General features: G+C 50.2%; 2 protein-coding genes, 3 long non-coding RNA genes and 1 other non-coding gene across 20 annotated transcripts; 4 read left to right on the top strand and 2 right to left on the bottom strand.

Annotated features, from left to right (window-relative positions):
• The first annotated feature begins 93,637 nt into the window (after window positions 1-93,637).
• On the top strand, window positions 93,638-96,857 carry LOC144320196 (uncharacterized). Its single transcript, XR_013385755.1, has 3 exons — window positions 93,638-93,697; window positions 94,209-94,249; window positions 96,580-96,857. It is a non-coding gene; the product is annotated as an uncharacterized LOC144320196 (long non-coding RNA).
• A 5,747-nt stretch (window positions 96,858-102,604) lies between these two features.
• Window positions 102,605-112,696, bottom strand: GLRX5 (glutaredoxin 5). 2 transcript variants are annotated; one of them, XR_013386812.1, is made up of 3 exons: window positions 111,960-112,696; window positions 104,032-104,152; window positions 103,112-103,251 (listed from the first exon to the last, which is right to left on the bottom strand). XR_013386812.1 is itself a non-coding variant. In XM_077910482.1 (2 exons), exons 1-2 carry the CDS (start codon window positions 112,252-112,254, stop codon window positions 103,073-103,075), a joined length of 474 nt encoding a protein of 157 aa, XP_077766608.1. In that variant the 5' UTR covers window positions 112,255-112,269; the 3' UTR covers window positions 102,605-103,072. The 2 variants fall into 2 exon arrangements, 1 of the variants encoding a protein (XP_077766608.1); XM_077910482.1 differs by lacking the exon at window positions 104,032-104,152 and having other exon boundaries at window positions 102,605-103,251; window positions 111,960-112,269.
• Window positions 111,965-114,793, top strand: LOC144321099 (uncharacterized). Its single transcript, XR_013386813.1, has 2 exons — window positions 111,965-112,728; window positions 113,925-114,793. It is a non-coding gene; the product is annotated as an uncharacterized LOC144321099 (long non-coding RNA).
• LOC144321465 (small Cajal body-specific RNA 13) lies at window positions 112,875-113,151 on the top strand. The gene has a single exon (XR_013387121.1).
• A 14,547-nt stretch (window positions 114,794-129,340) lies between the features above and the next one.
• SYNE3 (spectrin repeat containing nuclear envelope family member 3) lies at window positions 129,341-236,357 on the top strand. 7 transcript variants are annotated; one of them, XM_077910478.1, is made up of 18 exons: window positions 129,341-129,435; window positions 164,009-164,166; window positions 173,800-173,972; window positions 174,907-175,216; window positions 183,389-183,550; window positions 185,607-185,954; window positions 189,557-189,693; window positions 190,830-191,004; window positions 199,646-199,828; window positions 201,125-201,268; window positions 202,123-202,257; window positions 205,564-205,725; window positions 205,881-206,053; window positions 206,471-206,600; window positions 208,161-208,319; window positions 212,215-212,364; window positions 213,401-213,439; window positions 224,440-224,839. In XM_077910478.1, exons 2-18 carry the CDS (start codon window positions 164,023-164,025, stop codon window positions 224,656-224,658), a joined length of 2,943 nt encoding a protein of 980 aa, XP_077766604.1. In that variant the 5' UTR covers window positions 129,341-129,435; window positions 164,009-164,022; the 3' UTR covers window positions 224,659-224,839. The 7 variants fall into 7 exon arrangements, with proteins under 7 accessions (XP_077766604.1, XP_077766600.1, XP_077766606.1 ...); XM_077910474.1 differs by lacking the exon at window positions 129,341-129,435 and adding an exon at window positions 235,223-236,357 and having other exon boundaries at window positions 224,440-224,674; XM_077910480.1 differs by lacking the exons at window positions 129,341-129,435; window positions 224,440-224,839 and adding exons at window positions 217,255-217,325; window positions 235,611-236,357.
• Window positions 236,358-261,883: 25,526 nt separating this feature from the next.
• Window positions 261,884-268,295, bottom strand: LOC144321095 (uncharacterized). 8 transcript variants are annotated; one of them, XR_013386807.1, is made up of 6 exons: window positions 268,084-268,295; window positions 266,177-266,250; window positions 264,982-265,213; window positions 262,789-264,865; window positions 262,358-262,421; window positions 261,884-262,100 (listed from the first exon to the last, which is right to left on the bottom strand). It is a non-coding gene; the product is annotated as an uncharacterized LOC144321095 (long non-coding RNA). The 8 variants fall into 8 exon arrangements; XR_013386805.1 differs by having other exon boundaries at window positions 264,982-265,193; XR_013386808.1 differs by having other exon boundaries at window positions 264,982-265,193; window positions 266,177-266,245.
• Window positions 268,296-285,901: the final 17,606 nt, after the last annotated feature.

Raw genomic sequence — 285,901 nt, 5'->3', positions numbered from 1 at the left:
TGCCACTCCACTGATACTGATATTCTCAGCCTCATTCCCTGATGAGCAGGTGTGTGGGTAATGATGGGGTGGAGACAGAGTTGGTCAATATGTGCAGAGCACCGGTGCCAAGTGAGACATTTGACATATGTCATCTCATATATGTCCTCCCAACCGCTCTGTGAGCCAGAGAGTGTCATCTGCATTTCATAAACCAAGAAACTGAGAGGCTCAAGTGGTTTAGTAGCCCGAGCACCGTGGGCAGCAGAGGAAGAGTGGGAACCCACCTGCTCCTGGCTCTCACGCTCGTGTGCTATATTGTCTGCCGGGACCCGGTCTGGCTCGCTGCAGGAGAGGCAGAGCCGGGAGCTGAGACTTCCCCCTACTGCTGCTGAAATGGCAGTAGGGTCTGCGGTAAAGACTAAGAACACCTCCCCATCAGTAGGGGGACGAGATGTAAGTAGAGGCTTCCATGAGCAACAAGAACACAATTAGCAGATAGATAGCCCAAGATGAACAGACTGCTTTACTCACCGCCCTTCTCCCACCATGTCCCCTCATCCCTGGGACCTGCACTGAAGAAAGATTGGGGCTGGCAGGCAAGAGGGCAGCTGTTTGGACCCTTGTCCCACATCTCCTGTGCATATCCTGTCTGAGATATAGCAATGTCTCCTGGCCAAGTTGTCTCTCTTTGGTACCCGCAACTTGAAGTATTCGCTCTCTGGGGTGGGTGTCCCCAAAGCCTAAAGACTCTGAGACACTGACCTCTCCAGTATTGCCCCCTGGCAGAGCCTGGTAATGACTGCGTAGTCTTGCCTGTCCTCCTCCAGCAAAGGAAGCCTTTCACAAGCCCGAAGCCCTGGTCTCCTGGCACTAGGACCACCCAACCTATGGGAAGGGGGATGATTCCAGACACTGGAGGCAGGTGGCCTGGAAATAATATGGCACAGAAGGGTTTGTCCCACTGGGGGAACAACATGAATGGACTTGGAAGAGGTGAAATTCAAGGTGTGTCTGGAGACCAGGAAATAATGATTGCCAGGACTGAGGATTCAGGTGGATAGATAAGGGATAAGAAAGAAATGGGGCAGTGTAAATGGGAAGAGGATGTCCATGCTCTACTGTAGGGATCTAAAGTGCCACCCAACCAGTTGGTTTTGACCAAGTTGGTCAGGAGCAGTGATGGTGCTGGACAAAGGCAATGACATCCATATGCACTCGATAAATGTCTGAACTAACAGTAACACGGAAGAGCGACTCAGTAATCAGCAACCACTGGAAGGGGCCTAGATGGGGATGGTTCAGTTAGCCACACAGACAAGAACATCTAAATTCCAGCTCCACTCATGTTGATTGGTGAACAGCATAAATTTGCAGGACGATAAAAGAAACTCAGTCCAATGATGGGATAGAAGAAGGCTTAGGACAGCTTTGCCAATTCCAAGGCATTAAAGATGTACTCTCTGTTTTCTTCCAAGGTTGTATTCTTTTATTTTCCATAGATAGATATGATTGATTTTTGTGTATGATGTAAGGAAGGGATCTAGATTAGTATTTTTTTCCATGTTGATATCTGACTAACAATATAATCTAATAAGAGACCATTCTTTCTCTCCTGGATGATATTGTCACTTCTGACATAAAATTGGGACAAAAAATATTGGGACCAAATATGCATGGGTCTGTTTCTGTGCTCCTTTTGCACTTCCATTATCCTACTTTTCCATCCTGGTGTCAATAGTACATTGTTAATTACTATAGCTTTAAAATAGGTATTGATATCTTACAGCATAAGTCCCTTAACCTTGATCTTCTTCCACAGTGCCTTGGCTATTGTGATGGTTAATTTCATGTGTCAACTTAAAGGTGTTTGGAGATGACATTAATATTTAAATTGGTGAACTTTGAGTAAAGCAGATTGCTCTCCATAATATGGGTGGGCCTCATCCAATCAGTTGAAGGCCTGAATAGACTACTAACCAGCTGCAGAGCTTATCAGAGAACTGAATCTTGTTACCCCCAGCACACTGGGGATACGTGAGGTCCTGAGCTGCCACACTGGCTCTTGACCACGTTGTTCTCCAGATAGAGCTCCTCCACACCCACCCCCCACCCCCGGCATTAACAGCCTCCTTATGCATCATATGACATGATTGCCAAGTATTGTGCAGGACCATTCTTTTACCCTTTGAAGTAAACATGTTTTTCTCTGTTTTCCAAGGTTAATCATTCCTACAGCTAAACAAGTAGATTCATGATGGTTGTTACCAACCATCATGTTAGCTCTCTTAAAAGCTGGATGAGACAAAAGCTGGGTGTCCGAGTGTTCTCGGTCCCCCTGTCTCCCAGATTGAAATTCAGTGATACTCCCAGTCTTTCTTCATATCGTTCCCTCTAACTATCCTGGCTCCATGGCAAGTGGCACCCGAACAGGGACTTGGAGTCGATAATAGTGAGTACTGCAGCTGCGATACTCTAGCTCGGGTCGGGACAAGACAGTTGATTGTGTTGCATGTTTCAGGCAGGGTAATGGGGACAGAATTTGTCTAGTCTTAGTATGTTTCCCTTTTAAAATGTTTGCTTAAACAAGCTGGAGCACATATATCCACGGAACATTTGCAGGAACTGGTCCAGTATATAACATGCTGTTGCCTTTCCAGGAGAAGGTAGACCAGATGTAGACACATGGGACCAGCTAGGGCGAACTCTACAGCAACAATACAGACAGGGTTTGAATGTGCTAATTCCAGTCTTTTCTGCCTGGGCTTTGGTCAGAACAGCTTTGGAACCATCAGAGAGAAAAGGAAAGCAAAGCACGAATATGTGTTTCCTCCACCCTCTGCTCCTGCAGAGGTAGTACCACCATTCCCTTTACGGGAGCCCCCATGCAGAATTTAGAGACCAAAATGGTACTATGCTCCCTTGGAATTACACCAAAATGCACAAAAAAAGACTCCTTATATGATAACCATAAGTAATGATTCCATTAGATGGGGAGCAAGGGGCTTGAGCCCTTCTGCAGCCAAATTAGGTTCTGGTCCCGTACAAGATACTATGTGGAAATTGGGATTGGCATCCCAGCCTATCCACAAATGGAATGGAAAACATACAAAAAATGGTACCGGAACTCTTACGAACACCTCTCACATACAGACTATTCATCTTAAGGCTTATGTACTTAACCCTTATGTTATTCTTTCAAGATCTAATGATTACATATAATAATAGATCTGAGGCTCTGTATTATACCTCCTGTGTTGGTTGCATTTTACAGCAATGTATCAATCTGACCAATTGTCAACTTTCCAGTTCCTTTATGATATTAAAGCCACCGGTAGTGATATGGTCCTCTCCCCCCGCATCCTCCCATCGACATGACACAACCCTGGCAAGAATCCCCCACCTTGCCCCAATTAGCATTGGTGTTAGATACTGTCAGCAAAAGGACTAAAAGATTCTTTGGGTGGCTCACTGCAGGTATTATATTCCTTGCAGGCATCATCGCATCGGCCTCCTTGGCCCCTGTGGCTTTACGTCACACAATCCAGACTACCCATTATCTAAAACAATTTCAGGCCAATTATACGGAAACATGGAAAACCCAGATTCATAGAGACCAAGAAATACTTGGAGAGGCATAACAGCTTAAAGATACCATTATTTGGATGGGAGAATAATATGATTTGCGATGATCTCATAGGCTGAAATGTCATTTTAACATCACCCAATTTTGTGCAACCCAGGTCCCTTATAATGAGTCCCAGCATGAATGGAATGAAATAAAGTGTCATCTATTGAGACTAGATCTTTTTCATAATGCTTCACTGGATATTCTAAAATTGCCAGCTCAGGTGTCTGCTGTGGCTCACACCCCAGTTCTGAGATGCAAGGATTTGAGGTCCTGGAACAAGTGGCCAAAGGCATAGCCTCACGTAATCCTTTTAAATACTTTAAAATACACATTTTCTCTCTCCTAGCTGCTATAATTTTAAGTGTGGTTTTATGTCTCCTGTTCTGTACAGTCTGTCAAATAGGAATGAGACATCTAAGCCAAGAAAAAACTGGTCCCAAAGCTGGTCATGCTTACTCTACTTCAAAAACATAAGGGAGGACATGTGGGGAACCAACTGCGGAGCTTATCTGAGAACTGAATCTCGTTACCTCCAGCACACTGGGGATGCGTGAGGTCCTGAGCCGGCACACAGACTCTTGACCACATTGTTCTCCAGATAGAGCTCCTCCTCACCACCACCACCCCCCAACACACTCCCTGCGTTAATAGCCTCATTGTGTGTCATATGGCATGACTGCATGGTACTGTGCAGGACAATTCTTTTACCCTTTGAAGTAAACATGTTTTTTCTCTATTTCCCAAGGTTAATCATCCTACAGCTAAAACAAGTAGATTCATGATGATTGTTACCTGCTAGCTCTCTTAATAAAAGATGGATGAGACAAAGGCTGGGTGTCCGAGTGTTCTCAGTCCCCCGGTCCCCCAGATTGAAATTCAGTGAGACTCTGAGTCTTTCTTCATATGGTCACCTCCAACAATCCTGGCTCTGGGGCAACAAAGACTGTCCTTTTGGAGAGAGGCAATTCTCCAACAGACTGGCTTTGGACCTCATCTGTTTCTTCAGCTCTCCCGAGTCTCCAGCCTGCCTGCCTTCAGACTGGATCTCCACTGTTGGTTCTCCTAGGTCTCAAGCCTCCTGGTCCACGCTGTAGATTTTGGACTTGTCAGACATCCATAATCACGTAAAGTAATTCATTATAATAAATCTCTTTTTATTCTACCTATATGTATATATACACACATCCTATTGATTGTTTTTCTAGAGAACACTGGCTAATTCAACTCTTCTCTACCCTCTGCATTGCAATATGGATTTTAGAATCAGTGTGTCAATCCCAGAAAGCCCTGCTAGGATTCTGATTTGGACTGTGTTGCATCTGTAGGTATATTTGAAGAGAATCTGAACATTGTACATCCCTCCATAATTTGTGTTGTCTTTAATTTTTCCTATGTTTTCATTAGATTTCTTCTTAGGTATTGTTTAATATTTTAAGTAGTGTTATTTCAAGTCCTGTACTATATTTGTTGATGGTATACAAAAATGCAACTGAGTTTTATACATTGACCTATGTCAAAAGATCTGGATAAATTCACTGTAAAAAGCTAATAGCTTTTCTGATACTTTGGAAAATTCTCAGCCACTGTATCTCCAGTTACTCCTACCTTGTTCTCTTCTCTCCCTCCAGAACTCCAATCACATCCTGTTCGACCTTTTAAGCTGTGCCATACCTCCTATGCTCTGTTTTGCTTTTTAAATTTGTTATTACTATTTTTTCCTCTCTCAACTTCAATTTTGATGTTTCATAGTGGCTTATCCTACCATTTATTAATCCTGGCATCTACCATGTCTCATCTGCTCTAATACCAATCAGATTTCTTAACTGCAGATATTGTATTTATGGGGGCCAGTATGCCAATTTGATGCTTTTTTTCTTTACAGATCCAAACTTTCTCTGTTAACCTGTACCCTTTTTACCACTTTATTCGTTATCCTTTCTATATCCTTGGACATACTAATCAGTTATTTTCAGGTTCCTTTCTGACAGCTCTGACTTGCCAGTGGGTCTTCTTCTATTGTCTGCTTTTTCTCTTGGAGTAATTTTTGAAGGAATACCAAATATTGTGTATAAAAGCCCTGAAAGTTCCTAGATAATGTGATTTTTTTCCTCCAGAGGGAGTGGACCCTTTCTTCTGCTGGGCTGGTAGAGAGAGGAGGGAGGTCTTAAAGAGCTTAATTCCAGAAAGAGAGAATGGAGTCAAGGTTTGGTTCCAGTAAGAATCAGAAAGAAAGTGTCCAAAGGAAACATCAGATGCAAGAGAGCTGAAGGTAGAGTTTGAAAGAACCTGAACTTCCTCTTGAGCTTTGAAACACAAAACAGCTAGGAATTAGGCCTTTCCAAGAAGAGGTTCCCCAGTGGCTTGTCCCTCCAGTCCCTTCTCCTGCCACCCCCAACCCTGTGTACTAGCTCCTCATCCTGAAGGCATCTACTTCTCAAGTTTCCCACTGGATAGACTTCACCACTGCCCACGGGTAAGCTCTCCTTTCCCATAGCCCTCCTCCCCTGCGGAGTGTGTACCTACACTGGCCCTTGCTCTAGAGCAGGGTGCAGGCTTTGGCCAGGTGGGTGCTGTCAGGTGGGATCTGCCAGGAGAGGGGACGAGATGGGGCAGTTAGTCTGATGGGTGTTCCAGCCTGTGGACCCAGGGTGGGCCTGGCCTCTCTGATTCAAGTTATCAGCAAGAACTGTGAGCTGCCAGCTATTTCATTAATAAATCTACAAAGTTGGCATTTCTCCCAAAGACAGACATTTTTCCCATAGGACAAGATAGCATAAAGCTAAATCGAAGAAGCAACATTTTATTAGCAGAGGATCTGTCTTGCCCTTGCAAATTTTGGTCTCTATTGTTGTCAGAAGGGCTTTGATTTCTTCCCTGCTCCAAGACAAGGAGTGTGGGATGGAGAGCAGCTTTTTATCTTTCTTAGCAGAGTTTTGTTGGAGGAGGGCCAAGTGTTAAATCTGTTTAGCCCAGCACTTCTTTGTCCCTCCCCATAAAAATGGAGAGAAAGGGAGGCATGGGTACTGATCCCTCTAGCCACGATAGTCTCTTGCATCTGCCAGGGAGTTGGCAAATCAGGAGCACACAGCATGCAGCCTGGGGCAGGGACTCCATCCTGCCTCCTCTTTGGTCAGCGTGAATGGCTTGCACCTTCTTGGTCAGACTTCAGTGATGGCATCTGGCTTCCTTGGCCTTAACTTAGCATAGGGGTTTTCGTTGTCTGGATAGTATGTAAAGCTTTACATCTTTGTCTCTACTCAACCCTGGCTCCCTAGCAGAAAGGTAGCTCAGGGTACTTGAAAGCATGTGGGGTCTGCTGTCAAATATCCCTGAATCCAAAGCTCTATCCCAGCCCTTTTTAGTTGTGTGACCTTGAACTAATGATTTAACGTTTGTGAGCCTCCTACTCCTCACCTGTAATGCATAGGTGGTAACTACTTTATTTGGTTGTTGTGGGGGAGAATAATAACAATCTTTTTAAAAAATATTTTATTTATTTATTCGAGAGAGAATCAGAGCATGAGTATGAACATGAGCTTGAGCAGAGGGAGAGGGAGAAGCAGGCTCCCAGCTGAGCAGGAATCCTGATATAGGCCTCAATCTCAGGACCCTGGGATCATGACCTGAGCCAAAGGCAGATACTTAATCCACTGAGCCACCCAGGCACCCCAAATAATATTCTTAAAACCTCTGGCACCTGATATGACTTCGGTCTATGATAATTTACTGACCGAGGGTAAGATACCATTTCTTATTCATCTCTGTGTTGTAGCGTGGAAGCTGGTGCCTGAAACACTGGAAAGCCATCACAAGCATTTGTTGGACTGAGAAGTCCTTTGGTCAGATTGTTACCTGGTTAAAAACAGCCCAGCCACGTCCAACAGGAACCCAGGGGTGTGCTGGAAATAAAACTCAGAGACTCTCCCTGCAAATGCCTCGTCTGTCACAAGTGCACTCAGAAATAAAAAAAGGATTCTAAGCACAGCAGAAGCCCTGGATATTGCAAACCTGCAGTGAAATGGGAAAGGTTGGAGAGGTCAGGGTAGATGAGCAGCATGTGGCACACATAGCCCCCAGGTCCTGTAATTGCCACGTCTTACGGAGGGCTCACTTTGTGATTGGCCTAGTTAGGTGAGCACAACTGCAAGGTAGGTCGGGCCATCTGATTGGTGGTGGGGCCACCCTGGTGCACCCGGAGCTCTTCCTGACTATGGTGCAGGGCTGCCTCACGTGTACGTGGCACTCCATCTGCATCGCCCCTCTGCAGCCTCTCCCTCTGGCTCTTTGGGCTGTGCTTTTAAATGGTTCTTCATTTAATCCATCAGAACGACCCAGAAGGAAGCAATTGGCTGTAAGTGGGTCATCCCCTGAAGCCTGGTGGCAGCATTCTAATGGTGAAGAAATTGGGTCTTTGCAAAGAGCAAGCATCTCACCAAAGGCTGGGATGGGGGGGAGGGAGCTCCCCATGGGAACTGGGTTGTGTGGGCTCTTCTCATCTTGGAGATGAGGACCTGAGGCTGGGAAAGCAACCATCACTTGGCCAAGATCACAGAGCTGGTTAGTGGAAGAGATGGAATCTGAACCCCAGTGTGCCCAGTTCAGATGTCCAAAGGACATGGTGGACACTCTGCAAACTTGATTCATCAGCTGATGGAAACCAAGCTGCTACTGACAAGCTGGGCACCCGCACCCCAAGAACTCAGCCAACCTCTCTGATGACATCGCCAAATTCTATTCGCTCCTATAATCCTTCAGGGCACCTGGGGCCCAGCAACAAGTTACAGCATCATAACGAAGGGCATCATCTTGGGCCAGATAGTCTCCAACTTGCCTAGGAGATGTTCTGGGAATGAAGTGGAAAGCACATCACCTGAATGTAATGGATAGAACACCTGATATGCAAGGTTGTGGCCATGGTTACAGTTGCTTGGAGATTTCAGGGCCTGGGGGTGCTGGCCAAGACGTAGCTTTCAGGATGGGAGAGGGATTAAGCTGTCTCTCCCTCCTGATGGTTCATATAAATATCGTTGAGGACCCTCCTACCTTCTAAAATGAGCTTCCCCACCACCATGTTTCTGTGTTGGAAAAGAGCAGAGTAGGTGGTTTATAAACACTCTCTGGAGCCAGGTTGTCTGGGTTCAAATCCCAGCCCTGCAATTTACTAACTATGGGACATTCAGCAAATACTCTGACCAATAGGAATAATGAGAATGCTACCTACTTCCTATAGTTGTGGATTAAATGAGTTCACGTATGCAGAGTACTCAGGACTCAGTGCCTGCCACACTGTAAGTGCTTGAGGGGTTGATAACTATCTCTGGGTGCTGTCGTAGCTCTCCAGCTTCTCCTGTGCAGTCAGACTTCTCAGAAAATCCTGAGGGTACTGTACCTCAAGCTTAACACCTCGTACAGAGCACTTGATCATCTTGTTGCTGCCAACCCCCTCACCTGCAATCCCCACTTCCCATCCGCTACGGAAAATGCTCTCTTGAGGGTTCCCAGGGGCCATGCTCATAATGGTCAGGGCTGATGGCTTCTTTTGGCAGACACCATCCTGTATCTCTGCCCCGTGTCACACCACCACCCCTCTTGCCTTGTAACACTCTTTGGTTTTCCCATGTTGACACTGGTGATTCTCACCTTTTGACCTAAGGAGGTTTAAAGTGTTGGTTGGAAATGTGACCTGCCATCATTCAGCTCCTAGAAGGTTCCTCCTAAACCTCTAACAACAGCCTGTATTTTCCCTTACTGTTCACCTTTCTCATCGAAGAAATCTGAGTGTATTGATCGATGATGGGGGATCTGGCTAATGGAGGCTTTACCGAACACAGAACAACAACAACAACAAAAATGTCATCACTCAATAGCTGCTCACTTTTTTGCCCAAACTGGGTTCCTGGAAGACCAGAAAAAGGTGATTGCCATAGGGTTCCCATCATTACCCCATGACAGGGTGACCCCTCCAGGAGATGAGCAAGCACAGGACCAAAGCAGAAGCAAGGAGCAACTCCTAAATGTTCACAGATGTGCAGTGTACATCCAATCCCACTGTGCCATGACTCACTGAGTCCAGATCCGTCCTCACTCTTCCTTTCTCAGTATTGAGAGCCATTCATCCTCTGCAAGCTCAGTCCAAGCTTGGAGCAACTCTGAGCCCAGTTGTACCCTGATATAGAGAAGGGAGTGTGTGAAGGAGGCCCAGCCCAGAGCCTTCAAGAATTCAGCATTTCCAGACTGTCTGCTGGCCACACTGGGTCAGAAACAAGGGTCTGAACCCCTGCCTCACACCTAATCCCTGGAGATCTGCCTTAATATTGATAGTACAGGGAGCACCTTCCAACCTCTATCCTAACCCCCAAAACGCATGCACGCACATGTGCATGCACTCACACACATGCTCATCCTTTGCAGAAACTGGAGGTCTTCCTCTGATCCAGGCCTTTGCCTGGAGCCCCACCCGACAACAATCCTCCTGATGCTGAATGGATAACACAGACTATGGGCTACATCTGTCTGGTGTTTGCAGCAGGCCTGACACATATCAGGTGCCTGATAAACATCAGAACTATACTCTTGCTGCTGACGGCCTCCTGCCTGCTGTAAGAGAAGTCATAAAGACATGACTGTAGGACTAAGACACCAAGCTTGAGTTTGCATTCAGAAACTTTAGAGCTTTGGGATGGTGAACATGCCGCTCAACCTCTTTCCTCCAGTTTGTCAGGACTAGAGATGACATATGGAAATGTGAGAGGTAACAATGCCTGGCCAGGGTCGTTCTAAATGGATGGTGCTATGAAGACATAATATTGTAACCTCCCCAACCCACAAGTGCTTCGAGAAGGGAAATAAGTCAGAAATAGAAATTTTCCTTAGGAGAAGAAGTGGCTGGGGTTAAGAAAAAGCAGGAAGCAATCACTTAGACCTCTGTCCAGTGCAAAAGGGTTGTCTCTTCTCTGAAACATTTGTGGGACCTTTTGGGTTACAAAGCTTGCTAGCTGGACTACGTGGCACTAAAATCAAAGGTCTCCATTCAGACCTTCACTACATTCGGATCTTTCTTCCAGATGTTTCCACTCCCTAAACTTCCTGACACTACTAGGTCCAGGAATGCAAGGGATTTCTTGGCTGCAAATACATTTGTCTTGATCTCTTTTTAAAATAGCAGTCGGTACCCTGTGTTCTGTGTGGACTTTAAGCTTCATGAAACACACTTTACATTATGGTACCTGGCCCTGTAAGCACGGCAAGCCTACGAGAGGACCGAGAGTCTGTACATTAAATTAAGATGTGAGCCTTCAGGATTTGTTTTTGTTTTGTATTGTTTTTAAATCCCTTTCCTCTTGACCCCCGTGCTCTGGGTCCAGTGTTCTCTGGCAGCAGGAGTAACTCCCTCTGCCTTCAGGTCTTGGAGGGGGGAGCATCCTCTGCTGACTCTGCCTGTCATGCTGAGGGACCCCAGCCTCTGTGGATAATTTCAGAGCCTGAAACACCCAACACACAATAGGAGCTGTTGTAATTATTGCTATTAAATCCCCATGTATACATGCACCTGCTTAGGTGCCAAATTTACGTCTTCGCCAGCTCTCCCTCCCTTGGCCTTCCGTTGCCTGGCTTTCATGAATTCCTTCAATCAAGATTTGTTTTCAAAGTTTTTATTTATTTATTATTTATTTGAGAGAGAAAGAGAGACAGAGAGAGAGAGAGAGCGAGCATGAGTGGGGGAGGGGCAGAGGGAGAGGGTGAAGCAGACTCAGCTGAGGAGGGAACCTGAGGCGAGACTCGATCCAGGACCCTGGGATCATGACCTGAGCTGAAGGCAGATGCTTAACAGGCTGAGCCACCCAGCTGCCCTCCTTCGAGTAAGATTTATCCAGCTCCTGCTTTGTGCTGGGCATGTACCTGGGTACTGCAGGTCTAGTAGCAAATGAGATGCTGCTCTTACGAGCGGCCATTCTAGTGAAAAACAACTGATGTATTTCTGGACAATGGGGACATAAAGCATGGTAATGGGCTAGAGAGGTACTATGTCAGACCACATGGTCAAGGCAAACCTGGGGAGAGGGGTGGGTGGCCCATGTGGAGGAGCAATCAGCTGCATGATCTGGGGAAAGCACACTCCCAGGAGACAGACAGGAGGCATGAAGGTACCAGGAGCAGGACTAGCTGGGACTGTTTAAGGACCAGCAGGGCAGGTATGAAGAGCAGAGAGTGAGCTCAGCTGAGATCAGGAGGTCGGTGGGCGCCAGGTGTGTAGGGCCCCAGAGGCCAGGATTCATTCCAGGCCACAAGAGATAGGAGAGCTGGCTCTGTCCACCTGCCACATGGAGAAGGAGCTGTAAGCCAAAGAGCCCTGAGAGACAGTGTAGGGGCTGTTGAAGAAGCCCCAGTGAGGGACACATTGGCCTGGATGGGAAGGGATGAGGGGTTGGCCTGGGGATGTATTCTGGAGGTCAAGGTTGGAGGACCAGCTGGAGGACTGAGGTGGGGTGTGAGCGGAAGGGGGAGGCACAGCTGCCCAAACATCCCGCTCTGCCAGCCTTTCTGGCCTCCTCCCAAGCCTTGGGGCCTGCCTGCCTCCCTGCTCCAGCCCCTTCCTGGCTCCACTCTTCCAAACCCATACAGTCCGGACAGTCTGGAGCCCCTGCCCCTCGCCCCCCCACCCTCACCGCCGCACCCTCTCTTCGGACCCTCCCCAAGAAGGATGGAGGGAGTTGCTCCTGGCCCAGCACCAATGTGCTGGGGTGTAAATCCCTTATCCCTGTGGATAACACAGGAAACAATTACTCATGCAGATGAAAACCTTTCATTCCTCTCCTTGACAGCTAACAGCTCAAGGAGCCTTTACTATGTCAGTCCACAGCTGAGATAGAAGCTAATATTTTCTATCTGTAGTCTCTGGAATAATATAAGGCAGCGCCTGGTTTCATAATGAGCTCCAGTTTTTGGCAGGGCCCTGGAGTTCCAATCAGGGAGGAGGGGGGAGGCTAAGGACAGCCAGAGAGTTTCCAGGAAAGAGCACCTGAGCACAGCTGGGGAAGAGTCATTTCAAAGTCGAGGGAGTCAGACACGGCACCGGCCTAGTTACTGAGATGATACGCGGGGGTTCCAGGGAGGGGACGGGGCCCAGGGCTGGGAGCCAGGGTCCGGGGTTCCAAGGAAGGGCCTCCTTGCTCCATCTAGTCATTGGCTCATTCAGTGAGCATCCATTGCACATGCACAGTATGCCAGTCCTGTGCAGAGTCTATTTAGGTGTGGGCAGGGGTGGCTGAAGGGGGTGGGACTGTAAGTAAACAGAAAATGGACAACACAAGGTGATCAGTGGTACAATGGAAGAAGCCCACCCCGATGTGGGTACTGCCTCAAGAGCCCAGAGGAAATGACACCTAAGCCGAGGCTTCAGGACAAGGTGGAGAAAGGTAGAGGCTGGAATTCCAGGTAGAGGGAACAGCATATGCAAAGGCAGACAGCAGGAGTCAGGGAGCCTCTCGGAGCACAGGGTAGCCAAAATAGGGATTGTAAAGTGTGGTAGGCGGCTTCTAAAACGATGATCTGTTCCCCAACACTCACACACTTGCCGAGTCCCCTCCCCTTAGGTGTGGGAGTGGGATTCTGCATTCACTCTGCAAACTCTGCAAAGTGCCAGGCTCTTGACTTTCTGCGCCTCTGCCTTCTTCCCTGTAAGACTGAGAACAGATACCTTTCTTATTCAACATTCAACTGAGCATCGGTTACAAGCCGGGGGCCTTCCTGTTGCAGGATCCCAAAAGATGTGCTGAGTGTGGCTGATAATCCTACCAACACTATACACACGTTATTACAGGTTATGTAGTCGTGCTCCGGTGTGTAATAATATAATAGAGCTTCCACTTACCAGGTGCGTCCTCTATACCAGGTCTAGAACTGAATGTTGTATATCCAGTACCTCATCATGTCTCCCCAGCCCAAGGGAAGGTAGTATTGCCCCGCTTAGCACTTGAGGAGGGGGGAGTCTCAGGAGGGGAAGCACCTGAAGTAGATTCAGCCTCACACAGCAAAGGTGTCTCCCAGCACCTCTCAGGGTCTCTGTACCCAGAAGGTTCTGGGCAGCAAATGCTCGGGTTTGCCTTGGTTGCTGCTCCCTTTGCACATGGGGCAGGGCACCCTGTGGGTGCCTACAGCTGGTCAGGGATAACTGATGGAGGGTGGACAGCCTGACAGGGCATTATAGAGCAAGTCAGAAGGCCTGCACCCTAACTTGCGACGGGACCTCAGCCAAGTCAGTCCCTGTCAGGGCGTGGGCATTAGACAGAGGACAGATAATAAAAACCTTTGGCAAATTCTGAGTGCTGCTCAAATTTAAGGAGTGGGTATTTGAGGGAGAGGCAGAGTTGGCACTAGTGCAAGGCAGATTTGGAACTCAGAGCCCAGTCCTGTCATGCTCTAGCTGTGTGACCTTGGGTGAGTCACTGAGCCTCTCTGAACCTCAGTCGGACTCAGTTTTCTGGTCCGCACAACAGGGATGGTAGTAGTGCCTCCCTCACAGGGTTGCCCTGAGGGCAAAGGAGACGGTGCCATAGCACGGTGCCAGGCACCTGCTGGGGTGTGATGAGTTGTGCTGTGATGGAGAGTAAGCCGGTGCTGGCTCTGTTCCCCTGCCTTCTGCTGGCCCCAGGCTCAGGAAGCAATGCTCCCTGAAGAAACCATAGAACTGAATGAAGCCTACCAGCCCCAGATGACAGCCCATGGGCGGCAGGGACATGAACCCCCTTGCAGTTAGGGCAAAACCTGAAGGGAAAAGAGTGTGCTTTGCTCACACAAAGACAGGAGGCCCGGTGGTGAGCAGGGTGTGCTTTGGGCAGTATCTATTCTCTTTCCCTCCAAATTAGAGCCAAGCCACGTGGAGGGAGCTCTGAATTTGGAGAGGTCTCGGACTGTGCCCCCAGGGGAGTGGTCACAGTGTGGAAGAGGGCCTCCAGGGGTCAGAAGACCCTGGTGACCTCTGGTACTTCACCTGTCCAGACCTCACCCTCCCCATGCATCCATCCAGGACCCTGTGGCCCCAGCCTCCTCCTGCGTGTCACTCTGAGTCCCATCCTCTCAGTTGCTCTGAAGTCAGCGGGACCCGACTTCAAATCCTGGCTCTGTCACTTAGAAGCCACATGAACTGGGGTGAAGTCCTTGATTTCTGTAGGCCTCAGTCTCTTCTTCTGTGCAATGGGGTGATACTGCTTCGCTGGCATCGTTTTTGGAAGGACAGAGCTGGACACTTTCGCCTTAGTAGGCAAACATGCCGCGTACACCTTAGCTATCGTTTTTTACCTTTTATATTTTCAATCTAGAACTAACTTTAATAGGTCACATCAGTGGGAGGAGTTCTCCTCTGAGTCCACTCTAAAGTGTGGGTTAATTAGCATAGAAGGCTGAATAATGGCTCCCAAGGTGCCCGTACCCTAATCCCTGGGACCCCCTAAATGCATTATTTCATGTGTTAAAAGAAGACTCTGCAGGTGTAATTAAGTGAAGGATCTTGAGAAGAGAGATTATCCTGGATTATGTGGATGGGGCCAGTGTAACCACAAGGAACTTTCTAGAAGGAAGCCAGAGGGTCAGAGTCAGAGAAGATGTGACAGGAGATGTAAGAGTTTGGAGTGAAGTGAGGAAGGAGCCACGAGCCAAGGAATGTGGGTGCCTCAGGAATCTGGAGAAGGCAAGCAAAAAATACTCTCATCTGAAGCCTCCAGAAGGAACCAGCCCTGCCAACACCCTGGAAGACTCATTTCAGACTTCTGACTTCCAGAACTATAAGAGAATACATTTGTTGTTTTAAACCAGTAAGTCTGTGGCAGCTTGTGATAGCAGTGACTGGAAACTGATGCAAACAGTATTAAACCAGAGGTGAGAGGTATCGCCGGCTAAGATGTGGCCCAGGGAGCTGCATGGAGTCCAGCACAAGGTCCACAAGGTCTGATGAGTGTCCGCTGCCCCTCTGCTCATGGCTCACGTTGGTTAGATGGGCAATAGGGAGCCCTAACTAACGATCGACTGAACAGGGATGATCAGAAATGAGGTGAAGAGACAGGAGCAATTCTGTTTGACAGATTAGGAACCAAAGAGCTCCAGTGTTGAGTGGGATGGAGAGTTAATGGCAGGATGCGTCCATAGCCAGGGTTCTGCACTGCTGGTCCAATGACTGTCTCCATCACTCTCCATCCTCCGTCAATCAACCCGACACCCGAGACCTGAGGGACGAGGCAGTGCTAGCCTAGAGAGAAGAGAAGAAAGAGAGGCAGACACCATAGTGTAAGGACCCACTGATGCTCCCAATCCTGGGAGGCAGGTGCTGTCATTACTCCTATGTGACAAATAAGGGAACGGAAGCACAGAGAGGCTAAGTTAACCTGTCCAGAGTCACTCAGCCACTATGGGTAGACTGCACAGACCTCAATTAATGACTGCTTTGCACCCACTATCTTTCTCTAACTCTGTAGACCCCGTCCAATCCCATTCAGGGCTTTAGCCAAAGTGATGTGATGTAAGCAGAGGCTTGAAAGCAAGTACACGGCTCCATTGGCCCTCTTCCTTGACTAGGCTTGCTCCCTCTTGGATTCCCACCGTCACCATGGAGATGCTCCAGCTAACCCATTAGAGGTGTGTGGGAGGCATTTGAAAGGAGAACCAAATCAGCAAATCACCATACCCAGCCTGCTCTAGACTAGCTGGCCCCCAGGTGACCAACCAGCTGATCCTGGACACACGAGCAAAACACAGCCAACATCAGCCCTGGCCCAGGTTGGCAGAACCACACAACTGACCTGAAGACTTGCAAGTACCAATACGTGGTTGTTATTTTAGGCCACTGCATTTTGAAGTGGCTTGTTACACGGCAATAGCTAACTGAGACAACCAATCAGGAGCGGAGTGGTGTATTTGGGAAACAGACTAGGCCCACTTAGGAGGGACTTTTGGTGCATATTGAAAAGAAGTACCAGCAGAACCAATAGCTTAGGAGCTGTTGGGTGGGTGTGAGGCCTGGTGCTGTAGAGGTCATTTTGTTACCACGAGCAAAGCCAGCCTGAGGACACGGCAGATGCTAGAAGGAGGAGCAACCAGAGGATTGGTGGAGACCTCATTTTCCCATCTGACCCCCCTTCTGTGCTTGCCCATGGCACAGATATTTGCCACCCAGAGCTGGGACAACCATCTTACAGAAACAGGGAAAGGAAAAATGGACCACAGAACATCAGCTCGGTGCCCTGACTCAACACACCCACGCCAGGGGCTTCCATGTGTTATTTCAGAAACATCAGCCAGGTTTTCCCTTACCTGCAGCTGGAAGTGCTCCTGGCTGATGCATTGCGTCCGTGTGGTCCCTGCAACAGGCCAGAGACAGCGAGGTTCACATTCCGTCTCCATGCCAGAGGTCTGTGCCCACTTGGTGCACTCTGAATTTGCTAAAATGCTTATTTGTGCTCAGCTCAGATGTGGGACATAAATGAATGCTCATTTTATTTTTTCTCAACTGGTTTTTTTTGTAAAAATTTCTTGGCCTGGGCTGTGTCTTTTAAACCACCCTGTGTCGGGGATCCATGGGTGGCTCAGCAGTTTAGCGCCTGCCTTCAGCCCAGGGCGTGATCCTGGAGTCCCGGATCTAGTCCCACATCGGGCTCCCTGCGTGAAGTCTGCTTCTTCCTCTGCCTTGTGTCTCTGCCTCTTTCTCTCTCTGTGTCTCTCATGAGTAAATAAATAAAGTCTTTAAAAAAAAATAAACTACCCTGAATCACCTCCCCAGAATAGCACAACCTAATAAGGACAGGCACAGCTCCAAATCACTCTCCACTGAAGACTCATAAAAAGTCCAAAAAGAATGTGGGGCAGGGGGATAAGCCACAAGACCCAAAAGCTGCTGCCACTCCCCACCATCCTCAGCTCCACATATGCACTCAGAACTTCCCATTTCCGATTTCAGATGTGCAGCCAGAAAGTGAACAGATGTAGAGTATGAAGACGGGCAGCTCGGGGTGCAGAAGGAACATGGAAGCAGGAACCAGGGCTGCTCGACGTCAGGTGGTCACGTGCCCTTGCACAAGGCAGTCCTCCCCCTGGGCCTCAGTTTTGTCCTCTGTGCAGGGGCTTCTCACTGAGCCCCTCCCCACTCTGCTCTCCTGAGTCCACTGAGGGTCTTTCTCAAGTTCAACCTCCATCTGCAGCTACAGATGTGTCAGGGGAGTGCAGTGGGATGGAGGATGCTCAAGAGACAAGCAGGCGACCTGAGTTTTAATCCCAACTCGAGTGCCTAAGTGCTAAGTTAATTTTGAACAAATCCTTAATCAACCTGATCTTCATTGTGCCATTTGTAAAAGGGGAATAATGAAACTACTTTAATCATTAGAGATCCTGCACAGGAGGTAGATGCCCATAGCAGATGCTCCACGGATGGTGAACGTTCCTCTGTATTATTAGTGTTATTGGTGCAATCTCTCGTTATATGGCTATAATGGAAGGCAGATGGGCATTTGCCTGGAGGATGGGCAAGTGGAGTCCACAAGCTCATGAGAGTAAAGCGACTAGAATGGAAACAGGAAATTAGGTGCCCCATATGCTGTAACTTGCTCTTGGCTGGAAGTTGCACAGACCTCGGTTGGGAGCATCATTAAAAACTTGGAAAGGACCGGGGATGACGGGTGCAGGTGTCCGGGCTGACCTCCGTGCAGTGGTCCTTACGTCCTGTCACATAGCAAGGAGAGCCGGGGCGCTGGGGGCCTAAGATGTGAGTTATATGGACTTATTCTGTGCGTTGTCATCATAGAGTGAGTCTCCCAGTCTACTTGCCAAGAGGGGCAAAGACTCTCCAGCTGCAGGGTCTGTTGCAATAGCCCCAAGGACTATGGACTTAAACCTGAGGTCCGAGTGTTTGTTGTAGAAATTGCATTTGTCAGAAAGCTTGTGGTAGGAAACCGTATTTGTTCACTTTAGGTGGAAAACCACCTTTGTCATGGGTGGCTGTTCCCACTCAACATTCTTGGTGATGATTAACTCACCCCAACCTCCCAACCCCGGCTCTCATCAACATACCCCATAAAAAGGGAGCCTATTGATATCTGTAAAATTAGGAACATAGCTAAAGGCAATTTTCTCCAGTTAGGTACTCATTCTACAAATAAGAATAAAGGGACTTTCAACAAATGTAGGATAGTGATTTGTTTCAACCACACTAAAGCCCCAGAGGAGCAGCAAACAGATAGCTTTCAAGTTCAGGTGCCATGGCCATTGGGGCTTTTCATTTCTGAGCCATGAAGCTGCTCTGTCCCCAGCCTGAAACCAGGGACCATGGTCTTTGTGTGGGTTTGTGTCGTGTCAACCTAGCTAAGCTGGAAACACCCTCCAGAAGCTCCTTTCCTGTAGCATCCCTGGTAAGCATGGTCCCAAGAGCGAGGAGGCATGAGATTTGCAAGCAGGAGCAGCAGCCCTACTCTCAGACATCACAGTGTCTACTTACGAGGAGCGAACCCTGGCCAGGGACTGGAGGTGAAGGAAGACTAGTTTACAGGCCTCATCCTCAAGCAGCCTGCAGTCTGGGGGACGTTTCAGCATGGGCACAGCTGCTCCCACAATCAAACACAGCAGACAGCGTGGAGAGGGGCCAAGAGCCTCAGGGGTCATGCTCACTAACAGCTGGACAGCCCAGCAGTGCCCCCCAAATCCCCAGGATCTAGTCCCTCAGACCTTATGTGGCAAAATGGAGCTTGCAGGTGTAATGAAGTTGGGGATCCTGCGATGGGGACACGATCCTGGATTATCAGAGTGGGGGAGGGGGGCATGTGCCATGCAGGTGTCCTGCCATATGACATGGAAGCAGGGAGAGATGCTCCTCTTGATGATGGAGAAGGGGCACGGGCTGCAGCCACAGCTCTAGAATCTGGAAAAGGCAGGCCTGTGGATCTTACCCTAGATGCGCCTTGGTGTAGGCCTGCTGAAACACATTTCACACTTCTGCCCTCAGACCAGTAAGAAAATGAACAAGGGAAAGGAGGGGAACTGAGTGGGGAAAATGAGAGAGGGAGACAAACCAGGAGAGACTCCTAACTCTGGGAAATGAATGAGGAGTAGTGGAAGGGGAGGTGGGTGGGGGGATGGGGTGACTGGGTGACTGAGGAGGGCACTTGATGGGATGAGCACTGGGTGCTATACTGTATGTTGGCAAATAGAACTTCAATAAAAACAAATGTAAAAAAATGTCTTAAAAATAAATTAAAAATTAATAAAAGAAAACAAACAAAAAACCCGAAAATGGACAAGGTTGTTTGCACACACCAGTCTGACAGCAACTGAAGGAAACTAGCACCGCCAGTCCAGTCGGGGTTCCAGCTCCTCCCCAGTGGTGGGGAGCACGCCCCATCCAGGAGCTGCCTTAATCCTTAATCCCCGCACATTTGTTTTCAGGAAATTCAAGGGAAGCATTTGGCAGAAGGTGAGCTCTTAGACGTGGAACAATGAAGTGACTCGTCATAGGCCAGAGCAGAGGATTCTAATGTGTGCATTAAACAGGGTGCCACAAAGCATTTTAAAGATGCAGGGGGAGGTCCAGGATGTGACATCAAATCAGTAGAACAAAGAATTTTCCAAAATCTGTAGAACAGGAGCTCTATCATGTTTTTTAAAAAAAAAACTGGAGAAGCGGAGCCTGAAGGGAAGAAATGAGAACACTGCAGGTGTAAATGATGGCTGTCTCTAGGTGGGGCCCCCCCAACTCTTGTTTTTCTTAATGCTTCCTGGGGTCTCACTAGGGAAAATTCAGAGCCTCGTAACAGTTGCTGCCAAACGAGCAAGATTGTGGGAGCATTTTGAAAGGTCAGCAGGTAAGAAGCTCCCGAGTCAATCCAAAGCCCCCAGTGCACAGGGGGACTTCGGGTCCCCCCAGGGGACAGGGGAGGGAGGCAGATTGCAGACAGTGACCCACCAGGCAGCTTTCGAGCCTGCTAGCCTGCACCTGCCATGATGGCCTCCTTTTGCAGAGGGAAGGACGAAACACAATGCTCCCTTCCCACCCCCCCGGGTCTCTGAGTTACTTGAAGACACACACATAGGCAAGCAGCAGGCTTGTGTGAGCAAGGATTTTTTTCTTGTTCCTTATGCTTCTCTCTAATACCACGCCCTTCCTGGGGCCTCCTGGGATGTGGCCAACCTTCTTCCCTGTCTCCATATCTTAGCTGGGACCCTTCATGCCAGGGCCCCGGTGACACTTGCCTCCAAAAGGACCGCTCCTTTTCCATGTAGTCTCGGTGTGAAGCAGCCCGGGACCCGAGAAAGAAGATAGGGCAGTGTCTGGGGAGACTGGGTACTGCTGTGTCTACCCTGTCCCACCTCATGGGCTGACCAGCTGACATCGGTGCCAGGACAGTTGGACCAGAGGCATGGGCCCCGTCTGATGGGTGAGGGGTGGATATACCACCTGCGGCAGGCTCAGGGTGGTAGAGAAAGGCCTTCCAATCTAGCAGAGCTGCGGCTGGAGGCCCGGAGCGGGGGAACTGTCTTTGGCACTAAAAATTAATAACACGGAAAGCTGAGAAAGAATGAGTCTGCGAGCCTGCCCACCAGGTGCCGGGGCAGCAGTAGATCTGTTCTATTTTTATCTAGAAATGCCACATTCTATTACGCTACTCGAAGGGAGATGCTCGTTTTAATGTGGCAAGGAGGTCTCTGTCAGGGGCGGCTCTGAAGGAAAGTCCAAGCTGCAGGATGCGTGTGTGTGTGTGTGTGCGTGCGCGCATGCACACATGCATGCAGATATGTGTGCATACTTGTGTGGGCACATGCATGCGTGTACACGTGCACACGTGTGAGCACCCACGTGGCCTATTCAGAGAAGCCAGGAAATGCTACTGCAGTGATTTCTAGCACCTGCTGCCAGCCGGGATGGGAGGCCCTGCCCTGCCGGTGGAGTCTCCCGGGCTGGATAAATAACCCAGCACCCCTCCCAGAGGTGCCTGCCTGCATGTTTGTTCCAAATTCCCAAGGAACCCAGCTGAGCACCTGTCATCCCGGCCCAGCTTGCCAGTCCTGTGCTGTGCCTGCTTGGCCCTGCACCCTGCCAAGGCATGTCCTAGACTCAGGCTTCCTTCTGCTCTGTACCCATGCCTGGTCCAGACCCTCCCAACCCAGCCCTGGGCTCCCCCTTTCCACTCACCATCAGAGTAAATACAATGCACTCCCTCTCTCACCAGCTGCACACATGAGCACCCTCTTCCCTCCTACTCCCCTCACATCCCCATGTCTCAACAGCCAGCATAGCCTTTCAGCTCTGCCCCTGATGCCCCACAACTGGGGCAGACTCTGGCCAGATACAGTAGGGTGACAGCCATATCCATCTCCTCTCTGCTCCCCAGGCCCCACGAAAATGACAGTATGGGGAAAAGTCAAAGCTGCCAAACCACAGGGAACAGGATATGGGTGCTCAGGCCAACTCAGATGAGGTCCAAGACACGGGGGAACAGCCTTAGAAGAGAGGAGGGCAGTGTGTGGTAAGGTAGGGGCAGTGGGAGGGGGCGCCAGGAACAGAGATGCCCAGAGAAGGTCAGGGCTTGGAAGGGCCAGGCCCAGGAAGGCCTTGGTGGTGAAAGCATGGGTGTAAAGTTACTGGTTAGACCCCTCACACACAGACACCCCTTCCCACACCTGCTACATTCCTCTATCCACATGTGTCAGGAGACTGGGTGATGCTGTGGAGAAGCCTTACCTGTCCAGGTTTGAGGACACCAGGTACTGAGGAAGGAAGGAAGGAAGGAAGGGGGTGTGGCTGGGTGTCGGGATGGGTGTTAAGTGAAACTTTCACCGTGAAGTGTGGCAGCCTTTGCTCCCTCCCCCACCCCACAAGCCTCAGGAGAGTGCAGAGGCAGAAAGATTCATCTTTGGAGCATCTGATAGTGCCAGGGAGGAGATTGGTACCCACTGACATCTGGGGGATCCCCCAGCAAGAAGTTCTGCTTATCATCCCGTTCCCTTCCACTGAAACTCCCAGGTGACACCCCCAGCTGTATGCAGACTGTTTGATCCTAAAAGTAACAGTCAATCCGGAGGAGAGATTGAGCAAAACCTTGTAGAGGAAAGAGAAAAGCCAAATTAATTGAAGAAAGTGGAAGGAAGGAAGGAAGGAAGGAAGGAAGGAAGAAGGAAGGGGAGATGGAGGAAGGGAGGGGGAGAGGAAAAATTAAGGAGAAAGGAGAAAATTAAAATAAGAAAAATCAACTTTCAATACTTAGAATAAGTATCTCCAGAATGACAAGAAAATGGGGAGCCCCCCCACACAGCAAGAACCAGGAGGCCGCCAATCCAGAGACAAGGATGACTCAGATCAAAGAAAAAAAAAGATAGGGCAAACAGAATGAATACTTCCTCAACTGGCAGATGAGGAAAACAGAATGGAAGTCAAAAAGATAGAAAATCAGAGGAAAGAGGTAATGAGAGGATCCAACCAGTCCAACATCTGACTTGACCGTGCTCCAGAGAGAGGGGAAGACAGACGCGAACACTTGTCTGACCAAGTGTTCTGGGCACCGTGTGGAGGCTGACACAGAAGAGGAACCATCCCAGGGGTGGGGAGAGGAGCCCAGCAGCTGCCGTTGCCCTGAGAGCTTTGCTGAACCTGAAACTCAGAAGGGGTGAGAGCCCGGGAAGGGCAGGGTGAGGAGGGAGACCCAGCCAGGCCCTGCCCGACTCACTGGGGGAAGGATGATGGAACTACAAATTGCTTTTTAAAAAACCCCTAACAAAGCAGTTTTCACTCTTCTATTTTCTCTGCTGCTCAGCAGTACAGCCATTCACTGACTTTCATCTGGACTGTCTCAAGAGCTTCCAGAGTCTTCTACCACACGTGTGTCCATGCTCTGGTCCATTTTAAACAAGGCTGCTCCCCAAATGGCTTCTAGAGTCTAGGACAGGTCGGGGATGCCTGGGTGGCTCAGTGGGTTGCGTGTCCAACTCTTGATTTCAGCTCAGGTCATGATCTCAGGGTCGTGGGACTGAGCCCCATGTCAGGCTCCGTGCTCAGAACCAAGCCTGCTTGTCCCTCTCCCATCTCCCTCCGCCCCTCTTCTCTGCTTGTGTTCTCGCTCGCTCGCTCTCAAATAAATAAATAAAATCTAAAAAAAAAAAAAAAAAGTCTCAGACAGGTCACTTGAATTCTTTGCTGAGACCTGCATCTTGAATGAAGTGCAGGTTCCTGATCCCAGGGCCCCTTTCCCTGGTTCTGGGCTTTTCTCTTGGGCCTTTTTTTTTTATTATTTTTTTAAAAATTTTTTTTTAATTTTTATTTATTTATGATAGTCACACACAGAGACAGAGAGAGAGGCAGAGACACAGGCAGAGGGAGAAGCAGGCTCCATGCACCGGGAACCCGATGTGGGATTCGATCCCGGGTCTCCGGGATCGCACCCTGGGCCAAAGGCAGGCGCCAAACCGCTGCGCCACCCAGGGATCCCTCTCTTGGGCCTTTTAAGAAACTGAGCCCCATGCCCTGGGGGCAAGAGGAGGTGGGAAAAATCCATTCCTCAACCGTTTTTGCAGTTTGGCTGCTGTGTCCACTGCACTCCCCACATCACCGTTCTATACAGACTCAACAAAAACAACAAGACTTGAGTTGGGGAAGCCTAACTATTGGGACAGGATGCTCAACACGGTCATGGAGGAGGTGACCATGAAGCTGGTAAGAATCAGCAGGGAAAAGCCATTGGTTAAGATAGAGGTTGATGGGTGACGGCAGGGGCTCGTAGGGCGAGAGCACACCCACTGCCGCTCATATTATTACACCTAATGGGAAGGATCTTTGGTCTCTCTTCCCCAGTGGACTGTTAGGGGCCTGGGGACAGAGACAATGCCTTTCATGTAGGCACCCCCAGAAACCAGCCCAGAGTGAGACATCTGGCAGCTGGGGAATATCTACCAAATGAATGAATGAAATGATTGAATGATGTCTCCGGGCATCATCTGCGGCGCACCTGCTCTAATAGTACCTATTTAATCCTTCTCTTTTGATGTCCAACTCGGGGCCCCCAGTGGGAATGCCCGTTAGCATCGTCTCTTTCACCTACCTGAGCTCTAGAAATGAGCTGCTAGCCCCTTGTGGGCTGATCTGCCATCACGAGGACCTGTGGTTCGGAAGAGTTGCCCATAGCTGGGTCCCCACAGCATCGATGCCACAGGCCACCGCTTGGTATTGCTGTACGACTTTGTAAAACCAAGTACTCTAGGAGGATTCAACCCTGGATGGTAGGTTGCATAGACCCAACTGAAATAGATTTTTCTGCTCTCTGCAGTTGAGAATTTCCTTACTGTGGCTCCTCCAAAAAGGTCAGTGTGATCCTTTTCACCAGGCTTGACTGCCATGGACATGCTACATGTCGGAACTTCCCTCCTGCACTTGGCTAGGCCAGCCTAAGGCCAAGGAGACCACTAACCTACGGCAACACGAAGGCCAGTCTTACCATCCTCATCTCCATCTGGATTGTTTCTAGATGTTGGCAGAAATCTCTGGGTCTCCTTTGGTCTGTTGCGAGGCTGTCATATTCAGAACAGTGTCCCAGACAGACATTTAAAAAGCAGCCGTGCTTCTGCTGGCGAAGTGGGGGTGAACACCAGGATACATCCTTTGGAAAGCAACTTGAGCTCTACATTACGAGTCTTAAAATGCTTATATTTTTTTTATCCTGTAATTCTGCTTCTGGGAATCCATCCTAGGGAAATGACCTAAGTGCTGAGATTTATGTAAAAAGATGTTGTAACAACATTATTTATAATCGTGAAAAATTAGAAAAGGCCTAAATAATAAAAAAAAAAACTTTATGGGATGTTTAAGGAAATTATGGTAAGGCCACTCCATGAAATATTATGCTCCCTTTACAGAAAGGTTTTTAGTAATATGCAAAAAAGCAGATGATATATTAGGCTTAAAAACAGAATTTAAAGCCATGTGATTGTAACTACGTATAAACATGAATAAGAAAAATACAATGAAAGAAATATGGCAAAAGTCAACAGGGATTTTCACTGGGTAGTAGAACTACTAATTTTTCTTTTTTATAATTTTTAAGTTTCTCATTTTTATTTAATGACATTTAATATTGAAAATTATTTTTTTAAAGAACAAGAATGGGGCAGCCTGGGTGGCTCAGCGGTTTAGCGCTGCCTTTGGCCCAGGGCCTGATCCTGGAGACCTGGGATCGAGTCCCACGTCAGGCTCCCTGCATGGAGCCTGCTTCTGCCTGTGTCTGTCTGTCTGTCTGTCTGTCTCTCTCTCTCTCTCTGTCTCTCGTAAATAAGTAAATAAAATATTTTTAAAAATAAAAATAAATAAAATAAAGAAATAGAATGTCCAGATTTGAAATGGCAAATGGTGGACAGCCCCAGTGCATTCTTTTCCAGCTTCCTCCTACGATAGGAGGCACAGCAAACACTGGAAACTCAAAATACCATCCATCCCAAACTGAAGCTGACAGATGATCTAATGCCAGAAGCTGGGTATCTCCAGGAATTTGGAGACATCCGGGGCTGAGTCCAGAATGCTCTGACCAGGCTTTGCTTTGTGACCCAGAAACATAAAATGGCATTGCCCCCACCTCAGAGTCTTCCCCAGCCAGATAAACTGCCAACTCATTTCTCTCCTGCCTGAGCACTGACTTCCCAGGAGATCAGAAATGTTCTCCACCCTCCCCTCCACTCCCCAATACGATTGATTCTACAACCGTTCCGACTCAGCAACTCCAGAAGACAGCTGGGAGGAAGGGGCAGGATGTGGTGTGCACGGTGGTCCGCATCCCCGATGGGTCATCCCTAGGCAAAGTCCTGACGCAGGCCGGAAACACAAGCAGTGCTGGTGGACACGTGCTCCCTCTGCACGGAGCACCAAAGAGACAGGGGCCAGGGGAGGGAGGGAGATGTCCCTGGTCATCCGAAGCGTAGGCCAGAATCACTCAGTGCAAAGGCTTCTAAACATGGGCTGACGCCCATCCAGACCATTCCAGAGGCAATCCACCAGTGGTCTGGACAGAACGTGCCCCACCTGAGAAGGAATTCAGAGAATGTGTTCATTTTCATTGCAATGGTCCTAATGGAAGTGCTGCAGGGAAGGTGGAGGGGAACCATCACCCAGAAAGCTCAGAGAAGGAAGGACCTCTAATCCTCCTCTGAAGGAGCCAGGAGGGAACCTCACAAAATTGGCATTCTGGATGAAATAGCAGGCTGAGAACCAACTGAGCTAAGAAGAAAAATGACAACGTTAGAGAGACATGCAGGGAAGTTACAGCTGTGGGAACAGAAGGAACGCTGACCCTGAAGGCAGTGAAGATTGGAGCTCACGTAGGAGAGACTGTGTCCCGGACACGCTGTCGTTGGTGCATTAGAGCTGTCGTCATTTTCAGGGCCACATGGGCTGAGAAGCCACACCACCTCCCTGACACCACATGAGTAATTATTGGAGGACTTGCTCTGGCCTACCCAGAGAAGAATCACACCTGAGAATTCATGAAAGAATAGCAAGGTTTATGGTTTCTCTTCACTCAACATGGACCCCCGTTGTGGACTCCAGTTAGATCAGGCGTTACCAGGTGGATCCTGAAGTTCAGGAATCGAGCTTAGATTCCTTGAGAAGTGTCATTCATTCATGTGGGATGTTTTTTTTTTTTTTCATTTATTCATTTATAAGTCCAGGGACTCTTTACTGAGTGCTTCTCTGTGCAGATGGTACTGGGGGAACATTAAATAGTTGGGGGAGTGACATGATCATGTTTATGATCCAGGAAGATGCCTTTGTTATTAGCCCTCCACTCCCGCAAAAGAGGAAAGGAACCAAATCGTCTTAGTCAACTCTTCCGAGTAAATGACATCCTTATTATCCTCATTGCACAGAAGAGAAACCAAGATGCAGGGAGACGGAGTTAGAACCCAAAGTTTCCCAGTGTGAAGAAGCTGAAGCAAAGACCCAAGCCCAGCGGGTGGGATTCTACCATCTTCACGTTGCAACCACGGAGCAGCCAACTTGTCTACCCCTTCTCCCGGAGAATTCCCAGGGCTCTCCACAGTGTCCCGGTGTCTTGGGTTTCTGACTTTGTGCTCACAGAACATGTCTCAGAGATCTATTTCAGTCGTTTGGAATTGGGTCCTCGGAGTGACAGCACTAAATATGGCTCTGCCGGCCTGGCAAGTGACTGCAGCCTCCTCGAGGCAGCCCTGTGGGAGGAATCGCCAGGGAGGGTGGCTCCTGTGCCTGCATTTCAGCACTGCACGGTGTGACATCAGCCCAGGGCAGAGGAAGGGGCTGTGCTGTATGTTTCCTGCCTCCTTCTACATTCACGGATCAAGAAGAGGGTCCTTCCATTGGAGAAAGGGAGAAAGAGGTGAAGAGAAGGCAGGAGGGTCCTACCAGGAGAACGAAGAGGTGCCCCCACTAACATCCTCTGCCTCTATGTTCTCTGAACATATTGGTCCCCTTTGTGAAGTCTGGAGATTAAGAGGTGTGATCAGCCCTCAAAGGTGGAAAGCAGCATTTTATTCAAGAGGCCACTCCCCCAAAACCAACCATCCATCTCTTACAGGTCTTCCTTGAACCAGGTCTGCCAGCCTGGGTTTTCCTCAAAATGTTCCCAAATGGGTCAAAATACCACATTATTTATATCAACTCCCAGGCTAAAATTCCACCCCTATTTTTTTTTAACTTTTTATTTTGAAACTTTTGTAGATGGGCGTGCAGTTGGAAAACATAATATGAGAGATCTCATATACCTTCCGCTCAGCTTCCCCCAGGGGTCACATCTTAAGGAACACGAGTGTAATATCACAGCTAGGAAAGGCTACCGTACAATCCATCACTCGTACACAATTCATCTGTTTGTGTGTTTGTTTTATTCTACACACATTTGCACGTGTGTACATTGGTGTGACCACCACAATGAAGGCACAGAACAGCTCGTCTGTGGGATCCCCTGTACTACCTGTTCAGAGCCAGAGCCATCTCCCCACCCCCCAACCCCAACAAGCACTGTTTAGTTTCCATTTCTATAGTGTTACTTCAGGAAGGCTATAAAAATAGAATCATAGAGTGTGTAATCTTCTGAGATTGGCTTTTTTCACTCAGCATAATTCTCTGGAGAGTCCTCCAAGTTGTTGTGCATATTAAGAACTCACTTTTTAATGATAAATTGTATTCTGCGCCACAGATGCTCTAGTCTGTTTGAGCACTCACCTGGTGAAGGCACTTCAATTGCTTCCGGTTTCTGACTGGTGTGAATCAAGCTGCTATGAACGCTTATGTACAGGTTTTGTGTGAACATAAGTTTTCACTTCTGGGTTGTACAGTGATTGCATGTTTTATTTTTTTTAAAAATGGTCAAGCCATTTTCTGTAGAGGCTATATCATTTCACATCTCCTCCCCCAATGTCGGAGTGATCAGTGTCTCCATATTCTCACCAGATTTTGGTGGTGTCGTTATTTTTTTTTATCATAGCCATTCTGGTGGGTGTGTATCAGTATCTTCTTATGGTTTTAGTGTGCATTTCTTTCAAGACTAATGGTGTTGAACATCTCATGTGCTTATTCTCCATCCCTATGTCTCCTTGATGAAATGTCTATTCAGGTCTCTTGCCTGTTTTCTGAGTTTTGAGAAAGTTTTGCATTGTCTGAGTTTTGAGCAGTCTTTGTGTATTCCAGATACTAGTCCCTTCTTGGACAGTGGCATGTAATAGCTTCTCCCTGTATTAATCTGCCTTTCCATCCTCTTCATGGGATCTTTCATGGAAAAGAAACTTTCAGTTTTAAGGGGGGGGTCTGACTTTTTCTTAATTTTTCTCCTTAGTGATCATGTCTTTGGTGTCAAGTCTAGGAAATTTTTACCTACCTGTAGGTTCTATATATTTTTTCCTGTTTTCTCTCCTCTATTTTCCTTACTGCTCTTTTTCTCTTGCCAATTCTCTGCCATATTTCTCCTGCAAATTATATCCAGCTTGTTTTTTTTTTTTTTTAGTATAGCCCATCAGAAATTCTGAAAAGAGGATCCCTGGGTGGCTCAGCAGTTTAGCACCTGCCTTTGGCCCAGAGCATGATCCTGGAGTCCCGGGATGGAGTCCCGTGTCGGGCTCCCAGCATGGAGCCTGCTTCTCCCTCTTCTTGTGTCTCTGCCTCTCTCTCTCTCTCTCTCTTTCTCTCTCTCTAATAAATAAATAAATAAATAATCTTTTAAAAAAATAAATTAAAAAAAAAAGAAATTCTGAAAAGAGATAAATGGCAACCTAAGGTGCCCTAAATTTCACTGACTTATCGTTAAGGTGATCACTGTCCCTTATTCATCATTAAAGCAATGTGAATGAGGGAAGCTCAAACTCCCAGCTTTTGTCCCAATGTCAAGGGCATTAAGAGCCAGCACAAGGCTCTGGTCATCTCCCTCCATTGGAATAAGGGATCAAGTTTGCCTCCCGCACTGAGCTGGGCTCATCAAAACAAAGACCAACATGTGTAGTTAGCCATGAATATTTCCATTTCTTAGGATGGAAAGCCCTAGACTGTGAGGGCAATATATAAGCCCCTATAGCAATTTGCTCAGTGGCGTTCTCTACAGATTTGAATGACTGGTCAGTGTGTGGGAGAAATCCTCAGGTTCAAACCCAAGCTGGGTGACTTTGAAGACCTTACTCAATCAACCCTCTGATATGGTTCCTCCTCACCTAAAAAATGAAGTCATGAAAGGGAAAAATAAAATAAGATGAAATCAGAGAAGGAGACAAACCATAAGAGACTCTTAACTCTAGGGGAAAAAAAAACTCTGGGAAACAAACTGAGGGTTGCTGGAGGGGTGGGGGGTGGGAGGATGAGGTAACTGGGTATTGGGCATTAAGGAGGGCACATGATGTGATGAGCCCTGGGTATTATATGCAGTGGATGAATAAGTGAACTCTACCTCTGAAACTATGTGGCCTTTTATGTCTACTTGCTTCACAGAGCGTAACTGCACAGCTCATCCATAACACGGTTAGCACTTCATTCCCTTCGACGGCCGAATGATCTTCCTTGTATGGATGTACCACACCGTGTCTCTCCATTCATCGGATGATGTCCATGAATGCCAGGGGAGTGATGTTCTTACTGGGGAGCAGGGGCTGTGCCTGAGACGGACCTATGGGGGCTTCTGGAGGGACTAGGGTGGTTATAAAGGGATTCATCTTAAAATAATTCACTAAGCAGTACTTTTATTTTATGCAGTTTCTCTAAGTTACATTTTTATACTGATACAGAGTTTTCAATCTCTTGGCCCATCTACTGAGCCCAGCCATTCCAGGAAGCAGACAGGAGCCTGGTTCTCATCCATCAGGTGCCAACAGCCTCTATGATGCAAGGCGGACCCTGATCCACTGACCATCAGCTCATTACCAGCCCCAGTGCCATCCCCTACTGCCTTCCTTCTTGCCCAGGTAACCCTGGCAGGAGGCGCCACCCCAGCCCAAGCCCAGAACAATTTATGAGCCATAGTCCCAGGGCTCGGTTTTGCCAGTGGAATCAGAAATCTGGCTCAAAGGCTGCTGCCGTATTTCATCGCCCCACTTCTCTTTGAATACATTTCAGGGCTGTTAATCTTAAAAGTAAATGACAGACCATTTCCAGGCTCAGGGCACTGGGGCACAGAAGAAAGCCATTCTGGGCAGTTCAGACAGCCAGCGCCCCATATTTCCACATACCTGCACTGCAACACATGTCACCTGCATGGTGGGGTGGCGTCCCACCTGGGAACCCTCCGCAACAGTGAACACAGGACAATTAAAAGAGGCTGAGCATGGACAATACCATAGCAGGTGTCTGAGCCAGCCCCGGCTGCTAGCACAGAACGCTGTAGACTGGGGCGCTTACAAACAACAGGATGTTATTTGTCACAGCTCTGGAGGCTGGAAGTCCGAGCTCAGAGCACCTTCACAGTTGGGTTGTGGTGAGGGCCCTCTTCGGGGGTGCAGATGGTCATTTTCTGACTGTGACCTCACATGGTAGGAAGAGAGAGAAAAGGCAAGCTCCTGTGTCTTTCTCTAAGGGCTCTAATGCCATCATGAGGCTCCATCCTGGTGCCCTCATCACCTCCCAGAGCCCTCCCCCTGCCCCCGCCATATCATCACTTAGGGGTTTAGGATTTCAACATGTGAATTTTGAGGGGACACAAACATGCTTCCCAGTGCCCATCAGGCTCCCACATTTCAAACACCACATTGCGGTGTTGAATCCAAACACTGCCTTAGAATAGTTGTGTCAGCCTATTTGACATTTTGTGCCAGTTGGCCTCCATGAATTTAAAGGAAAGTCTTGCTGGAGAATAGAAGATCCTTGGGGGACCAGGGCCCCAGAATGGATCTCTGCCAGGGCATGTGGTCTGAGCCTGAGTCAGCCTTAACCAAGAGCCTGAGAGCGTGGTGCTAACCTGGCAGCTTCCCCACACTCTCAGAGTGGAGCTCGAAAGGGATGCATGTCCCAGGCATGGAGGGTTAGAGGGAGACCTTTGGGGGGCGTTGGGGGCACACCCAGAGAGAGGGCTCTGCGCATTGTTGTGAGTTGCGGGGTCCATTCGCCAGCTAATTGGTGCCAGGAATCTCAGCTGCCCAGAACGGCGCCTCTTACACTCACAAAAAGAATTTAGTTTTTCATAAATAATATTTCTTTTAAATCAGCATTTTCTTTTCTTCTCTAAGAAGCCTCCCAACTGCACCAAAAAAAAAAAAAAAAAAAAAAAAAGAAAGGTTTTCCCAGAGATTGTGGTTTCTGAAAGCACTACAAAATCCCAAGGAATGGATAAAGCTACAGAGCAAGGTCTCAAAACCGTGACCATCATAGCCTCCCGGGTGGCTTGAGGCTGCTGCTGGCCACCTCGGCTGTCAGACGGGGATACTGAGTCCCACGCAGCACGGCTGCTTCAGGGAGTCACCATAACCACGTGCAGTGATCGGCAGCCCCTCGCCGGCTTCCGCCCTCCCAGTGAACCTCTCACCCGCGGGGGGAGAGTCCAACTATGTGACCTTGGACCAGTCATGTACCCTGTTGTGACCTTGCGTGCCATGCCAGGGTGCTGGGAAAATAGGGAGCCACGGAAAGATTTTAAGCAGGAAGGAGACAATCGGGTCTGCACTCTTTAGTTTCCTCTGGGGGCTTTTTTGGGAGCAAAACCCTGTAAATGGAAAGAACTCTTGTTTGGGAGTCAGAGAGACCTTGGTTTCTCGTGATGCTGTCCCCTCCTGCTCCTCCAGCTCGGTGACCTTGAGCCAGTCCTTCAAACAGGGGATCTTAACATGCAGAGCTGATTCAGCCGGTCTGGCCCAGGCTGAGATTTCGCATTTCGCACAACTTTTCCATGTCCTCCCCCATGATCCTTCTGCAACAAGACCCACGTCCCTGGGTATCCGCAGGCCTCCAATGAATGACGCCCACCCTTCCTTCTGGGCCACGGACCACACTTGGGAGTAGTGAGGCTCTGATGTCTGCGAGCCTCAGTGTCCCCACCTGTACAATGGTGTCGATCAAGCTCCTCTCGGGCAGGGGATGCTGTGTGGGGCAGAGCTGAGGCCCCATGGCCGCTGCAGCAGGATCTGCGCCCCGCTCTCCTCACCCCCTCCTCTCGCATTACCACCCTGTCTCAGGATGATTCAGGTCTATTCTAGGCTCAGCACCACCAACCGCTCCATTTCCGCTCCTCCCTCTTTTGTAATTGGCGTGCTCTGGAAGCTTGCTTGGCACCGGACTCACCTTTCAAATGCCCTAGAATCCTTCTTTTGGCTTCTCTCTCTTTTCTATTTAAATTCCAAACTCAACAATGCTCGCCCCAGGCTCCTACCATCCTGGTGCCATTAGAAGATTAAAATTTTGCAGCACCTGCCTCTGCGGCTCCCAGGGTCCCACTTTTCACGTCAAGCGAAGCACAGGCCACGCCACCTGCCACACGTTGGCCACATCCTCCTTCCAAGCAAGGGAGCCACCCGCGGGGATGGGCTTTCTTATAAGGTTTTATGTCTGCAGTGCACCTGGGTCACCTCCCAGGCCCTGTAGGGGGGGCCTCACAGAACCCCAGCAGGATGGGGAGGGTGGGAGGTGCCGTGCGAGGCCCACTGGCTTGAGAGCTGGGGGCCTGAGAAGAAGTACTGGCTCTGCCTCTCAGTGATCCTGGGCACGTCGTGACTGGCTTGGGACTCAGTTTCCCCTTCTCTAAGAGAGATATGTGACCAAACAACCCCGTATCCTCTGTGGTTCCTGTTTATAAGTGAGGAACTCAGGGTTCCTGGCAATCAATCAGCCAGGGCTCCCTCCATCTGTGACATATAAGGTATCACACACCCATGACAAATCACACGTGTCTGTGATCAACAGAGTGACCGTCTCCGCCTTGAAAAAGAACAGACTCTTTCAACCCAACTCCTCTGTCCAGTGGTGGCACCATTTTCTGGTGTCCTTTTATTGCAAAACTAGAGCGGCTTTTAAATATATCTGTTGGGGCGCCTGGGTGGCACAGTCGGTTGAGCGTCCTACTCTTGGTTTCAGCTCGGGTCATGAACTCAGGATCATGAAATCGAGCCCTCCATGGGGATCCACAGGCAGAGCAGAGTCTGCTGGGGTTCAGAGCCACTCCCAGCAGGACAGACGGAAGGAGACCCGGGGTCAGCCCCCAGCTGTCCCAGCCGCAGCCACCAGGGTACTTGCCGTCAGGATCATAGAATAATCTGCCTCCTGAGAACAGAACTATTTCAAGGCCCAGCCCTTTTACTGGAATTTCACGTTGATTCCACATGATAGGAATATAACCCCCATGTTGCAGAGGTGGAAACGGGGGCTCACGGGGTAGTGGACATCTCCTGGAGTCACACGGAGTCAGGATCTAAACAGTTCCAAATCTCCTTACCTGCTGTGCAAATCGACAAGTCCACAAGTTTTTGAAAAGAAGCACAAAGAGGGAAGAGATAACACCCTCTGCACACACACACACAGGTGTGTGCAAGCGTGCAATAGCGTGTAAAACCAGGAACCTAGTTTGCTAAGCCGAGATGTTGGGAGACATGCCTCCTCTGGGCCACCCCCTGCCAGGCCTTCTGTAGCTGACACGCAGCACGGCCGGCTCCTGTCCCCTGCTTAGCACGGCTGCCACTGCACCCGCTCCCCACACGGGTCCCAGGCCTGGCCTTTCCGGTGCTGGAGGGGCTGCAGGACACCCCAGCGCCTCCCTGCTGAACATCAGCGGCCGCTGGTCAAAGTAGCTGGAAGTCAGAGCCTCCCCCGGCCCCAGATGGGAGCAGACGGGGAATACACAACCCTGGGACAGGCAGGAGCCTCGGCCTCAGGCAGACGGCAGAGCAGCCACCTGGAGAGAACAAGGTCCCCAGGGATGGCGAGAAGGGACATCCCTGTGCCAGAGTGACCCTCTCCCCCCGGCAGCTGAGCATGGCCTGTTTCAGAGCAACTTGGGCGCCCACTGGTCAGCACGATGACAGGAACAGGCTCTTAACGAGGACCCTCCTTCAACACCTTTCCTTTGAAATGTCAACATTCATTCATTCAACACCTTCTTATTTTTTTATTTTTTTATTTTTTTTCCTAAGCACTTACTATGAATTAAGCTCTGTTCCAGGTGCTGGAGATACAAGAGTGGACAAAGCAGGGACTTCTGGGGGACTCAGCGGTTGAGCATCTGCCTTTGGCTCAGGACAGGGCTCCGGTCTGGGGATCGGAAGAAGGGAGCCTGCTTCTCCCTCTTCCTATGTCTCTGCCTTTCTCTCTCTCTGTGTCTCATGAATGAAGAAAGAAATAAAATCTTAAAAAAAAAAAAAAAAAAAGAAATAAAATCTTAAAAAAAAAAAAAACCCACAAGAGTGAACAGAACAGACAAAGGCCTGGCCTCATCCATGAGGCTAATGTTCCTGTAGGGTAGACAGACAGACAAGCCACACACACAGATAAAGTACCCTGTGTGAGCCCAGAAGTGACAGACATTGTGGATTCAAGGGAAGGACAGGAAGGGAGTGGTTGCAATTCTACATCAGTGGCCAGGGAGTGGAGGCCTCATTTGGAAGGTTTTGTTGGAGCAAAGACCTAAAGGAGCAGAAGGAGATGGCCAGGCAGGTATCGGAGTGGAAAGCATCCTGAGTGAGAACCTGACATGCAAAGGCCCTGAGGCAAGTACCGCTTGGCTTGTTCAAGGAACAGCAGGAGGACAGCATGAGCATGAGGAAGGAGAGGAGAGGATGCGGGGTGGGAATGGGGTCAGGCCTTGTCGGCCACAGGGCACTCTGGCGGTCTTCTGACCTTCACAGGAAGTGACTGGAAGCTTTAGAGCAGAGCAGGGATGTGGCCTGACTTGAATCGTGGAAGATCATTGGCTGCTGTAGGAACAGACGGCAAGGGCAAGATGCATGCAGAGCATCCCCAGGGCCGTTTGCAGTACCCCAGCCGAGGGGAGGGTGGAGTGGCTCGAGGTAGGAGCTGTGGCAGGAGTGACAAGGGGTCAGATTCTCACACCGGTGCGTTGATAGCATATTCGTGTCGTCTCCCACAACCACGGCCCAGTGGGGGGCCAAGGGGGGCCTATGGCGTCCAGCAGGCCTGCTGTGAGTCCTGCTCTTCCTTTCTAGCTGCTTCTCTCTGGAGAAATTGACTGAATCCCACAAAGCTCCCTCGTTTCCTCATTGGAGAAACAAGGTGTTTTGAACCCCTGGGCACAGCTTCGGGTATGCAGTAAGTGCCCACTAATGACTAGACCTATGAATGCTCTTCCTTTTTATCGTGGTGCGACCAAGATTTGTGGGGTTGGACGCCACGACAGTTGTTTCCAATAGTGTGCCCCGAAATGCCCCCCTCGTAAAAATGTTGCCCGCTCCGAATGAAACCCCAGCTTCTGTTTTGAAGCTCGGGGTACTCCGACCCTGTGGCCACGCCAGCCTCCCAGTTGTGACCTCGGGGGCAGCATAGCTCATGTTTAGACTTGCAAACTCTGAAATAAAAATTATAGGGAGAAAGACCTTTGGGATCAAGAACTATCTTTGGCATAAACTCCACTGAGCTAATTTAAGTCCTTAGCCAATTTTCCACGTAGTAGGAACTATGTTCGGTTTTTCCTATTCCCGTCAGTAGTTTTCCAGAATAATTTCACAGGACTTTGTGCATGGAGCTGTCACACGGCACAGCCACAGAGCCCAGCAGGGCTCAGTCGTGCAACAAAGCTTGGACTCCTTGCTCACCGGGGTCACCCTCTCGTGGCTTCTGCGAGGCAGGTTTTCTTCGGCAGCCACTATTTCTTTCTTATTTATTTATTTATTTATTTATTTATTTATTTATTTATTTATTTATTTTTATACATGTATTTTTTATAATAAATTTATTTTTTTATTGGTGTTCAAACTATTTCTTTCAAATTCAGTGCAGATCTTGCCACACGGTGAGGTCAAAGCAGCAGAATCATAACATAACATCAAAAAAAAGGGTCGAAATAGCAGGGATTTCGAAGTCGAACCCTTGACCCTGGGTCTGTTCCCAGCACTTCAAACTCCCCAGAGCTGTGGGACTCCAAGATCTTTCCTGTGACCGTGGCCTTGTGGGGTGCGTTTAGCGCTTTAGCGCCCATCCCGGCCCTCCGCCCACCTTCTCCTGGTTCCCATCCTGAGCACCCGGGGAACCATCACCAACGTCACAGTGAGCTCCTCATCTTTGCCATCCCCCGAGGATGGGGGAGAGCTTGTCCCAGCAATGGCCTACCCTGTCCTGGCCTTCCCTTCTCTCTCCCCGCCTCTGCTCATGGGCAAGGGGCTCCACCTAACCACACAATGCAGATGCCCAGGTCCCTGCCCTCCAATCCCCCTACTAACTGCGAGGGGATTTCTGCGGACAAGCTTTGCCCCAGGGGGACCCCACCAACACCCCCAGCTCCAGGCGGCAGCGGTGAGTCACGCACAGCAGCCCACCACCCTCACCCAGACTTTACGGCAGACCCTCAGCATCCTCCCTCCTCCTCACCCCAGTGTGGGCACCACTAGGCTGCCAGGGGGCATCTTTAGGAACCTAAGTCCTATTCTACTTCTGTGCCCACCCAGGGGCTGAAGGCCACCCCCTTGCTCATCTGGGGCTCTTTGAGGCTCTACACCTGACACAGCTCCTCACCTAGGACTCCCTTCTCCCCTTTGCTCTTCCAAAGTTGGCACACGGGCTCTTCTGCTATCCGCGAGGCCGTCCCGGGCTCCTCCCGCCCTCACTCCCTGTGGCGGGTGCTGGGGGGCCTCCCAGATCCTCCTCCAGACCCTCAAACTCCAGCTGCCCCGGTGATGGATGCCGATGGCTCATGGCTGAGTCCCTCCCCAGGAGCCACCATAGGGACGTGACTTCCACAAAGTCATGCCCTCTGCCCGCTGGCAGCCTGACCACGTGAGCAGTGGGGTCGAGGGCAGAGTCGGGGAGCAGGGGCAAAGGCCCCTTCTCTTGCCTTGATTCGGGAGGATTCTGAGGAACATTCGGGATCTCCCTCTGTTGCAGCAGCATCACAGGGCAGCTCCTCCCTCCGCCGTCCTGCTTCCCTCCCTCCCCCGACACACCTCCTGCACACAACCTCCCCTTCAGAGCCTGCTTGTGGGGAACAGACCTGCAGCACCCCTTACCCAAGGCAGCACCCCTTGCCCCAGCACCCATCACGCCCCACCAGGACTCTCCAGGGGCCTGGTCTCCCCCCGCAGACCCCCATCTCCTTGGAGTATTTACTCATTCACTGCACAATGCTTACTAAGGAACCCTGACCCGCTGTCTGCCTCTCTCATTCATTCATTCATTCATTCATTCATTCATTCATTCATTCCACAAATCTTCAATGAGCCCACAACTGCGTGATAAGTGTTAGGAATGAACCAACCGGCATGGCACCTAGAATGCACCTCCCCTGTGTCCTTTTCTTGGGGTTACTGTGACTATGACCACAAACTCAGAGGCTTGGAAATACACGACTCTTGGCTGGAAGTCCCGCGAGGGTCTCCTGGGGCTAACATCAGGGTATTGGCGGCTGCGTTCCTCCTGGAGGCTCTCGGAGGGAGGCCCCACCTTGCCCTGCCAGCTGGAGGGTCTGCCCACCTGCTGCATCTCTCCCGCGCCGCCTCTGTCCCCACATCTCTCCCACTGACTAGCTCTGCCTCCCTCTTCCCTAAGGACCCTTTCAATGACACTGGGCGCCTAGACAATCCGGGACATGCTCCCTACTCAAAGGTAAACTGATCGGCGAATTTAGCTCCCCTTTGCCACTAACCTAAAACATTCACAGTCTGGGGATTAGACCATGGGCAGCTCTGGGGAGGCGCCGAACCCCCCTCCTTACGTGGCCTGGTGCCGGGCATCTGGGGACAGCACGTGCTCTGTAAACACCACAGTGAAGGGTGGATGCACAACCCCAAGCTGTCCGTCCCAAGAACTGCTGCCCTTCTTCCCTCCCATCCTCTGTCCTGGGCCAGGCTGTTCCGGCTCCAGGCTGTGGTCAGCCTCTCACCTTGGCCTCTCTCCTGGGTCCTACCTGCATCGCCGTCTTCCTGGCAGGGAATCCAGGAGGGCTGCCCCGTCCCCTGTGCTTCTTCCCTGCTGGCTGCCCTTTCGGCACTTCCCCCAGGACGTGGAGTGCGCCATCCTGGGTCCTGGGGCCACCTTCTCCCGCCCCCAGTCCTCAGCTGTCCACTCCGATCACAGCCCAGCATCCTGAGTCTGTCCTCAAGGGCCCCCCTTGGTGGCCCCGATGTCTGGCTGCATGGTGTGCTGCAACTTCGCCGAGCAAACCCCTCCCATCGGCTGTGCTACATGGTAAGAAGGATCGAAGGCGGCACATTTGCTTTGGCATTTGGACAAATCCCCACCCACGCCCTAACGCCCCTCCCGCCTCGGCTCTGCAAAATTTACAATCACCTCTTTTAGGAAGCAGGAACCATTTTCTCCATAATGACATTCAATACCCTAAACGTTTTCACTCATGCTAATGTAATGGTATCTTACGTTGTGAAGCCTCAAAGGAAAACAAGAAATCATTGTAATCCCCTGGAGACGCTGTGTCTGGTGAGTTATTGATGAGAACTCCTCCGGGACAAAGTTCCAGAGCAGACGTCGTCTCTTCTTCACCTGTGAACACACACCCTCCGTCCCCACCACTCCCCTGAGAGTGCTACACACCCAAGTTGTGTGCTCGACACACCTGCCTCATTGTCTGGAAGGCAAATCTTCCACGTAGAGTCTATCATTGAGTTTGGATCTCCTTGCCTTGGAACTCACTAGATTCCCGGATGCACCTTAAGGGTGATGCTGACCAGAATTTCCAGGCATTTGTCAGGACATTAAATTTGCAAGACAAACTCGCTGTTGGGGATCGTGGGTGGCACGTAACACCACTGCTTAGTCCACCCCCCCCCCCGGGGGGACTGCCCTATGGAAAGGAAGCGAGAAACTAGGAAAAGAAGAGCTGATATTTATTTAAGAGCATCTGCTAGATGCTAGATAGTTTCCAAATGTTAACTTGGTCGATCATGGCAAGTCCTGTGGGGCCAAAACTCTCCCCAATTTAGAAATGAGAGCTGTGGGAGCTCCCTATGGCTGCAGAGCAAATTATTCCAACACCTCGGGACTGAAACAACAAACATGTGTCTTCTCTCCGTTTCTGTGCCCCAGGGGTTAGGGAGCCACTTAGCTGGATGGTTCTGGCTCAGAGTTCTCACCAGTTGGCAGTCAGGGTGTTGGCAGGAGCTGCAGGCATCTGAAGGCTTGACCGAGGCCAGAGGATACACTTCTGAGGGAGGCAGAACAATGGCCCCAGAGTAATGTCTCCATCCTAAGCCCTGCACTTTGTGCACGTGCTGGGTTATACCGCAGAGGGTAACTAAGGTTGCTGACCAACCTCTGGGGATTGTCCTGTATTATCCAGGTGGGCCAATGTCATCCCAAGAAGAAGGAGACAGGAGGGGAAGGTCAGAGCAAGAGAGGTGACAACAGAAGCAGCATCGAAAGGATGTAACATTGTTGATTTTGGAGGCAGAGGGGAAGAGGCCACAAGCCAAGGAACATGGGCCGTTCTAGACCCTGGAAAAGGCAAGGAGATAGATTCTCCCCTAGGGACCCTGGAAAGGCACACAGCCCTGCTGACACTTTGATTTTAGCCCAAGGGGATCCCTGTTGGACTTCAAACCTACAGAAATGTAAGATAAATTTGAGGTGTTTGGGGCTGCTGGGTTTGTGGTCACTTGTTATAGTGGCCGCAGACAATGAATACAGCTCCTGAGATGGTCCGCTCATGTGGTTGTGGGCAGGAGACCACAGTTCTCCACCAGGCGGCTTCCTCTCTAGGCTGCTTGAGTGGTCTTCCCACAGGTCAGCTGTCATCCTCTAGAGCAAGGGACCCAAGAAAGAGATCCAGGAGCAGGCCTCGATGCCTGCTGGGATCTGGTGTCACAGGCCAAACGCCAGCATTCCCACCACATCTGGCTCTACTCCTAAATCCAGCTCACACCTAAGGGGTGGGACTAGGGCTCTACCTTTGCAAGGGTGGAGCATCCAGGCATCCCTGGACTTTATCACACTGTCCAAGACCACCCTCAATTGAGCAGTAGGCTTGACATTTTAAAACACAGACACAACCAGAAACAACCCCCAAAACCCTCAGGTCTCTGACTCCACCAAGTCCGTAGTCTCTCCCTTTCACCGAATTGCAGAGTTGGCTCTGAGAGGCAGACACCCTGTCCTCGCCTCATGAAGAGGGGGACCGAACCTGTGTCCCCAGGTGCAGAAACGGACAGAACGCTTTTCAATACTTTTAAATTCCCAAGTGAACATTGCACTCCCAGCCAAGATGAGGCCTCACCGGCATTTGCATGAAATGACATCAATTCAATTTGCTGATACTGTGACCGGAAGCTCTGGTTGGAAGTTATGGAGGTCTTTAATAATAAATGCAAGAATTAACGTTATTAAAGAAGCTCTGTCTGACAGACAACATCTTTCAAAAATGTGGCCTCTCTGGGCAGCAAAGAGCATCTTGGTGGGGGTGAGGTGGGGAGTCAGCGATCTATAGCAGCCTTCTCATTTTACTAATGGGGAAACTGAGGCCCAGAGTGGAGAAGGCCACCCCCAGGCCACCATGAGAATTAGATAAAGCCAGGACTGGACCGGGACATCTTCATTCTCAAGTCAGTGCTCGCAGCCTTTCAAGGAAAAGTTTTTCCTTAAAGAGAGAAGGACAAGCAGGGACATTAATGAAGAATTTCTAACTATTCCTCAGGGGCAGGCTTTGGCAGTTTTTAAGCCAGAATGCTGATGAGGAGAGGGCATTAATGCGTTTCCATGGGAACTGACTGGAGGAAAGTGATGCTTACTCTTGGAAGTAGGAGTTGGGGAAGGAAGAAGGTGGGGTCTCCTGACTGAACAACCAGGTGGCTCCTGGAAGAGTAGTCCAATGGGCAAGACCAGACTGTGGGCTGTGAGTTTCCTCTCCACCCTGGCCAGTCCCTGAAAGAGGGGGATTCAGATGAATGGATGCTTTGGATTTCTAGAATAATTCCCAGGACCTACCCTGGCACCTGCCTCCAGCCAGGCTCAGAGCTGTGTAGAAATTCAAAAGAATCATATCCCTTTAGAAATACTCGTGACCTTCTATCCGTGTCCCCGCTCAAACCATGTCCTCCTGCCTTCCTCCCGCTCTCCACCTGACACCTCCCACATCTACCCAGCTGTCCAGGCCCGAAGCCCGGGAATCGCCTTCCCAAACCATCCAGCCAACTGGACCCTGAGAGACATCTCCATCAGGAAGGTCAATTTGCTGCAACCAACAGAAACCTGGCCTGTCTTATTAAAGGGACATTGAGCTAAATGCAGGATGGGATCTTGGAACTGATCCTATAACACAATTAGGACATTGGTGTATAAACTGGCGAAATCCAAATGAAGTCTAGCTACAGTTTGGTTAATAGTAACGGACCAGTCTTAGTTCTTAGTTTGATCAATGTACCATATGGATGTAAGAGGCCTGCAGCAGGGGAGCCTGGGTGAGGGGTATGTGTAGGGACTTGGACTGTCTTTGCAACTTTCCTAGAAATCAAAACTTATTCCAAAAGAAATAAGTTTATTTAAAAAGTTTTAAGACTAGAGGCACCTGGGTGGCTCAATCAGTTAAGGTCTGCCCTTGGCTCAGGTCATGATCCCAGGGTCCTGGGATGGAGCCCTGCATTGGGCTCCTTGCTCAGCGGGGAGTCTGCTTCCCCCTCTCCCTCTGGCTCTACCCCTGCCCTCTCACTTATACTCTCTCTCATTCTGCTCTTTCTTTCTCAAATAAATAAAATCTTTAAATAAAATTTTACAAATAAGTTAAAAATTTCAGAATGAATGAATGGATAAACAAAATGTGATGTATACATACGATGAAATATTACTCAGCCTCTAAAAAACAGGAAATTCCGACACCTGCCACAACATGGGTGAACATAGAAGAATATGACGCTCAATGAAATAAACCAGTCACAGAAGACAGAGGTAGGATGTTGATTGCTGGGGCTGGGCGGAGCAGTGGGGAGTGGGGAGTTAGTGTTCAGCAGGTTCGGTTTCAGTTGGGGAAGATAAAGAAGTTCTGGAGGCGGATGGTGGTGTTGGTTGAAAACGTGTGTGGGCCTAAGACCACTGAACTGTATCTGTAAAGATGGTTTAAATGGTGAATCTTGTTATTTGTGGTTTACTATGATTTTTTTTAATTAAGGAAGACCCTGTGGAGATCACATTCTTGGGGAGGGTTTGGAGGCGACACAGCCAGCACTGAACCCCAAACTACCCCTGCAGACCTGGTTGGGTGCAGACTCCCGGCCAACATGGCCTGGCACAGACAACCCCAGTGCTGGCCCGCGGCCCCAGACACAGCTGACCTGGAGATCCAGAGGGGTCGCCGTTGCCACCAGCCCCCTCACCAGCGTGTCCCTGCTTCTTCTCAAACTTCTGATTCAAAGGGCAGAAGCTCCGTCTTATGTCCATGGGCTGGAGGCAAAGCCCTCTGGGAAAAGAAGGATGTGTGACTTGCATCACTTTCTATTGTGCACGGCAGTTTCTAGCTCACAGGGCAAGAGATTCTCCCAAATAGTTTGAAAATATAGCCTTTCCTTCCATCCACACACTTCCAGTTCAGACCAGTTCAGACCAGCATCATGTCTTAGCCCAACAGTCTTTTTTTTTTTTTAAGATTCTATTTATTTGAGAGAGAGAGAGAGAGAGAGAGAAATCATGGGGGGAGGGGCAGAGAGAGAGGAAGAAACAGACTCCCCACTGAGCAATGAGCCTGATGCGGGGTTGGATCCCAGGACCCTGGGATCATGACCTGAGCCAAAGGCAGATGCCTAACCAACCAAGCCATCCAGGGTCCCCATTTGGGCCAGCATCCTAACGTGCTCCTGGCTATCTCTGTCTCCAGAGGTATCCCCTTCTCATCTGACCTCCCCTGCAGCCTCTGTGTCCCCCTAAGTCCCTCTCTCTTCCTTGCACACATCCACTGTGTCACCAAGGATAGCTAGTTCAGCACCCCCATACCTCTTCTCCATGACCTCCTTTCCACTTCTACTCTAGAACCTTCCGACAGGCTCTCATTATTTCCTCACTGGTCCCCAGGACCAGGAGTGGTCTTGACCACTGTCAGCTTCCCACCGTGATGCTTTTAGAATATAAACCAGACCAAGACGCTTCCCTGGTCAAGGCCCACCTACCACTGGCCCCTCCAGGCCTTCAGGCTAGAACACCAAGGCCTTAGCTGGCATCCATGAACCTTCCCCCACAGCTTCCTCTCCTGTCCTAACAAGAGCACATCCAGCTGCCGGCCCCGTGTCCTCTCTCATGCCCCCAGAGCAATTAGGCTGCATATTTTAATGGAACGCCTTGCCATCATTGTTGGCCGAGTAAAAGACACCACTCCAATGTGACCTCATCATTGAAGATTTCCTCACAACTCAGGGCCAGGGTGGGACCCTTTGCATCCCCCTTAGCTCCAGCATGGCACCCATTCCTGGACTGGAGCATGCTACTCACTTCGTGCTTGGAACGCACCCTCACTGACTTGGGAGAGCCTTTATGTCTGGGACAATACGTCTTGTTCACCATGACATCCTCAGTATCTAGCACAGAAAACAACAGGCACTCAATAAATGCTCCATGAATGAATGAGGCAAGTGAACTTTTGGACCTTAAAAAGCCTCAATATCTGGGGGACCAGTCCTGGTGGAACAGACCTGGCCTTTTAAAACTGAGGGATTTTGCTCTCCTCCCGCTGGCACCTCCTGACCACAAGAGCTCTCCCCTCAAAGCCACCAGGAGGCCAGCCTTTGGCTTCTCTCTGGAACTTCTTGTCTGAGCTCAGCCCAGGACAGCTCAGAACCAGCTTTCTGCTTCCTAAGCAACAGCCCTGCTCTGCCCAGGCCGGCTTTGGCTCCACCCCAGATCCAGGCCCAGACTTCCATGATTAACCCCAAAACCTGCCTGGACATCCAAGCCCCACTTGCTACCCTCTCTTCCTCACCACCCTGCACCCTTCCTTCCTGCTCCTCTGCCTTCTTTCTCTCCTTTCCTCCCTCTTGTCTGTCCACAGACGTTTCTGGGAGTGCCTTCAGCCTGTCGGGCAGGAGGAAAATGAACGAATCAATATGTCTTGGTGTAGCTACTCTGCCCCTGTGCCAGACACCTAATACAGAGTACCTCCTGCCTCCTGCCCCCTGCCCACAAGCTCAGATGTCGGGATTCTGGTGCTCAGCTTACAAGGGAGGAGCATCCACTTCAACAGGTGCAACCATTCATCCAACCCTACTTATAAGTCACCTGGCCAGAGTTCAAACCCTGATTCCAAAGGACACCCTCTTTTCCTTGCAGCATCTGCTTCTACTTTGCCATCCATGTCCTTCTGCAAGAGGAGGACGGCCTGAGCCTTCTGACCTTGAAGATCTTTCAGCACCACAGCTGGCGGAGAGCTCCCCGCCCTCCAAGATTTAGACAAAACACAGCGGAAGCCCAGCAGAGGAGGGGAGCATTCGCTTGGGTGGGGATGGCAGGGAAGGTGGGATTGCGACTTCAAAAACAGATTGGGCTTGGGCTTCAGGGAAGAAAGTTCAAGGGTAGAACAGGCAAGAAGGATGGGGTGAGCTGCACAAATATGCTGACTCCCCAGAACACAGTGAGGCCTGTGCGTCACTGGGAAGTGATGCCCTTCTCTGCAGACCACAGAGGAAACGGAAATAGCAGGCCATGATAAAAATAGCACCAGGAATGACGTTGACTTTCTGGGAACCATGTGGAAAGTGAGATATGGCTGGAACTCCACTGGTGAAGTCATTCGGATTGATCTGCCCTCTTGCAGGGGGAAGGTGGGGAGGTTTAGCTTCAGATGGAGGGAGGTAAAGGTCTCCTTTGATACCAAGATAATTTTCCAAGTCGCAGAGCCTGGCCATGCCTAAACCACTTTTCGGTTTTTAAATAAGGGGGCTTTGTAGCCTAGGGCAGTGAAAGTCCCTCCGCAGGGAGGGTCAATGAAGGAAACCCACAGTCATTGTTCACGCTGTAATGACAGTTAAAAAGATAAAGCAAACCAAGCAGGAGGGCCCTCTCCAGGAAGCCTCTGACAGATGATGAAGTGCAGGAGGGAGGGCCAGGGTCAGATCAGCAGCACAGGAGCCCACCCCCCTGAAGAGGCTGGGGGAGAGGGGCTAGCCTTCTCCAGCTCCAGCTCGCTGGAGATTTTGTGTTGTTCCCAAGTCTTTCTTACCAGAGTTCACCCTTTGTAGAGATTCTCCAAATAATAGATTCTCATAATAAGAGAGAGAGTGAAACATAGATTAACATGCTAATCAAGCCCTGGGTAATTAAATTTACTTTAACTGATTCTATAGGCTTTCACTTGTCAGAAAACAAAAGTAATCTCCCCTCAATGCCTTTCCTCGTTTCTTTGGCTGCCGGCAGGAAAAATCAAGTTGGCGTCTCCTCAAAGGGCATATATCTGAGGGGCCTGGTGAAAGCTATGGGATCCTCTTCCTTTATGAAAATAACCATAATCACACACACAAATACTGTTACTACTAAGAATTTTACTCTGCATCCAGCCGACCCCAAGCCCGGTTCTTATATGCATTACCTCCTATTTAATCCTTGAGCTACTCGATGAGTAGGTACTTTGTGTTATCCCCATTTTATGGATAAGGAAGAAGAGGCATGGAGAAGGTAAGGAACATACCCGAGGTACACAGGCCATTTGTGGCTGAGCAAGGACCCAGAATCGGATGGTCAGCACCCAATTCTTAGACAGCATGGCATATGCAATTTGGGAAGATCTCTGCTTTTATTCCTAATGTCTTATTTTGTAAATGCCTTAGACTAGGAGTCAGTAAACTATATGTGTGAGCCAAATCCAGCCCTTGGGCTTTTTTTTTTTTTTTTTTTTTTTTAGTAAATAAAGCTTTATTTAGCCATGCTCATTCATTAACATCTTGTCTGTGGCTGCAGCCGCAGACTTGAGTGTTTGTGACCAAGACTGGCTGGCTTGCAGAGCCTGAAGTATTTATTATCTGGCCCTTTTTAGAACCCCCCCCCTCAAAAAAACCTGTCAATCCCTGCTTTAGATCCTTGGTCTTCACCCTGCAGGGGAGGGAGAGTGGGTTCAGAAACTACCCATATCTGAGGCCCACCCCTAGAGATCCTGATTGAACTTGTATGGGGTACAGCCTGGGCATCCAAATTCTGGAAAGTGCCCCCCCAGTGGGGGCCCAAGTAATTTCAACTACAGCAATATTCGAGAAGCATTGCCTTAAACTGGAAGGGACTTACCTCTTGGAAGTAATTGCAAAAGTTTAGTTTGCACATAAGGAACACTTTACGGAGCACTGATGGATAACCCTGTCTTTCCTGGAAAATGAATAGCAGCCTAGAGGGTACCATGCTTGCAAGGAGAGTATAAGCCTACATCAGCGGGCCAGGGAAGACCAAGTGGCAACGTGTATCACTGGCACATGTAGACACCAGGAGGAAACCTTCCTTCTGCTCTCAGTGTTTCCATTTTAAGGGACAGCAATTAGGGTACCATTCTTGGTTTCTGCTCATCCTTCGGTCACTCTGAATTCTGATCGGAGGAAGGGGAGGTGGGTATGCCCCCCTGATCCCCTCCTTCATTTCTCCCTCCCCTCCAGAACCAAGGTTACCACAGGAAGTGTGTATTTGGGGCTGCCTTTCCCTGGGTGTCAGGTTTATAGGGACAAGTGCCTGCAAACAGTGGTCTACTCGTGCCCATGGGCAGTGGGTTTGACTTTCTGATAAAGGGTTAGATGTCTCCTTTGTTTCCAAGCACCAAAGCCATGTCTCCACGTAAAGCATGTGATTTCCTTCCTTTTCCTCCTTCCTCATCCGTCCTCAGAGTGGTTCACTGAGCTGCCGACCTTGGCCATGTGATTTGCTTTGGCCAATGGAACATGTAGGAAAGTGCCAGTTTCAGGCTGAGACTTTAAGAGGCATTGCAAGTGACCCTTACCCTGGGTGCACTCCCTGCCAGGAGAAAAGCATGCCAGCATCTCCTTGCATCCCAGAATCCGAGGCACACAGAGCAGAGATGAACCCTATCTGCGGCTTGAAGCAGGGCTGCCTTAGAGGACCCAGACCCATCAGTAGGAACAATAGGGGCTTTTGGGGTCATAACTGACTGAGATTGAGGGTTGCTTAAAATTGTGGCAAAAGAAAAACCGAATATATCCTCCAACCTAATGTTTAGAGGAGATATTTTGTTCTCTATCTGCTGAACTCATGCTGAGAAAGAGGTATTCTTTAAGGACCCCTGGAACCAGAACAAGAAGCAACATTGTGTGGAACTGGGCTGTGCTTAGGAGCTACTTCGGATTTAGATCAACCCCAAACCATTTGCACACAGGCTATAAGGTTTGAGATGGAGAGCCCGCCCCCCCGCCCCCCAGGGTGGACAGAAATAAACGGATTTGGGAACATTAAGCTGCTCTCAAAATGATAGTTTGGGAAGAATTCAAACCATCTTGCTACCTTGTTGGGCCATTTGGAGTAGGGTCAGCATCAGAACCAGGTCACTGGACAGCATTTTCAAAGCTTCCAGTTTTCTCAAATGTTTACCCCTCCCCTTGGAGTATCTTCCAATGCTGCCTCCCAGCCTGGGCAGAGCTGTACCACGATGACCTTTTTATCTGTCTGTTTTCCCTTCTATTCTGGAAGCCACTTGAGGGTACTGTACAGACTGGTGTCCTACTCCCTGTCATATTCCTAGAACCTAGCTCACTGCCTGGCTCTGAGTTGGATGAATGAGTAACAGAGAGGCCCTCTGACGTTGGCAGGGCAAGCCGAGTGCACGCTGCCTGTCTTATAAGTGATGCTTCCCTCGGTGTTAGCTTTCCCAGGCTGTCACAGTCAAAGGAGAAGGCTGACAGAAGCACAGATTCCCAGCTCCCCTCATCTGCTCAACTCTGCAGGAGGTTCCCAGCTAAATGGATGAAGTTGAGCTCCTGGGGACCATTTCCACCATTCCCTAAAAGGATGAGGCACAGCGATCTAAAATGAATTATTCTTCACAGGAGACACCCTGTTGGCAGCCACTAAAGCAGTGTTTCCAAGGATATGGCATGCGTGCTTTCAGGGGCAGAAGTGGGCATAGACGTGGGAACTTTACCTCTGTCCTCTCTAACCCTGTGGCTTTGGGAAGGGAACCGAATCTCTTACAACCTCTTCAAAATGACCATCATGCTGCCTGCTTCAGAGTACTTAAACCATACATAGCAGATGCAAAATGTCTTGTTTGTAGTAGACACTCATTAGAACTGAGGGTCTTTTAGGGTTTTTTTTTTTCTTAATGTTTTGGTAACAGCTGGACTTTTAGCTGAATGGGCTTTTTATAACCTGTTCGGCCCATAGACTCAAAAGGTAATCCTATTGTGTTTCAGTACATCTTGGATCTGCCTCGTTTGAGGGGATGTGAAGCAGAGAAATGCTGATTTCTTTTCTAAGGACTTTCGAGAGCACGACACCTCTTTCAATAGCGAATATGAAAGCTTTGCAAATTAGAAATTAAAGGAGTAGTTTTGAACCTGCGTGTCAACTGGTAGCCTGACCTCACTCTGCTTTTCCAACCTTCTTGACCACTACTGTCCTCATGGAGCTTGGTGGCTGGTGGCCCGCTCCTTCCCTGAACCCGTTCTTTCTGGCCCTTTCCTCCAGCACAAATAACAGTTCCTATACATCATCCTTGCCATGTCCATACCAAGTCCTGTTTTCAAGGTGGTCTGGATGCCACCTCCTCCAGGAAGTCTCCCCTGAAGCCCAGTGCACTTACTGTTTCTTCGTGCGTGCTGTGGAGCTTTAGAGGAAGACAACCCAGATTCACGTCTCTTGAGCTACATGACCTGAAAGTAAATAGCTTAACCTTTCTAGCCAGCCACTTTCTTGGGCAAAAACAGAACGATCACTTAAATTTGTAGTGTGGTTGTAAAGATTAAATGACAAAGATCTTTTATATAAAAGTCTCTGTTCGAGAAAAAAAAAGTCTCAGTTCATGGAGAGCACTCAATAAGCATTATTTCTTTCCTTCTTCCTTCCACTGGCCTGTATCACTGTCTTCTCTGTCTCAGATGCAATGCTAGGTTCTTCTACAAGTCCACAGCTTGTCATTCATCCACTAAAAATGCCTTACTGATCATCTATTAGTTGCCAGGCCAGCATGTGGGTATATGCATGAAAAAAGTGTTTAAAGATCTCTGCCCCCCCCCCAAAAAAAATTCCCTGCCATCTTGGGGCTTAACTCCTGGTCTGGGAGACAGAAAGTAAACAAGAGATGTAATAAATCAGTACATTGTTTTCTGTGTTTGAAGGTCATAGGGTCTGTTGTGGGGTGGGGGCAGGGAAAGGGGGAATCACAAGGGCTGGGGGGGTACAGGTTGCAGCCTTGAACAGGTGGCTGGGGAAAGCCTCCGGAAAAGGTGAAATCTGAGCATAGCCTCCAAAGAGAGGAGTAGATTTTTTTTTCTTAATAATAAATTTATTTTTTATTGGTGTTCAATTTGCCAACATACAGAATAACACCCAGTGCTCATCCCGTCAAGTGCCCCCCTCAGTGCAGATTGTATCCATTTGTTGAATGAGTCAATCCATAGAAACCCACATTTCGTTTATTTCTAAGGGAAAATGACTCATCGGCAAGAGCTTGAAATGTTTAAAGATTTCTACCAGACCCAGATCGTATCTAATTAATAGAGGGAAGGAGACGTGTCCGAGTATTAGCCCTAAAAGGCACACCCCGCTTTATGAAGAAGGGCCTGTTGCGGGGGGCGGGAGGGTGGGGACGGGGACCTGAGTCAGCAGGGAGACATTTAATTGACTTCCTTTTGTAAATGATATTTACAAATTGCCTCTGACAAGAGGAGTCTGTTTGTATAGTGAGTAATTCCTCCAGCTAATTCTAAAATGAGTTTGAGGCCCCTGGGCTGAGCTGTGCGAGCTGCATTCGAGAAGACTCCAGAGCTAGAGGACCATCTGCGGACCCGGCCGGAATTTTAAAGATTCTCTTGGTTCTGTCGGCTTTGAGCCTGGAGGGACTGCGGCCCCATAGCCTGCCCTGCAGGCATCTGCGGGACATTGCGGAGAGAGCTTGCAGGCCGGTCTTCAGGGGGTCCTCGGGCCAGCCCAGCAGGTGGCAGCCGGGGCTCAGAGAGGGCAAGGGATTCCCCAAAGTCACGCGGCCACCGCCCACGGGTCTTGTGATGCCCACTCCAGTGATCTGCTCGGTCCTATCCACCTTGGGCCCGGAGACCCCAGTGCCGGGAGCAGGTGAGATGAGAGGAGGACCCGCCAGCTTATTCTGCCCCCCTGCTGGAGGGGTGCTCACAGCGTCACAGACCACGACTGCCTAGTTCAGCTCCAGGGGGCCCGTGGGAAGCGTGTCCACCTCTCCGCATGGGAACCAGCCTGTCTCAGGGGCCAAGTGCCCCATACGTGAGACTCTTAAGGCGGGGGCGGGGGGTGCAAGTGGAGCCTCAAGCTGTTGACCTCACTGCATAAAATTTTCCAGCAGCAGAAAGAACGGCTTCTTCACCAGTTCAGCTCACAAATCCGCAGGGGCCAGACATCCATGCAGATGGAACTGCAGTATCCCTACTTTCCCCAGGCCCAACCTCACCAGGAAAGTGAAGGACACTACTAAAGCAGTTTTAGGACCTGAAAAGATCTCACTCTTTTCTTTTTTTCTTTTTTTTTTATAAATTTATTTTTTATTGGTGTTCAATTTGCCAACATATAGAATAACACCCAGTGCTCATCCCGTCAAGTGCCCCCCTCAGTGCCCGTCACCCAGTCACCCCCACCGCCGCCCACCTCCCCTTTCACCACCCCTAGTTCGTTTCCCAGAGTTAGGAGTCTTTAATGTTCTCTCACTCTTTTCTTGATGGGACTTGAGGCTCATTCTTTCATTGCAAGCATTTGCTGAGTACCTGCTGTGCACCAGGACCTCCCACAGGCATTGGGAACCCAAAGATAGCAAGACCCTGGTCCTGCCCTTACCCATGGTACCCATGGCCATGTCTGAGATACTAGGAGCAGAATAAATACTGAGAATTAAAGGAATCGGAAGAGTTATACCTAGCTGTGCCTGGAGTAGAAATGGGTGGTCATGGAAGGAAGGCTTCCTGAAAGAGGCGGAGCAAGCCTGAGTCGAGCCTAAGGACAGGAGCAGTTATTAGGGCGAAAGAAGTGGAAGGGAGAGGGGTGAGTGGGAGAGCATGCCATCAGAGGATGAGAGCAAAGGCCAGAAGGAAAGGCCGTGAGTGGCAAGCGCATATTCAGATTATTAGAACATGAGTTTCGGAGTCTTCTCAGGCTGATGGAGCCAAGCAGTGAAGACCAAAAGAGAAAGGGAGAGAGAGAGAGAGAGAGGGAGAGAGAGAGCGCGCCTTGGGAACCAGACTGAAGGAGCTTGGACTTATCTCCAGTGGAGCAGAGAGAGATCCAATGAAGGGGGTCAAGCAGGAAGGGGCAGATTTGTGTATTAGGCAGAGCAGGCTGGCACCCACAGAGAAGAGAGAGGACGCAGCAGAGCCAGCCTCCCACACGTTCTCATGGTTTCCACCAAGCCCTCCAAGCCCACGAGCCCTGGTGCTGATGCTGAGCCAGCGTGGACTCTGGGCAGCAGGACCCGCCTGGCTCCTGCACACCAGCTCTCTGCTGCCTCCCACTGTCTCTAAGGGGCAAACACACCCTCCCTTCCGTCCTTAAAAGGCTTCCTCTTAACCCCTTACATCCTGGCACAAGAGTAGCAAACATCCTCGGTAAAAGATGGCATAGGAAAATATTTAGGATTTGCAGCACATACGATCTCCGTTGCAAATACCTCGCGATGGCAACCACAGAATGTAAACAGATGAGCGCGGCTGTGTTCCAATGAAATTTTTATTTCTGGACATAAAAATCTGAATTGCACATAGTTTCCACAAATCTCAAAATATTCTCTTGTTTTCTGTAGCCATTTAAAGATATAAAATTCTCAATGGCAAAAAATCCAATTTAAAGATGGGCGAAGGGCCTAAGATATTTTTTTCAGAGATGACGTGCAAATGGCCAATGCGTACACGGATCGATGCTCAACACCTCTATCCATTGGGGAAATGCAAATCAAAACCACAGTGAGACATCACGGAACATGCATTAGAATAGCTACTCTCCAAGAAAAAAAGGCAGAGAAGAACGCGTGTTGATGGGGATGTGCAGAAATTGGACCCCACGTGCATTGTTGGTGGGAATGCAAATCGGTGAGGCCACTCTGGGAAACAGTATAGAGGTTCCTCAAAAAATTAATACTAGAATGTTGATAGCATCCAGCAATCCCATTTCTGGGTATATACCCCAAAGATCTGAAAGCAGGATCTCAAAGGGGTATCTTCATACTCATACTTCACAGCAGCACTTTTTACAATAGCCAAGAAGTGGAAGCAGCTCCAGTGTCCATCGGTAGAATGAATAGATAAGAAAATGTGGTCCATCCGGACAATGGAACAGTATTTCAGCCTTTAAAAGAAAGGAAATTCTTTTTTATAAAAAGATTGTGGGGCACCTGGGTGGCTCTGTGGTTGAGCATCGGCCTTCGGCTCAGGGCGTGATCCTGGGGTCCTGGGATCGAGTCCCACAATGGGATCCCCATGGGGAGCCTGGTTCTCCCTCTGCCTGTGTCTCTGCCTCTCTCTGTGTGTCTCTCATAAATAAATACAATCTTTTTTAAAATAATTAAAATTTTAAAAAGATTGTATTTTAGAGAAAGGGAGACTGTATGTGAGTGGGGGTTGGGGCAGAGGAAGAGAACCTCAAGCAGACTCCCCAGTGAGCCTGGAAGCCCCATGTGGGGCTTGACACTGATCTCATTGATCTCACTGGCTCAGGACATGATTTCACAACCCTGAGATCATGACCTGAGCCAAAACCAGGAGTCAGACACTCAACCAGCTGAGCCACCCGGGAGCCCCAAGAAAGAAATTCCGACACGCACTACAACATGGGGACTGACCTCGAGAACATTATGCTAAGTGAAATAAACTAGTCACAGGAAGACAAATACTGTATGATTCCATTTATATATAAAGTATCTAGAGTAGGGACGCCTGTGTGGCTCAGCAGTTAAAGTGTCTGCCTTCGGCTAAGGGTGTGATCCTGGAGTCCTGGGATCAAGTCCCATATAGGGCTCCCTGCATGGAGCCTGCTTCTCCCTCTGCCTGTGTCTCTGCCCCTCTCTCTCTGCATCTCTCATGAATAAATGGATAAAATCTTTAAAAAAAAAAAAGTATCTAGAGTAATGGAACTCATAGCAACAGGCAGTAGAATTGGGGTTGCCAGAGGTTGAGGGGAGGGGGAATGCAGAGTTGTTTAAGAGGTATAGAGTTTTAATGTTGCAAGATACAAAAACTCTGGAGATGGGCTGCACAACCATGTGCATATGCTTGCCACTAGTGAACTACACCCTTAAAAATGGTTAAGATGATAAATTTTATCCCATGTGTATTTTACCACAATTTTTTTTTTAAAAATTGAATAAACCGTCTGAGCTTGGAGGGCTGTATCAAAATGGGCAGCAGGTTGGACTTGGTGTTCGGGCCATAGTCTGCTGACTCCTGTTCTAGCAGAAGAGAATCCATGGAACTCTCGACACTTTCCCCAAGACTGTACAACACCCACCTGAGGTTCTCGGGATGAACAGCAGTTCCCAATTTCCTACAGGACATAGGGAGAAAGCCTTCTCTGGCTCTTAATCAGACATGGCTTGTGAACTCTGAATCCGGATCAAGTGTGCAGGAGCAGGTCCAGGTATGGGCCAGGGAGAGCCCTCAGGTGGAGTCACCAAGGACTGGAGTAGAACATTGACGTTGTACAGGTGACGGGGTGACAGGCAGGGCTTCCGCAACACCCTGCAAGGATTAAATAAACTAGCGGGCACGGTGCTCAGAACACTCACTGGGTAGCCCGCACATAGTAAGCACTCAATTCACATTAGCTGCTATGATTATCAGGCTTGTGGCTTTAAATCCAAAATTCCACTGAATCTATTGATTCTTTATTTTTAAGATATTTTTTATTGATTTGAGAGAGAGATAGCACGAGCAGGGGGAGGGGAGGAGAAAGAGGGAGAAGCAGACTCCCCGCTGAGCAGGGAGCCCAATGAGGGAGTCAATCCCAGGACCCTGAGACCATGAGCTGACAGAGGCAGGTGCTTCACCGACAGAGCCACCCAGGCGCCCCTGAATCTATTGATTCTATTGATTTACTGAATCAGTTGTAAGACACGCCATTGTCTTATGTACCATTTATTTATTTTTTAAAGATTGTATTTATTTATTCATGATATACAGAGAGAGAGAGAGAAGCAGAGACACAGGCAGAGGGAGAAGCAGGCTCCATGCTGGGAGCCTGATGCAGGACTCGATTCCAGGACTCCAGGATCACTCCCTGGGCCAAAAGCAGGCGCCGAACCGCTGAGCCACCCAGGGATCCCCTTATGTACCATTTAGAAGGAAAACATTTTAGGCTGCTGCCAAGTAAACTATGTTGTAATGATTTTTAAATCATTACACTTGGAGTTTTAATTTTTTATGCACGAGAGAGCTCCTTGGACATATTTTGGCATTGATGTTTATCACATATCATTCTTGTGCACACATTTCATGAATATATAAATGAAATCAACTGGGGGAGATGCTCCCAAAATCTTTTCATATTATCCAAAGCCCAACTTTGGGGGAAAACTTTTTGTGTGTGTGTATTTTTTATTGGAGTTCGATTTGCCAACATACAGTATAACACCCAGTGCTCATCCCGTCAAGCGCCCCCCTCAGTGCCCATCACCCAGTCACCCCATCCTCCCGCCTACCTCCCCTTCCACTACCCCTTGTTCGTTTCCCAGAGTTAGGAGTCTCTCATGTCTAACTCCGAATAGTCTGTGTCCATTTTCTCTGCACAGATTCATCTTCCAGGGCTCCATGAGCATCAGAGAGGTAGGATTTGTTAAGTGTCCCCTGAGGTCACTGGGGCTTCCTGTCTAGCCCCTGACATCCATGCCTAGGCAATGGCAGCTGTGTCCCTAAATGCCACCTGGCTCGAAGTGGTTGTGGACAGCATGGTGTCAAAATATGAAAATAGATGCATTTTAGAGTAGGCAAAATGTGAGACCATCATACACCAATGACTCCAAATGTGCGCCTCCAGCCCTGATGCCCCCACGGAGCCCCCAAAGCACTTGCCCACCTCAGGGTCTCCACCAGGATGCCTACCAGGGTTCTCAGGCTGAGAATTCACTTCCTCACGCCCGTGCACACACACACACACACACACACACACACACACACACACGCTTCTCCTCCACATTACCAAATGGCACCACCAGCTACCGACTTGGGAGCTAAAATCCCAAAGATTTAGGGCCTATCTTTAATTGTTTTCTTCTCTCCAAGCACCTGCAAGGTTGAATCCTTAGCAACTTTGTGGATTTCACTTCTAGAACATATTCCTAAACTCTCTTGTCTTCCACTTCCACGGCCTCTGCTCCTGCCTGAGTCACCAGGCCCAGAGTAGTCTGCTTAACACATAAGTCAATTCACACAACCGCCTGTTGTTTATCCTCCTCCCGTCACACTTGAAAGGGAAGCCAAGCCTCCTTATCCGACCCGGGGCGGCAATGTGAGCTGCTCTCACCTTTCTGACTTCATCTCCCCAACTCACCTGTTTTCCTGTTTTCCTTATTCTGTTCCAGGTGCGCTGCTCTTTCTTTCCGCTCCCTAGAAATGCCAAAGTCATTTCTGCCTCAGTGCCTTTGCACCGACTGTTTCCCTGCCCAGAATTCTCTGCCTCTCACTCTGCCCTTGACTGGCTCCTTCTCTCCCTTCCATTCTTAGTTTAAATGCTTTCCTTCAGAGATCCTTTCTTGACCACAAACCTATCAAAGTTTACCTTTCCACAAACACACATACATGTACACATGTGTCTCCCTTCATCACATTGCCCTGTTCTTTCATTTTCAAGGTGCTGCTTCATTAATATGTTAATTCCATGGAATGGGGAGCCTATCTCAGCCCCTGGCACACAGTAAGTGCTCAAAACAATTTACTTAACAAATGTATGTTCACTAAGTTTCTGTGGATGAAGACACAGAATATACGATGCTATTTCTAAATTACTAAGACAGTGGGTGGTGGTTTTAAAATTCGTGCTTAAATTTTTTGGTACTCTTCCCCTCTTCAAAAGGTATAAACTATTGGCCTCCTCTTGAAATGAGGACTGGTTATTGACTCACTTCTACTGAACAGAATGTGGCAGAGTGCTATTTTGTGACCTCTTTCTTTTTTATTCTTATTACTTTTTTATAAATTTATTTTTTATTGGTGTTCAACTTATGACCTCTAAATCTAGGTAATAAACAGGATGGCTTATGCCAGTTTCCCTCTCCTTTCTCTTTCTCTCTCTCTCTTCACTTCTTCTGGGAAAAGGCAGCCACCATGTTGTCAAGACACTCAAGCAGCCTGAGGCCCATGTAGAGAGAAACTGAGATTTTCCACTAATATTCAGGATCTGTCCACCTGCCGCATGAATGAGCCCCTCAGAAGTGGATCCTCCAGCCACAGTCAAGCCCTCGGATAACACAGCCCCTGTTCTAGTCTTGGCTCCAGCCTCGTGGGAAATTGCCAGCTAAGCCACTTCCAGAGTTCTGACCCACAGACACTGTGAGCAGTAATAAATGTTTACTGAAGTTTTAAGTCGCCGAACTTGGGGATAATCTGTTATGCAGCAATAGTTGACGAGTACAGTAGGTTTACAGAGGAGCTTGGGACATGATTCCTGTATTGAAAGCCATCGGAGAAGGAAGTGAAGTTTGTCCAACTTGGATTTTCATTTTTGATCAACACATTTTGAGTCTTGATTTCACCACACCTTCTTTGTAGTGTTTTGTGATATAGTTTAGAACTATCCTGGGATCAAAATCAACCTGATAGGTCTATAATTGGAAAAATGTCATTGTTTTCTTTTTCTTTTCCTTTTTCCTTTTTTTTTTTTTTTTTTTTTTTTGGCAAAGTGGCACCCACCCCCATCTTGAGAGATTCCTCTTTTATCAACCACGTTTCAGCAAAGGCAGCACTGTCTGTACTTTCCTGCAGGTCCCAGGAGAATGTTCATTTAGGACAAGAAACTCATATTCTTGAAAATCTGCCATGTGCTCTTTTATAATCTCCATCCCCAAATTTTTTCTAGATGATGCCCAAGGTCCTTTGTTAGTTTCTTTGTAGAGTTCTACTGGCTCTGATCCAAGTTGCTTAGAGTATAAGGCAGAAGAATTTAGGACATGCTGGGTTTCAGTCTGGTTACTTCCCGGGACCAGGTGCAAATCAGTCTCTCAGCCCCCCACGCACATGAGCTTGCACGCACACATTCTAGGTTATTGTAAAGTCAAAAGAGATAACACAGATAAAGAGTTTTATGCAAGACCAGTAAAAAGTAGATGCTGTGGATAAATTATTATTCTAAGAGACCGCATTTGCTTGCTTGTCACATATCTAGGCTTGTCTAGGAAATCATCTATTATTAAATCCGAGCAGTTAGAAAATTTAAACAGAGACTGCTAAAGAGGAAAGGAACAGGAAGTGACACATACTAAGCATCTATTCTGTGCCCAGCATTTTACAAGCATTGCTTCTCTTACTCCTAACACAAGCAGACTTCACCACACATATGGGGAAACTGAGGCACGGGTCATGCTGCTGCTCAGAGGCACACCCAGCATCTGAGCACAGATCTGCATCCTATGCCTGTGGATTTTTCTTTATCTTACAAGTTGAAATCCTGCAGTTTCCATGATCTTTAAAAACTTGAGCCAAGTGTGGAGTATGGCCACGGAAGAGGTGAGATGGTGAGGACAGACACAGGTGGGTGGTGGTTAATGGTGCACAGGCCCTCTGCCAAGGTGCACTGGCCCTCTGCCAAGGAGTGAATTTCCCAGCCCCTCCCTCACTCTGTGCCAATCTCTACTTGAGCTGATTCTGCAGGGAAGAGAAGAGGGGCATGGAGCTTCACCACTTCCCATCCCACTCCCGTCACTTCCTAGCATGTGACTTGACCAGTTACTTAGCCCTCTGACCCTGTGTGGAGCAGGATGGCACTTCCCAGATCCCTGTGTTTCCTGCAGATGTAATGGGATTGTGTACATGGGGTGCTCGACATGTAGTGGGTGCCAGAGCATAAGGTGGTGAGATTACAGCATCCTGGGCTTCGATCTGGGTCACAGACTGTGAGTGCACAGTCAGCCCTCCCACCCCACCCCGACATCCCCTCATATATGCACACATTCACACACATGCACATGCATGGACATTCATACACATACACACACACACTGACACATACAGACACATGCCCACATATATACACACCCTCACATGCATGCACATGCACTCACATACACACACATACAGGCATGCTCACACATATACACACTCAAGCATTCATACACATGTGCATGCACTTGCACGCATACTCTCACACACTCATGTAAATTCACACACATGCGCACTCTAACATACACACACTCACACCCACATACACACACACTCCCACCCCACTGCCACTAATTCCTTGTGAGATCTTAGAACAACACCCACCAATTGAAACATAACACAGGCCACACATGTAGCTTAAATTTTTCTAGCACTCACATTACGAAAAGGAACCAGAAACAAGTGACATTAATCTTGCTAATATGTTTTGTTCAAACCAAAATATTTAAAATATCATTTCAACAGGTGATCGATAATTTAATCACAATTTACCTCAATCTGGACTCACCAGCCAAGGGGGGCAGCCCTGGATACCCTCCACCACGCATGACACATGCCGGGGGGACCCACATGCCCTCCTCCTGACCCGACCAGCTGACCTCCGGCCACAGCCACCTCGCCACACTGCCCACTCCTGACTGATTAGCAGGGAGTCCCCGCTGTGGCCGTTGCTGGGACTTAATGAAGCAGAGCACACCAGGCTATAAAAATGTCGTTAGGCAGCCCTCCAACCACGGGGTTAACCATGGAAGCACTGAGAGAGCGCATTAGGGAGATAATCAGCTGATAATTGCCAGAGAAATGAGGGGACTGCCTTGGAAGCAGACAAAAGCACAGGGCAGTCACTCTGGGTTGCTACCCCGAAGAGGGGGACACACGACACAGGAATTAGACCTATAACTTTGATTTTTTTAAGATTTTATTTATTTATTCATGAGACACACACAGAGGCAGAGACAGAGGCAGAGGGAGAAGCAGGCTCCCTAAGTTTGATTTTTAAAAGCATAAGAAGAGATACCTCACCAAAGGCCAATAAATATGGAAAAAGGGTCAATCTCTGGAGCAGTTAAAGAAATGCATATTGAACTACACACGTGTCCCTTTTCACATATCAAGTTTACAAATGCCTTTTAGAATAATACCCAGTGTTGGGGAAGATGTAGTGAAATGAGCGGTCTCACATACTGCCAGGAGATGCAGCCATTCTGAAAAGTGCTTTGGCAGCTTGTTTCAAGTGCTTTCAAGCTTGGGGCGCCTGGGTGGCTCAGTGGTTGAGCATTGCCTTTGGCTCAGGCCGTGATCCCAGAGTCCTGGGATCGAGTCCTACATTGGGTTTTTTGTAGGGAGCCTGCTTCTCCCTCTGCCTCTGTCTCTGCCTCTCTCTCTGTGACTCTCACGAATAAATAAATAAAATATATATTTTTTTTAAAGTGCTTTCAAGCTTCCCAGGGATCAACCTTTAGGGAATCATCAAAGAGATGTTATCAGTTACCTTGTGTTGTGAAAGACACCATCCCAAAACTTGACGGCTTAAGAATTCTTTTTAGCCCATGAGTCTGTGAGCTGGGTAGGTAGATCTTCTGATCTTGGTGGCTTGGTTGATCTTTCTCATATATCTGTGGTCAGCTGGAGGGCCGGCTGATAATGGATGGCACAGGAGAAAGTACCTCACGGATCTCCCAGTACAGGAAGCTTAGCTCCCCCCAGGCCCAGCAGCTGTGTCCTGACATCCATCACCACAATTGCCCTGAGGCCACCCAGGCTGTGTGCTACATTCTTCAGTGAGTCCCCACAAGCACAAACACAAAGGCAGGCCACCACCCCTGGGAACCACGGGGCTGCTCTGACAGCCAGCTCTGGCTCGGCGTGTTCTCATAGTGGTCTCTGAGATCCCCGTGGCTAAAACTTTATACGTCACATTTTCCAGCATCTCATCAGCCACCTCCAGAATCGGTGTGGCGGAAACGTATTTCAGGGCCTGGAGACGGGCGGGAGATCGATTGTAACCAGGTTTGCAGACTGTCTACCACAGAGGCTCTCAGAGGTGCATTTGCAAGGGCACTCATTATGTTATTCATTTACCCATTCCATATATATCTACTAAATATCCACTATAGGCCAGGCAAGGTGCTAGGTGCTGAGAATTTAGTGGTACCCAATGTGGGTACCAAGCTCTGTGTTTTCACAAAAAAAAAAACAAAAAAACAAAAAACAAAAAAACTGTATTCTAGTGGAGAAAGGCAAATATACAAATAAACAAGCAAAAGAAAGGATCAGAGTAATAATCATCATACAGAGGACCCAGAGAATCCAAATGTGGTCACGTAATAGTGAACAGAAGGGAAGGAGCAGGCCTCCGGAGCATTCCAGGCAAAAGGAAGAGATGAGGCAAAGGCCCAGAGGTGGGAAAGAGCGCCACGGGATGGAGGCAGGGGAAGGAAAGCAAAGCAGGGCTCTCCGGGGGAGTGTGCATGTGACCAGGGCACAGAGGTAAGCCAGTCTTGGACCCCGAAGGGTTTCCTATACTGGGGACTCAGGGCTGCAATGTGTTCTACATGTGGTTGGAAATTACTAGAAGGATTTAAGTGTAGGAGGGGGGGAGGAGATGGTGTTGTGACATGGTCTAATTTCCTTTTTGGGGAAGCCTCTCTGGCTGCTGGAAATGAGGTTACACTGGGACCAAGGATGGAAATAGAATAGGTGGCAGGCTGTGCTGGTAAACGCAGCAGGAGATCCTATTGGCCCAGAGTGGGCAGCCGGGGACGGGGGGGATGGAAAGAAATTGGTTGGATAGGGATACATTTCAAGGTAGAGTCTCTAGGACTTGCTCAGGCTTGCGTGAGGGGTGGAGGGAAAAGAGGAGTCGAGAGTAACTCCCAGCATTGCCTTCAGCCCCTGGGTGGTTGACGGCAGCTGCCTGGGATGAAGGGCAAGCTGGTCTGGCACTGGGAACCCAAAGTTCTGTTTGGGGCTTGTGGGATTTGAGATGTTATTGGATTTCCATGCATATTTGCTGTGTGCACCATAAGGGGCGTGTGGACGATGTTCAAAAGAAAGATCAGGGCAGGAGGCAGAGATTGGGGACTGTCGGCCTACGGAGGGGACAGCACACCATGGGCTGGCCAGGGAGAGTGCAGAGGAGAGAAGGGACCCAGGACTGAGTCCCCGGGACTCCCCACAGGAAGCCAAGCAGGGGCTACTGAAGGAGCCCACAGTGAGGATGGGAATCCAGGAAAGCATAGAAGCCAGGAGAAGGAAGACATTCAAGGAGGGAGAGGGGACGCTTCGCTGTGCCAAATGCTGCTGAGACATGGAAAATTATAAAGACAGAAATTATTATTAGATTTGGCAACACAGGAGTCCTTGCTGTCCTCGTCAGGAGCAGGTTCAGGGACTGCTGGCGATTGGAGACACGTGGATGTCAGCTGACGGGGTGGAAAGGGCAGGGGGACGCAGCAACCTCAGGCCACTGGTTCAAGAAGTTCTAGGGCGAGCAGGGGCAGGGAAGGGAGAGAGTCGCCGATGGATGGACGTTGTGTCAGGGGAGGGTTTCTTTGGTTATTTTTTATGACGTCAGAGCAGGTTTCTAACCTCATGGGACCGATCGGTTGAGATGGTGAAGTTAAATATTCGGGGAGATATAAGATACATACAAGACGGAGGTCCCCAAAGAGGCCAGAGGGGCAGGATCCAGAACCTGAGCTAAGGGTTTGGTCTCGGATGGGGCAGGGAAGCGCCGTCCACGGGAGGGGGGGACGGCCAGGCCCCCTGCACGGATGCTGCGGCCTCTATGAGCGCAGCTGACCATCCTGTCTCATGTGTCCCTCCTCTTAGCTGTGGGTTTACAACACGGTGGGCTGTTTCCTTGCACTCCCAGCGGCTGGCCCAGCGGGGGCACGTGGAAACGGTCCAAAGGGTGTTTGAGGAGTGAAGGATTCTCACATCAGGTTCCCAAGCGGATGTTAAAAGGCGGGGGAGCTCTGCAGCACCCTAAAACCAATAGCACTGGATGCGCAGCCCATTCTATTTCCTGCAGGGCCTCCTTCACCCCCGTCTCTGCCTTCAAAGTCCTTCCATGCCACGGCCAATGTCACCTCCTCCAGGAGGCCCTCGGCTTCCTCCAGCTTCAGGAGCCGGCTCCCTTCCTCCCACCCGCACCAGCCTGTGCCCCTTTGTCTCCCCTGGGAACTCCCCACTCTGACCTGGAATTACATCTACCACACTTTTCTCTTGACTGTGTCCTAACGTAATGTTTGGGAATGAAGGGGCGGTGGGGTCCCCGGGGATGGAGCCGTGGCCTGGTGCTTAGCAGGCCTCTGCACATATGCACCCAATCGAGCCCATGTCTCAGGTTCAGCACAGAGTCTTCCTCCTTCCTCCTTCCTCCTTCCACAGAGGTTGACATTCCACACTTGCTCGGCAGACGGGGAAGGCGACTGAATTACCAGCTCCGGGCCAACAGCAGGGGGACGGCCTCTCCGGTTAGAGTGCGTGTCTAATGGGGAGGTGAGGCGACCCTGGGCCCTGCTATAAACCCAGCCAGCAGAGGCGGCTGTTCTTTCTCGGCCAGGCCAGCCTCAAGGTGCTTGGAGACAGGGTCAACCCTGAAGCCTGTCGCTCTTGCCTCCTCGGCACCTGGCACAGGGCCTGGCCCCAGGTGGGTCCTCCATGGGCTGCAGAGGAGTTGAGTTTCAGAACCTGGAAGGCCCCTTGTCATTCTACCACTGGATTACTGGGACTTTAAGTAACTGGTAAGTAGTTTCTGAAAGATATACCTTAAAAGGTTGTTTTAGGGGCACCTGGGTGACTCAGAAGTTGAGCGTCTGCCTTTGGCTTGGGGCGTGATCCCAGGGTCCTGAGATCGAGTCCCACATCAGGCTCCCCACAGGGAGCCTGCTTCTCCCTCTGCCCGTGTCTCTGCCTCTGTGTGTGTCTCTTATGAATAAATTTCTAAAAACTCAAATACAGGGGAGCCCGGGTGGCTCAGCAGTTTAGTGCCGCCTTCGGCCCAGGGTGTGATCCTGGGGACCCAGGATCAAGTCCCACGTCGGGCTCCCTGCATGGAGCCTGCTTCTCCCTCTGCCTGTGTCTCTGACTCTGTGTGTGTGTGAATAAATAAATAAAATCTTTTTTAAAAATTTTTAAATAAATAAATAAATAAATAAATAAATAAATAAATAAATAAATAAATAACAGACCATTTTAATGGTCTGACATGAACTCAGTTCTGCCCTGAAGTGCAGGACAGGAAACAGCTTGCTTAGGATGCACCTGCTGATGCGGCTGATTTGAGGGACACTCATGGGGACACAGCTTAGATCTGTTCCGTGTGCTTCCAGAAGGCAGAGTCGAGACCAAAGGGCAGAGAGAACCTACTGCAAGGCAGATGTTGGCTGTGACCCGGGATGAACTGTAACGATCGAAACTGCTCACCCCGGGAGCCGGCTGGCTCACGGCATAGCATCCTCCCTCCCCTCCAGCAGAGCCAGCAAGCAGCGGCTCCATGAACACTTTCACTTTGGAAGAGAAAAAGTGGGCACCTGTCATGTCAGCAGGTGTTCTGGGGAGTCCAGCAGTCCTCCTGCTTAGGGGACCTGCGGCCTCTCACACCCCCTGGGGATCCTCATCAGTACTCTTGTACCCTAAGGGAGCACGTTCAGGGCTGCTTCTGAGCCTCTGTGATATCATCACACTTCCAGGAGCTCCGATAGCCTCAAAGTTGAAATGCCAGGCCAGGGGGTCATGATGGTGGGAAGGCAGAGAAAAATAAGCAGTGCCCCTCGCCTTCGGGGAGCTTGCTGTCTAGTTCGGGTGCAGATGTGCGTGGCTGCGTAGGCCCACGACAGAGATCTAAGGGGGGGTCAGCTGCTCTGCTGGTGGGGTGGGAGGCTGCACACACTCTGTCCTCTCTTAAGTCACCCACCCAGCAGCCTCCTTTCCCCTCCTCCAGGAGCCACCGAGAAGCAGGAGAGGCTGGCGGTGTGCCCCCACGCCTGCCTCTACTGGGAGTGGGGTCCACCCTCCCTCCCCTCGTGGAAGCATGAGGAGTGAGGGATTAAGGCTCTTGCAACAAATATGAGCATCAAGCCGGGTAGAGTGTGCCCTGCATGAGATCACTTAGGGCTCAGGTGCTCAGGAAGGAGGAGACCATGGGCCATGCCCACCCAGGAGGACTGTGGGGAAGGTGGGTCAGCCTGGGATCTTGGCTGCAGTGGGCGAACCTGACACCTCAGCAGCTCACCTCACAAAGGTACCGCCTCTTGTGCTCCCTTGGATCACCGCCTGCATGGACTCCACTCCAGCTGGTCATTCAGATTCCCAGCTCAAGGGAGGCACCACCTTCTCATGAAGCATCTTTCTTTTTTTCTTTCTTTCTTTCTTTTTTTTTTTTTTTAGTTTAAATTCAATTTGCCAATATATAGTATAACACCCAGTGCTCATCCCATCAAGTGTCCTCCTCAGTGCCCATCACCCAGTCACCCCATCCCCCTGCCCACCTCCCTTCTGCAACCCTCTGTTCATTTCCCAGAGTTAGGAGTCTCTTGTGGTTTGTCTCCCTCTCTGATTTTCCCCACTCAGTTCTCCTCCTTTCCCTTATAATCCCTTTCACTATTTTTTATGTTCCCCATATGAGTGAAACCATATAATGTTTGTCCTTCTCCAATGGACTTACTTCACTCAGCATAATTCCCTCCAGTTCCATCCACGCCGAAGCCAATGGTGGGTACTCGTCATTTCTAATGGCTGAGGAATATTCCATCGTATACAGAGACCACAGCTGCTTTATCCATTCCTCTGTCGATGGACACCGAGGCTCCTTCCACAGTTGGGCTGTTGTGGACATTGCTGCATGAAGCATCTTTCAACCACGTCATCATCCCAGGGTTACTGGGGCCCAGGAAGTGAGAGCAGGTGCCGCCAGGGGCTTCTCACCGCACATTCTGGAATCGGCATGTGTCCTGTCAATCCCACCCCATTGGCCAGAGTGGGTTCCAGGCCACCTAATGGCCAGTGGGCAGGACCTTGCAAGAGCCACCAGGCAGGGCCACACAGCCCGGACCAGAGACAACTGTGCTTGCCTTACAGAGACAGACCACTCTGTGGCTCCGCAGCAATCGTGAGAGCTTGTTGGCTGGAAGCAAGGCTTTTTGAAACCAACCTGGTTGATGCTTCTGTCTATCAAAGGAACCCAGTACAAGCTACCCCTGGGAAAACATCTGAGGTTCTACACAGGCTCAGACACAAGGGTTAGAACCCAGAGTCCTGGGGCAGCCTGGGTGGCTCAGCGGTTTAGCACCACCTTCAGGCTGGGTGTGATCCTGGAGTCCCGGGATTGAGTCCCAGGTCAGGCTCCCGCCATGGAGCCTGCTTCTCCCTCTGCCTGTGTCTCTGCCTCTCTCTCTCTATGTCTCTCATGAATAAATAAATAAAATCTTAAAAAAAAAAAGAATACAGGAAGCCAACTGCAGTAGTAAGATCACCGACAGAATTTGTCATCAGTAGAAATCATAGATGTGTTCATGTCACATTACAGTTGCTGCTAGATATCTCTAAATATCATGCACACTAAGCTTTAGTTTAAAATTTTTTAAAATATTTTATTTATTTATTCATTCGACACAGAGAGAGAGCACAAGTAGGGGGAGTGGCAGAGGGAGAGGGAGAAGCAGGCTCCCCGCCAAGCAGGGAGCCTGATGCAGGGCTCCATCCCACAGAATCAGGCTAGAACTCCACGTTCAGAGTATGTTGGTTTCTTTCATCTGAGACAGAGATCCAGAAAGGCTTAAAAAAATCAGTAATGTTCAAAGACACGCAAAAGTATTGGATGCTAATATTTCTCTAACTCTTTCATTATTTTATTTATAAGTAGTGATTAGAAGTCATCTAAAATAGATGTCTCCTTGTTACTGTTCTAATAGAGAGTGCATGAAGCCTAGGACTACATCTAGCAAGCATCTATTTCCAGCAAGCAAAGTGACACCCTGAACCGACTTGGGAAGAGATGCGCAGTTATACCCTCTTGTACAATATTTCTACTCCCTAGATACGTTCGATGTGTATCCCCTCAAGAGCATAGGAAATAGTAAAATGAAGTGATAGGGAGCAATGAGTTTTGAATGTATATTAGTTTGCTTTTAAAAGAATTTTCTGGGATGCCTGGGTGGCTCAGCGGTTTAGCGCCTGCCTTTGGCCCAGGGTGTGATCCTGGAGTCCCGGGATCAAATCCCTATCGGGCTCCTTGCATGGAGCCTGCTTCTCCCTCTGCCTGTGTCTCTGCCTCTCTCTCTCTCTCTCTCTCTCTCTGTGTGTGTGTGTGTCTCATGAATAAACAAATAAATCTTTAAAAAAATAAAAGAATTTACTTAATTGCACACTTATGTAATTTAATTCTTTTTTTTAATTTTTTATTTATGATAGTCACACAGGGAGGGAGAGAGAGAGAGAGAGAGAGAGAGAGAGAGGCAGAGGCACAGACAGAGGGAGAAGCAGACTCCATGCACCGGGAGCCTGACATGGGATTTGATCCCAGGTCTCCAGGATCGGGCCCAGGGCCAAAGGCAGGTGCCAAACTGCTGCGCCACCCAGGGATTCCCTGTAATTTAATTCTTAATAATGGCTGTTTAAATAACCAGTTTGCAAGATCCCCAAAACTTCCACCATGAGCTCCCACAGTCTGGTTGGGCAGGCTCAGCACACCTCTGGCTCTTCCTGAATCTTCTGCAGTGCCACACGGATGGCAACATCCCCAAGAGACTCAGAAGGTGAACTCAGCCAAGATAGAGCTGCTCTGCTGCCGATGATGGAAGGGGAGCCGAGTGTAAATGACAAGCAGGAAGCTGATGCCTCAGCTGTCTTCTGGAGTTCCTGTTGCTGGAACCTCCCACTGTCCATTGAGGCCACTAGGGTTGGGTTTCACCTAAATCAAATTCCTGTTGATGCCAGTTGCCCTGAGGATGGGACTTCTGAACCAACAGCCTCTTGGGGGGCACATTAAGGAAGTTCAAAGCAGTTTCAAAAAAGAGAAACAAAACTAGATGTATCACAATTCTGGACTTCAAGTTATATTGCAAAACTGTAGTAATCAAAACAGCATGGTACTAGCACAAAAATAGACACATAGATCAATAGAACAGAATAGAAAACCCAGAAATAAATCCACAATTATATGACTAATGACTCTTTGACAAAGTAGGAAAGAATATACAATAGGAAAAAGACAGTGTCTTCAAAAAATATTGGGAAAACTGGACAGCCACATGCAAAAGAATGATACTAGACCACTTTCTTACACCATACACAAAAATAAATTCAATATAGCTTGAGGAGCTAAACTGTGAGACCTGAAACCATAAAAATCCTAGAAGAGATCACAGGCAGTGATTTCTCTGACAGCAGCTGTAGCAATATCTTTCTAGATAGGTCTCCTGAGGCAAGGGAAACAAAAGCAAAAATAAACTATTGGGACTACATCAAAATATAAAGCTTCTGCACAGCAAAGGAAACAATCAATAAAACTAAAAAGCAACATCCTGAATGGGGGAAGGTATTTGCAAAGGACATATCTGATAAAGGGTTAGTATCCAAAATATATAAAGAACCGATACAATGCAACCCCCCCCAACAAATAATCCAATTAAAAATGGGCAGAAGACATGAACAGACATTTCTCCAAAGCAGACAGCCAGATGGCCAACAGGTACATGAAAAAATGCTCAACATCACTAGTCATCAGGGAACTGCAAATAAAAACCACAATGAGATACTACCTCACACCTGTCAGAATGGCTAAAATCAACACACAAGAAACAAATATTGGCGAGGACATGGAGAAAAAGGAGCCCTCCTGCACTGTTGGTGGGGATGGAAACTGATGCAGCCACCGTGGGAAACAGTCTGGAGGTTCCTTGAAAAGTTAAAAATAGAACTACCCTATGATCCAACAATTATATTTCTGAGTATTTACCCCCCAAAAAAAATACAAAAACACTAATTCAAAGGCATACATGCACCCCTATGTTTATTGCAGCATTATTTACAAATTTACAATAGCCAAACTATGGAAGCAGCCCAAATGTCCACCAACAGATGAATGGATAAAGAAGCCACACACACACACACACACACACACACACACACTGGAATATTACTCAGCCATAAAAAAGAATGAAAACTTGCCATTTGCAACAACATGGATGGAGCTAGAGAGTGTTATGCTAAGTAAAATATGCCAAATACCATACGATTTCATTCTTATGTGGAATTTAAGAAACAAAACTAATGAGCAAAGGAAAAAAATGGGAAAGAGAGGTAAACCCTGAAACAGACTCTTAACTCTAGAGAACAAGCTGAGGGTTACCAGAGGGGAGCTGGGTTGGGGCACGGATAAGATAGGTGATGGGGCTCGAGAGCATGATGGGCTCCGAGTAGCATCCAGAATTGCTGAATCACGATATCTTGTACCCTTGAAGCTGATATGATACTAGACACTGTGTGTTAACTACACTGGAATTAAGTTCTAAAAATTTAATTAAAAAAATAGAATAAATCCTTGTTGATAGAAATCCAAGTTTTGGTGTAAAAGGTAGCGTTCATGCAGCTGTTGCTACACCCGGACACTGCTCCGGGCGCTTCTACAGAACAACCCACTCAGTGCTCAGCACAGCCCACGGGAGAGGCACTGCTCTTCTCCCAATTTACAGAAGAGAAGACTGAGGCGCCCAGCAGCTGAGTGACGTAAGGGCACAGCTGGGGTATGAATCGGCAGGCTGACCCTACCGTCCACACCCGTAACCAGTAGGCTGCTCCGTCTATGGGGTAAGCAGGGAAAGCAGGAAGGTTGGGGTGCTTGTCAGCTAAGGAGACCCGGCTCTGATGAGCAAGCCACAGAGCCCACATCCGAATGAGGAGCAGGGATGAGAACCACTGTCGTGTAGCATTTACAGACCTGATACCAACCTCGGACTCGCCGCAGCCCCAGGGGTTCCTTCACAAGAGGGGTTTGAGGAACAGGGCAGTACTCATCCCAGGGTGAGGAAACCCCCGGCTCTACCCTTGGGGTGCGGGCCCATCAGCCCGGCCCTGGCCAAAGCATCCTGGGCCTTAGCAAGCAGGGAGCGAGAGGTGAGGATGACATTTTAAATTGGACCGGGCTGGAAAAAATAAAAAATAAATAAATAAATAAATAAATGGAACTGGGCTGGATGCGGGCCTCGATCCCAGGACTCCGGGATTGCGCCCTGGGCCAAAGGCAGGCACTAAACTGCTGAGCCACCCAGGGATCTCCGATTATGGTAATATTTTAATGTTTTAAATTAAAAAAAATTTTTTGTATATTTTATTGGAGTTCGATTTGCCAACACATAGTATAACACCCAGTGGTCTCCTGTCAAGTGCCCCCCTCAGTGCCCGTCACCCAGTCACCCCAACCCCCTGCCCACCTCCCTTTCCACGACCCTGTGTTCGTTTCCCAGAGTTAGGAGTCTCTCATGTTTTGTCACCCTCTCTGATTTTTCCCACTCATTTTCCCTCCTTTCCCCTATAGTCTCTTTCACTATTTTTTATGTTTCCCATATGAGTGAAACCATATAATGTTTGTCCTTCTCCAACTGATTTACTTCACTCAGCATAACACCCTCCAGTTCCATCCACATGGAAGCGAATGGCTGGCTTCTTTTTTTTATTTTTTTTTACATATTTTTTTAATTGGAGTTCAATTTGGCAACATATAGCATAACACCCAGTGCTCATCCCATCAAGTGCCGCCCTCAGTGCCCGTCACCCAGTCACCCCCAGGGCGCTGGCTTCTAAGGGTCCCAGGAATCAGCCCCTCCTGGTCCTACTCCTGGTCCTCCCTGTCCTGGGGCCTGCACCCCACTCAGCCTCTAGGGGGTGCTCCATCCACACATGCTCAGGTGCCTCCGGGACCCCACCAGGTGCCAAACTCCCTTAGGCTGCCGTGGGTTTTTCTGGTTGTGGTTCCCCGTGCAGGACGCTATTACAGAACTGTGACTCGTTTATTAGCGGCGATTTACTCCTCTCATTAGCAGACCAAGGTAGTTGAGGGTCTCAATTTCTCCACCCTTAGGTTGCCTCGGGAGGCCAGCCAGCTCTTTCTGTACCCACAGATCTTTGAAGGCCTTCCTGCCTCACTCTCTGACCTCCTCCCACCCGGAGCTCTGCAAAGGCAGGACAGGTTGTGTTTTATTTACCCCAATATTCTAAATGCATTGCGGACTTTGACACATAGCAGGCCCTGAAAATCTGGGGGAGTGACTGTATACATCTGCACCTCAGCTTTCCTCACCCCCCCTTGGACCAGGAATGGGTTGTAAGACTCCTCTGGGAGGAGGGGAAGCAGCCTGTGATTTGGGGTCAGGAGACCTGGACTCCAGGCCCTGGGTGACCTGTAATAGGGGGTGGCAAATGAAAAGATGAAGGAGCTGCTAGGGACGTAGGTGAGAAAGGCACTGGGATCGCTGTGTCATGTGCTAACCCAGGACAAGTAACCAGACCCCTTGGTATTCTCATTTCTGTCTCCTTCTGCAAGATCCTGACACAGAGATACCCCCAAAATATAATAGGGTGTCCAAAGGAAACTGGTCTTTTTAAAAAGATTGTATTTATTTATTTGAGAGGGAGAAAGAGAGAGAACACAAGTGGGGGGGGGCAGAGGCAGAGGGAGAAGCAGACTGAGCTGAGCAGGGACACCCTCCCCCAACTTGGGGCTCCATCCCAGGACTCCGGGATCATGAGCTGAGCTGAAGGCAGATGCTTAACTGTCTGAGCCAACCAGGCCCCTCTTTAGAATAACTTTTGCAGTAGGATATGCCATCCTTCTAAAACTTGGAAAGAGAGTTTGGAGTGGAGGCTGGGCCTTGCCATGGCCAGGGAAGCTGTGCACTAGGCCTCCAAACTTGGGTCTAAGATGAGCTGTCCCCACTGTTCTGGGACAGACCTGAAGGGATATAGCCCAGATGCAGCTGCTTCAACCGGTCCTGGATGGTTTCTATCAGAACTGCTTTCTTTTTTTTTTTTTTTTTTTGAATTTTTTAAGATTTTATTTATTTGTTTGTTTGTTTATTTTAACATATTTTTAAATTAGAGTTCAATTTGCCAACATATAGCATAACACCCAGTGCTCATCCCATTAAGTACCCCCCTCAGTGCCCGTCACCCAGTCACCCCCACCCCCCGCCCACCTCCCTTTCCATCACCCCTTGTTCGTTTCCCAGAGTTAGGATCTCTCATGCAGAACTGCCTTTAAATGTACCTGTGCCTGCACTTGGGGTTGCCTGGATTACCCAGACCTGGAACAGGAGGAGCGAGGGAGGCAGATCTCCTGGAGGTGGACATGGGATATTCCCTGGAGGAAGCAGTGTTCCCAGGGAAGCAATGAGGGGGCTCTAGACTGGGAGGGGAGCAGCCCTAGGACAGAGCTGCTAGAGATGCCAGGGGCCTGGTGTTGGGCGAGGGGCTGACCTGGCTGGGAGGAGCTCATCAAGGGCCAGGGTGGGAAGTTAGCCTCTGAGGTCAGATCTGAGCCGTGGCTTCCAGGAAGGGACTCTCCTGGCAATCGTAACACCTGTGTCGTATCTCCAATAATTCCATGTCTTCAGATGGGGCCTATTTGGGGTCCTATTTAAGACCCTAGGCAGGCTTCATTGAACAGTGGGGGTTAAGGAAGGATCTGTCCTGCTCCTAACTTGGCAGAGCCATGTCCATTCTCAAGGCCACATAGGGTGTCATTAAGGAGACCTTGACAGCAGAAGGGGATTCTCCTGAGAGCCCCTGGTGGCAGCAGGCAGGGAGGATGAGTACCTAGAGGAGATAAGGCACCTATTCCTAGTGCCATGAAGTAGGACCCCCTCAGCCATGGTGCTGGGGCACTCCAGACCAGGCCCATCCCTAACAATTGGGTGGGAAACTGCATCTGTCCTTGTTTTATAGTTATGAGCTGGTGAGGCCTAGGGTGTCAGGCTCTATCCGTTTCTGTTGTGTGGGTTTTTCCTGGCTCTTTGGTTGAATATTTTATATGAACGAGACCTCACCTTTGCTTGCTTCCGAGGATCCATGCATCCAACTATGTTGGGAGAAAGGATGTGGGATGTGTTGGGAAGGACTCTCAAGAGGCCAGTTTAAAATAGGAGTTAAGCACGAGAGGTGGGTTTCTAAAAATCTGATTAGGAACAAGGCAGTAGGGCCCAGCGTGAAGAAGGCTCATCCCAGGCCAAGCAGTGGGAAGGTGCCTGCATTCCCTGGGAAGAGAGGAACTGCAAGGGGAAGGGGGCTGAGGGGAGAAACAGAGACTCAGCTACACCAGTGGTGCAAACAGTGGAAACCATGCTGGGCTCTTGACAAGAATCATCTCACTTGCTCCTCTTTACCACACAATGAGGTAAGGTATCACACTACCCCTAGTTACAGGACGAGGAAACTGAGGCCCATGCAGAATGTGGGAAAGGCAGGATGTGGACTAGGGCAAACTGGCTCCCAAGGCTAAGAAAGTAAAAGTGTTTACTGGCCCTGAGACTATGTCTTGCCCCCAATCACCAGTCACCCTGCCAAGCACAAAGCAGCAGTTGGCAAATGACTGGGAAGTGGAGCCTTGCATAGAACATATATACACACAAACACACAAAACACCCAGTCCAGGAGATGTCCCGGGTTAGCAGAGATGGCTATGGTCAGGGGACTGGTCGTTGGGGGGTTAGTACACTGGGAGTATTATTGTTATTTATTAGTAATTAATTTGAATTGTTTTTAGCAAGAGGAAAGAGACTCACAGAAGATCCTGAGGGTTGAAAGGAACCAATAGAGAACTCTTTAGGGGTTCCTGGGTGGCTCCATCAATTAAGCTGCCTTCCGCTAAGATCATAATCTCAGGATCCTGGGATCGAGCCCCAATCAGGCTCCCCACTCAGCAAGGAGTCTGCTTCTTCCTCTTCCTCTTCCTCTTCCTTGACCCCTAACTCCTCTTATGCTCCCTCTCTCTCTCTCTCTCTCTCAAATAAATAAGTAAACTCTTTTTAAAAAGAAAGAGAGATCACTTTATATTCGCAAGAATCTCCTCTACATCAGTTTCACCAAACAGGATAGCTGTTTGGTAGCCAAGCTTGGGGCTCTGCCGTTTAAACTGGAATTTGAACACTGACCCATCTGGGGCTCCTCTGACTCTGCCCACCTGTCTAAAAATTTGTAGAGCCCCTCCCAGGTGAGCACCTCCCACTCCAACCCAATAAAGATATTTGAGGTTCATTCTTCCCAGGCCATTCCCCTTCGCTGAATCACTTCTAATTTGACTTATATCCTTGTCTCTCCCAGTGGAGGACAGATGGCCCCCATCCCTCCCCAAAGACAGGGGCCGTGTGTCTCATCTCTGCACACCCAACAGGCAGGACAATTGCTGACTAGAAGGTGCTCAGACACATTGCTGAAGGTTTAACAAATCATGGTATTCAAGATATCAGTGGGAGATAGATTCACAGCATCCTCCGTACATGGGCCAGGCACTCTCTTTACGTTTTAGTATCTCTGAGATCAAGATGCATCTCATAATCCCCGTGGCCAGTGGCCTTTGCCACTCCTGCTTGTGCAGGTCAAAGCTTATGGAATGTGGATGAGCGGCTCAGAAGCAAATCCCTTAGCACTCTTAAGAAATACTGACATATGGTAGGCAGAAGAATGACCCCCCCCACCACCACCACCAAAGATGTACACGCGTGAACCTCTGGAACCTGAGAATATGTAACCTTCTGTGTCAAAAGGAACTTCGCAGATGGGACTAAGCTAAAGATCTCGAGATGGGAAGATTACCTGGATGGTCTGGTTGAGTCCAGTATAATCACAGGGGACCTTAATTATAAAAGGGAGGCAGAAAGTTTAGAATGGGAGAAGCAGTTATGACCACAGAAGCAGAGGCTGGGGTGATGTGACCATGAGTCAAGGAATAAGGCCAGTCTCTAGAATAGGAAAAAGCAAAGTAACAGATTTCTTCCTAGAGCTACCCGAAGGAACACAGCCCTGCTGACACCTTGAAGCTAGCTAGCTCTGTGAGACTGTTTTCAGACTTCTGACCTCCAGAGCTGTAAGATAGTAAATTCATTTTGTTTAGGCCAATGAGTTTGTGGTAGTTTGTTATAGCGTCTTAAGAAACCAGTATGGCGCATCTCACCATTCACCAACCATCACAGTTACAGTGGATTCAGGTAAGGCTCATCAATGGAAGATAAAACTAAGGGGTGAACATTTGAGGGAAAACGGTGTCTCCAGGTACCTTCCCACAAGGCTAATTACAGAAGGGAAAATAATTACTTTACAGCAGAAGCAGACATCACCTTGGCATGTGATCAAAGTTAGCATTACCCTAAGTGGGACAAATGGACCTTGTGTATCTCCTGATACAACATGCTGAGAAGACTACACCAACACTTGTGTGGTATCCATGCCAAAAATGCATAACCTAATCTAATCATGAAGAAATACCAGACAAATGTAAATTGAAGGACATTATACAAAATGCCTGGTCTGTACTCTTCAACAATATCAAGATGGTGGAAGGCACAGAAAGTCCGAGGAATGTTCCAGATTAAGAGTTCAAAGAGGCACAGCGGCTAGGTGTAGTGCATGATTCTGAATCGAATTCTGGACCAAAAAATACATATTTTTTAAAAATAAGTATTTTATTTTGTATTTTATATATATAAATACATTTATATTACATATATATTTACATATATATTTATTACATATATATTTACATATATATTTTTATATATACATATATATTCTTTTGTGGTAAAAGACTATTTATAAAATGGGGAAATATGAGTAAGGTCTGTAGATTAGGTAATAGAATTGTATCGATGTTAATTTCCTTTATTCATTGTTTTGTCATTCCTGTGGTTAAATTAGAAGACATCCTGTCTTTTGGGCAAATATATGCTAAAGAATTCAAAGACAAAGGGACATCATATCTGTGACTTAATCTCAACTGATTCAGAAAAATATAATAAATGGATCTTCCTCAATTTACGATGATGTTACCTCCCAATAAACCCGCTGTTAAGTTCAAAATATCATTAAGTCAAAAATGTATTCAATACACCTAAACCTACAGAGCATCACAACCTAGCCTAGCCTCGCTTACACCTGCTCAGAACACTTACATTAGCCTACAGTTGGACAAAATCATGCAACACAAAGTCTATTTTGGAATAAAGTGTTGAATATCTCATGTCGTTTGTTGGACACTATACTGACAGTGAACAACAGAATGGTTGTGGGGGTGCAGAATGGTTGTCGGTAGATCATTGTTGACCCTGTGACAGGGGGTTGTGGCTCGCCGGCCTCGCCCAGCATCATGAGAGAGGATTATACCCCTATCTAGGATTATACCCCTATGTAGGATTATACCCCCTATATATCCCTAGCCTGGGAAAAGATCAAATTCAAAGCCAAATAGCAGGCCAAATCCAATCAAATCAATCCAAGTATGGCTCCTACTGAATGTGCGTCATCATAAAGTTGAAAAATCATTAAGATGAACCATCGTAATTCAGGGACCATCCGTAACAGAAAGACACACACACACATGTGCACACATGTGGGTAATGGTAAACAGAATGTGACAAAATGTAAACATTTGGGGATCTGGGCAAAGTGCATAGAGGAATTCTATGTATTTTTCTGACATCTTTTCTCTACGTTTGAAATTATTTCAAAATACAAAGTTTTGTGGAAACAGAAATATTGCCTCACTAACACACTTTGCACGGAGAAGATCCTCTGATCCTCTGAGTTGAAAAGTGATTTAAAGGAATTAGAGCCTGAGCATAAAGGCATTTTAGAAGTACTTAATCAATTTATTTCATGTATATTTTATTTTCTATGTATGCAAAAGGGTAACAAATGGTCAAATATACATCTGAACAAATTTAAAAGAGCTTTTATGGTAAGTTTACCAAAAAGTTCTCAATGCTACAGAAATCCTGTGTCACAGTTCAGTTGCTAGCTGCTTTCCTTTCTTAGTGGTACATAAAATAATGATATATCTTTGAATTGAAAAAAAGTTGGGGAAATAAACATTCTTAACCCTGACTTTGATTAAAATGTGTGACCTTGGTTAAGTCACTAGGAGCATATTTTCCTCGTCAATATTCACTGTGCAAAGCTGCCAGGAGGGCTAAAGCATCATCATAATGATAATGACAATGTCAGTAATGGTGACATTTAGGCCAGTGTGTCTACTTCTCAGGCAAATACTAGCACTGAGTCCGGCCAAAGACAGATGCTCAGTAAGTGGTAGTGTAGGGGAGGAAAAACAATTTCCCCTCTACTTTTCTGAGTTCTTGCCTGAAACCTCTTGTAATAAAAGACAGATTAACAAGAGAAGAACAAACAGGACTTAATTAACTTGTATACCTCGTGTATCTGGAGGAGATATCCAGGGACCCCATCTTAAATACCATCAGCAGCTAAAGACAAAAGATAGATATGAGGGGGCTGGATGGAGTAGGGGACAGTTATGGGAGGTTAAAAAAAAAATTAAAAAGCCTGGCAAACACGGGTGAGGTTGTGATGCCGATTCAGGTCCGACAAGTTTCTCATGATTTAGAGTCATCTTCTCTTCCTGGTACAGAAAGGGAGACAGAGTTTTCAGATTTCCTTGAGAGATAAAAACACCCCTCACAAAAGGGTAATTTGCATCCGGTTTTCAGAACTTTTTCTATGTCTGCTGTTCTCAAAAATAATCAGCTCCAAAAAACAAAAACAAAAAACAAAAAAAACAAAAAACAACAACCCTTAAGCCTAAGAAGCATATTTTGGGGTGGATTTTGCTCCCCTTCAGTAGCTGTTGAATGAGGGTCACAAATGTAATTTTTACCATGAGCAGTCTGTGCAGGGGAAAAAATTGCTTTTACTTATTTAATGTGGAATGAATTGAATTTTTTCTCCTGAGCTCTCCCCACCTCCTGGTTAGCAGGCCAAAATAGTATTCAGATCCTATTTAGAGTTGTCCCAGATCTGAGCCTTTAAGTAGTGTCCCAGTCTTTCCCAGGTGCCTGTTCTCTCAGCCGGCCTCTTACTTCCCCTGGAGACTCCCTAAGGTGATGTCTGGTGAGTGGGTGAGAGGAGCATGCTACCCCTGAAGTGTTGGGGTGTTTTAGACTGAATGCTTGTGTCCCCTCAAAGTTACGTGCTGAAACCTAATCCCCAATGGGATGGCTTTGGAGGTGGGGTCCTTGGGGGAGCTGATGAGTTCCTAAGGGTAGAGCTGTCAAGAATGGGATTAGTGCCCTTATAAAAGGGCCCCAGAGAGATCTCTGGCCCCTTCTACCACGTGAGGAGACAGCAAGAGGACAGCAGACGATGAACGAGGAAGTGGGCTCTCTGAACACCCAACCTGCTGGTGCTTTGATCCATGAGAAACACAGTTCTGTTGCTTATAAGCCCTCGAGTATTTTGTCCTAGTGTCCCGAGTGGACTGAGATGGGGGAGTAGAGGCCCTGGCCTGTCCAGAGCCCATGGATGTCCCCCCCCCGCCCCTGCCCCGGCATTCATGGGCCTCCAAGGGTCTCTAACATCAAAGCCTCTGGAGGCCAGGGCTTGCTCAACCTCTGGAGTTGCTCCTGCATCGCCCTTGGCCACCATCCTCCAGCCAGTCTCCTGAAGTGAGTGTCACCCCTGAGTGTCACCTCGCCTTGCCCAGGAAAGGCCCCCTGGTGGTGCCACTCAGGAGAAAGCTAAAACTCAGGCCGCCTCCCAACTGACCCTCTTGACACCTTTCTGAAGGTGGGCACCAGGGGAATAGTGATCTGTCTCCCCTTTCTGACATCCTCGTGGATCCAACACCCTTCCCCATCTGCCCAGCTTGGGCCCAGGAATTACACTCAGAGAAGCGGCTTCTGACCCCTTGGCCCTTAGCCCAGCCTCCTCCCTCCTTCTCTCCCTGGGTCTTCCAGGGCTGGCCGCCTTCATTGTCCCACCGGGCTCCCCGACTGCAGTCGCCAGGCGGGCCTGGCCCTCCCACACAGACCACCGGGACCCACAGGCTCCTGGCTTTGCCCTTGGTATGCTAACGAGGGAGATAAAGGAATCCTAGCACATCCTCTCTGCTCTAAGCTTGCAAAACCGGGTTGCAAACCCTCTCCTGCCTGGGAGCAATAAGCCTTCTGGCTCCCCTGGAGCGAGCGGCTGTAGGGAAACAGAACTGAGAGGAGAAAGTGACAATGCATTGCATTAAATTTACAAAAAGATTATCCTTGGGGCATTCTTATGATAATTCTGGCCTGGGGAGTGGAGGTGAGGTCTCAGCGCTCCAGAATGAACGACTGGCAGAGCACCGCATTCACCTATTCGTGGTAAAATCCTTAAAAAATCGAGATATGAAGCGAAGTCCTGGGAGAGAGAAGTCCAGAGCTGCCCCCCATCGCTCCCCCCCCCCCCACCCTGCTGAGCTCTCAGGAGCTCAGCATCCCCTCTGATGATGAAATTCAAGGCTCGGAAGAGATGACCTCCAGGGCCTTTAAACTCAGAGGTGCTCTAACCAGAGGTTCTAATTCCATGTACTTGCACATTTTGATTGAAGCTGCCAAAATCAATAAAAATTTGGGGGTGCTTAAGGAGGTAGGCTCCTGGGCTCTGCCAAAGTTGGTTCCTGGCAGGGCTTCAGGATGGCTGGTCCATCTGACCGGGAGGAAGAGGGGTGAGCTCAGAGACAGGTGGACATGAGGGCAGACCCTGGCTGCAAGAGAACCAATGGCTCAGGAGCTCTTCAACTGGCCAAAAAAGACCTTTGGGCTGGGCCAGAAGTGGCAACTGTCTGCAAATAGCTGTTCATAAGCCAACAGGACAACTGGCACCCCGAGACCATAAAACTGTGAACTTTCTGAGGACAGAAAGCTAACTCACATACCAGGAATAGTTTTGTTTGCCTCACTGATAGAACAGTCAGTATGGAAACAGAGCAGCTCAGCTTTTTAGTACTAATTGACTGGTTTTTCCCTTTTATCCAAGGGAATACCCACTTCCTCTTTCTCATAAACACCCCTAGCTCCCACCCCACAGGCCAGACACCAGTTGAGTTTCTCCCTGAATCTCTGCTCTCTGGATTGCAATTCTTTGATCCCAAATAAACACTGGTTGGCCTCTCATTGTGGCTTTTTATTTTCAGGTCAACATTGCAGGTCAGACACCTGCTGGCCCCATCCCAGGAGATTCTGACTCAGTGAAAGCTGGGGTGGGGTGGTTCGGAGTGCAGTGAGGATCCAGAACCCCTGATTTGGCCCTGCCAAGGTCTCCAACCTCATCTCATGCCACTCCCACCCCCTCTCAGTGTCTTTGTGGCACAGCACACTGTTCGTGTCCCTAGCACCTCTCATCAGTCCTTGCCTTCCCCTCAGACCACTTGTACTTGCTCATCTCTGATGCCCAGAAATCCTCTTCACTCATCAGACCTCGGTTTGACCTGTCCCTCCCCAAGGAAGCCTTCCCAACCTGTAAGGCTGGATCACGTCATCCTCCTTCATGCTGTATCCCTTAAGGTTCACTTGGGAAACAGAGACCACTCCAGGTATTTCAAATGGAAGGAATTTTAGTATGGGAATTGTCTACACAGGTGATGAAAATACCAAGAAGCTGAATCAGAGATGGTGTAGCAATAGTGGGGAGCTGCTACCACACTTGGGGGCAGAGGGCTAACAGGTATGCCCCAGATGCCACAAGCTGGGGCAGGCTGGCAGGAGTTAGTGTAGTGAGAGTTGCCTACTGGCATCCAGAACCACAGACAGATGGGGCTCTCTGACAAAAGACAGAGGCAAGGAGGAGATGTTGCCATTGTAGGAGATGCCACCCAAAGTCCAGAGAGAGGGAAAGAAAATACCTGGCTCCTCCCTTCCTCCCATCTTCCATCTTCCACCAGTGCCTCCCATTGGCCCAAACTGCCAAGAACCCAAATGGCAGGAGAGCTTAGGAAATTTAATTCTACATGATATCAAACAAAGCAGACGATCTAGTCATCTATTGCTCTATCAAACCACCACAAAACTTGGGGACGTAAAACTTATTATCACTCATGCTTTGGGGCGTTGATTTAGCTCAGCTGAGAAGTTGCCACTTAGGCTCCCTCATGCAGTTTCAGTCAGATGGTAGCTGGGCTGCAGTCACCTAAAGGCCGAATCAGGCTAGGTGTCCAAGAGACACACTCATAGTTCAACCAGAATTCCTTCATATGGCCATTCTATGGCTTTGGGGATGGCTCACAGCATAAGGGCTGGGTTCCCAAAAGGAGTATACCAAGAGCAAGCTTTCCAGAAGGTCCAGCAGCAGGTGTAGGCTCCTTATGACCAAGTCGTAGGCCCCATTTCCACTTTCTCTACTGGTCAAAGCACAGATGAGACTCAAGGGTTAGAAGAATAGACTCTACTAACCAATGGGAAAACAGCGTGTGCACACAGGGAGAAAGAGATGAATGAATTTTGCTTGTGAAAGGGACACGAACTGTAGTGAGTATAGACTGGATGGTGGTAGCTTGCCTCAAAGATGGTCACCATTACTTCTCTTTCCCCCTGCCCTGAGTCCTCAGCGAAGAGGAGAAAGCTGGCGCCTTTAGCATCCCACCTGCAAACCTCCTTAGCCCGATCCATACGTTCATCAAGTATCGTTTTTATGTCCCAAGTGACACAGGCAGTCATCTCACCAGCCATCCTGCCAGATGTAAACCACAAGTGCTTGGGGTGGTGCAGAAAATGTGAGTCGTCCTTATCATGCTCTAAAGCAGTGCAAACTGCAGCCTGAGAACCAGACCCGGCTCCCTGCCTGCATGCGTACGATCCACAAGCTAAGAACGCTTTCATGTTTTTTAATGTTGGAAAAATTTTTTGAAGAATAATGTTGGAACAATTTTTTGAAAAATGCAATTTCATGATGAGTGAAACTTTTCTAAACTTCAAGTTCCAGTAACCAAGAATAAAGTTTTACAGGAACACATTACTCATTCGTTACCGTGTGGTCTGTGGCGACAGTGGCCACCTGACCCACAAAGACTAAATAGTGTTTGCACTCTGGCCCTTTAAGGACAAAGGTTGCCAACCCCTGCTCTGGACTGTTCGGTAGGAATATCTTTTGGAGAGCACACCATGTCTATATTTACCGTGAAACATTAAAGACACGAGTGGAAGAATTTGACCTCTTGTAATCTGAATCCGAATCTAAGTGTCAAGCAACCTTGGACACATATTTTTCTGTCTCTGTGGTTTGGATCCCACACTCCGCAGAGAGATGTGATGCCCTGAGCAAAGAAGAAAGCTCCCTGCCACTGCACCTGCCCAGAGGGATGCCCCTGTGTGTGTCAGCACTTCTCCCCACCAGCTAATTCAGGTCACCTCTGGGAGCCACTGCAATGGGATGGCTGGGCTCCTGCTTGGGGTGCTGCTCACCCTGTCATCGCCACCCCACCCCACTGTGCACAGGGAGCCAATGAGGGTTGCCAAGGCGCTCCTCACTCAGCCTCACCCCTGCCCCCTGCATCCACAACCACGTCTCCGTGACCGGCCTTAGGCCTTGGAATTGGCCACAGAGAGGAGTCTGTACGAGGTCAGCCGTCAAGGGAAGCCAGGTGGGAGGAAGAAGAGACAAAGTCAAAGGTAATTACTCCTATTTGCATGTCCCTTACTACTTCACCTTTGTTGCCTGTTATTTGTCCATCTCTGGGGACCAGTGGAAACCAGGCACATCGTGGGTACTCAGAAAGGAGCAGGAAGAGAGTGGCCCCTCATTTCTTGGCCTCTGACATTTACCACCTCACATAATCCTACGACAGCCCAGAAGGAAGTATGTGGGATCTCCGCCTTTTGATGAGGGGCAAAGAATTCCAGTGACCTGTCCACGATCACACGACCGGTAAGGGTTAACACCTGGATTTGCCAGGCAGCTCATGCTGGCTCTTTCCATAACAAATCTACAGGACAAATAAAGGTAGAAGCAATGGGAAGCCATGGTTTAAAGCATGGGCTTTGGAACTAGTGGGTCCTGGAGTCAAATCCTGAGTCTGCCACTCATTGCAATAGAGTGTCTAAAAGATGATGCATGCCCAATCTCCTTTAAAAAAAAAAACAAAACTTTTTTTTTAAGATTTTATTTATTTATTCACGAGAGACACAGAGAGAGGGACAGAGACACAGGCAGAAGCAGCTCCATGTAGGGAACCAGAAGTGGGACTCGATCCTGGTACTCCAGGATCACACCCCAGGCCGAAGGCAGATGCTCAACCGCTGAGCCACCCGGGCGTCCCCATGTCCAGTCTCAGCCTCTGAATGCACCTGTATAACTATAAAGTGGCTCATGAGAGGCAGACAGACTGTGGAGGGAGACTTGTGCCTCCATCAGTTCTTTTAAGACAATAGGGTTCACCCCTCTGGGTACCTTCTTCCATTCTCCTGTTGGAAGGTAGATGTGAAGATGGGGGCATTGGCAGCCACTTTGAAACATGAGGAACAAGGCTAGACCTAAGACCCTGGGGCTCAGACAGCACAGAGAGCTTTGAGGACCTCCCACACAAGCCCCAGATTTTTTGCACAGGGGAAAAATAAACTTCCATCTTGTTTTAACCACTAATTACATATTTCTTTTAAAAGCAGCTGAATAGGGACACCTGGGTGTTTCAGTGGTTGAGCATCTGCCTTTGGCTCAGGGTGTGATCCCAGGGTCCTGAGATCGAGTCCCACATGGGGCTTCCCACATGAGGGAGCCTGCTTCTCCCTCTGCCTATGTCTGAGTCTCTCTCTCTGTGTCTCTCATGAATAAATGTTTAAAATCATAAATAAATAAATAAATAAATAAATAAATAAATAAATAAATAAATAATAAATGTAGCTGAATATAATCCTCACTGTCATACTTTATCTCCTTGAACTTCAGTGTCCTCTCCAGAGTGTGTGGGTAGTACAAGCCACACCATGGAGTCATAGGTGGGTTAAATGGTTGCTAACACTTATTGAGCACCTACTACATACCAAGCACTTTTCTGAGCACTTTACATGTGTTAACACATTAAACCCTCAAAATGAACCCTCAGGGGCAGGGAGGCAGGGAATATTATTGTTGTTACTATTTACATAAAGGAACCGAGGCTCAAAGAAGGCATTAGTTAATTCAGGATCAGCTGTGAGTGTCAGAAACCCTGGTGAAGGATGACAATGGTGTTTCTCTCGTGTCACAGCACAGCGGCCAGGGGACCCTGGACATGTCTGGAGGCTCTGCTCCAGGATGACTTCGTAGGTCACCACACTGCTGCCTCTGGACGGTGGCCTCGCCCTCAGGTCCACGCTGGTGGCACCACAATGCAGGCAGCATGATGGGAGGGATTTTGAAAAACGAGAGAGAGGGGCTGTCTCTGGAGGAAGACTTCCCAGAAACAAACACATGACATTCTGGCTTAGATCATGTTGGCCAGAATATAGGCACAATACGGCCACATCTAGCTGCAAGAGAGCTGGGAAATGTTGCTTTCTTCCTGAATGCCATCTTCCCACCTGAAAACTCACCTGCTATGAAAAGGGGGAGGATGGATGTTGGGCCACTGGATTAGTCAGGATTGTCTGAAGCAGAACCGTAAGAAGAAATTTATGATGGGGATAAAGGCTGACAAGTCCCACAATCTGCCATCTGCAGGCTGGAGACTCAAGAAAGTGGGTGATGTGATTCCGTCGGAGTCTGAAGGCCTGAGGACCAGGGGGCGATGATGCTAAATCCCAGCCTGAGCCTGAAATGCTGGAGAACAAGGACCGCTGATGTCTCAGAGCAGAAGACGGAGGTCTCCACTCAAGCAGAGAGAATGCATTTGTCCTTCTTCTGCCTTTGTATCCTCTTCAGGCCTTTAGGAGATGTGACGTTTGACCATCTGGGTTGGGGAGGCTCCTCTGCTCCCCTCAGTCTACTGATTTATTTATTTTTATTTATTTTTATTTATTTATGATAGTCACACACACACACACAGAGAGAGAGAGAGGCAGAGACACAGGCAGAGGGAGAAGCAGGCTCCATGCACCGGGAGCCCGATGTGGGATTCAATCCCGGGTCTCCAGGATCGCGCCCTGGGCCAAAGGCAGGCGTTAAACCGCTGTGCCACCCAGGGATCCCTAGTCTACTGATTTAAATGCAAACCTCTCCCAGAGACACACTCACAGACACACCCAGAAATAGCATCTTTCCAGCTACCGGGCATCCCTTAGCCCAGCCACGTGGAAATGAACCATCACAAGGACTAAGCCACAGAGACGGTCGGTAACCCACCTGAGGCTATGGAGATAAAAAGCGGCAGAGCTTGGAATCAAGTCCAAGCAGCCGAGTTCAGAGTCTGCCCTCCTAGCCATTCCACTCTGGGATGGCCAAATCCAGCCCACCGCGTGTTTTTGTAAACCGAGTCCACTTGGTGCACAGTCACCCCCATTTGTTTGACTGAGGCTGCTTTGCACCAGGACACCAGGGGTGGCTAGTTGCAACAGAGACCATGTGGCTGGCAAAGCCGAAAATATTTACCCTTTACCAAAAAAGTGGCCCACCCCCGCACTGTGTGGAGTGCCTCTAAAAAGATGAAGCACAAAAAATGATTGGCATGGTTTGAGACCAAGAATCCCCGAAAACTAGTAATTGTGTTGCTGGTTGTGGTTACAGCTGATACTATCAGGATTGGGATTGGGATCGCCATCCGCATCAGGACAGAATCAGTAGCAGGATTTCGCCAGGCTGCCCTCCGAAGGAGGAGCCCAAATCCCAGTGCAGGTGTGGGTGTGGGTGCGGAGGTGAGGCTGGCTGGGAGATGAGCAAGCCCTCCCACCGTGAGCAGGAACCTCTCGGCTGGCCGGCAGCAGAGGTGAGGTCAGGAAAGTGGAGGAGGAACCACCTCCTGCCAAAGGGAGCCTGCTCTCTGCTGGGCTGGGGACAGGCTGAGATTGCAGCTCTTCCCCGCTGCCCCGAATGTGTGTAGGTGAGCAAAAGTTAAAAAGAGAATCTGTTGACAAAATGATTCTGAGGTCTACTGGGAAGATGAAGCCAGAAAACTATCCAAGAAAAGTTTGGAAGAGAGAAAAGATGAGAGATGGAAGAGGAGAGATGGCCTGCAGGGAGTTTTAGATCATCCTACCTCCCTTCCTCCTCACACAGCTTCAGGAGGTGGAGACTCTGGTTGGCCCCTTTTTGGGGGGATGAGAAGGCCAAGTTCAGAGGTCACAAAGGTCGTCCGAGGAGGAGAGACCTACATGCACCTTATCTATGCACATGCCTCCACCTGCGGCTGTGCCCGTATAAACGGTCAGAGAAGGCATTCGAGTGGAAGGGTTTTCCAGCAGATCCTAGACACTGTGCATCCCCCTGATGCCCCAAAGCTGTCACAGAAACCCCAGGCCCCTGGGAAATGCTATGCGAGGGATTAGCAACTGTCCCAGATTGCTGAGAACACCTGTCTTGCTGCTGGGGGAACTGTGATCTCTATCAGTGGCTCAGTCGGTTGAGTGCCTGATTCTTTTTTTTTTTTTTTTAAGATTTTATTTATTTATTCATGAGAGACACACACACACACACAGAGAGGCAGGACACAGGCAGAGGCAGAGGGAGAAGCAGGCTCCATGCAGGGAACCTGACGTGGGACTTGATCCCGGGTCTCTAGGGTCAGGCCCTGGGCTGAAGGCGGCGCTAAATCGCTGGGCCACTGGGGCTGCCTGAGTGTCGGATTCTTCATTTCAGCTCAGGTCTTGATCTCAGGTTCATGGGATCGAGCCCCACATTGGGCTCCGAGCTCAGCGCAGAGTCTGCTTGGGATTCTCTCTCTGTGCCCCTCTCCCTACTCACGCTCAGGCTTTTTCTCTCAAATAAATACAAACAATCTTTTTAAAAAAATGGTTGATTAGGAGACATGCACTATTTGGGAAATATTGTTATTGTGTAAGTAACACCCTCCCCAGTTGAAAATTGTTACATACACACAGACTGACGTACACACAGATGTGACAACTTGTCAGAAATGCTCATCGAGGGACGAGGCCACAAGGAGAGAGCGTGGACACATTCACCAAAGACTTGGAATTATGCCCTCTGAGGTCAGTGAGCTTTACTTTGGCAGCCCCGGAGAAGGCAGCTTGGAACTAAAATTGACCAGGATATAGTTAGTCATCTTACGTAAGAGAACGTGCAGCTTGAAAGACTTTGGCCTGCCGCTATGATTACTGATCAGCCCCTGATTATTCTGATTATTCTGATTATTGATCAGAAGACAATTTCTGAGTTATAAACCTCTGGAGCATGAGACACAGAGAGCACCAGGGAACCCATGCAGCCCAGCTGCTCATATGTACAGTCTGGGCAACTGAGGTCCAGAGAGGAAAGGTGATTCTCCTAAAGCCGCACAGCCTCAGAGTAGCAGACCCAGGACTAGAAGCCAGGCCTTCTGAGTCCCGGCCCTGTGCTCTCTGCCACCATACATGGGACGGTGCCTCCCCACTCTGGGGTCTTATTTAAAAAAAAAAAAAAACACCTCTTTTCTACTTCTCCAAACAAGTTTAACCATAATTTCCAACTGGCTTCCCACCCAGCACCCTTCTATTTTCTTTTTTTTTAAGAGAGAGAGGCAGGGACACAGGCAGAGGGAGAGGCAGGCTCCATGCAGGGAGCCTGATGTGGGACTCGATCCCAGGACCCTGGGGATCACGACCTGAGCCGAAGGCAGACTCTCAACCACTGAGCCACCCAGGTGCCCCTCCACCCAGAAAGCACCTTTCTAAAATACTGGGATTGCCCTTCCATTCACAAATGCCCAGGATTCTGACTCGAGAAAGAGGGGCCCTCCTTTAAGGAAGCGTGGTGCAGAGGACTCTCCCACTAAGGTCGGTATTTACTGAGCACCTACTATGTTCTCAGCACCGTGCTGGGTAGTGGAGGGGCTGCAGGGAAGACAGGAGATGTGTGCCCGCCCCCTGGGAGCTTATGTTCAGTGGTGGAGGCAAAGTAAGAACCCGGGAGCTGGCAGGCAGGAAGCAAGGGTCCCCGGAGGCACCAGCTGGGACGGCGGGGCAGGAGGGGTGGCTTCTCCCAGAAAGAAGACAGGATGAGGCCAGTGGGGTGAGGACTTTATCCAGCTCCCGAGAGGACAGCATTGCTCAGACCACAGGATGAGGCGGGATGGAGGCCCGGCCAGAGGGCCCAGGGGCCAGGAGGACTCAGAAGTCCCTGCGAGGAGCTTTCTAGGTGTCTGGGCAACTACTCTCCACGGGCGTGCGGCTCTCTAAGTGTGGACAATGGGCAGGCAGGGTGGGTTAGGTACCATGAGGACCCGGTAATGGGGGCGGAGAGACGAGAACTGACTCAAGAGGTATTTGGGGCAGTCAGGCCCCAGCCTCTCTGGAGGGGACAGAGGCATAGTGTCTGGTCTGAGCAACTGGCTGGAAGGTGGATTCAGACAACAGGCCTCATCGTCGTAATGTGTAACACGTGTGTGTGTGTGTGTGTGTGTGTGTGTGTGTGTCACATCCTCCAGCACACCGTCACGCCTAGCCTCCCAGCCTCATGGCCACCCTGGGAGGAGGCCAGAGCCCTCCTGAGAAGGAAAATGTTGCTAGGGCGGAACATCGGCCCCGGCAGACAGATGCAGGGACAGCCTGTCCTGAACGTGACAGGGTTAAAGTCCCCCGTTTTTCTGGGGGTCCATGGGCAAGTCAGCCTGCTTCCTGGATGACCTGCCTGCGGGCCGAGGGCTGAACCCCCGGCTGGCCCTCTGCAACGCCACCCTCCCAGCATCTCGCCGATGACACATAGACCACAGCTCCCCGTGGCCGCAGGGGCACCCACCCCCGGCTGGCTTCCCCGGGGAGGAGCAGTTTCATGAGCCAGTTGTCACCTGTGGCTGATTTCTTCTTTGACAGGAGGCGCGGGGATTATTTCAGTTTGCAGAGGAGGAAACCAAGGGAGAGCGGAGGAGGCTTGTCCGAGTTCAGTGGGAGCCAGGATCCTGCTCCTGGGCTTCGGTCCCCAGATCCCCCTCCTGCCCTCTCCCCCACCTGGATGGCTCGCAGCCTGAGAACGCCAACCACCGACCACCGGTCCTGGCCTGTTGCAGGAGGCCTTTCCAGGAGGGGAAAGAACAGACTCGACACACACCTGGGCTTCCTACAGGATGGGGCTGCCTGGGGCCCATATACACTCCCTGGCACCCCCGAAAGGCCCAGGGAAGGCGGGAGACCCCTTCAGTGGGAGGGATGGGGCATGTGGGGGAGCCGCCCAGCTTCCTGAGCACAGACTCCTGAGCACAGGCATAAATCTACCTGATTTGCTTTGCACACAGAGGCTTCCTCGGATGATGGGGGCCTGGCTCCGCGTGGGTAAGCCGAGTCACAGTCCCAGGGAACGGGCGCCACCTGCTGGATCTCCGGCGTGTGACGCTCCCTGTGACAGGCCAGGAACACGGAGGAAGTACCATCGGGGAGACACGTAAGAAGCTAACTCGGTATTTTACTCTTTGGAGTTGAATTTGAGATGTTTCAGGGGTTTTATCCGCTGAGCATTTAAAACAAATGCAAAATGAGGGGCACTTGGGTGGCTCAGCTGTTGAGCACCTGCCTTCAGCTCAGGGCGTGATCCCGGGGTCCTGGGATGGAGTCCCGCGTCGGGCTCCCTGCAGGGAGCCTGCTTCTCCCTCTGCCTGTGTGTCTGCCAGTCTCCCTCATAAATAAATAAATAAATAAATAAATAAATAAATAAATAAATAAATAAATAAATAAATTCTTTAAAAAAATGACACTGATGTTCACTGGGGCATGTTCAACCTCCCAGGGTTCTAGGGAGGTGAAGTAGCATTTGCCCCCCAGCCACAGTGGTAGAGGTGGCTTCTCTGAATAGACCTGAGCCCCGAGAAGGCAGCAGCCATGCAGGGAGGAAGAATGTTTTAAGCAGAAGGGACAACAAGTATAGGCTGGGTATAAGCATGACAAGTGTGAGGGACAGCAGGCAGCCACGGTGACCGGGGCATAATGACTGCTTCCCCCAGCTGAGTTCCATATGCAGAAGACCTGAATTAGTGAGGTTGATTTTTCTCAACATTATCTCTTGAAAAAGAAGACAGTCCTTAGAGTGACTGTTCCCAAAACAGCGCACTAGAGGGCATTCTTGGAATTACTTTGGTTGCAATATCTACCTCCCATCTGGAGAGCCCAAAATGACCTCACTTCTAGTGTGGCCAAAGTATTTAAACAGGAGGCAATCGATAGTCCCAGCTGGAATGGTGAGCGTCATTATAACCACATCCTTCAAAGATCACTTTAAAGAGCAAAACAGTAGGCGGTTGCACCGGAGAGACCAGGAGCAAAGACCTGCAGGACAACAGGAGAAGTTCAAGCGCCCTACTATACTTAAGCCAAGATTCCTGCGGAAGTGGTCTTGCACAGATTCAAAACTGCTCCATTGCAGACAACTTAAATAAAAGGCAAGGGAATGCGCTCCTGGGACCTTCTTCTCGCTCCATGGTCTTCAGGCCAGCAGCAGCTGCGTGGGCCCAGGAGCTTGTTAGACGTTTGGAACCAGAGCCTGCATTTGAACAGGTGGTTGATGTGCTCCACTAAGCGTGAGAAGTGGGTACAGGGCTCCAAATGTGCTCTAGTGATGACAGAGACATCAATATTGAAAATGCAGATGGAGTGTTTTGATAGGGTGTCATAAACAGTTGGGGGAAAGCAATATTCCTAAATAAATGTGTTTTATAATCCATTACATGTAATTAAATTAGCAGTTATCATTGTGGCCATGGAGCTGCTTGCTTCGGCTTATTACCCAATTCTTTCTTTCTTTTTTTTTTTTTTTTCAACTGTAGTTTCCTGGGCCACTCGATTTCCCTATACCTCAGGGCTCTTGTTGGTAAATTTACTTTTACTTTATTAAATTATTTATTTATATGAAAGAGAGAGAGAGAGAGAGAGAGCGTGAGCACAAGTAGGGGGAGGAGCAGAGGAGAAGCAGAGTCCCCACTGAGCAGGGAGCCTAATGTGGGACTCGATCCCAGGACCCCAGGATCATGACCTGAGCTGAAGGGAGATGCTCTTCCGACTGGGCCACCCAGGCGCCCCACTCTCATCAGTAAATTTAAGACCAATATTAAAATGAAAATAGTTGTCCTGTAGGTATAGTTAAGATATTTGTGTGTTTGGAAACACAAAGTGATTCCATTTGCATTGGGATCTATCTGGCCTGTGTCGCCCATTTCAATTCGTGTTTCTTTCTTTTTTTTTTAAAGATTTATTTTTTTAATTTATTCTTGAGAAACAGGCAGAGACATAGGCAGAGGGAGAAGCAGGCTCCCTGAGGGGAGCCCGATGTGGGACTCGATCCCAGGACCCCGGAGTCATGACCTGAGCCAAAAGCAGATGCTCAACCACTCAGCCACCCAGGCGCTTCTCAGTTCACGGTCCTTAGCTGGATTCAGCCTAAGTCTCTGCTTTCAAGCGGTTTTTATGTTGACCCACGCACTCTGCTAACCTCAGTAAATACTTGGGTAAAGTCTTCAAGTGTAAACAATCCATTAAGTGAATAGAAGAAAACCCAGGTGACTTTGAAAAGCACAGGAAAGTTGCAGGTTGCCCGAGGTCATTCTACTGTCATCTCCCGTAGCACCCTTCACCAGAGCAGATAATGGGCCTGTGTCAGCACGTGGCATCGAGGTCAGAGGTACTTGCCGGGGACACCTAGCATGCAGGAGGATAGAACCCAGACAGGAAACCCCAGCTCAGGGACTGGCTCCAAGTCGATGAAAGAGAGGGCTTAGAACAGTTTCCCTCTTGGCCTGGACCTTGAAAGGTGCAGAGAGCCAGTGTGAGAGTCTGGTGTTAGGGCCCATCAGGGGTCTGACCCAGAAAGAGGGGCCCCACTGACCGAGGCCAAGCGCAGAGGCTGAACCCATGAGCCAGCCTGTCTACTCTGAGTGTGCCTGTCCCCCAAGTCTTTATTTTTTTTTTAAGATTTTATTTATTTATCAATGAGAGACAAAGGGGAGAGGCGGTGACACAGGCAGAGGAAGAAGCAGATTTCCCAGAGGGACCCCAATGCGGGACTCAATCCGAGGACCTGGGATCACACCCTGAGCCGAAGGCAGACGCTCAACCACTGAGCCACCCAGGGGCCCCTTCCCCAAGTCTTAGTCTCTGCCTGAATATCCCAGTCTTAGCCCAGCTATGCTGAGGGGCACAAGGGAAGGGTCATGGATCCTTGAGTCCCGAGGTCAGCCTGGTAATGGTGCAGGTAATTTGTAATGAGCTCATGAGACGCAGTCACTCTTAGAGAGAAGTGTTGGGGCTTCCCCGCCCAGCCAGCGGGAGCTCCTCCCCATTGTCAGGGGTCCCTAAGACCACCTCACAGGATTCCCGGGACTTAGGGAAGCTGTTATGTGGTTCATACAGCAAAGGCATACAAGTCATTTTTAAAGCGAAGGTAAAAGGTGTACAGGACAGAGCCCGTGTGAGACCGGGCAGGAGCTGCCAGTGGCCCTCCCCGGGGAGCTGCGGCGACAGCACCTATTTGTTTCTTCCTGCAACAGTACGACATGTACCACGTGTTGCCGACGAGGCGAACTCCCCTGAGCCGGCTTCCAGGGTTTTTACCGGTGCTTATTCCTCAGCTACTCCAACCTCCAGGGGCCCCAGAGATGTCCCAGGGGCTGGGGGTTGTCTCCCAAGAACCGGTCAAAGGCCAGTCCTGTCTCTGAAACATGCAGGGTGTTGAGCAACCTTCACTGCACAGGTCCCTCTCCCCAGGCCAAACTCAAGGGTTCCCCTTTCCCTTCACGGAGGAAGGTGGCAGATGGCTGCACACAGGCCCACACCGTGCTGGCTGGCAGGAGGCGGGGGGAGAAGAATGACTGGTCAGTGTGGCCAGCACCAAACTGGTGCCCCAGCCCCGACGTGAGCCTGCAGACACTGCAGATGCACCTGCAGACATCGGCCCCAGGTGCTGCTGGGTCCAGGCCCCCCACCCCGCCAAAGAGCTCCGGGGCAGCCCTCAGTAGTGTGGAGGCTTGCCCTTCGCATGCAATCTCCAGAAGGACGCATGCCCAGTTAGAGCAAAAGGAATGGTTTTTTGTTTTTTTTTTTTTTGAAACCTTGACCCAGAGTGTTCCACGCCAGTGGTTCCCACGGTGCCGTGGGGTCCCTTTTAGTTAGTCTGAAATCCAAACTGAGCAAAGTTCCTGCAAGTCTTGTCCTCGGAAACAGGGAGAGGAATCCCAAGGTAGGAAGTAAAAACCAGTGCACCAAGTGAGCGAGAGACGCCCCAGGTCTCATCTCCAAGCAGGTGGAGGGTGAGCACATCTGTTTCTCGAAGAGTCGGCTTGGAACCACAGGACCCTGGGCCAGACAGCTCCCATTGGTGCGGTTCATCGCACACGGCCTCCTCAGCACCCCTAGGGTGTCCTGGGCTGTAGAACGGCTCTGCTGGCTTCCAGGCCAGCCTTCCCAACTCAGGCTGGAGCCTCTCCTTCGGCCTCCCCACAGCTCCCCTCTGCTCCCCCATGAAAGGTCGACAGTCGTGTATGGCCATGAAGGCTGCTCCTGGGACCCCCTTGGGGCTGGTGTCCCACACCTCCCCACTTCACCCCTCTATCTTCACTCCCCATGCACCAATCACCAGAGGGCCCCAACCCCCCTCAGCCTGGCCGCAGCCTGCTTTCTGGATGCCCCCTGGGTGGTGAGTCCCGAGACACCTGGACAGTCACTACACCATGTCATTATGATCATCACAGGTGCAGCTGGAACATCCTGGATGAGACACAGGCCGCATCAGGTAGGAAGCTTCTGGCTAAATGTAGAATGCCCAGTTGACCTGCTAAATGTCACCACGCATGGGGCAGCTCGGGCCACCTCTGACAGGTGCACGGCCAGAGTGCAGACCAGCCCTCGGCACCCCTCCTCGGTCCAGCTACGTCATCCAGCACCTGTCTGGGCATGGGCATCTGAATGTGGACGCTGAGCTGGGCGTTCAGGCTCTATCCAACACTGCCCGTGAACTCCGGGCAGAACGGCCCCCCACCTGGTGTGATGGCACTGTCCTGTCTTGGGGACGTGGACTAAGAAGCTTGCAGGCCCCGGAAGCAGATGCTGGGCATCAAGGCAGGGAGCTCCCCCATTTCAGTTACCTGTAGTATAGTCTGGGGAGGAAGAGAACAGGGTTCCAGGTAGGCATGGCCCTTCGGCCCTCCTGATCGACTGCCCTGAATGGATGGGGGGGCAACTGGAGGGAGCCAGAGTGGGCCCAGAGTAGGGGGCCCTGATGCAGGGTCTGAGGGTGGCTGCCTGCCTCTCCGGTGGTGCAGCGCATCAGGCCCTGGCGCACACTCAGGGCTGAAGCATACATCCTGCCAATGCAGTCACTGCTGAACATGACACAGTACTCTGCGGGGACCCTGGCCACCCCCCACCAGGACCCAGCCTCGATGGGACTAGGGTGGCAGCAAAGATGACCTACAGAGGAGCACTGTCTGAGGATGCCTGGTGGCCACCGGGGTCATCATCCTCTGAGACTCAGCAGCGGGTCCCCCTCTTCAATGACCTCAGCCCAGGAAGAGAGCTGCTCTGTACTTCCCAGGCACCCAAGCAAGCTCCACTGGCACGTTAGAATTTTCTATGGACTCAGCTACTGTTGCCACTAGACTGCGGCGAGGAGCTGTCTTACTCAGAACTGGGCCCCTGCCCCCCTGTCTGTCCATCAGTAAGTAGACCCCGAGGGTCTGCCCTGGGGTATATCAGAAGACAGGCTCACAGCCTCGAGGTGCGTGGCCCGAGAGATGTCCAAATACCCACAAACTTAATAGTGGATGGCCAGGGGGGTGTCTCCCCGAAGCCCCGGCATCCCCAGCCACGGGCTTCATTGGGATATGAAGGCAGAATTCAGTGGCAGCAGGGGCATCTCCCTCTTAGGGCTGTGCTCTAGATCCAGCCGGCACCAGCCGAGGATGCAGTTATAGGGCCAGGCCTCTGAAGGGTGATCAGTGTGAGGACCTCCGCTCAAGCCCCAGCCCTGCTACTCAGGAGGTAGGGACCTTGGACGAGTCACCCGACCTGCCCGAGTCTGGTTTGACACCGAGGCAGAGATAATATCCCACATTCGCAGACCTTTTGCGATGGGTACTTTAGAGATCTAAATGCCTTTCAGGGATCCCTGGGTGGCGCAGCGGTTTAGCGCCTGCCTTTGGCCCAGGGCGCGATCCTGGAGACCCGGGATCGAATCCCACATCGGGCTCCCGGTGCATGGAGCCTGCTTCTCCCTCTGCCTGTGTCTCAGCCTCTCTCTCTCTCTCTGTGTGACTATCATAAAAAAAAATTTTAAAAAATAAATGCCTTTCAGAGGGTAGGGGTTCACTAAACGATTGTCCCCCGCCCCCTGTCCACTTAGATCAAGGGGCCCCTCTCATAAAGATCCAGAAAACTGTATCGGTTTCCTGTTGCTGCTGTAGCAAATAACCACAACCTCGATGGCCTAAAACGACCTGAGCTTTTTCTCTTGTGGTCCTGGAGGTCAGACGTCCAAAATCAGTCTCACCAGGCCAACCCCAGGGCAAGGGACCCTCACGGAGGCCCCGGGGGAGAACCCGTTTCCCCGGCTTTCCCTGCTGCTGGGGCCACTTGCCTCCGTGGCTCGTGGTCCCCTCCCTGTCTGCAAGGCTCTTGGCTCCAGGCACTGTCGCTGACGTCACAGCTCCTCTGTGACTGCGATCCTGCTCCCCTCGTGGAGGACTCACGTGCCTGCAGGGCGCCCACCCAGGTCACCCAGGGTCGGGAACTGTCCAAGTACTGAACCCTGGCGCAGTTCTCCGACTGCTTCCGAGGATTGTGACACCCATGTCGGACCCCAGCCCTGCCTCCACTGACCCCCAGGGGAAAGCTCGCCCCAGCCAGCCTGGGTCTGGGGCAGGAAGATGTCCCCCTGCAGAGTTGGGGGCTCAGCTTGGACTCCCCCGGGGGCTGGTGCCCCCAAGCTTGCTGATCACCAAAGCCCCTGCCTGCTCGGGACTAGTGACAGACACATCACCTGGAAGTACTGTCCACACTTAACACCTAAGTTCCTATCAACCAGGCTTATTGCTACCTCTTTTTTTTTTTTTTTTTTTTTGGCAGAACATATCCCTGTGAAAACTTAATTCGGTGCAGGACAATCCAGGATCACAATCCTGGCTCCTGGGAAATTAGAACTAACTCGGGACGCCTGGGTGGTTGAGCGGCTGAGCATCTGCCTTCAGCCCAGGGTGTGATCCTGGGGTCCTGGGATCGAGTCCCATACTGGGCTCCCCGCAGCGAGCCTGGTTCTCCCTCTGCCTGTGTCTCTGCCTCTCTGTGTGTCTCTCATGAATAAATATATAAAATCTTTAAAATAAAATTTAAAAAATAAATCAGAATTAACTCAAGGTTCAAGTGTGTTCTTTCAAGCATCACTCCACACTGTAAAAGCATAATCTATCAATTAAGACTTCCCACTAGATGAAAGTAGTATTCAAAAAAAAAAATTCTGCAGCAATCAGTGAAACCATAATCTTAGGAAAGTAACTTGGAATTTTTTGTCTGAGGCTCTGCCATCCCCAAGAGCAGCGGGGTAAATGCGCTCCGCTGAGCAGATGGTCACAAGTGTTAGATCTTGTCATTTACCTTCGAAGGGGAGTCTCCATGCTCCCGGGGCAACTAACCGTTAACAGGGTCTGTTGACTGATATGGACTTATCTCTCCTCCCTTTGGCCTTAAAATGCTGGTGAAGAGCACACCACAATACCGAGTCTTGATGTGGTCCAAGGTCGCCGTAGGGGTTATCGTGTCCTGAGAGCTCATTGTGGGCCAGGCTCCTGCTGGGGACTCTCCCATCTGAGCCTCTTACCCAGTCTGATGTAGGTGGCGTTGGCTACTTTCCCGTTCAATTGAGCGGGAAAGAGAGGTTATTCTTGTGTCTGAAGAGTTGAGATGGGATTCCAGAAGCATGACCTTACTGGTGCCCAGTGCTGGGCTGGTAAACCAATAAATAACCTAATGCTTCTTGTGACCAGTCCAAAAGGAATGGAGACAGGGAATCCTTCCCTCATGTTTTACATGTTTTTTGAGCACTCCATATGCCAGATATGGGGGTCCCTGAGCGAAGCTAAGAGAAAGGCCATTACAACCCAGTGTGACGGACCAAAGGGGCTGGGGGAAGGAAGTGGGATGTCAGGGGAGGCTTTCTGGGCAGTGTCCCCAGTAGGTTCATAGGCAGGGGAGCGAAGTGGCCAGGGAGGTGTCTGTGGAAGGCCACCACTCTGCTGAGGCTGGGACAAGATCTCTGAGGCAGGGTGCACTTTCTGTAGGATTTCCTGCCTGCGATCCAGGCCAGATCTGCTCCCAGCCCAACTGGCCGTGGCCCGGAGCTGCAGAGATGCTACTCTCAGGAAGGGAGACCAGCACCCCTCGGTCACCTCGAGCATCCCCTCCTGGGCTCACAATCAGCGCTTCTCCTTTACCACCCCTCCGCTATCCCTCCAGTTGGCTCTCATAACTCCCTAGGTACAACGTAAAGCTATTTTTAGGCTCACTAGACAATTCTTAAGTGGAATATAAAATCTTTTTTTCAATCTATCAAATCAGCTTTTTGTCTGACTGTCCATCAATATCTATTTTTTCCTGTCAGTGACTCTCAGGAACAAACACGGAAGCTTCCTTGCCTCTGGTTTAAATTTACTTCAACAAAACCTCACTAACACAGGGGTGGTTCCCTCTGAACTCTGAGCACAATCTCTCCTGGGACCCGGCACTCTCAAGATAGAATTTATCTCTAAACATCTAAATAAGCTATACTGAATACATTTCCAAGAATTCTCTCTCAAGCTAGCCGCTATGGCTTTATTAATTATAGGAAAGCTTCACGTCTCAGGTTCTGCATAATTAATTGGATAGGGCCAATTGGATAGGGTGATAGGAAGGGGCAGAGAGAGAGAGAGAGAATCCCCAGCAGGCTCCGCACTCAGCGCAGAGCCCCACTTGTGGCTCAATCTCATGACCCTGAGATCATGACCTGAGCTGAAATCAGGAGTCAGATCCTCAACTGAGCCACCCAGGTGCCCCAAGCCCATGAGACCTCTTAAAATTTACCTTCGGTCCTAAAGCACCTCTAACAGTCATCGCTTAAATGAAGTGCGATGACATTTATGTAACTACCAACCCAGGAAACAAAAACCCCCTGAAATCATGCAAACGTTTAAGTTTCTAAAATAACTTCTGCTATTTCTAAAGGGCCTATTAACACGGCACTTTGAAGTTGTGACAATAAGCCAATAAATCACAACGATACAAGCCAAACCTGCTGTGCTGGAAAGCTGTGAAGCGGACCTCGCATTTGAAAATAGATGGCGTGCGATGCCGCTGTTTGTACAAGGAACTTTGGTGTCACTGTTCTAATTATCACAGTGAATTCTAATTATGCAGATCATCACAGTTATTCAGACCGGCAGAAGACAGCATCTTCCATTTTCCACTTGGTAAAGACTCGTGAAGCATATAGGAAAAAAAAAAAGTATTAATTAAAACTTCTGGAAAGAACATTTGTTTCTGTAGAGCTCAGTGATCCCTTAAACATTGAAGCTCTCTGGCGACGGATAGGATGTCACCGTGACTCATGAGCATGAGTGAGATGCTTCAGTTGGCAGCCCTAACCCCATCCTACTGGTCTGGGGAGCTTTCTCACCCTGATGTCTCCCCTGCTGATCTTCCCATCGTTTGATTTTTCTGATGAACCCCCAGGGTACGTAGGTGCATCTCGGCAAAAGCCAAAAAAGGCAAGAACACATTAAAGTACCACCTACGCGCCAGGTGTGAAGGCGAGGAACAGTTTTGCAGCTGTGTGTGCCCCATGGCCAGGTGCTCATCCAGGGACCGTATGAAGTGATTTGTCAAGGATATTCTCTGCAAAGGCTAAGGGCGCACACGACCTTGCTCCTCACCTCCTCAGGGCAGCCCAGTGGAGGGGGAGACCTTGAGCCTTCCTTCTACTGTCCACACTTGCACTTGCAAAGCAAGAAGGGCCACCTGGCTGAGTTCCAATCTCCTCTAGGGGTCTACGGAAACTCATAGCTTAGAGCCAACACCACAGTGTTGATGGGTGTTATACTACGTGTTGGCGAACTGAATTTAAATTTTTAAAAAGGAAAAAAAATAAAATAAATAAAATAAATAAAAACTTTTTTAAAAAGGAGAGAGAAAAAAAATTCAGGTCATAAAAAACCTTTTTGTGAAACCGATCTGCTTCTCTTTCCCTGAAGCCCTGAGCTCTGTGCCAGGCCAGGAGCAGACCTCTCACCTGGTGGGACAGTCTTCAGCGAAGTGGAGGTGGAGCTACCCCTTTCCCTTCTTTTCTTCTGGAATCCCCAAGCCTCTGGGGCAGGGATGGTGGCAGTAGCCCAGAAGGTCAATCCTACCTACGTCAGTCTGTTCTCTGAGCTTTTTCAAGAGGTGCTCAAGTAGACTAAGTACACAGAACAGGCCTCTGAACAGCACTGGGAGTGAGGCTCCCGTCCTTCCTGGTCACTCTTGGCCTGTTCATTAGTAACTACGTTCTTCCTCCCACGTCTGCCATTGGAAAGCTTCAATTCCAACAGACATTCTGCTCAAGGCCCTGGAGCTGACTGAAGGGCTCTTTGCTTTTCATCCCCTTCACCTGTTTCACACACACCCCACCTGCCTCCCCTCTGGCAACCATCTGTTTGTTCTTTATAGTTAAGAGTCTGGTTTGTTGTGCTTTTTTTTTTTTTTTTTTTTGGTTTGTCTCTCTTTCCAACCCTCCCCCCACTTTGTTCCTTTGTTCCTTAAATTCCACATCTTACTGAAATCATATGGTATTTCTCTATTTCGCTTAGCATTACGCTCTCTAGATTCACCCACGTTGTAACAAATGGCAAGATTTCATTTTTTATGACTATGTAATATTCCCCTTGTATATATATTCGTCTTTCTCCATCTATCGATGGACATAGGCTGCTTCCATATTTGGCTATTGGAAATAATGCTGCCGTAGACACAGAGGTACATATATCCTTTCAAATTAGTGCTTCTGTATATTTTGGGTAAATACCCAGTGGTATAATTATCATAGGGGAGTTCTATCTTTAACTAGAGGAACCTCCATACTGTTTCCCAGAGAGGCTACACCAGTTTGCATTCTCAGCAGTGCAAGAGGGTTCCTTTTTCTTCTCATCTTCACCAACATTTGTTTCCTGTGTTGTTGATTTTAACCATTGTGACAGGTGTGAGGCGACAGCACACTGTGGTTTTGATTAGCGCTTCCCTGATGATGAATGATGTTGAGCATCTTTTTATGTGTCTGTTGGTCATCTGGATGTCTTCACTGGAAACACATCTATGACTTCTGCCCATTTTTTATTGAATTGTTTGTTTATTGGGTGTTGAGTTGTATCAGTTCTTTATATATTGTGAATACCAACCCTTTATCAGATGTCATTTGCAAATATCTTCTCCCATTCAGGATTTTTAGTTCTCGTTTCCTTTGCTGTGCAGAATTTGATGTAGTCCCAACAGTTTATTTTTGCTTTTGTTTCCCTTGCCTCAGGAGATGTATCTAGAAAGATATTGCTATGGCCGATGTCAGAGAAATTACTCCCTGAGCTCTCTTCTATAATCCTTATGGTTTGGGTCTCATATTTGGATGCTTAATCCATTTTGAGTTTTTGCATATGGTGAAAGTAGTCCAATTTCATTCTTTTCATGTGGCTGTCTAGTTTTCTCAACACTGTTTTGAAGAGACTCTTCCCCATTGCATATTCCTCCCTGCTTTGTTGAAGATTAACTGACCATAAAATCTTGAGTTTATTTCTGGGTTTTCTATTCTGTCCATTGATCTATGTGTATTTTTATACCAGTACCATGCTGTTTTGATTACTACAGCTTTGTAATATAACTTGAAATCTGGAATTGTGATACCTCCAGGGTTTTTTTTTTTTCAAGATTGCTTTGGTTATTCAGTCTTCTGTGGTTCCAAACAAATTTTAGGATTGTTTATTATAATTCTGTGAAAAATTCTATTAGTTTGACAGGGATTGCTTTAAACCTATAGATTGCTTTGGGTAGCGTAGGCATTTTGACAATATTTCTTCTTCCAATCTGTAAGCACACGTCTTTCCATTTGTTTGAGTTTTCAATTTCTTTCATCAATGTTTTAGAATTTTCAGGTCACAAATCTTTCACTTACCTGCTTAAGTGTTATTCCTAGGTACTTTATTATTTTTGGTGCAATTGTACAAGGGACTGTTTTCGTAACGTCTCTTTCTGCTGCTTCACTATTAGTGCATAGAAATGCAATGGACTTTGTATACTCTGACCTTACTGAATCCCTCTATAAGTTCTAGTAGTTTTTTTGGTGGAATCTAGGATTTTCTCTACATAGGACCGTGTAAAGACTGTACTTTTTAAGAAATAAAATGCTCAGTGGATTCCTTTCTTTGGAAGACTGCCAGTGACTTCTCCCTATATGACAGGAGTGCAGCTTGCTGAGCACCAGATTTCAGAGGTGGGCGAGCGGGGCTGCCTCCCCTTGCCTCAGCCACTTCACTTCTGGGCACCACACTCAGGCCTCCAACTGGACTGTCCCCACCATTGAACGTTCACAACGCTTACCTCCCCTCAAGAAATTAGACCCTAGCTTGATGGCAATTTCTATGTCAAATTTAATAGAAGAGCATGAGAATCACTCTTAACTTCTACAAATGAAAGGTCACAGGCACTAAACATCCTTAGACTGCTACAGACTAAATGTCTGTATCTCAACATTCCTATGTTGACACATACCCCCTAGAATGGTGGTCTTGGGTGGGGGGGAATTGGGGAGGGGAGATGAGGCCAGGGTCATCATGAACGGGATTTGTGCCGTTCTAAGAGGGAGCCCAGAGAGCTTCCTTGTGAAGACACAGTGAGAAAGGTCATCTATGCACCAAGGCATAGCCTTTGCCAGACACCTAATCTGCTAGAGCCTTGAGCTTGGACTTCCGGCTTCCAGAACTATAACAAATAAACATGTATTGTTTATAAACCACTCAGTCTGCGGGATTTTGTTACAGGAGCCCGAGCAGATTGAGGTACAGACTTACTGCTATTTAGAATTAACAACTCGCACACGGTATCCCTGGGTTGCCAGTTTATTTTAAAAAACAACGCCCCAGTTACCAATCTTCTTCCTTGTCCATCATTTTTCTTAACAGAAGTAGATATGAAAAATTTGGGGGGACATGTTATCTTTGCAGACGGACACATTTGCAGAGGATTTATGAATAATGATGATTCCAGAGCTCCTTGTTTTACTCCTGAATCAGGCAAAGGGCAAATGACAACGTAAGAACATATTTTGTTCATGACAATATCATAATACAACATTGAATTATTCCAGTGCAGTGGTTGTAATTAAGTTCACAATAGAATATTCGCAGCCCCAACCCTAGACACACTAAAACCACCCAGCTGCTTACAAACGGGGGGAATCCAGGCAAGCAGCTGCTGTCTGAAGAGCGAAAACCAGAATCGGTAAGGCTTTGCTGGAAGTGAGTCTTGGCACCAACAGCCCCCTGCTGCTTGGGGAGGCCCTGGGCCACCCTCACTTTGAGTCTTGGTCTTTCTTTTCATCCAAAAGGGCAGAGCGAATCCCCAGCTTTTTCAGTTCTTCGACCAGGTCCCCATTCTGATGCATCTGTAGCAGGATGTCACAGCCCCCCACGAACTCGCCATTGAGGTACACCTGCGGGATGGTGGGCCAGTTGGAATAGTCCTTAATGCCTACGGGGAAAGAACATTTAGGTATCATTTAAGCGATTCAAGCTGAACTTTTCACAGCAGAATACATTTTCTACTCCCTGCTAGAACACCTGGTGTCCCTCCCTTGCTTCCCCCATCCTTGGGGGATGTGTCTGCCACAGGAGTAGAAAAGCCTTAGAGTCAACTGGATCACTGCTTGAAGCCCACCTGTCCCGATTACGAACTGTGAGGCCTCATACCAGTGACTCGACTATCCACCTGTTCCCACTCCCACCTCACAAGGCTTTCATGAGTATCGGGTATGTGAGGCTCTCAAACGATGCCTGACATGCCATCAACAGGGACCCATGGCGGAGAAACCAGACTGATTGGGAGTCACACAAGATGGACAAAGCCACCTTCTCCACTCATCTGCCAGTCATGGATTTGGTGAAACAACACTATGACTTCATTTCCAAATGGACTTAACATGGGTCCATCATGTAAGTTGGCCAAATGAGGCAGTCCCCACCTTATGCTTCTAGTGCCTGTCTGGGCTGGTGAATGCCATCAATGGTGAGTCACTGAGTTTTATGCTTAATCATTCTTTTGCCCAGAGAAAAATCTCTTTCATCACCCTCAGATAGGCTCTCCATGGAGCAGGTTAATTTGGCTCAGCACAGAACTCGTGGTGACTGAGTCAAAGCAAGGAAAGGTCCAAAACTCGGTTTAAGTCCCTGTCCTGGGTGCAGAGCCACGGGGTGCGAGACATCCCCCCTCCGCCCCCCATTCTCAAGAGCGAACAGCAGACAAGAAACCAACCAGCATGCATGTGATCAGTCCTGTGTGCAAAAGGCTCTGAACACACAGAGATGAGGCCCCTCCTAGGACAGTGCAGCCATGTGATTATTCTGTTCCGTTCTGGACCACGAGGCTGATGGGGCTTCACAAAACAGTAGGAAGAAGGTGTGGTTTCAATTTTAAGATAAAAGATTATTCTTTCCTCACATTCTTCATACTATTCTACTCCTTTCTACAGATGAGATACACTTTTAAAAATACATCCATCCATAAAATACCTGTTAGTCCTATTAAGAACAGAGGATGATCAAAATCATGCCGTGATAATTACTCACTATGGATATTTGATATTTTTATACTTCTATAAGTAAGCAAGTATTTTTAAATGGTCACAAGGAGCAGACAAAATAAAACAGAAGAGTCAACAGATTCTTCAAACAAAATACAATACTATGCAAAATAAAAATTACTCAAGTGGTGGTTTTCATGCAAACAAACTAAAAATACAAAAACTGGTCCTTGATATCCTATCATTTACTATCAAACATTTATTTTCCAAAGAAAATCACCAATTTCATTTATTTCACAAGTCCTAAGATATGATGTGTTTTTTCTCTTTTAAAAGTCACTATCTTCTAAAAAAACTACGGCAAATTTGCTCTAAACCACAACACTAGACAAGGCCCCTCATTGGGGGCTTTATCTTTCTCCTCCAGACTTCCCTAATGGAGAAAGGGTTACAATTTCAAAGGCCCAAAACAGCACACTTCTTCTTCTTCTTCTTTTTTTTTTTTTTGGAACTTTTTTTTTGAGTTATGATTGACATACATTTTATTTCAGGTATACAACATAGTAATTCAATATTTGTATATATTACAAAATGATCATCACCACAGTAAGTCTAGTTAACATCTGTCACTGAATGCACTTACAAAGGTTTCTTCTTATGATGAGAACTTTTGAGATCTCTTCTCTTAAAAGCTTTCAAGTATGCAATACAGTATTATTAACTACAGTCACAATGCTGTACGTTACACCCTCAAATCTTTTTCTACTTTTATGTGACTGAGGGTGAGGGTGGGGATTAAGACATGTTTAAAGTAAATATGAATTTCTTTTAATTCTTTGGAACTGTCTTAAATATCTTCTATACTGTGTACATGAACCATTTGTGTACATGATTTTATATCTGTGTGATTTTTCAGCTAGTGATATATTGTGTTAAGCCTTCCAAGACAACGAATATCTACTGATACTTTCAGTGAGTGCCTACAATTTTTGAAACACACCAAAAATGAAAATAAATTGGACATCTGAGGTCCACCCCAAGCCACCTACAACCAATCCTAAAAAGCAGTTTTTTAAAAATCAAATCTGGGAAAGTGTGGGTGGCTCAGTGGTTAAGCGTCTGCCTTTAGCTCAGGGTATGATCCTGGAGTCCCAGGATGGAGTCCCGCGTGGAGCTCCCTGCAGGGAGCCTGCTTCTCCCTCTGCCTGTGTCTCTGTCTCTCTCTTATGTTTCTCATGGATAAATAAAATCTTTTAAAAAATAAAATTAAAAATTAAAAAATAAAAATAAAATCTATACTAAGTAAAAGAATAATTTGCTCTCATCAATCATGTGGGTAGTACCACATTCAATCAAAGCTTGAGGCTTGCCTCGTTCATTAAACTTCCTATTGCTGCAGATCACATGTCCAGTCTAGGGGTAAGAGGACATGCCACCAGAATCAACTGTTACCATTAAAACTACTAAACAAGTGGGCTTTCCAACCATCCTGGAACATGTGACACACACAGTCACATGTGAGGGAGATGAACTCCTTCCAAACCCCAGGGCTATGCTACCTTGCCTAATAACTTATATTGCAAGAACTCAGAAGAACCCCGCCTTTGAGTGCAGGATAACATTGTGACAGTGGCTAAGGTGCCTACTGGCTGGCAGTGTATCAAAATTAAATGTACCGGCTTCTTTGGTTTTAGGGTAATAAGTGTTACAGGCAGCTGATATCAAGGCCTTAAAAAAATACTGCTTTCCATTTTTTTAAAAGTCTGATTAGAGGGGATCCCTGGGTGGCTCAGCTGTTTAATGTCTGCCTTCGGCCCAGGACGTGATTCTAGAGTCCTGGGATCGAGTCCCACATCAGGCTCTCTACATGGAGCCTGCTTCTCCCTCTGCTTGTGCCTCTCTCTCTCTCTCTCTGTGTCTCTCATGAATAAATAAATAAAATCTTAAAAAAAAAAAGTCTGATTACAGGTTTAAATATTTAAACAGATACCCAACTGATTCCTACAGCATGAAGCAAGTTAACTTCCAATAATAAAAGACATAAGTTGAAATTGAATCCCATCAATTCACAATTGTCTAAATAAGGCTAACGTCTCTTACTTTTTAATCTTCAAAAACTGCAATATACAGTGACAGCTCTTAGAAATTTCACTCCAAACAAGTCAGAATCAAAGAGAAACTCTTGAAAATTAGGAAATCATATCCAAGAATGGATGTTAATGGGAATTATATTTCACAGATGATAGACAAAAAGATTTAATTTGGGACCAAAACAAACAAACAAACAAAAAAAAAACCACTGACTGCCAACAGAGTGACACTAGGGGTTGGGAGTTAGGAAGGAAGTGATCTTGCAAAATCAGTGCTACATATACCTACTGCCCCACCAGAAAAAAATTAATATTCCAAAGCATCAAACCAGAGTGGGGGGAAAAAAAGTTACTAGAAAGTTCCCTTCTAGAACTTTCAGAAGGGACTTTTCAAAATTCATCACATTCCAGAACATCAGACTTTGTTCCTGGTTTGGAGAACAAATTTTAAGAGCACCAGAGTTTTCTTTCTTCCTGGTAGATTTTCACCAAAGGAGCTTCGGAGTCTGATGCAGATTAATTCTGCCTTGGGCAAGTCACCTGGCCTCCTGCCTTCCTGAGAATGATGTCCAGCGCATCTTCCTACCTGAGAGAATGACACCAGCACCACATGAGATCATCTGGGCTGACAGCAAGAGTGAGGCAGACCCTCAACAGGCCAGTGACAGAGGGAACAGAGCACTCACTGGCTTAACGTGAGCCGAATGTGGCTTGCCAGGTTGGGAATGCAGCCTCAGGTCAATCTGCTCATCTTACTTAGCCTCAGTTTCCCTCCCTGCGAAGTGGGAATAACTCTACGCCTCAAGGATTTATTATCAGGATAAAATGAGATGTAACTGGCGACAGGATTCAACTCCCACAGTTCCAGGTACAAGGTGGATATTCTCTCCACGGTGATGTCCCCTATGCCGCCCTTCAGCCAGCCTTCTCTGAGAAATACACACAACTGGGAAAAACACAAGAAAGCTATCAATCCTGCTGAGCAGCATAAAAACACTCATTTGCTGAAAACACTGCATTTCATACCCTTTAAGGGTTTTACACACATAGCCTCACTTTGCACAAATCCTGCAACACATGCATAATTATCTCTGTTTTAAAGATGAAGAAACCAAGGCTCAGGGGTGTTATTTAACCAAGGTCACAGTGCTGGTAGATGGTGGAGCCTGGATTTCCATCCAGGTTTCTGGGAGTCCGAAGGCCAGGTTCTAGATCGGCAGAGGTGCCCTTTGGCTTGTGGCCATGAACTATACTTGCACTACATGTGTATCCGCCATACATGGGACTGTTTCACCACCTCTAACATCTGTGGACACCAATGGCATTGTGCCATAATTACATTTTTTGCAACTTACTTCATGAGTAAACATTGTATTCTTTGAGATAGAGTCATATGGAATACATCTAGCTCTAATTCAACTACAATTTAGTTTTCTAGGACCTGACTACACTACAGTTTGTTTATCTGGGCCAATAGACCTAGATCTTCTCTTGCCAATTTTTCAGTATTACAAAAGCAGTGCTTTGATGAATATCCTTCCATCTGTCTTGTAACTCAAATGCGGGGGTCTTCCTCTCTGTATAAAAGGATGGCAACTATGGCCTTTGGGCCAACTGTGGCCCACTTCCTGTTTTTGGAAATAACATTTTAGTGGGACTCAAGCCACACCCATCCATTTACCTACCATCCCTGACCATTTTCATGCCACAATAGCAGAGTGGAGTGTGTGCAAGGGAGACGCAGGGGTCCACACAGATTGAAGTGTCTACTCTCTGGCCCTCTACGAAGGAGGCCTGCCAACTCCCACTCCATACCGTATACCCAGGCGTGAAGCAGCTGGGTCTTCAGCTATGCTCACCTTCAACTTGACCCGGTACTGAAAGTTACTCCTCCACAGTGTTAGTACCAATGTATACTCTCATCTGCAGCATATAACAGGAACACCAAACAAGCCCAGACACACCATTTAACTTTTTCAAGTGTCACAAATTTGTTACTGTTGCCTTAAACTCCCTGATACTGAAAAGGCGGAGCATATTTTCAATTGCTTAATAAACATTCAACAATAGGATAATGGCGATTCATTCAACAGACACAGCATCTGATTCAAGGAATACAATGGTGATCTGTGCAGGCAAAAATTTAAGAGTGTTTATGTTTTCAATAGCATGGAACAAAGTTTACAATATAACAAATATAAGTAGTGTTTATTTACCCATTAAAACAATCAGTGAGGGGCACCTGGGTGGCTCAGTGGGGTAAGCGTCTGGCTCCTGGGTTTCAGCTCAGGTCAGGATCTCAGGGTTGCAAAATCGAGCTCCGAGTTGAGCTCCAAACTCAGCACAGAGTCTGCTTGAGATTCTCCCGCTCTCCCTCACCACCTCCCGCTACTCATGCACACATGCTATCAAAATAAATAAAATCTTAAAAAAAAAAAAATCACCGAAAGCTCGCTCTACATAAGCAACATACAGGGTACTTAGGCAGTTGCATAAGACATATTGCCTGCTCTGAGGAGGGCAAAATACTATGCACAGATATGTATGATCTGAAAGGCAGTTAAAAAAAAAAAGAAAAAGATTAGAAACTAGATCCAAATGTTGACAATGGTGTATATGGAATTACAGGTAATTTCCTTTCTTTATTACTTTCAGCGTTTCCAAGTTTCTTTAATGAGTGTGATACGTTTACAACAGAAAATGAAAGATATTCTTTGTGAAGACAAGGATTAGGAAATGCTAAAATCTTTCTACTGGGACCCAGAGGGACTACCTTCCGTGTGTATTCCAGATAAACAGGAGAAATAAAAGACCTGAGGAAGACCTCATAGTCCTCTTTGTTCTCTGGGTCACAGGCTGAGACCTCTCTGGACCAAAATTCCGGGACCTGGCGCCCAGAAGAGGAAGACAGCGACTGTCTGTGTTCTTCAGGCTTTGGGCCCTTTGTAAAGCTCTGGCACAAGGCAAAGGAAAGGCAATTTTGCAGGAGCCCCTCTCCAGTTACAAGCAGTGACCTTGGGTCTGGGAAAGGTGCAGGGATGTACCATTGGCTAGCAAAAGCATCAGGCTGCCTGTCAGCTTCTCTTGGTAAAACTCAAAAGTGCAGAAAGCAAAGAGATGAAGAATCTTCACGTTTTATAAAGTCTCACTCTGGCTAAACTCATCCCCACTGTGGGAATGTGCTCACACTACCCTGCCCCAGTCTGAAGTTTAAGACTTGCACGCATGTTTACTTTTCTAAGCAACAAAAGAAGTGTACTTTTTATGTTCAGTAGATATGCAACCCATTTATTTTACCAAGATAACAATCTGGTATGAAACAAACTGGGCATGAAAATGATGAAACTCAACGCTCAAGAAATTTAAGAGCTAAACTCCTACTGCAGTTGTTTGAACACCTGAACGTGAGGCTGTAAGGCAGATGCATGAAATATAAGACAGGAACCTAAGTGCTATGCGTAAATCTTCTTATTTCTGCTCCGACTTTATCCTTATATTCCAGTATACCTCATCTCCAGTTATATTAAGTGGGGGAACATGGGACACCTGGGTGGCTTAGTCAGTTGAGCGTCCAACTCTTGATTTCGGCTCAGGTCACAATCTCAGGGTCATGGGACAGAGCCCTGTGTGGGGCTTCCCAATCAGCAGGGAGTCTGCTTGAGATTCTCTCTCCCTCTCCCTCTGCACCCTCTCCTGTGTGCGTGCTGCCCCGCGCTCTCTCTAAAATAAATAAATGGTTAAAAAGAAAAAAGATTGGTGTTGTGAGTTGAGCTGTGTCCCCCCAAAAGATATGTTCAAGTCCTAATTTCTCTCCCTCCACTCCTCCCCCTTGTGCTCACACTCTCTAAAATAAATAAATACTAAAAAAAATAAATAAAAATAAGCAGAACAGAAACCACAAACCAAAGATCCCCAAAACCGTGCACTAAGCAAGCTATCAATGACACGACTTGTTTATTAACAGCCATACTAGCCATTTGCAGGGAACCTGTCGCGAGGACCCGGTTGAAAGAGTGCAGAGTAGCTTCTCCTATCTTATCTCTGAAGCAGAGCAGCCACTGCTGGGCGAAGGCTGCAGCACCCTCCTTAAAAAACACCCCAGGGCCTAGCAAAGGGTGGTGTTCTAGCAGGAAAACAAGGATCCGGAGCCTAATACAGGGCAGTTATCACACAGAGCTGGTAATGTTAATCTGCCTTCACTCCTCCTAGTTTCCACCCACGAAAACCAAGACTTTCCCAAGGATTAATCTGGGAGAAAAAAAAAAAAATACTCTGAAGACCTTAAAGTCCAAATGATAAAACAACTACCATTCTGTGTGCCAGATAAAATGGTGGGCACTTTCTAAAATGTTCTACTCTCTCTTTTTTACCTCCTAAAGTCGTTGTCAAGTTTGGTTTCGGTATCTTCCTATTACAAGAGGGGAAAATGCAATCGTGCGACTTAGGGTTGCACAGCTGACTGACTGCAGTGGGATTCCAGCTCAAAGCCTTTCCACCACATCAGCCTGTCCCATCAAGGAGGAAGGACCTTGGTCAATCATTTCAACTTCGGAATAGCGGTCCTAAGTACATAATAACGAAATGCAGAACTCTATTGTAGGATAATAGCAGGGAACCTGGTGCCTTAAAAACTGTTTTTAGAACACTGTAACTAAAGAATAGCAGCAGGCTCAGGGAGATGCCAGGCCTCTGTCCCTGGAGGTTTCTAACTGGCATGCAGGATACTAAGCCACCCTCCAGGAGGTGCAGGCACAGCCGCCTCATTTCTCCACCAGCTCTGATCAAGGACTCTAGCCAACCAAGGGGCAGATCCACCGACTCCTCTGCCCTCTTTTTCTCCTCCCCCACTGGGATAAAGAGCAGAATGCACGTAGGGTTCCTGGCATGCTGCTCAGCAGCAGAAGAGGTACTCATTATCTGTCAGGGCCTCCCCTCCTTCCCCTGAGCCAGCGAAAAGCCGTGAGACCTGCTGCATCTGCTCCCACACCCTGTCTGGCTCTTCATGCCTCCAGCTCCAAGCCTGAGTTAGCTGGGACCTAGGGGTCGTTTCCCCATGCTGCTGCTCCCCACGAGCCTCTCCCAACCCTAACCCCCCCAAAACCCCGCCCTGCCTGCAAAATTTAAAACACCAGAGCTCCTGCCTCTGTCTCCCACAGCAAGCGATCGCAACTAAGACCAGCCCCAGAGCTGGGTCCACCCCCTCCTTGCAGCAACAACCCCAAGCCTCAGGCACCAGGTGAGTCAGTGACCCCGCAGGCCTAGAGCAAGAGCGACTCCGGCCTTCCCTCGCTACCACCGACAGCACCAGCCCGGTATCCACGAGGCCGGCCAGCATCCTCAGCGCGTCCCCCAAGGCGCCTGGACCTCCTGGTGGCTGTGCCCCCCCCCCCCCCGCGGGGCACACTCTCCCCGGACCGGGCCTGGGCGGTCTCAGCCATCTCTCGGTGCAGCCTGGGGGCCGGTGAAGGGCTGGGGCCTCCGAACGCCCAGGCCGGCAGGTGTGCGGGGTGGGCCGTGCCCCCGCCCGACCCCGACCCCGACCCCGCGCCGCGCCCCCGGCGGGCCCTGACCTTGCCGGAGCTGGGGGTCGTCCAGCACGTTGTAGGCCGCGTAGTCGCGGACGCCGTGCAGCCGCAGGATCTGCACCACGGCGTTGCTGAAGCCGCACTGGGGCTGCTCCGGGGTCCCCTTGAGGAATACCACCACCTTGTCCTTCTTCACCAGCGTGTCCAGCTGCGCCGCCGAGCGGCCCCCGCCGTCGCCGCCCGAGCCCGCCGCCCGCACGCCCGGGGCCCGCAGGCCGCCGCCCGCGCCGCGCCCCCAGCGGAGCAGCGCCGCCGCCGCCCGGCTCAGGGACCCGCTCATCGCCGCCGCGCTCCGCCGCCGAGACCTCGGCTCGCCCCCGCGCACCCCGGGGAGCCTTCCCGGGGCCCGCCCCCCGGAGCACCCCATTGGGCCGCCTCCGAGCTCCTCCCCGTGATTGGACAACGCTAGCCCGCACTTCCTGGAGCCCACCAATCAGGCGGCTCATCCGGCCTCCCGACAAGCTGGGGGCGGCCCTTAAACCCGAGCCGCATCCTGCGGCCGCACTATTGGCCGCCGGCCATCGCGTTGTCAGCTGATTGGACACAGCGGGTGTCCGTCAGGGTCACGCCGGGCACGCAGAGGCGGAACGCGACGGAAGGCGACTTCCCTCCGGGGCGCGGACGGGCCTGCCGGGAGACTCCGGGGTGGCTGCCTGTCTCCCGAGGCCGGACGGGCTCCGAGGGTCGCCGGGAAGGAGGCACCTCCAGGCGAAGGTTCCGGTTCCGGTTCCGGTTCCGTTGCCGTGGCAACGCGGTAAGCGGGCGCGCGGTCCCGCCTCCGGAGGGGTGGGGGCGGGGCGGCCCTCCGCAGCCTCGGCCTGCGACCCGGGTGGCCCCGCGGGGCCTGGAGCGGGGCTCGGGATGCGGGTCGCGGCGGGTCGCGGGAGGCGGGCGGCGCACGGTCTGCAGTCCTGGCGCGGCGCTGGGTGGCTGGTACCCGGGGGCACACCAGACTCGCAGAAAGAGCATCCTCCGGAGGAAGCTGAGGCATGGCCGCCCCAAGGCCAGCGGCTCTATGTGCAATGTTCCTCCGATAGCTACCGGGTGCTGTTGCCACGGTGATGATGACTGTGCGCAGTGTCGTTATCTATCGACCAACAGTAAGAGAAGCTCTGCAGGCAAGATATTGTTCAACAGACGGAGCGCTTTCTGTTGGACACTAAGCACTGCTACAAGTTTGTTTTACAAAGTGTGTGTGTGGGGGGGGGGCACCCGGGTGGCTCAGCGGCTGAGCATCTGCCTCGGGCCCAGGGCGTGACCCCGGGGTCCTGGGATCGAGTCCTGCGTCGGCCTCCCTTGCAGGGAGCCTGCTTCTTGCTCCCTCTCCCTCCCTCTCTCTCTCTCTCTCTCTCTCTCTGTGTGTGTGTGTGTCTTATCGTGAATAATTAAAATCTTTAGGGATTTTGAAGAGTGTCTTAAAAATTGTGGCTGCAGGTGACCTGCTTCTGTTTTTGGAGCTTCTCCGGCTTAAAATCAGAAAAGCGGCCCCCCCGGGGGTTCTGTTAGCAAGTCACCGTTCAGCACAAGACTCCAACCTTAGTAAATTGAGAATAAACTCAAGACTCGGAAGTGCTCCTCGGCGACACATTTATTGTGTCCTCTCCTGTATAATACATTTCTTGTATCTCTCTTGTATCATAGCATCCTGTTGATGCTGTGGTTGTGGGATGGTTTTCTGATGGAGGACCCTATATTGATCGGCTTTTTTTTTTAAGATTTTTTTTTTTTAATTCATTCATGATAGAGAGAGAGAGAGAGAGGCAGAGACACAGGTAGAGGGAGAAGCAGGCTCCGTGCGGGGAGCCCAACACAGGACTCGATCCCAGGTCTCCAGGATCACACCCGGACCAAAGGGTCCAAACCGCTGAGCCACCCAGGGATTCCCCATTGATCGGCTTCTTAAAGAATCTTTTTTTTTCTCCCTCCCTCCCTCACCCCCTGCCCCACCAGATTCATGGATTCAAGGTAAATCCGAGCAACACGCACCGTGAGCACAAATACTATAGGAAATGGGGGTGCTGAAGTCCAGGCGTTGTTGCAGAAGAGCAGCATCTGGTGTACTTACCGTAGAGAATATATGATTTCCCAAACCGCCCAACTTTTCCTCGGTAAGTTTGGGTTTGCTTGTTTGTTTGCTTTTAATAAATGCTGATAATTTGTTCCTGAAAAATCTAAAACTGTTCATTGCCTCCTCTAAACTCCTCTGTTTTTCTGTTCACTGGGATGGAGAGACGAGCTCGCAAGACTTAGATTCCGAAGAGGCGGAGACGTGCGACAGTGAGTAACCGTGGCTTGGAAGCAGAGTCGCCTTTCTTGGTTGTCAGACATTTTATTAAACTGAGAACAGAGCTGTGGTTAAAGATTACGAGTAACCCTGACCAGAGAGAATACAGAGCCTGTTTTTTCGAACTCCACAGTAAGTAGAGTTGCTGCACGCAGTAGAGTGTAAGAACATAGGTGACACCTCAGGATATGGGAAAGCACGTTGCTGTTCTTTCAGGACGCGCAGTGGGGCAGCTTTGATAGCATGATCAAGGGCAGGAAGACAAATCAGGTAGCTAGCCCAAGGAAATTGAAACAGTGGGTCTCAATTTTAAGCTTTTAATAAAGTAACCAAAAATATAAAACCTTACATATATGGGGGATGCCTGGGTGACTCAGTGGTTGAGCATCTGCCTTCGGCTCAGGGCATGATCCCAGGATTCTGGGATCGAGTCCCACATCGGGTTCGCTGCATGGAGCCTGCTTCTCCCTCTGCCTCTGTCTCTGCCTCTCTCTGTGTGTCTCTCATGAATAAAGAAAATCTTTTAAAAAAGAAATATTACGTATGTGGAATATATTCCTTTCTCTCTTTGGCTTAAAACCTCTCTTGGAGTATTGGCACCAAACATCACTGGTTTAGAGCATGTGGGTGGCTCAGTCCGTTGAGTGTCTCTTGATTTCTGCTCAGGTCATGATCTCAGGGTTGAGATGAGACAGCCCCGAGTTGGGCTCCACTTGGAGTCGGCCTGAGATTCCCTCTTTCCTCCTCTGTCTGCCTGTCCCCCTGATCATGGCACACTCTAAATAAAGAAAGAAGTGAAAACATTGGTATTCAAAATATTTCTTCCAAAGCATCAAACTCTTATGTATGATTCGGCATTTTAGTTTTGAGGTTTCTCTTTAGAAATTCTACAGTGACTGAATCACTATGTTGTACACTTGAAACATCTGACACTACATGTTAAGTATACTGGAATTAAAAGAAAAAATTCTATAATGAAGGCATGACAAAAATATACTTCTTAAGTAACAGTTGTCAGAAATCCGCACTTAGACTCCAATGCACTTGGTTGTTTTGAACACATAAGTCAGGAACCTTTATCAGTTTATGATCTCTCTCATGTAGACATGAGTGAGAGGTGGGGGTGGGAAGTACACAGAAACTTCTTTGAATCCTGGGATTTGGGTCACAAAATGTAATTAGACCGCAAACCAAATCATCACGCCGTGTGTACACATGCTGACTCAAGCATCCTAAAAATGTTTTCTCCCTGTGCTTATTTATAGATAAGGTTTTACTATATTTGGCAGAATTTCTCCTTTCTGCCCACCCCTCTAACAGCAAGTTCACCATTGAACCTATGGTTAAAAACCTTACAAATCTGAGCTACTTTCTTTATATCAGCCCTCAATGAAGAGTCAGGATTGTTGAGCCTAAGACGATACATTATTCGGATGCTCAGTATCATTTTTTTCCCATACCCTGACTTCAGTCTTGAAGTCCCTGCTCTATCCCTGCAAAGAGGGTGTGTTTCTGTGCCTAGCACGTGTGATGGGGACATGGTAGGTCCAAGCCAGGCAGCACATTCTATAAGTGTCATTTTTAGAGAAAAGTGCCTGCTTGGACTGCACAGGGGGTTGAGCCACCAAACATTCCTGAGCTAAAATAGCATTTGAGACCCAGAGTTCCACAGATGTGAGCTGGAACCCGAGCCCTTTCTCAGTGGTGCACTTCACTATTCTCCAGTAATTTTAGAGCATCACTACAATCATGGAATTAGCTTGATTCCCCAGCCATCCTAAAAATAGTGTAATGTTTGAGAAACCAAGGCAATGCCCCGACCTCAGAGCATTTTTGCCAACCCCTAATGCCAAGATAGAAATGCCTTTGGGATTCTTAACTACCTCTATCTGACAAGACAGCTGGGTTTATAAATACTGCTCTGGCCATGGGAATGGCTTCAGTTTTGCTAATCTCTTTCCCACCTCACGAGGGCTCAGCCTAGAGCCAAGAAGGCAGGCCTCATTAGCGTCCACTTCCACTGGTCCCGCTCTCCCTGCCTGGGTGAAATGGGAAGAGCTGCTGTGCTGTAAATTGGGTTAGTTTGGTCTGGAGCAAACCTCGGGAGATGCAGGTGGAAACGGATTCGCCAAAGAAGCCTTTATGAGAAGCCTGGGTGCCACACCAGCACCTGATTCCGCCCCGGGATCTGGAATGTTCGAGGTGTGTGGCCTGGGTTCTAGTTCTGACATCACTCAGACTTGAGCTCCTTCTCCTCAAGATTTTCCACCCCTCCTGTCTTCCTCTTCCTGAGTCTGTGAAAATTGTTCGTGAGGTCTAGCTTATGTCTATTCCAAGGTTATGTTGACTCCAAGATGTCTTTATATAAGGGCTGCAGACTTGAAAGGATTCTATTTGTATTCCATTCCTCTCCTAAACAATCATCCCCCAAAGAATATCATCTTGCGTGTGTAGCCTACCATTTTGTTCTTGCACATGACCTCATTTCAACTTTTCATTAACCCTAGCGGCCTCCAAATTATGTTCTCTCTCCAGTATTTATTTGTAACATCTTTTTGGCAGACTGGAGCACTTTGGGTTCCTCCGTGTGTTTTGTTGCCTTCTAAGCTTTTTTTTTTTTTTTTTTTTAACTGCTGAATCATAGCATCACCAGCCAGTCCCACAGAAAATCAAATATTCCCGAATTATCCTGCTGTGTGTGTATTGGATACAGATGTGATTTTTAGGCTCTGTGAAATAAATGGCAGCACTTTCAATCCAAAACTCCAATGAGAAAAATATCAACGTAGCTTTTCACTTCACGAGCTCTGTGGTCCCTTGTTCCCATGTGTTTTTTCCACATTAAGGACGAACTTGGCTGTAGGCACTTAAAGTCAGGCATGCACTGGATCTTGCTCTGTTGCGAACCTCATCTGATTCAGAGGAAGAGAACCCCAATCATAACCTCCGACGCGGTAACATTTAGAATTAAGTGGTAACCAGGAACCATGTTAAGACTTGATTAAAAGTGATAAAATAGCAGCACCTGGGTGGCTCATTGGGTTAAGCATCTGCCTTCAGCTCAGGTCATGATCCCAGGGTCCTGGGATCGAGTCCTGCTTCAGGCTCCCTGCTTCTCCCTCTTCCTTTGCCCCTCCCCCTGCTTGTGCTCCTTCTCTCTCAAATAAATAAAATCTTAAATAAAAATAATAAGTGATAAAATGTTGAATTTCCTCAGCTCTCTGTTCAATGATACTTTTCATGTTTTGCATTATGTGCTTTTTATTTTTGTTTTACCAGCAGATAGGTTCCATAGCTCAAACTGTTACTATATCCCGGCTTCTGAGAAGGTGCCTAGAGCCCAGAATGTAAAAAAGCAAGCAGCCAGTGCTGTTGTGTGTCAAACCTGTTGTGAAGATTTATCTGTTAGTAGAAGGTTATATCTCTCTCTAATGATCACCCAAGTTTGCAGCCAGAGGAACATTTGGAAATTTTTCATTGTTTTCTTTTGAATGATTGCTAAGATGTATTGCCAAGGCCATAAATATCCTTTAGGATGAGTCAGAATTTCACTTTGTACTTCAGCCTTTGAGTCTGCATAATTTCATGCCCTCAATTAAATCTTGCTATTGTGGGGCCCCGTTGCTTAGCCTCCTGCAATAATCCATCCAGCCAAGGAGGGGAAATTCAGCCCCTTTGACAGAGAAGCGGGGCCGGGTTGGAAATGGGAGGAGACATTAACTTTGTTTTCCCTGACAGGGAGAAATTGCAGGATTTTAAATAATTGTTTTTCTTTTATGGCCAGAAAAGTCCCTTTTTATTAATTCTAAGCCTCATACTATTTGAAAGTGTAGCCTACTGAGATATAATTAATTGCTACCAAATTTCTGTCGGCTGGAGCTTCAGGGTTTTAACAAAAGACTATATTATAAACCAATTCTACTCTGGAAAAGAAAAAAGGGAAAGGGAAGCGCTTTGCAAAAATTGGGGGGGGGGGGCAAGAGAATTGTGTATGAAAACCCTTTAGGAGAAGATGTATTTTAGGCCCTCTCCCCCTTGCAGGTATGCAGTGTGACCTGGCATTGTCTTTTCTGCGGGGACCTGTCTGCACAGCACATAGGGACGGGGGTATGGTGGCGGATGAGAGACTCCCAGGCAGCTGCAGCCCTGTGATAGCTCACACATCCTGCTGGCTAGGGACAGGGCCAATAAGATCCTTTGACTGGAAGGGATTTTTGCTCCTGTTCAAAAGTAAGGCACTTCTTTGAAAATCATGGTCTTCTGTGAAACTCACTTCCTGAGTGTCTGCCTTTCCCCGCAAGGCAGGTAGGGGGCACTAGTCTATTTAGGAACCCAGGGCATCAGGTGCCAACATCTGCTGTCCTTGTCCTTGCACACAGTGTCTGGGAAGTCATCAGCTTGCCCGATTCCAGGAAGAGTCCTCCAGTCCTCCAAGGCGTGCTGTTGTTTTAGGGAAGGGCTAACTTGCTGACTTTTCTAAGTCGCAGCACAGGAGAAGCAGTAAACCTGAAAGGCTAACGCGAAGGGCAGGAAGAAGCAGTGACTCCCAGGTGAACAGGAGATTCTACAAATGAAGCAGCCGACACTCTGGGAATTTTTTTTTTTTTTAAGCAGCATTCTGGGAGCATTTGATGTAAGCAGGGCAAACAGCCCTCACGTGTCCCTATGCCTTGAGCTTAAGAGCCCTGTATAAGAATTCCAAGTCACCAAGAAAAGGGACATTGTATTCCACGAGCTCTGGCTAAGAAGTCAGGGAAACATAGCACAGATCAGATTGCCTACACAAAGTATACACACGTGGCTTCATTAAAGGGGTTGTGTTAAAAAGTTAACTTCAGGGGCGCCCAGTGGCACAGTCGGTTAAGTGTCCGCTTCTTGGTTTTGGCTCAGGTCATGATCTCACAGTCTCGGGACCAGGCCCTGCGTCTGGCTCTGCATACGGCAGGGAGTCAACTTGGGATTCTCTCTCTCCCTCTGTTCCTCCTCCCTGTGTGCACTCTCTCTCGCCCCTAAATAAACAAACTTTAAAGGAATACATTTTTCCATCATTATGGGAGATAAACAGTATGGACGTCCATACGACATTTGGATGGTGTTGTATTGTGCAATCCAGGACGCACACTTAGAGGCATCGGAGATTATATCCTACAGCCCAGCACTATTTCCCTGCTGTTGGGGGCCAAGCCCTTCAGAGGTTTTGTATGGATCACAGTTTTATTTTTTTCCGCCCCACCCCCACCCAACCAGCTTCTAGGCAAACAGAATTCATTATTTTGCCCCTGGTCCTTACCACTATATCTGGCTCTTAGTACGTGCTCCATGCATAATTCTCAAGAGAAGAACACATACAACGGTGAGCAATCCAGGGCGGTATCGCAGAAACCCCAAATTGCACAAAACTCCTAACACCGCCCACAGATCCCGCAGGATGTGAAGACACATCCCAGCAGGGGATGTGCTAAGGGGGACACAGAGCGCAGTGAGACACTCCTGCTCCCAAGGGCCTCAGTCATATGGTGGGACAGATGCAAGAATGTCACAGTCCTAGGGCCAGTGGGGGCCCCAAGTACAGCGAGTCAGCGCCTCAGGTACCAGAGAAAGCTCGGTAGAGCAGACTGAGTGTCGAAAGAAGGGTGAAGAGCTGCTGTTTGAAAGGGAAGGATGAGGGCACCTGGGTGGCTCAGTCAGTTAACTGTCTGCCTTTGGCTCAGGTCATGATCCCAGGGTCCTGGGATGGAGGCCCACCTTCAGCTCCCTGCTCAGCTGGGAGCCTGCCTCTTCCTCTCCCTCTCCCTGCCACTCTCCCTGCTTGTGCTCTTTCTCTCTGTGTGTCAAATAAAATCTAAAAAAAAAAAAAAAGTTTAAAAATGAAAGGGAAGGGCAGTCCAGGGCGAAGGCTCAGAAGCCCAGACGTGCTCCAGGGAGATAATGACATGTGCACGTAGCTGAAGGCCTTGGGATCTCCTCCCCACAGAGAGAAGGTCACAGGAAGAGTGTAAGCTGCAGAGCTCTGCAAAGCTGCCCCTGGCAGGCATGTTGAGGACGGAGGGGAGGCAGCAGAGTGGCAGAGGGGGACCAGGCAGGAACTGGGGTGAGCAGAGGGCACCAGTGTGAGAGGTTCCCTTAGGACTGTCAGGAGGTGAGGAGTGGGCTGGGAAGGAAAGCTTGGGCTGATCCCCAGGTTCCTGGCTTGGAGGCTGGTGAGAAGGGAGCAGGGATTGAAAGGCGAGTCACATATTGCTTTTGGACATTCCAAGGGGAATTGAAATCACTAGGTTGTAGCTAAAATACAGGGGCACATTATACTCAGATTGTTGCCTCTATGGGTCGGGCTATAGATTTGGGGAGGAAAAGCGATCAAAGGAACAACAGAAGAAACGAGAATGTGTACAGTTGGGAAGGATGGGCCATGGGACTGAAGGGAGACAGGTGCAGAGGCCAGAAAGGACCCAAGTGAGTGTCACCTGGATGATCTGGCAACTGCGGTGAGCACGGTTGTGGGCCGAGGTGATCAGGGTGTTCCGTGAACCTGTCAGGGCCTCTGGAGCACAAAGGAGCCAGGCCAGTGGATGTGGAAGGTGGCTTCCGGCTGTCATCTCTGTGTCCACATGCGAACCCAGAGTTCGTAAGCCAAGCACACAGGGTCCAGTCCCTTTGCTCAGGTTCAGCAGCGACACAAACAAGCAAACATTTCGGTGGGGATGGTGAACAGCCTTGACTCCCGCGGCCCGCAAGGATCTTTCAAACACCCAAGGACACTGAGATGTGTGTGTGGCCTTCTCTCCTGCCTGAGAAGGGCTGCTTCTCTCTGCTGAGTAGGGCTTATTAATTAGCCAGGAGGCACGATGAGTGGCACTTGCCGTCCTTCTCTGTATCCCGACTCTACAATATTAAGGAAGAAATCGAGGATGAAAGTTCTTTAAAATCCAGGGCTGGGGGCAGCCCGGGTGGCTCAGTGGTTTAGCACCGCCTTCAGCCCAGAGCCTGATCCTAGAGACCCAGAATCGAGTCCTGCATTGGGCTCCCTGCATGGAAACTGCTTCTCCCTCTGCCTGGGTCTCTGCCTCTCTCTCTCTCTCTCTCTCTCTATCTGTGTGTCTCTCATGCATAAATAAATAAAATCTTTAAAAAAAAATAAGATGAAATCCAGGGCCAGGGGGTCACCTGTGTGGCTCAGCAGTTGAGTGTCTGCCTTTGGCTTAAGTCATGATCCTGGGGTCCTGGGATCAAGTCCCGCATTGGGCTCCCCACAGGGAGCCTGCTTCTCCCTCTGCCAGTGTCTCTGCTTCTCTCTGAGTCTCTCGTGAATAAATAAATAAAATCCTTTAAATAATAAGAAAATAAATAAAATAAAATCCTGGGCCAGGGGCAGCTCCTGCCTCGACTTGCCGCAGAGTCCATCTGGAGACCACTCGATCCGTGTGTTTGGGTTCATCCATTTGCAGCAAGATTCTAAGACTTTGTGGATGAGGCTCCTGCAGGGAAAGATCCTCTGCTGGGGAATCGTCTTGGGCTGTCAAACTGTCCTCAAGAGCAGCAGGTGTCACACAGACCACAGACCTGTTAGATACAAGCCCCTGCCACTGGAGCACAGGGCCCTGAGTGTGGGCTTCCCCAAAGAGCAGAGCCCCGCATGCCCATGTGCTGCTGGGGTGTGTGTGTGGGGGTGGTGGTGGCACAAATGCCCTGCCCTAGTTCCGCTGCCCGCCAGATGGGGCTCAGAGGCCTCCCGGCTTCCTGGGCACGTTGACTGTCACACAGCCCTTCCCCATTATCAGAGATCCAGAACAGCCAAGCCTGCCGAAAGCAAGCAGAGAGCACTTCAGCAGATTTCAAAAACGTGTCTGCAGGGAGCAAAAGAATAAAAGATCCCTCTGCCTCCTCAGTGGAGAAGTTTTCCTTACTCACAGCCTCTTCCTGAGTTGGCCTCTAGCCCGAAGTTGTGTTTGCAAAGCATAGTAACTGCAAGATCAGATTTCCCACGGTAGCACATATTTGCACAGAGCGAGTTTGTAGCACATTCTCTTCATCCTAATCCTCATGACAGCTCCTAGAGGGAAGACAAGGCCAAACTGGCCCCACTCTCTTGATGTGGAGAGATGGGGGGCAGAGGGACAGGTGGCCCTCCAGGCCCAGTCAGCTGGGGGATGCAGAGCCAGGAGATTCTCACCCAATGAGGTTTTCACCCTGCCCACCCACCCCAGGGCTGGCAACACCCATATTCTCAAGGCTGCATGTAGACTTCAAAACAGAACAAATAAGCCAGGTTGCTGGTATCCTGTTGTTTAAACCAAAAGGATGAAGCTGTAAGGGGGAGCGGCATGGGATGCTGTATTTTTTTTTTTTTTATTGGAGTTCGATTTGCCAACGTACAGCATTTCACCCAGTGCTCATCCCATCAAGTGCCCACCTCAGTGCCCATCACCCAGTCACCCCATCCCCCCGCCCACCTCCCCTTCCACCACCCCTCATTCATTTCCCAGAGTTAGGAGTCTCTCATGGTTTGTCTCCCTCTCTAATTTTTCCCACTTACTTTCCCTCCTTTCCCTTATAATCCCTTTTACTATTTCTTATATTCCCTGTATGAGTGAAACCATATGTTTGTCCTTCTCCGATTGACTTACTTCACTCAGCATAATGCCCTCCAGTTCCATCCACATTGAAGCACATGGTGGGTATTTGTCCTTTCTGATGGCTGAGGAATATTCCATTGTGTACATAAACCACAGCTTCTTTATCCATTCATCTGTCTATGGACACCAAGGCTCCTTCCACAGTTTGGCTATTGTGGCCATTGCTGCTATCAACATTGGGGTGCAGGGATCCTGTCATTTCACTGCATCTGTATCTTTGGGGTAAATCCCCAGCAGTGCAATTGCTGGGTCATAGGGCAGGTCTATTTTTGACTCTTTGAGGAACCTCCACACAGTTTTCCAGAGTGGCTGCACCAGTTCACATTCCCACCAACACTGCAAGAGAGTTCCCCTTTCTCCGCATCCTCTCCAACATTCGTGGTTTCCTGTCTTGTTAATTGTCCCCATTCCCCATTCTCACTGGTGTGAGGTAGTATCTCATTGTGGTGTTGATTTGTATTTCCCTGATGGCCAGCGATGCAGAGCATTTTCTCATATGCTGGTTGGCCATGTCTATGTCTTCTTTGGTGAAGTTTCTGTTCATGGGATGCTGTATTTGGAGAGAAACCACACTTTTAGCCTGTGTCAGCAGCCACGGAGAGAGCTGAGCGTGGACGTGGCCTTCCTGGTATACAGCAATTCAGAAGACACGAAGCCACGTTCATGATCTGAAACGCACTCAGTCAGACCTGGGCGGTTTAGGGTATAAAGCTTAGAACTTTGATGCTTTTCTTGCTGCATACACAGGTAATCAACACAACCCGAGGGTTTGATCCTGTTGTTTACACACACCCACACTGCCCCCCACTGCCTCCTCTTACCCCAGGACAGACTTCCAGGCTGCTGCTCACCCTCTCATGGCACATACATTACATGCAGGCAGCTACTAAAGCTGGTGCAGTTCTTTGCAAAGTACAATTAATTTTTCATCAATAACCTTGGCCCCTAAGAAACTCATCACACCGATGAGGCCAGAGATTCACATTTCAGCTTCAACCAAACTCTGTGTAAGAAATGGATGGAGAAAAAAAAAAAAAAAGAAAAGAAAAGAAAGAAATGGATGGAGATTGAATCATGACCAGGAAATGGTCCTCCCCTATTGCTACGAGACAGAAGGCCTAGTGATTAAGCGTGGCCTGAGGCCAGAATGCCTGAATTTGTACCCGGTCCCATGATAGCTGTGTGATGATGGGCAAGTCATTACCTTCTCTGTTCCTTCATTCGTAAAATCGGATAATAGTAGCTGCCCTGAAGGGTGTCAATTAGGATTACATGAGTTAATGTAAGTAAAGGCTTAGTACAGTACTTGGCACTGGTAAGCCCTTAATCAGTGTTAAATATCATTACCACCCAGAATGCCTACCCCTAAACAATTAGGCCTTCACGCTTCCCATTTCTGGATTCCTCTAAGGTTCAATTCTGTACCGTACAGCCTAGCATTTGATGACATGCAGCGTTGTCTAGTTATTTCAGTATTATTTTGATGCTTGAGTCTTAATGTTGCTTCCTCCAGAGATTGTAAGTTCCTGCTGGTGGGAACCATGTAGTTTGTTTTTGTTGGATTCCTATGATGCACAACCCTGTCCTGAGTATCCGCCAGACACATAAACATCCCTAGAGTGTGTGCATCACTATAAACAAGTAGGAACAGATCCGGTGGTGTGGCATTATATACAGCTACTACCCCCAACACTAACATGCTAAGTTAGCTAACACGCTCACCTTTAGGGCTGCTTGTCTCACCATAAGCCCCCAAACTGGAAACAACCCAGATACCCTTCAACGAGCAAATGGCTAGACAAACAGTCCTCCCTCCAGCCATGGAACACTCCTCAGCAATGAAGGGGTAGGAACTTTTGATACAGAAACACTCTGGAAGAATTGCCAGTGAATTGTGCTGAGTGAAAGTAGCCAGTCCCCAAAAGTTACATACTGTATGATCCCACTTATATACTATTGTGTAACAGAAATGTAATATCAAATGGCAAAATTATAGAAATGGGAGCTGATTAATGGTCGCCAGGGGTTAAGGAGGGGATGAAAGCAGGGGAGAGGAGCAGCATGAGGGATCCTTGGAGGGTGGGAAGACCTGCATTATGATGGTGGCAGCATCAACATCCTGGTCGTGATATTATGCTCTATGGTTTTATAAGACATCACATTGGGGGTGGGGGTGGGGAACTGGGTAAAATATACAGGGGTCTCTCCGTATAATTTACCACAACTGCATCATCTACAATTGTCTCCTAATCAAACGTTTAATTTTTTTTCAAATGTTTAATTTTTAAAAACTGCTTATGGCATCCCCAGCAGAAGCAGAAAGAATAGATTGGGTTGCCCATCGATGGGAGAAATATGGCAAGCCTCTTCCAGAAGGGTTTTATTGTTTAGGAATAAAGTTTGAAAAAACAACAACAACAACAACGGAATAAAGTTTGTCCTCGTGGAAGGGGAGGTGGGCGGGGGATGGGGTGGCTGGGTGACGGGTACTGAGGGGGACACTTGACGGGATGAGCACTGGGTGTTATACCATATGTTGGCAAATCGAACTCCAATAAAAAATATACAAAAAAAAGGAATACAGTTTGTCCATTGTACTTAACATTTTTGTTTCCATTAGTACTTAACCCTTGGGATGTACTAACAGCAGTGTTCAATCATGCTAAACAACATTATTGTCTAATGCCATCAAGATTCACATGTGTTTTTTTTTTAACTGCTGGGAGGAGTCACTGAAAAATCATATTTTCCAATTCTCTCATTTCACAGATTCAGAAACTCAGAGGTGAGCCAAAGTTACACAGCTAACCAGCAGCATTAACCAGGACCCGGACCTGGTCATCCCAGGATCGAGTTCTTGCTTCCAATCACTTTAGATTTTTATTTTATAAAAGCACAGTACAATTAGTGTATCTAGAGGAATATCCTGAATTACTTCCATTTCCAAGCTTAGAGCCCGAGATGACTTACTGCCCTCCAGCAGGGGCGCCCCTGCCCAGGTATGGGGTGGCTGCTGCTGCTGGGCACACAAACTTACCCTGAGAACAAACCAGGCTGGTGGACCCCTCTCCCTACAGGTACAAAAATAGGACCAGAGTGGGAAAGGACAAAACTACTCTCAGAGGACTGGCTAGAAAGAACAGAGAAAGAAGCAGCTGGGAGCAGAGCCAGGATGAGAACCAGCCCTCCACACCCACATTGGGGCTTCTCTGACGAGGGACCCCAGAAACGAGCACCCCGGTGTGAGCTTTTCGTTGCTGTGTGGCCAACAGCATTTATTTAAGTCATCGTGAAGGGGGAAGTCAAGCTAGGGACAGGAAAATGAAAACCCCTGGGCAGGGGCCCTCCTTCCTGCCATCTTGACTCAGTTTACCCATACATACGAGGGGTTTGGATTACCCAGAAGAGCCGCTCCAGCTTTTGTTCTAAGCTTCCTGTGGGGACTGAACACACAAACAACTAAAAAGCAGGCTTGCGAAATAAGGCTTGTCCAGATCGCTACCCAACTGCTAATGCGTAACAGACCTGAATCATTTCCCCGGGCTCATTAAATCAGCCCCTGCTTCCCCCTGGAGGGTGGTGGAGATGCTGGCTGCAGAGGGGGGAGTAGGGAAGGAGCAGTCAAAATTTCACTTTTTTGGGAGACATTTTGTACGCTGCACAAACAGCCCCCACTGGCAAATGAGTCAGAATTTCCGAATAGCATAATTTTAGGGCCCTCCTTGTGGTTCCCTCTCTGGGCCACTTCTGAAAGGGAGGTCTCAGGGCGGAGTTTCCTGTGTTCAATTCCAGAGATGCTGCGGGGGCTCTCCCCTCCGTCCTTTGCCAGAATTTTCTTTCCAGAGCACTTTTCGCTTCTACTCCTTTCTGTAGCCGTGGGTCATGCCAAGATGAGGTGAAGGTTTCGAGTCTCCCTAGCTGCAAACTCCCCAATTTCTCCCACACTGATTACTCAACATTTTCCGCTCCGCTGTGGACTACTTTGGAGTGGCAGGAGCCAGCCACAGAATTAATAAAAAAAATCAGGCCCTGTGTTTATGTCAGGCTTAAGAAGGGCAACAGGAGAGTGTCCTCACAAATCATCAAGCCCTCTAAAGCCAAAGGTAATACAACGGTGACAATAACTCTACTGAGATCTTCATATATCATATTTTTTATCACATATGTTTTCACCTATGGAATATTCTTGCTCCCCCCACTTAAGAGTTGAGAGAAGCCAGGATCTAAGAGGTTGCATGGCTTACTAGGGGTCTCTCAGTGAAGGAGTGGGGAGGAAGGCCCGGAATGTGGGCCTCATAGCTTTGAGGTGGTGCTCTGGACTGCATGAGCAGGGAGATGGTCAGTGCATCTCTGTGCACACCCCTGTCCCGTTCAAGAGACAGCCCCCTGGACACAGAATCATTGCACTGGGACCTTGACCTCTGGCAGTAGTAGTACCCTGTGCCTCACTCTCCGTATCCCCAGGGATCAGCACATAGTAGGTGCTCAGGAAATGTCTGAATAGCTGTATACCAGAATCTGGTATATAGCTGGTCGTGATCGCGCTCTGCCCAGAACAGCTCACATGAGCGGGGTGCTCACACTACCAGGCGCAAAACCATTTAAGATGGACTCTTACGATGAGGCACCCTTAACAGAAGAGGAAATCAAGGATGAGTAATGAGCAGAAAGTCGCCAACTCGGGCAGTTTGGCGCCAGAGCTCGAGCTCTTTACCCCAACTGTGCCAAACCACCTCTCACTACAGGAAGTGGACTTCTGGTGGCCCGCTTCTCCTTCTTTCCAGCAGTGCCAAAGGGACCATCTGAATCCTTGAGCCAAGCACCTGACCTGTGTGCCTTAGTTTCCATCCTAAGACAGAACTAATTAAACTTTTCCTAACCAGCTGGGAAACCCTGGCAGAGAGGTAATGAGGAGATCCTTGTGAAAGCGTCTGGAAAGGCAAAGAGCATTATCCAAGTGCCAAGGATCATAATGGTTCATTGCTGTCTGTACCTTCAGCTTGGCTAATGTGACCCCTGTGACAGCCCCTCAGATGGAGTCTGGGTGATAATGAGAAACATAATAGGACATCTAGAACAGGTCAAGGGGAAGCATGGGAAAGGCCCTATGTGGGCCTCTCCTATGACCCTGTGAATAATTATAGCTTAATGAACAGAGAGTTCTGAGTTAGGAGGTGTGGCTGACACTGGCATTCTAGCCCCAGCTAGGTCTACAGTGTGACTTCTGGGCTGCGGCGTGCTTCTGCTTTGCTCTCAGCTGGGAAAAGACACACACACCTCCACCCCCCTGCCCCATGCACACCCCAGTACTATCTGGCCCTGTTTGACAATTTAATCTTTGTCTTAGGACACTGATTGATTCCACAAATATGGATGGAGGACCTGCCAACCGCTCTAAGAAACAGAAGCGGAAGACGCCCCCTTGGAAGCAGTAGATCTGGGCCAGCTCCCTAATTCCTCAAGCTCAGCCTCCATTGTCTCATCTGCAAAATGGGTGAAGCCACGCCTGAACTGCGAAGCCTGGAGTCCCCGCAGGTACACAGTTCCACGAGCTGTGTCCTTAGCGGCTCTCCTCGCAGTCCAAAGGAGACAACCAATCAGGCAAACCTGTAATTACTCTGACAAAGATCAGGGCTGGGGTGGAGGGACAGTTCAAAGGGCCCCAGTGCGCTGGGAGCCAAAGGCACGTTCGCAGATAAGATTCAGACATTCTGCTGCAAGGTTTAAGAGTTGGTGGAGCCTCGGATCAAGGGTGAGAAGGAGAAGGGTGAGAAGGATGCGTCTTTTGGGTGGGAGTGTGGCGCTGGGAGACTTTCCTGGGCCTTGCGTTGGTGGGAGGTCCAGATGATGCTTAGAATTCACGTTGCTTGTGGCTCACGTACCCTGGCATCCTGGGAGGAGGGGGGGGCTCCCACCTGAGCCCAGGCCGGAGATGGCTGGCGGCTGCAGCACTGTGGGGTGGGAGGGACCGGATGGGGCGCCCCCACTGTCAGGCCAGCTGATAGGTGTCACTTCCTTCTTGGATTTCGCGCCTCCGGGAGGAGCGCCCTTGCATTTGGCCCCACCTTGGCTCTCCAGGGGGCAAGGCCTGGCGGGCTCCCCCCAGCCTTCTCCCCAAGTCCGGACGCCAGAGAAACTCGCTCCAGACCCAGCTTTCCCCGCGGGGGGGAGGCAGCTCCGCGCCATCCCCAAGGATGAGACCCCCAGGCGGAGGCGGGCAGGGGTCCGGGGATCCGGGCGCTCCCGGGGGGCGCGGGGCCGCGGGGGAGGAGGGGAGCCCCAGGGCACCCCGGCCTCCCCGGGAGGGGTCTGCGATGGGCGCCCCGCGGGGCGGGAGGGGCGCGCCGGGGACCTCGGGGGCGCGCGGAGCAGGGCGCGTCCTCCTCCGGCCCCGGGGGCAGGGCTCCGGGGCGGGACCCTGACCCCGAGGGACTGGGCGGGGCTGGGGGCGAGTGTCGGCCCCGCCCCGGAGCCGCCCGGGACGCAGGGAGGAGGGAGCGGGGCCGAGCTGCCCGCGGCGCCAGCTCCTGCACGCTCCGGGCCGGTGAGTGGCGCGGGGCCGGGGCCGGGGCCGGGGCCGGGGCAGGGGCAGGGCCGGGCCCGGGAGGCTCGGGGTCGCCGAAAGTCGGGGGTCCCGGGGAGGCGCGCCCGGCGCGGGGCGGGGGCCGTGGCTGACAGCTGCGGGCGGGCGGGGGGGCGGGTATTTCTAGTTTAAACCCAACGGCTCCCTGCAGCCCGCGAAGTCCTCGAACCTTTCGGGTCCCCGAGCCCGGAGGCCCGGCCCCCAAGAGAAAGCCCCTAAATCCCGGGCAGCGTGTCCCCTCCGGGCTTGGCTCCGCCTGCAGCCTCCGCTGGGGGCCGGCGACCTGTCACCGTGGGCCGGGGCCCAGGACGGTCCTCCTGGGCCGGGCACCCCCCCCCCCCCGCCCCGCCCCGGCCCCGCAGTGCCTGGGACAGCCCGGAGCCTCCCGCTGTGCAGCTTTGGGCAAACCCCTCGGCCTCTCTGAGCCTCATCCCTCTAGGCGGCTGTAGGGGGCCAAAGATCTCTTGCAGGGCCCACCAGCGAGCCCCAAATGATTGCCCACTCCCCTTAGGGCCTTCAGATCTTGACTCCAGGCAGCAGACCCCGTGGGTGTAACCCGATGGTCAACTCAGAAGTAGTGAGTGTGCCCCGCGCAGGGCCGCTGACCTCTGCCTCAGAACTATAAGGCTGCTGCCCGGTGATGATGAGCGTTGTTATTTGGTCACCTTGGCCCCCGAGCTCTGGCCCAAGGCTGCCCTGGGACCCTCTCCTAGGTTCCTGGTCTCTTTCACCTCTGAAGGGTCAACTTCCCCCTGGCACCAATGAGGGACCTGCTACAGCTCGGGGATGCCAGTGGGGGAGCCTGACATGCCCTGGAAGCCTGCCCCATCCCTGGTGAGTGAGGGCAGGAGGAGGCAGTGGGGCAAAGGGACCGTCCTCCTGGGAAAGGGAGCCTGTCACAAAATCACTGCCCTCCTCAGCTTGGCGGGACAGCCTCCTTCATCCACCAAGGAGAGAGAAAACAGGCCCAGAGGTGGGGAGGGACTTGCCGGGAGCTGGACGAGAACAGAAGCTGGCTCTCTCAAAGGGTCGGGCCCTGCCTCCTGCACAGCCAGCAGCCTCCCCCCCCGCACCCCCCCGCCCGCCCCAGGGGTCAGGAGCTGGGAGGCGCGAGGGCAGAGTTGATGCCAATGGGTTGTTTTGCTCTGTTTCCTGTAACCGTGCCCCAGCGGGGCTCCCTGACACGTGTGGGTCTGCACATTCCTCAGGCAGGGACCAGGCTGGGCTGCCCGACAGCCACAGCTGTGCCAAGCCTGCTGGCCCCGGGGCGCTGTTTTCAGCTAGAGAGGCCCCTCTGAGGGCAGCTGGAGGGGGGAGTGGGCCGGGAAGGCTTATTTCTGGAACTCCTGTCTTGCTGGGGGTCCCGAGGAGGCCTGAGGATTTGCCGAGGGCACTGAGGGGAGGGGAGAGAATCCAGGCTCTGGTTTCTGCTTCAGGGTCCAGGCTGGCCCCCTGCAGGCACCCTTCAGGGTGAGGCTGAGCTCCTGTCTCCATGGGAACAACCCTCTAGGACAGCTGCTTTGCATGTTCTGTAGCTGCCGTGAACCTGTCCTTGCCTGGGTGGCCGCTGCGCCTTGTGATGCCAAAACCTGGGGCCCGGACAGCTGGGGGATCCTGGCTTGGCTGCAGGGTGACTTCCGCTCTGGGGAGGTAAGACTGGACAGGTCCAACACAACCCCCTAAACACCCGGGGGCCCCCCGAGAGCCAAGAAGGCGGCGGGGCCTTCCGTGTTGCCCAGCTGTTAAGAATAGGAGTGAGCATGTTAGACCACCTGGGTCCAGTCCAGCCTTGGCCATGGAAAAGTCACTTCACCTTTCTGAGCTTGGATTTTCTTCTCCAGGAGACAGGGGTAGTGTCCCCATCTGGGGGGCTGTGAGCATTCAATGGGGTGCTCCATGAACAGCGTTTTGTATGGGGCCAGACACAGCATATACAAGCGGCTGTCACAGTTTATGATGATGGAGCCTGGCAGGGACACCTGAGTACGCCCTGCCCACCTCAGCTCTGCCCTTTCCTCTCCACCTTGAATCCCCATGTCTGTCCAGTGGCACGTGGCTGTGCACTCCTGAAAGCTGGTCTTTGACCCAGGCAGAGAGATTTGAGAGGGGCCTGCCATGGGACCCCATGTGTCTGTGGGCTCTTAGAAAGCATTTCCTGTCTCTCCTATGGCCCTGACAGCAGCCAAGGCCACCACTGCTGGCCCATTTACAGATGAGACAGATTCAGAGGCCAGGAGTTGAACTCTGGGTTCTTGACTTGGTGCTCTTGCTTACACCCCGCAAGCGTGTCTCAGACAATAGCAGCATCGTGATCATTAGGAGAACAGTATTGACGAGGCAAGATTTTGGTCACCAATAAGACATTGGTATTTGCTGGGAAAGAGTGGATTTTGAACTTTTTCTCTCTGTAATGTTGAATAAGTAGCTCAACAAGGTCACCAAGAGAGGACCCTGGGAAGAGGAGATGGAGGTTTTGGAATTGTCAGCTGACCCTCTCCACCCCCAGGGAATCATTGCCTCTGGATGTGGGGAGGGCGTTCTGGGGGCTGAGCAGCTAATGAGCAGGTAAAAAGGGGTGGGGGTGGGGGATGACAGTCCCAGCAGCTAAAACCTCAGTTTTGTCATCTCTAAAATAGAGATAAGAGGCCCCAATGCCTCCGTGTGGGGTTGCTGTGGGGATAAATGAGACAATTGGGGGCAAGGCTCAGCAGAATGCCCTGCAGGGTGGGAACACATCATAGGAGGAGTCACCCTGGTTTTATTATTAGTAATCCTCCTAATGTAACTGTAACAATGTACTGCGGCCTGCACCTCTTGCCTGGATTTCTAGGCTGCAGCCTCTGGCTGGGCAGGGAATCCCAGCATCTCCGAAAGGCTTTGAAAGGCCGGGCAGAGAGGCGCTAATTACGAAGCTCAAAACACAAACACTAACTACGAGTTGTTTAGCGATGAGTACACGAGAAGTAAAGCAATGGCAAAATGTGAGAAGTGATCACCTTTAATGAGTCAAAGATGACCACTGAGGGGGGTGGTAAGAGGAGACTGGGGCGGGGGGCATGGATCTGTGACAAAGGACTTCGCCTTGTAACTATTTGTCAGGACATGTGTGTTTTATGTACACTTCTCTATGTAGATCCTGTTCCATAGATTTAAGTAGGTTTTATAAAAGGCAGGGGAATAGTGACCCCAAGTCAGGGTGGTTATCTTTGATGGAGAAGAGGGCACAGGGTCAGGAAGGAGCCAGCTCCAACCCTTGGTGGCATCCATTATGCTGTTTCTTCTGTCGAGTGGCACGCTCGTGGGTGCTATTTAAAAATATTTTTTTATGCTTCATCATTTACAAATGTGTATTTGTTTCCATATATACATACAAATTGTATGTCTATCAAATTGTCTCTATCAAATCTTACACGCAAATAAAATTAGAAGTAGTGTGAAACATTTCACAAAGCCCTCTTAGGAAATCACACTCTTCCCATGGATTCAAATATTAATCCGGCTGGATCTAAAAAATAAAACACAAATCCTATTGTGTGACAGACACCTGACTTCTAATTCTGGAGAAATGACTCCCTCTTCTGAAGTCACACAGCTGGAAGACGGTGTGAATACGGCAATCTCAGATTATCAACAGGAGTTTCTAAAGTCTCAGGGTAATGATTTATGCTGATGAATCAGAAAATCCTGAAATGTTTGAGCTGGGAGGAACCTCGGGTCACCTGGACCAACCTGCTGGTTTTACAGCTAATGGAAGTGCCCCGGCCAAGGTCAACATTAGGCACATGGGCAGGAAGGACAGCTCGCTCTGGGCTGCCACACCTGTGTGACTCTCATCGGACACCACCTGCCACACCCAGGCCACCACTGTGACAAGGGCCATGGCCTCTTACTCGGGACAGACAGGGAAACAGGTGTCATATCTGAGATTAAACTAGTGTGATCATTTTAATTCTGAAGAGTCAGAAGAAAGCTACGATGTGCCGTGACCCCACACTTCTAGAACTTAACACAAACACAAGCATCATCAAAGGACATCCCTAAGCAGTGCCCACACTTTCCTTTTGCTAGAAAACTCTCTTAGGACAGCCACTCACATCCTTCCTGCACACTTGATATATTCATCAGTTATCAGAACAACCTACTGCCATAGGTATGGTTCCCTGCATTTTTTTCAGTTGGGGAAACAGGTTCAGAGAGGTTGAATGCCTTGCCCCAAATCCCGGGGCAGGTAAGTGATGGAGCGCGAGTCCCGCCAGAGGAAGAACTGAAAAGACGAGAAACTTTTTCGCGTGTGCTGTGTCACGAACGCATCCTTCCCTCCCCAGAAGCTGCAATCCCTGGTGGCCCAGCCTAGCTGGCAGGTCGTGGGGACATGCCCTCGGCGAGCCTGGTTGGGTGGTGTCCGCCAACCGTCAGATCACAGAAGGCTCTGGAGGCTGATGGCTCTCACTGCCACGCCTTCCTCCTTCTGATCGAGCAGGGCAGCAGTGTGCTGGGATTTGGGGAATCCATCCCATTTTTGGCCCTGTGCTTTGAACGCTCACTTCAGTTCCGGGCTACCTTCCTTCTGCGCAAATCTAAAGTCTTCTTCGGGCCTTCCTGGTGCAGAGCGATCTGTCATGACCAGTGGGGCTCAGGATGCCAGGGGCCCCAGGACTGACATGTTAGGTGGTGGTTCTCCTGATGTGCAGCGGGTGTAGAGGCAGCTGTTGTGTCAGCACATGTGCCCACCTGCGCAGTAGAGACCTGGGACCGTACCCCCCTCCCCTGCTCTGTGTCCTGGGGCCAGTTGCAGCACTGTGACCCCATTCATCATGGGCCTGGCAGGGCTGGTGGTGCCTGCCCACAGGCAGGGCTGATGTGAGACGGAACTACGCAAGTCAGGCAGCCTTCAGAGGCTGGGGAACAAGCCCTCCCTGTATGTGTCTGCGGAGATTGTGTGTGTTTAGAAGTGACAGCTGCAGTGGAGAATGAGAGACTGCCACAGCCAGCCAGAGCCTTGGGTTCATCTCCCCCGAGCCTCTAACATTACTCATGGGGAAACAGTCTCTGCGAGTGGAAGTGACTGGCCAAGTCCCTCTGGTGCCTTGGGGCCGATCCGCGATCTGAGATGGTGTCTTCTGGCCCCTGGACACCCTTCCCAGCTCCCCTGAACATCTTTTTGTCTGCATTCTTGCTGTAACCCAACGTGGGCTGGTCGTGCGACGTAAACGGGGAGGCTTGTCTTTGGGCTTAGGCCCTCCGGCTCATCACCGAGGCCTGCACAGAATAGGTGGGCTCCTGGGCTCACTGGCTGGACTCTAATTAAACCAAGAGTTTTATCTGAGGTCTGAAAAGGGCCGAGCCCCTCCCAAGTGACATTTGCTGAAATAATACAGCAGGCTGACTCACTGGGGTCGCCTTTTCCCTTGTTTCAAAGCGCTGGCCCTACTGTGATGATGGGTGACACCGGCCGGACCCCAGGCACGTTGACCTTCACTTGGGCCAGTTCTTCGAAGGGCCCTTCCTGCCCTTCAGAATGGGAGGCTGAAGTTAGGAGAGCTCGAAGGGGCCTTGAAGTCTGGCTGTCCTCTCATCCAAGGATCGCGCTCCCCCCCATTGGGTGTTGGGGGACTCGAAGTCATATCACAATCTGCCACCTATCCCTGCCAGTGGCACCCCTTGCTCTGAGGACTAAGTCCCAGGCTCCAGGCTGCCTGGCTGGCATTTCAGGCTTTCTACCATCTGGGCTACCTCCTAGTCCCCCAAGGCTGAAAACCCATCCTAGACTTTCCCACCTCCTGACTTGCACTCCCCTGTGACCTCTGCCCCCACCCTGCCCCCTCCGGGTCCTCCCCATCAATACCTGCTAGATACCTCCTCCTCCTCCTGGAAGCCTTCAGGCCACCCAGTGGAGCTGGTGATTTGTTCACCTGTTCCCAGTGCACTTTCCATTTGGTATTTAAATTTCAGCTCCCATGTTCATTCCCCGAGGATTGTGACCTCCTTGAGGGCAGAGATATAGGGGTTTTTCCTTGGCTCGTTATTATGATTTAATTAAGAGACTTTACACTTTAAAATCAGATCTTTTTTTTCTTTAATCAGATCTTTCAGACTGTAGGCGGGCTGATGCCACCCTAATGAGCACCCCCAAATGAAGTGGACGGGGCAGATCCTAGTGATTTCCAGAGCACTTAAGAGAATGGTGGGCTCCAGGGTCCACACCTCCCTTTTGTGGCCCTGTTTGGAGATTGGCCACTTGGAGAGCTGTCCATTTTCCTGGGCTCTCCGGGGCCAGCGCTGGACCTGGAGCCTATCTGGGATCTGACATCTCTTGGCCCCTCTGGAACTCACGTCTGACGTCCATTCCTTCTCTGAGTATCTCTTGCACTTGCACTTATCACTACCTGAAATCATCTTTCATATTTGCTCTTGGGCTTATCGTCCATCTCCTCTGCTAGCACATCAACTCCATGAGGGCAAGGATTTTTTTTTCTGTCCCCAGGGCCTAGGCATAGGAGTAGCTGCTCAATCCCTATTTATGAAATGGAAGAAGGAATGAATGGAAATACAAACTGACAAGGGGCGCTGGCTGCCAGCCTTAGGGCCCTTGCACGCTTGGTCCTGATGGCTGGCATCTGCCCAACACTTCAGAGTGGCCACGTAGCTCTGAGTGCTCTCTGCCTTTTCCCCCTCTCTATCCTCCCAGCAGCCCGAGAGGCAGGCTCTGAGGGTCCCATTTTACAGAGACGTTAAAGGACTTGCCCTCAGCTACTTTGCAGCGGAGTTAGAATTTAGGTCCGATTATCAGACCCCACGGCTCATGCAGGTAACCCCCAGCCTTCACTGGCCTTTCCATGTTCCCTGCTGGGAGTGCCTTGGGCAGGACGTGGTGAGTCACATCTAGAACTTGGGGCCTCCTCCCGGAGCATCTAGTTCTTTCTCTGCAACCCGCAGTGGCTCGCACGCCGACAGGCCATTCCTCAGAGGAAATCCTTTCTGTGTGGCCAGTATCATGTGGGTTCAGGAATGCCACAGGTTTTCCAGAGTGGGGGCCCACCCTGGAGCACCCCACCCTGACCACCACGACCACACCCTTTCTCCCTTGGTCCCAGGGAACTCCGCCTGTGGCTTGCTCACTCGCTGTTGAGAACTTGGTGATCACAAGCCGGCGGTTGTAGGTTGGACATGAGCCATGTGGAGGTGCCAGGTTAAATTCCTTTATTTTTATTTATTTTATTTTTTTGTTAAATTCCTTTATTAGGGACTGGGTGGCAGTGGAGTCTGGCTTATGTAATTTTCCTGCTGATTTCAAATTCAACTTGGCTCAGAAATAATTTTAGAAAATAGATTTATAAAAGTTTCATTGGTGGCATCTCTTGTCCCCACTTCCTTCTGGGTAAAACCACCTGATGGGGCTGGGGGGCGGGGAGCAGATGCTCCCAGCAGGCTTTGCTTGTTGATGTGCTCCTTTGGCGAGGTGAGAGGGTGGGCCCGTACATCCCCACATACATCCGGCCCCCATAGGTAGCAGTGGGGTTGGTCATGCAGCTCCTCGCTGGAGCCACTTTGGTTTGGGACCCAGAGAGGCACAGGTTTGTGGCTGGGATGTAGCCCCTCTGCTCTGGAAGCCATGTGCCTTGGGAACCACCTTCCTTCAACATGCTGATGTCAACTGAGCTGGACGGGGGAGGAGGGCTCCAGAGGCACATCTGTGCCCTGTGGTTGGAAGCAATGTGGTGGGTAAGGTGGGCCCTTAAAACAGAATGTCCAATCCTGGAGCGGGGTGGGGGGGTGCACGGCTCAGAGAGAGAGAAGCCCCGGGGCTGCAGGTGCACCAGCAGGGACCCTTTTATTTTGTTGGAGGGCAAGGTCATTTGGGACCTCAGCTCCCTTCTTTGTGAGGTCTGGGGACACACGCTATACTCTTCACCATGCTGAGTATGTCTGGGCATGTGTTGCAAACTGAAACCCCCCACTTGGAGTAAGGGGTCATTAATATTGCCAGTTTAGCCCACAGACCAAAATGTCACTGTCGTCTGTGCCCAAAGACAGACCTCCTGCTTGGACCTTGTAGAGGAGGAATTAGTTCCCAGCTCCCAGGGAGTGCTTGGTCCCAGCGGCTCTGGCTCTTCCATTTCCAGCTTCTCTGAGCACTCCTTGTTTCCTGGGGTGCTCACTAGATGGGGAAGTGACTTTGGTGGCAGTGTGGGTCACGTGCGAGGGAGCTGGCCACTTCCGCCTGCCTCTGGCCCGGCACTCACGGTGGTTGGATCCGCACAGCTGCTGGTGAGTCAGCCCTTGGCTCAGGTGTCCTTGGCGGAGGCCCTTGCTCTGGCTGGTCCCAAGGGTGTGCTGGGCAGAGCCTGCCCCACGTTGGAAGACTCTTCTTGGGGCATACCAGGTGCAGGCCACATATGTACCTTGGTCACTCATTTCCCTCCTAGGGTCCCCACCATCCCTAATGGCCAGTGTGATATCTTTCTTTTCTAGAACTGACTATAGGAAAAAGTCACCCCACTAGGCCCTCTAGTCTCATCCCAGCGCCGAGCCTCGAGGTCCTCAGTACAGTACAGGGAGTGTAAACCAGGTCTGAGCTTGGACTGAGTTTGGACGGGTCACAGAGAGGATGAATGTGGTGGCATGTGCTCAGAGCAGAGTGACAATAATTCCCTTCTCATCTTCCTCTCTCAATTCTCTTTGATTTTTTCCTTTTATCCTTCTGATTGTGCAATGTTTTTCTAATCACCTGGGCTTCACAGTAGGCCAAGGTACAAATCTCTGGACCCAGGGCTACTTATCTCTGTTTTTTAAAGGCTCCCTGGGTGATCTTGCTGCGAGGGGCTGGTTGAGAACCACTGGATTTTGGGTGGTGCCAGTCTGGCACTAATGCTTGCCCATCCCTAACTACGAACAGGCCTCAGGCACAAGCCAGCAACAGCTTCAGATGGAGTTAAAGAAATGGTGTTGATGTGCACTGTATTTATCCCTTATGATGTTCTGTACATGGTAACCGATCCTCATTCTGGTTTTCTATTTGATGTCAAGATAAAAAATTCTCCTTTTGAAAGAAATTTAAATGGGTAGAATAAAAAAAAAAAAAAAAAACCAATGAGAAAAAAAATAATGAGAGCGGGCATCCCTAGCTGTGGCCAAAATCATAGGTGTGATGCACAGGTGGCCGAAGAATGTAAAAGCTGTAACTGGGTGACCTCAAAGGGCCCCTCTGGACCCCACATCCTGATGGATCTGAGGGTTGCTCACTGTGGACGGCCTGACAAAATGGACAGGTAGCCCAGACTGTTCACACCAGCCACCTGGACCCAGGGGAGCCCTGGTTAGCAGATTCAGGGTTGATTGCGCATAAGGTCTCTCCATCTCGCTTTACGCAGTGACCCCCCCACCAAAGAGGCCGGCTGGTTCTCTCCATTGCAGTGGGTCTCTACCTCTCCTGCATCATAGTGGCATCTCGGGAATCCTCTTGTGCAGCACTTGGGGCTTCCCCCCCACCCCCACCCCTCCGGAGACATTGCTGCATAAACCTGGTGAAGGCAGAGTTACCAAGATGTGACTGCACAGGGCCCTGGCACCCCCATTGGCACACAGGTGAACCAGGTCATGGAGCAAAGTGAGCAATCCACTGCCCCAGCAATGCTGGCCCCAGGCCCTGACTTCGCAGATGGAGAAGGGCTCTCACCCCTGCACCCCACTGCTTAAACTATCCAGGAGGGATGTAGCAACCCAACTTCAGGTGAACCAACCTAGCCCGGCCCCAGCTGGTGTTTTCTGCTTGTGTCTGGTGGCAGCCACCTGTTACCACTGGCAAACTGGCCTGAGTGCCTTTCTTTTAGGATTGCATGAAGTTCTTGTTGTCTTTTAACTGGTCAGCCCATTCCGGATATCGTGGATTGCATACTTGTTGCTGAAAGGAATGGTATGGAGTCTTCTAGATTTCCAGACGTCTCAGGAATGCTCTGCTGATAGGTGGGGGTGGGTGAAGTATTTCTCTTGAGCGGATAAGTAGCATCGGCAAACCTTTTCTGTGAAGGCACAGATCCTAACTCTCTTTGCCTTGTGGGCCACGCAGACTCTTGTCATTATTCAGTTCTTCTGTTGTAGCTAACGCTGCCGTGGCTGTGTGCCTATAAAACTTCGCTTAGGCACACTGGAATTAGAATTTCAGGTCATTTTTACCTATCATAAAATATTGCTCTTTCAATTTTCTTTTTTTTCCCAACCATTTAAAAACAGAAACATCGTTCTTAGCCGGAAAGCTGTATACTGAAACCGACAATAGGTCACGGTTTGCAGGCACCTGTTCTAGAAGCCCCCTCTGCAAGGCTGAGCGGGTCTTGCAGATTTGAGCTAAGTCACTGTTCTAATCATTTCAGTTCTGAAAACTAGTTCGGAAACAGGTCTCGATCTTTTAAGCCTACTGGTTAGTAGGAGCTAAGCCATGACTTAGGTCCGGCACTCAGCTAAACCTTAAGTCTAGTGGCGAGGAGGAGAGGCAACTGGAGGGAGAACATTTGTCCTCTGCTGGCTGTGCAACCTTAGGCAGGTGGCTCAGCCTCTCTGAGCCTCCCTTCATCCATCTGGAGAGGCAAGAATAGTGGGGCCCGCCACATCAGTGAAATGATCAATGCATTTGATCACGTACCAGGCACCCTCTCCAGGAAGGCCAGCTATGGCCTCCCTCCTCCTTCAGGAGCGCAGGTGGATGGGAGTACCTTCTCCCTGCAGCCAGCAGCTCGGCACAGCAGCACTTTACAGAGAAGGAGGCCCAGAGAAGTTACAGAATTTGTCCAAGGTCACAGCTGATAATACATAGTAGATCTAGAGGGCTGTGTAACTTGAAGGACCCAGCTCTTTCCATACAATGCCCTTGCAGGGCACCAGAGTGGGGATTAAATCTAATTTAGCTGGGGTGCCTGGGTGGCTCTGTCGGTTAAGCATCTGCCTTCAGCTCAGGTCATGATCCCAGGGTTCTGGGATTCAGCCCTATATCGGGCTGCCCACTCAGCAGAGAGCCTGCTTCTCTCTCTGTCTCAAATAAGTAAATAAAATCTTTAAGAAAAAAAAAAATCTGATTCAGCTATATACTTGCTAAGGGGTTAATGTAGTCAGCATCTTTCCCTTTACAGCCAGGCTCTTGTAACTCCTCTATACTCTGCCTTTTTTTTTTAAATTTTTATTTATTTATGATAGTCACACACACAGAGAGAGAGAGGCAGAGACATAGGCAGAGGGAGAAGCAGGCTCCATGCACTGGGAGCCCGACGTGGGATTCGATCCCGGGACTCCAGGATCACGCCCTGGGCCAAAGGCAGGCGCCAAACCGCTGCGCCACCCAGGGATCCCTATATTCTGCCTTAAATTCTTTGGGGGAGGAGCATCATTTGGGGGAACCTCCCAGACTTCCAGCAGCTTATGGGGGCTCTAGGCTGAGGGTTTTTGTAAATATCTTAAGGAGAACTTTGTCACTCTACAGGGAGCCCTGGTATAGAAGTCCCAGCCTGGAAGCAGGCATCTGGGGAAGTCTTTTAAGTTTACCTGGATCCCCATGAGTGAGAACATCTGTGGTGCCTGAGTCTCTGCGGGGTTTGTGGGGAAGGCTCTAGAAGATTCTAGAAGACTGGATTCAGGGTAGCTGCATGTGAAGAATGGAATCATCAGGGTCTTAGGAAACAAATACCGGCAGTGAGTTCCTAATTGGTGTTAGGCCTTGGCTTTCCCTTCTGTAAAGTGGGGATGGAAATGTCATAATTAGTGGCCTGTAGCCTGAGCACGTGTTTGTCAGGCACCTGCAGTGGGCCTTGCTCTGAATGCACAAAAGAGGGCTGGGGAGGAAGCCTGGCCTTGGACTGTGGAGGCCTCTGGAGATAAAGCCCAGACAAGGGAAGCAGAGAAGAGATGGGTGCAGTGGGTCAGGCTCCGAGCTGGCGAAGGCGGGCCGAGCTGGGGTCTCCTGCACCCCTTGCACTTGTCTGAAGGTTTCATCAGAGAAGTGAGGGCGCACTGACGTTAGACTCGCCAATCAGCTGGCCCGTCTGTAACCTGGAGCATCTCCCTCTCCCTTGTGGTTACCTGAGGACGAAGGGCCTGGACCTGGACGTGGGCTGCTGGGAACCCAGCCCCCCATCTGTGAATGGCTGAGAGGTTGGGGTGGGGACAGCGGTGTCAGGAGTCGGAGGGGGTGGCCTTGGGAGAGAAAGAAAGGTGGATGCACTTTGCCCTAGATTGAGGGATTTTCTGGGATACACGACTTTCAGGGCAAAGACAGGGAAAGTCCTGGGCAAACCAGGATGCTTGTTCCCCCTGGGTCAGCCAGTCAGGCAACCCTGACTGTGGCCTGGGGCAGTCTGGGTCACAGCGGGGCAGTGAAAGAGGCGTCTGCCCTCCCCTGAGCCCTATATCTGCTCAGAGCCCATGCATGCGGGGAATCCCTGGCTCTGCTGTCCCCTGGGCTGTGGGTGCAGGATGGGAGAAACCAGCTGTGTGGGTCCTCTGTGGGTCCCGGGCACGGAGCGTTTTGTAAATGCTGGAGGGTGAATGGCAGAGGGCTGAGGGTCTCCACCACACTGTGACACGGGACTCAGTGCTCATTCATGCTTTGCCACCCTGCGTGTGCTGTTCCCCGTCCCTTGGCCACTTCCTCTGTGACACATCCCTTGCCTTCTCACCACAAGCCCTGTCTGCCACCCACACCATGTCCCTCTGAGCTAAACCCTACCCAGCTCCCTACCTGGGCTCCTGTATTTCTGCATCTTTCTCCCCATACACTGTGAGTCCCTCAAGGGGAGGTCCCCCCTGCCGTAGTGTGTCCTCTGCTGCACTTGGCACCTGTAAGTCCTGTAAAGGTTTCTTGAAGGAATGAATGGCACTGAACACGCAGAGCAGAGAGTCATTCACTCCTTGCTGAGGACCTACTGTGTGCCAGGCACTGTACCAGGAAGTGGGATGGGAGCAGTGGCAGGTCTTCTGCTCTGATGGAACTTCCTTTCTAGAAGGCTCTAGGATCCTCTAGATTCAACAAGCAGGTAGTAACTGCACAGACCATATTAGAAGGTCACGTAGGTTCAGAAGAAAATGCAAAGGAGGAGGGAAGTCACAGAGCCCCTGTCGATTGCCAACAGGCTGGGGACAGAGGCCACTGCTCGGTGTGGGGAGGTGGGGGGTGGGTGTTGGCTCAGGCCTGGCCTACGCGGCGCCTTCCCACGGAGGCAGCAAGAAGGCACCTTCCCCTGGGGGTGGAGACAGCCCTGCTGTTCAGTGTGGTCAGCTCGGGGTTGGTGGCATGCAGGCCATCGGCCCCTTCAAGGGAATCTGTGAAAGCCAGCATTGTGTGAGGGGGGTGGCGGGAAACACAGTTTGGAAAGTCAGATGGTGTCCTGTGCCTCGCGTGGGAGCTGAGGGTGTGTCTGGCCTTCCCGAGAGAGAACAAAGTACCAGGCTCATGTGCTGGCCGCCCTTCTCCGCCCGCGCTGGGTGGTGGCCTTGCCAGGGCAACGGCGAGAAGGGACCCGGGCTTGTGAAGGCTCTGGTGGCAAGAGCCCAGGAGCCCAGGCTTGTCCACTAGGAAAGGGGTTGGACTCGCTCCAGCCCCAGGCAGGGCACTGCCGGGGAGAGGGCCAAGGGGGATCACGAGGGTGGCTGACAGCTTCATCACCTTCCGTGGGTTGCATGTGACAGTGGAGTATCCCCTGGGACTGATGGGGAGCTCAAGCCCAGACACAGGTCCCCCTCCAGGAGGGGTGCAGGGCCACAGCACCCTGAGATTGGGAAACACACCGCTCGCCTGCACCCCAGGGGATGGCTTCCACCTGCTGCCTGGTGTGGGAAGCCCCTGGTGCTGAGGTCCGGGTAATTCGGGTGGCACCTCAGAGTCCACGAGGATGTCACTCACCTCTGTGGGTGGCACCCTCATGCTGAGAGGTAAGAGAGGAACAGAAGCCAGTTCACAAGCAGGGGCCCTTGGCCTCCCAAAGACACATCTTCAACCTGGCGTCTTGAAGTCCTGGCAGGAACAGGCATGTGCTAATTATAATCTGCACAGCCTGTTAACAGTTGACCTTGGACTCCAGGGAGGTGAAGGTTCCCCCGGGGGAATGTCTCCAGGGTGCTATGAGGCTTGCAGATATCAGGCAGGGGTTAGGGAAACAGGGGTGGGCTCTTCTGGATAGCCCAGTGGGTTTCACCTTGCAGCCTCAGCAGAATGGGGACAACGTAAAACCTCTTGGGCTCTGCCAAGAGGAGAGAGGAAGACAGCGGGATTGCTTGCTCTGTGACCTTGGGCAGGTTATGTAACCCCTCTGAATCTTGATTTCTTTATAAAAAAGCAGTCATTCCTATTCAACGGTGGCGGGGAGACCCCACCGAGCTGGTGTGCATAAGCACCAAATACAGTGCCTGACACCGGTAGGTGTTTACCAATGGAAGTTCCCAGCCCTCTGCCCCTGAAAACTGGAAGGCTTCCTGGAGGCAGCGATGGGTTCGGTATGCGTAGCCAGGGAAAGAAGAGCATCGAGGGAGAAGCCCCAGGGAGCTCCTGCTGCAGGGAAAGGAAGTGGGAAGTAGTGGGAGGTAAGGCTGCAGAGGTATGTGGAGAAGGACCTCAGCTGTGCTGTTAAGCCTTGAGGATTTTCTCAGCTGGGGGTTATGGAGCTCTGGAGGGTTTAGTCAAAAAGGCCTTGACTGTGAGCCCTTAAATGCCCCTTTCTGCCAAGGAGAGAGGAGTCTGGTCCCTCTGCCTCCTGCAAGCCTGGCAGGCTTCTGGCACAGGAGTGGAAGCACCCTGATGCCTGACACTCAGGGACCGGACATGGCTTTGGCTCTGCAGGGCTGTGGGTCTCCCCAGGGTTCACTGAGGACAGCCTCCAGGGCTCCCTCCCTCCGAGAACTCCCATCTGGAATGAACAATTCAAGTTATTCTGTTTTCTTTTTCTTTCTTTTTTTTTTTTTAAGATTGTATTTATTTGTTAATGAGAGAGAGAGAAAGAGAGAGAGGCAGAGACACAGGCAGAGGGAGAAGCAGGCTCCCTGCAGGGAGCCTGATGTGGGACTCGATCCTGGGACCCCAGGATCACACCCTGGACTGAAGCCAGGCGCTAAATGGCTGGGCCACCCAGGGATCCCCATTATTCTGTTTTCTAAATGAAACCTGAAGACCATGGGAGAGCATTTTGTCTTTCCTTGAAAGAATGCCGGGCTTTCTCATCTGCCTTGTTCTTGGTGATGCCACAGGCCCGGGGTCAGCAGGATCTGGCCCATGTGGGGGTCCCTGTGGGTCTGAGAGGCAAGCCCTGCTGTGCCCCACGCTCAGTGTCAGGCTGTTGTGTGCTTGTTGGTACCCTTGTCATCCTCACTTTTCAAACAAGGAAACTGAGGAACAGAGAGGTCAATAAACTTGCCCAAGGTCACACGCTAACAGCTGGAAACAGCCTGATTCAGTCCGATACTGGCTTTACTTCAAAGTCTGTATCTTTTCTGTGCAGCCTAATGTGACTGCTGGGCTTAATATTTATCTGAACTTATTTGGAAAATCTAACAGAACAGCAAAATTTCTTATTATGTTGTTACAATATGTTACTTTAAATAAATAATATATTTTTTTTAAGCAGTAAAGAAATTGGAATTTCAACAATGTACCTATGATTCCACTGCTCTAAGAGAACCTCTTGTCTTTTTCCGTATCCCTTTTTATCTTTCTCTTTTTTTTTTTGACACAGCTTTTGCAAAATTTACCAGCAGGAGTTGGCAAGCGACACAGCCCACTGGCCAAATGCCACTTGTTTTTATAAACAAAGCTGCTGGAACTGAGCCATGCTCGTGGTTTGCATATTGCCCCTGACTGTTTTTCACACCACAACAGATCTGAGTAGTTGTGACAGGCACCATCTGGCCTGCAAAACCTGGGATACTCCCGATCCTTTCCAGAAAAAAGTTTGCCGACCCCTGGTCTAGAATGCATGGAGTCTTTTTTTTTTTTGTTAGCTGCAACCTCATGCCAACGTGTCAGCTGTCACATTTTTTTCATCGTAAATGGCCCAGAATATTCCATGAAATGATCTCACAAACTTTTCCTGATCGTTACCTTTTTCCTGGACGGTTATTTCACATCTTTGCTTTTGTTTTGTGTTTTTCCCTCCTTTGTAAATTTATTATTTATTTAGAGCACTTACGTAACACCTGCTGCTTCCCTGCGCTGTTCTAAGCACTTTACCAATAGAACTGCCTTTCTTCTCAGGTCAGTGATAGGAAGATCGTATTATTATGACCCCCATTTTAAAGATTTTATTGGGGGCAGCCTGAGGGGCTCAGCGGTTTAGTGCCATCTTCAGCCCAGGGTATGATCCTGGAGACTTGGGATCCAGTCCCATGTTGGGCTCCCTGCGTGGAGCCTGCTTCTCCCTCTGCCTGTGTCTCTGCCTCTCTCTCTCTCTCTCTCTCTCTCTGCCTCTCATGAAGAAATAAATAAAATTTTTAAAAATTTTTTATTGATTTATTTGAGAGAGAGAGACAAGCAGGGGGAGGAAGAGAGGGGTACAGGGTTAGCAGAGTCCGTGCTGAGTGCAGGGTGCATCGCCGAGCTCAATCTCATGACCCTGAGACCATGACCTGAGCTGAAATCAAGAGTCAGGAGCTTAACCGACTGAGCCACCCAGGTTGCCCCTATTACTCCCATTTTACAGATAGAAAGTAAAGTCAGAGGAGTTAACTTGATTTAGGTCTCAATCTGCTAAGCAGGCTAGCTCTGGAGGCTTAGCAGCTTTTAGGAAGTTTCCAGAAGAGGCGGGCCTTTGTGACCAGCTGTGAGGGGCTCCAGGGCACTGACTCACCAGGATGAACCCTGCCCTCTACTCCCCTGCCCTGCTCAGCCCAGCCTCCCCACATCACCCAGATTTGGCTATTCTATGGTCTTCCTTGTCCCCAGCCAGGCAGCTAGGGCCCTGTGACCACAAACTCTGTTTCTTTGTAGAAAAGAGGGTTGGCCGCCGATGCTGAAGAAAGAATGTGCAGGGCCAAGAAAATGATGTGTCCTGGTCAGAAAAATACCATGTGGGTGGAACCAGCAAGAGTTGATCGGGGGCTCTGCTTTGTGGCCAGAGGGGTCTGGGCTTGCTCACTTGTTCAATTAAGCGATAAATTTGCAAATTCTCTAGTCACACTGAGAACAACGACGACAAAAACGCCACGTGAAGTGTCCAGCAACACAGAAACGGTCGAGGATGGTTCCACCCGTGGGTCACTTATTCTGGGTCACTTATAACTGTTGATGGTTAACACCATGGGTGGCGTGTTACAGGCTCGGTGTTAGTCTTCCCCGAGTCAGGGGGCCTCGTGACACCTGCAGACCTCACCAGGAGGACCAAGGGACCCAAAATGCAGCAGAAGATTCCAGGCTCGAGGAGCCCTTGTGGCCCATCCAGGGGCCCTCCCACAGGGCCACGGGGGACAGATGAAAATCCCTGATCCATAGAGATGTTCTGAAAGGTGGATTCAGTGAGTGCTTCCCACAGGACACGTGAACTGGTGGATTATAGAAGGTCTCCGGTTGAGAAAGGCCGTGCTTTGGAGATCGGGCTGGGAGGGAGGCCGTGGGAACGCTGATCGCCGTGCCCATCTTCCAGAAAAGGGAGACTGGGCTGTCAGGCCACCCCGAGGGGCAGGACGCGGTCAGTTCTCTTCCCCTCTGTGATCTTCACACCCACCGACCACCACGCAGAGTAGGCGTTGAAGCAAGATTTGCCATTAAAGGCACCGGGCCTCTCCCCACCTTTGGAACGAGGGAAACCAGGCCCCATGTGGTTCCCGCTTAGAGGATGAAGTGAGCCCCACCCAAGCCTCTGCCTTCTTGCTCGGGGTCCTTTGAGAGCATCCCCTTCATCTTTCCCTGGCCTGTCTGGGTGGAATGAGAAGTTGCAAAGAGCAAAAAGGAAGAGCTGGGTTTTTCTCAGCCTCCAGCTTCTGGAACCAACCCTAGGCCCGAGGCCCCTGCAGCTGGGATTGGTGTCCCCCTCCGGCCTGGTTCATTTTGAGCCACACACCCAGGAGGCCCCCTGGGAAGGCGTCACCAGGCCTCATCAGTGGTGACCTCAAGCCCGTCTCGGGCTTGTCCCCATCTCAGCCACGCTCGCTGTGCTGGGCGCCTGGTCGGTCTGAGCCACTGGGGTTCGTCTCCCCAGCTCATCTGCCTCTGCAGGCAGCCCGGTGTGTGATGGGAAATCCTGTTCTGACTCAAAAAAAGGAACTCCCCTTTTTCTGCCTTTCTGACTCACTTCCTCAGTTTGCTGACCATTTTTGCAGCCTGGCATGGGGGCTGGAGCCAGACAGGCGTGTGCCTCAGCAGCTCTCTGACCTGAGCAGGATGGTTGGCCCTACTGAGCCTCAGTTTCCCCATCTGTAAAGTGGCGTAGTCATTCCTGCCTTGATGTCTATGGGTCATGGATGCACGGTGTCTGTCTGGCGCCTGGCACACAGCAGGTGGCCTCCCATGTAGAAACTTTTGCTCACATTCTCCCCAACCCACAGGAGCCCCCTCTGGCATCCAAAGGTCGAGATCCGTGGTGAACTTGACACCCACCCAGGGCATTTGTAGGTCACAGATGAGCCCGGGGTGGGGACAGTAGAGGAGGCGGGACACCTGTTACCCGCCAAACAGCCTTGGCCACAGTGCGTGGCTGGGTGCGTCGCTGGCTGAGGGCCCAGCTACGAGGACAGGCTTCAGGGACAGACACTGGTGGGGGGCTGGAGGCTGCTCTCCACAGCTCGTCAGATGTTCACACCTTCAGCCAGTTGTCCAGAAGAGATCTGTAGACTTGAACCCTTGCCCTTGTGTTGGAAGAGCAGGTTTGTGATGAGAAGGCTGCCTTAGGGAAATGACACTTTACTAGGCATTTCCCAGCATGTGGCCCGAGGTGCCAGGTTGCAAGGAGCCTGTTCGCTCTCGCTTTGTTTTCAGATGACTGGGCGGATGCTGTCTGGCCGCTTGTAGGTCTGTCACTGATCAGACGATGCTACTCCCTTGCTCATGGACCCTCACTGGCTCCCTCTTGCCTGCAGACGGAAGTCCGTGCACCCCTTTGAATCCCCTGCCGTTCAGACCCCACTTCCTTCTGTCACCCTTCCAGTGACCCAAGCCCGCTCTGCAGCCAGAACTTGGCCTTGCATTTTTTCACCTCCCGGCTTTTGCTCACACTGGTCCATCCACTTGTCATGCTCTTGGCCACTTTGCATCTTATCCAGATCCTGCTTATCCTCCACGTCTCAGCCAGGGTGTTCCTTTCTCTGCAGACCCCTCCCTGGGTCTCCTGGTCAGCCTCATGACTTCTGGTGTGCTTCTCCACTTGGGCACCTGGAACACCTTCATTGAGAATTCGTGGTCATGCAGACCATGAGCCTTGTAATCTACAGGCCGCACCAGGCTCCCTCCGCACTGGGCACATCTGGATACTAAAGTCACATGATCTTGGATTTGACTCCTCATCTTCCAGCTACTAGCTCTGGGACCCTGGGCAGCCCATGCAACTTTCCCATCTCAATGTCTTCACCTATAAGGTGGAACTGAATATTGAGACCTGACTGTTGAGTACAACAAAATATTTTTATGATTAACTCAGCAAAAGCTGTTGAATCGAGTAGCTTCTCCCAGGGAGGGTTTGCTCCTCATGGGAATTCCCAGCACCAGATGATGCGTCCTTGAGTTGAAAACCCTGGCAAACTCATTGGAACGTTTCCCAGGGCTTCATTTTGCTCCTCTGAGACTGCGCAGTGTCAGCGGGCTTGTCATGGTGATATGGTCCTGGCCACTGGCCCCACCTCCTGCTCTCAGGCTAGCACTTTGCTCAGCCCAGTGGTCTGCCTCCAGCCCCTCTTTGGAGTGTCAGAGTTTGCTTTCTGTTTGTTCCAGTGTGTGATTTGAAAGTTTTAGGCTACTCATATAATGTCTGTAAGCCTGGTGTGGATGCTGACATGGTGTCAGGCTCTCAGAAGCAGTCTGGCCCAAGTGGCTGGCTGGGCTGCAGCTCTCGAGTCCAACAGACCCAAGTTCAAACCCCAGATGTGCCTCTCAGGCGACAATAGTGACCAGTTCTGAGAGTTATTTTATTTTATTTATTTTATTTTATTTTATTTTATTTTATTTTATTTTATTTTATTTTATTTTATTTTATTGACAGAGATTGCAGGAGAGCTAGTTGGGGGAGGGGCAGAGGGAGAGAAAATCTTAACCAGGCTCCATGCTTAGCAGGGAGCCCAATGTGGGGCTCTATCTCCCGACCCTGAGATCATGACCTAAACCAAAATCAAGTCAGATGCTTAACTGACTGAGCCACCCAGGCGCCCCTAAGATTTTAAAGTGAAGTTATTTCAACTCTCAGAGACTCAGTTTCCTTATCTTTAAAGAAGGGACTATCATAACAACCTTCAAAGTTATCTTAAGGGTCAGGTGAGGTGATGCATGCCTACAGAGGGAGGAGTATGTTGGCTGGCACCTAATACATGCCCAGTGGATGGAAGGTACAGGTTTATCATTTTGAAAAAGATCTCAACTAGCCCCTTAGCTCCTTATATATGGGCACACCACTGGTAAGATGCAGGGTTTGGATCCCCAGAGGGAAGAACTTCCTTATCCCCTGAGCTATGTAAAAAGAAGATGGGCTGCCTGGAAGAGGTAGTGAGCCACCCATCACTAGAGGTGTGCAAGGGTCTTGGAGGCCTTTTGGTGGGTGTATATATATACATATATGTGTGTATATATGGGTATATTTTTAAGGAAATTCAAGCAAAGATGAGTACTTAATCTAGGTCTTTTTGAATGACCCTCTTAGTTTTCAGATTCTGATTGTTTCTTTAAAAAAAAGCTTATTGAGATATAATTCATATCATATAATTCACCCATTTAAAGTATACAGTTTGATGCCTTTTAGTATGTTCACAGAGTCGTACAAGCATTACTGCGATCATTTTTAAAAGATTTTTATTACCCCAAGGAGAAAACTGTAGCACCCTCATCCTCCCCCCAATCCTCCCCCTAGGCAGCACTAACCTACTTTCCATATTTTTTTTTAAGATTTTATTTATTTATTTATTTATTTATTTATTTATTTATTATTATTTATTTTTATTTATTTATTATTTATTATTATTATTATTATTATTATTATTTATTTATTTATTTATTTATTCATGAGAGACAGCAGGCACTCAACCGCTGAGTCACCCAGGGATCCCACCTACTTTCCATTTCTATAGATTTGTCTGTTCTACATGTTTCATAGTGGAATCATTCAGTATGTGACCCTTTGGGATTGGCGTCTTTCATTAGCATCATATTTCAGGGGCATTTATATCATGGCATCATGGATTGCTTCATTCCTTTTTCTTGCTGAATAATATTCCATGGTAAGGATATAACATTTTATTTACCCATTCATAAGTTGGGTAAATTGGTTGTTTCCACTTTTTCGGCTATCATGAACATTTGTGTACAAGTTTTCGTGTGGGGACATATTGTAATTTCTCGAGTAGATACCTACGGATTGCTGGAACCTCTGGTAACAGCTATATGTTCAGTCACTTGAGGAATTGCCAGGATGTTTTTCAAAGTGGCTGCACCATCATATATTCTCACCCGCAGTTTATGAGGTTTCCACTTTTTCGACATCTTTCCACATAGTTTGTTATTGTTTGTCTTTTTCATTCTAAGCATCCTAATGAGTATGAAGTGGTATCTTATTTTGGTTTTAATTTCCATTTCCCCGATAGCTAATGATGTTGAACATCCTTTGATGTGCTTATCCGCTATTTGTACGCACATCTTCTTTGAAGAAATGCCGTTCAGATCCTTTGCCCATTGTATAATTGGGTTTTTGTCTTTCTAGATAGAAGTACCTTATCAGGTAAATAATTAGCAAAATTTCTTTCATTCACTGGGTTTTCTCTTCACTTTCTTGATGGTGCCCTTTGAAGCACAAAAGTTTATAATTTTGATAAAGTCCAATTTTTCTAGTTTTCCTTTGTTGCTTGTGCTTTTGGTGTCACATCTAAGATATCAGTGCCTAGTCCTGGGCCAGGAAGATTTATGGTCATGTTTCCCTCTAAGAGTTTTATAGTCTGGCTTTTTATAACTTGACCTTTGATCTATTTTGAGTTACTCTTAAAGAAAAATTTTTTTAAAGATTGTATTTATTTATTTGACAGAGAAAGAGAGAGACAAGCAGGGGAGGGGCAGAGGGAGAGGGAGAAACAGATTCTCTGCTGATCAGGGAGTCTAATCTGGGACTTGATCCCAGGACCCCAGGATCATGACCTGAGCCGGAGGCACATGTTTAACTGACTGAGCCACACAGTCTCCCCTATTTTGAGTTACTTTTTGTCTATGGTGTGAGGTAGGGGTCCAAGTTCTATCTTTTGCATGGGATTATCAAGCTGTCCCAACATTTGTTGAACAGACTCTTCTTATTGAATTTTCTTGGCACCCTTGTTGAAATTTAACTGTCTGTAAATATGATTGCTCATTGTTTCTTTATCAGTGGGTCAGTTTGAAATGTGCATTACATAGGATGTATTTATACTAAGATAAATCCTGGTCATAGCTCTACCACCGAGCGAGATCTTGGGTGGGTCTCTTTCTTTCTGTAAGCCTCAGTCTTCCCATTCATAAAATGGCACAGCTAGCTAAGAGGATTCCTCAGAAGTGGCCCGATTGTTATATGCTGAGACTCAAGGAGGACTCTGCAGAATCTTTCATTGGCTCCTTGGGGTATCCCATCATCCTGTGAGACCGGCCCTGCAGCCTGAGATCTGGAGCCACCCTCAAATCTGGAGGCAGTGTTGGCGACTCCCTAGCCCAGACTGGCCCCACAAAAGCCAGCCCTGTTTTTCCAAGAACAGCGACATTGCGCTCAATTAGTAAGCAGCACCGCTGACCTCTTCCATGCCACATATGCTCTGTGTATATAGAGCAGATGAGACATGGCCTCTGCCCTCAAGGGTGACAGTCTATTGGGAAGGTAGACACATCCACCAGCAGTCATGGAGCTAAGTGGGGCGTGTTGATTGGTGCACCAGGGGCTGTAGGTGCAAGGGGGGAATGGCAAAACATAGCTTTGCTGATAAGGCCATAGGCCTGGCCCAAATGCTCTAGGAAGTATCTGGAGAACGTTAGTTGAGCTGTACCGGACCTTCACAGATCTTTCACCCACCACCTACCTGTGGCTGTTACTTAACTGACACCTTTGGCTTTCCAGCCATCCCTAACACGCCAACCAGGTAGTACTGACCACTTGCCACAGTAAAGTGATAAAGGGATAAGGAGAAGAAGCCTCTGGAGCCAGACTGTCAAAGTTTCAATTCTAGCTTTGCATGCTTGGAGGAAAGTCATTTAAGATCTCTGTGCTTTGTTGCCTTATCTGTAACATGGAGCTAATAATAGCACCTCCTTTGTAGGGTATGGCACAGAGAGCTAGTATGAAGGTCTCCTGCTGTGACAGGTTGGAGTTGTGGGTTAGAGCAGTGTAGCATTTCCTCCAGCATTTCCTCCCGCCTGCTTCACAATGGCTGGTGATAGCCCATGGCCATTGGGGGGCTGTGACCTGGTAACACAGTAGTTAGTCTTTCTGCCCCCAGCAGTGAAGATGGTCATTACAGTCCTGGGCATTTGGATAGAGTGGGGCTTCTTGGCCACATAGAATTCCCTTACTAAGAGTGACTGTGTTAGAAAAAGTCCCGAGGTGAATTGGATATGCTCTTTCCCTGCGAGACAACTTTCCGATTTAAATCTCAGAAAGGGGACGCCTGGCTGGCTCAGGGGTTGAGCATCTGCCTTCGGCTCAGGGTGTGATCTTGGGGTCCCAGGATCGAGTCCTGCATTGGGCTCCCCATGGGGAGCCTGCTTCTTCCTCTGCTCGTGTCTCTGCCTCTTTCTCTGTGTCTCTCATGAATAAATAAAATCTTTAAAACAAATAAAATAAAGTTCAGAGAGGATGGAAGTCAGGTGGCAACTCTTGCTTCCACTTTACCAACAAGGAGACATCAGAGCCAGTGTTCCCTAATCCCATGCCGGGGCCCACATGCCCTGCAGGAAGGCTCTGATACTGGGTTAGCAGAGTTGCTGTTGTCTATCCTTCCCATCCCTGCCTTTCTCGGGTTTTTCCCTGAACCCACAGCCTGTGTACATCAAGCACCAGTAAGACCAGAGAGATGCAAAAAAAAAAAAAAAAAAAAAAAAAAAAAAAAGACCAGAGAGATGCTCCTTCTGGTTCCATACTTCTTCCTTTTAGTAAAAAAGAAAAAAAAAGCATTGAGCTAATAATTATCAAGTACCTACTACTAAGTGCCAATGGGAGTAAATATTATTTGTTTTTTTTTTAAGACTTTATATATTTATTCATGAGAGGCACAGAGAGGCAGAGATACAGGCAGAGGGAGAAGCAGGCTCACAATGGGGAGCCTGATGTGGGAATCGATCCCAGGACCTCAGAATCATGACCTGAGCCGAAGGCGGGTGCTCAACCACTGAGCTACCCGGGCATCCCCGTAGATATTATTCTTCCATCCAAGTACTAACCAGGCCCGACCCTGCTTAGCTTCCCAGATCAGACGAGATCCGGTGCATTCCAGGGGTGTGGCCATAGACAGTATATATTATTCTTTATAATTTCCAGATTTACCTATCTCTTGGCAAGTATTTGTAGTACCTACTGTATGTCAGTGTCTATCCCAGGCACCTTGATCAAGACAGGCAAGGGCCGGGTGGTACAAGTTTGAGTTCAAACAAGAATAGGCCGAGATCAGCACAGTTGGGGAAATTGTTGATCTCCATCCCTGGTGTGAGGAGACCACAATTGTTGATCTCCATCCCTGGTGTGGCAGCCACTGAATTATTAATTCAGTGCAATTAATTCAGTGCAATTAATTAGTTAATTAATTATTGTGCAGCCATGCACATCGCTTTCGAACCCTGGGAGCTGAGGGAGCACAGAATAGGACCCCCACAGAAGCCCTGTTTTAGAGCTTAGAGAGACCAATGCACATTACATGCTTCTGGCTGTTGGTTCAAGGGTTTTGGCCTCAGAGAGCCACCTGTTCAAGGAGCCGGCTGGCAGGCCCTTGGCATTGGAGCGGATCCCTGTTGGCTGTGTATCCCTGTCACTCAGCTACTCACTCCTCTGGCCTGCAGCCCTTGGGGCCAGGAGCTGAGCCACCAGCACCCTTCAAGGGGGGCGGGGGGTGCCTGGGAAGTGCTCTGCAAAGCTCGGCAGCTTAGTAAGGCAGCTCTAGGTACTGTGGCAAGTCCATCAGGTGGTTGGCCTTGGGGACTGCAGATTAAAACCGCGTTGAGCCCTCGCTGCCCACCTGTTAGAAGAGCTAAGATTGGAACACCTGTCCTTGGGAGGATGTGCGGGAACCAGAACCCTCGCACGCTGCTGGTGGGAACCGACAGGGGTGCGGCCGCTTTGGAAAACAGTCTAGCAGTTTCTAAAAAATGTAAACAAAACAAACAAACAAACAAAAAACAAAAAAAAATAAAAAAATAAAAAATGTAAACATAACACCTACCATGTGAGCCAGCCTCTCCACGCTGAGGTGTTTCTGCAAGAGAAAGGAAAGCAAATGCCTGCACACAGTGTTCAGAAAAGCTGAAGACTGCCCCTCCGGGGGGGGCTGCAGAAACAACCTGCGGTCTGCACAGACTGGGGGATATTATTACTCAGCACGGAGAGGAATGAGCCATCCATACCAGGCATCGGCAGGGAGGTATCTCAGAGTAGCTGTGCCGGGTGAACGGAGCCAGGCCCAAAATACGTACGTACATATATACATAGTGCATCATTCACTTTATGTGAAATCCTCCAGAAAAAGGCAAAGTCATCTCTAGGGATGGCGCACACATCAGCGGTTGCCTGGGACGGGTGTGGGCAGAGGGGGAAGGAATCCGGAACCTGGGATGGACGTGTTCTTTATCTTGAATGGGGTGATGGTTTTATGGCTGTACCTGCCCGGACCTACAAATGGTACAACGTGACCATGTGTTTGTTCATCAATTAGACTCCCAGGAAAGCTATTAAAAAGGAAGGCAACCCCATCTCCAGTCAGTGTGTCAACCAGAAGAGTCCGACGCCGGCCTTCTTCAGAGAAGTCTAGAAACAGGAACGGTGAAACACCAACAGCACAGTCCAGCTGTGGGCTCCCATGCTGGGTCGGTGGCTTATTAGCCAGGTCGTGCCTCCCAAAGGCCCAGTTTTCTTTCCGTGAGATGGAACCAGTAGGGATCGTAACTGCCTCCCAGGTCGGGAGGAGAATGTGGGGAAAATCCATGGAAAGTGCTTACTAAACCTGCAATAAATGGCAGCATGCACAGGGTCCCTGGGCTCCGGGGGAAGGGCAGGGCTGTCATGTGGGGTAGGGGGGGAGAGAGCCGGGAAGGTCTCCCCTTCTGGGTGGCTGTTAAGGGGATCTTGGAAAGGAGAACAGGGAAGAGTCTGTGGGAAGCAGGTGTGGAGGGGTGTGGCAGGGGAGGACTTCCCTGTGCAGAACCAAGCTGGAGGGAGGGGGAGCACCCAGGCTCTAAGCTTCTGGAAACATTCCCCGTGTGGTGCAGTGAGGTGGGAGCTCCATCCTTGAGGGTGGAGAGGAGCTCTCACTTCATCAGCCCATGCAGGGTTTCTCAAACTGGGATCTGAGGAAGACGTCTTTCTGGAGGCCACAGGTTCTATGAGAAGTTTTACAACTTGTCCCCTAAGAACAAATAAAAAGTTAAAAACTGTACACATCAGTGTGACGCCTTCGAACTGCAAGACATTTTCATCTAGCAGAAAGCTCTCATTTCTTTAGGATTTTATTTATTTATTCATGAGAGACACAGAGAGGGAGGCAGGGACGCAGGCCGAGAGAGAAGCAGGCTCCAAAAGGGAGCCTGATGTGGGACTCGACCCCAGGACCTGGGATCATGACCTGAGTCAAAGGCAGACGCTCAACCACTGAGCCACCCAGGGGCCCCAGAAAGCTCTCGTTTCTAAAGTCCGAGTTGCTCAGAGTGGGTTCTGAGAATGTGTTACTGTGCAGCCCTGATTTTTCCTTTGAAGCGGTTTGCCTACGTGTTCTTGGATCCGGGAGCTGCAGGAGGTGTGTGGCAAGGTGTGCGCAGTGGCTGTGGCCAAACTTGCCCCCATGGGCTACCGTGTGGAGGATCCAGACAGTCTAAAGAGGGGGCGCTGGTTGGGGGGGGGAAGTGCCAAGGAAGGTCAGGCTGGAAGGCCAGGCAGGTCTGGTGGGTTCAGGAGTGACTACTGGAATCGCCCCTCTCTGGGGAAGATTCCTCCCTGAGAGAAGTTGTGAGGCCTGGAGGAGGGTCAGGGGACCTCTGGCACTGCCATTGCTGTCACAGATGCTGCCTGCCATAGATCACGTGGGGAGGGAAGGAGGTCAGGGCAGGTGCAGGGAGTAAGAAGGACTGACATCCCATCCAGGCTTCCATCCCGTTGGGCTAGATCTCAGGGAGGGCCTTGGGGCCTGGGCAGTGACGGAGCACTGTCCTCCAGGCCCAGAGCCTTGGTGATGTCATCCCCGGAGTCCTTGGGAGTGCGAGTAGGTTTTTACTGACCAGGCAGGGGATTGAGTCACGGCCCATTGTGTGAAAAACCAACACCCACCTAAGTTCTCTCCTGAATCAGCGGCCAGGAGGACCGCATCGATTGGCCTGTGCAACCTCATGCCTGTGGTGTGAGGCCCTGTGTCCCAGGCAGGTTGGGCTGGTGCTCTGACGCCCTGCCCAGCACTCTCTGACCTGCACCTGATGGCCAGTCCCTGCCGCCTTGACCTTTGACCGTCCTGCCCACACTGCCAGCAGCTGGCTGGGACCCTGGGGCCGGGGTGCCTCTCAGGACCCCCCTCAGGATCCCTACAGGGAGCCCTCCCCTTCGAGGCCTCTGATTGGCTGCCCTCCCTGCACACCTGTGCCCGAAGAGCCGTGGCCCCACACCTCGGAGCCACCTGCCCCACCCCAGGGACGTGTTCTGCTGCCCCCCACCTCGCATTCTCTTTTCCTTGCCCTGTACATTCTCTACCCTCTCAGATAATCATATTTGACCTTTGACTATGCTTGCAAAGGTCAGTGCCCTCTGGGTAGAAATCTAGGCATCCTCTGCACTGTGCCTTTTGATGGAGAACTTGGCTTTGGTCAGTTTAGAGAAATCAGAAATGCTGTTTTACGGTCAGTGTCGGGGGCACGAACTGGGCTAGAGAACAGCTGGTTTTCCCTGCCAGTCACCATTTATCCGTGACGGGGGGCTGTTTGAAAATCGCTCTCAGAGCCCTTGCTGTGAAAGCCATCCCTGGCCCGTCCTCTTTGTGGCTGGAATTGTCACGTGGACCCTACAACCCTGTTAGGACACGGGGTGTCTGGTGTGAGCATTCACAAGGCGGCGGGCAGAGGGGGGCCGTGGCGTCCTGTCGGTGTGGCTCTGGGCCCATCCCTCAGCCTCTCTGAGCCTGTGCTTCCCTCCAAAAATGGGACAAAGCCCAGCAATTGTTCCCAGCTCTGGATTCAGACACCTTAGTGGCTGTTACAAGATGAAACAAGGTGGTGTGAAGCTCTGTCCCCTCCTTTGACACTTTGCTCTCAGAATCACCTTCTCCGCATGCCACGTGAGAGAGGATCCCCCAGGAGCATCCCGGTGCTCCGAACGGTGGCCTCGCCACATCATTGTCTGTCCTCCGTGAACAAAAGAGCGCGTTCCCCGAATCCACTCGGAATAAGCTTTGGGATTAAACCCAGCTGCATGCTCAGTTCCTGAAATTCCATCCGCGTGTGTGAGAGCAGTGGGAATGAGTCGGTGGAAACTGTGGCAGGGCAGGGATGAGTCACCGAAGGGGACTCTGGGTCAGTGCGTGGCGGGGGCCCCTGGCCAGGCCGGCGGAACAGGCACACTGAGCTGTCACTGCCCATAGAGCCTGCCATGGGGGCCCGGGTTTACTCAGGTCTGCATCCTGAAGCCTTCTGGGTCCCAGAACAAATGCCAGTGACCAGGCGCTGCATGACAGGCTGCATGGCAGCAGGGGCCAGCTTTCTGAGCAGAGGCCCAGATTTACCCTGGAACTTAGATGTTCATCACAGAGGATCTGCAGAGGGCTGGCCGCCCCAGGCTCCCTGGGCTGCATGGACAACCCTCGGGGGGTGGGGGTACGCAGGCAAGGGCGTGGAAGCTGCATAGAGCCATGGTGTTTAAGAGCAAATTTGGACTCTGTCCTGAATTCAAATCCTGCCCATTCTGCTACATCCCTCTGGTTTGGGCAGTGTTCTTAGTATCACTGATCCCCAATTTTCTCAGCAATAATGGAGGGGTAATAACAAGTCTCTCACTGGGGCCTTGTGGGATAAATGAGCTAATAGCTCTAAGTCCTTCATCCCAGAGTCAGGCACACAGAATGCCAGATACTTGTTGGTTATCACGATTATTATCCTTGATCCTGCATCCACCGCTTTGGCAGGCCTTTTTGCCTTTCTGAGCCCGTCTCCGTCTTTGTAAATTGGTACCAATAGTGGCCAGCCACGTGACTGCCACTCTGTGGCCCTGACTGTGGCCCTCCCTCTGGCTAGGTCCTAACAGGATGCTTACAGTGCCCAGATCACCAAACGGCGAGCTGAGTTGGAGTGTTGGCGCATTCCCAGAGAATGTGGGATTGAGGCAGGGGACTGCCCCCGCCTGGTCCTTATGGTGTCTGCCCCTTACAGGTGGCCCCTCACCCCACCCTCCGGCTTCAGCTCTGCAGCATCCTGGGAGGGGAAAGGATGGGGAGGGAGGGGCCTGTGCTCACTGAGCCTTCAGCAGACAGGGTTTTGAGCCCCGGTGGGCAGTCAGCGTCCGGCGATACCCAGCTCCTGCTGCCCTTCGTCCCTCCAGTGTAGTGGAGAAGGTGGGGACACCCCGGCCTCTGAACACCTGCCTTCCTGATGAGTCCCCACTACCTTCTAAGAGGAAGGCACAGGCAGAGAGGAGGAGGCTGGGTGAGCTCCCCCCGCCGTGCAGCCGCAGCACACAGCATGAGGGAGAGCCCCACTTCTACTCAGTGGCCCCCTATGTCACCTCCCTCGCAGGTCAGGGGTGCCCCGAGGACTCAAGGCCAAGCCTAGCACAGTGTAGGCCCTTTATTATGGCAGCCCTGTTGGTGCCCTTCTCTTCCCTTTAGGCTACATCATGTTTCCAGCACTTTCTGCACACAGCACACGTACTGACCACGCTTCTACCCCCATTTTTTCCTGAACTTTCCCCCTCAGGCTCTGGTAAGCTCTCCCCTTGTGATCTGGAGGAAGCCTACCAGTCTCGCCAGCCTCCTGCTAGCATGTGGGTCTTGCACACCTCTGGCTCTTGACCCAGGTTCCCTCTGAACACGTGATGTGACCCAACTTGGCTTTATTCTGTGCCCTGGCTTGGCTCGTCTGTTGTCAAGGCAAAAATATCCTGTCCCTTCCCACTGTCATTTGTGACAACAGGACGCTGGAAACCGGGGAAGTTTGGCTGTGCTCTCTCTCCCCTCCAGCAGACCAGCAGCACCCGAGCCGCAGAGGGCCTCGTCCTCCTGCTCAACCCTGTCACCGACGCCTCAGAATAGTCCAGACACACTCCTGGAGGCCCAGCCTCCTGCCACCTGCAGCCGCACCCCAGGGCTGCTGCTTGGACTTGGAAATGGAAACTTTTTTTTTTTTTTTTAAGCCCTGAGTACTCCTGTACTCCTTTCTTTCTTTCTTTCTTTCTTTCTTTCTTTCTTTCTTTCTTTCTTTCTTTCCTTCCTTCCTTCCTTCCTTCCTTCCTTCCTTCCTTCCTTCCTTCCTTTCTTTCTTTCTTTCTTTCTTTCTTTCTTTCTTCTCTTCCAAATAGTTTGGAAAATACATAGTCCCCTTTATAATACTATGTCCGTTCAACCAATCCAAGAAGGACAAACAAACTTGCCAAGGATGCTGGTGCTCCTCCAGAGAGGCATGCGTACCACCATGCTCACATGCTCACTCGCACAGCCTTCCTTCCCAGTCCGTGGCCTCCTGCAGCTGCCCCCCCACCCCCGTGGGTGCTGCCCCTCTCTACCCTCCCTGGTCAGGGGCACCTGCTGGAAGCTCAGAGATAGTCATGCCCTCCCTCGACCTGAACCCTCGCTGGCTCTTGTCCCCAGAGGCCAGCCCCGCCTCCTGGACGTGGCTCTGAAGGCTCTGATCTGGCCCTTGCCACCCCAACCCCTGTCCAGAGTCCTCTGGTCACCATCTCCCTGTTCCCATGCTCCAGCCTCACCCCCCCCCCCCCCCCAGTGCAGGAGCCTTCCACTTATCCCACCTGCTCCAGGCCAGGTGACAGGCAGGCCCTCCTTGGCTGTTTCTCAAAGCTCACGTGGTGTCCCCCCACCCCCCAACCCAGGGCTGTACCTCTGCCCCTGGCTTCCACCGGGGAAGTCCACGAGGCTCCCAGTAAACTCAGTTGAGGGATGCTTACAAGGACCAGCAGTCCTGCTCCTTAAATCAATTGTGGATGGGCTTGGCTTTTCTCCTGCCCATTTGATTTTTAGCTGAAAATTTTCCACCCTGTGGAACAAAATAGGCTCTCCTTCCTCCTGGCTGTGAGAAGGCGTAGAGCAGAAATCCTCCCCCCCCCCCCCCCAAGCTCTGGGGACCCAGAGGGAGCTACAGATGGAATTTAGGGGTGAAGACCTTAGTCTTACTGCTGAGAACCTCTACCTGTGAGCAGTTCCTGCCATCATGCCGGGGGCAGAACCAAAGCAAAGCCCCCTCTCGCATGACCAGCTCGGGTAACGTTGTCACATACGCTTTTATGCTGCATTGCAGTTGGAGATACCTTGAAATGGTGTCCCTCCCCATCACTACTTCAAAATTAGGGTAGTAATAAACCCCACTCTTAGCTCTTTTGATTTAATGCGTTAATAAAAAAGCGTGTGCGCACGCGTGCATGTGTATCTCATTAATTCAGTCTTTTGATAACTATGGGTTTTTAAAAAGATTTTATTTATTTATTTAGAGAGCGAGCTGGGGGCGGGCGGGGAAGGGGCAGAGCAGGAGGGAGACAGAGAATCCCAAGCAAGCTCCCCTCTGAGCTTGGAGCGCGACCCAGGGCTCCATCCCAGGACCCTGCGATCACGACCTGAGCCGAGACCAAGAGTGGGATGCTCAACCAGCCAAGGCACCCTGGCCTCCCGATAACTGTGTTTTAATATGATTGATTTCCTTTGTAATTCTTTGCATTTTATGGTTGGCATTTCAAGCCTCTGCTCAGAGAAGGAGTCCACAGAAGTGCAAGAGCGGTCCCACATCCCTCAAAACCCGCACCCTGGCCTGCAGCTCATCCACCTGCTGCCCACGCATGCGTTCAGTGCGCAGCCTTTCTCCCGGGGCCTCTGCAGGCAGGCCTGGCTGGGAGCACGTGCTTCATCCCTGTGCAGGACTCTGAATGGGAACAAAACGGTTGGCAAAACAGGCCAAGAGGCCCCAGGGTCTTGAACGCCACCTGCAAGCTCACAGGCCTTGAGCATTTCCAGCCAGAAGGGCCCTCCCAGGCCTCCCTGCTGTTGTGATTAAGGCTGTCCCCACCATCAGAGGCACGGGGAGACTCCTTTCTGCCCCTCCCATTCCTTTTGCTTTGTAAAGTTACGTAAAAGCCTGAGCTTTTGGAAGCCAATCAAGTCCCAAGCTAGACAAGAGATTAAAGACACAATGAGCCAATTTAAACGCCCGCGCATCCTAATGTGCTTTACAAACGAAGCTTTCAAAGACAGGGAGTGGCTTCAGGGAACATATTAAACTGTTAGAAAAAAAAAAAATCAAAACAGCTCTGAAAGGAAAACAGGACGGGCCACTGAGCTCTGAACTGCAGGCCCAGATCCCACCCCCGCCCGTGGATAGCATCCTCCAGCCTGGAAGGCCTAGCTCGGCGCCCACCTGGCGGGGGTGCTCAGAATCTCAGTTTCTCAATCAATGCTTGTTGAGGGACCAGCTGCTGAACCAGAAGGAAGGGCCGGCACACAGTTCAACCATGTGAAGAAACTGGGTTTGTTTGTTGTTGCTTTTAATTTTTCTTTGTAAAGTGATGCTTGCTCTCTAGAAAACTCACAAAGCGTCTGTGGAAAAACAAGGAAACAAACCCCCCCAGCTGCACGTTTCCACCATCCACAGGCGAATCGCCTTTGACCAACTGGCCTCCAAGGACACTCTGCCAGGAAAAGAGAGGCCTGAGGTCACATGGGCCCCGGCTCGAGCCACTTCAGCCCACACCCCCCCTCTGCTCTAGTTAAGTCACGGGGACTCGTCATGGCAGGACTGCCCCAGCTCTTCCCATGAGCGCAGTTGCTTGTGGTTTTGTTTGCTTTTATTAGTTGTAGAGTCGTACCTACTAAATACACAGTTTTGCCTAGTTTTTGGGTATCATGTCGTAAGAATTCCCCATCATCGATTCATTTTCAATGTATTTTTGTGGGCCGCTTGATATCCTGAAATGCAGTGTGCCTTCCTTTCCTTACCTAATCCCCCCACTGTTGGGCATTTGCGTATTTCTCGTTTTGTTCTGTTTTCCATGGTGCACTAAACTTTATAACAATTCCGGGCTGTTTCAACATCTGCAGAGCGCTTCCTCTGTGCAAGGCGTTGTGGGAGGTTGGGGATAAGCTACACACAATCCCTTCACCCAAGATGCGGATATAAATAACTTTAATCCAAAGCAGGTTAGCAGGTTATAGTTGCCATAAGCAGACAGCTAGAACTGGAGTACAGAATGGTTTTGCCTGGGCTTCATGGGACTCTAAGAAAGTTAAGTGCGAAAATCTGAGCTTCTGTGTCTGCAGCTAAAAGGTGAGGGTCAGGGAGCAGAGGGCAGCGTCGTGGAGGGCTGGTTTACCTGGTGGGGGGGGTCCATGCTGGCAGGCAGGTGGCCCCTAATATGCCAGAGCAGGTGGGGCTCATCTCAAGTGTAAGGTCAGTTGATTGTCCGTGGCTGCCACAAGCCAGGTGGCGTGTGGCTCGGTGGAAAAACACCAGTGATGGTCTGCGGTGGACCCAAGCTGGTGGCAAACTAGCAACAAGACACCTGGCTACATGGTTGGCCCTGACCCTGGGACCTTTATATTCCGGTGAGTTTCCGGGGCCGGCGTCAGCTTGGCCGATGCCAAAAATCGTTTCTTAGGTTAAGGCTTCTGGGTCCATGCAGATCGTGATTCATTATGTCGTGGCCATCTCAGACCACATGTGTTTGGGGATTCTCTTTTGGAGGGGCGCCAACCCGCAGAGACCGGAGAGGGTTGGCCCTGAGTCCCAAGGTAGGGTGAGGGGGCCAGGGAAGCTGAGAGGCCCGAGAGAATCTCGCCAGCCCAGTGCCCTGAGCCCCCCTCTCCCTGCTTGGCCACAGCAGAGGCCTGCTTTCCTCCCTGGTCCTTTGGCCTTTTGACACACACAATTGCCGCCGTGCATCCTCCCCAGCTGTGCAGCTGTCCCCAGCATTGGTCCCCCAGCCCCGCTGCCCTACCCCTGCCCCGCCGGCCTGATCTCATGTGGTCTTGTCTTTAGCCCCTGCAGGTGCCATGACTCAGCTGGCCCAGGAGAGCTTCGACAGGAGCGTGGAGGACGCCTGGGAGTGGATGAGGGCCGTGCAGGATCGGCTGCAGGTCAACGACAACACCCAGGGGCCCCGGGCGGCCCTGGAGGCCAGGCTGCGGGAGACCGAGGTAGGCAGAGGCCGTGGCCTCCGTAGCCCCATGGCCTTGGCCACGTCCCTCCCTCTCGGGCCCCACCTTCCTGGACTGTTAAATGGCAGGGTGGACTTGACTCTCGCAAACTTTGATGTGTTTGAATCATCCGGGGATTTGGGTTTGAGGACGGGTTCTGATGCAGAAGGTCACGGTGGATGCCACCCACGGCATTGCTAACCTGCTCCGGGTGAGGTGTCACTATTGGTCCTGGGACCGCACGCTGCCAGGTGCCCTCTGGTTTTCCTGTCCTGGCAGAGGCACCGTGCGGCCAGGTGGGCCCCCAGCCAGCCCAGGTGGGCCAGGCCTGGTGCCCTGCAGCTCCCCTGCTACCCTGGGCCTTAGGTCCCTGCCAGGTCTCGGTGGGCCCAGATCGGCCTTCAGGAAGGTGCGGAAGGGGCTCTATCCAGTTGGAAGTGACCCCCCAGCTTCCCCAAGCAGGGCTCAGAGCCTGTGGGTCTACACCTGTCGGAAGTGCTGGTGCCCAGTGCCTGGCCTGGCATTATGGTGCCCCCATCCAACGGCATCTGCTTCAGGCTCGGGGCCAAGGGGAAGAATGAATGAATGAATGAATGAATGAATCAGAGACCTAGGTCATAGTGTCCATGCCGATGCTAAAGTGCTCTGTGGCCTTTGGCAAGTCCCCGTCCCTCTCTGGGCCTCACTTTCCGATCTATAAGCAAAGCCATGACGTAGGCGTCTTTTGGGTCACATCCACTGGGCTATTGCACAATTCTAACTTGTCACATCACCATGGTCACTTTTGAGGGGGGCTAACCTTTTCCTACACAAACTGGTCTCCTGACCAGGCTAGAAATGGGGCTGACCCCACACTGTGTGCTTTCTTTCTTTTGTGCCTCTTACAGAAAATATCTAGTGCTCTTTTTAAGAAATGGACAGTCAAAATGAAGACATTTATATCACGTTGCTAGGGCTCATCATTTGAGGTTCAACACAGCATCGTGAAGGAGGAGCCACTGTCCGTGTTTTCCCATATGGGGAAAATGGGTCTCAGGTCATGTGACTTGTTGAAGGTGGAAAGGTCTCTGGATGGGATATTCCATCCTGGAATTTGAATCTTCTGAGTCCTTGTCAGATGAGCTTTCTGCTTCCCTGCAGTGTCATGTGCTTCTCAGATGATCAGAGACGGGGTATTCACAATAAAACCATGCCTGGCAGGGCAGAGAGCAGGGCATTCTAGTTTCTTGGGTGTTCTGTTTGATAGAACAGCTCACTGGACTTGAGAGAGGACAGACTTTGGAGTCTGGACATCTTGGGTTCAACTCCCAGCTCTGCTTCTTGCTGGCTGTGGGAGCCCCTGCAAGTCATTTGACCCTACTGGGCCTCATTTTGCTTCCTTTCTAGAAAGGGGTAGGGCTAAGGATCTCAGAATGGTGCTTCTCATGCCTTCACTGGCCTGGCTCTGGTGGACCAGAGACCTGTCACTTTGAGTCACATTTTTTCACTAGCCTCCCCTGTGTCAGGTGTCAAACTGTGGCCGTGGGACCACCGGGTGATGGATTCATCCCTGGTCCCTGCCCTCAGGTTGCTCCCGACGCAGCCCCTTGCCACACACCTTAATTAAATACAGCCCTGCTCTTCCTGCGAGGTAGGCGTGGAGGGGCCTGCCTCTCTCCATGGCTTACGTTGCCTGCCTCCTGGTGTAGCGCCATCTGAGCCCTCGCCATCCTGGGCCACGTGTCCTTCTATGACAACCAAGACCAGGTGCTTGATGGGCCTGGTAAACGCCCCCCCACCCCCGCCTCCACCAAGTGACCATCATGGCAGAAAGATGGGAACACTTTTACGTCATGGTCATAGGCTTCCCAGTTGGACAGTGAAGTGAGCAGAGAACCCAGGGCTCTTGAAAAGCCCCAGTGAGGTCACGTCCTCCAGCCTGGGTGATCAAGGGAGGCCTCTGGGGACAAGTGACTTTGCTATTGAAGCTCATAGAGGAGGTAATCAGCTTGGGGGATGCAGGGGTGAGGGGGGTGAGGAGGGAGCTCCAGGCAGGGACAATAGTGTAGGAAAGGCCCAGAGGTGGGCACAGTCTGTAGCACATGCTCAGAACCTCAACAAGGCTATAGGGGAGCACCAGCCATCAGGCGGAAGCAGGGGACAGGGCCAGAGGGGTGGTCAGGGCTCAGAGGGTGACAGCTTGGAACAGCGAGCCCGGGCGCTTGGACGTCTCTTCTGCAACAGGGGGATGGTGGATTGGAAACTTGGATGGTCAGGGATTGAAGGGACGGGCGAGCCTGGAGTGGGGAGAGGAGTTGGCAACCCAAAGCCCCTTCCCTCGTCAGACTTGGCCTTTGTCACCATCAGCACTGTTATTGTCACCAGCAGGCATTTATCAAATAATGAGTCCTCCCGGATCACTGGGAGCGGGGACCTGACACTCATTCAACACCTGCTCTGTGCTTGGGGCTGCGCTAATCGCTTTCCTGTTTAATTTTACGAAAGCCTGGTGAATGTGGTTTTATTGTCCCTAATTTTCAATAATAAAATGCGGTTCTGAGACACAGCGATGAGCCAAAACTCAAGAAATTGATCTTGGGGGCACTTGAATGGCTCAGTGATGGAGCATCTGCCTTTGGCTCAGAGCGTGATCCCCGGGTCCTGGGATCGAGTCCCACATCGGGCTCCCCTCTGCCCGTGTCTCTGCCTCTCTCTCTGGGTCTCTCGTGAATAAATATATAAAAATCTTAAAAAAAAGAAAGGAAAAGAAATTGATCTTGTCAGGGCCTGAACCCAGGGCTGAGTCTGGAGCATCACTGGCCATCCCTGTGCGGGCACCTGGAGCAGGGAGGCAGGTGAGGGGTGCCTTACTCAGGGGCTCACCGCATAGAAGGGGACAGGTATGCACATAATCCACGCCACACGAGGGTCCCATGATGTCATTGATGTTATTCCCCTCCTCTAAAGCCTTCCATGGCTCCCCATTGCCCACCAAGGAGAAAAACCAAACTCCACCTGGCATCAGAGTCTCCCACTGTCTACACGACTCTGCTGGCCTCGGCTTCTCCAGCCATCCCGCCTGCCGAGGGCACATCCTCTCCTGTTAGCAGAGAGCCTCGAGGTCCTCTCAGCAAGCCTCTGGCCTGTGCCGTTGCCTCTACTTGGAATGCCCGTTCGCGTGGGTGTGGCCGTGCTTGTGAAATGAAGCGCTCCTAGCCCCAGCCCCATCTCCTGATGTCTGTCCTGGAACACTGCAGCCCTGCGCGAGTACTTGGTGTCTCGGGAACTAATCCCTTTGGGCCTCACACCCTTACCCTGGCAGCTCATTGCCCTGGGTGTGGGTCAGGCATAAGCCAAGGCGAGGGTGGTCCTTAGGACTTGGAACCTAGGCGGAGGGGTCACATCTTGGGTGCTCCCACGCAGGCTCTCCCACGGGGCTCAGGCGTGCTGTTTTCTGGGCTTTGACATGTCAAAACCAATTTCGCAATAAGAAAGAAAACATTTGGGCAGCCCGGGTGGCTCAGTGGTTTAGCGCCACCTTCAGCCCAGGGCCTGATCCTGGGGACCCGGGATTGAGTCCCGCATCAGGCTCCCTGCAGGGAGCCTGCTTCTCCCTCTGCCTGTGTCTCTGCCTCTCTCTGTGTCTCTCATGAATAAATAAATTTAAAAATCTTTAAAAAAAGAAAAAAAAAACATTTCGCTCAGGCCCTCTGGTGAAGGGAGCAACTGGTGACTTTCCTACCTCCCCAGTCCATGGGACCTCTCTCTGGGGCCTGGTGGGGGGCACCCCAGCAGCTCAGTGATGTGCACTCCTGGTAATTGTCTGCCTCAGTGCCAGGATGTGAGTTCCAATCCAGCTCTGATGCCTCATAGCCACGGGGCCAGGAGCACGTCCCACGCCGTCCTGCCCTCCCTGCCTTCTGCACGAGGAGTGTTGGCAGCTCTAGGACCCTCATGGTGGTGGAAGCCTTCTGCAAAGGGAGACTGGAGAGAGTGTTGCTCCTGGGAAATAGGACTGGCCAGCTGGGGTTCGAATCCCCACTGTGGCCCTGGCACCTCGGGAGCTTCAGCTTGTTGGGGTGGAGGTGGGGGTGCTGGTTGTCACCTTGCCGGAGGGAGGGACCCTGGAGGCGAATGACTTACTGGTGCCTTTGGCAAAGTGCAGGCACCCTGGCAGAGCCAGCCCCATGGGTGAGGTGGTTTCGATGCCAGGATCACATGTGTGCCGACCCTCCCTGCCCATGCCCAGCCTCCAGGAGCTGGTCCCCCGAGTCCCAGCATCCTGTCTCTCTGCCCACTGGTTCCCAGCTCCGTGGCCCTGCACTCGGGGCCTAGCCTCAGCCGGGCTGCTTCCTAGCTGCCTTCCAGGCTCCTGTGTGGTCCGATACAGGCTGTATTTCCCAGAACTTGGCTTCCAGATGTTGGACACACTGTGCCTGAACACATCGTGCTTCTCTGCCTCTGCTCAAGCCCCCATCACAGATGCTTGCGTGTCACTAAGACTCGGTGCCAATGCCACCTATGCACGGAGCCTCCTTGGGTTTCCCCACATCCCTCATTGGAGCTCCGATCATTATTTTGTGGTATCTGTGGCTCATTGACAGTCATCTGTGCTCTCAGCCACAGCCTGCAAGCATCAGGCCTTATTTGTTCATCTGGGACCCCAGTGCCCAACACAGTACCCAGCAGAGTATGGAGAATAGTACCTAGTATAGCACCTAGCACCGTGCCCAGCACAGTGCTTAACTTGGTACCCCATGTAGTACAAAGCATAGGACCCAGCACAGCGCTCAACTCAATGCCAAGCGTAGTACTCAACACAGTGCCCAGCACATGCCCAGCATAATATCCAGCACAGTACCCAACTCAGTATCCAGCACAGTACTGCACATAGTGCCCCGCATAGTACTCAGTATAGTACTGAGCATAGTACCCAGCACAGCGCCTGCCTGGTCTTGGCTGCATTGAGGACAAGCCCTGACTAACCTCGTTCCTCCAGCTTTCCTTATCTATTTGTTCTTCTCTCCTCTGAGGCCTTCTCTCCTCCAACCCCCACCAGTCTGGTCCTCACTGCTCCTTCCAATCAGGGTCATTCTGTGGCTGCAGTTCAAGTACCCCTTCCCAGCGGGCCAGTCCCTCCTGCCACACACTCCTGGATCTTGCTGCTAATCAGCTAGAAAAGAGCCTCCCACCAACCGAAGAGCATGATCACAACAGTAGTGAAGAAAGGCAGAATCTGCTTCTTAGAAGCTTAGGCCCGGCCTCTGGCCTCCTGGTCCCGGGCCCACAGCAAATATCCCGTTGGTTGATGTTTCAGCTTGCGGGCAGATGTGTCAGCTTCGGGCCAGATGGGGCTTGGTGTTCCGCCTGCTTTGGGCCTGGCCGGCTCTTCTCTCTTCGGCAGGGAAGCCACAGAGCACTCCCTGCCAAGGGCAGGGGACCTTGGGGTCCAGCCTACGCCCCTCTGAGCAGGGAGTCAGAAACGCAAAGGGCCAGAGGCCTAGGGGAGGTCACACAGGATGTGGGAAAGGGGCTCTTGTCCTCATGGGGACTTTCCAGGCCCCGCTGGCTCTGTCTCTGGGGCTGACGGAGAGACAGAACTTAGCTTCTTCCCCCACGGCTGTTGGCTCCCTGGTTTATGGAGCTGGATTCTGCTGGGGCCTCATCTGGGCAGCAGGGATAGAAGAGGCCGCTCCAACCTCCACAGAGAACTGGCCTGCAAAGCTCCAGGCTTCTGTGGCTTCCCAGCACCCCTGTTTGTAAAACTGCAGTTCCCATGGCACCCCTCCTGTGAGTTCAGGGTGTGGACATTATGTCTACTCCTCAACGCTGAGAGTCAGAAATACCAGGTCCTTAAATTAAATCCCAGGGGATGGCAAGTAATTCATTCTGAGCTCACTGTGGGACCCCTGCTCCTGAGTGGTGTGAAGTTCTGTGCAGGGGGTGGGTAATCTCACTCGGCCCAGAACATTCCGCAGTGGCCCTCAGATCTTTAGTCCACACTAACCACTATAGTATCTTTGTCGCCTACGTTGCAGCCTGCTGCTGAGCAGGACTTGGCAATTCTGTTGGGTTCTTGCTGCAGCCATGATCCTCTGGCGTCCTTCTGTGTCCTGACGCTTGGCCGGGATCAACAAGCCAACAGAACCTCTTTCCCCCTCTTGGGGTAGCTCCCTGCTCCCCATTTTCCCTGCCTGCCAACACCCCGCCCCCCGACACACCTAGACCACAGAGGCAGCCTGTGGAAGGAGCTTGTTTAATGCCACTCTTTGATGGCACAGGTAGGAGGCGAAATGCCTCTATCATCATCATCATGGTAGGCCATTCTCATAGGAAGTAACAAAAAGGATTGACACCATTGCCCCTTTGCACATGTTGGAAAAGGATCTACATCATAGCTCAGCCTTTTACAAAGTATACTAACTAACACATCAATGTTTTAAGTAACTATTTTTTTAAAAAATATTTAATTTATTTATTCATGAGAGACACAGAGAGAGAAAGGCAGAGTCATAGGCAGAGGGAGAAGCAGGCTCCCTGTAGGGAACCTGATGCGGGACTTGATCCCAGGACCCTGGGATCATGCCCTGAGCCCAAGCAGATGCTCAACCCCTGAGCCACTCAGGTGTCCCAGTAACTGTATTTTAAAAAATTAATGGTATAACCCTATGACGTAGACAAAGTGGGAATTGTTATCATTATCTCATGGTGCCAAAGGGAGACCCAGAGTGACCCAGGGGCCTGCTGGGGGCACACAGCTATCAGTGAAGCAGCATCTGGCTCCCCCAACCTGGCCCCAGCCCAATGCCATCCACAGAGAAGAGTCAGAGACAGCCAGCCCACTGGGACTTCATTCTGAGAAGGCTGGCTGCCAGGCCGAGGGAGACAGGCTGGGCAACAGAGCTTGAGCTATCAGCAAATTGCTGTTCAGTAAAGAGGGATCAAGGGTGGGAAAAGGCAGTACTAGCAGTGAACAGTCAGTAGCTGACAGTGGAGCGTGGGCCAGGCAATGTGCCTGGGCATCAGGAAATGTGACCATGACCCTGGGTGGTGTCAGTGTCCTCTTCCCCCATTTCACAGGCCTGGAGCATCTAAGTACCATGAGGAAGGTCTCGCAGGTAGGGGGAAAGGCTCTGGAATTGGAATCCAATTGTACTTTTCACTACAGAGACCATACTTTAGTTGCCAAAGAAATAAATAATGGCAATAAGGACCAGAGCTGATGTTAATCAGAGGCGTACTACTTGATAGACATTGTGTATTCGTCTGAGCCCTCCAAGAGGCCAATGCCAAGATGAGTTTAAAAGCTCAAGATGTTTTAGTACTGGAAGTCCTGCCCTCAGCATCAGATAGCAAAAAAAAACAAAAGGCGTCCAAACTGGCAAAGAAGAAATCAAACTTTTATACTTCGCAGACGACATGATACTCTATGTAGAAAACCCAAAAGCCTCCAGCAAAATAAATTGGTAGATTTTTTGCTATAGGAATTCAGCAAAATCGCAGAATATAAAATCAAAGCACAGAAGACAATTGCATTTCTATACACTGCCCAATAAAGCAGAAGAAAGAGAAATCAAGGAATCGATCCCATTTACAGTTGCACTGAAAGCCATAAGATACCTAGGAATAAAAAGCTTTTGTGCAGCAAAGGAAAACAGTCCACAAAACTAAAAAACAACCTATGGAATGGGAGAAGATATTTGCAAATGTCTTGTCAGGTAGAGGGCTAATGTCCAAAACCTAAGCACAACTCATCAAACTCAACACCCCCCAAAAACAAAAAATACTGTCAACAAATGGGCAGAAGACATGACCAGACATCTCTCCCAAGAAGACATACACATGGCCAACAGACACATGAAAAAAAAATGCTCCACATCAGTGGGCATCAGGGAAATACAAATCAAAACCACAATGAGATACCACCTCATATCAATCAGAATGGCTAAAATTAACAAGACAGGGAACAACAGGTGTTGGCGAGGATGTGGACAAAGGGGAACCCTCTTACACTGTTGGTGGGGACGCAAACTGGTGCAGCCACCTGGAAAACAGTGTGGAGGGTCCTCACGAAGTTAAAAATAGAGCTACCCTATGACCCAGCAATTGGTATTTATCCAAGGGACACAATCATAGTGACTTGAAGGAGCTCCTGTACCCCAATGTTTATAGCAGCAAGGTCCACAATAGCCAATAGTTTTTCCATCTATGGAAAGATCCTAGATGTCCACTGACAGATGAATGGATAAAGAAGATGTGGTCTATATATTTGTACACACACACACACACACAGAGTGGAATATTACTCAGCCACCAAAAACAATGAAATCTTGCCATTTACAATGACCTGGGTGGAATTAGAGTGTATTATGCTAAGTGAAATAAGTCAATCAGAGAAAGACAAATACCATATGATTTCACTCATATGTGGAATTTAAGAAGCAGAACAGGTGAACAGAAGGGAGGGGAAGGAAAAATCAAATCAGATGAAAACAGAGAAGGGGGCAAACCATAAAGACTCTTAACTCTGGGAAACAAACTGAAGGTTGCTGGAGGGGAGGGAGGTGGGGGATGGGGTAACTGGGTGATGGGCACGAAGGGAGGCACGTGATGGAATGAACACTGTTATATGCAACTGATGAATCACTGATCTCTACCTTTGAAACTAATAATACACTATGTGTTAATTAAATTGAATTTAAATAATTTTTTTTAAAAAAAAAAAAGCTCAAGACAGGGCAGCCCGGATGGCTCAGCAGTTTAGAGCTGCCTTCAGTCCAGGGCGTGATCCCGGAGACCCGGGATCGAGTCCCACGTTTGGCTCCCTGCATGGAGCCTGCTTCTCCCTCTGCCTGTGTCTCTGCCTCTCTCTCTGTGTGTGTCTCTATGAATAAATAAATAAAATCTTAAAAAAAAAAAAGCTCAAGACATTTGATAGGGAAATGTCTATGAAATAAACTAGGTTGGGAGCTCAATGAGGCTGGGAATGGGGAGATCTGTCCAGAGCAGGTCTGACCCCCCAATCCAGGAGACCGGGAAGTGTCTGGGATTGTGATGTGATTCTAAGGGAGTCTGGCCAGGCCTTGGGGCCTCCGGGACCAGTCACCCATCAGAGGAGCCCAAAGTCCCACAGGAACAGGCCTGCCTTGGCGTTCTTGCCTCGTCACTGGTGGGAGCAGCCGAGGGGCCCTGGCTCAAGCCCACTCCCTGCAGTAGATCCGAGAGGCAGATCCTCACAGCCCCCTACACTGCGACATACACCTCACATTTTCTCATTTCATATTGAAAAAAAAAAATCTGGGAGCTAGGTACTAAGAATGATCCCATTTTACAAATGAGAAAATCGAGTCCAGGACAATGATGAAACTTGCCTGAGTTCACACAGCTGGAAGTGGCCAAGTAGGGAAGGGAAGGGAGTTAGATCATCACACGGCCCTGAGGTGGTCGCTCATCTCCCTGGCTCCCCGCTTCCAGCCTCAAGGCCGTTAGCTAACTGCCCACCGTCACAGGAGAAGGTGCAGGGGCCTTTGATTTGAACCCCAGCTCCTCTGGCCTCAGAGTCCTGGCTCTTTCCATCAAGTCACTGTCTTGCCAAAGCTCTGGCTGCTTGTATTTTGTCTAATTCCTGGAAACTGGTATTTGTGTCCACAACAGAAAATATGCCAGCTGGAGCCGGAGGGGCGCGTGAAGGTGGACCTGGTGCTGCGGGCGGCTGAAGCCCTCCTGGTGTGCTGCCATGAGGACCAGAAGCCCGCGATCCTGGCCCAGCTGAAGGACCTCAAAGCCCAGTGGGAGGAGACGGTCACTTACATGACTCACTGTCACAGGTAGGGTGACTGGGGACCCTGCCAGGCCTTTGCAGCTGCCATGGACCCTCCTCGTCCGCCACCACACTGTCCTGGGGCCTCCACCCAAGGGACGTTTCTCCAGGCCTGGGATGGCTGGGAACAGGATGTTCTCTTGGGATTTGGGCCAGCCCCGCCTGCCTCTTTCTAATTATAATCAAGCTTAATGATGATAATGGACAGTGGGAGCCCATCGTGTTTTGCCAACAATGAAGTCTTAGTAGACTTGCCATGTGTTCATCCTCCAGCACGATGGCAGAGTGGCTCTGGCGTGAAAAGGCTCTTGCCTTGCTAGCAATTTAGCCTAGATTCTCTGCCTATACCTGGGGGCCAGGGAGGGAGGGGAGGTTACACAGACCTGAGGTTGCCTCTTGCTCTGCTGGTTATTTGCTGTGTGGTCTTGGGAAAGTTACTTGGCTTCTCTGAGCCTCAGGCTCCTCATCTGGACAATGGGTATAATCAAGCGTTCCTTGGCGGCTGTCAGCAAGATGGAAGAGGATAACAAATGTCAAGGGCAAGGCATAGTAGGCCTGCAGCAGACAGGAGCTGCTGACATCCCCTCCATCTTTATAAAACCAGAACGCTGCGTAGCCGGGGTGACTTTGCACGGTGCTGTTTGTGTTTCGAACCCTTTCACTTGGAATTCCAAAGTGGTTTGATGTTGGCTGGAGAGATGAGGCCATCTCCATATAACGGATGGGGAAACTGAGGTGGGCAAGGAGGCAGAGAGATGCAGCAAGCTCCGGGCCCCTCTGGGACCCACTCATGGGCCCCCAGCTTTCGGCCCTGCTGAGCAGTGACAAGCCCCCAGATACTGCCGCCCAGGTGACTGTGAGGCCCTGAGACGGTGTCATTGTGCCCCTGGCACCGGGGCCAGGTGGGCAGGGGGCTCACGGCCCGTGCTCTCTGTCCACAGCCGCATCGAGTGGGTGTGGCTGCACTGGAGCGAGTATCTGCTGGCTCGGGATGAGTTCTACCGCTGGTTCCAGAAGATGCTGGAGGTGCTGGAGGTCCCCGCGGAGCTGCAGCTGGGCCTGAAAGAGAAGCAGTGGCAGCTGAGCCACGCCCAGGTGCTGCTGCACAACGTGGGCAACGAGGCGGTGCTCCTTGACCGGCTGCTGGAGGAGGCGGCTTCCCTGTTCAACAGGATCGGGGACCCCAGTGTGGACGAGGATGCCCAGAAGAGGATGAAGGCTGAGTACAGTGCCGTGAAGGCCAAAGCTCAGGTGCGTGAGATGCGGTGGCGGACTCATTCTTCACCCCTGTGCCCACTTACCTGCCTCTGTCTCCCCATGCAGCCACCCTTTTGCTCCCTAGACATTGATCCCCTGTGTACTTGCCATCGACTCACCGAACTCCTGCTGACCCACTGGCCACCACCACGTGTCCACCTGCCCACCCTCCTCCCCACTCACCTGTCTCCCCACCAAACGGCCCAGTCTGCCATTCACTATCCCCCCACCTCCACCCTTCCTTACCCCCCCAGCCCTCTCTCTGTGTACCCACCCTCCCATCCCTCTGTCATCCTACTCATCCAGCCGTCTCCCACCAGCCTAGCCAGCCTCACATACGTCTACACAACCACTTAATCTCCCTCTCCTGCATCCACACGCTCCTCCAACTACCCATCAACCCACCGCCTGCTCGTTCAGGTGACTGTCTGCAGTCTGCTACCTATCCCCTGTCCCCCCTTCACCACCTGCTCACTCCCTATCTGCCTGTCACCACTGTCCATGCACGCACCCACCCACCGCCTAACTGCCACACCCCTGCCTTCCATCTACTCAGCCACCCACCCCTCTGCCTCCACCCACCCAACAGCCTGTGATGTACCATCCATACACTCAGTGCCACGCAGGGCCGCGTACACGTGTGGTGCTTAGCATATGTACGCTGTGTACACTGCCTGATGCACTAGGATGCTTGGCCTTGCCAAGATGCTTGGCTCATCTCCTCTTCCCCGGTCCCTCCCTCCTACCGCCCTCCACCCTTCCTCCTCTGCTCTCTTTGGACCTTCCTCCAATCCTTCTGCCCATTCTTTGTCTCCATCCCCACACCTTGATTTTTTTTAAGACTTTGTTTATTTACTTATTTACTTATTTATTTGTTGAGAGTCTGGAAACAGGGGGAGGGGCAGAAGGAGAGGGAGAGAGAGAGAGAATCTCAAGCAGACTTCCTACTGAGTGCAGAGTCCATATAGCCTTGAGTTTTAACCAGTCCATAGAGTTACCAATTTCAATTATTAGTATAGATTTATTTTTTTTTTAGATTTTATGTATTTATTTGAGACAGAGGGAGATAGAATGATCAGAGGGAAGGATAGAGGGAGAAGCAGGCTCCCCCCCTGAGCAGGGAGCCTGATGTGGGGCTTGAACACAGGACCCTGGGATCATGACCTGAGCTGAAGGCAGACACTGAACTGGCTGAGCTGCCCCAGTCATTAGTAAATTTATTTATTTAAAGATTATATTTATTTATTCATGAGAGACACAGACAGGCAGAGACACAGGTAGGGGGAGAAGCAGGCTCCCTGTGGGGAGCCCAATATGGGACTCGATCCCAGGACCCCAGGATCAGGCCCTGAGCCAGAGGCAGGTGCTCAACCACTGAGCCACCGAGGCATCCCTAGAGTCCTGTTCTTCTGATGCATTCCCAGATCCCTGTGCATTTTAGGATTGTTGTCCTTAAATTGTAATCAGAAAGGACCCGGCAATATGACAGGCTAGAAAGCCCGAATACCCTTCCATTTCAGACAACCAAAAATACTGCACAGAATTTAACAGGCGTTGCTTAAATGCAGACCCGTGTGTGCAGACACCAAGGTAGGAGACACCGTGTGGACCACAAGCAAAGATGTTCTAGATTGCTAAACTCACAGGTGCACCTGAGGTTTTCCTGGGGTTAGTGCTCAGGCTGGAGAAGGAAGTAAGACTTTGGGCCCAGAGGAAGCAGAGGCAGCAGCAAAATGTGAGAGCCCTTGAGGGTGAACTAGAAAAATCTCCCCATGTGCAAACACAAGAAAGGAAGTCCGGGTTTCAGCTGGGGCTCTGGGATAAAACAAAACCCAAACAAATGAAAACATAATCACCCTTCAGAGTACGGGGCCAGGGGCCTCTCGCATAATTTTGTCTTGGGGTTCAAGTTTGGACGTGGGAACTCCTGAGCCCACACACTGACATGACTGTGAAGCCAAGCAGGTGAATTCCGGGGTGGGGAGGCTGGCTGAAGCAGGCTCAGGCCCCTCAGAGGCTCAGGCCCCAATCACGGGGGTGGGGGGAGGTGGTGGTCTGCAGATAGAGTCCTGCTTGGGGCGAGCTCACAGCTCAAAACTACAGAGGCCCCAGGGAAACGATCCACCACGTCAGGAGACCCAGCGGACGGCAGAGTCAGACTCTGGAACTTCAGCTGCCTGAACAATCTGATGGAGACTGTAAATGATGTGTATACTCAGAATGCTTGCGGACAGAGCCCAAATCTGGGAGGAGGGAAACATTTACACAAGGAAAGAAAAAACATTAGAGCCTCTTTAAAATATACTAATAGGGACGCCTGGATGGCTCAGTGGTTGAGCGTCTGCCTTTGGCTCAGGTTGTGATCCCGGGTCCTGGGATGGAGCCTGACATAGGGCTCCCCACAGGGAGCCTGCTTCTCCCTCTGCCTCTCTCTGTTATCTCTCATGAATAAATTAAATCCTAATAAATGAAGGGGGAAAAAAAAAGAACAGGACTGGGTCCCTGCATGCTTGTGAAGGGACCTGGGTTTAAGCCAGGCTCCGCTGCTTCCTAGCTGTGTGGCCTTGGGGCAGCGCACCCTACCTGCGAGCAGGTTGAGGACTGAATGGGTTCACAGGTGAGCCCCTTGGAGCCTGGCAGGTGGCCTCCCTACCTAAAGAACCTCTCTACTCTCAATAGCAGGGGGAATAAATAGCAACCCCAGTGAAGTTTAACACACAGCAGGTGCTCGGAGCTGTGCTTTGAATAAATGAAGGCCTCACCTTTCAGCTTGGAGGCACTCAATTCCTGAGGCCCCAGAGGGCAGGGACAGGGGGTTGTGGGGTAGCTGTGCAAGGGCCAGGACGGACAAGCAAGGAGAGCAGGGAGTGTGGCTCTTGCATGTGTAGCCAGTTGGCCCTCACCAAGTCCCGAGTGGCAAGGGCGGTGGTTCTCTCTCTCTCCAGAGCTGTCTCTGGGGCCCCAGCAGAGGAGGTGTCTGCCCCCGTGGCCTCCCAGTTGTGACTTTACAGGAAACAGGTGTTCGTGTCAATCAGCAGAGAGCCTTCCGTGCGGCGTGCAGAGGACAGGAAATGGAAAGTAGTTAGACCTGTGTGTATTTGAATGTGTGTACACGTGTGTGTGCATACATGTGTGTGCGTGTGTGTGTGGAGGGGACATGCCTGGGGCACTGGGTGAGTGCACGTCCTGGCCTACATGTGGACATGATCACCTCAGAGATTCTCAGGGTCACTCCGGGGACTCTTCTCTCACTGGATCCAAAAAACCCCACAAATCATAGAAATCACAATTCTTCTTGGCAGCTTCTATCTTTCCTTAGTCTCTTTGTGTCTTGACCTCACTGGGTCCTCCCAGCCTTCCCCTGGGGTAGATAGAGAAGATTTGACGGGCCCATTTTGCAGACTTAAAACATCTTAGTGACAGACACCACTGTCCCAATAGAAAGATCCAGAAGTTCTAGGTGACTCTCGAGGTAGAGGGGCTCTATCCTCACTGGTGCTTCAGGTCCCACCCCTGTGCTTCTGCAGGTCGCGCTGAGAAAGAGGAAGGCAGTTGTAAGTGGGAGGCTTGGAGCCCCTGGAGGAGGGAGCACGGTGCTCCCAGGAGTTCCCAGAGGTCAGCGAGCAGGGTCTGGGGTGCAGGAGCGCGGGGGCTCGGGCATGGAAGGACGGGGTGGGGCAGGAAGCCGTCTCCCCCTGGGTGGAGGCCCTTGGAGTCGCCAGGCGTGCGGGTTAGTTCAGAAATGGGCGCTGGTGTTTGCAGGGTGACCTGATCCTGCCTGGAGGAGTAAATTCCATTTGGCTTTTCCAGCTTGTGGCTGAAGCTCACGGACACTTGGATTTTCTCTTCCTGGCCACCAGAGGTTTGGGACTCTGTCGCTACTCACAGGGAGTCTTGTCTGCCCGCGGACGGGGAGGGCCTGGGGAGCCCCAGAGCTGGTTCTTGTCTCCCCCAGGAGGGTTGTGGCAGACCAGAGGTGCCGGCCGGAGAGGGGCCGGGCAGGGCTGCAAGTCCTCTGAAATCATATGCAAGCTTGTATGAGTGCCTTTTCCGGGGGACTGGAGCCATAGCTTCCATCAGATTCCAGAGGGGGGCATGGCCTTCAGAGGGACTGAGAAGCAACTGAGAAAATCCAACTTTGGTGTTGTCCTTAGTAAGATATTTAACTCCTAACCCCAGGGTCCTCATTGGTAAAATGGGATATAGCCCCTGCCCCCCAAGGAACCCCCAGGGGCACAGCCCAGCCTTCCAGCCCTAGACAACAGGAAACTGCCCCAGCTCTAGCCTAAGCAAGGTGGGGATGCTGCATGTCCTGCGGTCCACATGCCTCCTGGTCCCCTGCCTTGGACATTCGACCAAGGCCTCACCTGGCATGAGAGGCTCCATGAGGCGGGTAAGAGAGGCATCCTGAGGCGGGCCGCTGAAGTGCCCCCAGCCCGGGGACAGGATGAGGGCCGCGTAGGAATCCCCGGGGATCCAGGCCTGTTCTCAGGGTGGGTCTCCGTGGTGCTGTCTCGGTCGGCTCCGCCTGCCATAACCGATCACCCTGGACTGGACGGAGGGCTTGCACGGCAGAAATGTGTTTCTCACCATTTCGTAGGCTGGGAAGTCCAAGATCAAGGTGCTGACAGATTCAGCTCCTGGTGAGGGGCCTTCCCTTGGCTTGTTGCCGGCTGCCTTCTTGCTCTCGTAGCGGAGAGAGGGGAACAGTGGGCTCTCTGCCGTCTCTCTTTATAAGGGCACCGATCCCATCATGGGGACCCCACTCTGACGACCTCACGTGACCCTAATGACCTCTCCAAGGCCCCACCTCCAAATACCATCAATCTATGGATCCGGGGCATACCACTCAGTCTGCAGCAACATTATCTGTGTCAGTACCTTGACTTTCACCAAGAGAGTCCACTTCAGCGTCTCTCCAGCTAGTGAGCAGGCCATTGTTTCCACCCTCTGAAAATCCATTTTTGACTTCCGATATGTTCATTAGCAAAGCCACTGGTGTTGAGGGGGACAGGAGCAGGGAGGTACTGTGGAGGCCACCTCTGGACTGTGGCCTTTGCGACCACCCCACCTCTCCCTGCCCCTGAAGGGAGGGAGGTCCTGGGACCAGGCCCGGGAGCGAGCAATAGCGCGCCGTCCACTCCAGATCTTGAGACACAAGAACAGAGCAGGCTGGTTGCCAGCGGGGTCCTGCTTGTTTATTATGAGTTTTTTAATTCACATTTTGTGGAGGTTCCAGGCACACAGCAGCCTCCTCCTCCTCCTCCTCCCCGGGCGGCCTGTCTGTCTGGCATCTGGGCCATGGATCCAGGCCGTTGGCGCAGGCTCGCAGAGGCATAAATCCTCACCGCCCTTGTTAATTGGTTGGGTTTTGACATTCCCGACGGCCCTGCCCGCCACAGACGGTTTAATTGTTTGGTCTGATGAGGGAAGGTGGAGGACTCCCCCATTTGTCACCGCTGTCATCCTGCACCGTGGCCGCCCGGCTGTGGCTAAATTGTGCTCTGTGCTCGTTATGCCTGGCCCGGAGCTCGCCTGGACGCCTGCCCTGCTCGGCCGCGCTGCACTCCGAGCGCCTGCATCGTGGATCGTGGAGGCTTTTACTGACTCTGGCTTCGTCCAGGGCCAGCACCTCATCGCTCACACACAGGGCCTCTGGCCAGCACGTTCAGGGGAGAGACTTCGCCTCGCTATGACATTTATCACCATCAGCTTCAACCCGAGGCCCAGCTCGTATTCTCTGCTTGTTATTCCTGACCCACTTTATTTCATAAATGAGGCTTGCCTGTGGACGGGGGGAGCTCTGGGAGGGTGTTGGTGGATGCTGGGAGGGGGAACCAGCAGGCGAAGCATGAAGGAGGCGGCCCCTGTCTCCTGGTCCACGTTTCGAATTCAGGCACCTGCTTTGTGCTGCTGTTGCTGCTCCGAGCCTCAGTGCCTTAGGCAGCCAGCTCTTCGCCAAAAGACTTGGTCCTGTGCCTTGGTTTCCCCATCTCTCATGTGAGGATATTTTCTCCTCCTTGTCATGGTTGTTGGAAAGGTCTAAAAGAATGCATTGGTATTTTCGGGTTTGTTGAGGACTTTCTCACCGGCCGGGGAAGGCACATTGACATAGGGAAGTTTTGTGAATCCATGTATCTGTCCCTACTTCCCATTTGAGAACTTTTGACTTGGTTTTGTCGAGGGTCAGCGCCCTCCCGGACTTGGCCTGCTCCAGGCTAAGAGCCGAGGCCAGCAAACTAGGGCCTGTGGGCCCCATCCACCCCATCTCCTGATTTCATGTGGCTTAAAGGGAGGAAAATCAACAGCAGAATCTTTCAGGACATGTGGAAACGTTGCAAAATTCACATTTCAGTGTCCATGTTTGAGTTTTACCAGGATGCAAGCTTGCTTTACATGTTTGCTTCTGGCAGCTGTGAACCACTATGTAAGTAGCACAGAGCCGGCTGCCACCACAGATGCCACAGGGCGGATAAAAGTCCGAATCATTCACTGTCTAGTCAGCCCACCTCTGGATTAAGGCAATGGCTTTGGGAGCCAGGCACTTGCCATTTACATCTTGCCTATAAGGCCCTTGAAGAGTTACGTGACCTCCCAACATCAGCCTGGACATCTGCATAACGGGGCAGGCTTGGCATCATCGTGATGGCAAAGTACGATCGTGCTCGTCACGTTCCAGGCGTGTGGTGGGTGCTTATTAAAAGGAAATCCCCTCTTTCCATCTTGTTGACTTTCCTTAAGAACTTCCCTTTGTTGGCCACTCTCCATGTGATTTCATCCTGCCACTTAGGGCCGCGTTCATTCATAGAGCCACCCTGCGGGCCCTGGGGAGGAAGTCGACCAGGGGCAGCGTGGTGTGTAGGGAGCCCTTGGCTCTCCCAGCGGATGACAAAGTGTGAGCAAGGCCTGGAGGGAAGCACAGGACAGAGGGAAGGCCGATCATTGAGCCTGGGGCAGCAGGCTGGGTCAGAGAGGAGGCAGGGTCAGTGTATCCAGGCCGAGCTGCATGCTTGCCCCGTCCTGCTTGGTTGGATATGCCAGGAGCACAGGAGAGAGCAAATGACGATAATCAAAGGCTCACAGGGATCAATTGCTGACTAGCTGCCCAGCGTGGTTCTGGGGTTGTGTGAGCTCTGACTGATTGGATCTCACTGCACCCCAAAGAGGCGGGAATGACTATTAACCACATGGGTAGATGGGGAGACTCAGGCATGAGGCAGGCCAGGGTTCAGGTCATGGGCTGTGGGCTTCCAAGCCCAGGGTGTTGACCGCAGGGCTACAGCCACATCATGGGGTCCTGCCCTGGACACTGAGATCTGGGCCTATGGGCAGTGGGGAGCCATGGAAGGCTTTAGAGAAATGGGACTGTGATCAGGGGTGTGTTTGAGACACGGAGTCCCTGGGCACAGAGGTCTTATAGCAGGGACACTGCTATTTCCCAGATGACAGCCGCCCTCAGGACACCATCTTGTCCCTGCTTGGTTAGGACAAGAGTGGGATTGTCTAAAAAGTGAGGTGACTGCAGCCTACACTGGCAACAGCGCTGTCCCTGTGAGGAGATGGGGGCCGCCTGCTGTTTATTTGCGTGCCCTGAAGACACTGCTGGAGTCTTGGGCCACTAATGCTGCTGGCCCAATCTGGCCTTCTGGGTTTGAATCTCAGTGCTTTCCTACCCACTGGAGATCTTGGGCCACCGCTTGGTGCCTCAGTTTCCCTGTCTGTCAAACCAGGATAAGAAGGGTGTCAGCTGATGGGGTGGTCAGGAGAGCTCCGTGAGATGATCATGCACATGAAGTTCCTCGAGCAGTCCCGGCACTGTGGTGAGTGCTCCAATGATAGTGTTGCGTAGCAGGAATTGTTACAACACCCCTGTCTTGAGTGTCATTCCCAGGACGTGGCAGGAAAAAAGCCAGCCGTATAGTTGACAAGCCCAGTGTGGACAGGTTTTGACCAAGAGTCTCTTGGTTTACTGCTAATAAGGTAGAGAAGGGCATCTGGGACTTCTTGATCTTCGGCAAAAGGACAGAGGGTTGACCTCAGCTCACACCCCATAAACACACACACACACACACACACACACACACACACACACACGGAGGCAGGCCTTCCTTGAAGCAGCCTGGGCTGGGGACCTGCATAAGTGATGATTCTCTTCCCTTCCCACAGGCCAGAGTGGATCTGCTGGAACAGGTGACACGGGAGCATGAACATTTCCAGGCGGGTGTGGACGAGTTCCAGCTGTGGCTGAAAGCCATGATGGAGAAGGTGAGCAGCTGCCTGGGGCGGAGCTGCAAACTGTCCACCAAGCACCGTCTCTGCATGCTGCAGGTAAACTCGGCTGCTTCTCCATCACGGGGGCCCCTGAGGAAACGCTCGAATATGGGCGTTCTGTGTTGTTGTTTATCTAATAGGATGTGCTGGGAGACACAAAATCCATGGCACATGGACCCCACATATGGAGAAGCATGGGATCTGGGGCGATATGTTTGGGGCCTTGGCTGCTTTCTGGAAGTCTCTGAGCCAGCAGGGGATTTGGAAACCCAAGGCCACAGCAGCATGGTCTGGACCAAGGGGTCTCAAATAGGGGACTTCTGGAAATGTCTGGAGGCATCTTTTGGTTGTTACAGTTGGGGGGTGGAGATGCAACTGGCATCTAATGGATGGGGGCCAGAGACCCACAGGACAGTTCCCTCCAGGGTTATCCGACTACAGATGTCAGTAGTGCTGTGGGTAAGGAGCCCTGGTGCAGGCATCAGGTCTACAGTGGGGAGAAGCATGGTCCGCCCTGGCCTTCCTAAATGCCTGTGACCTCCAATGAGCTTCTGACTTCCTCTATAAAGGGAGTGTTAGATTACCTTCAGTAATTCTAGGACCACTTTATAAATTTTGCCACAGATATACACCTGTACCATTTATTTAATATTTGTACTTAAGGTGATTTATTTAAAAAAAAAAAAGCAGTGAACAATGACCAAAAAAAGCTTACATGACTAGTATAATAGTGTTCATCAGACCTTCTTTGTGATAGTCCCAAACTGAAGGCAGCTCAGACTTTAATCAGCAAAGTACTGGATAAACATATCGTGGAACAGGAGAGATGGATGGATGGATGGATGGATGGATGGATGGATGGATAAAATCTACTGACAAAAAAGGGACAAAGTACTGCTATCTATGACAGCATGGAAAAATCTAAAGGGTGTTACGCTGAAAGAAACCAGTTTCAAAAGCTAATATATTTTATGATTTCAGACATGTGGAGTTCTAGAAGCTTTTGGGATATTAGAAATCCTCTACATTTTGATAACAATGTGGACTGCATATGCATGAATATTTCTTAAAACCATTTGGACAGTAATGTTTAAGATCTATGTACTTCACTCCATGCAGTGACACTTGGATAAAATAGTAAAATATTTTGAAGGCATTTGCAAATAAAATAGTTTCAAAGGCGTTTATATGAATTTGTTTGTAATTAAAAGCAAATCGAGTGTTTTCTTTGAAGGGAAAATTGATGTCATTGTCATGAATGCAAAACCAGCACTCACTCATAATTAGTAGATAACCTTCCAAATAAATATAATGAAACTGGGCAGCCCCGGTGGCTCAGCGGTTTAGCGCCGCCTTCAGCCCAGGGTGTGATCCTGGAGACCCAAGATCGAGTCCCATGTCGGGCTCCCTGCATGGAGCCTGCTTCTCCCTCTGCCTGTGTCTCTGCGCCTCTCTCCCTCTATGTCTCTCATGCATAAATAAATAAAATCTTGTGAAAGGGAATAAAGGGGAAAGGAGAAAAAATGAGTGGGGAATATCAGAAAGGGAGACAGAACATGAGAGACTCCTAACTCTGGGAAACGAACTAGGGGTGGTGGAAGGGGAGGTGGGCGGGGGGTGGGGGTGACTGGGTGACGGGCACTGAGGGGGGCACTTGACAGGATGAGCACTGGGTGTTATTCTATATGTAGGCAAATTGAACACCAATAAAAAATAAATTAAAAAAATTAAAAAAAAATATAATGAAACCAAACAGAATCAGTAGGTTCTATCTGGCTCCATACTTATGTGAGCCAAAGGCTCCAAGCCTGAGGCCGCCTCTTTCTTTGTTAAAAAGGAAGATCAACAAGTATCAGAGGGGGTTAAAGCCAGAGATTTTTCTCCTTGACTTAATCAAATGGGCATAAATGACCTGGGAAAGGGAATTCTGTCCTTGTGTCGCGAGTGAACGCTACCAAGGCAGACAGTCCACCCCTTGGAAGGGCACCTTGGACCCTAACCAGGGAATCTGGGTGAGTGGAAGGCTATGACATCCCCAGGGGATCTGGAAAAGGCAGCACACGTTTTCTCTCTCCCCTCCCGTGTCTCTCCATCCCCCCTCTACCCCCCGTAGGACATCGCCGAGGATTTTCCCTGGGGTGAGAAGTCCTTGAGGAGGTTGGAGGAACAGGCTGTGGGCGTGCTCCAGAACACCTCTCCTTTGGGTGCGGAGAAGATCACCAAGGAGCTGGAGGACATGCGGAGAGTTCTGGAGAAGCTGCGGGTCCTCTGGGAGGAGGAGGAGGGGCGGCTGCAGGGCCTGCTCAGGTCCATGAGCGCCTGTGAGCAGCAGCGGCAGCAGCTGGAGGCCGAGCTCGCGGAGTTCAAGAAGGACCTCCGGAGGCTTGCCGAAGAGGGCCTGGAGCCCGCAGAGAAGGCGGGGACCGAGGAGGAGCTGGTGGCCCGCTGGAGGCTCTACTCGGTAAGCAGGCTTTGGCTAAGACGTGGACCTTCCGGGTGCCGTGGGGCCTCAGGGCATCGCCACGTGGAGCTCCTTTGGCTGTGGGGAGAACCAAGCTGAGCCTTAGGCACACTCCCTCTGGTTTTCCTGGATCTTTGGTAGCCTGAGTTCCCTGGGTGTAGTATACAAGCCGGGTGTTTGTTCCCATTTTCCAGATGAGGAGACTGAGACCTGGATAAATTTCACCATCCCCCTGCCCCCTCACCCCACAACAACATCCCCAGGATCACACGATGAGTCAGTGGGTAAATAAGACCAGAGGTGGATTGGCTTGGAGCCTGCCATTCCCTTGCCCAGTGGTGGGATGTGGGGTGGACTTCCTGAGCCCAGAGCAAGAAGAGTTAGGTCAGAGGGAAAGTTGTATAGTGTAGAGATGATGGGGTTCTGGGGAGACCAAGCGGACCATGCCCACCCTGCGAGGGTGGGGTGGGTTCCCACCCGGACACCATGTGTGGTCAGAGCATATTCGCCTTCCTCCCACCCACGTGCATGCTCAGGAGGTCTGACCTCTGGACACAGAGATTTTTAAATAAGGACTGACACCCTCCCGCACTCCTATCTTTACTCATTAACTCAGCGGGGTAGCTCTGTGTCCGTATCATTCGGGGAAATGTCTAAAAGAAACGCTGCCCAGATCCCACCTCCACTCTGCATTGTTGTTCTATTTTTTGTCTTCCTTCTTATGCTTGCCCAGATGCAAAAATATTTTCGTGTGGGTCGAAACAAGGCGCATAATCCTTAGGGATCCCTGAGCCTCCTAGTAGACCAGATTCCACTGCAGCGACCAACTTTGCGCACAGGGACCTGCTACCTCTTTAGGACTGTCCGCCTCGGCACAGGTGGAGGTGGGGAGTGCAGGGGTCAAGGGCGGGGGCTTTCCGGTCAGGCTGCCTGGGTGCAGGTCCTGCTTTCTCTCCTCGCTTGGGAGAAGGGCTTTAAACCTCAGTTGTATGTAGAGCAGGAATGAACACGTGGGAGCTTCAGATATGCTCAGCATGGCACCTGCCAAGGTTGGGGCTCCCAGAGTATTGGCTTTTCCCACAAGATATGGGATAAAGGTCAAAGAATATAAACTCGGGGCGGGGGACAGGGCCCAGCCTTGGAAGCCCCGCCAGTGCCCCATCACACCAGCCACCTGCCTGTGGCCAGCTGCGTTTCAGGAAGCCTCTCCTGAGGCAGGAGGCCGACCAGATTCCTAAGAACTCTCTGCCCCACCCGATTCCAGTGTGGCCTCAATGACCAGCAAGTCACGACTAAATGAAGTCAATGAAAGGGAAGTCTGGAATTTATCACTATAGACTTTTGTTCTGAAAGCAGCATTCACACTGGGGCTGTTTGCACCGATTACGTGTCCTATAGTAAGAACAGGCACACCTGACCTGCTCCCACCCGGCCTCGGAGTGGGACGAGGCCTGGGACGAGGCCAGGTGTGTGGCTGCGAGGCAGCCCGACCGGCTTTGGCCCTGTAGAGCAACGGAAGGGTGGAGTGCACTAATCCTCGCTTGCACCGAGAAGGAGATTTGGACTGTTCCCTCTTTGAAGAAACAGGCCGGCCCCACAGAAGCAGGTTGTGCGAGGACCCCAGCTGAAAGAGCAACGTGTTCATCTTCAAAACTGACACGGGAACGTGCTGAGAGCTGTACAAACCTATGCCAGGGGCAGCAGGGGGTCGGGGGGCACCGCCTTTTACAGATGGGGAAACTGAGGCACTCAAGAGTTTGAGACCCGCCTGCGGTTATGCACCCTCCAGGTGGAGGCAGGGACTTGAACTCGAACCGAGGCAGCCTGACTCAAGAGCACGTGCTTCTGCGCCAGCTCAGGCTCCCAGTTTTAGAAAACTAGCGCGGTGAGAGGCGAGGACCAGGAACAAGGGCGCTGGAGCTCAGTCTGGCTGTGACCTTCTCATCCCAAACCCTCCCTCACCGAGAACGGGGGCCGGGAGTGAGGGGTGGGGTCCCCACGTGGAGCAGGGCAGCACCATTCATCCACGTCAGGGAGACTTCTAGTGGCGAGGGTTGAGATCAGAGTGGTTTTGTGGCTAACCCAGAGTCGGCCACAGCCGCTGCCCACGGTCCCTCCCGGGCATCCCAGCAATCCAGAAACTAAAGATGCCCACGTCATGGGTATGGAGTGCACAGCAGGGCCAGGAGCGCCCCCTCTTATTTCGGGGTGAAGGCAGCTGTGTCCAGAGAGGGGCAGCTCTTAGCCAGGCCGGCACTCGGGCAGCAGCCTCCCATGCTGGTCCCTCCCTGCTCCCCTGACGTTTCTGTGACTTGTCTGGCCCCATAGTGACTCTTGACCGTCCTGTGGGCTGGACAGGCCTTTCTCCCGAGGCAGCCCACGAGGCTGCTCCTCGCTGCAGACCCCTGCCCTGCGCCGGCCAAGTCTCTCCTGCCTGCAGGCTGGCCAGCCTCCCTGGGGCTTCTTCCTGAATGGTGTGGAAACTGCCGATTCCTACACCCCAATTGTGTCTTCTTCATCTTCTACAAAAACTTGTGCAGGTTTCGTTGCGTGTGCTTAACGATTAAGTATGGACAAGAGTAGTTTTTGAGGATGAATAAGGCTGCCTGGGGAAGATTCCACGTCCTGCTGCCTATACAGTGTTCCCTCCTTCCCCCAGCTGCTGCCTACAGTCCCTCTATCTGAGCCTGCTCCCTTGAGCCCCACCCTGGTCCCAGTTCATTTGTGGTTCACCCAAGACTGAGCCTGGCTGGAGCTGCCTCTGGTCCCCGTGGATGGAGGATCTGGCCCAAGGCATGAGGTTGCATGTGGGGCGCCTGGGGAGGGGCACAGCTGGGCTCCTGCTCTGTGCCCAGTACCTGGGTATGGGGGTGGCCCCCCTTTGCCAATGAGGGAAGAGCCCAAGGTTGCTCAGCGGTGAAGGGGTCGAGAAGGTTTCCAGAGCCCAGCACTTTCCGTTACCCCATCTCTTCTACCGAACATGGGCCCAGCGAGAGTCAAGGTCAAAGTCAACCCCCCCACACACACACTTCCCAGCATAGCAGGAGAGGGCCCTGTCTGGTGCCAGGACGTGCAGCCCAGTGAGTGGAGCAGTTCCAGAGGGCTCAGGGGAACTAAATGCCCTCGTCCTGCCAGGACGCTAACCGGCTTCACGGGGCCTCTTTAGACTGTCGTTTCCCTTTAGTGCTGCAGTGTTAGAGCCAGAAGGCCCAGCTCCCACGTCAGGTCCACTGTTCACTTGCTCCGCAACCGTCAGATAACTCCTAGCCGGAGCTTCCTTGGGTATGCAGTGGGGACACGGAGAGTTACTTCTTGGGGTCTCTGTGCAACTTTAATGAATGGGACCCCAGAGCATTCAGTGAGGTGTCATGAGGACTCATGACTCTTAACGCTGAGGTCAGTGGTGATACATAAAAAATCAGCTTGGTGGCAGCAAATGCCAAGTTCGGGGCACAGAGCAGGAGAGCAGGGGCTGAGCTTCCGGGGACCCCGGCCCCTGCCCTGGCTGAGTATTCTCCCAGGCTCGTGCACCCCCACCTGCTGTGCTCATTGCCCCGTCCCTGAACCTCCCGCACCCCTCTGGTTTGGTCTGTGTGCCACAGGCGACGCGGACGGCCCTGGCTGCCGAAGAGCCCCGGGTGGCCCGGCTGCAGGCGCAGCTGAAGGAGCTCGTCGCCTTCCCCCATGACCTGCAGCCGCTCTCCGACAGCGTGGTCGCTGCCCTCCAGGAGTTCCAGAGGTACCCGGGCCGGCTGAGGGAGGGGAGTCCCTGGGTGTGCCTCGGACCTCACGCTCGAGGGGTCTTCTGACCTCATCGAGGGTGCCACCACCAGGTGTGCTGGCTTTCTCTTGCAACCTGGTCACTCTTGCACTCCTCAGCCACTGGCTTTCTGCTTCCAGAAAGAGGACTAGACTTGGCTTGTTCAGTGCTGAGTGGCTCATTCACCCATTTCCACCCAGTCTCTATGTGGCCTAGCACGGGGGAGGCGTCCACCAAGCAATGGCCCAAAGGGAGGGCTTTTCAACAGACAGACACCATCCCCCTCCCTGCAGATGGTGCCCACACAGCGTCTGAGCCTGTCTTCAGAGCAACCTCTGTGTCCCCCTCCGCCCATGAGCTCAGCAGAACAGGGGCTCCAGTTCCTAGCCCTGCAAATGTCAGTAGATCAAATGTCTGCCCTCCCTGGAGCTGAACGCTGTATCTTTGCAGTCTGGAGCAATTTGTGCTACGTGAGCCTCAGAGGTGCTGGGAACACAGCACAAATGCCCCCGTATCCAGAGCACCTCTCATCCCTCTGCTTGATGCAGAGGTTCCTTTAGGATGAACTCAGAGCCCCCCTCCCCCTTGCTGTGCATCTGTACCTGAGAGCAGAGACCTGGATCCCCTGCAGGGGTGCTAAGGTGGTAGCAGGGCCGTGACCTTCTGTGCACGGGGAGCCGAGGGGCTCCCCCCTTCCCTCTAGCTTCTCCTATTGAGCTTTTATGTGCTCGCTCGCTCTGACTGGCTATTGTATTTGGAAGATTATTTCTAGAAATGATTTGGGCCTAGGATGATGGTCTCTTACTCAGGAAGGGATTTTGCGTTAGCTTCTGCGAGGTGCCTGGGGGTAGGCAGTACCAGGCTAGGGGCTGCATGATTCCTTCTCCAAGGTTCGAGGCTCTCTGGTCGTGAGGCTGGGCTGCTTCCAGTGTACTTTTCTCCAGAGGTGTAGACCTCTGAGGCCCCATAGCCACTCCCAGCAGCCCGTGGATGGGGGAGAGTCCACCGTGGGAACAGTGTAGGCTGGGATCCCCCCGGGGTCCTGGGAGAGACCTCTGTTCTGGACTGACGCCACGCTTTCCTGTCTCGGTTTCTCCCCTCCATGGCCCTCGCAGCATGAAGGGGAAGAGCACCAGGCTGCGCAATGCCACGGGGGTGGAGCTGTGGCAGCGCTTCCAGCGGCCTCTGCAGGACCTGCAGATATGGAGGACCCTGGCCCAGAGGCTCCTGGATGTCACCGCCAGCCTGCCAGACCTGCCCTCCATCCACACCTTCCTGCCCCAGATCGAGGTAACCGTGGTCCTGCCAGGAGGGCTGACCAGTGTGCAGGGGGGAGGAGGGAGGCCACCAGCCAGGCATGACATGGTAGCCAGGCTTCTAGGGAAAGTCCCTTCTAGGGAAGGGCCTCCAGGTATGTGGGTAGAGCTCATTGCACCCTACCTGGAAAGTCCCAAGTCTGCCCAGTAAATGTTATCAGTGACAAAGGTCATCCTCAATTCTTGGGAAGAAGGCAAAGTCTGGTACCTGATGTGACCCCAGGACTGTGTACTGACCCTCCCACACCCCTTCCCTTCAAGATTCTCCTGCAGTTGGTCCTCTGGTGGAAGCACCAGCAGACCTGAGGGAGAGCATGTGAGGCCATTCCCTTTCCTGTGTGTGTATCAATTAGGATGCAGGTGACAAGTGACAGAAATTCTGACCGATGGTAGCTTAAAACCCAGAGGCTTTTAGGTGGTTCCAGGGATGGCTTGATACCTCAACAGTATCTTCTAGAACCCAGACTTTTCCAAGCCCTAAGCTATATCTCCCTTCATGGCCCTAAGATGGCTTGCCACACAGCAAGCTTGCATCTTCACCTGAGGAACATCTTGTTCCAGAAGGAGCAGCAAGGGGGCAAAAGGGTTTCTCTATTCATCATTTTCAACAGGGAGGCAGACCCTCTTTCCCAGAAGCCCCAGTGGACTCTCCTTGCATTTTTTCTGCTCAGCTGGGCACATGACTGTCCCTGGACCAATCACTGGCTGAGGATGATGGGACTGCCAGGACTGGTTTTACCAATTTCAGGCATAACCCTATATTAACATGTGTTTATTTTTTATTTTTTAAAAAAGATTTTATTTATTTATTCATGAGAGACACAGAGAGAGGCAGAGACACAGGCAGAGGGAGAAGCAGGCTCTATGCAGGGAGCCCCATGTGGGACTCCATCCCAGGACTCCAGGATCACACCCTGGGCCGAAGGCAGATGCTCAAACACTGAGCCACCCAGGCATCCCCTTAAAATGTGTTCAAAGAAGACAATGTATTTTTTTTTTTATTTTTTAAAGATTTTATTTACTTATTCATGAGAGACACAGAGAGAGAGGCAGAGACACAGGCAGAGGGAGAAGCAGGCTCCCTGCGGGGAGCTCAGTGTGGAACTCGATCCCAGGACCTGGGATCACACCCTGAGCCAAAGGCAGAGGCTCAACCACTGAGCCACCCAAGCGTCCCAAAGAAGACAATTTAGACGATACAAACAAACGTTATTTAACACTTCACGAGTGGAAAGTCTCCTTTTGGAGAACTGCAAAATGGGGCAGAAGGCAGGAAGGTTTAATAAGATAAAGAATAAAGAACAAGAAAAGATAGAAAATATCTGATTGGCTGTTGGTCAGTCAGCCTTGTTTGGGGTGAGAAGGTCCAGAGCTGGCTTGACATTTGGGGATCGCAGACTAGATATACTGTGTTTCTGGTCAAGCAGAGCATTTACGGGAACTCAAACTTATCTGGGAGTTTCACTTTGCTGCCTTGGCATCCAGGGTGAAAGAGCCCCACCTTGAGCCTAGAAATGTATTTCAACACCACTGACTGGGAGGCCATCTAAACACAGTGCTGGGTTTGGTGACCAGGAAGGAGGAATGCGTGTTGGGTGAATGGACAGTGGTGTCTACCACAAATGTCCATCAGCGTGGCAGCTCTGATTAGCCCATCAACACTGCCTTATGGTATTTGCAGCTCTGAAGCCCAGAAAATACTTTCAGGTCCAGGGATTCTAAGACACCCTGAATGGGAGGAGGCACAAAAGAGTATGAGATATAAGCCTTGTTCTGTATTAATTTTCACTCTGGTTATAAAGGTCATGCCTGCTTGGAGATGTAAAGATTTGTGGAGAAGGAAACAAAATGCGTCCATCATGTCACAAGCCGTAGGACCACTGTTAACATGTCAGGGGACACATCATATTTTCTACCCGACTTGGTATTTCTTGGGGGTCCTCACCCTTAAACACGCTACTGAGCCACAGAGTGGTGCCTGCATTTTGGAGCATCTGTTCTCATGATTTTCCACTTGGGGCTCATGCTGGCATAAGAATTGGTTTTCTCTATCCAGTTCTTCAACTGTGGGGCGTAGCTTTTCTTTCTGAGGGTCCTGGAGGCTTCTTTCTTCCATGTTCTGAAAGATGACTGTCCATCCTTCTGAGGGACTCCTCAGGGCTCCCAAAAGTGACTTTTCTGTGTGTCACAAAAATCACTGTTAGGTCAGACAATCCAAAATATATACCCTTTATGTCTGATGAAAATCCATCTAGTCATTTCTGTGCAATATGGTCACCAATAGACAGAAGCCTTCATTCATTAATTAACAACTTTTGCATATTTGGGATCATGCTATACTGTTGAGCATCAGAATACTTTTAGTTGGTGCATCTGAGCTTTTTCTTGGCGTCATTTAAAATGGTTCAGAGAGATGGTCCAGGATGACAGCATAGAAAGATCCTGAACTTCCCCTCCTCCCGTGGACATGCTGAATCTACAGCTACATATGGAATAACCTCCGTTTGAAAATGCCCTGAAAACTCACTGTGCAGCTCCTTCATATCTGATGGTCAAAGGGCATCACTGACATGAGTAGGAGAGGCAGAGACAGCATCTGGCCAAAAACCTCAACTCCTAGTGCAGCAACCCACAGTCAGGAAGGATCTCCAATCTGTAGCTTCTACTGGAGGAACAAGGGGTTTGTGCCCCACATCAAGCACCCCAGCCCCTGAGGCATACGTCGGGGAAGGTAAATCCCCAAAACATCTCATTTGGGAAACCAATGGGGCTTGTGTCCAGGAAACCCAAAGGGCTGTAGGGCACTGAGATGCTTTTCCTAAAGTCTTGCGCACAAACACACTTGCTCCAGGGACCAGGGTGATAGCAGCAGTTCGAAAAGCCCCCAAACTATATATGAAGGAGATTCATTTGCTAATCTTAGGGGCAGGTGCCATTTGCACTCTCCTTCTGCCTCGCTAGCACCAGTGCATACACCCCAGCCCTGTGCTTTCCTGCCGCCTTGTAAAGCTGGTGAGTGCTTGCTGTTCACACAAGGGAAGCCCCTTGATCTCCTAGTTGGGGTGACTGGGGGTAGGGGTGAGGGCTTACATTCCTGGGTCCCCCAGGACTCTAACAATCAGAGAGGCAGATTTTGGGAGGCAGATCCTGGGGCCCTGCCCAGACAGCAGATTGAGACATACCTTTAGTCTTTCAGTGAAAAAAAATCCTCTTTGCTTGTCCTGGAGCTTCAGCCTCAGGAGCAGACTTCAGTTTTTGCCACCTACTGAGGGGCCTGTAGAGGTGCAGTCAGAGAACATAGGGTGAGATACAACATCTTTGCACTATCCCTTGGCCTTGCTATGGCTTGCTGACATCTCCCAGAGATGACCTTAGACACTCCTCTGGGGCCCCAATGTTTGCACCTGTTGTGCAGAGAATGCCTCCAAATCACCTAGCCTGGAGACCAGCAGGGTTTACAATTGTGATTCTGCAGAACTATATATATTTGCATAAAAGTTGTTGCCCGAGGGTCTAGCTTCTAATCAGCCTGAAACTGGGAGCCAATTGATCCCTTCTTCTGGCATGCTGGGAGGTCTTTGTACTCCCTTAACAACTGGAGCTATTACAAATAAATCAGGCTGGTGGTGCCTGGCTGACTCATTCAGCAGAGCGTGCCACACTTGAGCTCAGGATCATGAGTTTGAGCCCCACATTGAACACAAAGCTTACTTAAAAACAAACAAACAAACAAACACACAAACAAAAACAGAACAAAACAGGCTGCTTAGACCATCACAAAGGTTCCAGAGACAATCAAGAGCAAGGGCAGGGTTGAACAATAAGCTTTATGTTCCACACAAGTCCACTCTTTCAAGACTGAGAGAGATGACTGCTTTGCCTAAAACATAGAAACATATGCAGGGATCCAAGCAAAATGAGGAAGCAGAAGAATATGTTCCAAATGAAAGAGCAAGATAAAACCTCAGAAATGAAATGGAAATAAGCCATATACCCGATAAAGAGTCCCAAGTCATGGTCCTAAAGATGCTCACTGATCTTGGGAGATGAAGGAGTGAACACAGCAAGAACTTCAACCAAAAATATAAAATACAAGAAAGTACCAAACAGAAGTCACAGAACTGGAGAATACAAGGACTGAAATGAAAAATACATGAGAGGGTTCAAAAGTGGACTAGATGCAGCAGAAGAAGGGATCACTGATCTGGAAGACTGGGCAGTGGAACATACTTGAGTGTCAAAAAGAAAAAAATAAATTTATTTAAAAAATTTTAAACTATTTTATTCATTTATTCATGAGAGACACAGAGAAAGGCAGAGACATGGGCAGAGGGAGAAGCAGGCTCCCCACGGGGAACCCGATGAGGGACTCCATCCCGGGACCCCATGATCATGACCCGAGCTGAAGGCAGACGCTCAACCACTGAGCCACAGAGGTGCCCCTCAAAAAGAATTAATTTTAAAAATGAAAATAGCTTAAGGCACCTAGGAGACAACCTCAAACAGAATAACGTTTGCACGATAGATGTCCCAGGAGAAGAGAGAGAAAGGGTGGCAGAAAACATACCTGAAAAATAAAGACTGAACACTTCCCTAACCTGGGGGAGGAAACCTGCATCCAGGTCTGGGAAGCACAGAGAGTCCAAATAAGATGAACCCCAGGTGGCCCATACCAAGACACATTATCATTCAAATGTCAAAAGTTAAAAATAAAGAATCTTAAAAATAACAAGAGAAAGATAATGTGTTACATACAAGGGAACCTCCGTGAGGCTCTAGGCAGATTTTTCAGCAGAAACTTTGGGCAGAGGATCTGGATAGACGTTTTTCCAAAGAAAACATCCAGATGGCCAACTGGCACGTGAAAAGATGCTCAATGTCGCTCATCACCTGGGAAGTGCAAATGGAAACCACAATGAGATATGACCTCGCACCTGTCACAACTGTCAGAATGGCTAGCATCAAATGACAAGAAATAGCAAGCATCGGTGAGGATGTGGAGAAAAGGGAACCCTGGTGCACTGTTGGTGGGGATATAAACTGGTGTGGCCACTGTGGAAAGCCAGTATGAAAGTTCTTCAAAAAAATTAAAAATAGAGCTACTGTATGATTCAGCAAGTCCACTTCCGGGTATTTATCCAACGAAAACAAGAATATTCATTTGAAAAGCTATCGGCACCTCCACGTTCATTGCATCAATATTTACAATAGCCAAGGCCTGGAAACAACCCAGGTGTCCACTGATGGATGAATGGATAAAAGAGGATATTATATGTATATACATATATATATGTGTATATATATATATATTTGTAACACATCATATGTATATAATGGAATGCTACTCAGCCACAAAAAAAAAGAAAAACAAACAAAAGAATGGAATCTTGCCACTTACAGTAACATGGGGGGACCTCGAGGGCATTATATCAAATGAGATAATGTCAAATGGAGAAAGAGATCCTGCCTACACAGTCCTGCCTTTATGTGGAATCTAAAAAAATAATCTCATAGATAACAGAGAACAGAATGGAGGTGGCCAATGGGATGGGGTGTCGGGATGGGTAAAATGGGTATAGGGGTTGCAGGGATACAGACTTCAGTTCTAGAATAAATAAGTCCTGGGGATGTCAGGTCCAGCATGGTGACTACAGTCAATATCATAGTACGTATTGAAAGTTGCCAGAAAAGTAAATCTTAAAAGTTCTCATTGTCATAAGAAAAAAAGTCTAACTTTGTATGGTGACAGGTGGTACTAGATTTATGGTGGTGATCACATCGCGGTGCATACAAGTATTGAATCATTATGTTGTGCATCTTAAACTAACGTAGTGTTATATGTCTATTACGCTTCAACTAAACAAATTTTAAGGAAAAAGGGTAAAATGTTTCCAAAAAGTCCTCAGTGTAAGTGGATGCATAATATTGTTTTCCATTCTTGCAATAGTTAGGTTGTTTCCAGCTTTTTTTTTTTTGTCATAATTTGTATGCGTTGAATACCTGTGTACACAGATTTTGGTCTCCATTTCCATCATTTTCCTCCTCGTTTTGCTGAAAAGGGACCAGAGCCAGAGAGAAGTTAGGGTGTTTGTTCAAATTCAGGCCACTTGAGAGGCAGAGCTGAGGCCAGAATGGTGGGCTCTAGACTCTCATCTTATGCTCTTATTCCTGATGTCACATTGGGTCCTGGGAACGGGTTTGTGAAGCCGACTGAAAAATCTTATTTTCATCAATTGACGGCTAAGGAAACCGTGTCTCGGGGGAAGGCATTGCTCAAGGTAACACGGGAACTCGATGTCAGGGCTGGCTTTGACCCAAGTCTCTGACTCCATGGCAAGTGCTTTTCCCACTGGATCCCGACTGCATTTCCGCCCTGTCCTTCTCGCTGGGGCAGAAAGCTAACCAGCACCTGGGCCTTTCTAGAGCGTGACTCAGGACTCCCAGGGCAGGAGTTTTGCGGATTCATGTGTTAGAAAAGTGGGCAGGACTGTGGTTTGCCCGTGTTTAAATGCCGTTTGCTGCCCAGGATCCTGTCTTGCGTTACACTCACCAGCCTTTCCCAGGAAGGATGGATTTCACGGGCCAGGCTCAAGCTGCCAGCCCTGTTTGTCTTGGCTCAGCATCTAGACCCAGCCTCAGAGTAGCCTCTGGACCTGCAAATTTCCTCTAGAACGGAGGCACCGGGCCCCAAAGTGGGGCATGGCTGAAATAGCCGCTTCCAGGGATGACTGTGACAAAGGACTCAAACTGGGTGGCTTAGAGCAACAGAACCTGGTTCTGGAGACTGGAAATCCACAATCAGGCTGTCGGGGGGCCGTGCTGTCTCTGAAGCCTCTAGGGGAGGATGCTTCCCTTCCTCTTCCAGCTCCTGGTGTTTGCCAGTGCTTGTTGGTGTTCACTGGCCTGTAGACCCGTCACTCCAACCTCGGCCTCTGCAGTCACAGGGACAGCTTCCCCCCTTGTGCCTTCACACTGTCTTCCCCCCACACGTGTGTGTCTGGGTCCAGATTCCCCCCTTCATTTATTTTTTAAGATTTTCTTTATTTATTCATGAGAGACACAGAGAGAGGCAGAGACACAGGCAGAGGGAGAAGCAGGCTCCATGCAGGGAGCCCGATGCGGGACTCGATCCTGGGACCCTGGGATCACAACCTGAGCTGAAGGCAGATGCTCAACCGCTGAGCCTCCCAGGCGTCCCCAGATTTCCTTCTTTAATAAGCGCCCAGGTCGCCATGGATTAGGGTCCACCCTAATGACCTCATTTCAACTTGATTACCTCTGTGAAGACCCTGTCTCCAAAATGTCACATTCTGAGGTAGTTGGCAGGGGTGGGTGGCCAAGACTTCGCATCTTTTTGCAGGGAGCACAATTCAACCCATAAGCGCTGGTAGCGTGGCCCTAGCTGAGGGGGCCGCGGGTCATGGACCACGTTAAATGCTGTTTAGGCCTCACCTCATTTCAGCCTCATACAGCCCTGTGAGTTGGGTGTGACTACGCCTATTTTATGGATGGGGAAACTGAGTCTCGGAACTACCCAAGGCTTCCCAACTAGTATGGAATTCACACTCCCCATGGCAACTTCTCAGCCCGAACTCTTAACCCCTGTGGTATCGTGTCCAGATTTGCTGAAAAGGGAGCACAGGTCACCCTCTCCATAAGGAGGCTTGTCCTCTCTGCGGCGATCACACACCACGTGCCCTTGTGGGGAGGTGACACCGGTCCAGCCGTGTCAGCTGTGATTATGCTGCCCTTCCCCTGGGGACTCTCTCTGCCGTCCCAGCTGTTGGCAAAGCTGCCTCCTCTAGGGAGCCTTCTCGGATTTCCCCAACTGGGAGTGTTGAGCTCTGCCTCGAACGCCCACAGGGCTCTGTGGAGACTTTAAGGGAAATGATCACTTTCTGCCTCGCAGTTCCCTACCTGGCGGGGGTCTCTGCTCTCCCTTCCCAGCCCCGTGGCTAGCTCAGCGTCTCAGTAACATCACAGGTGTAAACGGAAGGACTCTGGCCAGCCAAAGACAAGACCCTTGGCCCCCGGGACCTGGGTCCTCAGAGCAGCAAGAGGTGCTGACCCCAATCGGCAGGACCCTGAGGCTTGGCCCAGGGCTTGGGGGTGGGAAGAGTGAGCGCAGGCTGGGGATGTGGTCAGGGCAGGCTTCCTGGGGGAGGTGGGGCCTGGGCTGTGCAGAGTTCCGGCTGCGCGGGAGCCTGCCACTCATCCCATAAGTCTCCTTTAGGTCCCTCCTTCACCTGGCGAGCTCCCATACAACACGACTCCATCGCTGTCACCTCCTCTGGGGAGCCTTCCTGGATTCCCACTGCTCCTGCTCCCATAAGCCCTTTCAGTGTGTCCTAAACAGCACCGGGAGGTGGTCCCACTGCTGTCGGGGGTGGGGGGTCACTGAGTAAAGGGTCGCCGGGCGGTGGCCATGGCCGGAGGGGAGGTGGGGCTCTTGCCCAGGCTTCGGGGGGGGAGATGGGAGTGGGGGACAAGAGAGGAATCGGGCTGGCCCCGAAACGCAGGGCCTCCCGGCGTGCTGTGTCCCCCCCCCCAATCCGGGCAGGTGCAGGGACGCGTGTGCACCAGCAGCCAGGCTCACAGGGCCCTGCTCCTCCTAGGCCGCCCTGGCCGAGAGCTCGCGCTTGAAGGAGCAGCTGACCGCGCTGCAGCTGAAGAGAGACGTGCTGAGGAGCCTCTTCGGCCCCGACAGGGCCACGGCGCTCCTGGAGCAGGTGGCCGGCTCCGTGCGGGACAGGGACCTGCTGCACAACAGCCTCCTGCAGAGGAAGAGCAAGCTGCAGGTATGTGTCAGGCCGGGGGGGGGCGGGGGGGGGCTCGCCACTGGGTGCCCTGGCCAGCCCTCGGGCCCCGGGCCTCGCTCCTCCCCACTAGGCCGGGTTCCACGGACGTGCCGGACTCCCAACTGCTGTCCTGCACACCAGCTCTCCCACGCCTGCCTCCCCACCCCTGCCCCCCACCTCTGCCTCCCCCACCAGCTCCCCCTACCCCTGCCTCCCTGAGCCCTGCCCCCCCACCCCTGCTCTGCACCCCTGCCTCCCCCACCAGCTCCCCCACCCCTGCCTCCCTGAACCCTGCCTCCCCACCCCTGCCTCCCTGACCCCTGCCCCCCACCTCTGCCTCCCCAGCCAGCTCCCCCCACCCCTGCTTCCCTGACCACTGACCCCTGCCTCCCCATCCCTGCCTCCCCACCCCTGCCTCCCTGAGCCCTGCCCCCCACCCCTGCTCTGCACCCCTGCCTCCCCCACCAGCTCCCCCACCTCTGCCTCCCTGACCCTGCCTCCCTGAGCCCTGCCTCCCTGGCCCCTGCCCCCCACCCATGCCTCCCCCACCAGCTCCCCCCACCTCTTGCCCCCCCAAGCCCCGTCTACACTGCTGTCAAACACAACCATCTTCTCCAGAGGGGTTGGTGGGAGGGGAGTCAAAGCAGAAAATGCAGAGAAAATCGCCTGTAGAATGTAAAGCACCCTAGACCCGAAAGCCAGTACTATTAGGAGCACGTTTCTGGACGAGGAGCCTGAATCCGAGGCGCGAGGCGGCACGTGTGCGGGGTGTACTCTTTCGCGTGCCAAACGTGTGCTGAGCATCTGCTAACGTGACAACGTAGCTGTTGGCGGCGGGACCCTGAGAGGGGCCGGGCACTGGCCGAGAGCCTCCTTCCCGTCCAGGATCCCGTCCCCCCCCACAGCAGACGGTCAGCAAACATCTTAGGGTTCGTGGGGCGGACGGTGTCGGCTGCAGCTCCACAGGCCGGCCTCTGTAGCCGGGAAGCAGCTATAAATGAGTGGCTGTGGCCGTGTCCCGATAAAGCTCTACAAAAACTGCCCTCTGGTGGGATCTGGTGCGTCTGTTAGGAGACGTCTGTCCTGCACCAGAGAGCAGAGCAACTGTCCCGTGAGGACAGCACGGAGATTCCAAGGAGGGCTCCGGGAAGGCTTCCCGGAGGAGGTGATGCCCGAGTGGGTATGAGCCGGCCAGGACAAGGCTGGGGAAAGAGCAATGTGACTGTGAGTGGCCGGTTGTACAGGTGCCTGCGAGGACTTCTTCATTTCCATGCTGCCCATTCTGTGTCTCCGCAGAGCTTGCTGGCTCAGCACAGAGACTTTGGGGACGCTTTCCAACCCCTCCAGAAGAAGCTCTCGGACCTCCAAGCCAGGGTCCAAGCCGAGAACGGGTTTCGGCACGACCTTCCTGGGAAACAGGCCCAGCTCCTGAGGTTGCAGGTAAGGGCTTGGTGGGGCCCGGGTGGCCCTGCTCCGGGCTCCGCTGCGCCCAGAAGCAGCTCCCCTCCTGCGGCAGTGACTCGCAGCACAGCAGCCACCGGGCCCCTCACCTGAGCTCTGACCTTTCCTCCGAATCTCTGCTGATTTATCTGGTGGTTTCTGGCCTCTGCGGGACCTTTAGTACCTACGCACTGCTGATTCTCGAGCCCAGCAAAATGATGTTTACTCTGTGATTCCAAAGTCTAACGTTGGTATTTGGTATCATTTTTTTTTTAATTGCTTTGCCAAGGGTTCCTAATGAGTACAGAGGCCTTCAGTTAAATCGTCGGATTTCGAAAGTGAGAATTAATGTTTTAAAACACAGGCAGACTATACACAGGCTGACTTGTCAGTACTTATCGGCTTGATAAGGAACTTGCGGGATTTTAAATGCGTGTGACACAAGTATCCTTTTAAGACTCGAGCGTAGCTCATGCATACATTGAGAGGGTGTGTCCCAATAAAACTATATTTACAAAACTTTTTTTTAATGGTGCATTTGGGGCCTTTGAAACTAAAGCTGGGGTGTGGTTCTTCATAGTGAGAGGTGGTCATGAAGTAAGAATTCAGATGGGAGTTTGACCCCCAGAGATACGTCCCAGGCTGGTGTCCTAGAGTATTTATGTCTCCTTTTAAAAATCTGAGAGGGGGCCCATCAGAGAGCCATGTAGTGCAGCCACTGGGGTGGGGGAGCCTCATCATGAAGGGATCCTCCCCAGCTCACCCACTCAGAGGACCCCCTGCCCCACCACCACCCGATCAGCTCCCATGACAAGAGGCAAACAGGACAGCCTCACTCGCTCCTTTTCCTGCAGGGGCTGCAGGAAGAGGGCCTGGACCTGGGGGCACAGATGGAGGCCATGAGGCCTCTCATCCAGGGGAACCCCAGCCACCAGCACAAAATGGACCAGCTTTCCACCGACTACCAGGCCCTGCAGGGGTGTCTGGAGGTAAGCGGGGCGCCCGGGATCCTACACACAGCGGGTCTCTCTCTGCTTTTTCTTCTTCCTTTAGTCCTTCAAACCTTTCTATTTGTCTTTTCCCCTTCCTCTCTTCTCTCCCTCATTCATTCAGCCCATCATTATGCCCGGCAGTGTGCTGGGTCCTGAGGATGAAGGCAGCGCAGGGCCGGACAGCCAAAGCCCCTGCTCCCCCGGGGGCTTATATTCTAGTGGGTAGACAAGTCATGAGTCAGCAAAACAAGTTCGGATACAATTCCAGGTGTGCCAGGAGGCCAAGGAACAGAACAGGCTGCTCTCAGCACCCCGCACCCCAGCAGCTCCCGGGTGCAGCGGGCAGGTTCAAAGTTGCAGCACGGCCTCGGGAGCCTCCCTGCAGTGCCCTCTAGCGGCCGCCCTGGGGGGGGGCCTGGAGCCCTGGGAAGGGAACAGGGTGCAGGCGGCTCCCACACTGGCCCAGGACAGGTTTCCACCACCCATTCACACCGGGGCCGGGTCTGCATTTGCAACAAGTGCCCTGGGCTTGTAGGGCCGGCCCTCCAGTAGCCATGCCTCCAGAACACTTAGCCTAACGGGGTTCTCCACCCTATGGGGACCCGGCCTATTTTAACAACAAATATTCCCATGCCATCCCGAAAGTCATGGGTAGCGCGAGTTCCCTGCACAACTTAAAATTTAACGTAACGCCCTTCCTGTGATTGAGAAGAGAAAAGGAAAGTTAGACTAAAATGCTGTCTTTCATACTTGCAAGTAACTTGATAGTAACTTGGTTTTCCACGTAACTGCTTCTGGGAAGAGCATGCACCGTTCATGCTGGTGCAGGCACACCAGTCTGCTTGGTAAAAAGTTACCCGACGGCAAAATAATAATAAAATAATAAACTGGCTGGTTTATAATGTGAAAAATAGAATAAAATAAAATAAAATGCTGTCTTTCAACACGTGAGTTCTGAAAGCAGCCACAGGGAAGACGCGCCCCCTCTGGGTGGCAGCCACAAATGCCCCTGTTTTATGCGATTTTCTGAAATGTGAACAACCTTTGGTGAAGTTTCAATGAAACCAAAGCACAGCCTTCCATCCGTTGACGGAGTAGAGGCGTTCCTGGGAAGAGCAGTGTGTTTATTAGAACTGCAGAAAACCTCTATGTTTGTCCTTGAGCCAGGGAATGTCTCTGAGCTGGGGTCACGATCAGCAGGGTTTTCAGCACCGTGGATACCGGTAGGGCTCGGGGAAACCTTGTCGGCCATGGGGGGGACCTCCCACCCGATGGCAGCACCTGCGCCTCTCACTGTATCTGCAGGGGTCACCCCTGCGCCATCGTCGTCACAGCAACCACAGCAGCTCCACCTGCACAAGCCCGTTGGTCTAAGTGAGGCATCAGGTCTAGATGAACTGATTTAACTCCCCTTAATAAATTAGCCACTAGCGGTCTCAGGGTCGAGGTGGGGGCCTAGAGAAATAAGAATCACCGTCCCTGCTGCGTGGGAGCCCATGGAGCCCAGAGAAACACCAAACATCAGCTTTAATGCCTGCATCAAATGATGCATGAGCTCAATCGTGATAATAAGTAGAAGCAGCATTAACTGAGCATGATTAGCAGTTGCAGGATGTTGATATTCAAATTCTCTCATGCCTCTTCATTTATTGTCTAAATATATATTTCTTTTTTTAATAAATTCATTTTTTATTGGTGTTCAATTTGCCAACATACAGAATAACACCCAGTGCTCATCCCGTCAAGTGCCCCCCTCAGTGCCCGCCACCCAGTCACCCCCACCCCCTGCCCACCTCCCCTTCCACCACTCCTAGTTCATTTCCCAGAGTTAGGAGTCTTTCATGTTCAGAACCTGAACATAAATATATATTTCTTCAAAGAAGTATTGCCCCTCCTTTTATTACTGCGGTACTTAGGGCTTTTTAAATCTAAGAAATTCTAATAAGTCCTCCCACAGCCCAGGCGATCCTCCTGTCTCCCCTGGGGGCGGGGGCACATACCCCACTATGCAACCCAAGGCCATTGAAGGCACACAGGACAGGAGGGGTGGTGGTAGCAAGAGTGTGGAGAAGTGGAGTCTTAGGCAATTGCCGAGGCTCCCATCCCTGGTTTGTTGCAGAAAGATGGGACGCACCGTCTCTGTGTCCCCAGCTCTAGTGGGCCTGGCGTCCAGTGGTGTCAGCTAGTGTCTGGAATGCAGGAGGGCAGGGCCTGTGGTGGCCTGGGGAGAGATCATAGAGAGCTCCTGAGGTCTGGTCTGCGGTGGGCTGAGAGGGAAGCCTCGGAGGGCCCCAGGTTGGGTGACCGGGAGGACAGGCACCCTCCTTTCCTGAATACAGAGAAGAAGATAGGCCCCAGCCTCAGAGAGCTGAGTGGCTGACCCAGAGGAGAGGGGAAAAAAAAGCAAGACCATTTTCAAACACTGTCAACGTATAAACCTATATAGAAAAAGCAAACATCTAAGTGGGCAATTTGATGGGTTTTAAAAAACTGAACCCGTCCGTATTACCGGCACCCGGATCATGACCCAGAATACTGCTGGCTCCCCCAGGCCCCCAGAGCCCCTCCTGCCCCCGGCAATCACTGCCCACTACTCCTGGTCCCTGAAAGTAACCCTGACTTTTGACGTGGAACACCATGCATTGGGTTTGCCTGATTTTATACCTTATTTTAATGTTTTCTTTTGTGTCTGGCTTCTAGCTGTCCACATGTTGGCTGGAAAGTCATTCATAATGTTGTATTAGATTACTGCACGGATTGCTCGTTCTTGCTGCTGTAAAATATTCCATTGTCTGAATATACGTCATCGTATTTATCCATACTTCTGTTGATGGGCACTTGGGTAGTTTCCAGTTTGGGGCTATTATGAGCAGTACCACACGCATGCCATTGGGTGACAGTATGTTTGTGTCTGTTACGTACACGCTCAGAGGTGAAATGGTTGTGTCAGAGGGATGTCTGTGCTCAGTTTTAGTAGATACTGACCTATGGTTTTCCCAAAAGGTGTATGATTTATTCTCACAGCGGTGGTGGACAGGAGCTCCGATGGCCCACACCCTCATCCAGGCAGGGAACTGTCTATGAAAGATAAGACAGGCTCAGAGATACTTTCAACCAGAGCTGGTCTTTCCAGAATAAATTCCCTGTACTGTGCAGAAGAGGACTAGCCTCTTGTGTTCCTGCTGGGCGGGGGGCCATGGGGCACAGCTTGCCCCGGGGCAGGTCCGGGGGTCCTGCAGGATGGAGTGGTGCCCACAGCACTCAGGGTGCCCTCGGCCCCCCTGCCCGGGGGCTGTGCTACAGGACCTCACGGACAGGTGCCAGCAGAGCGTGCAGGAACATTGTGTCTTCAGCCACGAGCTGCTGGAGCTGCAGCAGTGGATCACCATGGTCACCCAGAAGCTAGAGTCACACCAGGAGGAGGCAGGCCCGTGGGACGCCCAGTCCCGAGAGGTGCAAGTCGAGGTAAGGTGTCTTTCCCCAGGGAGATGCCGGTTGCAGCTCACTTGCAGCTCAGAAAGCAGACTTGGGAGGCCAAAGATGCCATACTGGGGAGCAGAGACCCCTGCCCCGAGAGCTCACTGTGTGTGTGCGTGTGTGCACACATGTGTGTCCTTTAGAGGCTGCTGGCTGAATTCCCGGAGAAGGAGGCCCAGCTGGCCCTGGTGGAAGCCCACGGCCAGCTGGTGATGAAGAAGTCTTCTCCAGAAGGGGCCGCTGTGGTCCAGGAGGAGCTGAAGGAACTGGCGGCATCGTGGCAGGCCCTGAGGCTGCTGGAGGAAAGCCTGCTGAGGTGAGGGTCCCTGGCTCTGAGCCTGCTCTCGGGTGACACCCCTTTCCATCCAGAGAGGAGCTCAGCGGTCCCCGTGGAACAGGTGCCTGGCGTTCTGCTGTGTGCCAAGTGCGGTACCAGGCGCCTCCGTGCGTCTCCGGTCTGGCCCAAGGGTGATTCTAGCAGGAGCAGTAGGAGCAGGGAAGTGTCCCGCTTGGGGGTTAGCCTGTAGCCCTCCCCCGCATCAATGGGTACATGCACTTTAATGACAGGGTCACGTAGGTCTCAAGTAGGAAGCTGGAAATATATGTGCCCAGGGAACGTTCCAGCAAACCCAAAGGATTGACTCCTACCCTGTGATGCCCCAGTTCTGTTACCTCTGTGACCTGACGAGTCCCCATCACATCACCGCGGGGCCTGGGCCGTTTGTCTCCTCAGCCTCATCAGAAACCAGCAGCTGCAGAGGACGGAAGTGGATTCGGGGAAGAAGATGATTTTCACCAACAACATCCCAAAGGCCGGGTTTGTCATCGATCCCACGAATCCTGTTTCCAGGCATCCCCGTCAGGTGCGTCTACCCGGTGGGGCTTCCAGGGGGAGACCGGGGCCCGCGTCAGTGACGGGGGTTGGTCTTCAACAAAGCCTCCCTCCCTGCCTGGGGCCACACACACAGCTCAGGACTCGGCGGCCGTGTCCCCTCCCGGGTGAACCTGCCCCTGTTCCTTGTACCACCGCGCAGAGGGCCACAGAGACCCCAGACCCAGGAGGCCACGGGGAAGGTCAGGGGCGTCCCTTGGATGGACAGGCCCTCACCCCTCAGAAACAGTAGCAGGTGGCCCCGCAGGGTGAGAGCTGCCAGCTGGCCCCAGATTGCAAACTGAAATCTTGCAGGGTGGGCACATTTTTTTTTTATGCCATAAGCTGTATTTTTTTCAAATATGCCTTGTGTCCATCCCTCTTCCTGATGGCTTTTAAAGAAAGGAACCACAGTGAAAAGATGTTCCTTTCTCGTGCTTCAAAAACCACACGCCGGCTCTCATCCTGCCCCTTATTCTTGTATTACCCCAAATCACCGGCCGAGGGTCGCTGTGCTCTGAGCTCTGCGCTCAGGGCCGGGGTACAGCTCTGAGTGGAGCGGAAGCGCTTCGAACCCGCAGGAACTTCCACTCCAGCGCAGAGCCTTTCACACTGCAGGGCGCCCCAGGTGTAGGAAAATGCAGATTCTGCTTCGGCAGGGCCCAGGACTCTGCATTTCCCAGAGCTCGCGGTGGTGCCCATGCGGCCCACGCTGCGAGGAGCGAGGAAGTAGGAACCACAGGCAGTGAAGCAAGGGTTCGCAGAGAGCGCGGTGGGCAAGGGCAGAGGGGCAGACGCCGTAGGAGCGGCTGCGGAGGGATCGGGACCCAGTTCTGGGCCAGCAAAGTCCTCCCGGGAAAAACGAACGGTCAGGACAATCGTCGTGGCAGAGCAGGAGTCGAGGAGAAGAGAGGAGGGCTGCGTGCCGTGCAGAGGAGACAGCGAGTGTGCGGAGGCGCAGAGGGAGACCACACGAGCGCCAGGGGCCAAGGCTTGTCTGCGGCTCAGGCTTGGGGTGAGGCAGGGCCGGAATCTGGGCCCTCCGACCACACCGAGGACTTGGCTGAACGGCCCTGCATTTTGGACGGCTCACTCTGGCCACAGAGCCTGGGGGTGGGGGACACGCAGAGCAGAGGGTGACCACCGTTATAGCCATCCCGGTTAGGAATGGGGGTGGCTGCCCCCAGGAGACCAGCAGGTGACCGCGATGATCCCTTGTCGCAGCTCCTGCAGCTTGGGGCTGAAAGCACAGTGTCCCTGCATGTCTGCTGGCACCTGTGTCCTGCGGCACAGCCCCGGGGGCCCTGAGTATGGGCCGAGGCAGAGACCCTGGACCACCCCAACCCCACAGGATCCCCAGGGCCAAATCAGAATGCAACTCCTAAGGTGGCCACACTGAATGGAGAGCCGAGCCTCCTCCCCCCAGGCCTCTCGCACCTCCTTTGAGCATCCTGGGCTCCCTGCGTCACCGCAGACCCCCAGGACGCGGGGCCGTGGGGCCAGTAGGCTGTGTTCACCTCTGATGCGTTGGTCGTGCTGTGCGTGTCTGCAGGCGAATCTGCTCCAGGGAGAGGGCGGCCGTGAAGGTTTCTCCCGGCTCCTGAGGGACTTTGAGCAGTGGCTGGAGGTGGAAAACACTAAGCTGGTTAGAATCATCGCAATGAGGACGGCCACAGCCAAGGATCTGAAGACCAGGGAAACGAAGCTACGGGTATGTTCCCACGGAAAGGCCCTTCTTCTTCCACAGAGTTTGCCTCCCGGGTTATGTTTGCTACCAGAGAGTTCTTAAAAGATAAATAAATAAATAAAACAAAAACAAAAACAAAAAACAATCACACACATGGCTTATGAGCCATTTTCCCGTGTGTATAAATAATAGTTCCTTTTTTAAAAGATGTTATTTATTTATTCATAAGAGACACACAGAGGGAGGCAGAGACACAGGTAGAGGGAGAAGCAGGCTCCTCGCAGGGAGCCCGATGTGGGAATCGATCCCGGGTCTCCGGGATCAGGCCCTGAGCCAAAGGCAGACGCTCAACCTCGGAGCCACCCAGCTGCCCCTAAATAATAGCTCTTAAGCTTTTTTGGTTCACATATTTTAGAAAAGCTTTAGAAGAACCATTCATTCATTGAGCCTACTTCTGTATTCCCCAACTTGAAACATATCACTACTAACCGCCGCTCTGATACCAGCTAGCTATTGCTGCGTAACAAACCATTACAACAGTTGGTGGCTTCACACAGCACATGTTTATTTAATTCATGATTCTGAGGGTTGCCAGTTTAGGCTGAGCCCGTGTGGGCAATGCTTCTGGTCTTGGCTGGGCTCCCTGATTTGCCATCAGTTATAGGTCGGCTGGGTGGGCTCTCCTTCTGGGAGTTGGCGGGCTGCTGGGGATGGGCATGAGATGGACCACACATCTCTCATCGTCTTGTGGGGCAGCTCAAGGCTTCTGAGGCCTAGAGGATGAACTGGCACATTACTTCCCCTGTATTCTGTTGGACAAAGAAGATCACAAGGCCAAGCCAGATTCACAGGGAGGGAAAACAGACTCCACCTCTTTATGGGAAGGACTCAAGGTCATATTGCAAAGGGCATAGATATGGGAGGGGGGAGGCGGGATGGGGGCATTGTGGCCATTTTTGCAATCCTTCTACCCCAACTCTTCTTCCTCCTTCACTCCCACATCTAATTAGTCCTCCAGCCCTCCTGAATGTCACCTCTGGGATGTTTTTCTGTGCCCTCTTGCTACCACTATTAATCTAGATACTTAACCATTTCTGACCTTGATTATGGCAATCAGCTCCAGCTGGCCTCCTTTCTTCCTGTTGGGCTCCCATCCAGGTCACTGTTCACTCTGCAGCCAGAGTGCCCTTCAGCATCATAAACCTGACTCTGTCCTTCCCCTGATAAAACCTTTCAGGATAGAGTCCAACCCCCGGCCCCCAACCCTGAGCATATTACACGAGGTCATTCTCAACCAGGCCCCAGCCTACCCCCCTTTTTTTCTTATTTCTCTACAGTTTTACTATGAAATGTTACGGTTTAGATTTCTTTTCATTTCTCTTACTTGGGATTCATCTGAATTCTGAAATCTGTGGTCTAGAGTCTTTCGGGAAAATTCTCTGATATTGTCTCTTTCCTATTCCCTCTTCCTTGTCCCCCCTCTCCTCTCCTTCCATGATGCTGCTTAAACGTGATATTCTTTCTCCCTGTGGGCTCTATGTCTCCTACTTTCTCTTGTGTCTTGTTAGCCCTCTGGTCTCTTCCCGTTGGCATTTTCTTTTTTTTTCTTTTTATTAAAATATTATTTCAAAGAAAAGGTTTATTAAATTAGACATGTACTTATAAGACTACAATTTTTTACCTTGTTATATATTTTTTTATCAACTATTTTTTTTTTGCTACAATTAAAAGAAGTTCAAATATTTTTGTTTCTCTGATCCCAAAGTCACTCCCAGTCCATACAATGTTTGGCAAAACAAAATTTGTCTACACAATTTCAACATAGTATTTGCAAACTACCCTGTTATATTTTAAATATAGTTTTAGCACTTCACTGTATTCCTAATTGCATAAAATGCATATTCCAGTATATATTCTTTTAGGGAGATTTTGTTAGCCAAAGCAAAATGATGAGAGGCATGATGATGTAGATAAATTGGTAATGACAGATACATTTTTTCTGAATTCTCATGAAAAAGAGACCATAAATAAGACTCTAGGGAATGGTAAGCATTATGCATAAATCATCTTTCTTAGTCCTTTATTCTATAAGTTTTATAAAGCTAGGTAATATTTCTTCAATACACCAGTCTATAACTGAGTTCGGGCTTAAGGAAAATACCCAAACCTCTATCGGAACTACAGTGCTACCTATAGTTTTCGTCAGTGGGAAGCTATTGTGTCGATTTTAATCTGTATTTATTTATATTGGATTTTTTTTAAATAAAAGATTATCCCTTTTGTTTCTTTTGGATTAAATGACTTAGCCCTTTTTTGTGTATGTTTTCTAGATGTTCATGTTTATGTGAATAAATACCAATAGTATAATTTAAATGAGAGAACATGCATTCTTATATGTCATATTTTTCATATAATTGAAAACTGCCATTCTTGAACTGAAAAATGTCTTCCAGTTCATTAACAAATGGTAAGCTGAAATTTATATGTAATACATTTTTTTACATAGATTGTTGGCATTTTCTACTGTACCTTCCAGTTTACTAATTCTCTCTGTAGCTGTGTCTCATTCACTATTACGTGCGTCTGTTACGCCTTTAACTTTTGATACTGTATTCCCCAGTTCTAAAATTTCTACCCAATTTTCTTGAAATACCACTGTGTTACTTTGTGTAGCTTCCAGTTCCCTGCTGAACTTTTTAAGCCTGGCTTTTAATTCTTCAAGCACGGTAAACAGAGCTGTTCTACTGAGTGTGTGTAATAATTCTAATATCTTGAGTCATTTTAGGAGCATTTCCTCTGTGTGTTATTTCTCCCTGTTCTTGTTGTTGGAGTCTTGCTTGTTTGGAGCTACTTTTGATTGTGTGCCAGGCATTGTGTTTGACAAACTAGATATAGTTAATTTGATAGTTAATTAGATAGTTAATTTGAGATTAAGGATCATCTCTTCTCCAGAGAGGATTTTGTTTGTGGCTGCCAGGCAAGGAGGCCTTTATTGTTCTGAAACCAGTGGATCCAAGTTCAGAGTTGGAGGCTCCCTGCACCCCTGATGACTTGGAGCTGGACTGCAGTGCACATAGGGTGTGAGCTTATTTCTGATTCACCTTTAAGAGTCTCAGCCACAGGGGAAGCAGGTTATGAGAGTCTCCACCTCTGCAGAGCCCAGACCTTGACCTTTGTCTCCATAGCCCTGTGGGGCTGGCAAAAGCATGATCTGTTTCACAACTGTTTCTTCCAGATTGACAAAAGCAGGCCTGAACACTGGCTTTACTTCCTTTCCTGGGTTTTAGCCTGAGGTGCCTCTCTCTCTTGCTAACTCTTTGATGCCCTTTAAGTGTTTTTAATACTTTGTCCTCAGTGACAGGTTTGGTCCAACTACCTAGGGGACTATGACCAGAAGGTCCTCCCTACATACCTCCTACCTCACATTCGGCCACAGCTCACACTTCTTGCCACCACCGCCAACTCCAGCCATATCAGAGGTGACTTGCAATTGCCCCAGGTTAAGCCCCCTTACTCTTGTAGAGCTTACATTCTAGTGGGTTCTGTGAAGCTAAGCAAACTGCCCATATCGCATTACGAGTAGGATGGGGTGAAAGTAGGCTACAAAGCCAGAATTTAGACCCACATGCTCAGAGTTAGAGCTCCACTCATAACCCCACATCACTGCCCCTTGGGAGTCCTGATGATGAAAGGTGCCATCCTGGGGTGACACAGTACTATATTTGGATAGAAACATCTGTCCAATCCCAATAGCACTCTGTCAGGCTTAAACATGCCAACAGAAAAGCATGTTCATCAATGGTAGCTTTTATAATGATGGCAACTCTTATGTCAAGCGCTCCGGAGGACTTGGTTCTAGAATGTCAGAAATGGAAATGACCGTGGAGGTCAGCAGTGCAGCTGTGCCTTTTCCCCACAGGAGCTGGAGACTCGGGTACCAGAAGGTCAGCAACTCTTCGAGGACCTCCTTCATCTCGGGCCAGCAAGGGGGACCTCAGACGAACTGGAAGACCTGCGTTACCGGTGGATGCTGTACAAGTCCAAACTCAAGGACTCTGGCTACCTGCTGGTAGGTGCTGAGGAAGCCCAGGTCCTGGGCTCCGGGGGTGGGACTCTGGCTGAGCCTGGGCTCATCTGGGGAGACTTCGCTGGGCCACACGCACTCTGCCCTGTGCCTCCACTCACCGGACTGAGGTGACCACTCCAAGAGAGGCGACAGAGGCTCACAGGTCCTAGGTGCTTGGCTTGCGAGGTGTCATGTGGCCATCTTGCCACCCCTTGTGGCCGATGCTCCAGGAGTGACGGCAGTAGCCATCATGTTAATGTTCGGGGAGCACTTCGGCATCTAGCGAGTTGAAACCTTCAGGACCCCGTTTAGTCCTTACGGCAGAGTCACCATCTCCAGTCTCTAAAGGGAGAGCCGAGACTCTGAGAATCCCAACTCCTGGGGTCACGGAGTAGAGCCAGCACTGAGCACGCTCTGCTGTGGAAGGCGCGATAGAGGAGAGTGCTCCCCCGGGGCCCGGGGCCCTGGGATCCAGCCCTGCTCCTCCACTCCTTCGCTCTAGATGCAGAACAAGTGCCTTCCCCTTTTGTGTCCCCGTGTCCACCCCAAGCAAAACAATAGCAATAGCCATGAGAGGCTTTGCGATATGCGATGTCCTCATAAGAGCCCTATAAAGGAGGTACTCTTGTTATTCCCTAAGAAGCAATGGGGGAAACTGAGGCTCAAGGGTTAGCTCGCGATGGGGGGCAGTTTGAGATGTCCTCCGAGGGCCCCTTGGGCCCTCAGACCCCAGATGCCAAGTGTCCAAGCCAGCTCAGCGGTCCCCGCAGCAGCCATCCTGGCCACTAGGTGTCAGCGCAGCCCCGGCCAGGTGGCCCCGGCCCAGGCCTTCCCAGACGGAATCCCACCTGGGCCTGCAGTGCGTTAAAAAGCTCATTAAATCGAATCACCTGCTGGTTCAGCCTATCCAGATGACCAGAAGTTTTAAAGAAACATTCCCCTGACAGAACGAATATTCCATTACAGGCTCTGTTGGGATTTGAGTTTCACTCACTTAACGTCTTTTTTCCCCTTTTCCTCTCCTTCCCGAAAATAACAGACACAGAGTTCTCCAGGGGAGCCGACCGGATTCCAAAAGGTACGGTGTCTGCCATCTGTTCCACACGCTAGAGGGCAGGGCGTCTGGAGGTTGGTAGGCCTGCGATGCTGAAGCCGAACTCCTGGGCTTTCTGGAAGGTTCCATGAGGCCCGAGGAACATTTCTAGGGAATGAGCTCTGGGCTACCCTGTGCTGGGCCCCCGGGGTCCTTAGGAAGCCCCAGGAACATGCAGAATGTACTCAGCTGTGACACCCCCATGGTAGAAGAGGGACCCTAGAGTTTTTCAGGCAAAACCATGTGGTGGGAATGGACCAGGACAGTAGTGATAGTTATGCTGTGACAACAGGTATAAACCCGGACTGTCTCAGGAAACCCGGACCATTCCAGGCACCCTGGATCGTGTGGCCACGGAGCAGTGGGGGGGGCATACGGGGCTCAGTGGAAGACAAAAGAGCAGGCATGGCTGTGCCTGTCCTGTTCCACCAGCAGGTGTTTCCATGTAGGCCCGCCAAGAAGTGCTCAGAGCCCCTCCCGTGTGCTTGCAGGCCGAAGCAGTCACAGTAACAGCAGTAATAATAATAATAATCATAATGAGGAATAATTACTGTTACTCTAGATGCTACATGGTGACTGTCCACTGTGTGCCAGGAATTGTCCTGAGTCGTGGTTAGGGCATCTCATGTAACATTCCCATCAACACTCCAAGAGGCATTATTCCCTCCACTTGAGCATAGGGAAACTGAGGCATGACAGGATTGGAATGGTTCGCTCAGCGCAGGTGTGCAGCTTCTGGGTGGTCTCTGGCCTCGGGCTCCAAAGCCCGTATCTTGACTTTCCACACTGTGCTTTGGAGACCACATCCCTGGTGGGTGTCCCCACTTCAGGGAAAACCCAGTGTAAATTGACGTCACCTTTTCCAAGGGAACACACTGGTTTTTCTGCCGAGCACTGGCCCATAATGAAGGGAGCTTTCAGTATGCTCTGCTCCAAAGAGCTCTGGGTTCCTCAAGATCCCTAATGCCATGGCATCTGTTTCCAGGTGCCTTGCAGGATTTCTTCTTGGTCTCGGCTGCTTTTTTTTTTTTTTTTTAATTTTTTTAGGATTTTATTTATTTATTCATGAGAGACACACAGAGAGAGAGACAGAGACACAGGCAGAGGGAGAAGCAGGCTCCCTGCAGGGAACCCGATGCAGGACTCGATCCTAGGACCCCAGGATCATGCCCTAAGCTGAAGGCAGATGCTCAACCACTGAGCCACCCAGGAACCTCCCCCACCCCAGCTGCTATTCATGTCTCCCACATGCAAGAGAGTGAGTGTCCCCTGGACTGCGTGGGGCAGTCGCAAGACCAATGCCGTGCTTTGGGCCTAGTGCATCATCTAACTTTATGGCTTTGGGCAAGTCACTTTGCCTCTTGGGGCTTACTTTCCCTACCTGTAAAATGGAACTATCAATGCTGCCGTTACTTCATGAATGAATTCTGTAGGTGGTGTGAACTGTTGTTTGTAGAATTCTTCAGAGAGACCAAAGTCCTGGTCTCCTCCCCTGCCCCCTCCATTTGGAATAACAGAGAGCCTCCTCAAGAAAGGGACAAGAGCATCAGGAAGGACGGGGGGGGGGGGGGGGGGGGGGGGGGGGGGGGGGGCGGGTGGCTCACACAGTGCAGCCTCGTGGCTCCTGGAGGCCTCCACACTTTAAGGTCCTCACTGGGGAGCCCCCATCTGATCTGGAGCTCCCAGGCACAATCCATGGGAGTCCCGTCTGGGTCCCCTGATGCATTGCACACAGTAAGTGCTTACTGAATGCCTCTGAGTAGGGGGGGCACGTGGTTGTGGACACCAGGCCTCCAGAGCAGGCTCAGTTTCCTGGCAGCCTGTGATTGGCTTAATGTGGAGTATCCACAGCCCTGTGTTCATTTGTTGTCTCTCATTCATTCATTCATTCATTCATTTCACAAGGATTTCCTGAGCACTGATTTTGTGCCAAGCACTGATTTGGGCACTTGGGATCCACCAGTGAGCATGAGAGCAGAGACCTGCCCTGGTGAACAACCCGTCCTGGCTGGGTGAGGGTACCTAGGAGGAAGGGCTCGCAGGTCCAGACTGTGGTGCTCTGCGTAGTGGCCCATCTCTGGGGCAGGTGCTCCAAAGGGCAGCAGTGGATTGGGGTCTTTATAGGGGCAGATGTTGGGCACACTTTTGTAGGGTATGCAAAGCAAGGAGGCTCTACGTGGCTAAAGAATAGGCTTATTCAGGCTATGTTTAAAATAATTGGATATGTGAAAATTTGAGTTTGGTGCTGGCAGGCTGGCTTCTGTGAAGCCCGCTGTGAAGAGGTAAGCAGCCTGCAAACCGATGTGCAAGAGGTCATCTTGGGCTCACTTATGTGACCAAGTAAGCACAGATTTCTGGGTCCCACCCTGAGTTTTTGATTCATTGGGTCTAAGGTGGCCCAAGAACCTGCATTTCTAGTAGGGTCCCAGGTGACACTGCTACTGCTGGCCTGGGACCACACTCTGAGAACCACGGCTTGGCGAACTGGATTTGAATTTAGGATCCACCATTAGCGGGTGTGACTGTTGACGAGTCACTCGGCCACAGTTTTCCGATGAACAGAAACAGGGTCCACTGAGCTAACAGTAGGCAGAGTTCTTGTAACAGCCTGAACACAGTGGATTCATAATTGCCATGTAAGACTTCTGTGCCCCTGCCCCTGCTTATCTTAATGAGAACAAAGGCAACAATAATACTTCTAGGGGGTGGGAGGACACCTCCCTCGTGTGGTTTTTGCTGCTCAACGTATGTGCATTCACCTATGTGCACACGAGCACGCGTGCACACACGCACACAGGCCTAACAGGCAAAATATAGACTCTGTCTTCAGGCCTTGTAATCTTGCCAGCTTAAAAACATTTCATATGTGATTTTTAGTCCAAAAGGAAAGGGGAAAAAACTGCCCCAAAGCTAATTATTTATGAGCAGTTGGTTCTCCACACTTTTTTTTTCTCTCCGTGCACCAAGTCATTGAAAGCTCCAACGACGTCAATGGCTTCAGCCTGCTTGTTTGTATAAACATGATAATTAAGATTTATTAAATTTGCAGCTGCCTCCACACTTGCCAGCTCCATGGCACCGGATACACAGGCCTGCAGCATTCAGGCACATGAAATGTAATTGCTTTTTAAATTGCAATTGGGCCGTGAGTCAGCTGAATCCCTGCCTTGGCCCGGGGAGGTGGTGCAGTCCTTCTTGAGGCAAACTTTGAGTTGAAGAACAGATTTGCCAGTGTTTCTGTTTGCCTGGGTGAAGTGGGGCAGGGCCAAGTGTGCCAGTTTGCGGGAGCGGAGAGCAAACACCTCCCGTGCACGCTGGGAGCTCTGGGGATGTCGCCCCAGACATGGAGCGACCCAAAGCAGCATCCTATTTATTTGATCGTATCTCGTAGGTCTTAAGGCTCACGATTTTTCACATTTTCATGTTTCTGGAATATTGGGTGGCTTATTATGATTACTCCTTTCAGCGAGGATTTGGGCTTGAAAATCTTTGCTTGCGGGTGGCGTTCTGTTTTGTGTTCCCTTGGCTCACACTGCTTGTGTAAATGCAAATGCCCAGCCTCTGGGAGCTCCAGGCTGCAGTTCACATTCGCAGAGAAGAGGAATCCCCCTCGCTTCACGCAGCACCAAGATGATACTTCATATCTCCTCGTTCTCCCCTTTCCATTTCCCCTGGTGCGGAAGGCACGGGCCCCCAGGTACCCCAGGTTTATGAGGAGTCTCCGGTCAGAGGCTCCACCTTGGCTGGTTGTGTCCTTTCTGAGAGGTTTGTGATATTAATAATGACACACCTCACAACAGGCATCCCAGATGAGACGAAATACTCTGCTGCGGAGTCTCAGGAAGCCTTAGTGAGTTTCCCACGTTAGATGGTAAGCGTCTTCATGATAACTATGATTTTTTTTTAAAAAAAAATCTCTGCTGTGTGCCAGGCACCACACTGGAATGCTCACCTGCCTGGGCTTTGCTGCTCACAAACACCTTCTCCTTTTAGTGGGAGCAGCACGGCCTCTTGGCACCTTCTCCATCCGTGAGAGCAGGCCCGATCGGCGTGGGGGCAGAGGAGATGTGACTTGACTTGGTCGCCCTGTGATTCACTGTGTCGCTTTGGGGGCTAAGTTTGGCCAAGGGGCTGGGCTTTGCTGGGGATCTGCAGTCTCTGACCCTGAAAAGGAGACAGCCCGGGATGGGCCTCAACCTGTGTGCTGTGTTATACCAGGGCCCTGTCTGCCTGTCTGTCCCCCGAGCCCAGAGGCGACTGGCTACTGCCTGCATATGAAAGAGTCCACGCAGGGCGCCCGGGTGGCTCAGTCAGTTAACCTTCAGCTCAGGTCGTGATCCCGGGATCCTGGGATCGAGCCTGCTTCTCCCCCTGCCTGCTTGTGCTGTCTCTCTCTCGTTTTCTGTCAAATAAAGAAATAAAATTTTAAGAAAGATGGGATCCCTGGGTGGCGCAGCGGTTTGGCGCCTGCCTTTGGCCCAGGGCGCGATCCTGGAGACCCGGGATCGAATCCCACGTCGGGCTCCCGGTGCATGGAGCCTGCTTCTCCGTCTGCCTGTGTCTCTGCCTCTCTCTCTCTCTCTGTGTGTGACTATCATAAATAAATAAAAATTAAAAAAAAAAAAGAAATAAAATTTTAAGAAAGAGAGAGAGAGAGTCCATAGTCCATGCAAACTCTTCTGACACCAACTTTTTGAAACCTGTCTTTGACTTCAGAAATCCAGGCAAGCTCTCTGTGCTCATCTTCCCATCACCCAGCACCCCTGCCCTGGGCACCCCCGCTCCTCTGAAATTCACCCCAGCCACGTCACAGGAGCTACTGCTTCACGACGCCCAGTGAGCGTGTCTCTGGCCTCTGGGCAGCCGGGTTGGTGACCGCGCTCCCCGCCCACAGCCACTCCTGTTCTCCTCACTCTCGTGGGTGCCTCTCTCTTTACTTCTCCCAGTTCACATACTCGGTGTAGACAAAACCCAGTGTGGATGAAATTCCCTTACTGAAGGCAGAGCCCACATTCAAAATTTTAAAGCTGCCTCCATAGCCTTTTAAAAAATTACTAGACATTTTTTGGGGGAGCAGTTTTAGGTTCATAGAAAAATCGAGTGGATCATACGGAGGGTTCCTCCTTATTATTATTAACATCTTGCATTTCTATGGTCTGTGGGTTACAATCACTGAGCCAATATTGCCGCATCGCTATTAACTGAAATTCGTAGTTTACGTCAGGGGTCGCTTTTTGTGTTGTGTATTCTATGGATTTTGATAAATGTGTAATAGCACGTTTCTTCCATCCTCCTACCCTACAGAGCAGCCTCACCGCCCTAAAAATCCCCATGTGCCACCTATCATGCCGCCCCCAGCCCATCCCCTGGAAACCACTTTCTGTTTTATGGTTTTGTTTTTGCCAGAACATCATAGAGCTGGCATCAGACGGAATGGAGCCTTCTCAGATTGGCATCTTTCGCTTGATAATATGCATTTAAGGCTCCTGTCTGGTTTTTGGCTTGCTTGATAACTCATTTCTTTCTGTCACCGAGTAATATTCCATCATATTAATATTCCACTTATGGCCTTTTAATAGGCTTCTCTCCTCCGTGCTGGGTCCAGTCCAGGGCCACCCATTGCATTCAGCTGGGAGATGTCTTTGGTTTCCTCAAGGCTAGAACTACTCTTCCATCTTTCTTGACCTTTACCTTGAGTCCAGGTCAGAGATTTTATAAGATGTCCCTCAAGGCACATTTCCCTGATAACTCCTTGCAGTTGGAATCGGGCTGTGCATTTCTGGCAGGAATGTCATAGAAGGGATGCTGTGTTCTTCGCGCGTCTTCCTGGGAGACACACGATGTTACTATGGCCCCAACATCACTGATGCTAACTCTGACCACGTGACTAAGGGGGTGCCTGCCAGGCTTCTCCCCTGTACAGTGCTGTCCTTTGGTTTGTAATTAATAAGTCATCTGTGGGGCACTGCTTAGAGACGCTGGAAATATAGGGCCTCTTTCTTCAGTGGTTGGATCTATGGGGCTTTCTGCAGCCTCTTTCTTCCCATGACCCATCTGGGCAGTTGCATCTGCTGCTGACTCCAGGCCTCCCACTCTCTTGGGTCCATCTGTCCAGTCCAGGTCTCCCTTCTGGCTTCAGTCCCAAAGGCCCGACCATCTGCTGGATGCCTACTTGGGAGTCCCATAGACCCTTGGACTGAGCATGTCCAAAGCTGACCTCCTTGTATTCCCTGCACCCAACCAAAGCCTGGTCCCTGCATCAGTGAAAAACATCATAACCACTCACATTCCCAAGCTGGATGTCTCCAGGTCATCCTAGACCTTCACCAACCTTGGTCCTAAGCTCAGAGCTTGGCCATGGATGGAACTCAGATGAGAGATATGAGGGAAGGAAGGGAGGGGATGGGGTAGGAGAGAAGCCATATACATATACATCTGCTCCCAAATGAGTCTCTGTCCCTGCCTGAGTAATGACAAGATCTCTCCTCACTCCGGTCACTCCGTCCAGAGGTCCTCGCCGCTGATTAACTAAACCACCTCCTAAAAGCCAGCTCAGATGGTGTTACCTCCCATCTCCCTCCAAAACCAACTCAAGGTTCTGGAAAAATACTATCTGTGGCCTGACCATCATGTGCAGAGCCTCCCGGGGAGGAGATAAAATGAACCTAGCCCCACCCCAGCCATTGCCAGCCATCCTGTCCCTGCCTGGCAACTGTCCAGAGCCCCTAAGGTCTCACGGGAGGTGAATCTGGGGCTACCTCGGTGCTTCGGCAGTGAGCAGTTAGTGAGGAAATGATCACAGGCATGGTGAGCAGGCCCCAGCCCAGGAAACCCTGGCCGCCCTGAGACCCACTGGCACAGATGGGGAGGGGTCCCCTTATGAGTGAAACCCAGGGAAAGGAAGCCAGTCTGCATGTGGCACTGCAGGCCACCAGAGGGACCCTCAGGGACCAGACAAATTGCTAGTGAGAGCATCACGGAGGCCTGGGGGCTGGCCCGTCTTGAGTTAACAGAGGAAAGCTGGCCCCTGCCCATCACTCTTGGCGGTGGCCTGGAAGCACCTTTGTGGTGGTGAAGGAGCACCAGCCTGCACCCAGGAAAGCCCCTGCGAGCCCCAGGGGTGATGCAGTGTGACTCCCATACTCGGAGCCCCGGCTCAGGATGGGACCAGATTCAACAGCTCAAGGCTGACTGGCAACCCCGGGCCTGGGCTGACCCTGATTGGTGGTGTGGCTAAGTTGTTCCCTGTGAGAATGCCACGCAGGATGGTGGGCAGAGCCTGGGCGTGGAACGATACTGGTGCTGTGGGCCTGTCTGTGTGACCTCGCAGGGAGACCGGGGCTGGGTATGGGGGCAGAACAAAAGCCGCTGGGCCTGGGGCCTGTGCTCGGGGTGTCCATCAATGGCAGAGCCTCTGAGCAGTGAGAACAGCCACAGCCAGTGGTCAGTGCCTACCTGCGTGCTCACACGATGGGCACCAAGGGAGCAACAGGTGGTCAGATGCCCAGGAAGGGAGGAGGGACTCTTTCATTCACTGTTTCATTCATTCAGCACATATTTGTTGAGCAAAATTAAGGTCAAGGGGAGTCAAGGGGACCACAGACTTTAATCAGTCATCCAAAGGAAAGGTACTGGGGCTATGAAAATGTGTAATGGGGCTATTGTGGTCTACGGCAGGGACGGTCCCCCCGAGGAAGCCACTCACAGGCTGAAATTCGAGTGATCAGTAGAAACTCACCAGGTGCATTAGACAAAGGAGGGAGATTAGTATTCCAGACAGAAGGGATAGCCTGTGCAAAGGCCCAGTGGCAGGAGGGCCCTTGAGGGACTGTTGAGATGGCATTTAAGGAAGCCAGTGCTTTTTTTTTTTTTTTTTAATTTTTATTTATTTACTTATGATAGTCACAGAGAGAGAGAGAGAGGCAGAGACACAGGCAGAGGGAGAAGCAGGCTCCATGCACCGGGAGCCTGATATGGGATTCGATCCCGGGTCTCCAGGATCGCGCCCTGGGCCAAAGGCAGGCGCCAAACCGCTGCGCCACCCAGGGATCCCTAGTGCTTTACTCTCCGATGGGCCTGGGTCCTTGATCCCTGGCTCCACCAGGTGAAGGGGGAAGCTTGTAGGGCCATAGGAGTGGCCTATCTGCCCCTGTCTCCACCAGTTGGAGGAGAAAGGGAGTGGACATTTACTGAGCATAGCATGCATTGCCTCATTTATCCTTCTGACTTAGGCAGGCAGGCCTCATTCTCTGACTTCTCCCCAGCAGATGACGGAACTATGGCTCAGGGAGGCTGGACGACCTGTCCTAGGTAACACAGCTAGGGAGTGATAGAGCCAGGGGAGACCTCAGGACTCGAAACCCTTTCTTTTCCCCCACATCGCCTCTCATCAAGGGTAGAAGATTAGGTCAGAGTTACTGTGATGAACTCGTCTTGCCTGAACCCCTCAAAATTCCACAGAGTCTCCAGTCTGCATGAGGTCTTGAAGGACCCCCAAGCATGTAGTTACCTTATATAACGTCTCCTAGTTCCTCCCTACCACCACGTGCTGTCGAGCCTCCACTTCTATATCCTAAGGGTTTGGGAGTTTATTGCTTCCCTTCTGTCTTGGGGTAGTTCTGACTGGGTGGGACACAGGTAGTACTTTCTGTGGGGAAACTGAGGCACGGAGCAGCTCCCAGATCTGGGAAGAGCTGAGATTATCAACTTCTTTGTTGGCGTCTAGGAAGGTAAAGGTAGCTCATGCCTCTGTGTGTGTGTTGTGTGTTCTAAGTGTTCAAGGATCATACGAAAGTGCATTTTTTATTTCAAAGAGCATTTTCGAAGGCAGGTCCCTCACAACAAAGATGTGAGCTCCAAGCGAAGAGCCACTGGGCAGACTGTGGGAGTCTTTTGAAAAAGACCACCTCTTGTTAACACTTGTAAATGCAAACGCACTTTGGAAACTTCAGAGATGTTTTCCCCAGAGGATCATGGCCCAGGCACCTCTCCTCACTTAAATAAGCAAAGTGTTAGCTCCTGGGAATGTAAGTGCAAACAAACAGGACACTGTAAACAGATTTTCCATTTGAAAAACTGTTAATATTAGGTTTTTAGTTTGCTGCAAAGCCAGGCTACCATGGGCCTGCAGCATGTTGCTCTCTTTTTCTTTCTCCTGGGTGGGTCAGAGATTTGGAATCAGACAGTCAGTGTGAAATGTCAAGGAGTCAAGTTAGAGTCCGCGCAGGCTAAGACAGCCCCACGTGAGCCAAGCATGTGCCAGTGAACAGAGCACATGCCAGCCAGGTCTAACCCAGCCCGGCAGCCGTGGGAACTCCTGCACACTCAGCTGCTCGGGCGACCTACCTCACCCCACTCCTGGGAGTCACTGCAGCGCAGCCAGGAGGGTCTCTCTGCCCTGTGGGTTGTAAGAAGTCTGTTATTGCAAAATCAGTGTCAAAGGGCTTCAGCAAGTGAGAACATTTGAAGATGGAGTGATAGGGTCAAGTGTTAGCAACCTGGAGGAGATTGTTGGGGCAGGAGAGCAGGTAAGGTGACTCGGGTGTGAGAGCTAGAGTCAGAAGTGCCCAGGTCAGAACCTCCCAGGAACACTCCCATTCAGCAATGCTTTTCCATCCGCATCAGCAGCACCACCATCATCATCCTCACCATCACCACATTATCATCACTGTCACCATCACTACCACTATCGCCGTCATCATTCTCCCCATGATCATCACCACCTTCCCCATCCCCATCACCACCACCACCACCATCACCATCATTATCCTCACCATCATCACTATTATTGCCATCACCGTCACCACTGTCATTGTCACCATCATAATCATGCTATCATCATTATTACCAGCATCATCATCACATCATCATCATGATCCTCACCATCACCCTCACCATCCTTACCATCATCCTCACCATCATCCTCACCATCACATGACTGTGGGCTTTAGTGTCCTGGAGAGTGACCCTTTGGTTCTTCAGGGAGCCAACAGATCCATTCTATAATAACAATCCTACTAATAGAAGCGAATATACTTTTAAATTGGCATGTAAATATACTTTGCTTTGAGTCCTCACCACAACCTGGCAGATGAGGGTAGATATTTTATCCCCATCTTGCAGAGAAGGAAATGGCTCAAAGAGGTTACTGACTGTCCTAAGGTCACACAGATACTGTGTGACAGTCTGCCCTGGAACCTAGTCAGCCAGGTTCCTGACAGGCCCCTGCCCTGCATCATGCTATATTTTGGCCACGAGGCCTCTACTTCCGTGAGTAACCAGCTCTTGGGCCTGTAGTCTTTGGCAGTGAGGACATCCCATGAGGCCACAACCCAACTACTTTCTCTAGAATTTAGGAAATGTCTTTTGGTCACTTTCTTGTTGCAGCAAGGAAGTTCACGAGGCATTCCGACCTGTGTGTCTGACCTTCAGGTGATATTGGTGGTGTTGATGGTACAGGTGGTGACAAAGAAGGTAGAGGAAGAGGAGGAAATGATGATGAGCATGGTAGTAATGACCATGATTTAGATAGTGATCGTATTAATGAGGCATACTAATCATGACAGCAGCTTTGAGTACCTGCTATGTGCCAGGCTCTGTCTCATGAACCCTCACGGCAACTCTGTCAGGTGGGTACCATTTTTGTCCGTATTTATGGATGAGAAATTTGAAGTTTAGAGAAGTTGAGCCACCTTCTCAAGGTTTACAACCGGGGCTCTTACCACCAGGCAAAGATTTCTGTAATAGCCAACCAAAGCCTGCAACTTTGCATTTTTCTTCTACCTTTCATACCTGGAATGGTTGGAGAAAACCAGAGATCTTCGTTTCTGGGAGAACTGACATTAGCCCCATTTCACAGTTGGAAAAACTGAGGCCTGTAGGGTCCGCCGGTCAGCCCAGAGCCACCGCCGGCCCAGCGGCCTCTTCGCCCTCTCCTCCTGCTCGGGGGGGCCCTGAGCCCACTCACACCTGCTTTTGTTCTGCAGACTCCACGGTGGCGGTGGCAGTGGCGGTGGCGAGGACTCTGCTCCCTCTTCCGGAGGGCGTGCTGCGTGGCGCTGCCCTTGCAGCTGCTGCTGCTCCTTCTCCTGCTGCTGCTCCTACTGCTCCCGGTCGGGGAGGAGAACCGCAGCTGCACCGTGGCCAACAACTTCGCCCGCTCCTTCCGGCTCATGCTCCGCTACAGCGGCCCGCCGCCCACCTAAGCCGCCCGGGCAGCAGGTGACTTTCTTCTCCGACCGTCCGCCAGCCCCGGAGGTGTAAATACTCTATTGATGTTCCCACAACAAAACCACTTTTTATACGGTGTTGTCTTAGTCTATTTATACGAAAGGCGTACTTGTGTGTGCCTCGGAAAGAATGTATAGAATTTTTATAGCCTCTGTATGTGGCTGCTCGGCGTGTCTAGTTTCATATACGACGTCTATCTGTAGGTGGGAGGATGTCCAGCAGTCGGTGTGTCCAGCGGGATTTCGGGGCACGTTTGCACACACACCCACCCCGCCCCCCATCATAGGAGCAATCATAATGTGTCGCTTTTAGGGCAACCGCTTGCCCGGGAAGCCAAGCCCCGAGCCCAGATGTTGGTGAGAAGGCCCCTGAGCTGCGGACATAGCAGAGCAACACAGGCCCTCGCTCGGCCCCCAGTTACTCTTGTTTTGTGCACAGTGAGGACAGAGGACGCTCTCTGGGTTTGAAGCAGAAATGGTGACTATCGATGGCGGGCCTGGTGACCGCAGTGAAAAGTGCCAAGTGGTAGAGTGATGTCAAGGGAGGAGGAGAAGAACTATAGCGAGCAGACCTGGCACGAAAACAGCATACATGATCGGGGCTCCGTGCGCGGGGGTGGGGGGCGGGAGCGCTAACCCCCACCTCGCAGCCTTGGACCCCAGCTGGCTCCTAACTGCCTTAGAACTGGATCGTGCTTTCCCTAAATCAACACTAAGTGTCCTTTTAGTAAATGCCTCGCGCTTACTCTTTCCAAACTGATTTCGTCTGTTCTCCTCTCGTAGGAGACCAAGAGGGGGTCCTGCAGGCCTGTGGGTTCGGCAGGTGTCGAGCCGTGGAAAGGGCCTGTAAAGGGAGGGAAACCGAGGACCTGGGAGGGTCCTGGCCGCCCGTGTCGAGCCCTGCCCGCCGCGCCCCTGCACCCACGGGCCCACCCTCCCCAGCCCCGAGGGCCCTAACTGCTTAGCCCTGACCGCACAGGCCCGGGAGGAGCTGAGCACCCCCACCCCAACCCCCGAGCCCCGAGCCCAGGCCCACTGTGGTGCGACCCCCCCCCACCCCCCCCAGCAGGCGCTCAGGCCCAGGCAGCTGTGTCCCATGAGCCCGCGCCAGGGAGGGGAGGCCGTGGGTGGGCTGGCCGGGGGCAACGTCCCTGGGTGTTTTTTAAACTTTGATAATGAGGCTGCAGAGCCTGCTTGTTTGCATAACTGTTTTAAAGAGAGAATTGCTATTTTCATTACTTTCCTACAAATACAGTTGTGAAGTAACAACAGCATTTGCTGGTGCTTCTCAAGTGTCATCTCTTCTGCTTAAAGTGGATGCTGACAGTTAGGCTGTTTATGACTTGCTAGCTCCCCGATCAACCACCGCCAAGAGCTTTCAGGTGCCTTTCCAGAAGGGGGGCCGGGGGGGGGGGGACCTGCATGTGTTTGTTTCCTCTGTCCCCAGAGTGACAGTGGAGAGAAATGGGAATATCTCCACCCAGCCCAGCTGTGTGTGTGTGTGTGTGTGTGTGTGTGTGTGTGTGTGAGAGAGAGAGAGAGAGAGGGGGGCGGAGAGAGAGGGAGAGAGACAGGGAGAAGGAAAGAGGGAGAGAAAGAAGAAGAGGGGAAGAAGAGGGGGAAGCAGGGGGAGAGGGGAGGAGGGAGGAGTATGGAGGAGGACAGGAGGAGGAGGGGAGGAGGAGGAGGAGGATGGGATAGGAGGAGGAAGGGGGAGGGGGGAGGGAATAGGAGGAAGAAGAGCGGAGGAGGGGAAGGGAGGAGGAGGGAGGGGATAGAAAGGGGGAGGAGGGGGCACAGGAGGAGGAGGGGAGGAGTGGAGGGAGGAGGAGGAGGGAGGGGATAGAAAGGGGGAGAGGGGGGACAGGAGGAGGAGGGGAGGAGTGGAGGGAGGAGGAGGAGGGAGGGGATAAGAGGGAGGACAGGAGGAGGAAGAAAAGGGAGGAGTGGAGGGAGGAGGCGGAGGAAGAGGAAGAAGGGGAGAACGGGGGAGGGGAGAGGAGGGGAGGATGGGGAGGGCAGGGGAGGAGGAGGGGGAGGAAGGGATAGGAGGGGAGACAGGAGGAGGAGGGGGGAGGGGATAGGAGGAGGAAGAGGAGTATGATCAAAGGCGCAGGTCCCCTCCTCAGCTGCCTCCCCTCCTCCCCCCCCCCCCCTCAGTTGGGCCTCCACAGGGAGAGATGCAGGCAGGACCCAAGGCTGAGGGGTGGGATGCGCGGAAGCGGCGGCAGAGGAGACCCGCGGGGCCCCACGTGGGCCCGAGGCGGCAAGCCCCTAACGCCCCTAAGGCAGAGCGCCTCGCACCTGGTGCAGGCGGGGCCCGGCCCCTCGGTAGGCGCCTGGGGAGCCAGCGTTCCCCGAACCCCCGCGACAGCGCCCGGGGGTGGCATCACCTTCACCTGCTTTCTCTGAGACAGGAAAGCTGACACGTCAAGTCAGACACACCAGCCGTGCGGAGCTGGGATCTGAACCCGGGGCGACCCCGTGCAAGCCCGGGCCGCGGGAGGGGGAGGGGGCTGGGGGCCCGGGTGCACGTGCCCCTCAGCGAGCCCGCTGGACTGGACGGGGTGCTTCCCTGCAGGCCCGGCCCTGGGCTCTGCGCGGGGGCGCCGGGGGGCACAGTCACGGGGTCCTCTGCAGACACCTCACACCAGTCGCTTCCCGCGGCAGGGGAAGCAGGGCAAAACTTCTGCCTGTGGGGGTGCCGAGCACCTCTCTGTCCTGTGCACCCCCAGGCGTGGCTGACCCCAGTGGAAGGAAGCCCAGTGCCCAGCACCAGGTGGGGACTTCGGCTGTGGTTGTTGATTGGTGTGAAGAACCCCAGGGGCGGGTGCATTAGGTGACCCCAACCCTCCCCCACAGGATGCAAAGGAAGTGGCTCCCCATGGACTCACTCGCATCTCTCGCCACCTCTCACCTCCTGGCGTCTGGCTGGAGTTCCCAGCAAGGACCCAGTGTCCAAGGATGCATGTCCCCGGGCAGCACCGGGAGACAGCAGGTCTGCACCTGGGCAGCTTGTGCCACCGGCGGTTCGGGCCACCCTGCCTTGCGGGGCCCTGGCTCAGGCTGCCGGGCAGCACAGGGCCCGGGGGTGATGGCATCTCCCGGGAGGAGCCTGAACCAGGGCCTGACCCCCGAGGGGGCACTGAGTGGCCCCACGTGGCTTTGGGGACCTGCCGGGAAGCTGTCCCGGTTAGAGACGGCAGACAGAGCCAATGGAGGAAGGGATGGCGAATGGGTGTCGAAGGCAGGAGGGGACAGCCACTCGATGTCACCAAACTGTACACTTAAAACTGGTGAAGATGGTAAATTTCAGTTTTGCTACAATTAGAGAGAGAGAGAGAGAGGAGGGAGGGAGGGAGGGAGGAGGGAGAGCAGGCTGTATGTGTTTACTTCTCAACTTTTATCTGAGAAACAAGGACTAGTGGCAACGTTTTCACTGACCGAAGACAAAATGAAAATAATAGTCATAATAAGGACAAAAGCCTGGAGGTTCGCTCTACGTTTCATCTAAGCGACAACCCTTTGTTCTGGAGCATATCCTTCCTCCTGTTGGCGTTGGGCGGCCTGGAGGAATGCGGGGCTGTGAGCTGCAGCCTCCTCTGGGGTATGCTTTCAGGGGCCTTAGAGGACAAAATTAAAAGCTGCCAACTCAATGTTGGTTTTCCCCAAAGTCACTGTTCTTTCTGGAAGGCCAGGAGATCCCTGCCGGAGAAGGCCAGGAGATGTGAGGGGGCAGCTCGAGAAATGCCTTGTGCTGGACTCTCAGGGTGGGAGGAAAGAGCCCTGGGAAGTGGACAGAGTGCGAGTCCGGTGGAGTTTGTGACAATGGGGCCAGGCGGGGTGCCCTGTGCCTTTGTCTTTAAGCCAACGCAGCAGGCGTTCTCAGGTCCCTTGTCTGTGCCAGGCTCGTGCTGGAGAATTCAGGTGAATAAAAGCCCTGCCAGGGGCTGCAGGCCCTGCCCTCTGGGAGCTCACAGCCCAGGAGAAGGGTTTGTGCCACAGAAGATGCCAAACCAAACTGAGTCCTTGTGCTTGACTTTGCCCATTGTCCTCCTGGAGGTGGCACAGCCACCATCACAGAAGCTGGAAGGAGGAGGTGCTGGGATGGCCCAGGCCGTGGCCTGCATGTGTCTTGCTTCCCCTGGAAGTTCCCTTGGCTAAGTCCTCAGGAGCAAAGCTCTGCCATCGTTGCCCCCAAAGACCTGGTGACACTAACCTGATATGTCTGTCCCTTGGAGGTCACCATGCAGCTGTGAGGCAAGCCGTGCAGAGGACAGATCAGGGCCTGGGCATGGCAGCAGGAGCCGGGTCGGGCTGCGCTCAGTCAAGGGGTGGTTCCTCGAGGTGTGCTGTGCCTTGGAAAAGGTTTCTGGAAGCTTCTGGCAAGGCCTAAGGCGGAAGCCATGGATGTGCAAGCCCTCAAACGCTGCATGTTTATTGTCATTTCTATTCCTGGCACAATGATTCATCCGCAATCATGGGTCATGGTAAAAAATTTGTGGTTGGAAATACCAAACCGAGAAGCCCACTTTTCCACCCTGGAGATTTTCTGGGTTGGAAGTATACATTCCCTTGATCAATTTGGCCAAGAATTAGGATTGTCTCCTGCCTCTCCCCACCTCCTGCCTCTCCCCACCTCCTGCCCACTGTTAGTCTCCAGAGCAGGCGCACTGGGGGACCCCCTCGAGAGGCTGTGCCTGGGGCAGAGGGGGTTAAGGAGGGGTGCAGGGTGTTCTGTGGATCCGAAGGAGCAGCTCTCGTGGGCTGTATAGCACAGTGACGTCCAGTAAGCCTCTTGTGTCCCTGGCCTAGCTGGACTTGGGCCCTAATTCCCTCTCTCATGGCAACTCAGCTACTCCAGTGGGACTCCCCCGACCCCACTCCTTTCACCCAGTCTGATTGTCACCAATCCCGGGCAGCAGCACAGGAGAGGGACGAGGCCATGAGCTTTGAGCTCAGCACAGCCCCAGCACAAAATACGCCAGCAGGTACTTCTATTACTGTGTCCACGGCAGACATTGGTAAGGGATTACCGAGCTCTTCCCCTGCCCCTCTCCAGCCGGACTGGACCTCACAGCCCTTCTCAAAACCATTGGCAGCTGCTGCCAATCCATTTGTCATGCCAGAAAAACCTGTTTGACCTCCTTGCACCTGATACTACCCATCCCCTCAGAACTCTCAATTCTGGCCTCTTCCTCTTTTTTTTTTTTTTTTTTTTTTTAGTTTTAAAATTAGGATGTTCCCAATCAAAAATCACTTTCCTTAGTTTTGTAGGTGAGTGATACAAGCTAAGCCCAGAAAGCAGATAATCGATGAATTATCAGATAATCGATGAATTGATAGAACTTCCAGGGGAAGCAAAATGGAGTAGGAAATGCTAAATTACTTGGTTTTCCAGGCTGTTGGTAGTAGGGACTTTTATACACTTGTCCTGTTCCAACCTGTGCCCATTTTACAGGTGAGCCAACTGAGGTCCCGACAGTTCTTGTTCACCCAGTGAGGCAGGGAGTTAGTTCCAGAGCTGGGGACAGGTCTCAATGCATCAGGTGACAGAGTGACAGCAGTGAGCAGTGCTGGATGGGGCGCAGTTGGAGCTCTGCCATTAACAGCTGGGTGACCTCGGGGGAGCTTCCCCACAACCATTTAAGGGGAAGTTAGCCCTGGAATCCCCATGCTGCTTGAGATGTTAGAAGATTCCCAGAAGATGGTGGTGGGAAATCCCCAGATTCAGCCCTGAGTCTCAGAATCCCTCCTCCCACCAGCTGTGGGTTAACCAGGAACTTTGCTTTTACCTCATCCTGAGAAATCGAGCCAGGTAGTCGTTGGCATCCTCTGCTCAGCTCAGGGATGTCAAAGCCAAGGATTCTGTAGCTCTCTTTCCCGCTCCTCCTGGTTACCTCATGGCCCTAGGTGCTTGCTCTACCTCCGATTTTTCATCTGGGTTCCAGGTAGGAAGAGCCAGGATGAGCAAGCTGAACTGCAAGGAACCCAGGAAACAGGCATCTCAAGAAAGAGGGTAGGGTGGATTCAGGTGGCACTAAGGTGTCTCTGCCTCTGATACCTGCATCTTCCATGTCTTGGTCTCACGCTCTGCCACCGGGGCTCGGAGGTGCTCATCACTGGAGCAAGAGCAGGACCACCTCTGCCCACCACCTGCGCCACCAGCTGGCAGGGCTCCCTGGGTCCGTTGGGTCCTTACCCTCCCCAAGGTATTACGGGCATTCCTTCCGCCTTCAGGGCACTTCCAGGCCCACCTGTTGGTAACACTTGGGGACGCCAGGCAGATATGTCACGTGCCCCTGCTTGCCCAGGGTCTGTAGAGGCAGCTCCTCCCCTGTCCTGCCCCTGACACCCCGGGCCAAGCTTTTTAACCCTGCCGTGTCTGGAAGTAGCCCAGGAAATTCATATTTGCTTTGATTACTTCTGGAACATGAATCACTCCTGGGTGCAAATCCCAGAAAGAGGCACTCTCTGAGCTTTTCCAGGCCGGTTCCCCATTTTCTGGCAGATCAGAACGGCGGGTGCAGGGACACATCCACAGGTGCCTCCCACGGACGGGACGGGCTGACAGCCCCGGGCACCCCCGGCAGAGGGCCAGATTCAAAGGACTTAACCAACCATCAGTTCTCCCCCAGTTTCAATTACAAGAGAAATGCCTTCTGTCTGTCAAGGTGAGAAGGAGGAACTTGTTTTGAAAAGGGAATTAAAAAACAAAATTTACAGCCTAAAAACAGATCTTCCTGCACAGCTCCCAGAGCCTTAGAGAATAGTCAGCCAATGTGGCATCCGCCACCCCCACCCCACCCCCGCCTCGTGCTGCCTGCTGGTTGTCATGGGAACATACCCGCGCTCACTGGTTGGTACCCAACCACCTTGCCCAGATGGGACAGCGATTGTACGGAGGGATCTGTTTCCCCAAAGGGCCCGGGCTTCCTTTCAGGGTTGCAGACTCCTAAGGTCAGCAATCAGGGCTGCAGGCCCCCCCACCCCACTTGCTGTTCTGATGAGAAGAAGAGGGAAGAAACATCCATTGAGGCCCTGACTCCTTCTAAAAGCTTGCATCATGGGTCATGATCTCGTGGAAACTGGAGCACAGGGAGGGTTAGCCGCTTGCCTAAAAGCAACCAGGGAGTCAGCAAGTGGCCCGATCGGGACTTGAACTCAGAGACTGAGTTCTGGGCCTCTCCATGGAACTTCAGCCTTAGCTGCATTTCTGTTCTTGGTAGCCACAGGCTGTGGCTGCTTCGGCCGGTTAGCTCGCGGAGGGTGACACTTGGCCCAGGGGCTGCAGGGCTTTCCCCCATACCCACTCCCTCTAGGGAATTCTTCACCTTTTACTGGCATCAGGACAAGTTATACCAGGGTGAGGGCCAGAGGTTGGGGGCGGGTGCTTGTCTTCCCTGGAAGAACAGGGACAAGCCACCTCTCACAGGGCAGGTGGCAGAGTGGGTTTTGTGACATTGCTGCCTCTAAAGCTTCTCCAATTTCTTCTCTTAGGGGAAAAAGAGTCACTTTCTCTCTAGGGGACGAGGCCATACATGGTCTAGAGGTTTTATTGGCAAGGAAGAAGTGGACAGAGGAAGTGTGTGTGTGTGTGTGTGTGTGTATGAGTGTGAATGTGGTGTGTCTGTGTGAATGTGGTATCATGTACACAATACACATATCTGCCCAGAAGCAGACATGCAGCCTGGTTCCCAGCCCTGGGCTTCTGGAAAACAGACATACCACGGTCTCTGGCAACCTCAGGATGACTGTGCCAGACCCAGGACATTTCCCCTGATAAGAGCATCTTGTACGTCTAATGGGAGCACCTGTTTGTCCCCTGTCGTTCACACTGAGGGGAATGTCAGTTGACCCCTGAGATTGTTTGCCATCTGGAAATTTCCTAAAGCTGGTCTGGAGGTGATACTCTCTCTTTCTCTCGGGATAGCTTGTGAAAGAGGACTTAGCTTGATGGGTCCTAGGTTCACCCACGTCTCTCTTGCCCTGTGTGTCTGTCTGTGTCTTTGTGTTTTAGAAGCCACTGGTGTTCATAGAATTTGTTAAGTGCCTTAGGTGCCAGAGGCAGGAAAAAATGACAGGTTTCTAGGACCAGATTTGGAGGAATGAATACTTTCCCCCTCCATTTCAAGTCCAAGAGACCAACCCTCTTGTTCCAAAGCATGTGAGCTTTATGGATTCATTAGTATGTCTTGTCCCCGCTCCCACGGGAGGGTCCAGGCCTCTACAAAACCCCACCTGGAGGCATCGGCCAGGGCTCTCTCTGGGCTCTCTGTACCCTCAGCCAAGTCATCAGGAGCAAAGCTCTGCCATCGTTGCCCCCAAAGACCTGGTGACACTAACCTGATATTGACCAGCTGTCTACACCACTGGGCTGGTCTGGTTAATGCAGTGTAGACCAGGCAACTGACCTGGTGGAATGTGTGTGTGTGTGTGTGTGTGTGTATGTGTAGATGCCACATAAGTGGGTTTTGGCATCAAAAGGAAACTAACTTCACTGTTTAGAATGTTCTACTATGTAAACAGTCTTCACGGGGACCATATCCATTCTCATCATATTATTTGTGATTGTAAAACACGCATTTGCAATAAATTAAGCTTTCTGGGAAAGCAAGCAGTATCCGAGCCAAACGAGTGTCCTGGAACATATGTGTTTTATCTCGGTTCATATCAAGTCCACAACCAGCCTAGAGCCTTCCCTGCTCCAGAGGGAGGGACGCCGGGCTCTTCTAGTCTCTTCTCAGTACTGTGTTTCAAAGTCACACTGAAGCTTTCGGCCCCTTTCTGTTGTTCAGGTTGGAAGTAGCTGTGTTCTCAAAGACAGCTTGGTGTTTCTGTTGTTGCTTTATGTGTTTAAAAAATGTATCTGCTTTATGTTGGGAAATAAAAATCTCTATTTTGGTCTATGAAGCATTGTATGGTTTGGAAAATCTTTTTCTGAAGTCAAGGGGTTTTGTCTGAAGAGGTTATGAGGAGAAAGAGGGCATGTGGTTGGGGCTGGCTGATTTGTATATTCTGATTTCCGGGCAGAGTCGGTGCCTGGTTTGGGCAGAGTCAGTGCCTTGTTTATGCAGAGGTTGACCCCAGGGTGATAGCAGCTCTCAGCCCAATGGGAACATCAGTATCTTCACAAATACTGCCAGCATCTCCCCAGACCTCGGGGCTGCAATCCAGGGGGGCGGGTGGGGGCAGGTAAGCCAAGTGGATTTTGAAAATCCCAAATGCACTGAGTAGAGAGAAGACCCAAAACAGAGACAGGCACCAGGCAGATAATGGAAGACCCTTCTAACACTTTGGTCCCACCCCTTGGATCAAAGCCCCACATTGACGGTTTGTTTAACAACGAGTTCTTAGGTCAGGGGATCTAGCTTCTGAACCCACGATGCACCGGAGGCTGTACCCAGAGAGGGTGCAGATGAGGAGAAGGGAAGATGCTGTCCCTACTTTCAAGGAGAGGTCTAAGAAACCAGCGGTGAACCCCAGATCCACTACCTGTTAATGAAGTCGCCTGGCAATGGCCACGGCTTGCCAAGAAAAGGGGAATTTGCATCCAGAATCTTCTGTTTACAAAGCATACACTTCAGTTTAGAACACTTTCCATGAGAAGGCTTTCTTTTTTTCTTTTTAATTAAAAAAAATTTTTTTTTTTCACGAGAAGGCTTTCAAACAGAACGGCTTTGCCTCTTGCATTCTTTATCCACCCCCGCCAACCCCAGATTTTAAAAATCTGCTGTTACTTCAAACAAAGCTTGTAATACCTTTCCCGCTCTGTTATCTGAAGCGACTCCCGTCATGTATCGAGAGGAGAGAGAGAAGATCTCTCAAATGAGAAAAGTGTGTCTAATCCCTCACTCCTTAAGTGGCTGGTGAAAGATTGAGGCAAGGTTTCAGATTCCATGGTGTCCAGATTGGTGAGTGAGAAGGACTTGGAATCTTCTTGATGCAGGATCCGGTTCCATGGCACATGCCCTGGAGTTCAACACCATTCCAATCGCTCTCTGAGTCTCTGAGGTGGATGGGAGAGTCTGTTCTGCTAGAAGGGGGTCCTTGGTTATTTAAATATAATAAATAGTAAGGTCGGCCTTACTAGCAAGGGAACCAAGGAGGGTCCCAGTGCCCCAGCTGGTAGCTGCTGGTGTCGAAGGACAGAATGACTCTCCACCACCAGACTACAGCAAAAACAGTGTTTGTTCACTACAAGAAATTTCCTGAAACTTGTGAGTCCATCACATATCCTGGGACCCACTGGCTATCGCCTTAGAGTAGCACCCAAGGCCCTCGAAGAAACCCTCCTGAATCTTGTGGCCTGGGTTAAGGGGGCTCCTCGACTTCTAATTGGCTGTCCCCCCAAACAAAACATATGCTGTGCAGAAAGACAGAACTTCATTCCCCAGGATATTCTGCCCTTTAGGTGTTTGTAGGTCATGACATTGGCCTGTTGAGCTGATTCTAAAGAAGCCTTAATCTGCAGAACATCAAAGTGTGCGGTGCCTCGTTTATACTAACTGTGGGCTGTGTGTGTTTGTTTCCACAACAGGCATTAAACCCTGGGTGAGAAACTTCAGTGTTAAAACATGATCTCAGTGGGAAAATCATAGTTTCTAAATCTTTATGGAGTTCTTATACTTCTGGCTAAGAGAGAGAGAGAGAGAGAGAGCAAGAGGAAGCAAAAAAGAGAGAGAGATGGAGAAGCAGAGAGAGAATCTCAAGCAGACTCCACACCTGGCACGGAGCCCGATGCGGGGCTCGATCTCACAACCCTGAGATCGCAACCTGAGCCGAAACCAAGAGTTAGACACTCAACCGACTGAGTCACCAGGCTCCCCAAGTCATTTTTATGAGTATGTGTTTTGTTTTTTTTTTTCACAACCAACCCTGCTATGGAAGTAATTATCTTCCCTCTGTTTTCATCTGTGGCTTCCAAGCCCAGCCGTGACACGTCTAATTGGAGAGATTCATCATCTTTCGTGGAAACCCCTGGGTGAGAACGTTATTCAGCTACTTGGCCTTGGCCTCATCTGTCACCGTCTTGGCCAGCCCTGGCTCCCACTGCTCCTGCGGTGACCTTTCTCCACCCTGCTTCCTTCGATCAGGCTTCAGGGGGAGCGACCCCAGCCTGCTCGGGGCTTCCGTGGCGGGGATTCTGGAGTGCAGTTGTGCTTTGGCATGCATCCTGCTCGGCCACTGCTTCAGCTCCCACTGGGTCTTCACCGTGGCCTTCTGCTGCCAATTTCCAACAGGAGGGCTCCGCTACCAGTGGACGTCAAAGGAAATTGCTCCAAATTGTCCTGCGACAGCCTTTCTCACAGCGAGTGTGGGGAGTGTGGGTTTCCTGTCCTGGAGCATGTGCAAATAATTGAGGCCCGTTTGCTTTGGAATAAGGTGATGGGATGACAAAAAAAAAAAAAAAAAGCTAAATGCAATTCAGTATCCTGGATTGCATCCTGGAACCGGAAAGGGACATTATCGAAAAACTGAATGAAACGCAAATGAGGTCTGGAGTTTCCTTAATAACATTGCACTGGTGTGAATTTCTTGGTTTTGACATGTGTCCCACGGTCATATAAGATGTTAGCATTGGAGGAGACCAGCCCAGTGGCATATGGAAACTGGGTGCTACGGTTGCATCTTTTCTAAAATTATTCCAAATAAAAGAAAAAAATTTAAATATAGATTTTTATGGCCTTGGGGGAAAATGTGAGGGTTCTCTTTTGCCCATAAACTGCTCCCTTAAAAATGGGGTTGGATCTGTTCTAGGAGTGGGCTTGGAGACAGCCCGATCTGTGTTTGGCTCCCAGTAACCACATCTGCAAGGTAGTGAACTTGTGGAAATTCTTCAGTGGTCTGGAATGATATTCGGCACGAAGGGATGTGGTTGGGAGTTTGTTCAGCGAGACAGTGTGTGCAAAGAGCTTGCACAGCGCTTGGGAGCTGTGCATTCAGCTCCATCCCAGTCGCCTCCTCCATCATGCTGGGCGGGTTCAGAAGATACATCTTGTTTTAGCCATCTGAACTTGGAGCTTGTAGGATACCTAGTTTGATCCCAAAGTGCTGTCTCGAAACTGCTCCTAGGGGTCCGGGGTGTCCCCTCTGCACTTACAAGGGTCCCGGGAATTCCTTGCTGCAGAGGGGGCTTCTAGAATCAGCCAGGATTCCATTGCAGACAACAGAATGCACTCTAACTAGTTTAAGGAGAAAAAGGTAAATTACGGGGTATTAGGTGACTCACAACATTGTTGGAAGGATTGAAGGAGTAGAGTCTAGTCTGAGATTCCAGGAATATCTCTGGCCCTAGGACCACTCTGCAAAAAGCTGCCAAACCGGGAAGCCACGGCTGCTGCTGCCTGAAGAGTCTCGTCTCCACTGCCACCCACTGCGGCCACACAGGGGCCCCACGCCAGGCTGTCTCCGCGTGTCCCTCTCTTCCAATACTGCACACTGTGCGGGAGAATCTGAGCGGGCTACTCCTAGGTCACATCAGCAACTTGGCAGCAAAGGAGTCGGGAAATGTCATTTTAGCTTTATCCTCTGCATGACAGGAGGGCATCTTGAAAGGAGCTTAGTGGGTGGTGAAGGAGCACCCAACAGTCCACACCGTTAAATACGTAATATCGGGGCACACCTCTATTCCCATATTGAAGCTTCCAAATGAAAACAGTAGCAGAAGCAATCAGCTCCCACTCCGTGGAATGCATCTACCTCTCGCATAAACAGGTGCACACCTAGCAGCGTGTCTCACTAGCCAGTGCTCCATTTCCATGCTCCATCCATTTCTGTGCTCTGTTTCCCTCGGGTTCATTCACAGCCTTGACTTGATGTCCTGAAGTCTGCAAACTAAATTATAAGGTTAACCACCCAGTCCCTGACACCTTTCAGTGTTGGCCATGAAAAGGCACTGGGGTGGCTGGGGAAAGAGGCTGTGGGATTGCCCATCCGACTCTTCGGAGCCTCTTCTGTATAGACGGGCTGAGAGCCCACACATACCCTCGCACATGAGATCTCCTCCAAAAGGGCTACCCACACACCTCATCCTCGAACCTCCTTGTTATCCATCCCCAAAGTCGAGCTTTTCAAGCCCTTGACCATCCTCGAGTCAAGAATATTTAAGTGAAGAATATTATTGAGCTCCTATTATATGCCAGGTATAGATAAAACGGTGAACAAAACACAAACCCAAGCTCCTGCCTTCATGGAGCTTAGTCCCCAGTGCTGACCACTGCCTACCATCCATGTAGATCTGTATTCCCAGTCCCTTGTTCTTCCAGGAAAAATGGATTACCAATGACCAGGTCTCAGTCGGTCCCTGGGTGGGGGACGACTTCCCTTCCCAGCTCAAGAAGATTAACATGATTTTTATTTTTTAAAAAATATTTTATTCATTTATTCATGAGAGACACAGAGAGAGAGGGGCAGAGATACAAGCAGAGCGAGAAGCAGGCTCCCTGCAGGGAGCCCGACGTGGGACTCGATCCCGGGTCTCTAGGATCACACCCTGGGCTGAAGGCAGGCACCAAAGCACTGAGCCACCCCGGCTGACCTAATAGGATTTTTAAATTTTTAAATGGTTATATGTTTAAATGGTCATATGTGGAGTGGTTATATAAGTACCTACATAGCATCTTTAATTTTGCCTCTGAGCTTAAGGCCTAAAATATTTCCTATTTGGCCCTATAGAGAAGCATCTGTCAACCTCTGATTAAGGATGCTGATTATGCAACTCTCACCCCCTACCCAGCCCCTCCTTGTATCTAAGCTGTTCACCCCTGGATCCCAGCCAGATCCTCCTGGAAGACCAACTCCCTGTCGGCTGGCCCTGACCCCCCTGAAGGGGACCAGGGAGAAAGCACACTGGACTAGATGTCAGGAGAAATTGCTTCCAGCCCCAGCAGTGGCCACCAACTCCGTGTCTCCAGGGAACTCAAGTGCCTGCTCTGCTGTCAAGTGGGGGCTTGGATGTGAATTGCTCTGGAGAATTCCTACAGGTTGTCAATCCTCCTTACGCTGTCACCCACCTAACCAGCAACAGCACGCAGGCGGTGCCAGGGAAGCTCAGGGTAGAGCCTCTGTTTAATCTTTCCTGCTGTGGCCACGCGTGATGAGCCATGTAGGTACCTGTGCACACTCACATGGATGCACACCCTACGCAGCATAGACACACGCTTGTACACACATCCCACACACACCTGCATGCGTGCATGCTCACATCAGATACAAACCCACGTACTCCCCACACAGACCGTGCACAGCTGCACACACCACAGACATACAGACACCTGCAAACACACAGATGCACACATATAGACATGCACAGGACACACGGACACACAGACACACACCACACCCAGTTACCTTCCCTGCAAACCATGCACAGAGGCACACACCAACACAGACACACGCACATGGCCCTCCGTCCGGCCTTTGTGACTATGTTTGCTGGGGTGTTAGGCTGGGAGCCCCACCAGAGTTCTGGGGCACATCCCTGGGGATTCCCTCTGGACTTCTGGCCTGATTAAGTCTCTTCAGAAACCAGAAAATTAAATTTGGGGCCATTTTCTGTTCCGGATATTGTGCATAATTTGAGGATTACTGCAGGAAAGGAAAAGAGAATGGACATTTCTTTCTCTCTCTCTCTCTCTCTCTCTCTCAAATTCTCTCTCTCTCTTAACTGAGCTTGAAAAGAAAAAGGCTGTTGTGTGGGTTAATGAGCCTTTTGGTGGGTGAGGTCAGGAGGAGGTGGGGCCCGGAGCAATCAGAGCCAGCATCTGAATACGCAGCAAGTCTTGCCTTTTGGGGTCAGGGAGGGGGTCAGTAATATGGAGGCTATAAAGAAAGAGATTGCATTTAATTAAAGAAACATCTTCTTACAATCATGTTTTTGCTGAAAGGCATGTCCGACCTAGACCAGGGGCCCAGGGGGCCAAACACAAAGTGTGTAGTCTGGGTTACCAGAACTCCTCCCACAAGCTACATTTTCACATGTAGCAAAACCTGAGTTTATCCAGGGGTGGGGGGACGTCAGGGGGAGAGCCATTTATTTTATGAGTAATGCATACTGGGCTTAATAACGTGATAGCGTAATCGTCACAGTTTGCTAGGCACTTATTTCATTTGGTTCTTACAATAGATGTCAAAGGCATTATTGTGTCCAACCCCCAAGACTATTGATTTATTGGGAACTGAAGAAAGAACAAAGCCTCAAGGTGAAGAATACAGCAGGACTGGAGGATGTTGGACAAAATCACTCACTCCAGAGGTGCCTGATAGGTTTACTTGAATCACTGCCCAAAGCACAGGGTTAAGAAGGACTCCGAGGCTTGGCCTCAGCAGAGCTCCGAGATCGCTTGGTGACCACAGCAGTGGTGGGGTCTCCCAACAGGTGGGGCCTGTTTGGATTCCTTCTCTTAACCTTATTTGTCTCGAAAAGCAAGAGGATTGCTCTCCGTTGGGGCTCACAAACTCACATGCCTGCAGAGCCCAGCCAGGAAACGCAAAGGAGAGATGAGACCACGTATAAAAAAATATCCTGAGAACAGGTTGGCTGTTGCCATGTGGGTGTGTGAGCTTTGGGTTATTGTGTTTGACAGTTTTGAGATCACATAAGATTTCAGATTTTAATATTAAAATTTGTTTTGCGGGGCAGCCCGGGTGGCTCAGCGGTTTAGCGCCGCCTTCAGCCCAGTGTGTGATCCTGGAGACCCGGGATCGAGTCCCACGTCGGGCTCCCTGCATGGAGCCTGCTTCTCCCTCTGCCTGTGTCTCTGCCTCTCTCTCTCTCTCTCTCTATGTCTCTCATGCATAAATAAATAAAATCTTTAAAAAAATTTTTCTTTTTAGTGGCAAGTAATGTGAATAATTGCAAAGTACCTGTGCAAACCCTGTGCGTGTGCACCTTTTTTAGGCTGCGCGTGGCCTACGGGCCTTTGCTTTGCACCCTTTAGTCCAAATAAACCCCAAGATTCCTTTCAGTTCACAAATTCTAAAATTCTATGTGGGATGCAGATCCAGACACCGTCGCATGTGGTATGTTTCTCAGCAGACCCGTGGTTCAAACCCTGGTCGCTCCCACACTGGGCCTGAGAGCGGTTTGAGCACCTACTATGTGCCTCTCAGCAGGCTCTTACACACATTGTCTCTGTCAGGTCCCCAGTGACTTCCAGCTGGCTCTTCTCGTTCTTCACAATGTTGGAGGCACAGGCTCAGAGAGGTTACAGACCTGCCCAAGACTGCACAGCACAGACCCAAATCAAAGTTTACTCCTCGGGGATTTTTCCAGCTTTCGGGTTTTATGGGTGGAAATTCCATGATATCATCTGCACCAGAGGAAAAAGACTCTCTGAACACTTAGGACTGCATAAAGCTAAGGAGGCCTTGAACCTGATGTAGCATCTAGGTCCACTGAGGCATGCCCAGTGTTCGCAAGATTGAAACTTGATCCCCTTTGATGAATAACCCAGTAGGTGCTGTCGGGGTCGGGCCAGTACCTGAGGCCTCTGGGCAAGCAGTCCCTTGGCTGCCTTCCAGCCCATAAATTGTCCTAAAGGGCCGCCTGGTTTTGGCTGTTGGTGGAAGGTGGGAGAGGAGAGGTCCCGGAAGGCAGTATCTTTCCCATCTGTTCCGCATTACGATGCTGTTAAATATTTCATGCTCTCCATTGTACCAACAAATAAAAGCAGAACTAATCTCTTTGTTTAAGGTTCCCTGACCGACGTTTCTGGTGATTAAGCAACGTAACTTATTTTCTCACAACTGGAGGGGACTGGTTCTGCGGGAGGTTTGGAAAGAGAATGGTTCTCACCCACGAGGCCAAGTGGGAAGGGGCCTGACGCGCTGATGGAGAGAGAAGAAACAGCAGCTCTGGGGATGGGGGTGAGAAAGATGCTTTTCAGTTGTCCTAGCCTTGGAGATGACAGCCTGGGAGACAAGGCTTTCTGGCGTGCATCCATCCGTCTATCCATCCATCCGTCTATCCATCCATTCTTTTATCCCCATTGCTGGAAGGCAGGCCACAAGCCAAGGGGTGCACACAGCCTCTAGAAGCTGGAAAAGGCAAGGAATGAATCCTTTCCTTGAGCGTCCAGAAAGAACACAGCCCTGCTGACACCTCGACTTTAGCCCCATTTCAGACTTCTTGTTAATTTTTTAAGGGTTTTATTTATTTATTGGAGACAGAGAGAGAGAGAGAGAGAGCGCACAAGCAGGGGGTAGGACAGAGGGAGAGGGGGAAGCAGACTCCCCATTGAGCAGGGAGCCCGATGTGGGACTCCATCCCAGGACCTGAGCCAAAGGCAGACACTTAACTGATTGAGCCACCCAGGAGCCCCAGACTTCTTATTAATCTTATTAAGATAATAAATCTGTGTTATCTTGAGCCACCAGGGGTGTGGCAGCTTGTTACAGCCACAATAGGAAACTAATACACCACCTCCTAGGGTCACTGGGGATGTTAAATGAGCTCATATTTAAAAGCATTTAGCAGGACGCCTGGGTGGTCCAGCAGTTGAGCGTCTCTTTTCAGCTCAGGTCCTGGGATCAAGTCCCACATCGGGCTCCCTGCATGGAGCCTGCTTCTCCCTCTGCCTGTGTCTCTGCCTCTCTCTGTGTCTCTCATGAATAAATAGTTTAAAAAAAAAAAAAAAAGACAGTATCAGCAGAACCTTGAAAACAAATCCCCAGGCCTTCCCTTCAGCTGAGTGGAAACCTGAAGTGGTTTAGCTTCTGAAAGGCCTGCAGGTGCGTGGGGCTGGCAGGTGTGTGGGGGCAGGGTGGAGGCGGAGGCCATGTGGAGGTGAGGGAAGGCCACCAGCCAGGTAGCAAACAGGGAAGTGACACGAGTGATGGTTACACGGGCTGGTCCTTCCGTGGCGCTCACCACGTGTCAGGTGTGTGCTAACCCCCAGAGGTAACCCCTCCTTCACTGCCGTGAGGCAGGTACAGCTATTATTCCCATTACACAGATCAGGAAACTGAGGCTGCCTTGGTCTCCACCCATTTTGAAGCCAGATCTTCCACCCTTTTGGTATTTTTGTTCAGTGTCCCTACCTCTGTAGTCACCTTCCTTCCGCACCCTTTATTCCAAATAATCCCCATGCCTCTTGGGTATGTTAGCCAGGATGGAACAGTGTCGTTTGCCCTCAAAGGCCCTGGCCGGTGTGGGGCGAGCCGAGGAGTGCCAGTTGCCCTCATCTGCCCCCATCCCAAACCCCTCAGCTCCCACTAACCCTCAACCAGAGACGACTCGGCCCCGCTGGCCTAGGGGCGTCTGGTGATATCTGCAGACATTGTCACATGTCACAACCGTGAGTGGAGTGTGACCGGCCTCTAGTGGGTGGATGCCGAGCACCGCACGGCGCACAGGGCGGACCCCACAAAAAATAATCAGCCCCGAATGTCAACAGTGCAAAGAGCAAGGAACTCTGCTCTGTCCCCAGGTCCTGCCCGACTTGTATCCGGCCCCAGATAGGAGGGTCTTACCTCTGAATGCCCCCCACGTTGACTGGACCCCTGAGAACTCATTCTGGCCACCACCTAAAGCCTACAATGCACCTTTGGGCATCCCGTGGCTCCCTGTCCATCCTGACCCCTTACCTGCTCCCCGCCACCGTTGCCACATGCCATCAGCCATGTGGACATCGTGCCACCACCCACAGCGGGTCCACCCACCCACCTGCCAACCCCAGCACTCGGCCCTGACGGCCCCCAGGTCTTTGCCAAGACCAGCTACTATGGTGCTGCCAAGACACCAAATGGGCCCCCCACCGCGATGACCAGGACAGGGTCCAGCTCAGGCCAAACACCACCCACCCAGCCTCCGGCCACAGCCATTCGTTGCCCAGGCGCCCAGAGGCCCAATTCCCTGGGGCTCCGGTGCGGAGGCGAGCCTGGCAGTAGAATGAAAAGACTTGGTGACCCGTGCCTAAAAATAAAAATATTATTCAATTGTCATGTCTGACAGGCCGGGTGCCTGACGCAGAAAGCAAACCCATGGCAACCGGGTAAACACACTGGAAACCTTTTCACTTGGGTGGATTAAAGCAGATCTCAGCTGGGCCTTTTGGAAAGGACGAGAAGGAACAGGCGTCTACGCAGCTCTCTGGTTTCTGGGCTTGGATGGGGTTGGCTGTGGGTACATGCCAAGGAGGAGGCCGATGGGCACCCCTGGGCTGGTCCCGTGTAGAAAGGCTTATGCTGCCTCCTTGGGCTGTCCCCTGCTCCTGCGGGAGACGCGGCTTTGGGAACAATTTCCACTAGAACGGGGGGATCCTGGAGGGTAAATATGAACACACTGTTTGCCTCGGATCCTCTTTCCTTTTGTGCCCACAGGAAAATGTGGGCTCTGGACCAGACAGGCTGATCTACCCCTCTGTTCCCCCAAATACTTCCCCGCCTTTAGGTCTTGCTTCTGCTCCATGCCTCGTCCAAAACATCCTTCCTTCCCCGTCACCTCTGCACGACTAAATCTGACCGATCCTTCTGGGCCCAGCTGAAATGTCACTTTCTCTAGGAAGGATTTCTAGATTTTTTTCCATCCACCAGGCCTACCCCAACCATCCGCAGGCAGCTTGGCCTCCGTCTGCCCGGGGGCTTTCCATGGCACTTCATCAACGCTTGTGTTGTGCCCTTTCACTCAGCAAAGTGGAGCTCTGAGCGGAGTGGATGTGAAGTCAGACAAACCAGCTCAGAACCCACCTCCGTTCCTAAGGAGGTGTGCGCCTTTGAGCACTTCACCGCGCCACGCCTTGAATTCCTTGTCTGTAAAATGGACCCGAGGGGCCTACCCCATAGGACTGTTGTGCATTTTAAATGGCAAAATGTAAGGCATGGTCTGCGAAAGCAGCCTCCCTCCTGAAAATGCCCTTCGTCATTACCAGCACCTACAGGCAGGAAGAGGGTGAGCTCTGGTTTTGGGGCTGACTTCACTGCCCAGTAGGTGTTAGGGGTTGAATTGGGCCCGCCTGCCCCCAAAAGATATGTTTGAAGTTCTAATCTGGGGGTTAGGTATCTTAGAGTGTGACCTTTTTCGGAGAGAGGGTCCTGACAGATGTCCTCAGTTTAAGATGAGGTCACATTGGGGGGAGGTTGGGCTCCAACCCAGTATATCCGCTGTCCTTCCAAGATGATGTGAAGACACACAAGAAGACAGCCATGTGGCCACAGAGCCAGAGGCCGGATCCAAGCATCTACAAGGTGAGGAATGCCAGTGATTTCTGGCGATGACCGGAAGCTTGGAGAGAAGCACCAAATGGATTCCCCCTCACAGAGCCCAGGAGAAACTAGACCTGCCGATACCTGATTTTGGATGGCTGGCCTTCTGAATTCTACAGGACTGTATTTCCATGCCAGCAGCCCTAGGAAACTCAAACAGGCACTCCCCTCTCTCCACCTTGGTTCCTCAGCTGTGACCGAGCGGTCAGGGGGGATCACAGATGGGAAAGCACTGGGCACCTAGTAGGGGCTGAATTCATATGCATAAAATCTGAAACTCAGCCAACTTCAGGGAAAAAAGGCAAACAGAGATGGGGAGATGTGGCTGTTCCCAGGGCAGGCGAGGGGGAGGCCACGTGGACTCCACATGAGAAATCCAGTTGGCAACATCTGCTTGTGTGTCCTGGCATGTGTTTGCATTCTAGCACCTTTCACGGAGGTGAGCAAGGTACTACCTTCACCAAACAGTAAGATAGAAAAAGAACCAGCCAAAGCAAGCACTGATAGAATTTAAAAATGGCACAGCCGAGGGGCGTCTGGTTGGCTCTAGCGGTTGAGCGACCGATTCTTCGATTCTTCGTTTCAGCTCAGGGTCATGATCTCAGGGTCATGGGATTGAGCCCTGAGTCGGGCTCTGCACTCAGTGCAGAGTCAGCCGGAGATTATCTCCCTTTCCCTTTCCCTCCCCCTCTGCTCCTCCCCAGCTCTCTCTCTGTCTCTCTCGCTTACTCTCTCTAAAATAAAAATAAAAAATATTACAAAAATGATGCAATCGAACAAATAAGTCTAAGAAAGCCAGGAGTCTCGCCATCCTACACCCCCAGACCAGGCGGCGAGGGGGTCCTCTGCTGTTTTTATTTGCCCTGCACACCTTCCCATTGCTTCTTAAAATAGGTCCTTCCTTCCTTGAACTGCTCTGCTCTCCATCCCTGTGATTCTCATGCAATCTGGTACCTCAGCCAAGGGGGTGGCCGCGTGACCCAGGCCTGGACAAGCAGGAGCTTCCCATCTCACTGGCCATAGTAAGGTAATCATACAGGCAATGCAGGTGACCAAATAGGACCAATCCCCTGCTGGGACATACAGTATGGAAGGTGAGAGAGAGAAGGTCTACTTTCAAGTGGCTGAGCCGGGCTGACAGACACCTGGACTCCTGCAGCTATGACACTTTCTCCCCCTTACTACACGGAGAAAATCACCTACAGCGGAAAAAAAACTAGCTCTACACACAGAGGACAGCAGTGGGGGACATTGGGGTCCACGTGTGTGTGAGTGAGTGTGACAGACAAAGGGAAACTGAGGCCCAGTGATACTATTTTAGTCCTTAGGCCAGCCCCATTCATGAACTTTCTGGTTACATCAGCCAATAAACCCTCATTTTTACTGTAACCAGTTTGATTTGGGATTTTGACACCCACAGTGAGAAAGTCCTGCTCGACCCAGGAGGGTTGGTTGACATGAAGATCAAAGAGGGAAGCTCCCTGCAGAGAGCAGGCCAGCGCTCTGGATAGGTCCCGAGAAAGAGTGATTGCATGCAGGGAGGGCCTTGCTTGGAGGGGTGTTCGGCGGAGATCTCAGAGTGGGGGGCTTTCCAGGAGTGCCTGTCTGGCCGTCCATTTGAGCACGCAACCCACACTCTGGACATCCTTCCCAGAACTATCGCCTTCCCCTCCCACGCTGGGCTTTCACCCACAAGACCATCTTAAGTAATGTGGAGTCGAAATGCTAGTTGATTTGCTTTCTGGAGCAGACCCAGAGCACAGAGGGAGGGATTGGCCCCAGACTAGGGGAGTCATGCCTTTTCTTAAGACAGATGTGAGCGAGGAACGAGGGACCACTCCTGGACATAGGCTGTAGGTGTGCAGAGGTCAGCTGTGATGGCTACTTCTGTGCCAAGCAGACTGAGCCACCGGGTGCCCAAATACTCCGGGTGTGTCTGTGAGGGTGTTCCTGGGTGAGAGTAACATTTGAATGGGTAGCCTGAGTACAGCGGATCGTCCTCCTTGCTGAGGTGGGCCTCCTCTAATCAGCTGAAGAGCTGAATAGACCAAAAGACTGAGTCAGAAGGAATTCCCCTGCCTGCCTGCTTGAGCCTCTGGCCTGAGATTGGAACGGACGCCAGGCCCTCCTGGTTCCCAGGCCTTTGGATTCGGACAGGAACCCCACCACCAGCTCCCCTGGGTCTCCTGCTTGCCAACCGCAGATCTCAGGACTCCTCGACTCCCTCCATAATTGCGTATAACAAATCTCACTCTCGCTCCACAGCTACATCCTTTTGGTTTGGTTTCTCCGGAGAATCTTGACTAACCCACCAGGCGGGAGGGACACTCCCAGGAGACCTTCATTTCTTTCTGTGAATTGGGTGTTGAGGCTTCTCCTGGGGTGGAGAGGCTGAAGGGAGGAGGGTTTGTAGACTGCTGGAAGCTGGAAAGCGCTGGTGAGGGATAAGGAGCTGGGAATGGCCCAGATTCGCTCAGAGGGTCACTAAGAGGGCAGGGCCCACTTAACATGGAGACCCCAGGTGTTCGGTGGCATCAATCACCCTACAACAGCACTCAGCAACCGGGGCGAGGGGGTGGAGAAGACGGGGTTGTTCCAGATGGTGGCCCAGATGCCTGCAGCCAGCTGACCTTGCACTGGTTTCTTCACTGCTTGGAGTCTCAACTGTTTTATCCACACAGCGGGGCAGGAGAGGTGAAGGGGGAAGGCCCCTCTGGGTGTTGATCCAGGTAAGACCTGAATAACACAAAGGTATGAGTATCCTGAACCCTGGGGGTGAGGGTCCAGGGTAAAGCAAGCAGCTGCTCCAAGGACCCAGGACGGCCCCTCAGTGGACCTGAGGAAGAACAAGTAGACTGTGGCCCAGGCCCTGGGTCCCCAACTCAGCCATGCTCACACCCTCCTCCCACCTGAGTCTCTGCCTGACTGTCCCCTTGTCCTCGTCCCAGAGGCCTTCCTGATGCCATCCCCATCACACGGCAGATCCCTTTACTTGGTCTGTAGGATTTCTCTTTAGGCTCATGGTTTCCTCGATGTACGGTTTCACCTGTTGTTACTATCTTCCCGCCAGATAGTCCCCGGGAGGATGGGGACTTTGGTCTGTCCACTGAGTGCCCAGAGCCTGCCCAGTGCCTGGCACATACGGGGCCTCCAGGACTTGTTCTTGGGGAGGCTGGCAGGAGGTGCTGTGCAGCCCTGTAGCTGCAGGAGGGGTTCAGTTCTTCCACACTCTAGGCTGGAGCCATTGGTGGGGCTCGAGGAGGTGCACATGGTGGGCTTTATGCTCTGACAAGGCCCCTCCAACTGTTGAGGAAGGTTTCAGGGCCAAGAGAAGCAGCAGGGAGCTGTTGTTAAGAGTCCAGGCCAGAGAGGAGGGACACAGGGCCAGTTTAGACTCTGAAGGCATAAGAGCCAGACTCGCAGATCCACTAAACGGGAGACTGGAGCCCCCCAAACACTCTTTCCAGGCCAGAGGCCGGGACTAGACCAGCCTCCCTTCCAACATGTACACTGGCCCAGGGCAGAGCCAGGCTCCCTGGAGGGTGGGAGGAGGGGAGGTGCTCAGGTGAAGCCAAGAAAATGTGAGAGAGGCAGGATGGGTATATGGAGCTCTGGATAAGGATAAGGATAGGGCTAAGGATAGAGGCAGGTGGAGGGAGAAGCAGGTTTTCAGGATGCAAACGGAGTCCTACTTCGGGACGCCTTAACACGCCAGGTGTTTCTCCGCCTTTTTTACAGAGCTACCCATGCTTAGTGCCAGATTCTTTTTTTGCACCACCTCAACCTTTGGTTGATTTTAATCATACGAAAACTACTGGACTGTTCAGATTCCTTAATGCCAGAGACCAGGGATCTGCTACTGTAAGATTTTCACTTGTCCCCAGCACTTTCGTGGACAAATGAGACTAGAGATGAGGCTGGTGGTCCCCATGCCTACGTACTTTCTAGGTGGGGTCCATGGACTCCAACGCCCTGGCCCAAGCCCTGTCTTTACCACATTTGACCTCGGACAACCCTCAAGAGCCCTCATTCCCTCACCTGTATCTCCCTGGGGTCGCCGTGAGGACTGCCGGGAGCTCTACCAGGTCTAGGGAAAGTGACCAAAAAATGTGAGTTTCCTCCCCTGCTCAGCCTGCCTTTAAAAGCTGGGACTGGGGCACCTGGGTGGCTCAGCTGGTTGAGCATCTGCCTTTGGCTCAGGTCCTGATCTCAGGGTCCTGGGATCGAGTCCCATGTCAGGTTCCCTGCTCAGCGGGGAGTCTGCTTCTCCCTCTCCCTCTGCCCCTCTCCCCTACTCATGCTCTCACTCTCCCTCACTCTTTCTCTCTCCCTCTCTCAAACCAATACAGAAAAAATATTTTAAATATAAATAAAAGCTGGGACTGCTGGTACAGCCTGGTGCCTGGCACACAGAGGTGGGGCTGAACAGCTCTGGTGAATTGAATCATCTCAGGACACAAACCTCCCAGACAACACAATTTTATAAACTCATCCTATTTTGGAGTCTCCTGCTTCCCTAATTGTAGGGAAACCAAGATACTGAACTTCGATGACCCTCCCGTCTTCCCCAAGGGCTATAAATCCTGCCAACAAGTTCTCGGATAATAAACATTTTTGCTTGTGGAGTTTTCGCATTCTCTTCAACAGTAAAAGTGACCCTTTGGCCCCGCTTATCACGTCTCATGACAGAGTCAGGCCTCAATGATGGGCCAGTCTGGAGGTCACAGGAACATCTGTGCAAAAGCAGAAGATAATGCCCACTCCAGATGAGGGCTTCAAAAGGAAGGGTTCCATGCAATATAAAATCCCGACTCTCCTCCCCCCACGGATAAACTTCCTTAGAAACTCAGATCTGACTTGGGCCCCAAAGGGGAAAATTAAAACCAGAAACCCAGATGCAAATGCCATACTTTGTTTGTTTGTTTTGTATGTGCATTTTAAAAGAGAGAAACCCAAATATCTTCCTGTTCTACTTTCAACAAGGTTAAACTCACTGAGTCATTGTTCCCAATGGCAGACACTGTGGCTTTAGAGGCTTGGAGATGCTTTTATTGATGTGCATAAAGTTTCAATTTTATGAGGAGAAGAGAACTGGAATTTCCCTGAGCACACACACAGTCTGTCTTGTCTGTAGCTAGGGCCCAGCCCCTGGCACAAGGCCTGCCCTAACAGATGCTCACCCAATATTTGCCTAAGAGATGAATGAAGCCGTAATCACAGCGATCCTAATCAGATTGGTAAACATTTTAGAGTCACAATGCACTTTCATCCCTGTGTCAATAGGAAGCCCCAAACAGCTCTAGTCCAGTACATGTGGGCTTCAGAAGGTACATTCACCTAAAGGACAGTGCTTAGAGCACTCCATCTCCTGTGAGAGCCCAAGCCAAGTTCTGAGAACCCCATAGCTAGAAGCTGCCTCCCTAGTTGGAGGGCTAGTTGTTTTCTCATTTCTTTTTTTTTTTTTTTAAGATTTATTTATTTATTCATGGAAGACACAGAGAGAGAAAGAGGCAGAGACACAGGCAGAGGGAGAAGCAGGCTCCCTGAAAGGAGCCCGACATGGGACTCGATCCTGGGTCTCCAGGATCACATCCTGGGCTGAAGCGGTGCTAAATCGCTGAGCCACCCAGGCTGCCCTCTTCTCATTTCTCATTTGAGGAATGTCACACACACACAGTGGCACAGGCGCCATCAATTTATTCTTTGTTGGTTACATCTGCAGGCAGGGGAATTAAACCTGAGTAATACTGGAACAAAGCAATGGAGAGAGAAAGGCAGATAAAAGTCAGAGGGAGGAACAGTCAGGACACTTGGATAGTAGGACATCATTTTTAAATATGAAAACAACAGAACAGCATGCCTGGGTGGCTCAGGTCTTTTTTTTTTAAGATTTATTTATTTACTTATTTATGATAGACATAGAGAGGGACAGAGACACAGGCAGAAAGATAAGCAGGCTCCATGCCGGGAGCCTGATATGGGACTCGATCCCGGGTCTCCAGGATCGCGCCCTGGGCCAAAGGCAGGCGCTAAACCACTGAGCCACCCAGGGATCCCCATGGCTCAGGTCTTGATCCTGGGGTCCTGGGATAGAGCCCCGAGACAGGCTCCCTGCTCAGTGGGAAGTCTGCTTCTCTTTGTCTCTGTCCCCCTCTCCTACTCATGCTCTCTTTCTCTCTCAACTAAATAAAAACAAAACCTTTTTAAAAAAGATTTAAAAAAGAAAGCAGCAGAAGAAGGAGTTCTGTGAAGTTAGAAGAGTTATTTGAGCTGAAACCCCCAGAAAAAAAGTTCATGAAAACTGTATTAATATTCAAATGAACACTCAAAGATTATCAGGGACAATCCTATACTGAGTATTTATAAGAAAATAGAGAACAAGGAGAATTAGAAACCCACAGACAACGAGGTGTAACAGAAAGACGTGCTTACAAAGATAGATCAAAATGGAAACCTAATATATTTTTTAAAAAGCCAAAAAAGTCAGGGCAGCCCTGGTGGTGCAGCGGTTTAGTGCCGCCTGCAGCCCATGGTGTGATCCTGGACACCCGGGATCGAGTGGAGCCTGCTTCTCCTTCTGCCTGTGTCTCTGCCCCTCTTTCTCTCTCTCTCTCTCTCGCTCTGTATCTTTCATGAGTAAATAAAATAAAAAATCTTTTAAAAAAGCCAAAAGTCATTAATATGTTACAAAGCACACAAAAAAATATAAAGTGTATCTCAAAAACCAAATCAGGAGACAGAACTCAAGAATTAGAAGAAAAAAATCATTTTGGAAAAAATGCCAAAAAAGCCAAAAGTCATTAATATGTTACAAAGCACACAAAAAAATATAAAGTGTATCTCAAAAACCAAATTAGGAGACAGAACTCAAGAATTAGAAGTAGAAGAAAAAAATCATTTTAGAAATGAAGACAGAACTAGAAGAAACAATTGCAAACAGCAGTATAGAAAATGTCTGAAGAGAAATAGATTAAAAGTAGATTCATTTTAAAAATAAAAATAGAGACAAAAAAAGATTTGAAAGGCAGTGACAAATACTAAAAATAAAAAGAGAAGATCCAACATATGGATAATGGGACACCTTTAAAAAGAAAACCAAAGCAAGGAAATAGGGGGGAAAAAGCACTAAAAACCAAAGTTCAAGACCACTTTCCTGAAAAGAAAAATATCTGGACCTTCGTACTGAAAGAGCACACTGTGTACCTAAGAACATTAACCTGATTAAGTCTCCTAAAACCACAGAATTTAATGAAAAAGAAAAAGTCCCTTGGGAGCTCAGGGACAAAGAGCATATGACTTACACATGCAAAGAAAATTGAATTGCTGTATAAAACTTTTAACAACAATTTATACCAGAAAATGTAATAACTTAGTCAAGATATGCAAGAGGAGAAAATACGAACCAAAGATTTTACATTTGAGAAAACCAATTTTCAAACACAGAGAGACACGAGCAGGGGAGGAGCAGAAGGAGAAGGAAAAGCAGACTCCCTGATGAGTAGGAAGCTCAATCTGGGACTCGATCCCAGAACCCCAGGATCATGACTTGAGCCAAAGGCAGACACTTAACCAACTGAGCCACGTGGGCACCCTCTTTCTGAAGAAATTGACTAGAGAATGAGCTACTATCAAAATAGTAGGGAGGCACCCACAGTTGAACATAGTGAAGATGGAACATATGAGTACATATAGATGTACCGGCTGTTATGTTCTGACCACAGAGCCACAGGACAACTGCAATAGGACCTTCGGGAGAGGAGCGGGAAGCACATGTAAAAACATTCTTAACTATAGTCAGCAACCAGAATTGGTGGTGGTTGTGTGAATATTATCATGACTGACGTGCATATTAGATCATGTAAATGAATTGTGGGATATTTGAATGTGAACACCTGTGTGTCCTTGATAAGTGGGATGCTCAGTGCAGAAGAAAGAAGAGATGTGATAGAGAAGAAGTTAAGCAAACTAAACAAAACACTCTGATTGGTTTTGATTTGGTTTAGAAATATCAGTATGACTCATGAAGCATTGAGTATTACAGGTATCCTAGCCCTGTTTGCTGAGAAGACCGAGAAGCAGTACCCATCACCCTATGCAAACATTAGCTCAAATAAATCATAGACCTAAAGGTGGGAGCTAACAGTTTTGTAAAACTCTTTAAAAAATAATTAGAAAAAAAAATGGAAGAAAATCTCGGTGACCTTGGGGATCGGAAAGATTTTTTAGAACACAAAAAGTACTAACCATTAAAGAAAAAAATTGACCAATCAGAATTTACTACTTTAAAAACCTTCTGCTTTTCAAAAGATCCCATTGTCACAGGAGGTATATGGGAAATTTCTATACCATCTGTGAACCTAAAGCTGCTGTAATAAAATTATTTTTAAAAGAATTTTCAAAGAAGAGATGAAAGCTTTGTATCATTTTATAGAAAAACTATTATGACAATTTTGTATTAAAACTATAGTGAAATTTTAAGGTCTGACGAGTGCAGGAAGAGTAGTTTGGGACCATCATTTTATGGGATGTACCCCTTTACTGAGGGGTCCCATCTCACTGAGGAGATGTTCACCTTCAAGTAATGTTGGGTTTTATGATATTTTGGTTCCCAAAAAGGACATAAAGATATGATGCTTTTCCTAAAATTGTCTAGCTAACACACTCTCTCCTACCACTAGACTGTCAGCGATTCTCCTATTTATTTAACTATTTGGAAGCTCACAGTCATTTTCATGCCTAAAGTGAACAACTTTGACACATGGTCGTTGTAGCACACTTATGCAAAAACAAATGCACATTTTTATTTCAACTAATTGACAACATTTCAATATATAAAGAACAAAAGAGATCTTCACTCCAGGCTTCTAGATGAAGGCCTGCTAATACTTCAAAATGAATGTTTAGCAGTTAATAAATCTGAATGCCATGCCTTGTTCATGTCACTGCTCTTGTTCTGATAACGAGATATGAGACAATCACATGATTGTTGATCACATACAAGTTCAGGGATGCCAGAAATTACATTGAAGCTGGCATCAACTGTTTGACCTTTCAAAGCTAAGCCAGAGTGAAGGCCAAATATCAGATTGTGGCTCACTGCCAAAAAGCTGAAGTTGACTGAAGTTAGTGCATCACTAACGTATTCCTGATCACAGTGTTTGATTTTTTAAAATAAGAAGCATGTATTTCTTTATGATTTTGAATAGACATTTCTATTAAAATCACACATTAAAAACACTAGCAGGGGACCCCTGGGTGGCTCAGTGGTTGAGTATCTGCCTTTGGTTCAGGCACGATCTGGGGGTCCAGAGATCAAATCTTGCATCAGGCTCCCCATGTGGAGCCTGCTTCTCCCTCTGCCTATGTCTCTGTCTCTCTCTCTCTAGGTCTCTCATGAATAAATAAGTAAAATCTTTAAAAAACAACAACAACAACAAACAAACACTAGCAGTCTCCCACACCCCCAGAAAAAAATATGGGTAAGAGCATTGGGTGGGATCTCTAAATAGTTCTCAACATTTTTTAATATGAAGGGGAAAAAAACAACAAACCACTAATGTGCACCAAAGAGAAGTATATGTTGGGCAGCCTGGGTGGCTCAGCAGTTTAGCGCCGCCTTCAGCCCAGGGCCTGATCCTGGAGACCCGGGATCGAGTCCCACATTGGGCTCCCTGCATGGAGCCTGCTTCTCCCTCTGCCTGTGTGTCTGCCTCTCTCTTTGTGTGTCTCTCATGAATACAAAAATAAAATCTTAAAAAAAAAAAAGAAAGAAAGAAACTGCAGAGTCAAAGCACAGACTGAGAGAAAATATTTGCAATGCATCAACCTGAGAAAGGACTTGTATTCAGTACACATAGAGAACACCTACAACTCAATGATAAGGAAACAAACAACTTGATTCTTAAAATAGGCAAAAGGCTCGAACAGATACCTCTCAAAAGAAGATATGAATGTATGGTACAGAGGAGATACCACTATACATCCACTCGAACAGCTACAATAAAAAATTCTGAAAATACCAAGTGCTGGAAATAGAGGGAGTGCCTGGAATTCTAGTAGATCACCAAGAGTACACTTTTGAAAGACAGTTTGGCAATTCCTTACACAGTTAAGTGTAAACCTGCCATAGTCTCAACAATCCTACCCCTAGGTCCTTAACCAAGAGAATGAAACCATAGGACTGCATAAAGACTTATACTAAAGAATAGGATTCGGTAAAGAAAGGAAAGAACCCACTCTTGGAACAGAACATTCTAGATGCCTCCATACACATGACGCTGCAATATAAGCAAACTATTCCATAGTGACTGAATTTGATTGGAAGTTGCCAGGCTGAGGTGGGTGTGGATATCTGGCTAGGACAGAGCATAAGGGAACTTTCTAGGATGATGGAAATAGTCTCTCTCTTGACTGGGATGGTGATCACTGGGGTACATAATGTCACAATTTGTCCAACTATACACTTTGTTGTATGTAAAGGATAGATCAGTAAAGTTGATTAAAAATAAGAAAGTAAAAAAATAGTCGCATATTCATCCCTATGAATGGAGTTCAGGGGATCGTGCTACACATCCATCACACCTATGGAGGCCCAAAAGCATGGGACCCTCAGAGAGGCATCCAAAACGCCTCACAGAACTGTCTGAAGGAAGCAAAGCCAGAACATTCACTCAGGGCTCCTCCCCACACCTGTGACTGATGACAGGACAGATCTCGACTTTCAGAAGGCGGAGTGGCTTTGCCTGGGATGGCCAGTATCTGCAAAGGAAGTGAGGCAGGGCCAGCTCTTGCCATGAGACTGAACAGCTCAGGGGCAGAGACCCCAAGTTTCTCATTTTAGTATCCCCTGGTGTGTCATTAGGCACAAAGCAGGCCCTCGGCATCCACCGCACAGTGATTAGTCAAGAAATTCAGGAAGGAGGGAGGGAAAAGCTTTCCCTTAAGACGGGGCTGGTCCTCAGACAACTTCACAGCCTCGAGGGAGACAACAGGACTCACACAGGGACTCTGAGGGGATTGGGGAAAGAGGGTCTAGAAGGATGAAGGTCCTCAGTGTGCAGACGACTCCTGTCCCAGGGGGAGAGCACAGGGTGAGGGCTGGAGAGACAATCTGTCAGCAGATCCAAGGGTCAAGTGTGGAACCAAGGTCAGAGGTGAAGGTGGGTGTGCAAGGCAGTGGAAATGGGTCTTAGTGAGGAGCAAGGAGACTAGAGGTTCTATGACTTTGTCCTGATCTGCAGGAAGGGAGGCCAGGGCAGTGAGAGATTGTCATGCAACCGATAAGCAGAGGCCATTGGTGCCCCCACCCCAATCCCTCAGGCCACGCTGGAAGACATTCCTCCCCACACGCTACCAGACCATCTTCTATGTCTCTGGCCTGGCCACCATCCATCTCCAGCACCTAGAGTAGCCCTGGAGTCAATGCCCAGGGTAACCCTCGATGAATGAGGAATGGGTGGCCCTTGGAGGGACAGTTATAAGCAGCGCTGCAGTGTCTCAGCAGGTCCCAGGATTGCATGCCCATTGCTCACAACAGTAACTCACTGGGTAGCTCTCACCTTTCCTTTGCTTTATGCTCAGTGTCGTGAGTTCAAGCCCCGCATCGGGCTCCACGGTGGGCAGGCAGGGAGCCTACTTTAAAAAATTCAATTAAAAGTTCTGCCGATAACTTCCTTCCTGGTGCTAACTGCCTTTGCTGCTGGGGCTGCCGTAACAAAGCTCGCAGAGTGGAGGCTTAAATAACAAAGATCCATTTCATCACAGTCTGGAGGAATCCAAGGTCAAGGTGAGGGTGGGACTGGTTTCTTCTGAGTTCTCCTCTCCGTGGCTGGTAGACAGCTGGCCCCTCCCAGCGTCCTTGCCAGGCCTCTTCTGGGTGTGTGTTTGTGTCCCAGTCTACTCTTCTTATAAGGACACCAGTCAGATTGAGTCAGGGTCATGCCCATATGGCCTCATTCTGCCTTAATGACCTTTCTGAAGACCCGTCTACGAACAATCACATTCTGGGGTCCAGGAGGCGCAAGACTTCAACATCGGAGTTTGGGGAAACACGATCCAGTCCATAATACCAACCTCGAATCTTTTATGTTAAGTAGGCTGGTTGTTCATTCGGTGTGGGGGCCACCAAGCTGGAAGAAGGGCCACATGGTACACGGAACCCTCTGGGAGAGGCCCATGCTCCCACCTCACTTCCTTCCTGGCTCAGCCGCCAACCACTCTCCTGCCATCTGTTGCTCCTTTTGAGCTAAGAGGGAACTGAACTCCCCCTGGAGTTTTCTTTTTAATTTAAATCTCCTTGCAGAATATATGGATCCCCTCCGCCTTTTTCCTACTCCGGGTCCCATAGGAGCTGGCAGTCCCTGAGACCCGGCCATTCAATCCTCTCTCACAAGCCGGCTTGGGCTCCCGAGGTGCAGGGGACGTGGAATGGTTTTTATTTGTGTTTTAATGTCTTCCAACGCCAGAGCATTTCCCCTCCGCCCTGCAAGGGCCGGGGCTCTCGGCCTTCCACCTGCCACCCAGACACAAAGCTCCGTTTGTGTCCTGCGGCCGTGGGGGGACGGCCGCCCCGCGCCACCTCACCCACACCCCGGCCACAAAGCCCAGCACGAGGTGAGGATCTGAACAGGCCAGGCCAGGCGCTGCCAAGCCAAACACGGAGGGAACGGGGTGCGGGCCCGGCGGAGAAACCAGATTCCCCTGGAAGCCGCTGCTCCCCAGCGCGTCTGGACGGCGGCTCCAATAAAGCGGCTCCGGAAGGCCTGAAGGACCCCCACGGCCCCCATCTCGACGGAGACGCCAAGAAAAACCTCCCAACATCCAGGCTGCAGGCCCCCGGCGCGGCCCGGGCCGTAAACCAGGCTACGAGCCGCTGGGGAGCCCCTGGGAAGAGGCTGCTCCCAGAAAGCCCCCAGCCGGGCCGCAGGCCGGAAGGTGCCGCAGCCGCCGTGGGGGTCGGGGGACAGGGGACGGGCAGGGCGGGCTGCGCGGGGAGCCACCGGCCCTGGCCCCGGCCCGACCAGCGCGGGGCCCTCCAAGGCCCGGGGACCCTGACCAGCGCGGGGCCCTCAAAGGCCTGGGGACCCCCGACCAGCACGGGGCCCTCAAAGGCCTGGGGACCCCCGACCAGCACGGGGCCCTCAAAGGCCTGGGGACCCCCAACCAGCACGGGGCCCTCAAAGGCCTGGGGACCCCCGACCAGCGCAGGGCCCTCAAAGGCCTGGGGACCCCCGACCAGCGCGGGGCCCTCAAAGGCCCGGGGACCCCCGACCAGCGTGGGGCCCTCAAAGGCCTGGGGACCCCCGGCCAGTGTGGGGCCCTCAAAAACCTGGGACCCCCGACCAGCATACAGTCCTCAAAGGCCTGGGGACCCCTGATTAGCACAGGGCCCTCAAAGGCCCAGGGATCCCTGGCCAACGCAGGGTCCTCAAAGGCCTGGGGACCCCTGACCAGCGCAGGGCCCTCAAAGGCTTGGGGACCGCTCAACAGTGCACAGACCGCCCCGCTGGGGCAGGTCTTGGAGAGCCACGGGGGCAGCCGGCCTCAGGAGGCAGCGCCAGAAGCGCGGCGGGGACCCAGCTGCGCCCAGCGACATGGGAGGGCGCCTACGCCTGCAGGGGGGTCTCCGCGTGTCTGTGCACGTGCACATACGCACATGCACATCTGGAGCCACAGGCACTGCACACCCGTCTTCTGTGTACCCACACACGTATTTGTGTACCTGTACCTGGGTCCTTGTGTGTGTGCAGGCACACGCACAAACGTATATGTGTGTCGACAGGGATAACAGGTTTAGCAGATAAATAGGATGCCCAGTTACATTAGAATTTTATTATTTTTTTATTTTCTTAAAAGATTTTATTTATTTGAGAGAGCGAGCGAGCACACAAACAAGGGGAGCAGTAGAGGGAGAAGCAGACTCCTCGCTGAGCAGGGAGCCCAATGTGGGGCTCGATCCCAGGACCCTGAGATCATGACCTGGGCCAAAGGCAGACACTTGACTGGTTGAGCCACCCTCATGCCCCACCTTTGAATTTTAGTATTTAGTATTACTCTTTCGATGGAAGTGTTCCTAAATATTGCCTGTGGTATGCTTAGACAAAAATTAGACAGTTTATCTGAAATGCAAATACAAGTGAGTGTCCTGTATTTTATCTGGTAACTCTATGTGTGCATGAGTATCCAAATTTATAAAACAAGGCATTTGAAATTATAGAAGAGGATTTTTGGTAATGAGGCAAAAAATATTATGATTTTTTAAATTTATATTATTTGTATATGCTTATTATAGGATTTGCATATATTTATATTATTGTTTTTTTATTATTATGTTATTAGTATGGCAGTCCTTAAAAGTTCTCCTAACAGGTGGTTGATCACTCTTCATAAGACGTAGGTTGCTTGCCTCATACGATGCGGCTGTAACCTAATGCATTTAACTTGCAAATTCATCTACAGGGACTTGCAGAGAGAAATAACACATGGAAATGGTGCATTTGTATTTCCTGCTATCCCATCCAGAGGGCGGAGGCCCTGAGTGAGCCGGTGCCATGTGGGGAGACGTGAATCTGGGCTCCCCCACCATCTCAGCCCAGATGTCCCCTCCCAGCAGGAACACTGACTGCCCCTGGGTTCTCTATGGCTTAAATACATGCTTTTTTTTTTTTTTTTTTTTTCTCCTATCTCCTTCATTCAAGGCTTATCACAGTTATCTGTTTGAGGACAATGAAAAAAGTAATTTGCACCTCCTGGACTCCAGAGGAACTGATCATCTAATACAAAGACTTTTTCTACAAAGACTTTTTCTCTTTGAAATGATCTTAGCTTACAGACTCCCAATCCCTAAGAGGATCCTCAGATAATGCATTCAGTGGCATTACCACTACATCCCTGCTCAATGGAGTAAACATTTCCTGAGTCCTTCTTAGCCTATTCCTGAGTATGGGTATGAAGGATGGGCGTGCAGAAGGGTGAGGCTTCACCTGGTGCTGGGTGTCTACCCCAACTGGCCCTACAAATGCTCTAGTTGAGGGGTCTCAAACCAGCCACCTGTTGGTCAAGTCTTACTGACTGGCTAGCAGCTCACAATATCTTTTAGATGTTTGAATTTGCTCACAGGCAGGGCATGCACCCCTATTTTCATGCTCTACCCTCTACCCACTATGATCTTAGGATCAGCCAATTGGCATATGGATACTACATCTGCTCCCGCTTGGGACTGACCCCTCCCCCCGAGTTAGGGCTGAAACACAGGCGCCCTGACTCCCAGGCCAGGATGATGGTGTAAGCAAAACAGCATAAGCAGGCACATGCAACCCTAAACCTGAGACGGGGGACTGACTTTGCAGAAGGTCGCATGGACAGCAGCACCTTGCAGGTGCATAGTGGACCAGGAACAAGTGCTTTCCCCTACCCCATGCTGCTCGATTGTTACCCCAACCCAATTGCCCAGGAGGATGGACTGTTATTTCCTTTCCATATGAAGAAGCTGAACAACTGAGCTCCAAACCCCTGCCGTTCTTGGGACGCCTGGCTGGCTTAGTCAGTGGAGCACATAATTCTTGATCTTGGAGTAGTGAATTCAAGCCCCATGTTGGGCATAGAGCCTACTTAATAGAACAAAATAAATAAAATAAAATAAAATAAAATAAAATAAAATAAAATAAAATAAAATAAAATAAGAAGCTATAAAAGTGGGATGCAAACCCCAGGCATTCTCGAAACACTCGTCACAAACCCACCACTTCCATGTACCACGCATGCTGCTATTTACTGAATACTTATCTTTAAGTCCACTTGTTTATTTTTCTAAACTTCATTTTCAAAGGAAGCTTTACTTCACCACCAAAAATGGGAAACCAGCAGTGCCTGCTGTAAAAGACTGTAGCCACAACAAAACCTGAGGACCGTAAGCCCAGGGTGCCAAATTCCAGCCAGACAGGAGGTCATGGGTCCATGGCTCTGAACCTGGGGTCTGGCTGCTCTGGCTTAAGGAGGGAGATCAGTGAAAGTCAAAGAGGCGTTAGAGGCAGAGCAGCACCAAGCAGAGGTTCTGTCCTTGACTTAGCCAGACATTTGGAAGCAAATGGAAAAGGGAAAGATGACTTCATGTCATGGTCTGCTGTTAAAGCAACGGTCCCTGTGCCATCAAAATCGCCTCTAGGGGCACCTGGTGGCTCAGTGGTTGAGCGTCTGCCTTTGGCTCAGGGTGTGATCCCGGGGTCCTGGGATCGAGTCCCACACTGGGCTTCCTGCATGGAGCCTGCTTCTCTCTCTGCCTGTGTCTCTGCCTCTCTCTGTGTCTCTCATGAACACATATGTAAAATCCTAAAAAAAAAAAAAAAAAAAAAAAATCACCTCACTCTTGGGGAACCACTGACGTACGTGGACCTACTTAGGTCTCAGCGATGCTAAGCGGCCTGCCCGGTGGCACACAGCACAAGAGCAGAGAAGCAGTAGTCTGTGGCTGGCCTCCGACCACTGAGGCCAACTGTTCCTGCAACACCCAGAGTCTGGAAATGCTCAGGGAGGGACGCAGAGGACTTTACTTGCTCAGGAATTCTGTTTCTGGACTTGGCGGATGCAGACTTCTCTCTTAGAGATCCTCCTAGGAGCAGGGCGATCCAGAGCATTGGTGGCTTGGTCATGGCCATCACCTCCAATGGAGAAGCTCTCATTCCATGTGGCTGCTGATTTAGACCTGGGTCCCTCAACCTTGACACTAATGGCATTTGAGGCCAGATTCTGTGTTGTTGGAAGGCTGCCCTGTGCATTGTAGGATGCTCAGCAGCAGCCCTGGCCTTGACCCACCGGACGGCATAGCGTCCATCCCCCAGTGGTGGCAACAATAAATGTCTCCTGGGGAGGGGGGCAAATGACCCCCCCTCGTTTGAGACTACCCCTTTTGATGCAATGAATGTGATTTTTAGTCCCCTTGGGAAATTCTAATATTACTGAAGGGTTTTTTTTAAAACCTTTTAAGAGAAAGGATGAGAAATCTGCAAGTAATATTTATTTATTTAAAAACAGGCTGTCTAAAGACTGATAAGCCTTGGAAGGGGAAAGGTCATTTATTATTTATGTCACTGGAGGCAAACTGAAAGCTAATGGACCTGAGGGCAGAAGAGAGAGAGAAGGAAAGAACAGCCATTTATTGAGCAGCCGCAGTGCCGGGACCTTGACACCCATTGTCCTCTTCAACTGTCTCAAAAATTCTGCAAGAGTAGGATTGCAAAGGTCAAAGTTCGTGTGCGGGTGAGAGCAGAGCTGGATCCTCACTGCTGGGAAGGAAGCCCACGCCCCCTGCCCCGAGTGCCCCAAGTGGAGACAGAGGACGACAGCATTGGTTCCAGGGCCTGGAGCCTGGCTGGCCAAACGTCCCCAAACCCCGAGAGTGACAGGACCTCATGGGGGCCATCAGCTGGCTATGCCCACAGCCCATCCTGTCATCAGGAAGAGAGCGGAGAGGCACCTTTAGCAAATAAACACTCTCCATCTCTTGAAGCTTCCCCAAAACCGATGATGCAGACTCTCTCCTGAGGTTAGGGGAAGAGGAAATCAGTGTGAACACGGAGTGGTCACCATGCCAGGAGAGGGGCCATCTCTTCGCCCTCTGCTCTGTACTCGGGCTCAAGCACATGGCCCTTCTCTCCATTTATACACAGGTGCAGGGCAAGTGTCAAGAAAGCAAGGGAACAATCAGATGTCCCTGCCAGGGTCCCAGTCACTGCAGACCTGGGATGAGGGCGTTTGAGACCACCAGGTCTCTCACCTGCCTCCCCCGCTCCTTTCAACTTAGCGCCCCCCGCCTGGTTGCAGACAGAAGCTGGGGTCTGATGGATCAGCCCCTCGAAACTGGACAGCTAGAGAGCACACAGGTCACTCCTCGGGCCATCTAAGTACCTTCCGCCGTGCTTGGGTGATAAAGTCCGGCTCCCAGAGCGAGGGTCGCATTTGCTTGTTGCATCCGACAGCACGTAAGGAGTCACGGCTCCTTCCCGACTGGCCATCCTGACATCAGAGAGTGGACAAGGAGCCCCCCTACACCCTCACCTTCTTTGGAAACCATCAGGGGACTGGAGAAGCTTATCACTTCCAGTGGAAATTCCATCTGAGTGGATATTTGCCTTTCTTGAGGCTTCTCTGAGTCCTGGGCGCCCAGGCTCACGTCCACTCCATGGCAACCTTATTAAATACCGGCTGCAAGAGAAAGGTGAACACTACCCCTTTCTGTGATGGAAAAGCTTCCTGGCAGAAACGGCTACTCACATGCATGGGCCTCTCCCGAGGGCCCCGGCACCTCCGGGAGGTCAGCCCTCCGTTGCTCCGTCTGCTACGTGGAGCCACCTCTTACCCTCCTCGAGCCAGGAAGTCAGTGGGAGCATTTCAGATGAAAACTCAGCTATTTTGTCCAGAGTTCCCTCTACTTTTGTGTCCCCCGAGAGGAGAGATGCTAGAGTTAAGTCAGAGAAACGGAAGAATGAACTTGGTTGAACTGAGAAAGGCAGTCCTTGGCAGGATGTGGCTCCTCCGGCTCGCACAAAAGGATTCACCTGGGAAAGGGGCCAGCTCAGGACGATCTTTGTGAGCGGCTCCTTGGCCGGAAGGATCTGGCAAGCCAGCCAGGTCCCCGGGCCCCTCCTGCAGGGGCCCCAGCCTTGTCAAGGCGACTGGGCCCCTCTCCCAGCTCTGCAGACTGTCCAGTAGGGGGCACTGTTGCCTCCACAGAGTTCAAACACCAGCCATTCTTGGGGGGCGGGGGGGGGGGGGGGGTGGACCGGGGCCTGCCCCAGGTGCCCCCGGGGAGAGTGGAAGGGAGAGGAGGCCTTCTCCAGCTCCAGCTCCAGCTCCAGCTCCAGCTCCGCAGCAGACTCAGGGAGCTGGTGTCTGCAGGCTGCCCAGGCCAGCCTACCTGGCAAGCCCCCTGCGACAACTACGTCTGCATCCTGAGGGATGACAGCCACAATCGTTATGGCTGCTGTTTGCTGAGCACCTACTACATGCCAGGCACGCTGTGTCACCTCGCTAACACTTCACAGGAACACCGTGGGTCAGGTGTAATTGTCTCCCTCGTACAGGTATGAGAGGCAAAGCTCAGAGGCCGCCCAGTCAGTGAGCATGGGAGCTGGGCTTCTCTACACCCCAGGACTTGGGTGAGTCCCTCCCCGTCCCTGACTGAGCCCCCAACCCCCCATCTGTAAAAATCATCTGCAAGCGTTGTTGGGAGCCTGGGGGAGACATGTCTGGAAGCACAGAGGACGGCATTAACCTAGCAGGAGAATCGGATGGCTCTATGGAGGGGGTGACGCCTCCCCTTGGACCCCAGGATCCTCTAGGTTGTGGCATGGGATAGGCACCGGTGAATGTTTGCAGAATTGGTTTCTTGTGTGATTGCTTACTGACGGTTTCCGATCTGAAGATGAGGTCCTCGGGGGCAGGGTCATGCCACCTGCAGTACCCAGCAGAGCACCGAGCACACGGGAGGTGCTCACTCTGCTCACCTGCTCGGATGGGCGAAGAATATAACCTCATCCTTCTGCTCCAGGGACATCTGGCACCGTCTGGACATAGATTTGGTTGTCACAACTGGCAGGTGTGGCGGGGTGTGCTAGTGGCATCTAGTATGTGGAGACCAGTGATGTGGCTGGGCGTCCTACATGCACACACATCAGCCCCCCACAGCAAGGAAGTATGTGGCCCCAAATGTCAGTCATGGTAGAGGGTGAGAAGCCCACTCTAGTCCAACTTGTCTGCCCCCAAACGTTTCACCGATGGGGACAGTGAGGCCCAGAGGGGGAGATGCTGACCTGGCTCTGCTGAGGCCCACCTGTATTACAGACCTGAGGGTCTCAGTGTGAGTCACCACATGCGACCTGGCAACAGCGAGGACAAAACCATGACCAGGCGCCCACGAGCCTGGCTCTGGATGGGCTGAACACAGGTTATCTCACTCGATCCTCACAAGCCTGGGAGATGGGTACTATTGTAAACCAAGCAGAGAGGTTAGACAATCTGCCCAGGGTCACGCAGCCATAGGAAACAGCAGGGCTGGGAGCCTGGGACTGTGGGGATCCAAGCCCACATTCTTGCCATTACCTGGCCTGCCTCCGGCAAAGCTCCCATGAGAAACACATGCAACCTTGTTTTCCAAAGCAAGCAGAAGCGTCCTTCCACGATCTCCGTTATCATTGCTCTCAGGGTCAACAGTGTTGCGCTCCAGTTGTTTTGGGGCTTTGCAGTCCTCAGGATCGGCGCCTTCCTGGGGCTTCGGTCTAGCGCTCCGACTTCTCCAAGCCTCAGTTTACTGCCTGGGAACAAATTTCAAGACCTAGTCTGTGTGCAGGGTGGCTGCATGGAAGGGGATCCCAGGGATGTGGTCCCTCCCCAGCGGTGGTGGCCGAGCTCGGGGTCTGTCCCCCTCTCCCCAGCCCTCCTTCTCCTCTGCGATTCCAGTTCTAGTTCCAGGGTGACCGGGTGGGCCTTCTCCACAGGCAGGGTAGGAAGGCTTTGCATATTTGTGTGGGCGGCCAAGCAGCCCCCACATGAGCCCCTGAACAAAGAGTCCTCATGACTCTTCGCCCTGGGCCCGTCAATGGAGCGCTTGTGACCGAGCAGCACATTGTGCATTGTCTGGGACCAGCGCCACCGCCCCGGCGAGGGGCCTCGATCAAGGTCACGGTGTGCGCAGGGCACACAGTGCCTCCAGCAGGGCCTCAGCAGCGCTGCGGGGTTGTCCCGGGGCCCCTGAGAAAGTCATCCATCCTCAGAACTCGGATGGGCGACCCAGCCCTGCAGGGACAAAACCTCACATTCCGCAACGGAACCCTGAACTGAAATGACCCGAGACCCCAAAGTGGAACGAACCCCCAGATGAAGCCAAATGTTCATTTGTCACTGAACTGGAGCAACACTTGTGTGCTTTCCAAAACCATTCACTTGGAACACTCGTGCATTTGTTTATTCATCCAATAAACATTTATTGGCCACTGTCCTACGGGTCAGACACAGTTCGGGGCCCTGGGGGTTATGCCAAGAGTAAGACTGCGGTCTGTCTCAAGTTGTCATAGCCATGTAAACAGAAATGATGGAATATTCGAGAAATGGCGGCTGCACCCACATTCTTAGGGCAAGCTGGGGGGAAGGAGAGCCTCAATCTGTTGGGTGGAGGAAGGAAGATGGAGGAAGTGATGGGGGGGAGGGAGGGAGGTACCAGGTGCTACAGCAGCAGAAAGGGGAGTCCTGCTGCTGCTCCTGGCAACCTGAATTTGAAGCAGACCTGAATTCCACCTACCTGGACTCCAGGAAAGTCAGTAATATGAGAACAGTAAGAGGTGCAATTGAGTTTTCAAAGGTCCACAAACTGTGCTAAAGAGAATGCCAGGTTGTTCATTAATTAATGCATTAATGCATTCATCTTTCTTTCATTCAACAAGCCTCTGTGGAGCACCTACCCTAAGCCCGGATCCTCCCTAACCCCCAGGCCTTCCCATTCCCATGGCAACGATAAAGCATCTCCTAAGGAAGCCCACTCAGGCATGGAAGCCTGCAGACCTGAGTGCAAATCTCACAGCAAGTGACTGGAATAAAGAAATTTAATTGATTTAATTTAACCTCCCTTACAGCAATATTGGGAGAGGAGTGTATAGAAGAGAGTGGAGGAAAACTTAGCGGTTTGGTCTGAGAGTGTTACAGAGCTTCATGATGATGCCCAGAGACACTGAAGACTGGTATTTCCAAAGAGCCATATCTGACATCTGGGAGAGACTCAGGATCAAACACCAAGCACCTGCCACCTATTTGGGGCATGTTAGCAGCCCAAGGAATGTTCTAGGGGGATTGCCTGGTGCTACAGATCTTATTTTCCAAAGATGGCCACAATAGATTCTCTCCTCCCACGTGGTCTTCTGTAGTATGACTTTTCCACCCTCCCATCAGGCAAGGGAGTCTAATTCCTCTCTTCGTGTCTGGGCTGGTTTGGTGACTTGCTTGACCAAGAGAAAGTGGCATTGCTGATCGTCCGGGACCTCTAGAGCTAGGTCTTAAGAGGCTGTGCAGTGGGCAGCCCTGGTGGCTCAGCAGTTGTGCTGCCTTCAGTCCAGGGTGTGATCCTGGAAACCTGGGATCGGGTCCCATATCGGGCTCCCTGCATGGAGCCTGCTTCTCCCTCTGCTTGTGTCTCTGCCTCTCTCTCTCTCTCGGTCTCTGTGTCTCTCATGAATAAATAATTTAAAAAAAAAAGAGGCTATGCAGCATCCACTGGGGCCCCTTGGGTTGATCCAAGAATGGTCTCTCTCAGAAGTCAGTCACCATCTGTGAGAAGTCTGCATGAGACCCCATTTTTGGGTGTTCCTGTTGACAGCTGTGGTTGCTCTCCCAGCTGACAACCAGCATGCCATCATGCTCCGTGAGCCATCTTTGACATTTACAGAGTAAGATCTTCGGATAATTCCAACCCCAGTTAAATTCTGACATGCAGACAGCATGGAAGACCATAAGCAAGAACCCATGAGCTAAGCACGAAAAATTTCATGAAATACTGATGCATCTGTATTTTAAGGTGAAAGCTCTGGGTGGTTTGTTACATACAGCAATGGAAAACTAGAACACCTAGAACACCCTCGGGTAGCCTTCAAGGCTCTTTGGTTAGAGAGAACCCAGGGTAAGAAATTAATCTGGGCCCCTCCTCTGGGCTCCCAGGCCCCCCAGTGTGATCACAACCAGGGTATCCTAAACCCAAATAATTTCTTTATTTGTCTGTCCCACTTGACTGAGATCCTGGAGGGAAGAGAATATGTTAGGATTCTGGGGCTGCTAGCAACAGAAACGAACACAGGTTTACTTAAGCAAAAACAATTGATCTGGAGAATTTGGGAGAGCTTGAAGAATTCAAATAAAAAGCAAACACTGGATTCAGAAAGGAGTGAGGATCCCTAGGGATCCAGGTATCAGGGACAGATGTAGGGTCTTTTCAAGTGCTATAAATAACAAACCCCCCTTTATCTTCATGCCACTCTGCTCAATATTCCAATTCTGGGGCGGGGGGATTCTTGGACTACAGAAGGACAGCCCCACCTAGATGACAGCCCAATCAAGGCTATCTCCATTGGGTGGGACTGTCCCTTACACAAAATCAAGGTAGTGACACCAAAAGAATGGGGAGTGGGTACTGAGCAGGTAAAGCTGGGTTATCACACTTACCTTAGCAACCCCAGTACGTCTGGCACGTAGTAGGTGCTCAAGAAATTCTTGTTTAATGGTTAAACAAAAGAATAAATGTACATGAATGGATGAATGAACAAGTGAATGAATGCCTGGACAATGACTGGGCAGTTGCCAGCCTCTGGAGACACCTGCTACATATGATTTGAACTCTCCTCCACCCAGCCAACTCTTCCTTTCTCAACAGAGTTCCTAAGCCTGGACTCTAGAATGTACAGAATTTTAACCCCCTCATCCTGTCTCCTTGAGAACATTAGACACTTTGAACAGGGCCTGTGATAATTCCTGAAAACACTCCTGGAGCAGGGACTCCCTAGCCCTGCTTGAATTTAATTAAGTTTTCAGGGGCAGGTGGTGAAGGAGACAGGTGTGAGGCCAGAAGCTGGGAGGTCTGGTGTTTCCTTTGTTGAGTCAACCAGCTGTTCAGCAGGAGGCAGCTGGACAATGCTCTGTCTGCTGGAGGCCACGCTTCACCCAAGGAAGGTGAGTCATCCACACATCTGCCTAGAAGCTGCCCATAAAGGACATTAGACCCTGGTGCCTCAGCCCTTTACACAGTTTCCTGAGAGTAAATGGTTGGACTTGACCAACCCCTGAATGAAACCACGCTGCCACTATTGTTTGACATGCTCTTGGACACTCATCCTGAGTATATAACACAAACTAGAAGCAAAAAGCTAAGTGTTTGCAATATTGAATAGAATCTTTGATCCCTTTACAATTCATTAAAACATACAATTAAAGAAAAAATGAGAAAGCAAATTGGCTCAGAGTATATTGATACCTAGAAACATCCTAACTTAATTATATGATGACTACTTAAGTCGACAGCTACTCTTCAGATAGGAGGGAAAGGGGATAGAGAAGGAAGGTCATTTGTGTTGAGCACCTACTACGTGCTGAGCCCGTGCAAGACACTTATACTATATTGTGTCCTCTTATTCCTGCTACAAACTGGAGAATCGTATCTACCCCATTTTACAGGGGAGGAAACAGTCCTGAAAGGTGACCACCCAAGGTCGTGCAACAGCTAAGGGGCAGAGCCAGGCCTGGGACGTAGGTCAGACTCAGTGACTCATCTCCATTTCATGGAGTCACATGGCCTCCCAAGGAGTCAGCAAAGGAGGCTCTGGAGCTGAGACTCAGGGACCTTACTCACTGCCTCCTCTTGTTTTTACACAATTCTCACAAGTGCAGTTGTCTGATCTCCTGGTTCACAGACAGGTAGACACAGCAATAAGAAGGAGGCAAGGCTCCACGGGGAGGCGCACTGATAGTGAGAAACAGTGAGATGAAGTTCCCGCTACATTACATGGGAATTCCTTTTCATCAGACTAACCCTTCTGATTCTAACAGTTAAAATCTCTGGACAACACATTTTTATTTATTTTTAATTTAATTTATTTATTTTTAGAAAGAGAGAGCACACATGTGTGAGCTGGGAGGGGAAGGGCAGAGGGAGAGGGAAAGAGAGTCTTAAGCAGACTCCATACCCAGCAGGGAACCTGATGCAGGGCTCGATCTCACCACCCTGAGATCATGACCTGAGCAGAAGTCAAGTCAGTTGCTTAACCAACTGAGCCACCCAGGTGCCCAGGGACAACACATTTTAAAAAACCATCTGAAGAGGACACCTGGGTGGCTCAGTTGGGTAAGTGTCTGCCTTCAGCTGACGTCATGATCACAGGGTCCTGGAAGGGAGTCCCACATCAGGCTCCTTGCTCTGTGGATAGTCTGCTTCTCCCTCACCCACTGCCCTCTCCTGAATTGTGTGCACTGTCTTTCAAATAAGTAAATAATATCTTTAAAAAATTTTTTTGAAGGCACTGAAAAGCCACCAAAAATGGGAGGAGATCCAACTCTTAAAAAAATAGAAAACATATCATTTTATTGTTCTTCTCAAAGAAAAAAGCATTTGATATCATTCTCCTCTTCAGTTTTCAAGGTTACTGATTTCTAATTTATTTCATTATTTCTTTACTTCTGACTTTGGTCTTAATTTGTCTTCCCTGTTGTTGTTTCTTCAGATGAGAGCCTAGGTCATTGCTTTCAGAACTTTCCTCTTTTCTAGTGGCAATTGGTACTATAAATTTTCCACTAAGCACAGCTTTAACTGCATCTTACAAATGCTGGTATGTCGTGTTTTTATTTTCATTCAGTTCAAGTAATTTTCTGGTTTCCCTTTTGATTTCTTCTTTGGGTTAGTTAGAAGTGTGCTATTTAGTTTCTGATATTGTGGGGTTTTCCAGATATCTTTTGGGTATTTCCAATTTAATTCCCTCGGCACAGACCACACTTTATATACCTGGAATCCAAAGGCACATATGGTGACCTAGTCAGTAGCCCAGAATGCAGACTGCCTTGACGTGCATTCCACGTGCATTTGAAAGGAGTGTATTTTCTGCCATCTGTGAGTGAAGTGTCTGCAAATATCAAGTGTGTCATGCTGGTTGATAGTGTCCCATTTGTTTTTTGTTCCTTTTGTCCTCTTTTTCTGCCTTCTTTTGGATTTTATTTTTCATGATTCCATTTTATCTCTTTTGTTGGTTTCTTAGCTACAGCTCTATATTTGCTTTAGTGGTTGCTTTAGGGTTATAGCATATGTTTCTAACTTATTGCATGCTTCCTTCATGTGATATTATGTTGCTTCATATACTGTATGAGATATACATCAGTTTATTACATTACAGCAGTGAACTTCCATTTCCTCTCTCCTGGCCTTCGTGTGCTAATGTGTCAAGTGTTTTTGCTTATGTGTGTTATAAGCTGCATACTATGTTGTCAGTATTTTTCCTTTAAACATGTATCTTTTTTTTTTTTGTTTAAGTAGGACCCCTACCCAATGTGGGATTTGAACTCATGACTCGGATATCAAGAGTCACTTGCTCTACTAACTAAGCCAGCCAGGCAACCCATAGTCCCTTTTAAAGGGATTCTTTAAAAGAAGAAAAATTTATATTTACCCACATATTTATCATTTCTGCTGCTCTTCATTCCTTGAAGAAGGCTGACTATTCCAAGTATTGCCAAGGGTGTGGAGCAACTGCAACTCTCTGCACTGTTGGTGGAAATATAAAATGATACAACCATTTTGGAACACACTTTGGTGGTTTCAAGCTAAACACACACTTATGTATGATCTAGCCATTGTCCAAGGAGTTTATGCACAAGATATGCAAGTCTATTTCCACACAGAGACCAATACATGAATGCTCTCAGCAGGCTATTTTTTTTATAGCCAAAAACTGAAAATAACTCATGTCCATTAATAGGTGAATGGATAAACAAACTGGTACATCCATATAACAGAATACAACTCAGTAATAAAAAAAAAGAATTCATTGTCAACCCCTGCAACACCATGTGTGAGGTGCAAAATAATTATGTCATTAAGAAAGAATCCAGACAGAAAAGAAAAACAGCACATACTGTCCAATTTTGATTAGATAAAATTCTAGAAAAGGCAAACTAATCTGTAGTGACAGAAACCAGGCCAGTGGCTACCTGGGGATGGAGGGTGAGAGATGGGAATAGATTTCAAAGAAGCAAAGGAAATTTTGAGGGGTAATGAGTAAATCCATTTTCTTAATTGTATGATGGTTTTGTGGGTTGTTTACATATATCAAAATTCTTCAGAGTTTACACTTCAAGTATGTTTAATTTATTATATGTCAATTACACATCAGGAAAGCTGTGAAACTATATTGAATGGGCTTAAAGCAGATTGGACATAACAGAAGAAACAATCAATGAACTTGAAGAAAACACAATAGAAATTATTCAAACTGGATAAATAGCTGTTAGTAGGACTAGCCAGCAGGTTAACATATGCTCATCCAGAGTCTCATAAGAAGAGAGTGATATGGGGACAGAAAAAAAGATAAGGAGAAATCATGGCCATACTTTTTCTTTTCAAATTTCCGACAAACTACAAGTCCTGAAAATGTCAACAAACCCCAAGCAGGAAAAGATAGAAAGAAATCCACATCACAATCAAAATGAAAGAGAAAATCTTAAAAGCGTCCAGTATAAAAAAAAAAAAATTTAAGTACAGGGCAACAATAATGGGAGTGACAGCTGCCTTCTCAGTAGAAACAGGATGACAGAAGAAGACAATGGATTCACAGCTTCACAAGTATGAAGGAAAATGTCTGTCAACCTAAAATTCTGTAGCCAGTAAGTACATTTTCTTCAGAAATACAGGGAAATGAAAAAAAAAAAAAAAGAAATACAGGGAAATGAAGACATCCTCGGATAAACAAGATCCGAGAGAATTTGCTGCTGGTGGATCCACACCACAAGGAATAGGAAAAGCAATTTCTCATGCTAAAGGAAACTGACGCAGATGGAAATAGGAATCTCGTGGAAGGAAAGAGCAGTACCAGGAATGTTAAGTATTATAGTAAATATAATGACGATTTTTTTCTTAATTTCTTTAAAAGACACATAAGCACTTAAAGCAAAAACATTTTAAGTGCATTGTAGAGTTTATAACTTAGGAAGAAGTAAAATATATGACAGGAAAAGCACAAAGGACAGGACAAGGGTAAATGGATTTCTGCCCTTCATGGCAATGCTTGCATTTTACATGAAATGGTGTAATACTAATTCAAGGTGAGCTGTGGTAAGTTCAGAGTGCACATTATATACCTAAAGTAACCACTAAGAAGTAACACAAATGCTAAAATGGAACACTAAAAATATTCTGTTATCGCAAAAGGAAACCCAAAAGGAGAAATAAAGAAACAGAAGGAGGAAGACAAAAAAAAAGTAGGAAATGAAGACCTGCACCCGACCATATCAGTAATTCCTTTATGCATAAAATAAACACTCTGGTTGAAAGATAGCAGTTGTCGAACTGGATCAAAGAGTAAACAATCAAAAATTAAAACAAGACCCAGCTTGACATTGTTGGCAAGAGAGAACTCTCAACATAATGAAAAAAGTAGATGTGAAAGTCAAATGATGGAAAAAATGCATAACATGGAAACACTAAGCACAAAAAAGCTAGTGTGGATACATTCATATCAGACAAAGTAGAGTTCAAGACCAGATGTATTGCCAGAGAAAAAGAGGAACATTCCATAATGTTAAAATGATCAATTCATTAAAAAACCCATAATAGGGCAGCCGGGTGGCTCAGCGGTTTAGCGCCGCCTTTGGCCCAGGGCCTGATCTGGTGACCCGAGATCGAGTCCCACGTCAGGCTCCCTGCAGGAAGCCTGCTTCTCTCTCTGCCTGTGTCTCTGCCTCTCTCTCTCTCTGTGTCTCTCATGAATAAATAAATAAATTTAAAAAAAAAACATAATAACCTTAAAATGCATGTATGAATAGTAAAGCTTCAAAGCGAGTGAAGCAAAAATTCACAGAATTAAAGGGAGAAATAAATTCACAATCACAGTCGGAGATTTTTTTTTTTTTAAGATTTTATTTATTCATAATAAATACAGAGAGAGAGGCAAAGACACAGGCAGAGGGAGAAGCAGGCTCTATGTAGGGAGTCCAACTGGGATTCTAGGATCTTGCCCTGGGCTGAAGGCATGCACTAAACTGCTGAACCACCCAGGGATCCCACAGTTGGAGATTTTGACAGTCACTCCATTGATACCTGATAGAACCAGGGTCAGGATTAGGGTAAGGCAAGTGAGGCACTCACTCACCTTGGGGGCAAAATGTAAAGGTTCACCAACAAACTCTGTCATCACAATAGATAATATTTTAAGGCAACAAATTGCCTTTTTAAAAAATAACAAAAAATATATTTTTAAAAATCAAAATTAATGCAAAAAAAAAAATCCATGAGGAACAAAACACCAAAATTTTAAATAATGGTGGGATCAGTATTTCTGATTTTTCCTTTTACCTCAGGCAACAGTATGGCTCCAAACAACATTACTGATCCTTCTCTATTTAACATTTTTTTTTTTCAATGTAAAATGTTTCTGTGCTTTATTTATTTATTTATTTATTTATTTTTTCTAAGGATCAGTTCACTTCACCTCCCTCACCTCTTGGGCTTTTTTTTCCATTAGGAGAAAACCTCCCTTAGGGTGCCTCAGTGGCTCAGTTGGTTAAGTGTTCCACTCTTGGGATCCCTGGGTGGCGCAGCAGTTTGGCGCCTGCCTTTGGCCCAGGGCGCGATCCTGGAGACCCGGGATCGAATCCCACGTCGGGCTCCCGGTGCATGGAGCCTGCTTCTCCCTCTGCCTGTGTCTCTGCGCCTCTCTCTCTCTGTGTGTGTATCATAAGTAAATAAAAAAATTAAAAAAAATAAATAAAAAGAAAAAGTGTTCCACTCTTGAGGTCTCCTCAGGTCATGGTCTCAGGGTCATGGGATTGAGCCCCCCCATCTGGGTCCCTGCTCAGCAAGGATTTGGCTTGAGCCTCTCCCTCTGCACCTCCTACTCATGAGTGTACATGTGCTCTCAAGTGCTCTCTCTCTCTCTCAAATAAATAAACAGATACAATTTCCAAGATCTATAAAGAACTTATTAAACTCAACACCAAAGAAACAAACAATCCAATCATGAAATGGGCAAAAGACATGAACAGAAATCTCACAGAGGAAGACATAGACATGGCCAACATGCACATGAGAAAATGCTCTGCATCGCTTGCCATCAGGGAAATACAAATCAAAACCACAATGAGATACCACCTCACACCAGTGAGAATGGGGCAAATTAACAAGGCAGGAAACAACAAATGTTGGAGAGGATGTGGAGAAAAGGGAACCCTCTTACACTGTTGGTGGGAATGTGAACTGGTGCAGCCACTCTGGAAAACTGTGTGGAGGTTCCTCAAACAGTTAAAAATATACCTGCCCTACGACCCAGCAATTGCACTGCTGGGGATTTACCCCAAAGATACAGATGCAGTGAAACGCCGGGACACCTGCACCCTGATGTTTATAGCAGCAATGGCCACGATAGCCAAACTGTGGAAGGAGCCTCGGTGTCCAACGAAAGATGAATGGATAAAGAAGATGTGGTTTATGTATACATTGGAATATTACTCAACTATTAGAAATGACAAATACCCACCATTTGCTTCAACGTGGATGGAACTGGAGGGTATTATGCTGAGTGAAGTAAGCCAGTCGGAGAAGGACAAACATTATATGTTCTCATTCATTTGGGGAATATAAATAATAGTGAAAGGGAATATAAGGGAAGTGGGAAGAAATGTGTGGGAAATATCAGAAAGGGAGACAGAACGTAAAGACTGCTAACTCTGGGAAACGAACTAGGGGTGTTGGAAGGGGAGGAGGGCGGGGGGTGGGAGTGAATGGGTGACGGGCACTGGGGGTTATTCTGTATGTTAGTAAATTGAACACCAATAAAAAATTTTAAAAAATAAATAAATAAATCTATTTAACATTTTTATATTTTCTTCAGCACATCTACCCATGAGTCACAGAGGAAACACCAAGGGAATTAGAAAATATTACAACCTGAATCATAAAAAAAGATAACATAGTGAGAGATGTAGGATGCAGCTAAAACACTTCTTATGTTTACCTTTAAAGGCCTATGTTATAAAAAGAACAAAGTTTTAAAGTCTAAAAGACCAGACTGAACTCGAACAAAGCTCGTTATAAAGATGCATAGAAATCAGTGAAACCAAAAGCAAACAGGCAACAGCAAAAATCAGCAAGGTTGAAAGTTGTTTCTTTGAAATGATGAATAAAACATAAATCTCCAGTTGGATTGACAAAGAAAAGATAGGGGGGGAAAAACCAACGCAGCTTACCAATACCAGGAATGAAAGATGGAGCATTGCTACACATGCTACAAAGTTTCAGTGGATAATAATGAATAACTTTATGCTGATACATTTGTCAACTTGGTGAAACAGATTACTTGGAAAGCGCATCCTAGTAAAACTGACTCAAGAAGAAATAGAAAAATCTGAAATTAGTCTTGCTCTCAGACTGAGCTATCTTTCCCTCCAGCTCCAGATAATTTTTCCAGCCCCTGCATAGCTTGTATCTCAGGGTTCCCTGGCACCTGGTCCCTCTCCTAGGAAACATAGTAATGAAATGTTATCAATTGCTATATTTTATTTTACAGCTTTGTGTCGTTGAGTATATATTCATTCTTTTATTAATTCAGCAAAGGTTTACAGAGTACCTACTAGGTATCCGGGCACTGCACTAAGGTATTAGGATACACCAGCTAGTTAATTAAGTTTCATCATTTGTGTTCATTCTTATTCAAATTCAGCTTTGGATCCTTGGTGAGGGACATTGTCCCTTCTGATGACACTCTTTCTATGGAAAAATCAGATTCGTTTGACATTATTTCAATGCAGTATCTTTGCATTGGAAATCAAGTTTATTATAAACTTGATGGTTGTCTGTATTCTGTTCAGGATGGAGGGACATGCATAATATGATTTAGAAAGCTTTTTAACCAAAACAAAAACAAAACAAAACAAAACAAAACAAAAAAGCAAACAAAACAGTGGTCAAGATTTTCAAAGGAGTATCAGTTGTCTGAGAAATAAATACCCATAGAAGCTGATTCTTGACAAGATGCTCTGGATTGCCAGCACCATGAGCTCCACCAGCTGTGGTGTCATCCCTGACAGTGACAGATAGGGGGGTACTGTTGATGCTGGTAAATGGAGAGTAGGGGAAGGAGCCTGGGTGTTAAGGTGAGCAGGCTTGTGTGTGTGTGTGTGTGTGTGTGTGTGTGTGTGTGTGTGTGAGCCAGCTTTAAATCCCAGCTCTGCTCCTTACCAGCAGCATGAGTCTGGACAAGGCATTTCACAGGTAACAATCACCTCCCAGGGTGCTCCAGGATTGCAGGTTCCGCACTGGGCTCAAAGTCACATCTGTTGGATCTGCCCTGGGTGTGGCTTATGCTGACCTGGCCACCTTCCCTGAACTGGCTAGGGGACCAGAACAGCCAGCCAGAAAGGGGCCTGAGAATTCCTCCCCCCAGTGCTCTGGTCCTGCACCCCTAGACAGCACAGAATCCATTCATACCCACCCAAGAACCACAGGAAAATATCAAGAGGAGGAGGTACTTGTATGGTGAAAATAATATCCAGGTCTTTGTGCACGCACTTGACCACTTGTGAAGCCCTATTTCTTACCTCACTTGGTTTTCACAACCATCTCTTAAGACCCGGGAGTATGAATTACACACGCATTTCACAGAAGAGAAAACTGTTCATGAGAGGGACATAGTGACTCGCCCGGGGGGCCCCAAGGGCTGCAGTAATCAGCACAGCTGGGACTGCAGGCCTACCCAAATCTTCATCCTCTGCACCCTGGGCCACACAGGGTTCTGTTGTCCCTCCCAGAGAGGAAGGCAGATGTGCAAAGCTGTTGTGGATGGTGGAGGCCTAGCTGGGGCTTTTTTTGTCTTATAATGGACACCTGTAAATACCCCTGGAGCCAGGTGGGGCCAGTAAAATGTTAAACAAATAAGGACTATCATTTAGGACCTATAGGTTGCTTCCTGGAGTGGAGGCCAACAGGCGTAGGGGGTGGGGAGTGGGGCTGTCCCTTTTGTTGTAAAAGGGCCCAAAGCAACCCTTGGGGGTGGGGAGCTTCTAGGGATGGGCCCTTGGTTTACTCTCCAAACCTGTGTCAACATCTGAAGGGTGTCCAAAGGCTAGAGCGGTGTTTCCTGAGGCCACACAGCTAGGCAGAGAAGGAACTGGAAGGCAACTTGTACCATGAGAAGGGGGTGCTGTGGAGCTGTTCTGGGCCAGGGTTTTCCCACTGTGTCATCTCCCCCAGCTTTTTCTCCCCACCTGCATGAAACTCGCTTCTTTTCAGAAGCAAAAGTCTGGGCATCCTCCTGCAATCTGTCTTCTCTCCAGCCCCCGATCTGTGGTAAATTTCTGACCTTTGGCATCTCCTGAATGCCATCTGAGATTTCCATCTCAAGTGCAGGGTCTGCATACCCAGAACTACCCCAGGACTGTTGCACTGCCTTGGGTCTCATCCAGGGGGAGCCCTAGAGCCAGCTCTGGGTGGGGGGCTTAACCATCTCCAGCCCCGAACTCCACCAGCCTCCCCACTCCCAAGCCACTCCACGTAACATCGGGGAGGACAGCCTGCTTGTCTTGGGAACCAGGGAACAGCTCTTACCTCCTCCTCCACTTGGCAGAGAGACCCATCCTCCTGTCCTGTACTATAATTCTTCACCTCCAGTCTATCCTCTCAAAACCCTGTGCCTCAGCCCTGCACCTCAGTTTCTTCATCTGTAGACGAGTAAGAATAATAGGACTGACCTCATTGGACACGAGGCAGGTCTGCACCTGTTCCATCATATGACAGGGCAGGGCTTAAAGGTGAGACTGCTAAGCCGCTCCAGCATGCCTTCCACAGCCTGCTCTTCCACAGCCTGCTCTTGGGGGTTAGTTTCCGCCCCTTGATGAAATCTTGGGCAGGCCTCCTGGCTTATCTGCTCACCCTGGAAGGATCTCACTGATAATCATCATCATCATCACAGTGGTCTCCTGTCTCGTTATAGTCAATATTGTGTTCATTCAATCTAATGACCAAAACTCCTAACTTTGTTCAGAGTTCCAGTTTCTCCTCCCTCAGCCGGGAAGAAAATGGCTAGAAGCATCATGGTCCTCGGGGAACGCTTCTGCACCCTTTGTCCCATTTTCAACGTGAGTACATTTACGCTGCTCCCTCCCAGGCTGCCAAAGCCACTCGGGCAGCCTCTCAAAGCTCTGGAGACTCCTTAAGAATGAGTCAGCCAGCCCACTGTGTCTCCGAGGCTGTGGAAGACACATGACAGGCTCTCCGCTGCTTCCTTGAAGTCCCCCCCACCAAGGAGCCTGGAAGAGGAAAGCACCACCCACGTGTCCCTGGTTGGAGGAGGGGACTAAGGGTGGGGGTGAGGGAGTGCTCACGTACAAGGAGCACTTCATTGAAGGAGTCCTCCCATCTTCTGGCCTCTCTTGTGTTCTGGGAGAAGCAGATGGAGGTCCTGAGATCCGTGGTCGGCAACCTCCTTTGCAAGTTCCACCTAGGCAGGCTGGCACCCATTCTAGAATGTGGGCGTCTGTGCATTGGAGCCATCCTCTCAGGGCCTGGCTAGAAAAGGAGAATAAAATAGCTCTGCCTAAACACTACAGGATGCAGTGTTCTCTCCATTGAAAAGGGCCTAGCGCACAGCAACCATGCAATAAATGTCGCTATTCAACTAACTGAATAAATGTTACCCAGCGCTATTGTTATAATAGTAATTACTATCATTACTCGCCCAGGCTCCAGCTCTTGCAAGTCTTCTCTCCATTTATGGTCTAAGCTCTGCAAATGCCTTGCAGTTTTCTGCCTTTGCCTCTACTGCTTCATCTGCCCTGGGTCCCTCCCAGTGTGGGGGACTGGACCAATTCCACCAAGCCCCAGGTAGCCCTTGGCCTCACTTGGAAGGTTGTCTCAACCTCCCCAGACGAAGCTGACACCTCTCTCGTTGTGTTGCTTCCGGACAGCAACTCTACAGGCTCTGTCCTGGCACTGGTCCCGTCCACTACATGGCCTTTATCTGCTGTCATGCCCCGCCCCCCAACACAACTTTGAACCAGGTCTTCTACTTTTACAAAGCCCTAGAGTGCCTGTATTCAGCAAGGATTGTTGAATAAAGAAGTCATGAGTGAATGAATGAATGCACCAAAAAATTTAAAAAATAACCAACCAAGCAAGTAATCAACCAATCAACGTGCTAGTAGGGGAAGCAAAATCCTCCTCAGTGAACTTTGCCCTAAGCTACCACCCTTGCTGAGAGTTTCAAGGAGGCCTTGATGGCTGAAATGGAGCTGGGGACTTGCTCTGAAAAAAAAATAAAAACAAACAAACAAACAAACAAAAAAACCTAGATTTTTCTTCCCTATTCACCTAAAAATAAAGACTGGTGAGTGGTAGCAAGAATGTGATTCACTTCGGGTCTTCACGGCCAACCACCTGAGTGCACTGACTCTGACAAACCCCAAAGTTTCTGAGGCCATTAAAACCAGTACTTTGAGTGACAGTGGTTGCTCCTTCACATTTCACTTGGGATCACCATTCCCAGGATTCAAGAGATTCGAGGGAGCTATCCCTGTGGGGTACTGGTAACTGTGATCACAAACACGTGTCCGACCCTGACCAAATCCTGCCCTTGACAGTTTATGAAGGGACGTCATTTATCCAGTCTCACTTGGAGTCAATAGTCTTTAGACATCCAGTTTACCAAATCCAATGGTCCACTTTCATCCTCATCTTCTTGGCAGCGTTTGACATGATTGATCACAATTTCCTCCATCTTGAAACCCTTTCTTCACCTACTTTGAGCTACCACATCTTCCTGGTTTTTCTGCCACTGAGCTGACCGTTCTTTCCAGATCCTGCCTTCCCTGGTCTCTCTCCTCATCTTTCCTCCTCTTCTCCTACAGTCACTCCATTAGTGACCCATCCATTCTCAAGGCATTGAATATCACTTTACACTTATGGCTCTAAAAGATGTCTCCCCTGCTCTGTCCTCTCTTCTGAGCTTCACATTCACAAACCCAACTGCTTATTTGACACCCTCTTGAATGTTTCAAACTTGAGTCTCTGGATTCCCACTGCTCACCTCATCACACTTAAGCCTGTCCCGGCCCCGTGGCCTCATCCATCTCAGTAAATGAGAGCATCATTCATCCAAATGTTGAAGCCAACAACTTAGCATCATCATTCTTGCCTCCTTTTTCTCCTTTTCATACTTCACATTGGCACATTCTGTTGGCAGTCCCCTTGAAATACCTCTGGATTCCGACTGTTTCTCTCCTCTCTCTACCTGCCCTGGTCCACATGACTATCATCCCTTGCCTAAATGAGCAACAGTCTCCTAACTGGCCTCATTCCTGCCAAACTCTGCCCATTTGTTCTTCACACAGCCACGAGAGTCATCTTTCAAGGCAGCAAATCATATCATGCCACTCATCTGCTTGTAATTCTCAGATGATGTCCTAGCCAATGCAATAAAGCAAGAAACAGAACTGTCATCATAGAGTCTGGTCATGAGAAACATCAATTTGCATTTTGTGTTCATGTCTTTCCCGTCTCCTCTAATCTGGAATGAATTCTCATTCCTTCCCTAGCTTTCATATCTTCAACAAATCTGTAGGATGACCCTCTACTCGGGCCCATCTGATGTGTATGTTGACAGGATATGTGTACACTCAGCTTCAGTAGAAACCACCCAAGAGTTTTCCAAAAAGGTTGTATTTAATATGCACTCTTGCCAGGAGTCACTGCAAATCCTTATAAACACTTGTTATTTTCTGTTTTGTTTCATTTTAGCCACACTTGTGGGTGTGTTAGAGCAATCTCAAATAGTTTGAATTTGCATTTCTCCAATGACTAATGACATCAAACATCTTTTCATGGGCTTATTAGCCATTTGGATGTCCTCTTTTGTGAAGATCCTGTTCAATAATTTTATTCATTTAAAAAATAGGTTTGCCTGGGGGCACCCGGCTGGATCAGTGAATAAAGCATATGACTATTGATCTCAGTGTTTTGAGTTCGAGCCCCACGTTGGGTATAGAGATTACTTAAAAATAAAATCTTGGAAAAAAAAGTTTAAAAAATGGGCTTGTCTGTTGTTTTCTTATTGATTTGTGTAAATTCATTAAATATTTTCAAGTCCTTGGGACGCCTGGGTGGCTCAGCGGTTGAGCCTCTGTCTTTGGCTCAGGTTGTGATCCTGGGATCCAAGATTCAGTGCCATGTCGGGCTCCTCGCAGGGAGCCTGCTTCTCCCTCTGCCTCTCTGTGTCTATCATGAATAAATAAATACAATCTTTTGAATAAATAAATAAGTAAATATGTTGAAGTCCTTAAATGTTAAAAATAATACAATAAAGCATCTAAAGAAAACATAGGGGAATATCTTTATGATTTTTGTGTAAGCAAAGATTTCTTTAACCAAATACAAAGAATACTAACTACAAGTAAAAAGATTGATAAATTGGATTTTATTAAAATCAAGAACCTCTGGTCACCAAAAGACACCTTTTTTTTTTTTTTAAGATTTTATTTATTTATTTGAGAGAGAGAGACAGAGAGAGAATGCTAGAGAGAGCAAGCACAAGGGGGTGAGAGAGGGAGAAACAGGCTCTCCAATGAGCTGGGAGCCCTGTACAGGGCTTGATCCCAGGACCCTGGGATCATGACCTGAGTTGAAGGGAGACACTCAACCACTGAGCCACTCAGGTGCCCCCAAAAGACACTTTAAAAAGCGCCAAAAGGCAAACTATAAAATGGAAAATGAAAGAAATTAAAAAATTGAAAAATTAAAAAATTGAAAAATAAAATGGAAGATGTTTGTAATACATATGTCCGAGAATCACATTTTTTGGCCACTCTACTGAAGCAGACTATATATATATCTAATGAATATATATATTCATTATATATTATATATATTCATTATATATTCATTATATTCAATATATATTCATTAGATATATATATACATATTTATATATATATATATATACATGATACATGTTCTTAGGTATGTATCTAACAGAAATGCTTACATGTGTGTCAAGAAACATGAACAAAAATATTAGCAGGATTTTTATTAATAGGCCCACGCTGGAAACTATTCAAATGTCCATTAATAATAGAATGGATAAGTAAATTAAGATATAGCATATGATAGAATAGTATATAGTGATGGCGGGGATAAAAAAGAACCTAAATGCTATATATAAGGATATGGATGACTCTCGCAGACCAGGTTGATCAAAAGAAGACAGGCACAAAGAAATACTTTACTAATTCCATGTATATATAGTTCAAAATAGGCAAAACTCGCCTTTCATTATGTAAACATTTATCACTGATGTGTATACTTCATTTTTGTGTACTTTATTCGGTGCCACCTACTTTGATTAAAATTCAAATAAAGATTAATAGCTCCCTGGTGGCTTCTCATCACATGCATTAGTTCAAATTCTGATCAAGGCCATGTATGATATGACCCTGCCCGGGTCATTGACCTCAAATCTTACCTCTCTGCTCTTCATCCATTCCAGCCTATGGCTGGTCTATGACTGATACTCAAACACACAAAGTTGCTTCCCATCAGTGGTAAATAGCACCACTGTTCCCAATTCTTCACCTTTCCCTCTCTGTACTTTGCAGTTGCACCCGCCAGAGGTAAAGTCTACTTCTCTACTCCATTGGTGTTAAACTTGACCCTGTGATGTGCTCTGGACCATGAAGGATGGGTAGAAGGCCCAGTGTGCTAGCCCCAAGCCTAAACTCTAACAGAGTTCCACTTTTTTCCCTATTGCTCTCCTGCTGTCAAAATGACAACATGGCCTCCCCAGCATGCTGATCCAAAGAGGATGAGAGACATGGATTTGCAGAGTGGAACCAAGGTTGGCTGAGGCCACCCCAGACCAGCCAACCACTAACTGATCTGCAGAGGCATCATCAAGAATAAATAATTGTTGTCTTAAGCCGCTGAGTTTGGGAATGCTTGTTATGTGGTATTATTGTGGCAATAGCTGACCAGTTTGTCATCTATGGATCATTACCTTCTGCCAGAAAAGCTCCCCACTCCCCCCACCCAACACATGATTCACATCCTCATTCTCTTCTTTATTCAAATGTCACTTCTTGGGATGCCTGGGTGGCTCAGTGGTTGAGCATCTGCCTTTGGCCCAGAGCGTGATCCCAGTCCAGGGATCGAGTCCCACATCGGGCTCCCTGCATGGAGCCTGCTTCTCCCTCTGCCTATGTCTCTGCCTCTCTTTGTGTGTCTCTCATGAGTAAATAAATAAAATCATAAAGAAACAACAAAAAAAAGTCACTTCTTCAGAAAGTGAAGAAGGGACATTTGCCTAGCCACTCTATCCACAGAACCCCACCCCTTCCCCTCATTCCTCTTTATCCTCTTGCCCTGCTTTATATTCTTCATGGCTCTTATTGCCCCTGCATTTTATTAACTATATATGCATTTGTTCCTGCCGCCTTTCATAAGAGTATATAAGCCCCACAAGAGCAGGGTCTTCGTCTTTTCATTACTGGATCTCCAGTGTCTAGCACAGTGTCTGGCACTAACTAGGAACTCAGTAAATATTTGGTGTGGGCTTGCCTTCATCCCCATGCACAATGTTGCTGGCACACGGAGGAAAAGACTGACTCAAAGGTCATATCCTTTCCCCTGCTTACCCGGTAGAACTAGCACAAAAACACAAAGCAACTAGCTGCTGGGGTCGGGGAGGGAGAAAACGGAAGCAAAGAATCTGCAAAATCCACAAGCTGTCACCCCAGCCCCAGGGAATGCTTTTCCATCGTGACGGTGGTTGGGTGTGAGCTAGTGGGGCCCGTAAGTGCATACTTGCTCACCTATCCCTCAGGGAGGCCTTTCTGGGGCCCCCGCTGTAGGAGAACATGCCCCAAGCAGGAAGCAGCAACCCGTCGGTGCAGCTCTGTGCATCTGCCAAACGCCACCCACACACCTGATGATTCCAGAGTCTACCCGCAGTCCACAGAGGGGGCTGAGTGCCAACTATGTGTCCGGCTCTGTGCTACGCCCTTTGTGGGCTTTATGACATCAATCCTCCCAGGTCCATGCCAGGTAAACATCATCGTCATCACTATTTACCAAGGAAACGGCAGCCAGGGCAGTTAAGAAGCTTGCCCAAGAAACTGGCAGAGCCAGGCTTTGAATCAATCCCAAGCCTGCTGATGCTGAAGCCCATATGGCTTCTACCACATAACCCAGGTCCTCTGCACAGAGCTGGGGGGCCTTGGGGCCGGCCGCAGGTGCCCCCCACAGCTCCCTCAGCACTTTGAGTATTACCACACGCTTCTGGGTCTAGAGTTTGATTTTGTGGAAGCATCCCATCAAACCCGACCTGCTTGCTGTGAATTATTTTTGAGGTCACTTAGGTGGATAAACAGACAGTCCTTGCCTGGAACTTTGGGTCCCTGCCTCCTCCTGAAATGACGAAATGAAGGCAGCAGAATGGCACCTACATACTATAAATACAGGTGTAGACGTAGCTATAAACATATATCATTGTAAAAAAGGAAGGAGGAAGTGACCACAGAAATATTTAGAGGGAATTGAAATAGAAAGAGGACCAGGAATAAAAATTGCTTAGCCTTCTACAAGGAAATAGCACAGCAGAATTTGCAGAATTATGTATGCAGAAGCCTCTGGCAAGAGAAAAAGAAAGATGCAGAAAGTTTCTTGTTAAATAACTTTCCCAACTGCAGTGCAAAGGTCTCTGGGTGTGTGCCCGGCGGCCGGGATGGCAATGCGGGCAGTGCAGGTGGGGGTGGAGAGGGTTCCGGGGCAGGACAAACCCACAGGAATGAGCCCTTCAGGTCGCCTTGGTGCTCACCCACCTAGACCACCTACAACATGAATGGTGGTGGGCCCTGAATCAGCCCTGAGAGAATGAGACCTTCATGTGATGTCTTTGTGGCTCAGCGAGCCTCCTGGGCTGGTGGCCGGGGGTCGTGGCTGAGAGCGGGCACTGCTACGGATCTAGGTACTGTCCTTAGCTGGCTGTGCCACTGTGAGCAAGTGGCTTCACCTCCCTGGTGAAACATAGACAATAGGATTTACCTTGTAGGACCACATGGGGAGGAAGAGATATCTTCACATAGCATGCATAGGACTCAGAGCCCCAGAAAGCCAAGGGGGGTTAGGGCTGAGCTGCTGCTGATTTGGGCTTCTGGCAGTTGGAGGTGGCTCTCCATCAGTTCAAGCCACTATTAAAAATTATCTGCATCTTTCGAGCTTGCGCTGGTGTATCAGGAAAAAGCTGGTGCA

The sequence above is a fragment of the Canis aureus genome, chromosome 9 (genome assembly GCF_053574225.1).
Source record: "Canis aureus isolate CA01 chromosome 9, VMU_Caureus_v.1.0, whole genome shotgun sequence".
NCBI classification, from domain to species: domain Eukaryota; kingdom Metazoa; phylum Chordata; class Mammalia; order Carnivora; family Canidae; genus Canis; species Canis aureus.
The sequence above is the reverse complement of the archived record's forward strand: the minus strand, read 5'-3'. Positions and strand labels throughout refer to the sequence as shown.

Excerpts from the sequence above, each read along its gene's own strand:
- GLRX5 (XM_077910482.1), bottom strand. The coding sequence starts at position 112,254 with ATGAGCGGGTCCCTGAGCCGGGCGGCGGCGGCGCTGCTCCGCTGGGGG. Across the intron at positions 103,252-111,959 it reads CGACCCCCAGCTCCGGCAAG|GCATTAAGGACTATTCCAAC; the intron begins GTCAGGGCCCGC and ends CTTTCCCCGTAG.
- SYNE3 (XM_077910474.1), top strand. The coding sequence starts at position 164,023 with ATGACTCAGCTGGCCCAGGAGAGCTTCGACAGGAGCGTGGAGGACGCC. Across the intron at positions 173,973-174,906 it reads TACATGACTCACTGTCACAG|CCGCATCGAGTGGGTGTGGC; the intron begins GTAGGGTGACTG and ends CTCTGTCCACAG. Across the intron at positions 175,217-183,388 it reads CCGTGAAGGCCAAAGCTCAG|GCCAGAGTGGATCTGCTGGA; the intron begins GTGCGTGAGATG and ends CCCTTCCCACAG.